The sequence below is a fragment of the Canis lupus genome, chromosome 5, assembly GCF_011100685.1.
Source record: "Canis lupus familiaris isolate Mischka breed German Shepherd chromosome 5, alternate assembly UU_Cfam_GSD_1.0, whole genome shotgun sequence".
In the NCBI taxonomy this organism is placed as follows: domain Eukaryota; kingdom Metazoa; phylum Chordata; class Mammalia; order Carnivora; family Canidae; genus Canis; species Canis lupus.
Genome location: NC_049226.1, coordinates 43,809,486 through 44,045,845, shown reverse-complemented (window position 1 = coordinate 44,045,845; position 236,360 = coordinate 43,809,486). Strand labels below are relative to the sequence as shown.

General features: G+C 36.3%; 4 protein-coding genes, 1 long non-coding RNA gene and 1 pseudogene across 23 annotated transcripts; 2 read left to right on the top strand and 4 right to left on the bottom strand.

Moving 5' to 3' along the window:
• Positions 1-7,334: 7,334 nt before the first annotated feature.
• INSL5 (insulin like 5) lies at positions 7,335-14,369 on the bottom strand. The gene is given in 5 exon segments (XM_038538808.1): positions 7,335-7,564; positions 9,980-10,006; positions 10,009-10,096; positions 11,459-11,583; positions 14,357-14,369. Coding segments are annotated over 5 exon segments (483 nt in total).
• Positions 14,370-17,574: 3,205 nt separating this feature from the next.
• On the bottom strand, positions 17,575-118,323 carry DNAI4 (dynein axonemal intermediate chain 4). The gene is given in 18 exon segments (XM_038537175.1): positions 17,575-18,761; positions 26,189-26,345; positions 28,528-28,754; positions 29,608-29,706; positions 35,416-35,537; positions 35,844-36,001; positions 37,628-37,779; positions 38,933-39,019; positions 42,415-42,623; positions 57,713-57,907; positions 66,642-66,797; positions 82,993-83,132; positions 85,877-86,033; positions 87,372-87,484; positions 88,761-88,945; positions 99,151-99,328; positions 117,815-117,922; positions 117,924-118,323. Coding segments are annotated over 18 exon segments (2,553 nt in total). The 5' UTR covers positions 117,983-118,323; the 3' UTR covers positions 17,575-18,710.
• On the top strand, positions 66,520-66,616 carry LOC119872046 (annotated as a pseudogene).
• On the top strand, positions 118,093-174,463 carry MIER1 (MIER1 transcriptional regulator). 17 transcript variants are annotated; one of them, XM_038537177.1, is made up of 17 exons: positions 118,093-118,246; positions 119,349-119,449; positions 122,198-122,232; positions 133,822-133,846; positions 133,981-134,017; positions 138,456-138,601; positions 148,902-149,063; positions 149,594-149,726; positions 151,088-151,152; positions 154,740-154,812; positions 160,947-161,098; positions 162,029-162,110; positions 163,231-163,325; positions 164,791-164,898; positions 166,230-166,357; positions 170,963-171,102; positions 173,404-174,463. In XM_038537177.1, exons 1-17 carry the CDS (start codon positions 118,180-118,182, stop codon positions 173,730-173,732), a joined length of 1,878 nt encoding a protein of 625 aa, XP_038393105.1. In that variant the 5' UTR covers positions 118,093-118,179; the 3' UTR covers positions 173,733-174,463. The 17 variants fall into 17 exon arrangements, with proteins under 17 accessions (XP_038393105.1, XP_038393104.1, XP_038393108.1 ...); XM_038537176.1 differs by having other exon boundaries at positions 122,159-122,232; XM_038537179.1 differs by lacking the exon at positions 164,791-164,898 and having other exon boundaries at positions 118,094-118,246; positions 122,159-122,232.
• Positions 171,355-183,186, bottom strand: LOC111095917. The gene is made up of 3 exons (XR_005359629.1): positions 182,825-183,186; positions 178,929-180,549; positions 171,355-171,575 (listed from the first exon to the last, which is right to left on the bottom strand). It is a non-coding gene; the product is annotated as an uncharacterized LOC111095917 (long non-coding RNA).
• A 2,800-nt stretch (positions 183,187-185,986) lies between these two features.
• SLC35D1 (solute carrier family 35 member D1) lies at positions 185,987-233,576 on the bottom strand. 3 transcript variants are annotated; one of them, XR_005359627.1, is made up of 13 exons: positions 233,353-233,576; positions 232,387-232,420; positions 232,203-232,289; positions 231,431-231,498; positions 229,726-229,797; positions 229,007-229,075; positions 226,875-226,977; positions 222,751-222,843; positions 207,978-208,045; positions 206,763-206,841; positions 204,961-205,043; positions 192,915-194,161; positions 185,987-191,227 (listed from the first exon to the last, which is right to left on the bottom strand). XR_005359627.1 is itself a non-coding variant. In XM_038537174.1 (12 exons), the coding sequence occupies exons 1-12, from the start codon at positions 233,553-233,555 to the stop codon at positions 191,119-191,121; spliced, it is 1,068 nt and encodes a 355-aa protein (XP_038393102.1). In that variant the 5' UTR covers positions 233,556-233,576; the 3' UTR covers positions 185,987-191,118. The 3 variants fall into 3 exon arrangements, 1 of the variants encoding a protein (XP_038393102.1); XR_005359628.1 differs by lacking the exon at positions 192,915-194,161 and adding an exon at positions 206,084-206,265 and having other exon boundaries at positions 191,174-191,227; XM_038537174.1 differs by lacking the exon at positions 192,915-194,161.
• Positions 233,577-236,360: the final 2,784 nt, after the last annotated feature.

The following is a 236,360-nucleotide window of genomic DNA, read 5'->3' as shown; positions in this document are numbered from 1 at the left end:
TGACAAAATAGAAAAGAATATCCAATGGAAAAAAGTCTCTTCAACAAATGGTGTTGGGAGAACTGGACAGCCACATGCAGAGGAATGAAACTAGACCATTTCTTCACATCATAGACAAAAATAGACTCAAAAAGGATGAAAGACCTAAATGTGGGACAGGAATCCATCAAAATCCCAGAGTACAACACAGGTAGCAACCTTTTTGACTTCACCTGCAGCAGCAGCTTGCTAGACACATCTCCAGAGGCAAAGGAAACAAAAGCAAAAATGAACAATATATTGGGGCTTCATCAAGATTTCCTTCTGCACAGCTAAGGAAATAACAAAACTAAAAGGCTACTTACAGAATGGGAGAAGATATTTGCAAATGGTACATCAAATAAAGGGCTAGCACCCATGGTCTATAAAGAACTTCTCAAATTCCAAACACAAAAAAATCCAATCAGGAGATGGACAGAAGACACGAACAGACATTTCTCCAAAGAAGATCATGTGGCCTACACGCAGATAAAAAAATGCTCGACATCACTCAACATCAGGGAAATACAAACCAAAACCACAGTAAGATAACACCTCACACCAGTCAGAATGGCTAAAATTTACAACTCAGGAGACAACAGATATTGGCAAGGATGTGGAAAAAGGGGAACCCTATTACACTGTTGTTAGACTGAAAGCTGGTGCAGCCACTCTGGAAACCTGTATAGGGCTTCCTCAAAAAGTTAAAAATAGAACTATCCTGTGACTCAGCAATTGACCCAGTCCTAATGGACTACTTAGGCATTTATCCAAAGGATACAAAAATAGTGATTCAAAGGGGCACATGCACACCAATGTTTATGCGGCAGTGTCCACAATAACCAAACTATGGGAAAAGCCCAGATGTCCTTCAACAGGTGAATGGATAAAGAAGATGTGGTACAAATATACAATGGAATATTACTCAGGCATCATAAAGAATGAAATCTTTCCATTTGCAACAACATGGGTGGAACTAGAGGGTATTATGCTAAACAAAATAAGTCAGTCAGAGAAAGACAAATACCATATGATTTCACTCATATGTGGAATTTAAGAAACAAAATAGATGAACACAGGGGAAGGGGAAAAATAATAAGATAAAAGCAGTGAGAGAGGCAAACCATAAGAGACTCTCAACTATAGGGAACAAACTGAGGGTTGCTGGAGGGAAGGCGAATGAGGGGCACTTGGTGTTATGAGCACTGGGTGTTGTATATAACTGATGAATCACTAAATTCTACCCCTGAAACTAATAATACACTATATGTTAACTAAATTGAGTTTAGATTAAAAAGATATATATATTTTTTTAAGTACAAGACCTACATAATTAACATTACAAAAAGTTACTAAAAGGAATAAAATATTATGTTATTATAGTAACATATTTGGATAGGAATTCTGAATATCATAGAATATGGTGTTTCTTGTACTAGTGCAAATATAATGCAATTCAAATTATAACTTCAATGAAATTTGGGGGGAACAAAATAACACAATTATGAAATCCTATGGAAGAATCAATGACTCATAAGAGCCATAAAAAATCCCCCAAAATCTAATCTATAATGATGGACAGCTTTCCTTAAAAGATATTACAATTTATCATAAAGTTACTGCAATTGAAATAGTATGTGGCTAATTCAAAATAAATAAAACAGTGAACAGAATAAAGGCCAAAAGTTCCAAATATAATGAAAACAACGTATGACTAAAATGACATGAAATTTCCTTGGGCAGAAGATGGTTCATTTAATAAATAATGCAGGAAACATTTTCTGTCCATTTGGAAGAAGATGAAAATTAAACATATCACATTAAACAAAAATAAATGTAATACCGATTACATTTAAATGCAAAGCATTAAAACAAGATTATCAGAATAAAATTTAGTAGAATTGGGGTGCCTGGGTGGCTCAGTGGTTGAGCGTCTACCTTTGGCTCAGGGCGTGATCCCAGAGTCCCAGGATCAAGTCCCACATCGGGATCCTTGTATGGAGCCTGCTTCTCCCTCTGTCTGTGTCTCTGCCTCTGTCTCTCTCTCTCTCTCATGAATAAATAAATAAAATCTTAAAAAAAGTATTTAGTAGAATTCTTGCACAACCTTGCACTGAGGGAGATGTTCATAAGCAAAGCAGAAAATACAGAAACTATAAAGAAAAAGACAGACATTAGCAAAAGACATCCTAACTGAAGTCAAGATATACCAAAGCATAGAGGGAAATATTTTACTCAGATGACAATCAAAAAGTTAGTATCTTTAATATAAAAAAAGCTTTGAAAATTGCTAAGAGAAGTATAAATACGTTAAAAAATGGGCAAATAGACAAATTTACAGAAAAGAAAATACAAATTTCTAATAAATACAAAAGGTGATCATAGTCATGATAATGCCAATAAAACCAAAATGGTATTCAATATTTCACCTTTAAGAATTACAAATTTCTGCAAGCATAATAACAGTATGGACAAGTGAGGACATAGAGAAATGGGTACTTTCACAAATTTCTAGTGAGAATGTGAATTAATATAAACTTTTTAGATGGTAATCTCAGTATGTGTTTTTAAATTTATTTATTTTTTGTGTGTGTTTTTAAATTTAAACTACACATACCAGGATATTACTGAAATATCTCCAAGATATACTACATACAACCACAAGATGTAAGATAGTGTGTATAATCCCTTTTTCTGTAAACTAGTATGATGGACTCAGTAGGTATTGTATTAGAGTAGGTCAACTACTACAAACTATAAAACCAAACATAGGGATCCCTGGGTGGCGCAGCGGTTTGGCGCCTGCCTTTGGCCCAGGGCATGATCCTGGAGACCCGGGATCGAATCCCACGTCGGGCTCCCAGTGCATGGAGCCTGCTTCTCCCTCTGCCTGTGTCTCTGCCTCTCTCTCTCTCTCTTTCTGTGACTATCATAAATAAATAAAAAATTAAAAAAAAACATAAAACAACTCAAAGGTTATTGTTACTAAGTTGTGGGATAGTATAAAAGATATTAAGGGCTAGTCTTAGACAATTCCAACTGGCCACAATTAGTCACTTGACCACAAAGGAAACAGAAATGTCATCTAGCTGTGTGCCCAAGAGGAAGAGGAGAAATTTTGATGGACAGCCCAAAGTCCCCGCTATAGATAATGAATAGGGAGATAGGTAGGTAGATAGACACATAGATATGGAGGAAGTTATCTACCTGTATTTGTAGTTATACTACATAAATTCAGTATAAATGTGATTTTTATTCCTGGCAGAAATGATAAGAAACTCTCCATAAGGGTTATATTATAACTTAGAACCAAATGGAAGAGGAGGAAGCTTTTGTTTTATTTTATATTTCTCTGGACTGTTTGCCTTTCTTATATATATATTTCCCACCCTCCAAAAAAGTAGCTATAGAATTTATTCAAGTGACAATAGTACATCCCATTCTTCCTCTTCATTTCTCTTTTCTCTGTGTACTTAAAATATATAGATACATTTTAAGTGGCTAATAAGTATATGTCAAATAAATAGTACTAAAACAAATATACTGAAAAAAATAAACATACCTTTTCTCCTAGAAACTTGATAAGCTAGCCCACTGAAATGAAAGTGTCAATATAAGGATACAAAAACAAGGCTATTTAGTGCATCTTTATTTGTAATGGCAAATACTGCAAATAATTTGAATACCTATTGATGAAATTTCAAAAAGTACAAATTATAGAATTGTAGCTCTCAAACTTTTTGGTTTCAGTACTCTTTACACTCTTAAAAAGTTATTAAGAACTCCAAAAGGAAAAAAAAAAAAAAGAACTCCAAAAGGGAGTTCTATATGAATTGAATTTATCCATATTTATCATAACAGAAATTTTAAAATATAATCTCATTTAAAAATAATAAACCCACCATTTGCTTCGACGTGGATGGAACTGGAGGGTATTATGTTGAGTGAAATAAGTCAATCGGAGAAGGACAAACATTATATGGTCTCATTCATTTGGGGAATATAAATAATAGTGAAAGGGAATAAAGAGGAAAGGAGAAAAAATAAGTGGGAAATATCAGAAAGGGAGACAGAACATGGAAGACTCCTAACTCTGGGAAACGAACTAGGGGTGGTGGAAGGGGAGGAGGGCGGGGGGTGGGGGTGACTGGGTGGCAGGCACTGAGGTGGGCACTTGATGGGATGAGCACTGGGTGTTATTCTGTATGTTGGCAAATTGAACACCAATAAAAAATATTTATTATTAAAAAAAGAACTAAAAAAATAAAAATAATAAACGTACCATATGTTAATACAATAACATATTTTATGGAAAATGTCTATTTTCACAAAACAAAACACACAGTAAAAGAATGGCATTGTTTTCAGGCATGTGGGTGGCTCTGTCAGTTAAGCATCTGCCTTTGGCTCAGGTCATGATCCCAGAATCCTGGGATTGAGACCCGTGTCAGGTTCCTTGCTCTGTGGGGAGCCTGCTTCTCCCTCTCCCTCTGGCTACTGCTCCCCCTGCTTGTGCTTTCTCTGTCTCTTTTCACATACTCTTGATACTTTTTAAATATTATACCAAAACTCCACAAGTGGCTGTTTATTAAAGGTTAGTTGCAATGTAGAATCTGAAACCATATCAATGAAATTTTGTACTGTTAGATTAAAATCTTTATTTTGCACTTTGAATAGATCTCTTGTTCATGATTTTTAATATCATGCATAGATCATCTGGAAAATATTGGTTCACTGAGCTATGCTGATCTCCCAAGTATTGACACACTTCATTATGCAATGAATTATCAAAAAATAAAATTCATGAATATCATCACTGATGATATGGTGATGGTGATGGATAAAAGTTTTCCAAAATTGCTTATAAGCTTGAATTTTATCATCAGCAACAATAGTGTCAACTGTTTTCCTTGAAGTGACAGTCTTTGTTCATCTTCATATATTTTTTCATTTAAGTTCAAATACCTGAGTCTGAATAACTACAGTTTTTCAGTCTTTCTTTAAAAAAAAGAAAAGAGGGATCCCTGGGTGGCGCAGCGGTTTGGCACCTGCCTTTGGCCTAGGGCGCGATCCTGGAGACCCGGCATCGAATCCTACGTCGGGTTCCCGGTGCATGGAGCCTGCTTCTCCCTCTGCCTATGTCTCTGCCTCTCTCTCTCTCTCTGTGTGACTATCATAAATAAATAAAAATTTTAAAAAAATAAATAAATAAAAAGAAAAAAAAGAAAAGTACTTCCTGGAAAAAAGCAGCTAGTTTTAAGCTAACAACTCAACCATGTAAGTGCGTTATTACCGTGAGACAACCATCATATCCCAGTATGTTCCAAAAGCTCTTCATGCAGCCTTCCCATTTCACCACCCACCATTTTGACAAGGCATGTACTCAAGGACTGATATTTAATATAATTAATTTTTACTGCCTCATCAATGGACATTCTTTCAGTGACACCAAATAAAACAAACAACAGACAAAAAGCCAAAAAAAAAAAAAAGCCAACAAACAAAAACCAGGGAGTTATGAGTGGTGAAGAATGCATTGACTATCATCGTAGTTTGATGTGACAGCCTTGATTCATGCTAAGCAGCCTAAATTTGAATCCAGTAACACCACCTCCTTAGCTGTGTGTGACTTAGGGCATATTTACTTGATTCTACTGAGCTTTAGTTCCTCTATCTGCAAAACAGTGATAAAGTGCTATCGACTCTCATGGATTTTTTGCAACAAATGAATGAAATAAAACGTTTAAATGCCATGCCCAACGCCATGACATAGTTTAAGAGCCCAATACATAGTAGATGGATTTCAACTACAGACTGCAGTGTTAATAAAAGCAGCACCTCAGATAACAGGAAATCTATTGTTATAACTTACTGGAGAGTTGACTGTCAGATTTAGAAATGAAAACATAGTTTTGTGACTTCCTTACTTTGTCTTTCTATCTGTGAAGACCTCCAATTGTGTCACAAGACTCAACTATCTGGGTTGTCAGTTTTTTTAACTTCTAGAATGAGAACACAATGTCCTTCTACCTTTGAGAAAGTAAAACCCAAAGCAGCCCAGACTATAGGAAAGAGCTTATTATTCTAACACTTTCTGGGTTTTAGCTGTTTGGGGACCTAACCAACACACATATGCCTCCAGTTATCTTCAAGTACAAGGGCTGCCCTACGACCCAGCAATTGCACTGTTGGGGATTTACCCCAAAGATTCAGATGCAATGAAACGCCAAGACACCTGCACCCCCATGTTTCTAGATGTTTCTAGCAGCAATGTCCACAATAGCCAAACTGTGGAAGGAGCCTCGGTGTCCATCGAAAGATGAATGGATAAAGAAGATGTGGTCTATGTATACAATGGAATATTACTCAGCCATTAGAAATGACAAATACCCACCATTTGCTTCAACGTGGATGGAACTGGAGGGTATTATGTTGAGTGAAGTAAGTCAATCGGAGAAGGACAAACATTATATGCTCTCATTAATTTGGGGAATATAAATAATAGTGAAAGGGAATATAAGGGAAGGGAGAAGAAATGTGTGGGAAATATCAGAAAGGGAGACAGAACATAAAGCCTCCTAACTCTGGGAAACGAACTAGGGGTGGTGGAAGGGGAGGAGGGCGGAGGGTGGGGGTGAATGGGTGACAGGCACTGAGGGGGGCACTTGATGGGATGAGCACTGGGTTTATTCTGTATGTTGGTAAATTGAACACCAATAAAAAATAAATTTATTATAAAAAAAGTACAAGGGCTGCATATTAGGGAACACTTATCAAGCACTTTAAGATGTTTTGAGAAAAGCACTTTGTTTAGATTCTTATACGTTGACCATGAATCAATGTTTAAATTCTCAGTAATAGTATACAGCAACCCAAAATTTAAGAGTGGATAGTTATTTCTGGATGATGAGGTAAAAGTTGATTTTTATTTTCTTTTTATGTTTGTTTGTTTTTGGTTTTGTTTTACATTTTCTTACCATCAGCATAATCTATTTACTGTGTTAAAGTTATTTTAAATTTTTTTTAAAAGGAGAAAATCACAGTGAGTTTGGTTTATGGCATTTTTACTGCGATTTTGCACAGCATTTAAAATTTCAAAGGATAAGTTAAAATTTTTAAAGAACAGTGCACTCACCTTGGCAAAAGGAGGAAATAGACTTCACTGTGGTTTTAACCACTCACCCACAACTTTGAGGAAAGAAAGATTGTCTAGCCAAAAGCCATTACTTTAATAACACAATATAAGCATTGTACTGAGCAGTAAAACATGTTAACATGTGCTAAAGCTCTACCATCTTTGGGTATTGGCTCTTGTCTTAACAAAGAACAAGCAAATCAGTTATGGAACAGCAGACAGTGCAACACACACTTTATAAGTCTTGTTTTAACATCACCCAGTGCTTCTCTGAGCCCCAAAACCCTCCAGTAGGCAGCTGTCCATCCTGAAGACTTTCCTCCCCTGAGGAATCCACCTTCGGGAGGTTTTGCACTGTGCTTTCCTCAGAAACATAATCATAAACATAATTTGGGAGCTGGAGGTGGTTTCCTCACTCAGTGGTATGGAAGAGAAAAAAAGAATACTTCCTCAGAGGGACCTGACAAAGAAGGAAGGTAGCAGCCAAGTTCTACTCTTGGGAAAATGCATTGGATTTTTAAAGGAAATTGAATCCTACCCATTATTTTCTTTAAATGTCTGGCTTCAGAAAGATTAGACATTCTGGGAAGAACTCGGTCATCTCCACCCACCTCATTTTACAGAGGAGAAATGACACAGCCAGTGTCTTGAGGCCAGTGAATAGCCAAGTCAGGGCTGGCCTTCTGTTGTACTGGTTACCTCTGCTTGTTGACCAGCAGCTTCCATGATATTAGTTACATGCTATTAACACACACACACACACACACACACACACACACCAACAAAAAATAACCCTGAGTATGCCGTGTAAAGCTCATCAGTAAGGCAGGAAGTGGAGATATAAACCTCTATGTCTGAAAACAAAAAGTAGTTCCCACTATTACCGGAGTGTTGTTCCCAAAGTGCTCCCTCAATGTAATCTTGTTCAAACTCATTATCAGTACCTTAGCATACTGGCAAGTACCAAGAAAACCTACATGAATGAATGCTGATTAGGCAACCACTAATGGGTGGAATAGATAATACATGAGAAAATACTCTGTGAAAGATAAAATAAACTATTATGATGTCAGTGGTGTTAAAAAGAAAGCCTTGCATGGACATCCATTCCACTGCCCTATTGTGTTTCATGGATATTCCAAATATATTCTTTCTATCTTTCTTTTGTTTTTAAGATTTTATTTATTTACTTGTGAGAGAGAGAGAGAGAGAGAGAGAGAGAGGCAGAGACACAGGCAGAGGGAGAAGCAGGCTCCATACAGGAAGCTTGATGTGGGACTCGATCCTGGGTCTCCAAGATCACACCCTGGGCTGAAGGCAGCACTAAACCTCCGAGCCACCCGGGCTGCCCCCAAATATATTCTTTCTACTGCATTTTGGCTTGCTAATCCAGAGGTGGATAAATAATGATAAGCCTAGTAAATTATGCTTACTGTCTTAAGATTTAAAAAACTCTTATTATATCTGTTAACATCTAGTAACTATGAACCTCTCAATGTGGGAGTAGTAAGTTCATAATTTTTCAAGAAATTAGCCCACCAAAATATGAAAACTGTGGGTCATTTTCTAAAAATATTTTTGTTTACCAAAGTCATTTGCTTTTTTTTTAAGATTTTATTTATTTATTCATGACAGACACACACACACACACACACAGTAGGGAGAAGCAGGCTCCATGCAGGAGCCTGATGTGGGACTCGATCCCAGGTCTCCAGGATCATGCCCTGGCCTGAAGGCGGCGCTAAACCGCTGGGCCACCAGGGCTGCCCTACCAAAGTTGTTTGAACGCACATTGAAAGCTTTACAATTATATATGTGCTTGCAACATTATGTAGTCACATTTTCCTTTTTTAACTTTTTATTATAAAACTATAACTCTCAATGATGAACATAGAATCTTAAACAAATTCTATTTCACACTTTAACATAGGATTAGCCAAAAATTCCAGTCAAACTTCTTGAATTGAAAAATGAAGAAATGCAGTGAAGTCAGTCCCCTCGGTATTTCTGAAACACATTAGACTTATTCCTACCTTCTACATCTTGATCAAACAATCCCTACTAGAACTCCCATCAGAATTCCACTTCACCTCACTCTTCGTAACTCCCCAAATCCTACGTGTCCTTTAGGCCCTCTAACAAATACTCCTGCTCTCAAATACCCCTGCCTCTCCGATGCTATCATTTATGACAGCAGTTCACCATCTTCTCTTTCCCACCTGAGATCCAGTATAGAACAAACAAAGACCTCAGCTCTTGAAGCCAAATGGACTTAGTTTGCTCCCTAGCCATGCTACATAGCAGCTGGGTGAACAATTTTGTCCCCAGTAAAATGGTAAATGGAGGTAATATTGCTTACTTCACAGGATGCTTATCAGCAAACTGAATGAGATATTGCACATGAAACCACCTGGCACTTAATAAGTGCTCAATAACATTTTCCTTCCTTCTATCCTCATTTAGCATCTGCCTAAATTCCACCTTATTATATTCTATAATTATCCACATGTGAAATTATCCCTGCCACTTCGACATGTCCCTTAAAATCATGGGTTTCTCTCTAGTCCCCATAGCACCCGCCATAGACATTGAGCTCATCAAAGTAGTTATGCAATCAAATGACCTCAAGCTGGAGACTACAGCACACGAGGTCCTTATTTTCTGAAAGGTAGCAAGCTCACTTCTTTCCCAAGCCAAATTCAATTTATTTTAATAATTAAGCCCTTAAACTGATACAGAAGTGGCTTAGAAGTCTAGAGAAACAAGTTCTAAACCAAGCCCGGAAAAACAAATAATAAATGAAGGAGTCACATGAGTTCATGTTACCTTGCTGACTTTGAGGGATCCCTTTGGGTGCCTTCTCCACCTGGAGCTAGCACAGAAATGGACAACTGCTTTTATGTACTCTAGCCCCCAGAGGAGCTTCATGGACTCCTCAAGAATCTGATGTGGTGAACATTGCCAAATTAAGTTTTGAAGTTACTGTCACACTCTTGTCCAATTTATACTATCTTTCCCAACATTTTATTGGTCAGAGCCTCATTTTAACAATATTTACAAAGCACAAAGGTTACATCGTGAAGTTTTGATAATGTGCCTTTATGATTATTGCTAGTTATTCAGTCACTTCTGAACACCATCACTTACCATTAACTGCATCCATGAAACAATAAACAGAACGCTCTCTTAGAGAACATCTAGAAAAATACAGGCTTTGGAAGTAGCCATGTATAACTCTCAATGAATCTTTCCACATTTGGCCAGCAAAAGTTTGTTGATTGTATCTCTAACTAGAGCGCTTAATCCTCTTTATTTGGAGATTGACATAACTTTTCCTTCTCATCTAGTCTGCAACTCATTTTACTATCTGTGTGGCTTGGAACATGTAACTGTCTTCTCTGAGTCTAGTTTCCTCATTTGTGAGGAAATTATTTACACTTATGTTGTTGTGAAGACAGAAGAAGTTAACACAAGTAAAACACATAGCATCATATAAGATGTTTAATAAACACTGAGTAAATTGACAATGTGATACTCAAGGGATGATAAATGTGATTTTTGGTTGCAAATAGCTACTACGGAAGGCTTTTATGTATAACTCTTGATCTCATAACTATCCATAAATTTGCACTGCCCTGATCTTTTTCTTTCCTTCCTTCATTCTTTCCTTTCCTTTCCTTTGTTCCTTTCCTCCTTCCACAAATAAGTTCTAAAAGGCAGAACCATTGAGTACTATTTCTGAAACTGTTTTCTCTAGGACATGAGTCTTTGAAGATGGTCTTTGAAAAAAAATCCTATGGTAATAGTCCCTTTCTTGGGGGATTAATAATGCTTATTTTATTTAACGGCTCAGAGAAGACTTATAGTTAGGAATCTTCTTTGATATGTTTAATTCAGGGCAGCCCAGGTGGCTAGGTGGTTTGGCGCCTGCCTTTGGCCCAGGGCATGGTCCTGGAGACCCAGGATCGAGTCCCACGTCGGGCTCCCTGCATGGAGCCTGCTTCTCCCTCTGCCTGTGTTTCTGCCTCTCTCTCTCTCTCTCTGTCTCTCATGAATGAATAAAATTTTAAAAAATATATGTTTAATTCAAAGTTTCCCAAACTTATTTGACCCAAGAAAATCTTTCACCATGAAATTGACTAATATCTGGGGTAGTCATGAATTTCTAAAGAAGATGTATTTTCAGTTTTCTTCTTTTCAGGCACATGGCAGGATTCTATTCTCCTGTTCTTTAAAGCTGGATGTGGTCATGTGACACGTTTTAGCAAATAAAAGATGACTGGAAATAACATCTGTCACTTGTACCTGGCATTTAAGAATTGGTGCCTGATTCCCCAATTCTCCCTCTCTCTCACCTCGATGACCAATAGCATTCTTGATAGAATCTGGTCTCTGAGTCAGAACAATATAGGGGACAGCCACCTGCTCACCTGTAATGAATATATAACGTAAATGAGAAGTAAATTCTTAGCATTTAAAACCACTAAGATTTGGTGATTATTGGTGTGGCAACATAATTGGACTTATCCAGACTAGTATGATTATCTTAAAGTTATTTACATCTTATAGATGTAGACAATGTTTACAATGATCCAAGTTTTTAGATCAAAGATTAGTTATTTGAACTTAACAGCTGGAATCAATTGCCATGTGCTCAATATGATTGATAATATGAAGATCCACAATTAATAGGAATCAAAATTTCAAATTAACAACGGAACAATGGATGGAGTAAACGTGTATTTCATCTATAAATTGTTATCAAGGAACTGTGGCCACAAGAATATTTAATACATGGTGTTAGAGCAGGATGGCATGAGTTATAAGTACATCTGTCACACTCGGATTTGGAAAATCAGATCTCCATTTTACCATTAAATATCTATGTGTCCTTAGGAAATACTTGGTGTTTCTGAATCTCAGTTTCTTCATTCGTAAAATAGAGATGATGATACTGACTTCTTTAGGGTGGTCATCAGGATTAAATTATGCAGAGTACTATCAGAGTCTCTAGCACAAAGGAAGCTTTCAATAGATTGATCATTCATGGTAATAGTAAGGATTATAATTCTACCAAATATTACATTGTGTCACAGTGGCCTTGGTGTTAGAATGCTAGAGTTTTAATACTAGTTCTACAGTTTCCAGCTAGGAGAGCTTGAGAGAGCCATTTAAACTGTAATTTGATTTTCTAATTTGTAATCTGGAAAAATATCACAGGATCAAATGAAGCGATGTTAATTATAGCACAGATAAATTTTAAAATATACCACATAGGGTGGGGGAGTGGGGGTGACTGGGTGACGGGCACTGAGGTGGGCACTTGACGGGATAAGCACTGGGTGATATTCTATATGTTGGCAAATTGAACACCAATAAAAAATAAATTTATTAAAAAATAAAATAAAATATACCACATATAGTTATTTTATGTTAAGGATGATTATAAGATCACTCCATAAATTTGTTATCAAACATATTATCAGACTTATTTTTTTTTAAGATTTTATTTATTTATTCATGAGAGACACACAGAGAGAGAGGCAGAGACACAGGCAGAGGGAGAAGCAGGTTCCATGCAGGAAGTCTGACATGGGACTCGATCCCGGGTTTCTGGGATCAGGCCCTAGGCTGCAGTCAGCTCTAAACTCCTGAGCCACTCGGGCTGCCCAAACTTATTTGTATTCATACGGATTGCTTCTAAAGGGTGTTTTCATCATAGGGCACCCCTATTCATCTAGCTATTTCTGGGAGTCATTGACAACTCCTCATTCTCCCTCTCTCTTCCCTGACTAAAACCTCCTTCTTGCACACACATCCATTAAACCACCAAGTCTACCTCTAACTTTCTCTGTGATCCACTTATTCATTCTTCTTTATCCTCTCTGCCATGATCTTCAACTCTCATTTAGAGACTGCAACAGTCTTTCAACTGGCTCTATCTCCTCCATCAAGCCATTGTTCACACTGCTGCTGAAATGATCTTTCTAAACATATGCTTATATTATTTATTGCCCACTTTGAAAACTCTTCAGTGGCTTTCCATTTTCCTCAAGAAAAAGTCCAAATTTCCTTATCATGGCCTACAAGACCTTTCATGATATGCCTGTGTCTACTTGTACAGGCCCTCAAACTCTCAGTGGTCTAGCTCTATGAAACTCACCATTTGTGGAAACTGTGTTCTCTCTCTCTCTCTCTCTCTCTCTCTCTCAGCAGGCCTTTGCCCCTGCTGTTTTCTTCACCTGAAACCTCTTTTCCTACCCTCTTTCAAACTAGTTAACTTCTACTCCATAAATACCTGTAGAATGGGTATTGAAATATCACTTATTTAGACAACTTTCTGCATAACTTAATGAATAAAACTTTCTTAGTTCACACTTCAGTAATTTTTTAAACTGCTCTATCAGTAAGAATTTAAGTGAACAGCTAAAAATGTTTTTAATAATATTAAAAAACAATATTTTATATTTACAGTTTAATTTTGTATGGACAAGGAAGCTATTTTCTTTTTATGTTCTTGTCATTATTTTGGGTTTTTAGAAATTTAAAAGTTTTTAATAAATAAATTGAAAAAGCTCAATAAGCAATTGAAATATACAATAATTTAAAAACTCAATAAAAGTATTATCAGTGATTTATGATGTGTAAGATCCCTAAAAATATCCTGGGATACTTTTTCCTTCCTAGTTGAATAGCACCAAATCTTTAATAGTTATTCAAAGAAATACAGACATGGTGAGAGCACATTTTTCATGAGTTGTTCTAGATGCTACACAAATGTGTCATCAACTTAGAAAAAGCAGTGCTTATTTTGATAAGATTCATAACCATGTTTTATATGTTCCAACTTAATGGACATGTTCTGCTTTCTATGTAACCCAGGGATTAGTTTCATGTAAACTGTTAGCCTTTTAGTTTTATCACCCACTGAGTATTGCCAACCCAAGCAAATGAAGGTTAATAGCCTAGCAAATGTTCTATGGACTTGAGGGTAGACTTGAACATTGCAGTAAATCCTGAACAAAACAGACCCAAAGCCCAAATGGAACAAATGACATCATTAGCATAGTCTGTATCTCCTGAAGGAGGAACGGGGCCTTGCAAGGACTAGCCAGCTGCAAAGCGCAAAGAAGTTCTTGGACCAAGAAGTGGGAAGGTGGTCTGGAATAATCAGAATGAGAACTACCATTTCTGAGTACCTACTTTGTGCAGGCATCGTTCTAAGTGTTTTGTGTTGGAGGTAAATTGTACCAGTCAGTGGGAACACAATCTCAAAAGTACCAGCAATATTTGCCTAAAGGAAGTCATCATAAATCTGTTTTCAACCTTTGTCTTGAGGGAGAAAATTGATTTTATATTGCTATAGAGCAAAGAAAACTATAACCTATGTTCAGGTGATTTTCAAGTCTGATTTTACGTTTTGCTTGATTTAATGTTCTGTGTTTTCCACAGTTAACATACCCTCTATGATGTTAAGATATTTTGTTAGGACATCATTTACACATCACTCATTGCATGGACAATGGTTTCTCTGAGGCTGACTGTGCTCCCTCCTAGGCCTTACTGCTTCCTGAACAATGCTATTTAGAAGCAGGTCATAGGTCCCCTCTACTCTATAGATTCATTAGGCCTCTCTCTTTTCGTCATTCCCCACCCCTTCCAGCCCCACAGAAACTTCACTTTTCACTTCCTGTTTAAGATACTTGGAATAGGGGCAGGTCCTGAAGAAGGGAGCTCAGAAAAGGCTCTCTTGAGAAGATGAGATATGAACTCAGATCTGAAGGAAGAGCAAAGAGTTAACATGTTGAAGAGGAGTGAGGGATGGGAAGGAAAGTGTTCATTTGGGGATGAAACCTTAATTATAGAAGAATATATATTCATGTGCTTTGGTTATGAAACTTCATTGAACTATACAGACATTAACCATTCGCTACACAATAGTGGAAAATGTTTAAGGACTGCTCAAAGCCTTGGACTTGAGTTTATGCCTGACTAGTTATCAGATATATGGTCTTTGGTAAGTTATATTACCTATTTAAGCCTTAATTATATTATCTGGAAAATAGAGATTATAATAATAACTACCTCTCTTATCTGACCCATAGGATTGGTCTAAGGATATAACAAGATAATGGACGTGAAAGTGCTCTACAAACTGTAAAATACTTTAACATACGTTATTACTAGTGTGTTGTTGATAACTAAATCTATTCACAGTACAATTCAATATTTTCTTTTAGGGAGACTTTTATTGAAACAAAATGGCAAATACAGAGTGTTCTGCTTCTCATTTGTATGTAACTACACAGAGGTGAACCAAAGGAACACACTATGATACAAATTGTATCATGAATACAACCTTCCTTCCCTACAACAGTTGCAAGAGCATCTAACAACTTACAACTTACAGAAGTTCTATGTGAAAGGTGGATGGTAGAGAATGACCAAATAAAGTAATGAATATGTAGGAGTCTAAAATAGGAGTCTAAAGTCAGACAAGTCAAGTCATCATTTAGGCTCCTAATTAGTACATTAGCAGTGCGTGTGTGTGTGTGTGTGTGTGCGCACATGTGTTGTTGTTTTTTTTTAAGATTTTATTTATTTATTCATGAGAGACAGAGAGAGAGAGAGAGAGAGAGAGACAGGCAGAGGGAGAAGCAGTTTCCATGCATGGAGTCCGATGCGGGACTCAATCCCGGATCTCCAGGATCATATCCTGGGCCGAAGGCAGGCGCTAAACCGCTGAGCCACCCAGGGATCCCCCACATGTGTGTTTAAGGATAAAATGAGACAGCTAATTTCTAAGCAGAACTCCCATTCAATTCTTAAAATTCTATTTTTTTTTTAAACTCCACAACATATGTAATTGGGAAAATGTATATTAAAACGAGATACAACTACACATCAATTAGAATAGTCACAATTGGGATCCCTGGGAGGTGCAGCGGTTTGGTGCCTGCCTTTGGCCCAGGGCGCGATCCCGGAGACCCAGGATCAAATCCCACATCGGGCTCCCAGTGCATGGAGCCTGCTTCTCCCTCTGCCTGTGTCTCTGCCTCTCTCTCTCTCTCTCTCTCTATCATAAAAAAAAAAAAAAAAGAATAGTCACAATTTAGAATATTGACAATACTAGAGAGGCAAGGATATGGAAAAGTAGCAGCTCTCATACATTACTGGAAGGAACAAAAAATTGTGGACAGCCACTTTGAAAAATAATTTGGGTTTTGGGTAGGGAGGAGTTTGTCTTGTTTTGTTTGTTTTTGCAAAATTGGACATGCTATACGATCAATAATCATTCTTCTTGATATTAACTCAAAGGAGTTAAAAACTTATGTCCACACAAAATCCTGCACACAAATGTTTTTAGCAACTTTATTCATAATTGTCAAAATTTGGAAGCAACCAAGATGTCCTTCAGTAGGTGAATGATAAACTGTGGTATGTGCAGACAATGGAATATCATTCATCACTAAAAAGGAATGAGCCATAAAGCCATGAATAGACATGGAAGAACCTTAAATTCACCTTATTAAGTGAAAGAAGCCAATGTGAAAAGGTTATATACACTGATTCCAATTATAGAATATTCTGAAAAAGATAAAATCACTGAGACAGTAAAAGATCTGTGGTTGCCGGATTGGAGGCAAGGTAAATAACAGACAGAGCACAGAGGATTTTTAGGGCAGTGAAAATGCTCTATATAATACTATAATTTGGATATATGTTATTATACATTTGTCCAAACCCATAGATTATACAACACTAAAGGCGAACCATTATGTATACTCTGGGTATTTAAGGAGGTGTCAGGCTCATTGATTGTAACAAATATACCACTTTGGTGAGTGTTGTTAATAATGGGAGAGGCTATGTGTTGGTGGGGGCAAGGAGCATATGGGAAATCTCTTGTACCTTCTTTTGGTTTTGTTATGAGACTAAAGCAACCAAAAACAAATACTAAATTTTTAAAGAAAATTTATTAGAAATAGAGCTTACTACTAGTGAGAAGCCAAAACCAATCTAGAAAGCCAGCAAAATAATTGCTTCTATAATTCCTTCTATAATTTAAAGATCTTAAAATCAAAATTGATGCTAATCTTAAACTATCAGAGTCTGTAAAATCAGGAGTGAGAAGGGTAAAATGAAAGAGGTTCAGTGCCTCAGGATCAGTTGCCCAGTCTAAGAATAAAAAAATAGTTTTATTTTTCATTTAGACTTGATGAGCAGGGATGGTACAATACATGAACAATTTTGAATGGTCAAAAGTACATGATAAAAAGAAACATTGTTTCAATTAAATCAAGTTTTTATTTTGTTATACAGCATGTTATAGAAAGTCCAACCTTTAGGAAAGATGAAAAGATGAACAACGAGGATTTATATCAGCAGAAAATTTATAATTCTTATTACTTGGCCTAAGCTCTGGGTCTACCTAAGAAATCACCTTGCTTTTTTTTTTTTTTTTTCACCTTGCTTTTGTTTAAAGGATGGCTCCAAAGAAATGGAGATTGTGAAGAAGTGGACACATAAAAGGCAGATTCTATCGTTGCACACATTCCATTCTTAGTTTCATACAGACTTTTTTTTTTTTTTTCAGAGAACTTAGTGAGTTTCGAATGTCTCATCCTCTCCTCTCCACTTAGAAGGCTTTGCAAAACAGGGCACACTGTCCTATGGCCTCGGTTAACAAAACACAGGACTTGTTCTAAAGAACAGCATGGAATAGGCTGTTAGCAATCTGTTTGGGGGAGTTGCTGCCTCCCACTCCTCCTATTTCCACAAGCTAGCTCTAGAACCCTTCATAAGATAAGATCCAGATGCCAACTACAAATTGAGGACTTTCTATTTTCTCTCTGGGCCCACTTAAGCCTGGGCTTAAAACCCATAGCAGATTTTGGGCATGCAGAAGAGGATGCCCTGATGTGTCCCAGACTAACTCTTCTCACTGAATTGGGCGTGTGATGCATAGTGGCTAAACAATGCAATTTTGACATTTGCTGTCATGTCTTTTGCTTGTCAAATAGTCTCACAAAGTTTCATAGCTTCAGCTCTCAAATCTAAGAGGAAAAAAATCTGATTTAGAGAAGCATGTGAGAATCCAATATTCTCATAATACTAACACAAGTGGAATTCATAAATTCTGAAAAATAGATCTTGGGAAGCCGAAGATTTAAGAGTCTATGGAACTTCACCTTGTAAAGATTTTTGGTTTAAGTAATTCTAATGACGTCCAAGTGTGGCTTCTAATGGAATAATAATTTTCTAACCTATTTGGACATTTTATAAATACACATATGTAGTTGTATGTACTTGGAATATGACTAAAAATAATAAGAAAATCCAACAAGACTCTTACAAATAGCCTAGATCACAAACTAATCACATATTTCTGAAATTAAAGTGTATTTAATTTATGTTAAATTGAAATGGAAGCTATACATCAAATATCATTTTTTAACATTAAAATCTGAACTTACTGCATACAATTGGATTATTGGACATTAAACACTGTTTATTCTTTCTTTAAATAGCAATAAGAAAAAATAGTAATGATGAATTATCCTTGATGGTTTGACTTGGGTCCAAGCAAAGTATCTATTATATCTCCCTGAAAAAAAAAAAAAAAAAAAAAAAAAGTCAAACAATTACAATGCAATAAAATATAAATTAAGAGGTAAAGGAGTTTTTAAAATGTCATTTAAAATTTATAACTTAGTGATACATATAAAGGGCATTCAATAAGATTGTAATAAGGAAACAAACCAAAGTAAGTTTAAATAGTAACAGTTACTTCCTAGTATAAACCTTTTTCCTATGAAAGACTCCGTTAATGGAGTTTCATAAACAATTTTATAACTGTTCAGTTAAGAGATCATTTTGAAAGCTCCTGTTTAGCCTCCTGTTTGGTTGTAAGTACCATTAAATCTGATTAATAGGTTTTTTTGAATCTCCCAGAAAAATAACCCTTAATCTTTAAAATATAATGACCAAAAGCATTATTCCTATTCCTATAGGAATAGGAAACATATTCCTATTAGGAAACTGTATTTATTATTCCTATTAGGAAACTGTATTTATTATTAATGTATGTAATATATTTGTTACAAGGAAATTTTGCTTACCAGCATTGAAATCATTAACACATATACAATACATATATATACTCACACACACATTGTCAAAAATGTTTCAGACTCTCAGCTTAGCCTTCTGCTTTCAGGGCATACTGCTCAAAATAAAAGATGTCTCTAATGTATATATATTCCACATCTTCTTTGTCCATTCATCATTGATGGACATTTGGGCTGTTTCCATAATTTGGCCACTATAAACATCAGGGTGCATGTTTTCATTCAAATTAGTATTTTTGTATTCTTTGGGTAAACATCTAGTACTGCAATTGCTGGATCATAGGGTAGTTCTATTTTTAACTTTTTGAGGAGCCTCCATACTGTTATCCAAAGTAGCACCAGTTTGCATAAAAAAGAATGAAATCTTGCCATTTGCAACAATATGGATGGATAGAGAGTATTATACTAAGCGAAATAAGTCAGTCAGAGAAAGACAAATAACATGATTTCACTCATGTGAAATTTAAGAAGCAAAACAAATGAGCATAGGGGAAGAAGAGAGAGGAAGGCAAACCAAGAAACAGACTCTTAACTATAGAGAATGATGGTTACCAGAGAGGAGGTTGGTGGGGGTGATGGTTAAATAGGTGATGGGGATTAAGGAGTGTACTTGTTGTGATAAGCATCTGGTGTTGTATGGAAGTGTGAATCACTAAATTCTACGACTGAAACTAATATTTTACTGTATGTTACCTAATGGGAATTTAAATAAAAACTTTAAAAAAATCTAATTTATTGAAATCCAAACACAAGGATGAAAGTTTTTCTTCCACATTCCAATCTATATTCCATACTTTTACTAACTATAATATGTCCACTAGGAACACAGCTTTTATATTTGTGTTTAAATAATGTCACATAAATCATAACATATTGTACTTCTATAATTTCCTTCAATTTGCTTTTATCACTCAACTTTTTAAAAGATTTATTCAAAATTTGTCATATTAACACATTGAAATATGTATTATTTAAATTTTTATACTAGAGTCACTCATGTGAATATGCCACACTTTATCCAAAGTTTCACTGATGATAATCTAAGGTTGTTTCCAATTTATCAATATAGAAACAAGGCAGGTATGAACATTCTTTTCTCATTAGCATGTCTTTCAGATCACTACTAACAAATTAAAATCTTGGGAGATATACAGAATCCAAACAGATGTCATTTAAACATCTTATAGATGGATTTTAGTCCTACCAGATAGGAAAAGTGAAGTAATTCAGAATTACTGACACAGTAAATAAATGACTTGAAATCAATTGTGTGATATACCAACCCATGGAGAGTTGCAGACTTCCATGAGGAGATGGAGGATGTAGGTAATAGGTAAGTTGACTCCAGGAGACATGGACTCTGAGACCACTCCATTTGGAGGGCATTGACAAATTGACTCTAGAACAGGGCTCAGTGTGGCAGCCAAGATATTTAGCAAAATCTCTTTAAACATCCACAGTCAATATGCACATCAAGCAGTTGAGAAAATAATCTCCAAAACTACTCAGAATGCTTCATTTGTTTATTGGAAAACCTATTCTTACCCTAGAAGAATAATTATTGTATATAGAAATAATACAGCAAACCAAACAGATAATTTTAATATTTTTTTGTATTAAGGAACTTGTATATATTTGGAATTTTCAATATTCATTATTTAAAAGGGAATTTGCCATTATTTGAATGCTTAGCAAATAAATTTGTGATTCTTTTTTTTAAATTTTTTTCTTAAGGTTTTATTTATTTATTCATGAGAGACATAGAGAGAGAAAGGCAGAGACACAGGCAGAGGGAGAAGCAGGCTCCATGCAGGGAGCCCGATGCGGGACTCGATCCCGGGTCTCCAGGATCGCGCCCTGGGCCAAAAGCAGGCACTAAACCGCTGAGCCACCCAGTGTGATTCTAATTTAAATGTGTTATTGGGTAATTAATTTAGACCCGTAATTATAGATGGAAATATTATTAATTTGTATAAGGCATTGGAACAATTAAGAAAATTTAAGATCCATCATATTCAAAATTTAAAATTTATTAAATTGGGATGCCTGGGTGGCTCAGCAGTTAAGCATCTGCCTTTGGTTCAGGGGGTGATCCTGGAGTCCCAGGATCGAGTCCCACATCAGGCTGCCTGCATGGAGCCTGCTTCTCCCTCTGCCTATGTTTCTGCCTCTCTCTCTCTGTCTCTCATGATTAAATAAAATATTTTAAAATAAATAAAAAATAAAATTTATTAAATTAATAAGAATTCCTTAAATATCAGATTTGTTTTCCCATAAGACAATTGAAGTACTTAAAAATCTGTATTAAATTTATAAATTAAACAGATTTAAAGAAACTTAATTGTTACAAAAGCTTATTTAAAGTATGTATTAATATTTGTTGGACTTATAAACAGAATAATAAAATATATCCTCTAAATGTAAGAGCTTAAGGTGAACTAAGACTTTTTAGAAATTTTATAACATATTTGAATATGAACATTTTAAGCAAAAGTAGATTGAATAATCATGAACAAAAGAAATTTTAAGACAGAGGAGAAAGAAAGAAAGAAGGAAAGAAAGAAGGAAAGTAAGAAAGAGAAAGAAAGAAAGAAAGAAAGAAAGAAAGAAAGAAAGAAAGAAAGAAAGAAGAAAGAAAGAAAGAAAGAAAGAAAGAAAGAAAGAAAGAAAGAAAGAAAGAAAGAAAGAGAAGAAAGACCTCACCTTGATGCCTTACACATACCTCCTAGTACACATGTGCAGGACATTCTCTATGGTATCACTGGCTTGTATGGTATATGAATTTTCAGCTTTATTGAATTGTTCTCCAAAGAGGCTATGCTAATTCAGATTCCTATGACCTTTGCATAAAAGTTCCTAATTCCCTACAACTTTGCTGATACTTAATATTGGCTAATATTTTAGTTTTTGTAAATCCAATCAGTTTGAACTGATATCTTGTATAATTTCAATTGTATCTTTCTTCATTAATAGTGAGAATAAATGTTGCTTCTTAAGTTTATTTGATCTTCCTATTTCTTTCTTATGAATTAGGATGTTATACATTTGCCCTTTTAAGAAATTGAATTGTTCTTATTGTTTTGTTTTTGTTTGTTGTTGTTGTTGTTGTTCTTATTGTTTAATAGGAGTTTCTTATATATAATGGACATTATGTCTTTCATAATCTTGGAAATTTCTTCTTTTAATCTGTTTCTTTTAACTTGGCATATAGAATCTTGAACAGAAGGTATTAATTTTGACATAATAATCATAAAAGAATACTTGAGTTTTATTGAGAGCTTACTATGTACCAATAATAGTTCTAATCACTATGTACCCATTAACTCATTTAATCTTTCTAACAATCTTTGATTCTGGTACCAATATGCCTGTTTTACAGATAAGAAAACAGGAAAAAACTAAAAAAAAAAAAAAGGGGATATTTTTGGTCTTTTTTAAATCCATCTTTGCCTTTAGATCATTTAGACATTATCCTACATTTCCTTCTAGTGGTTTGTTTTATTTTTCAGTCTTCAGTTCCTTTAGAGTTCACCATCATACAAAATGTGAGGTAAGAGTCTTATTTTATTTTCCTCCCAAGTCACTTCTAGAATTATAAACCTTAAATGGCTTTTTATTTTCTATAAGATGAAGATCAAACTCCTCATCATGGCAAATGACCCAACTGGCCCATTTGTCACTTTTCTCTTAAGCAATCTCTTTACCAGTCAAAAGGTCTACTCATCTTTTCCTTAAAATGTCATGGACCTTTCCAATGCTGTATCTTTGCTCAAGCCTTTCCCTCTGTCTGAAGTAACAGTTCTATTTGCTTGTCTGCAAGGAAAATTTCTAATCCTCTGAAGCACAGTTAAAACTTAACCTCCTGTGTGAAAGGCTTCCCCTAAGTATTCTCATATGTTTTGCTTTCCTTCTTCCCACTCTTCTTTCAAGAGTCAATTTTCCTACTCTGTGCTTCTATTGGAGTTTTTTTTTTAATTATTATTTCAGTGTTTATGACTCAATTATATTTTTGTACATATATTTTCCTTTCTTAGAAACCATGTGCCTTTTATAAGTGTGTTCATTTAGACATTTTTCAATATTTGCTGAGTGCCTATTATGTGCTAGCACTGTGCTTGAATATACAAGTTTCCAAGTAGTTCAGACTAGGAAGAAAGACATATATACAAAATATTGTAGTTTATATATTGATAAATTATTATAGGTCTTGATAGGTACTGTAGATATATATGTGATGAAAAGAATGAACATGCTAATGCCCATAAGTTTCTCTGCTACCACTACCCCAATACACACTAACAAAGATTTTTAAATAATTCAACTCCCTCTCCTCACTGCCCAAGTTTAGAATATCTGGGCAAGTTCTTAGAGCTCTTATGGGATAGAACTGATGGAATCACAGAGATAGAAAGGGATGGATTTAGGCTTTGAGGCTACATTTAGAATTTGAGGGATATGTAGAGAAAAAGAAAAAGATTACTATTAACTAAGTATTTTGATTCATTTTTAATGTTTTTGAGAGACTTGAATAAAGAATAGAATTCTCTGATTCCTTCTGGCCGTTGGGCTGTGTATCTTAAACAAATGTGAGCATAAACATCTCAGTAGCTATTAAAATAGCTTATACTCAACAAATATGTGAGAAATTAAAAATATCAAAATGTTTTACGTCATGAAAAAATAAGCCATTGGGGTCTCATTCCTCACAGCAGACTAAAACTATGATGTAAGAACATGAATTTTGGGAAGAAAATACTTTAGGTAGTGTAATGATTTGGAAAATAGGTAAGTAAAAACAAAGACTAAAATTCATTCATGATCCTAACACTAAGAAATAAACTTTCTGATATGTTGAATTTTCCTCCAGTTTTTCAAGGCATATTTATTCAAGAAATACTTATTGAATAACTTCTAAGACACTGTACTAGGCTATAGGAATATAGTTCAGAACAAAAGAGACAAAATTCACTATTTACATGCAGCTTACATTCTAACTATGGGAGACAGGCAATTACAAATCAATAAAAGAATATGATATATTTGAAGATAAATGTTAGTAAGAAAATAAGTCATAGAAAAGTATTAAATAGGAAGTGTAGGGAAGAGTAGAGGTGCAATTTAAAATAAGGTAGCCAAGGACGATTTCACCAAGAAAGTGACTATATTTGAGCAAAGATTTAAAGTGGACGGAAGAACAAACACTGGATTTTAAGTAGGAGATATAACAAGTCCAAAGTCCTAAGCAAGCATCTATCTATCTATCTATCTATCTATCTATCTATCTGTCTATCATTTACAGTCCAATATGGATGGGATAAACCTCCACCTTCTACATGCAACCCAAATCTAATCAACACACCTGACTTCTCTGGCCACATTTCTCTCTGGTTGGATATTTAGATTATTTCTTTTTCTTTTCTTTCCTTATCCTGTTACAGTTATGCTATAATTAATTTCTTTGATTGTCTTTATGAATATTTCTATAGAATGGAATTCCAGAAGTATAACAGTCTTGGTTCAGACTGCCAAATTGCTTCCAAAGAAGTAATACAGCATTATTCTAACATTTCTCTGTATAATAGAAAACGTATCTTATCAGATGCTTGCCAGTACTGAGTAGTCCCATTAAATTAAAAAAAAAAAAAAAAAAAAAACTTGGGGCACCTGGGTAGCTCAGTTGGTTGAGCATCCAACCCTTGGTTTCACCTCTAGCCATGATCTCATGGGTCCTGAGATCGAGCCCTGTGTCAGGCTCCATGCTCAGCAGGTAGTCTGCGTGAAGATTCTCTCCCTCTGCCCTTCCCCCTGCTCATGCTCTCTCTCTAAAATAAATAAATAAATCTTTAAAAAACTTTTTTTTAAATAAAAAGAAGGAATCTTTTCCTTCTTTAAAAAACCTTTAATTTCACATATGAGAATGCTACCACATTTTAATTTGATGTAATAAATTTTTTATTTCTTTAATTATCAGTGAGGTTTAATTTTAAAATATACTTGCTAGTCATTTTTTGTGTGTGAATGAACTGTTCCTGACCATTACCCACTCTTCTATTATAGTCTTAGTGTATTCTTATGGATTTTTTCATTTTTAAAATATTTTAATATGTTTATCATATTGATGGTAATATTTACTAGATTTATCCATAAAATAATAACTTAAACATAAAAAGCAAAAAATTGTAGGGCACCTGGGCGGTGCAGTGGGTTGCACCAGCTCTTAGTTTCAGCTCAGGTTGTGATCTCAGAGTCATAAGATCAAGTCCTTCATCTGGCTCCATGCTCAACACAGAGTTTGCTTGCAGTTCTGTCTCCCCCTACCTCTATCCCTTACCCGCCCCTTCCAAATAAATAAACTAATCCTTAAAAGATAAAAATAAAATTAAAAAATTAAAAAACAAAAAAAATGGAAAAAAATACCTTAAAAATAATAGGCATCTAGTGATACTGATTGCCTGTCAAAGTTTTACAATAAAGTTTTCATATTTGAAGATCAGAGTAAAGGAACAGGATAACACTACAGAAGCAAAAAAACAAATGCCTATTTGGGGAACATTAGATAATATCTAAAATATTACCATTTCTTATAAAAGTCTTTGAATATTTATAGTAAACTTCTTCAGCTATATTCAATAATTATTATTCCCAACAGTATACTAGGCACAACTTTAAGTTATTCCATGTAACATTTATAATTATTATGGTATATTATCATTTTCATTTTACAGAGAAAAATCATGAGGCTCAAAGAAAATAAGCCTAATAGATACCATGCTTAGTAGGTAGCAACTCTTAAAACTTATGTTATTTCCATTGTACTACACTTAACATATTTAAGAAATGTAAATTCCTTGTATGATACAAAAAATTACATAAAATAACAAAAATTTTGTCACGTGAGTCTTACTCGGCCAGAATCCAACGCAGTGGGCATATTTCTTAGTTCATACACAGCAACCTGTCCATCACTGTCACCCACTAGAAGGCAATCTGTTTGTTTGGCAAAGAGAACAGTTGTGAACTTGATTCCAGGGTTAGCAACATTCACAATGAGAGGATCCAAACTGAAATAAAATATTTTATTTTAAATTCAGTTGTTGTTAATACATTCTTTTTGTATACAGATTAAGAAAAGTCAGATATTTTTTGTGTCTTCAAATGACAAAACAAAACAAGCTTCTTAAGTAACTTTCCAAAATCAAAATAACTATTTCTCAACTCCTTATTCAATCAAAACTTTCATTTCTTCAGTGAACTAATTTCAAATAAATAAATTCAAGAAGTTCACAATTAAGATGTGAACTCATAAGTTTAAACTCCTGTGCTGGTTAGCTTGGTGAGGCTATGGTACTCAGTTGTTTGGTCAACACCAGTCTGCACTTTGCTGTGAAAGTGTTTTGTTTAAAAATGATTAACATTAAGACCAGTAGAATTTGAATAAAGCAGATCACCCTCCATAAGATAGGCAGATCTTCTCCAACTTGTTGAAGACCTTAAGAGAAAAGATTGAGTTCCCTGAAGTGGAGTAAAATTCTGCCTCCGGACTGCCTTCAGACTCATGACTGCAACATGGACTCCTGATGGAAATTCTAGCCCGCCAGCCTGTAGCACAGACTTGGCACTTGCCAGGCCCCACAGTCATGTGAGTCATTCCTTAAAATAAATCTTTCTTTTTATTGCTTCTGTTTTTCTGGAGAACCTTGACTAATACAACTCCTTAAGCAATAAATGTCTTTTAAAAGAAGGGTATTTTGATCCAAATAAAACTCTGGAACATAAAAGAATACTTTGAACAAGAATTTTTTTCTATTCCCCAATCATCCAAAGCAATCCACTGATGCCCTAAAACACAAAAGAAGCAGTAACTTGTATACTTCTGAAGGAATGTCCTGAGAACTGCAGTTTTACCCAAAAAATTAAAATGATAGGTGGGATGAGTTAGGTAATCATTTTATACATTAGTCATTTCATATTCAAATATAAATTGTTTTGTGATATAATCCTTGTTTGGGGGTTCGAACTGTTTTATAGTATAAGCCATGGCAAATTTTAGAGTTACTAAGTTATTAACTTCTAGGGAAAAAAAAAATTGCCATTAAGAATAAGTTCACCGAATTTTGTGTCACTGATTTTAACCAAGAATGCGTCCCTCTGGGGCAGCCCCGGTGGCTCAGCGGTTTAGCGCCGCCTGCAGCCTAGGGCGTGATCCTGTAGACCCTGGATCGAGTCCCGCGTCAGGCTCCCTGCATGGAGCCTGCGTCTCCCTCTGCCTGTGTCTCTGCCTCTCTCTCTCTCTCTCTCTCTCTCTCTCTGTCTCTATGAATAAATAAATAAATAAAAATCTTTTTTAAAAAAAGAAGCTTTAAAAAAAAAAAGAATGCATTCCCCTGATTGTTGCTAATGATCAGCATAAAAATCTACAGTAATTTCCAACTGAAGAACTCACCTCATTAAACACTTTATTTCTGTAATGTATAAATTTCTATTTTAAAAATAAAGATGGGTCTAGAGGATACTCTAGTAACTTTGGTATAACACATTAAAATTTTTAATTAAAAAAAATAAAAAAATAAAAATTTTAATTAAATGCATGGCCCTTTGAATATGTTTTAAAGAAGGTAAGAGAATAAGTAAATATTGTAAAAAAATTATTTTGTTCCTTTTATATTATTGCAGAAAATCTTCAGTTAAAAACAATTAACTGCCTGTCTGCTTCTTCTATAAACTAGGCAATAAAACTGAATTCAAGGTAGCTATGATATACCAGCCTGTAAAAGTTTTAGATGAATATGGCAACCTATTTTTCATTTAAATATTTTTAAAACCACATATGGGAGGGCACCTGGGTGGGTTAGTCCATTAAGCATCTGCCTTTGGCTCAGGTCATGATCCCAGGATCCTAGGATTCAGCCCCTGCTGAGCAGGGAGCCTGTATCTCCCTATTCCCTGCTTCTTGTGCTTTTGTGCTTTCTCTCTCTCTCTCTCTCTCTCTCTCTCTCTCTCTCATTCTCTCAAATAAATAAATAAATAATCTTTAAAAAAATAAAACCACCTATGGTATAAGTCATTAAAATGAATATAGCTTCTTGGCATATATCTTTTATTCATAAGGACTCTCACAGTATAAACTATTACTTGTTTTTAAAATAACTACAATTCTCTCTAACAAATACCAAAACTATCAGATATCATTTAGTTTAAACTGCTTCTACAAGAAATATCACCAAGAAAAACATTAACACTTACGTGCTGGTGTGAAGGTCCCAAATCTCTACTCTGCTCTCATTTGCAGCTGCAAATATATAGGAGGATTTTGGAGACCAGGCAACATCATAAACAACATAAGTAGTTGGATAAAAGCTCAAAAATGGCTTGGTATTCTCCTGTTGCCATATAATAACACCCCAATCTGCAGAACAGCTTAAGAACACATCATGACAAAATGGATTCCACGCTATTTTATATACTGGACCCTAGAATAAGACAAATAAATTAAAACACATACATATATAATATTTGACATCTTATACTTTAAATCTGACCAACAAATTAAAATGCTAAGATTTCTAGAAGACTTATGCACTATGCATTGTGTATTATTTTAACTGAGAGAGTAAGGTCATAAATTGAATCTTCTCTAAATTATGCCATACAGAAACATAAAGATATAGTTGTTATAATACTAACTAAATATTAACACATATTGTACTCATTTACCTTAAAAAATATAAGGAACATTTTAAAAAATGAAGGATCAAATGAAGAAAACATAGATGGAATAATCACAAAAGATACAGAAAATAAGTATATGCTAGATATATTTTTGCCTTGGGATCAGCATGTTACCGTAAGCAAAGTCTTTTAGAAACAAATAAAAATTGTAACTTCCATAATTTGCAAGAAGAAATCAAGAATATCTAGAAGCTAGAGGTGCCTGGGTGGCTCAGTTGGTTCAGTGTCCAACTCTTGATTTCGGCTCAGGTGTCATGATCTCAGGGTGGGGATATCCAGGCCCATGTGGGCTCCATGATGAGTGTGGAGCCCGCTTAAGATTCTCTCACACCTTCTCCCTCTGCTACCCCCACCCTCCAGCTCCAGCTCACATACACACTTCTCTCTCTCTAAAAAAAAAAAAAAGTAAGAATATCTAGAAGCCAGATAAGATGCCCCATGCATTATTGATGGTTTCCATACAAGAAAGCACTTAGGTTGGTAATGTTAACTCTGAAGTTGTAAATTTATTGCATGTTAAAGGTACTGTGTATAATACTATTTTTTCAGAAATATCAAAAATAAGTTTTCCATACCTACTATAATTAAACCAACCTTATGTCCTCTGTAAGTATCTAGGTATTGTTCATTATAGGAACAAGAACATTTGTGAATATGGCCTTCTTCGGTGCCAGCCAAATAGATATTTGTATCCTATAACACAAAAAATTTAAATGTATTGGCTTGTGATACATTAGTAAATGTACAAAATAGAAAGTTAGACCCCTTAAGATCTATTAAAATCAATTCTAGGACCAAAACTAGAAATACTATCTTGATCATAGTTGTCTGTTGTCTTTTTCTTTCTATCATGATTAAACTTTCTATAATTAAACTACCTGAAAAGCTACTATGCAAAGAAAATATAGATTTGTTCTTTGCTGGAATAGAGGGAAGAACTTAGATCCTATCTAGACATTAAATGGACAAGCACCGGCTTAAAATAAGGAAGAAAATTTCTAATATTTAGAGTTACCTAACAATGGAACTAACAATCCAGGGAAATAGTAAGTGTTCTTTCATCAGAACTAGTCAAAGAAAAAAAAAAAAAAAAAGAACTAGTCAAAGAGAAGACAGACAACAGTAAATAATGCTGAAGAAATGATTCTTGCTTAGAGTGAAAGATTGAACTAAATGGAGTCTCAAGCATTTTTAACTCTAAACGTATGTACTAAGTAGAGATTTTAAGTGTATTTCCTACTCTGAAGTCATAGTCAAAAGGTCTGAAAGTCGGGTTCTATGCCCTATGTAGAGTTACCTGGGAGCATTTTAGAGATGCAAAATCTTAGGCCCTACCCTAGACCTAAGGAATCAGAATCTGCATTTTAACAAGATTCCCAAATAATTTTATGTACATTAAAATTTGAGACACTTTGCTCTAGTATATACCAGTACTTAAAAATGCAACTACTAGATTAAGGATTATAAGTAGTTTTAAATAACACAATAAAGTACATATTTTTTCCTAAACTAGTATTAACAATTTATATTCAGCAGTATATAGAAGTTCCCTTTGATCCACATTCTCATCAACAGTTGGGTTATATTAGAAATCTTAAATTTTGCCATTGTATGAGGTATAAAATTATATCTAATTGTTTTAAGTTCCATTTTTATGAATATTAACAAGGTTGAGCACATTTTTATGTTTAATGCCCATTTGCATTTCTTCTTCTGTTCATGTCTCCTATTTTATACATAATATTTTTTATATTCATTTATATAAAAGTTCTTTATATATCCTATTACATATGCTTTGTCTGTTATACATGTTGCAAATATCTTCTCCAAGTGTATGGCTTACTTTTTCCTTTCTTTAGTGTCTTTTGATAAACCGAAGTTATCATTCTAATGTAGCTGGTTAGTTAGTTAGTATTTTTTGTGCTTTGTTTTAGAAATATTTCCTACTTTGAGGTAATAGAAATGTTTTCCTACATCTTCTTCTAGAAGTTTTTTGTGTATGATAGAATTGATATCTAATTCCATTTTTATATGGATAATGATTATCTCAACACCATTTATAAGTAGGTTATCTTTCCCAGAGATCTTCAAGGTCACTGTCTTAGAGTTGTGTTTGTCAGTCTATAAAATCTGACATTTCCATTCAAGAGATTTATTGGTCAGTTCACTCAGAAACAGAAATGGGCAGAGATTTAAGTTGAACTATGATACAGTTGCAACAAAGGGCTCAGCCCAACCTCTAAGAAGTTCTGGAGTTGAGATAGTGTTTGAGTTCTGCCTCCAGGCAAGGAGGCCAGACAAGTTATACCACCATCCCCCACCCCCTCCACCACCACCAATAAACTAGTGAAGCAAAATAAGACTCAAACCAAAACCATATCAAAATCAAACTAAATGATAGTAGTCTAAATATCACAATTAAAAGACAGACACTGTTAGATCAGATAAAAAAGCAAGATCCAAGAATATGCTACCAACAAGAAATGTACTTTTAGACATAAATAGATTAAATGTAAAAGGATGGAAAATGATTTAAGAAACAAAACAAATGAACATGAGTGGAGGGAATGAAAGGAAAACCAAGAAACAGACTCTTAACTATAGAAAACAAACTGATGGCTGCCAGAGGGGAGGTGGGTAGAGGGATGGGTTAAATAGATGCTGGGTATTAAGGAGGGCATTTGTTGTGATGAGTACCAGGTGTTGTATGTAAGTGTTGAATCACTAAATTCTACACACGAAACTAATATTACACAGTATGTTAACTGACTGGAATTTAAATACAAACTTAATTTTTTAAAAAGATATAACCTGCTATAACACTAGTTAAAAGAAAGCTGGTGGCTACAGTAATATCAGACTAAGTTGATTTCAGAATACATAATATTATCCATTATAGATAAGGCCACTTTACAATGATAAAAGAGTTGATTAGTCAAGAGAACATAACAATCCTACACATTTATATACCTAAAACAAACCTTTGAGTAACGTAAGGCAAAAACAGATAGAATTACAAGGAAAAAATAGACAAATCCACAATTATGGCCAGAGATTTCAGTACCTTTCTCTTAATAAGTGGAAGAAATAGGCAGAAAATCAGCAAGGTTATAGTCAACTTGAACAGCTTTAACCAATCTAACCTGATTATCATTCATAGAACACTCCACCCAATAGCAGCAGAATATACATTTTTCTGAAGTGCACAGGGAACTTTACATGTTAATATCACATTCTGGGCTTTAAAACAAATCTCAATAAGTTCAAAAGGATTCCGTTTATAAAAAGTTTGTTCTCTGATCATGATGGAATTGAATTAGAAATCAAGAACAGAAAGATCCATGCAAAAGCCCCAAATATTTAAAAACTAAATAGCATGCTTTGAAATAATCCATCCATCAAAAAAGAAATCAAAGGAGAAATTAGAAAGTAATCTGAATAGAATGAAAATGTAAATATATGGGATCCCTGGGTGGCGCAGTGGTTTGGCGCCTGCCTTTGGCCCAGGGCGCGATCCTGGAGACCCGGGATCGAATCCCACGTCGGGCTCCCGGTACATGGAGCCTGCTTCTCCCTCTGCCTGTGTCTCTGCCTCTCTCTCTCTCTCTCTCTCTCTCTCTGTGTGTGACTATCATAAATAAATAAAAATTAAAAAAAAAAAGAAAATGTAAATATAACATATTAGACTTTGTGGGATGCTGCCAAAGCAGTACTTAGAGAAAAAGTTATAGCACAAATGCCTCTATCATAAAAGAAGAAAAGTCACAAATCAATGATCCTAGCTTCCACCTGAATAAGCCAGAAAAATAAGAGCAAAAAAAACAAAGGAGAAGAAAGAATATAAAGATCAAAGTGGAAATCAATTATATAGAAAACAGAAAAAAAATAGCGAAATTCAGAGAAATCAAAAGCTAGTTCTTTGAGATCAGTAACATTGATAAATTTCTAGCTAGATTAAAGAAAAGATTTAAATTTTTTTTTTTAATTTTTATTTATTTATGATAGTCACAGAGAGAGAGAGAGAGAGAGAGGCAGAGACACAGGCAGAGGGAGAAGCAGGCTCCATGCACCGGGAGCCTGATGTGGGATTCGATCCTGGGTCTCCAGGATCGCGCCCTGGGCCAAAGGCAGGCGCCAAACCGCTGCGCCACCCAGGGACCCCGAGAAAAGAGAAAGAAAAAAGAAGATAAAAATCACTAATAGTAGAAATTAAAGAGGTGACATATTTTAGAGTACATATTTTATAGCTATTAAAAGACATTAAGGAAATATTATTATGCCATTAATTTTAATAACTTAGATGAAATACATTCCTTGAAAGACACAAATTACCAAAATTCACTCAAGAAGAAATAGATAATGATACTAATAACACTATATCTACTGAAAATTTTAATTTCTAGGTAAAAGTTAAAAATCTTCCCAAAACTCCAGGCCCAGATGCTTTATTAATTTCATCAAATATGTAATGAAGAAATAATACTAATTGTACAAAATTCTTTCAAAAAAAGAGGGCATACTTTTCAACTCATTCTAGTGGATTACTCTAGTGTCAAAACCAGACAAAGACCTTACAGAAAAGAAAACTATAGATGACTATCCCTTACAAAGTTGAAAAATCTTAAATAAAATTTTAGCATATTAAATTCAACAGTAGATTAAAGGTATAAATCATGGTCAAATTTCTCTTAGAAACAAAAATTTAAAAATTAATGTAATTCATCATATTAACAAACTTGAAAGAAAAATTGTATAATCATCGTCATATGTAAAAAAAGCATTTGATGAAAACCTAACATCCATCCCTGATACAAGTCTCAACAAATAGTAATGTAACAGGATCTCCTCAATGTGATTTATTGCATCTACATAAAAACCTCAGCTTACATCATACTTAATAGTAAAAGGACTGAATGCTTTCTCTCTAAGGTCAGAAACGAGAGAGATGTTTGTTTTCACCACTTCTATTCATGATTGTGCTGCAAGTTCAAGCCAGGATAATCAGGAAAGAAAAAAAAAATAAAAGGTTAAATTCTTTATTTACAGACTACATGATTATCTCAAATTCTTTATGCCAAGGACATTTCTAGGACACCAGACTAGGATTTCTCAATCCAGCACCATTGATATTTTATATATATATTCCTCCTCCTCCTCCTTCTTCTCCTTCCCCTTCCCTTTTCCCTTCTCCTTCTATGCAGAGGAAGGCAGTAGTTGTCCTGTGCATTGTAGGATGTTTAGCGGCATCCCTGGACTCTGCCCACTAAATGCCAATAGCATTCCTTCCCATGTCCCACCTCCTGGAGCTGAAACAACCAATAATAATATCGAGACATTGCAAAATGTACTGTGGTGGTAAAATATGTCCCTTCCTGCCAACATTGAGAACCACTGTTCTACAGTCAAGGTGAAATGTGAATTACAAGAATTTGAGAATGAAAGCAGTTAAGAATACAACTATAGTGGTAAAAATGAAACATAGGGCCTGAACTACACTAGCAGTGAGTAGGCTTGGACTAAAAGGAGCAGGACAACAAGACATGAAAATCATTTGGATGATAAGGTAGAAAAGAGTAAGATCTCAAGTTTTGGTTTGCATAACTAGGTGGATGACGGTGTCACTAAAGAGATGACCATATCACATGTAACAGAAAACATAGAGGATACGTTTCCTTTGAAGTCTGTCAGTTGCTGAATTTTCTGATTCCAAAGAACTTCCATAAAAAAGAATGAGAAAAAGTAGGACTTCATTAACTGTGCTTTGATTTGATTCTGGCCTGATAAGCATGAACTTAACTGGTCTTCCCAATCCTCAGGATCATGAGAGGCACCACTCACATTGAAATAGAGGACTGTATAGTAGATTTGATTTCTATTAATATGATGAAGCAGCAGAACACCCAAGAGGAGTAAGGAGGGGCATTCAAGTTAAACATGAAGTTGAAGGGATCCCTGGGTGGCGCAGCGGTTTGGCGCCTGCCTTTGGCCCAGGGCGTGATCCTGGAGACCCGGGATCGAATCCCACATCGGGCTCCCGGAGCATGGAGCCTGCTTCTCCCTCTGCCTGTGTCTCTGCCTCTCTCTCTCTGTGACTATCATAAATAAATAAAAATTTAAAAAAAAAAATAAAATAAACATGAAGTTGAAAAGAGAATCCTTTCACAGTTCCTCAGAAATACAGACCTTTCCTCTAGAAGGCAGAGGAAGGCATAGGGCAGCCAATTGGAAGTTGCCACTCTACTTTAGTTTGGCAGCTATGCCTATGTTTGTTTTGTTTTGTTTTACCTATAAGGCACAATATTTATTAACATGCTAAAACTTTGCCTTGCTTTATATCTTAATACACTTCAAACACTGGAAGTTGTTATATGCAATAGTAAATAATGGATTGAAATAATTTACCTTAGGATGAAAAGCAAAACACATTCCAGGAGCCTGCCGAGATATCAGAGCTTCACCTTTTTTTTCCATTTCCCCTCCTTTTTTGCTGCTGCTAGCTGTAGTTCGCTTCAAACGCATCAAATCTTTATTGAAAGAAAAAAACTTTTATCTTATTTACCACATGAAAAAGTATTGTATATACAAAGTGTATCCCTTCTAGAAAGAATAGTGTGATTTCCGCCCTCTTTTGCATGTGATTAGGTTGAAATTAGCAAATACCAGAACAAGATACTTAGAAAAACAATGACCAAGCCCAGTTTCTTTCTTATGTAGCCAAACCAAAATTGGTCACCTCTTACATATGGCTCACTAGGAATTTTAAGGCAGCACATGACAAGAGAAAGATCATTTGATTGATAGATATATATGTATTTATGCGTTCTTTTTACCGTGACTGTCTAGTCCTTTCCGTATAACCCATTTGGAGATTCTTCCATCTGCTGATATAGAAACAAGTATTTCTCTTTTGTCATCACCTGTTGTCCCTCGATCTTGTTCTATCCATTGTAATTGCCATACAGGTCCCAAATGTTTTTGAGGTGATTCACTAAAACGGGGGAAAGCACTAAATATAGAATCACTGTCATAATTTTTGAAAGGACATGAGTATAAGTCATAAGGACAACGCCCTGAAGCACTGCGACCTACTTACAGAATAATGCCTTTATTGTTCAAAACTGGATTTTTACTTAAAGTATTTTGAAAAACGGGGAAAATAATCATTTTGTCACATAATATTTTTTTTGGTATTCTCATTTCTTACAAAAGGAAAATTTTACTGACTTAATCATATTAATTGTAATAACAGAAACAAAAGAAAATATTTTCTTTCTTTTCAGAACGTATTTTCCTTACTCCACTCATTTACTTTTTCCTAGATAAGTTATATAAACTTATATTGGATACATTGAGTTTAAGTATCTTCGCCTTCATATGAATTTTTTTTCATAAATGAATAAATTATTTAAGTCTTATTTAAGTAAACAATTACCTCACCTTTCTTTCTGTTTCTGGCTTGCCCACTGGCTTGATTCTCTCTATGGCTGAAATTTAACATTTTTCTGAAGAATTAAAATTGCTTCTCAGATTACTGATTTTTTTATGCAAATCTTCCAAAGCAATCATTCTGAATCTTTTAAATAAAGCTTTGATAATTTGGTAGAAATATTAGGCCCTCTTCCCAGAAACAAGCACAAAGGCCCATGCTTACAAAACATGGCAAATAATTTCAAAGCTAAACTTAAGGGCCCTGCTTTACTGACCATTTTCAGCTCTAAGTTTATTCAAACACTAATATAAATATACTACTTCACTTTTGCCCCACTGGTATCTGATCTATTACAAAAGCCTAACATATTTAATATCTTTCACTTTTGATTTTTTTATTTTCTTAATATCACTCATTTATTCATTCTTAATTAAACACTTAATATAATCCTCCTCCATGCCTGATATTATGTGACATGCTGAAGATACAAAGCTAAGACTTAACTCTTGATTTAAGTTGCTTACAGCCTCTTCAGAAGATATATATATAAACAATATATATGCAGTATAATAAGTGATATAATAATTAATACAAGTGCACAAAATAACGGAATGGGAAGGTTACTTGGAGGAGGTGACACCAAAGCAATAAAAAGTATACTTTCAGTTACAAGATAAATAAGTTCTGGAGATCTAATTTACAGTATGATGATCATAGTTAATAATACTGTATACTTGAAATTTGCAAAAGGGTAGATCTTAAGTCTTCTTACCACACACACACAAAAGGCAACTATAAGAGGTGATGGATGTATTAATCAATTTGACTGTAGTAAACATTCCACGATGTATACATTATTAAATAACTACATTGTACCCCTTTAAAAAATCACATCATATAACCTAATTTATTTGTCAATTATACCTCAACAAAGCTGGGGAAATTTAAAATTTTTTTAAAGAATAAGCATAAACTGTCAAGGAAGTTTGGTGAGGTGGACAGAGAACATGCAGATTTTAGAACAAAGAATTCTAGCTAGAGGAACTATTAAATATTTGAAATATAATAGTATTACTTTCAACAACAATATAAACATTCACTCAAAACTAAATAACATTGGAGTAAATTTTTACTTCTCCCTAAAAAAGTACATATTATATGTTTACCTAATTCTTGGATTCTCACCTACTATCCAGAACTGGAACATTACTGTTGCTCTGTACATTATAAATGGCAATTGTGCCATTGTGATAGCCAACGGCTAGAAGATTAGGTGCTCCAATTGAGAAATCCACAGCAGTAACTCCATATGGACTCTGATAAATACGTTCTGGCCACTGAAGAAAAAAATAATTATATTTTAAACTTGGTTTTGCAGGCCATATAAGGTAGGTTATAATGGTGGCTAAATGGTGGACTGTCTGGTGGCAGTGGAAATGTAAGAAGTGCTAGTCCACATTCAGTTACTCCTCTCCTCCTAACTTCCAGTATAGATGAGAACAAAACATCAATTAGTCATGTCCTTTACTTTGATGAATACTCAGAGCTCAATAATTTTAAGAAATACCACAGCATGGCCTCCTCCAACAATGATCATATTTTGGTAATCTTTCAGCAGTATTTGTATGGTCACCATAGATCATCTTCTTTCAGAAACAAATAATGCTCCAAACAAATTATCTAGCAATGTTCCTATCTTCCAGTATATGTTTCAGATGCTTGGATTATCTAGACATTTCTAAGAAGGATAGAGGAAGCTCCAAAAAAAAAAAGAAACTCTTGAAGGTAGAGTTCTACAACTCTACAACTTTGTGAAGAGTTTTATTGTTTTATTTTGCTTGAAGTCTAATCTAAATCCTTTCTTGCTTCTAACAATGCAATCAATCCTTCTACATGTGTAAAATTGCTTCTTCCTTTCCTTCTTTTACTCTATATAAACCCAGCTCCCTAATAGACTGGGACTATTTATAAAAGATCTGATTTTTCCCCCCTCTGATCCTTTTCTAAGTTTTCTACTTCACATTTCTAGTTATTAATTAAATCTAATGTAAAGCTGCAAAGTAACATATTGACTGCTACTGCTTAATGAAAAAGCATGATTGATTCTTATTATTCTTGAAAAATTCATGCTAATAACACGGTCATATTTATCTATTTAATGTATTCAGGATAGCAGAAATCTATCTCATAAGGTGATGATTTATTTATAACCCAGTATTAAATGAAACATAATTTGCAAAGGATTTTCACTTGCAAATTTGTCTTTGTTATGGTAGACAACTCTGAATCATCAGATCTAACAGCCCATGGTAAATGCTCAATAAATATTTATTAAATGAATTTACTCTATATCAATAAGAACAAATTTTAATTCTTACAGATTTTCTTTGGTCATTTTTTTACTTTGTTTAATATCACATACAACTATATACTTTATGAATTATGTCAACATTTAACCGACTAAAAATGGGTTTATTCCTATTTAGTTACCATAGGATTCTTTATTGACCAGCAGCAAGCCAATCCTCTTTTTTGCTCTTTAAATCCAAAGTGCCCATAGCCAACAGCCAAAAGGTCCTGAAAACCAGCAAATTATGTTAAAATAAGAGAGGATGGCATAAAATATTGGGAAATATGTAAAGATGCATATTCATGAACTGTGTTTAAAATAGCAATAAGACATTTCTATTGAGGAAACAAAATACCAGTCTACCATCTATTTTTACTTTACACCTCCATCTTCCTAAGCAAAATAATAATCATCATATCTTCAGACTAATAAATATCTAAAAAGAATCAATTAAAAAGTTCTTTTAGGGATCCCTGGGTGGCGCAGCAGTTTAGCGCCTGCCTTTGGCCCAGGGTGCGATCCTGGAGACCCGGGATTGAATCCCACGTCGGGCTCCTGGTGCATGGAGCCTGCTTCTCCCTCTGCCTATGTCTCTGCCTCTTTCTCTCTCTCTCTGTGACTATCATAAATAAATAAAAATTTTTTAAAAAAAGTTCTTTTATATATTGAGATAATCTTCCAAGATTGTATTACTACATTATAATGTTTCATGGGTTTTTGAGAATGACTTAATTATTTCAAATATAAAAACAGAGTACCATTAATTGAATTTTGAATCTTCCCCTAAACTACATGTGTTGCAGCCCTAATCCCCAATATCATTATATTTAAGGATAGGGCTTTAAGGAGGTCACCAGGGTTAAATGAGGTCATAATCTTAGTCCAATAGGATTGGTGGCTTTATAAAATGAGGAAAAGACATCAGAGCTCTCTCTCTCTTCACCATGTGAGAGCATGGCAAGAAGGTAGCCATCTGTAAGCCAGGGAGAGCTTTAACCAGTAACCAAATAGGCCAGCACCTTGCTCCTAAACTTCCTAGCCTCCAATATTGCAAGAAAATAAATTTCTATTTTTTAACCCAGCCAGTCTATGGTATTTTGTTATGGTACCCCAAGCAGATTAATAAAGCAGTTCATCTCAAGAAATGCTTATAGACAAAAATTTAATGATTGACTAAACCCAGTCTCTTCTTCATTATCAGAATATCTTTATCAAAAATATAGGGGCATCTGGGTGGCTCAGTGGTTGAGCCTTTGGCTCAGTTTGTGATCCCAGGGTCCTGAGATCGAATCCCATACCAGGCTCCCTGCATGGAGCCTGCTTCTCCCTCTGCCTGTGTCTCTGTCTCTGTCTCTGTGTGTGTGTGTGTGTGTGTGTGTGTGTGTGTGTGTCTCTCATGAATAAATAAAATCTTTAAAGATATATATATATATATATATTTTTTTTTTTTGCCACAACCCTATCTTCAGGCAAGCATCATCTCTATAATTTTCTGTGCCTTAAACCACTCTACATGGACAATCTTTTATTAATCTTAGACTCAGCATAGGCACCACTTCTTCTAAAAAGCATTCATGAGCATCTCTTATGTATTCCCACAGCACTATTTATTTTCCTTATTAAAGTACATAGAGGACCATTATATGGGCAGGATCTATGTATGACTAAATTACTACTGTAACTCTAATGCCTTATCGGAGTTCCTGGCACAGAGCGAATGTTCAGTATTTGTAGAATGAATTAATAAATATGATAGATGGTATTTGTCATATTTTTAGCTTCACTAAAAATTATTTAACTTTAATCTCTTTTTTTAAAAAAATAGTTTTTATTTATTTATTCATGAGAGACACAGAGAGAGGCAGAGAGGCAGAGGGAGAAGCTCTGTGTGGGGAGCCTGATGTGGGACTCAATCCCAGGACCCCGGGATCACACCCTGAGCCGAAGGCAGATGCTCAACCACTGAGCCACCTGGGTGCCCCTAACTTTAATCTCAATAGCAATATATTAACTTTTAAAATACTAGTATATTCAGTTTCTAAAAGTGAATTATTCATCTTTATTACACAGTTATTATTATTATTAAATCTCACTTATCCAAATATAGTTTTATAAAGACCAATTCATACTAAAAGTATTTTATGCAATTAAAAAACAATGTGCATAATTTAAATAATGTGTTATAGAGGTTTCTATAAAAATGATTAAATAATTTCTGTTTTTTAATAAACATAACAACTAGCATATTTGCACATAGAATCTTATAAGGTGTGGCAATAAAAACCTTGCATAACTCCATATTCTTTTTTTTTAAGATTTTATTTATTTATTCATGACAGACACACAGAGAGAGAGGCAGAGACATAGGCAGAGGGAGAAGCAGGCTCCATGCAGGGAGCCTGACATGGGACTTGATCCCAGGTCTCTGGGATCACACCCTGGGCTGAAGACAGCACTAAACTGCTGGGCCACCGGGGCTGCCCCAAATCCTTAAACATACATAATACAATGCAGTGTAAATGAACAAATTAGTTCTGACCACTTTAAAAGCACACTAAATATTCATTCCAAAGATATTGTCATTACACAAAAGGTTTTGGAATCCCTAATTGAAAAATCTTGTTTTCAGAAGCAGTTTATAAGCCCTAGGAGAAAATAAGTCTCGTTACTTTATAAGTCTCTCTCTCTCTCTCTCTCTCTCTCTCCTCTTTTAATTAAAGAGAAGGGGGGAGAAGTGGAGAGAGAATCTCAAGCAGACTCCCTGCTAGGTATGGAGCCCAACACAGGGCTTGATTTCACAACCCTGAGGCCATAACCTGAGCCAAAATCAAGAGTCTGACGCTTAACTAACTGAGCCACCCAGTCACCCTTATAGTCCTATCTTTTTTAAAAGCAAACATACCATTCCTAACTTAATGATTCATATAACTTGCTTCAAGGTGATTTTTGGTGCCTGTGCAGTTAAGAACCCTGGTGCCAGATGTTTGGGTTTGAATTCTAGCTATTTAACTTACTAGTTGTATAACTTTGGGCAATTTATTCATCCTTGTTGTACTTCAGTTTCCTCATCAACATATTGGGAAAAATAGTACCTAACTCAGAGTTGTGTTAATAAAAGTAAAATGCTTGCAATAGCACCTGGAATATAGTAAGTGCTGTTTAAGTATTTGTTATTACTGGTAGTAATAGCATTTTGGGAATCTCAAAATTATTCTGCACATTTTCAGAATCAGTAGATTAAGTATATACTTCTGAATATGATTACTTCAAGAAGAATATCAATTTGGGTACATGAGTTTAATATCTGAAAATAAATCAATTATATATTATCCTCTGGTTTACTTTAAGTATCTGATATGGATTCAGAGAAACTATGTCCCAAGTACATCTCCTAAAATAAAAATGATGATGTTTTCATATTGAAGGAGAAAAAACTTATTTTATAACTATTTTCATTTTCCATTTTTTGAAATATGAACTTCTTGTGAAAGGATATTAAAACTCTGGTTTATGTCAATTAAAATCCCTTGCTTAAAATTGAGGGAAAAAAAAAAACTTCATTAGTACTTGACAGTCACCTTATATGCTAAACATAGAATTGTTAAAATGTTCAATAACTTACAGGATTTATTTTATTCCAGGCAAGGCTGCTCACACTAAGGCCTTTGGTTAAATCACAGGAAAAGGACCAAAGTCGTTCCAAAATGGCTGGTATTGTCGACTGTTCTGTACTTATTTCTATTTCTTCTTCTTCTTCCTTCTTACCCTCTTCCTGTGACTCTTCAAGTTTTTTACTTTTTAGAAAGTCTGCAGGTTCTTCAGTTCCTGGTTCTAAAATTAAATCACATAAAGATATTATTATTCTCTATCCTTTTCTATGCAGGCCAAATAAATGGTTACAGGAGCCTGTCAAAGGCTCCAAACAGCACCTCCATCTATGAGACATTTCAAGCACTATTGAATCTGCTGGGTCATATGGCCTAAGTGATAGGACATGCTGAAATACTGCCTGGATCTGTTGAAGAATCTTCTGTCGTTCTGGGCCCCATTCAAGGCTAGCATCTTTTCAGATCACTCAGTAAATGAGCCAGAGTAACACATCCAAATAAGGACTATATTGCCTCCAAAGAACAAAGAAGTCTACTAGGCATAGACACTCCCCCTTTTTTTTTGTTCTAAGAGGTGCCAGATGAAACAACTTATCCTTCACCTTGGTAGGTATATCTTGATATACCCCATACTACCAGACCTTGAAAATTTCACTGAGGTGGAAAGCCCCTAAAAAACCATATTAGATTCATTTTTCACCCTCTGGCATGCAAATGCCTTACCAATAAGTCTACTTCTTGTTCATCAGGTCCAATCAGCATAATATCATCAATGTAATGGACCATTGTGATATTTTGTTGAAGGGAAAATTATCTGCAAACAAAATTATAACATAATTCTGAAGAGATGATATAATTTTGAGGTAGGACAGTGAAGGTATATTGCTGGTCTGGCCAGCTGAAAGCAAAGAGCTTCCAGTGGTCTTTATCAACAGGTCTTGCAGGGGGCCGGGTGGGGGGAGCATTTCTATGTCAATAGTTGCATCCCAGGTACCAGGGTATGTGTTAATTTCCTCTGGCAATGCAACCACATTTGGAGCAGCAACCGCAATTGGAATCACTATCTGGTTAGGTTCACAATAATCCAGTTATTCCCTAAGATCCCGTATTTTTCTATGCAGGCCAAATAAATAAGTTGAACAGGGGATGTGATGGGAGTCAATACTCCTGCATCTTTCAAGTCCTTGATGGTAGCATTAATCTCTACAATTCCTCCAGAAATGTGGTATTGCTTTCCTAGTTTCATAAGTAGAGGCAACCCTAGTGGCTTCTACTTAGTCATTTCCTACCATAAGAGGCCTCCCTCCACAGCTCAGTGATAAAACATGAGCATTCTGCCAGTTGCGGAATATTTCTATTCCAAAGAATACATTCTGGAACGCGGGAAATAACCACAGAATGGGTTCCGTGACTCACTGGACTCACTAGGAGGTGGACCTGAGCTAAAATTCCACTGATCACCTGACCTCTGTAAGTCCTTATCTGGCTAATAGACCACAGTGATGTTTTGGGTCTTGTAAAGTTAGTGAACCCTCAGAGTTAGTGTGCACTGATCCCTGAAATTTCTGATGATTTCCTTTTCCCCAAAGCACATTCACCTTGGTAAAAGGAAATAGGTTCCTCTGGGGAAAGCTGAAAGAAATATTAACAGTATACATTTTCGACAGTATAGTGTGATACATCCCCTCTATTCAAGGAGTTCTGGGTCTGCAAACTGACTCATATCTAGAAATTGCCTAAAGGGCTATGACTTTATTTTGGTATTTCATTTTTTTTTTTTTTTTTTTTTAAATATTTTATTTATTTATTTCGGATAGTCACAGAATGAGAGAGAGAGAGGCAGAGACACAGGCAGAGGGAGAAGCAGGCTCCATGCACCGGGAGCCCGACGTGGGATTCGATCCCGGGTCTCCAGGATCGCGCCCTGGGCCAAAGGCAGGCGCCAAACCGCTGTGCCACCCAGGGATCCCTATTTTGGTATTTCAAATTAGACTTCTGCTCACTTGATTCTTCTGTTTATACAGATCATATAAGAATTTAGGAGACCACCTTTTATGGGCTGTATTGGGTGTCCCCAAAATTTATATATTGAAGCCCAAATCCCCATTACCTTTGAATGTAAAGGGTTTGGAGACAAAGGCTTTAAGGAAGTGATTAAGTTAAAACAAGGCCATTCCTCTAAGTCCTAATCAAATATGACTACTATCCTTATAAGAAAAGGAAATTTAGATACACCAAAAGACACAAGGGATGCACATGCACAGATAAAAAAAAAAAAAAAAAACATGTAAAGAACTGCAAGAGGGTAGCCATCTGGAACCCAAGGAGAGAGGTCTCAGAGGAAACCAACTATGTGAACACTTCAGTCATGGGCTTCCAGCCTCCACAAATATGACAAAGTACATTTCTGTTGTTTAAGCCACCCAGTCTGGTATTTTGTTATGGCAGCTGTAGCAAACCAATACAGCACCTACCTGTATTCTCTTCTAGGGACATCATGATCAACTACCATGGGTGTCTGTGAGTCAGACTATTCTGATTTCTGCTTTGTCTGCTCTGATAACCATGCCTGCCTTTTCTTTAGTAATTAAGGGCTGCCACTTATCCCCTGCCACTCAGGATCAAATTGTTTAAGGATCTCAGTTTACTGCAGTTCCCACGGTAATTTCTGACCTACAGAGAAGAGTGACCACAGAGATCTTCAAGGACGTTGCGATATCCCCTCACAAATGTATTTCTCACAATTGTGGTTAAAGGTGTATTTTCCTTCTGCAGTGGGTGAGCAGGTGATCATGATAAATCTACCCTAATATTCTAATGCCCTAAGCCTTTGGATACCTTTCTCTATAGTGTACCAAGCAGTTCTGACATTTCAGCTTCAGTTAGTGAAGACCACATTTGGGTCTAATATCAGCCAAGAAAATAACAAAAACAAAAGAAAATAAAACTATTAGATCCATTTCTTTTTAAAAAAAATATGTATATTTTTTATTGCAGTTCTATTTCCCAACATATAACACCCAGTGATCATCCTGTCAAGTGCCTCCCTCAGTGCCCGTCATCCAGTCATCCCATCCCCTGCCCGCCTACCCTTCTGTTACCCCTTGTTCATTTCCCAGAGTTAGGAGTCTCTCACGTTTTGTCACCCTCTCTGGTTTCTCCCACTCATTTCTCTCCTTTCCCCTATAATCCCTTTCACTATTTTTATATTCCCCATATGAGTGAAACCATATAATGTTTGTCCTTGGCTATTGAGGACATTGCCGCTATAAACATTGGGGTGCTGGTGTCCTGCCATTTCACTACATCATTATCTTTGGGATAAATCCCCGGCAGTGCAATTCCTGGGTCGTAGGGTAGCTCTATTTTTAACTCTTTGAGGAACCTCCACACAGTTTTCCAGAGTGGCTGTACCAGTTCACATTCCCACCAACAGTGCAGGAGGGTTCTCCTTTCTCCACATCCTCTTCAACATTTGTTATTTCCTGTCTTGTTAATTTTCCCCATTCTCACTGGTGTGAGGTGGTATCTCATTGTGCTTTTGATTTGTATTTCCCTGATGGCAAGTGATGCGGAGCATTTTCTCATGTACTTGTTAGCCATGTTTATGTCTTCTTTGGTGAAATTTCTGTTCATGTCTTTTACCCATTTCATGATTGGATTGTTTGTTACTTTGCTGTTGATTTTCATAAGTTCGTTATAGATCTTGGATACTAGTTTTTCATCTGATAAAGGATTTTGCAATCCTTTAGATTTGCAAATATTTTCTCCCATTCTATAGGTTGTCTTTTAGTTTTGTTGATTGTTTCTTTTGCTGTGCAGAAGCTTTTTATCTTGATGAAGTTCCAATAGTTCAGTTTTGCTTTTGTTTCCCTTGGCTTCATAGATGTATCTTGCAAGAAGTTGCTGTGGCCAAGTTCAAAAAGGCTGTTGCCTGTGTTCTCCTCTAAGATTTTGATGAGTGTTGAACCAACCTTGCATCCAGGGGATAAATCCCACTTGGTCATGGTGAATAATCTTCTTAATGTACTGTTGGATCCTATTGGCTAGTATCTTGTTGAGAATTTTTGCATCTGCATTCATCAGGGATTTTGGTCTATAATTCTTTTTGGTGGGGTCTTTGTCTGGCTTTGGAATTAAGGTGATGCTGGCCTCATAAAACGAGTTTGGAAGTATTCCATCCCTTTCTATCCTTCGGAACAGCTTTAGTAAAATAGTTATTATTTCTTCTTTAAATGTTTGGTAAAATTCCCCTGGGAAGCCATCTGGCCCTGAATTTTTGTGTCTTAGGAGGTTTTTTAATGACTGCTTCAATTTCTTCCCTGGTTATTGGCCTGTTCAGGTTTTCTATTTCTTCCCATTACAGTTTTGGTAGTTTGTGGTTTTCCAGAAATGCATCCATTTCTTCTAGATTACCTAATTTATTGGCATATAGCTGTTCATACTACATTTTAAAAATTGTTTGTATTTCCTTGGTATTGATTGTGATGTCTCCTGTTTCATTCATGATATTATTAATTTGAGTCTTTTCTTTTTAATAAGGATGGTTAATGAGTTATCTATCTTCTTAATTCTTTCAAAGAACCAACTCCTGGTTTTGTTGATCTGTTCTACAGTTCTTCTGGTCTCTTTTTCATTGAGCTCTGCTTGAATCTTATTAACAACTCTCTTCTTTGGTTGGTGTAAGTTTTATTTGCTGTTCTTTCTCCAGTTCCTTTAGGTGTGAGGTTAGCTTGTGTATTTGAGTTTTTTCTAATTTTTTGAGGGATGTCTGTATTGTGATATATTTCCCTCTTAGGACTGCTTTTGCTATATCCCAAAGATTTTGAATGGTTGTATCTTCATTTTCATTAGTTTCCATGAATCTTTTTAATTCTTCTCTAATATACTGGTTGACCTATACATCCTTTAGTAGGATGCTGTTTGGCCTCCACGTGTTTGAGTTTCTTCCAAATTTCTTCCTGTGATTTGAATTCTAGTTTCAAAGCATTGTGGTCTGAAAATATGCAGGGGACAATTTCAATCTTTTGGTATTGGTTGAGACCTGATTTGTGACCCAGTATGTGGTCTATTCTGGAGAAAGTTCCATTTGTACTTGAGAAGAATGTGTATTTAGTTGCATTCGGATGAAAAGTTCTGTATATATATGTGAAATTCATCTAGTTCAGTGTATCATTTAAGGCCCTTGTTTCTTTGGAGATATTGTGCTTAGAAAATCTGTCATTTGCAGAAAGTGCCATATTTAAGTCTCCTACTATTAGTGTATTATTATCTAAGTATGTCTTTCCTTTGGTTATTAATTGATTGATATCCTTGACAGCTTCCCCATTAGGGGCATAAATATTCATGATTGTTAGGTCTTTTTGTTGGATAGCCCCTTTAAGTATGATATAGTGTCCCTCTTCATCTCTTACTACAGTCTTTGGGATAAACTTTATCTGATATGAGAATTGCTACCCCAGCTTTCTTTTGAGGACCATTTGAATGGTAAATAGTTCTCCAACCTTTCATTTTCAGACTGTAGGTGTCCTTAGTCTAAAATGAGTCTCTTGTAGACAGCAAATAGATGTGTCTTGTTTTTTATCCAGTCCGAAACCCTGCACCTTTTGATGGGATCATTAAGCCCATTCACATTCAGAGTAACTATTGAAAGATATGAATTTAGTGTCATCGTAATACCTATTTAAGTTCCCTGTTTTGTGGATTATTTCTTTGGGCTTCCTCTTTCTCTTATAGGGTCCTCATTAATATTTCTTGCAGAGCTGGTTTGGTGGTCATATATTCTTTCAGTTTCTGCCTATCTTGGAGGCTCTTTATCTCTCCTTCTATTCTGAATGAGAGCCTTGCTGGATAAAGTATTCTTGGCTGCATGTTCTCCTTATTTAGTACCCTGAATATATCCTGACAGCCCTTCTGGCCTGCCAGGTCTCTGTGCAGAGGTCTGCTATTAATCTGATATTTCCCCTCATATAAATTAAGAATCTCTTGTCTCTCACTGCTTTGAGGATTTTTCTCTTTATCTTTGGAATTTGCAAGTTTCACTATTAAATGTTGAGGTGTTGAATGTTTTTTATTGATTTTTGGGGGGAGACCTCTCTATCTCCTTCCCTCCCCAAATTAGGGAAGTTCTCAGGTATGATTTGTTCAAATATGCTTTCTGGCCCTCTAGCCCTCTTTGGCACTTTCTGGAACTCCAATTATACATAGATTCTTCCTTCTGAGGCTATCATTTATTTCTCTTAACCTTTCCTCATGGTCTCTTGTTTTTCTCTTTTTTCCCCAGCTTCCTTCCTTGCCATCAACTTGTCTTCTATGTCATTCACTCTTTCTTCCAACTCATTAACCTTTGTCATTAGGATATCCAGTTTGGATTGCATCTCATTTAATTGATTTTTTTTTTAAATTTATTTATTTATTTATGATAGTCACACAGAGAGAGAGAGAGAGGCAGAGACACAGGCAGAGGGAGAAGCAGGCTCCATGCACCGGGAGCCCGACGTGGGATTCGATCCCGGGTCCCCAGGATCGCGCCCTGGGCCAAAGGCAGGCGCCAAACCGCTGCGCCACCCAGGGATCCCTCATTTAATTGATTTTTAATTTCAGCCTGATTAGATCTAAATTCTGCAGTCACAAAGTCTCTAGAATCCTTTATGCTTTTTTCCAGAGCCACCAGTAGCTTTATAGTTGTGCTCCTGAATTGGCTTTCTGACATCGAATTATAATCCATATTCTATAACTCTGTGGCAGAGAGTACTGTTTCTGCTTCTTTCTTTTGTAGTGAATTCTTCCTTCTAGTCATTTTGCTCAGTGCAGAGTGGCTCTATGAGAGGGCTGAGTCAAGAATATCAACCACAATTCATGTAAATTTCACCCTAGATGATTCTTGCTAGAAGCGAAAACCCTTCTCTCTGTAGTGTTCTGGCTGTTCTCTCTTTAAAATTCAGATCAAATTCCTATTAGAGTCATTTCTAATCCCCTGAGCTACAACATTGAATCCATAATCTCTGCTTAGTGGACCCGTATCAGTAAATTTGGTCTGATATAACTTTATATTATTTCCATCATTACCTGATGCCCTTAATATCCATCCCCACATATATCCCCAAGATTTCTGCCTGTATAAGTTGGAAAAGTCAGCAGTCAATTCTCCAAGAAGTCATAGTCCCCCAAAAATGTGTATGGACCTAACAAAATACATTAAACAAAAAACAATAGATCTGAAAAGTGAAAGAAACAAACACACTTATAGCTCAGATTTTAACAATCCTCGCTTAATAACTGACAGAACAGGTAGGCAGAAAATCAGTAAGGATACAGATAAACTGAACATCACACTCAATCAACTTGACCTACTGATATTTATAAAACACTCCATCCAAAAACACCAGAATACATATTTTTCCCAAGTGTCACAGAAAATTTTTTACGATAGACCGTATTATGGGTCACAAACAAACAAATAAAAACCTTAAACAAATCTAAAATAATAGAAATCAAAGTATATTCTTAGACCATAATGGAACTAAATTAGAAATTAATAACAGAAATATAGCTAGAAAACCCCAAAATATGTGGATATTAAGCAACACATTTATAAATAAAATGGGTCAATGAAGACGTCTGAAAAGAAATTTTTAAATATTTTAATGAAATGCAAATACAGCATTTCAAATTTTATGAGGTTCAGTTAAAGCAGTGCTTAGAAGGCATATTTTAGGAAAGAAGAAACTTAAATATACATTTGACATGCAATCCACCTATTCTACTCCTAGATATTGACCCAAGAGAAATAAAAGCAAATGTCCATGCAAAGACTCATACACAAATATCCATACTAACTTTATTTGTAATGCTCCCAAACTGTAGATAAATATCAATCAACAGCTAAAAGAATAACACAGTGCAGGATATTCATACAATGGAATACTCATCAGTAATAAAAAGAAATGAACTATTGATACATACTACATTAGTGAATCTGAAAGCAATTTTTCTCAGTGACAAGATGCCAGATAATTAAGAGTACATAATGTATGATTACATTAATATAAAGTTCTAAGAAATGTAAACTATTCTATATGGGGATATAAAGCAAATCAGTGGTTTCCTGAGGATGAGGGAGAAATAGAAAGGAAGGATTCTAAAGGACATGAAGAAAAATTTGAGGGTGATGAGTACATTCATTACCATTATTTATCATTATATGTATATATTGACTGTGGTGGTATATTAAAGCTTATTAAATTGTAAACCTTAAATATGTGCAATTTATTGTATGTCACTTATACCTCAATAGCTGTTAGGAGTATCAGTGGTATATCACTCTTTAAACGAACCCAAGAGGGCAGCCCAGGTGGCTCAGTGGTTTAGCGCCACCTTCAGCCCAGGGCCTGATCCTGGAGACCCGGGATCAAGTCCCACTCAGGCTCCTTGCATGGAGCCTGCTTCTCCCTCTACCTGTGTCTCTGCCTCTCTCTCTCTCTCTCTGTCTCTCATGAATAAATAAATAAAATCTTAAAATAAAATAAATGAACCCAAGATAATATAAATACTACAGCATTTTTTAATTGTGAGAAAATTCATTGACATAGATTTTATCTGTACAGTTTGATGAGTTTTAATACACACAACAATGTAGCAAACACACCAGTCAAGACAGAGAACATATCCATTAGCCAAAAAAGTTTCCTCCTGTTACTTCCCAGTTCAGCTCTACCCACCACAGTCAAGTACTGGTTTGATTTCTATCACCTTAGATTTAGTTTTGTTTGTGATAGCATATCATATAAATGCGTCTGTTGGTATGTGTTCTTTTGTGTGTGGCTTCTTTCCCTCAACAATGTTTTTGAGATCCATCAAGGTTATTATGTATATAAGTAGTTCATTCATTTTTATTGCTGAGTTGTGATCCATCATTTGTTTATCCATTGACCTGTTGATAGACATCTGGGCTGTTTCCAGTTTTGGGCTCTTAATGAATAAAGTTGCTATGAGCATTCTTACATAAAAGTCTTTTTTGCAGACATGTTTTCTTTTCTTGAGTGAGTACCCAGGAACAGGATAATTGGATCATTCAGTGGATCTATACTTACTATCTTAAGAAACTCCCCAGAAGACTTCCAACATGGTTGTACAATTTTATACTCCCACGGCAATATATAAAAAACCTAGTTACTCCATATTCTTGCTTGGTGTTTTCATTATTTTTAATTTTAGCCATTCCAACTAGCATATAGTAGCATTTTATGGTTTTAACTTGCATTTCCTTGACAACAAATTATGTTTAGTACCTTTTAAGGTGTCTATTGATCATTAATGCATATTTTTAGTGAAGTTTCTGTTCAAATCTTGTGCCTATTTTCTATTAGACTGTCTATATTTTTTATAGGCTGTGGCTTTACATATTCCTAATTTATGTCTTTGGTTAGATGTATGTTGTAAACATATTCTTCTAGACTGTTGCTTGCATTTTTCCCCCATAACAGTGTTATTCAAAGACCAGACACTTTACCACAAAAGCCTCATCAATTTTTTTCTTTCATGTTTTGGGATTTTTGTGTATTAAATAATCTTTTCTTATGCTAAAATCATAAACATTTTTTCTTATCTTCTCCTAGAACTTTATAGTTTTAATTTTTATATGTAAATCTATAGTCCATTCTGAGTTAATTTACATATGATATGACATGGGGGTTGAAGTTCATTTTTCCTCTAAATGGATATCCAATTGTTTCGGCACCATTTATGAGAAGATAGTCTCTTTTAATTAATTCACTTTGGCATATTTGTCAAAAATCAAGTGATCATATAAGTCTGTGTTTATGTCTGGACCACTATTTTACCTCAGCTATCTATATATCTACCTTAGACAAATACCACACTATCTAGATTACTGTAGCTTTGTAATCATCACTTGTGATCAGGTGGGGTAAGTCCTCCAACTTCATTCTTTGTTTCAAAATTGACTTGGTTATTCTAGGTCCTTTGCTTTACCAAATAAAATTTGTGATCATTTTGACAATTTAATTATCTTTAAGGAAAAATTTTAAATAGTAAGAAATGTCTCTTACTTTCACTCACATTTTCTAATTCCAGCACTCTATTCATTTGTGTAGATCATAATTTCTGTTATTTTTTTTTATCTGTCTGAAGAACTTCCTTTAACATTTTTTGCAATGCTTGTCTGCTGGCATGAATTCTCTCAGCTTTTGTTTGTCTGAACATGTTTTTATTTCACTTCAATTTCTGAAGGATATTTTCTCTAGCTGTAGAATTTTTTAGCACAGTAAAAATGTCATTGCATTGTCTTCTGGCTTCTGATGAGAAATAAGGTCATTATTAGCTTTATTCTCCAAATGTAATATCTTTTATCTGGTAACTTTTAAGATTTTTTGACATATATTTATGATGTACCTCAATGTGTTTTTCATTGTGTTTATCTTGTTTGGGTTTCATTGAGCTTCTTATATTGGTTTAAGATTTGTTCAAGTATGAGAAATTTTCAACTACCCTTTCTTCAAATATTTTTCTGCTTCTCCTCCTTCCTTTTCCACTACTACAATGCCAATATCATGTGTTAAGTCACATGACCTTGTGACACAGGTCACTGAGGCTTTATTTTTTTAGACTTACTTCTTTCTCTACCTCAGTTTGGAATGTTCCTATTGCTTTAATGGCCTTTTGCAGTTTTTAGTATTCTGATAAAACCATCCAGTGAACTTTTCATTTCAAGTATTATATTTTTCAGCTCTAGAAGTTCCATTTGGTTCTGTATATAGCTTTCATCATTCTTATTTTCCTTAAATCCTTAAGTATATGTTAATAGCTTTATCTTTAATAGACTTTTTAGAGAAGTTTTAGGCTCACAGAAAAGTTGGACTTAAAAGTGGAGAGTTCCCCTACCCTCAAACCCATATATATGCATAGCCTCCCTCAGAATCATCATCCTGCACCAGTGATATATTTGTTATAATCAACGAACCTACAATGACAAAGCATTATCACCCAACTCCATAGTTTACATTAGGGTTAACTCCTGATGTGTACATTCCATGGGTTTGGGCAAATGTACAATGACATGTACTCACCATTATAGTATTATAGAGAATAGTTTCACTTCTCTAATAATTGTATTGCTCTGCCTATTAGTTCCTCCTAGCTCTCAAATCTCTAGCAATCAAAGATCTTTTTACTATCTCCATATTTTTGTCTTTTCCAGAATGCTATACGTTTGGAACCATACCATATATAGCCTTTTTATATTGGCTTCTTTCATTTAGTAATATGCCTTTAAGTTTTCTCCACATCCATTCATGGCTTGAAAATTCATTTCTTTTTAGTGCTGAATAATATTGTATTGTCTGGACATGTCACAATTTATTTATTCATTCACCTACTGAGGGAAATCTTGGTTACTTCCAAGTTTGGGGAATTATCAATAAAACTACTGAAACCATTTGTGTGCAGGTTTTTATGGGTATTAAAGTATTGAGTAAATACCAAGGAGTGTGATTATGGGTAAATACCAAGGAGTGTGATTATGGACCATATGGTAACAGTATGTTTAGTTTTGTAAGAAACTGACAAACTGTCTTTCATAGTGGCTAAACTTTATGCAATCCCAGAATAAGAGTTCTTGTTCCATATCTTTGCCAGTATTTGGTGGTGTCAGTGTTTTGAATTTTCATCATTCTAATAGGTATGTAGTGGCACTTCATTGTTGTTTTAGTTTTCAATTCCCTAATGACATATGATGTTGTCTTTTTATATGCTCATTTGCTATGTGTATATTTTTGGGAGGAAGTGTCTGTTAACAAGTTCTTTTGATCATTTTTTTATCACGTTGTTTTTTTATTGACTTTTAAGAAATATTTTTATACTTTGGAAGTGTCCTTTAACATATATGTCTTTGGCAAATATTTTCTCCTGTCTGTGACTTGATTTCTCATTCTCTTAACAATACCTTTTACAGAGAAGTTTATAATGCCTTTGGTGTTAAATCTACAAAGTCATTGCCACACTCTAAAATCATCAAGATTATTTCCTGTGTTGACTTCTAAGGGCTTTATAGTTTTGGATACTACATTTAAGTCTATGATGTATTTTGGGTTAATTTTTGTGAATGATATTAGGTCTGTGACTAGATTCTTTATTTTATGTGTAAATGACCAATTTTTTCAATACCATTGGTTGAAAAGACTAACTTTTCTCCATTTTATTTCCTTTTCTCTTTTGTCAAAGATCAGTTGACTATAATTATGTGGATCTATTTGGGGGCTCTCTATTCTGTTCTGCTGATCTATGTGTCTATTCTTTTGCCATACCACACCGCCTTGACTACTATAGCTTTAAAATAAATCTTAAAGTCAGGTAAAATGTCAGTCTTCCAGCTTTGTTCTTTCCCTTCAATGTTATGTTGGCTATCCTGGGTACTCTTGACAAAGTTCAACACCCATTTATCCTTGAAAATGTTTAGAAAACTAGAAAGCAAAGGAAATTTCCTCAAACCAACAAAAGACAGCTACAAAAAATTACACCTAACATCATATTTAATGATAAAATATTGAATGCTTTTCCTTAAGTTTAGGAAGAAGACAACGATATTTGCAATCTTGAGGCAGGCAAAGATATCTTTAAAATGACATGGAAAGATTAACTACAAAAGAAAAAAGTGATAGATAAGACTCCATCAAAATTAATAACTTGTGCTATCAAAAGAAAAACATTGGGAAGTCATTGACTTAGACTAAACAGTTGTAATACATGTATCTTTCAAAGAGCATGTTCCAGAATATATGAAAATAAGCTCCTACAACTTAATTTTTTTAAAAAAAGAAAAGATAAGTTAAAATGGCAAAAGACTCAACCAAACATTACACAGAAGAAGATACGTAAGTGGTCAAAAAAAAGTGCACAAATTCAACATGATTAGTCCTTAGAACAACACTAAAAGAACTGCCAACATCAGCTGTTATTAAGAATATGGAGCAACTGGTAATCTTGTACATTATTTGTGGTAGCATAAGGTGGGACAAGTACTTTAGAAAGGTATTTTGCAGTTTCTAAAAAAGTCAAATGTGCATCTATCCAGTGACCCAAAATTCCATTTCTAGGTAATTACCCAAGATAAATTAAAATATATGTCTGCAAAAGACACAAAAATGATCATAGCAGCTTTATCATAAAAACCCCAAACTGGAAACAGTCCAGGTATCCATAAATAGGTGGAATGAATATATGAATAATTATGATATATTCATAAAACGGAACAGTACTCAGAAAAAAAAAAACGAACCACTTATCACACATCAGCTTTGATGAGTCTTAAAACCATTATGTTGAATGAAAGAAGCCAGACACAAAAGCATCCAAGTGGCCCTTGAAAAACACAGGTTTGAACTGTGTAGGTCCACTTATATGTAGGTTTTTTTGTTTTGTTTTGTTTTTGTTTTTGTTTTAGTTAACAGCAAAAGCCACAAGGCATTTATTTATAACTGCCCACCCCAGTCTCCAAAGATGGAACAGAAGGCACTGGCACAGAGGTAGAACTTGCTATATAAGTGCCTGGGGATGCCCCCTGAGGAAAGGTCTGCAGGTAGCCCTAAGTGAGGATATGATGGTCAGGTGTTACATTGAGGGCTATCAGGCAGAAGGCTGAGTTAAAGATGATCACACCCAGAAGGCAAGGATGCTATTGAACAGGGAGCCAGCCCCATGTCCCCCAGAGTCCTCCACCAACTTGCTCCAAAGTTGCTCCAGGGAGGCCAAAGGCCTTGGTCTCATTGCAGGTCTAGTGCAGATTCTTCCCTGTGGTAGCCCCCTGCCTCATGGCCTCCTAAAGACCAGTGTGCTCATGCTTGGCTGCAACTGAAATGGCCACTTTCAGGTGGTACACCTGGTATACAACTCCAGGCAGTGGTACAGCTCTATTGTGCCTCTAGACTGCCTTCACTACCCATGGGCCCACTGAGCAGCTGCTACTGCTGAGCTGAGGCCACCAGACTGCAGAACTTTGCTATTCTGGGCCCAGGACCGCAGTCCCTGTCACTGACCCTGGCCCAGGTTAGTGTATATACAAAACCGTAAATGTATTTTCTTTTCCTTATGATTTTCATAATAATATTTTCTTTTCTATAGCTTGCTTTATTGTAAGAATATAGTATAAAATATATACAACCTACAAAATGTGTGTTACTTGACTAGGCTACTGGTAAGGCTTCTGGTTAACAGTAAGTTATTAGTAGATAACTTTGGGGGGGGGAGTCCAAAGTTATACTTGGAGTTTCAACTGTGCCAGGGTCATCATCCCTAAGCCCTGCCTTGTTCAGGAGTCAACTGTACTTACTGTATGATCCCACTTTTTGACGTACCAAAACAGTTCATCTATGATGAGAAATATCAGATAAAATGCCTGCTTATGGGAAGTAAGATTTAACTGGAAAATAGCACAAGGGAAATCTTAGGGTTTATCATTTATTCTAGGCAATGAGAAGTTATTGAAGGTTTTTTAACAGTTAAGTTCCAGGTTCAAACCCATTAGCCCACCAGGATAGTAGAGGGGAAAGAGAATTGGGATGAGATCAGAAGAACTTGGTTGAATGCCTACCTTTGTCATAGACTCTACACTTGGAAAGTTTCTATATGTTCCATCCTCCTTATTCAAAAACTGAAAGGTTGAATTAATCTCTAAAATCTTTCAAAATATTCTGTGAACATATGAGATGGGATTTGCAGCAATAAACATAGGAAGAATGCCCTTACAATAAAGTTAGGGAGTGGTAATAACCACCAGAATCTGGAAAGTATCAGTGGCAATGGAGAGGTGGTTTATATATATATTTTTTAAAGATTTATTTTTACTTATTTATGATAGACATAGAGAGAGAGAGAGAGGCAGAGACACAGGCAGAGGGATAAGCAGGCTCCATGCCGGGAGCCCAACGTGGGACTGGACCCCGGGACTCCAAGATCGTGCCCTCCGCCAAAGGCAGGCGCTAAACCGCTGAGCCACCCAGGGATCCCCTGGAGAGGGGGTTTAAATGTGAGAAAATAATTCAATGCAGGGGTGAGAGAAAAGAGCCACGGAAGCTTATGAAGATTATAGTTTAAGAGACTACCTCTTTTTGCGGGGTTTGAACTCTGTTATTTGGATGTTTAATGCTAAAAGCTGTACAAATGTGTCTTTTGGTAAGTGTTAATCCAATCTGGAGGTTACATTTAGAAATAATAACTCCATTTAATTCTTTTAATTATTTAAGATTTTCTTTTTTATTATTATTATTTGAGTTTTCCTAATGTGATTTTTGAAAATACCTTTTAAAATACGAAGCTGACGATAAGCTGCAAGTTTTGGCTGAAATAAATTTTCCATTAGAACTCGTTCCATAAAAAATAAGTCCTGACGAAACTTGTCAGATTTCAATATTGTCTCTGAGTGATCTTCTTCATCCTCATGGATTGTAGTCAGAATTACATTTTCTATATCCATTAAGGAACTAGCTTCACTACCTGTAAAATACAAAATGATGCAATGATAAAATTATTTAGATAGTATTACACAATTAATGTATTCTAAGCATTATAAAAATCCCATTTTGTCATTACTATTTGTTTTCCTCCAATATTCAACAACTTCAACAGACATTTATTGAATAGTTTTTATGTACCAAGCACATAGAACATATACATATATAATCTCATTTTGGAATACTTTTTAAATATTTTATTTAAATTCAATTTGCCAACATATAGTATGACACCCAGTGCTCATCCCATCAAGTGCCATCCTCAGTGCCCATCACCCATTACCCCATCCTCCCACCCTCCTCCCCTTCTGCAACTCTTTGTTTCCCAGAGTTAGGGGACTCTCATGGTTTGTCTCCCTCTCTAATTTTCCCCACTCAGTTTCCCTCCTTTCCCCTTATAGTCCCTTTCACTATTTCCCATATTTCACAAGTGAGTGAAACCATATGATAATTGTCTTTCTTGGATTGGCTTATTTCACTCAGCATAATACCCTCCAGTTCCATCCACATCAAAGCAAATGGTAGGTATTCGTCCTTTCTGATGGCTGAGTAATATTCCATTATATATCATATATATATATATCATATATATGATATATAATTATATATATAATATATATAATGTGAGATATATATATCTATCACATCTTCTTTATCCATTCATCTGTTGAAGGACATCATGGCTCCTTCCACAGTTTGGCTACCGTGGACACTGCTGCTATAAACTTTGGGGCACAAGTGTCCCATCATTTCATTACATCTGTATCTTTGGGGTAAATACCCAGTAGTGCAATTTCATTTTGGAATTCTTAACCATTCAAAAATATACTGTTTGTCAGAAGATAAGCAGTGATAACCTCATAGGTAATGTATATCTCTATATATTGTTATTCAAATTGAATTAAGATTATTAGCCCTCAGATAAAGGTCCGATTTGACTATTGTTTTATAAAAATGCTATACCACTGCATTAGTTTTTTTGTTCATGAGAAAATAAACTATCAAAAACTTAGCAAATTAAAACCATGCAAATTTATTATTTTAAAGTTAAGTAAGTTAGACACAGGTCTCACTGGGCTAAAACTAAAAAGTTAATAGGGTTATGTTCCTTTCTAGAGGTTCTAGAGAATTCATTTTCTTATCTTTTTCAGATTCTATTTCTTTAAAATTATTATTTATTTGTTCATGAGGGACACAGAGAGAGGGAGGCAGAGACATAGGCAGAGGGAGAAGCAGGCTCCATGCAGGGAGCCTGATCTGGGACTCAATCTCAAGACTCCAGGATCACACCCTGGGCTGAAGGCAGGCACTCAACCGCTGAGTCACCCAGGCGTTCCTCTTTTTCAGATTCTAGAGGCCACCCACACCCTTCCTCCATCTTGAGAGACAACATCATTACATGTCTTTGACCTTCTTCTGTTATTACATCTCTCTATGACCACAGCTCAGAAAGGTTTCGACTTTTAATTATCCATATGTTTAGATTGGGTTCTCCCATTCTACTAACAGAAACCACAACAAACGTTCTTGGCCACATTTTCCCCTCATTCTTTCTGCCTCCTGACCAATCCTGGTGCTTCTCTATGTAGCCCACAGCATAGAATGTCCCCTCCTCTTGAGATCTGTGAGTATAACATTCTTTTCAATGGCAATAGTGTCCTGATCTGTTGGTCTTGTCATGCCTAAATAATAATACAGTCCACATTAAAAAAATATCATTTATAAGAAATGCAATTTAAATGTAAAGACACAGATAGATTAAAGGTAAAGAGATAGAACAATATATACTATGTTAACACTACTCAAAAGAAGATGGAGTAGCTATATTTAATTTCAGACAAAGTAGGCTGCAGAGCAAAAAAAAAAATTATCAGAAATAAAGAGGAGTATTGCATAATAAAAAAGAAATCAATTCTCCAAGAAGACACAGCAACTCTAATCATTTATGCAACAAAAAAACAGGACTACAAAATATTTCAGGCAAAAGTGATAGAACTGCAAGGAGAATCAGACACATCCACTGTTATAATTGGAGACTTTAACACTATTTTAATAGAATACATGTTTTTCTCAAGCTCACTTGGAATGCTCACCAAGCTAGAGCATTCTGGGCCACAAAGCACATTTCAACGAATTTAAAAGAATAGAAATCATACAAAATATGCTCTCAAACCACAGTGGAATTAAACTATAATTCACAGAGAAGTAAGCTGGATAATCTCAAAGCATTTGGAAGTTAAAAAAATACATAAATAAAAAATAGGTCAAAGAAGTCTCAAATAAAATTTTTAAATATTTGAACTAAATTAGAATAAAAATATAACATCAAAATGTGTGAGATGCAACAAAAAGATGCTTAGGGGGAAATTTATAGCTTTTGAATGCATATATTAGAAAAGAAGAAAAAACTAAAAATTAGTAATCTAAGCTTCCATCTCAGGGCACTAGAGTAAGAAGAGCAACATAAGCCTAAAGCTAGTAGGAAACAAATATATATAAAAATTAAAGCATAAATCAGGGAAACTGGAAACAGGAAATCATCAGAAACAATCAATGAAATTAAAAGTTATTTCTTTGAAAAAATCAATAAAACTCATAATCATCAGCTATGTTAGCCAAGAAAAGAAATAGAACATATAAATTTCCAGTATGAGTAATAATAGAGGTCCATCACTACTGATCTCATAAACCAATGGAATAATAAGGAAATACTGTGAACAACTCTATGTCCACAGATTTGATTATTTATATGAAATGGAACAATTCCTTGAAAGACAAGAAATCACACAAAGTGAAACAGATCATCTGAATAAACCTATCTCTATTAAAGAAATTGAATCGATAATTAGTAACTTTCCAAAATAGAAAATAGGCCCAGATGGTTTTACTGCTGAACTATATCAAACATTTAAAGAATGTTTGTACAATCTATTTCAGAAAACAAGTAGAGGAAACACTTCCCAATTCATTGTCTTAGGCTGGCATTACTCTAATACCAAAACTAGATGAAGACATTACAAAAATGGAGAATTACAAGACAATATTTATTACTTATGAGAACAACACAAAAATCTTCAACAAAATATTAGCAAGTCAAATCTAACAGTGTATAAGAAGAATTAAACAACCCAACAAAGTGGGGTTTGCTCCAGGTATCCAAAGCTAGTGCAACACTTAAAAATAATGTAATCCATCCATCCCATCAACAGGCTAAAGAAGAAAAGTCACATTAAATTCAGAAAACTCTTTTGACAAAAATCCAACACCCATGATGATATAAAGTCCCAAAAACTGAGGTACTTGGGTGGCTCAGTCCATTAGGCATCTGACTCCATTTTAGCTCATGATCTCAGGATCCCAGGATTGAGCCCTGAGATAGACCCTGAGCTCAATGGGGCTGGGAAGGTGGGGGGGGGGGAGGGAGGTGGGAGAGTGGGGGAGGTTTGCCTCTTTCTCTCTCTGCTTCTCCTCCCATTCACACGTACAACTCCTCTCTCCCTCTCTCTCAAATAAATAAATCTTAAAAAACAAACAAACAAACTCCCGGGAAACTAAGAACAGAAGTGAATTTCCTCAACTCGATTTGAAAAACCTCCACATAACTTCATATTTAATGGTGAAAACTCGAAAATTTCCCCACTAAGATAAGGAACAAGACTAGGAACCTTTATTCAACATCATACTAGAAGTCCTAACATAATAATTCAAAGAAAAGAAATAAAAGTTATACAAATTGGAAAGAAAAAGAACTTTGTAGATGACACAGTTGTTTATGTAGAAAATCCCATGAAAATTATAAAAAAATAAAATTTGGGGGATCCCCCTGGGTGGCTCAGTGGTTCAGCGCCTGCCTTTGGCCCAGGGTGTGATCCTGGAGTCTCGGGATCAAGTCCTGCATGGGGCTCCCAGCACGAAGACTGCTTCTCCCTCTGCCTGTGTCTCTGCCTCTCTCTCTCTCAAATAAATAAATAAATAAATAAATAAATAAATAAATAAATAAATCTATCTTTTAAAAAATTATAAATAAAATTTTCCAACTAATAAGCAATTATAGCAAGGTCACAATATACAAGATTAATATACAAAAGTCAATGGTTTTCCTATAAACCAGTAATGAACAATTGAAATAAAAACCATAATACTATTAATATTACCATTAAAAAGTTAAATCTTAAGGTATAAATCTAACAAAACATGTAGAAGATCTACATGAGGAAATTACAATACTCTGAGGAAAGAAATCAAAGAAGATCCAAACAAGTAAGTTTTCATGGATAGGAAGTTTCCATATTGTTAAGAGGCCAATGCTTTTCAATTTGATCTATAGATTCAGTGCAATCCCAATCAAAGTCCAACCAAGTTATTTTATGGATATTGACAAGCTGATTCTCAAGTTTATACGGACAGTCGAAAGACCAAGAATAGCTGACACATTACTGAAGAATAAAACACTGATACTACCCAATTTTAAGAATTACTATAAAGCTCCAGTTAACCAAGACAATATGATATTTGTGAAAGAATAGACAAATTGATCTGTAGAACAGAATGGAAAGCTCAGAAATAGACCTACTCAAATCTGGTCAACTGATATTTGATATAGCAGCAAGAAAATTCAAAGAAGTCTTTTCAACATATGAACAACTGGACATCCATATGCCCAAAAAATGTAGACATAGAATTTATGACTTATACAAAAATTAATTGAAATGAACCTTAGATCTATTTTTTTAAAGACTTTATTTACTTGTTTGTGAGAGACACAGAGAGAGAGGCAGAGACATAGACAGAGGGAGAAGCAGGTTCCTCACAGGGTGCCTGATGTGGGGCTTGATCCCTGGACTGAAATCATGCCCTGAGCCAAAAGCAGATGCTCAACCACTGAGCCACACAGGCATCCCAAACCTTAGATTTAAATATAAAACACAAAACTATAAACTTTTATAAGACAAGGTAAGAGTAATGCCTGGATGGCTCAGCAGTTGAGCATCTGCCTTTGGCTCAGGTCATGATCCCGGGGTCCTGGGATCAAGTCCCACATCACGCTCCCCACAGGAAGCCCGATTCTCCCTCTATGTCTTTGCCTCTTTCTCTGTGTCTCCCATGAATAAATAAATAAAATCTCAAAAAAAAAAAAAAAAGATAAGGGAAAATCTAGGTGGCCTTGGGGTTGGTAATAAATCTTTGGATACAATACCAGAGCACAATCTGAAAGAGAAAAAATATATTAAATATAAATATAAATGTAAAAAATATATTAAATTTAAATATATTAAATTGAAAATTATTAAATTTTTAAAATTATTAAATTATTAAAATTTAAAATTTCTGGTCTGTGAAAGATTGTTATGAAAATGAAAAGGCAAGCCCCAAACTGGGAGAAAATTTTGCAAAACACTTCTTTGATAAAGAACTTAATTTATCATAATTCAAAAAACTCAACAGTAAGAAAATAAACAGTCCAACTTTAAACGTGACAAAAAATTCAAACAGACACTTCAGCAAAGGAGATCCACATATGCCAGTAAACATATATAAAAAAATGTTCAGGGCTTCTGGGTGGCCCAGTTGGTTAAGGGTCTGTTTTCAACTGAGGTCATGATCCCAGGGTCCTGGGATCGAGCTCAGTGTTGTGCTCTCTCTCTCTTAAATGAATGAATGAATGAATAAATAAATATTTCAACATCACACATCATTAGTGAATTGCAAATTAAAGCAATAATGAGAAAAAAACAATAATGAGATACCACTATACATCCATTAGAACAGCTTAAAAATTTTTTAAAGTAATGATATCAAACGCTGACAAGAATGAAGAGCAACAAGAACACTCACTGCTGATGATAATAACAAAATAGTACAACCACTTTGGAAGACAGTTTCAAGGTTTCTTAAGAGTCTAAGCATACTCTCACTATATCATCCAGCAACTGTACTCCTAGGTTAACCCAAATGAAGTGAAAAGTTATGTCCACACAAACACCTACACATAAATGTTTATAGCAGCTTTGTTCATAGTCACCAAAAACTAGAAGCAATCAAGAAATCCTTCAACAAATAAAGAAACAAATCATGGCACATCCATACAATTTAATATTATCTAGTGATAAAAGTAAATGAGTTGTCAACTCGTGAGAAGACCACAGAAACCTTAAGGGCCTATTGTTCAATGAAAGAAGCCAGTCTGAAAAAAGTTACATATTGTATGATTCCAACTATATAACGTTTTGGAAGAGGCATAACTACAGACATAATAAAAAGATCAGCAATGGTCAGAAGTACAGATATCTAGGTCAGTGAAACTATTCTTTACAAGACTGTAAAGATAGAAACGTGTCATTATGCATTTGCCAAAACTCATAGAACTGTACAACATGAGGAATGAACCTCACTGTAAATTAAGGATTTCAGTTAATAATAATGTATCAATATTGATTCATCAGTTGTAACAAATGTACCACCCTAATGCCAAATGTTAGCAATAGGGGAAGCTGTGGTTGGGGGAGGAATGAAGGAAAAAATTATAAGCATTTCCCAGTGCTCTTTGCTCAATTTTTCTGTAAATCTAAACCTATGCTTGAAATGTCTATTACTTTTTTAAAATCTAAAGGTTCCATTAAAAAAATCCCATGAGAGAAAATTGAAAATAATCTTTCTCTATGAACTGAGATAGGGTCTTACATATATTCAAAGATGAAAATCATGGTCCTTTTTCCTCCCTCAAATATAATAGAAGGTTAAAATACAACCTGTATATTCAAAGTTTAAATGGAATAGAAATATTTCTTAAACCAAATATGGACCATATTTAACTTTTTTCTTTGTGTTTGCATTATAAAATCTCAGACGCAAAAGGGACCCTAGAGGTTATCTAGTCCTAGTTTTTATCTGAATCTCCCTTACATTTTCAATAAATCTGATCATTCAGCTCTGTTGCCAATCTTTTCCTATTTTTTTCATTTTCTCCCTTTTCCTAGGTCGGTTCTCTCCTATCCCCTTAATTGGCTATAATACTAAAATATATTTTTATTTTATTTTGTACTGTAGTTCTTTAATATTGATATGGCTTTATGACCCCTTGTTGCCTTTAAAAACATCCATATACACAAGAAATTAAATATCCACAAACTGAGACTTTTTTTTAGGACCTTCCACTTACACTTTTTCTGTGTCAGTGGCCTTAACAGAGGTGGAATATGTATATCCAGTTTTGAAGTCCCAATGTAATTTTCAGTCTAAGATTGATGTTTTTCCTAGCAACTTTTGGTAGGAAAAATTTTAGCTTCTAAAAGCAAACCTATTATATGGACATTAACATTTAAAGAAAAAATAAATATTTCTTTAGTAATAACTAATAATTCATTTTTCCCTTCATTGTTCTCTAGGAAAATAAACTGGTGTTTATTTTACAAACAACTTCCAGTAAAACATAGCTATAGTCAACATGACTACAAATATAACTTTTAAAAACAAAAAAAAATATAGGTGACATGTTTTTTAAGTTTTAATTTTTTAAAATATTAATCTTAAGATATAACGATAGACCAAACTATTAGGTGGTAAGTCCTGTAGATCCAGAATCTCTGAAGGAAATGTAGTCAGTTATAAATATGGTAATTATTTTCTGAAAATTATCAATTCTCCTTAAACTTGATTTTTCAAAAATATTTCCTATTTTTAAATATTACATTTGTCTTTGTGTAAAAATGAGTGAGAATAGAAATATTTCAGTTTACCTTATGAAAATTTGCTAAAATTTTAACAAAACTTGCCAATGTGTAGTTATTCTGAAATAAGGACTACTCCTTATATGTAGTGATATTATTTTATAAGAAAAATGACTCAAAAGTTCAGAATAGGGAGAGTAAAACTGTCTAACCACAAAACAATCAGAAATGGAACTTAACAAATTCCTTATGGACTATGTAAAAATTCTTTCAGATTGCTAAGTATATTTGAAAGATTAAAATTTCGTGTTGACTTTAATTATAAGCATTTAATCTTAAAATTTAAAACACTAAAAGCTAAAGTTGTAATGCAGGATTTCCCAACCTTGTAGTGTTATATTTGGGCCAGGTAATTTCTTATCAGGGCTGTTTGGTGTACCAAAGGATTTTTAGTAGTGTCCTTGGCTTTGACCCAAAAGATGCCCCCATAGTCATGACACCCAAAAATGTCCCCAGATATTGCCAAATGTCCCCCGGGGAGGTAAAATCATCCCCAATTAAAAGCCATGGTCATCAATTTATCTCCATTTTAAGTTGTTACAGAGCTAGCAGATGTTCTTTTTCTTATAAACTATAGTCTACAGAAAGAAAAACAGAAAATTATGGAACCCATATGTTCCCACACGTATGAAAGAGAACTTAAAAGCAAGTAAAGAAACAACAGAAGATAGAATCTTTGAAACTCTTGACAGATATCCAAGAAAAATTAATTTTTTTAGTTCAGAGTCCAAGATGATGTGAAAGAGTAACAATACTATTTCTGAGTAAAAGTTGTAGTTTTATGTTCCACCAGAGAGTATTATAACTACTAAGAAAGAATTTATTTACAATGGCATGTGCAAACATCATTTTTAAAAAAACTGAAAGAGTGCTTGCTTAGGCAGCACATATAGTAATATTGGAGCAATACAGCATAGCTCCTGTGCAAAGATGACATGCAAATTCGTGAAACATTCCATTTTTTAAAAAATGAAATAAATGAAATCTTACTTTTTTCTATAGTACTCCCTGGCATTCTTTGCTCTCGATCTTTAGGAGGTATACTTGCTCTACTAGTTGATTCAAGCATAGATTGTTTTGCTGCTAAAGATGAAAGCTCCATAGCATTGTAAGAATCATACAAATCCCAAGTACTGGACATTACACCTAAATAAAGAGACAGAAAAGTAAAAATTATTTTAAACCAAATTCTAATAGGTTAGCTTATATATAATTAGTTATAGCAAAATCTAAGATAATATCTACTGTTTAAGAAAAGAATACTATATTTTACAATGGCAGGAAGTAAAGATGAAAAAGAAATAAACCGTGAGGATACCTTCAGATCCTTATACTTTTGCATCTACTTATACATTAGTGTTTTAATGATAACTCCAAATTATCCTCACCATTCTTTCTTATCCCCACACCTCTCTCCCCTCTATCCCAAGCTGATGGAGCATGATCTCATCCATCTGTTAGTATAGGTCTTGGTTGATACCGACCAGGACAATCATGTCACAATAAGGATTTAATGATCCTTTACTTATGATTAACATAGTTATATTCTATAGAACTTTTTTTTTTAAGATTTTATTTATTTATTCATAGAGACACAGAGAGAGAGAGAGAGGCAGAGACACAGGCAGAGGGAGAAGCAGGCTCCACGCAGAGAGCCTGATGCGGGACTCGATCCAGGGTCTCCAGGATCACGCCCTGGGCTGCAGGTTTCGCTGCGCCACTGGGGCTGCCCTAGAACTTTTAATTTATAGTATTCTAATTCCATGTTTGTTATATAAAATCTCCTATATACTTATGTGAAAAGATTATACTTGTTGGAAAAATGGTAGACTCTTTTCTCAAGAAATTTGTAGAGTAGTATGGTTATTATCTTCCCTTTTATTTTTTATTTATTATTTTATTAAGATTTTATTTATTTATTCATGAGAGACATAGAGGCAGAGAGAGAGGCAGAGACACAGGCAGAGGGAGAAGCAGGCTCCATGCAGGCAGCCCAACGCGGGGCTCGATCCCGGGACTCCAGGATCACACCCTGGGCCGAAGGCAGGCGCTAAACTGCTGAGCCACCCAGGGATCCCCTATCCTCCCTTTTGAAAATTTTTGTTTGCATTAGCTACATTTTTCCAAATGATCAAATATAGCAATGATCTCCAAACAAAACTTGCAAATTTTTATGTCCAAAATTAAAAAAAATTTCCAATATTTTTCATTATTGATATAACAATGAAAGGTTCACATAGCAATTATTTTATCAGTGACCATGTAATAAAATATTCCTACATGCTAAACTTGCAAGAGTTTAAAGTACAGTGATCTAATAAAGAATTCTTTTCTCTGAAAATCAAAACAAGACTGAATATAAAAATGCAACTACTTCATTGTTATAATTGTTATTTTCATAAAATATAATGAAGGAGCTCTGGTATTTCACAATGTTTTCAATTAGTAAGAATGTTAACTCACATTTAATAATAACATTTCTATTTTATTGAACTGACCTTAATAATGTCTAACAAAGTTATACACATAATAAATACCTAGTCTATTTTATTGAATTGAAAAGGGTACAGTTTCTGTTGTTTGTAAAGTAAAAGACCATAAAAAGATACTATGTTTTTGAATATTTTATTACCTAACCTTCATTTAACCGAAAGTTTAACAATTTGAGTATATAGGAATATATTGTTACATCGTCATCAATAATTGCTACATAAATAAAAGTACATGTTATAAATGAGCAATGTAAAATGTTAGGGTGATTTAAGGTTGTTTCTTGTTTGAAAATAACAAATAACATTGGTAATATTAGTTTGGGTACCATCATGACATTTGTACATTTGAATAAATTAACCTAAGAAATAAAAAATCCTAAACCATATGCCATAATATCAAGCACAAAATGAAATGATAAATAATGAATGATTGGTTTTTGTTTGTTTTTTGAGGGGGGTTTGGGGCTTGGGTTTTTTAAAAAAGTTTTTATTTAAATCCAGTTAGTTACCATATGGTTTAATATTAGCTTCAAGTGTACAATTTCACACCTCAATACAAAAAAAATAATTTAAAAAAACCACTTCCATACAACACCTGGTGCTTATCACAAAAAGTGCACTCCTTAATCCCCATCAGCTATTTAACCCATTCTCCCACTTGCCTCCCCTCTGATATTCATCAGTTTGTTCTCTGTAGTTGAGTCTGTTTCTTGAAGAAAGAAAAATTGAATGATTGTTACTTCCCAATTTTATAGTTATATTCTATTAAAGAAAGTTTTAACTAGCATCAGAAAAAGGTATTCCCAACTCTACCATGTTTTGAGCATTTCTGAGTCTGGGATATGTCTAAATAGTTTTTGCCCATTTAAAAATATTGTTTCTATCTACTAGTTTAACAGACTATGAAAGTGTAGCAATTAGCCATATAATATTTATAAAAAAATAATTTTACTTTTTAGCTGAGTAAAAAGATATGCTCAACATTAAAGAAGAAAAAAAGATAAATATGACTTGTATTTCCACCACCCAGAGATAATAACTGCTAACATTTTGGTGTGTGTCCTTCCAGATTCACATATGAACAAATACATATATGTATTTTTTTAAATAAAAATTAGTTCATATCACACATTTTTATTAAAAAAATTTAGTATAATATACATAGAAAACAAGCTGGCTTTTTGAAATCTACAATTATAGGACTTATTTTTTTTAAGATTTTGTTTATTTATTCATGAGAGACACAGAGAGAGAGAGAGAGAGAAAGAGAGGCAGGGACATAGGCTCCCATGCAGGGAGTACCATATGGGACTTGATCGAGGACTCCAGGATCATGCACAAGCCAAAGGCAGACACTCAACCACTGAGCCACCCAGGCATCCCTATAGTTGTAGGGTTTAATATATTTTTAAAAGTTAGCCAGGAACACTAATACATTCATTGAATTATCCATTTATTTGAAATGCCACTTTTATCATAAATTACTATATGCGTACTATTAAGTGGAAAACTTTTTTCCTCACTTTCTGTGACTCTTTACAGAGGGAATTTGAGCTAAATTAACAGCCTGATCTCTCTATGTCCCTCATTCACTCATTGCCAGAGAAAAAGTGATTAATCCTATAGGAGAGTTTAGGAGAAGGAATTGCGCTCAGCCACTTCTGGGTTCTTTTATTAGGTCTCTTCAAGCATGCTTTCTGGTCTGTTCTCACTCCTAAAAAAGTCTGTGCTTGTCTAGCTGTGCCAATTATGGCTGGTAGGAAGGAAGAAATGGCAAGTCCCTAGTGCTGCAGATTTGAGGTTACATTTTTTTCAGTATCTTTATCAGTAATAAGGCTAATACTTGATTTCCATCTCTCTGACTCCCGAATCTCTTTCAATTTCATCCCAAATCAGGCAAAGAAGACATGTGATTTTTTTTTTTTACTGATCCATAAGACTTTAATACTTATTTGGTCTATATTGTAATTTTTAATATTAACTTTCATTATTTTTAATAATTTTTTTCTGTGAAAAATATATCATGCGCATAAGAGTGTATAATACATATATGTGTAGTGTGAACAGTTACTACCATGTACTCACCAGCCAGGATAAGAAATAGAACATCTCCAGGTACTTAGGAGCCCTGGATGCTCTTCTATGGCCCTCTCTTTCTAGCTACCTCCAACAGAAGTAAATCCACTTTCCCTAACTTCTTTTTTTTTTTTTTTTAAGATTTCATTTATTTATTTATGAGAGACACAGAGAGAGAGAGAGGCAGAGATACACGGGGAGGAAGAAGCAGTTTCCCTTTTAGGAGCTTGATATAGGACTCAATCCCAGACCCCAGGATCATGCCCTGAGCTAAAGGCAGATGCTCAACCACTGAGCCACCCAAGCATCCCTCCACCTTCCCGAACTTCTGGATAGGTCATTCTCTTGCTTTGTTTTAAGGTTTTTCTCCTGTGGTAGATGCTGTTGGTGCCCTGCCCATATCTATTACACATTACCTCTTACTAGCCAATCTCCAACTGCCAGCATCTATATTGCTTTGCTTGGGGCCATCTTTGGCCACCAAGGCCACTTTGATGTCCACAAATTTGGCCTAGAATGCCAACAAACTAACAAGTCCATAAGCCTTCAAACAATGATTTAGAAAGTTGGAGCATGGGATCCCTGGGTGGCGCAGCGGTTTCGCGCCTGCCTTTGGCCCAGGGCGCGATCCTGGAGACCTGGGATCGAATCCCGATTCCCACATCGGGCTCCCGGTGCATGGAGCCTGCCTCTCCCTCTGCCTGTGTCTCTGCCTCTCTCTCTCTCTCTCTCTCTCTCTCTCTCTCTCTCTCTCTGTGACTATCATAAATAAATAAATTAAGAAAAAAAAAAAAAGAAAGTTGGAGCATGACAAAAATAACTCTGACTCCCAGAGTTCTCTAACAGTATTAAACTCCAGTTAACCAAAGAGGTAATTTGTCAGTATAACCTCTGTCAGCTACCTACCCTTTCTTATTTCACTTACTCTCCTACCAATGTTTCTTAGGATCACCTCCAAAATAAACGATGTGCACTCTGAACCTTTCTTCAGAGGTTTCTTCTTGGAAAACTTTTGAAGTTCAGAATCCATACGCACATAAGGCTCTCCAACATATACATATCTACACAATATATTGTCTAGTTTTAAAAATTGGAAAGTTAAAAAAAATTGGAAAGTTAATGATCATATGGTTTCACTCATATGTGGAATATAATAGTGAAAGGGATTATAAGGGAAAGGAGGGAAACTGAGTGGGAAAAACTAGAGAGGGAGACAATCCATGAGAGACTCCTAAATCTGGGAAACAAAGGGTTATAGAAGGGGAGGTGGGTGGGGGCATGGGGTAACTGGGTGGCAGGCACTGAGGAGGGCATTTGATGGGATGAGCACTGGGTGTTATACTGTATGTTGGCAAATTGAATTTAAATTTTTGAAAATGTATAAGACATTTTCAAAATAAAAACAATAAAATAAAATAAAAATTGGATAGCAAACACTATCACAGATGCATAAAAAAAAAAGAACAAAATCACCACTATTAAATGAAGACTACTAAAGGAGGACTCTCAGGAGAAGATCATGAGAACATTCTGGGTCATATTCTGATTTCAGCCTCCCTGAGAGTTTACAAGAGCCACTAATGATGAAATCACATAGTGAGACCATGAATATGTCCTTGGAAACATAGAACTTAATCCACTGAGGTACCTAACAAGCTAGGCATTGAATGTCCAATGAAAGTAATGTCAGGTAAGTGGGCAGCTCTGTATTTTCTGCTCCCCATGGCTTTTGGGCTGCTCTCAGGGTAAAACAGAACATGTATGTGCAGTGAAGTGAATTTCCTCAACTTATCTAAGAAAGCCACAGGAAAGGAGAACAGAAGTACATTAACAATGGTAAAGGCAAGCTAGATATAAAAAAAAAAAATCGGCAGATTCAGCTGAGCATTCTATCCAATTCCATTTACAAATGCATCAAAAAGAATAAAATATCTAGTAATAAACTTAACAAAAGAGGTGAAAGAATTGTACTCTAAAAATGTATCTAGGGCAGCCTGGGTGGCTCAGCAGTTTAGCACCTGCCTTCAGCCCAGGGCGTGATCCTGGAGTCCCGGGATTGAGTCCCACATCAGGGTCCCTGCGTGGAGCCTGCTTCTCCCTCTTCCTGTGTCTCTGCCTCTCTCTCTCTCTCTCTCTCTCTGTCTTTCATGAATAAATAAATAAAATCTTTAAAAAAAAAGGAAAGGAAAATCTTGTGCATTGTTGGTGGGAATGTAAATTGTTGCAGCCACTATAGAAAACAGAAAGAAGTTGTTCAAAAAGTTAAAGATATAATTATCAGATGATCCGGCAATCTTGCTTCTGGGTATTTATCTGAAGAAAACAAAAACACTAACTCAAAAAGATACCTGTACCCTCATGTTCATTGCAATATTACACATAATCATCAAGACACGGAAGCAACCTAAGTGACCCTTTATGGATACATGGATAAATGAAATATCACATGTACACACACACAAATATTACCCAGCCATAAAAAAAAGAAGGAAATCTTGCCAACAATATAGATGGGACTTGAAGGCATTATGCTAACCGAAATAAGTCAAACCAAAAAAAAGGCAAATATCATATGATCTCTAAAAAACAACCGAAAACAAAGAAAGAAAAAAAAAAAAAACCCAAGTTCATGAATACAGATTGATGGCTGCCAGAGATCAGAGAATAAATGGTGAGTGAAATGGGTTAAAAATTATGAACCTCCAGGTCTAAAATAAATAAGTCATGGGGATGTAAAGTACAACATAGTGAGTATAGTTAGTAACACTATGTTGTGTATTTTAAAGTTGCTAAGAGAGTAGGTCTTAAAAATTCTCACCACACATACACAAAAAAAGAGCAATGCCTGGGTGGCTTAGTGGTGGAGCATCTGCTTTCAGCTCAGGGTGTGATCCTGGGGTCTGGGATCAAGTGTCGCATTGGGCTCCTTGCAGGGAGCCCGCTTCTCCCTCTGCCTATGTCTCTGCCTCTCTCTCTCTGTGTGTGTCTCTCACAAATAAAGAAATAAAATCTTAAAAAAAAAAAAGTGTTGTATAGTGGTGAGGACTTCTCTATGATTGGGTCCCCTGGAGTTTTAAACTCTCAGACTTGTTCACAATGAACCTTCAGCAATTTATCAATTATAGTTCAGGTTTTCTATCCTAGACTTATTGCAGTAAACATTTCACAATATATCTATGTCATATGCCTGAAACTAATATAATGTTACATGTCAATTATATTTCAATTAAAAATTAAATTGAATTTAAAAGAATAAGAGCAGAAATCAGTGAAATTGAGAATAGGAAACCAATAGAGAAAATCAATGACACCAAAAACTGGGTTTTTGAAAAGATGAATAAAAGCAATAAACCTCTAGCCAGAATAAGAAAAAAAGTATTACTATCATAAATGAAAGAGAGCACATCTCTACAGATCCCATGGACATTAAAAGAATAGCAAAGGAATACTATGAACAAGTATATGCCCACAAATTTAATAATCTTGATGAAATTCAGGATTAATTCATTGAAAGACACAATTTGCCAAAATTTACACAAGAAGAAATAGACAACATGAATAGGCCTATATCAACTAAAGAAATTAAAATTTAAAAAAAGAAATGGAATTGATTACTAATAACTTTCCAAAACAGAAAATACCAGGCTCAGATGGATTCACTGCTAAATTCTATCAGTCATTTAAGGGAAAAAATTATACCAATTTTATACAATCTTTGTCAGAGGATAGAAACAGAGGGAATACTTTCTAACTCATTCTTTGAGGCCAACATTGAATACCCCAAGGCAGACAAAAACATTTCAAAAAACCTCCAAAAAAAAAAAAAAAAAAAGCTGACAACTCTCAAAGAATATAGATGCAAAATCTTCAATACATAAAAGCAAATCAAATCCAACAATGTCTAAAAAGAATTATACTCCAAACCAAGTGGAATTTATCACAGATATGTACAATTACTTTAACATTCAAAAATTAATGCAATCTGTCAGACCAGTAGTCTAGGAAAGAAAAATACATGACTGTATCAATAAATTCAGAAAAAAGGCATTTGACAAAATCAAATATCCATGCATAATAAAAACTTTCAGTAAACTAGAAATAGAAGGGAACTTCCTCAACTTGATAAAAACATCTACAAAAAAGCTACAGCTAACATACTTAGCCTTCCCACTATCAGAAACAAGGCAAGGATATCTCCTCTCACCACTTTTTTTCAACACCATATTGGAAGTCCAAGTTAATGCAATAAGACAAGAAAAGGAAACAAAATACAGATTGGGAAGGAAGAAAGGAAGCTGTCTTTGTTTATAGATGATATGTTAATGCATATAGAAGATCCAAAAGAATGCACAAAAACTCCTAGAACTAACAAGTGATTAAAGAAAGGCTACAGAGCACCTGGGTGGCTCAGTCAGTTAAGTGCCTTCAGCCTGGGTCAAGATCCCAGGGTCCTGGGATTGAGCCCCATGTCAGGCTCCCTGCTCAGTGAGGAGACTGCATCTTCTCCCTTTGCCCCTCTCCCTCCTGCTGCCCATGGTCTCTTGCTTACTCTCTGTCAAATAAATAAATAAAAATCTTTAAAAAAAGAAAGTAAGGTTGAAGGATATAAGATTAATATACAAAAAGCAATACAAAATTCCTTTCCTAAATGTTGGCAATGAACAAGTGGAATTTGAAATTCAAAACAATACAATTTAATTAGTGCCCCAGAAATGAAATAGTTAGCTATGAATCTAACAAAATATGTACAAAATCTATATGAGGAAAACTATAAAACTTCAAAGAACAAAATTAAAGAAAGACAATAAATCGAGAGACATTCCATGTTCACGTTTAGGAAGATTCAGTATTGTCAAAATATCACTTATTCCCAAACTGATCTATAGATTAATGTATTCTCAATTAAAATCCCAGCAAGTTATTTTGTGAATATCAACAAGCTGATTCTAAAGTTTATACTCGAAGAAAAATAAAGCTGAAAGACTAGCACTCCCCAACTTGAAGATTTACTATAAGTCTACAGCAATCAAGACAATGTGATATTGGTGAACAAATAGAAAAATAGTTCAAGGGAACAGAACAGAGTTCAGAAATAGACCCACATGATATTAGTCAATTGATCTTTGACAAAGAAGCAAATACAATGGAACAAAGATAAGTCTTTTCGAGAAATGGTACTGGAACAACAGGATATCCACATGTAGAAAAATGAATTTAGATGCAAATATTATATCCTTTACAAAAATTAACTCAAAATTGATTATAGACCTAAAAGTAAAAAGTGAAACTATGAAAATCCTAGAGGATAACATGGAATAATATCTAGATGACCTTGGGTATAATAATGACTTTTTAGATAGAAGACCAAAGGCATGATTGTTAAAGCAAAAATTGATAAGCTGAACTTTATTAAAATTAAAAATGTCTGTTCTGTGAAAGGCAATGTCAAGACAATAACAAGATCATACTGGAAGAAATCATTTACTAAAGGTACATCTGATAAAGTACCGTTGTCCAAAATATACATGTATTTCTTAAAACTCTATAAGGGAAAAAAATAACCTAATTTAAAATGGTCTAAGGAGCTTAACAGACACTTCACCAAAGATATACAGATGACAAATATTATACGAAAATATGTTCCACATAATATGTCTGTCATCATGGAATACAAATGAGAACAACAATGAGCTGCCACTGCATACCTATTAGAATGGCCAAAATCTGGAACACTGACAACAAGAAATCTTGGTGAGGACATGGAGCAACAAGAACCCTCCATTATTACTGACAGGAATGCAAAATGGTACAATCACTTTGGAAGAAACTTTGGCTGTTCCTTACAAAACTAAAAATATGCTTACCATATGATTCTGCAATATGTTCCTTGGTATTTACCCAAAGGAACTGAAAGCTTATTATGTCCACACAAAAACCTGCACACAGGTGTTTATATCATCTTTATTGGTAATTGCCAAAACTTAGAAGCAATCAAGATACCCTTTGGTAGGTAAATAGATTCGACTTTATCCTCTCCAGAGAGAAACTTCTGGCATCTGCTAGAGTAGAAGAGAGGAATTTGCTCAAAGCATGTATCTCTACTTGACTCCTTTTTATAACTCAGTAACATTTCATCAAATATATGTTACACATTATGTTTATCCATTCATCCATTTGTGGACATCTTGCTTGTTTCCATTTGTTGAGGATAAATATTGTTGCCATGAATAAGCATGTACCTGTATTTGAGGGCCTATTATATATATGTATACATTTAGGAATGGAATTGCTGGGTCATATGATAATTTGATTGTTCCTCAAACTATTAAAACTGGTTTTCATGGCAGGGGCACCATTTTGCATTGCAACTGGCTGTGTATATTGGCTCCAATTTCTCAACATCCTCCTTAACGCTTTTTTCCATTTTTAATTATAGTCATTTTAATGGGTGAGAACTGATAACTCGTGGTTTTGATTTGCATTTCTGTAATGAATAACGATGTTGAACACTTTTCATGTGCTTGTTGGCAATATGTATACATTCTTTGAAGAAATGTCTAAGTCCCAATTTTCTTAGTTTCCTTTTTGAAATGTTCATTGACAGTGTATAAAAATACAACTGAAATTTGTGTGTTGATTTTGTATTCTGAAATTTTGCTGAACTTATCTATTAACTCTAGTAGTTTTTGTGTGAATTCTTTAGGATTTTCTATGCTTAAGATCGTGTTATCTCTGAATAAAGATACTTTTATTTCTGATTTTTTTTTTTTTTGGATAGACATAGAGAGAGAGGCAGAGACACAGGCAGAGGGAGAAGCAAGCTCCATGCCCGGAGCCCCACGCGGGACTCGATTCCCAGACTCCAGGATCGCGCTCTGGGCCAAAGCCAGGCGCCAAACTGCTGAGCTACCCAGGGATCCTCTTCCTTTCTGATTTAGAGCCTTATTTCCTTTTCTAGCCTAATCGCCTAGGACTTCCAGTACAATGATGAATAGAAGTTGAGAAAGCAGTCTGGATAGAATAGATTTTATCTATTTTATCCTTATCTTGTTCTTGATTTTATGGGGAAAGCCTCTAGTTTTTCACCATCGAGTATAACATTAGCTGTGGGGTTTTTATAAATGCCATTTATCAGATTGGAAAAATTCTATTCCTAATTTTTGAATATTTTTATCATACGACTATGTTTATTACAGTGATTGACATGTATGTTGAATCACCCTTGCATCATTGGGATAAATCCATTTGATCATAGTGCATAATCCATTTAAGGTGCTGCTGGTTCAGTGTAGTAGTATTTTATTGAGGATTTTTGCATCCATATTCATAAGGAATATTGGTATTAGTTTTCTTTTTTATGGTGTCTTTGTCTGGCTTTGGTATCGGAGTAAAGCTGGCTTCATGATTTGTGAGTGTTCTCTTCCATTTTTCGGGAAAATTATTTTTTGAAGGGTTGGTGTTGCTTCTCCTTTAAATGACTGGTAGAATTCACTAGAGGAACCATTTGGTCTTGGAGTTTTCTTTTCAAGATTTTATGTATTTATTTGAGAGAGAGAGAGAGCGCGCGCGCGCGCGCGCGCAAACGTTGGGGGAAGGGCAGAGGGAGACGCAGGAGCAGACTTCTCGCTGAGCAGGAAGCCTAATACTAGGCAGGGTTCCATCCTACCCCTGAGAGATCATGACCTGAGCCAAAAAACAGATTCTTAACCAACTGAGCCATCCAGGAGCTCCTGGGATTTTCTTTGTTAGGAAGGTTTGATTATTAATCCAGTCTCTTTACTTATCATAGCTCTGTTCAGATTTTATATTTCTTTTTGAGTCAGTTTTGACAAGTTGTGAGTTTCTAGGAATGTGTCCATTTCATTTAGTTATCTGATTTATTGATATACAGATGTTAATTTTTTATGATCTATTTTATTTCTGTAAGGTCAGTAGTAACGTCCCCACTTTCACTTCTCATTTAGTAATTTGAGCGTTTTCTTATTCTTAGTCTAGTGAAAATTTTGTCAGTTTTGCTGATCATTTCAAAGTACCAACTTAGTTTCACTGATTTTTCTGTTTATTCTTTTTGCTTATCTCCATTCTAATCTTTATTATTTTCTTCCTTATGTTGGCTTTTGGTTTAGTTTTATCTCCTTTGTCTCATGCCTTAAGGTGTAAAGTTATTGATGTGAGATTTTTATGATTTTTTTTATTGAAGTATAGTTGATATATAATGCTACATTAGTGTCAAATGGAGATCTTTTTAAAATGTATCTACAGCTATAAATTTCTCTCTAAGCACTACTTTCACTATATCCTATAAGTTTTGTTATGTGGTATTTTCATTTTCATTCATCTTAAATTATTTTCTTACTTCCCTTGTGCTTTTAAAGAGTGTGTTATTTAATACCCAAATATTTAAAAATTTTCCAGTTTTCTTTTGTTATACATTTTTTGTGTCATTTCATTGTGATCAGAAAAGATTTCAATTTTTAAAATGTTATTATCTCTTTTTTTGTGGCCTAACATAATGGTGTATCATGGAGAGTTTTCCATGTGAACTTGAGAAAAAATTGTGTATTCTGCTGTTGGGGATGGTGTGTACTGTATATATATATATGTTATATCTAGTTTATATTATTATTATTCAAGTCCTCTATTTTCTTTTTGATAATCTGATTATTCAGTCCATTACTGACAGTGGGGTACTGAAGTCTCAACTCTTTGTGTAGAACTATTTCTCTCTTTAATCCTGTCAATATTTGCTTCATATATTTGGAGGCTCTCTTGTTAAGTACACGTATGTTTATAATTGTTATATCTTCTTTATGTATGGAACCTTTTATCAATATATAATGTTCTCTGTCCCCTGTAACAATTTTATATAAAGTCTACTATGTCTGATGTTAGTAATGCCATCTCACCTTTCTTTGGTTGCTATTACAACTTTCACTTTACATATTTTTGTCTGTGGATCTAAAAGTGAGTCTCTTGTTAGACAGCATATACTTGGATCGTGTTTAGTTGTTTTTTTTTTAATCCATCCTACCAATATCTGCCTTTTAATTGGAGAGTTAAATCCACTTATTTAAAGTAATTATTGCTCAGGAAGGACTTCTGCCATTTTTCTTTTTCTTCTTTATGTCTTATGTCTTTGTTCCTCAATTTTTCAATTACTGCCTTCTTCTGTTTACTTGATTTTTCAATAATGTTCTGCTTTGATTCCTTTCTAATTTTATTTTTTTCAATTTTTAAGTTATTTTCTTGGTGATCGCCATGGAGATTACAAGTAATTTCTTAAAATTTTAACAATCTATTTTTTGAAGATTTTTATTTTTTTCGTAAGAGACAGAGAGAGAGAGAGAGAGAGAGAGAGATGGAGAGAAAGATTGGCAGAGACATAGGCAGAGGGAGAAGCAGGCTCCATGCAAAAAGCCCAAGGTGGGACTTGATCCTGGGACTCTGGGATCACACCCTGAGCCAAAGGCAGACACTCAACCGCTGAGCCACATTAAGCCACATTGTTAAGGCATCCCTTAACAATCTATTTTGAATTAATACTACCTTCCTTTAATAGTATACAAGAACTCCTATACGGTTCCATTACATCCACTTTATGTTGTCACAAATTACATCTTTATACACTGTGTACTCATTAGTATAGATTTATAATTATTGTTTTATGTATTTATTTTAAATTATATTGCAAATAGAGGAGATACAAACCAAAATTACAATACTGGCTTTTTTTTTTTTTTTTTTTAAGATTTTACTTATTTATTCATGAGAGACACAGAGAGGTAGAGACGTAGGCAGAGGGAGAAGCAGGCTCCATGTGGGGAGCCTGACATGGGAGTAAATCCCAGGATCCCAGGATCCCAACCTGAGCCAAAGGCAGACACTCAACCACCGAGCCACCCAGGCGCCCACAATACTGACTTTTGTATTTACCTATGTAGTTACCTTTACCAGTGCTCTTTGTTTCTTCATATGTCTTCAAGTTTCCAACTGTTGTCCTTTCATTTCTGCCTGAAGGATTCCTTTTAGCATTTCTCATAAGGCTATTCTACTAGTGATGAATTGCTTTAGCTTTTTGTTATCTGGGAGTAGCTTAATTTATCCTTCATAGGAATATATTTGATCTTAATTATTTAATTTCTTTATCATGAGAATTATTAGAAGGATATAGACTTCTTGTTTGATAGTTCTCTTTCATCTCTTTAAGTATGGCATCCCACTGACCTCTGGACACCATGGTTTCTGCTGAGAAATTGAGTGTAATCTTACTGAGGATTCCTTGTACCTGAGTCACTTTTTTTTTTTTCTGCTTTCAAGATTCTTTCAAAATTTAGTTATAATGTGGCTGACCTAAGTGTAGATCTGTTTGTTTATCCTTTTTGGGGTTTGTTGAGTGTCTCAAATGTCCAGATTCATGACTTTAATCAAGTGTTGGAAGCTTTTTGGCCATTATTTCCTTAAATTTATTTTGTTCCCCTCCATTTCTTTTTCCTTCTATCATTCTAAAATTCCCTTTATGTGTATGTTGGTATGCTTGGTGGAGCCCCATAGGTCCTTTGAGCTGTGTTCACTTTTCCTTACTCTTCTTTCTTTCTGCTCCTCAGCCTATATTAATTGACCTGTTTTTTAAGAATTGCTGCCAGCTCAAATCTGCCATAAATACCTCTAGCGAGTTTTTCCATTTCAATTATTGTACTTTTCATCTCCAGAATTTGTTTTTTTAAATAATTCCTATCTCTTTATTCATATTTTTTGTTTGTACATCATTTTGGTTTGCTTTAGCTCTTTGCCCACAGTTTCCTTTAGACTTATCAGAATATCGAATACAGGGATCCCTGGGTGGTGCAGCGGTTTAGTCCCTGCCTTTGGCCCAGGGTGCGATCCTGGTGACCCGGGATCGAGTCCCATGTCGGGCTCCCGGTGCATGGAGCCTGCTTCTCTCTCTGCCTCTCTCTGTAACTATCATAAATAAATAAAAATTTTAAAAAAAGAATATCTAGTACAATTGATGTAAAGTCTTTGGATAATAAATACAATGTACTTCCACTGAGAGAGTTTCTGTTAATTTCTTCTTTAAACAGGCCTTACTCTCTTATTTCTTTCTATCCTTTGTAATTTTTTGAGAACTGAACATTTTGAATATAATAGTGTGGTAAATCAGAATCTTCTTGGTCCTTGGGTTTTGTTTTGTAGTATGCTGTGTGAGTCCTAGTTTGTTTGCTTAGTGATGTTTCTAAAGTATTTTTATAAAGACTGGATTCTTTGTCATGTATCATCTTTGAAGTGTCTGATCTTTGGCTTTTGGTCAGCAAGTGTCCTGACAGAGATTTCTTTGAACACTTGAATTCCTCCCCCATCAGAAAAAAAGGAGAGCAAAGAGAAAAGAAAAAGAAAGGAATAGAGAAACAAAGGGGGGAGGGAAATCTCCTGGTCTTTGTAGATTGAGTCTGTGTTAAGGTATTCTTTTAATGCTTAGCCAGGCTGTTTACAAGTATGCCTTAGCCTTCATTTCCTGCTTGTACTGAGCCTAGAGATCAGCGAGAGGTGAAAGATTAGGATCTTTTCAGGTCTCTTCTGAGCATGCGTCCTGTCCTACGTATGCACATGACTTTCTAAATTTCCCTGTACATGCAAGCCTTTTTCAGTATCTTAATTTCCCAAAGAAGCTTCCTCCCTAGCTTTTTCTCTCACGCTTTCAGTGTGTTTCTTGTTTGATTCCCTCTAAGAGAGATGAGTTGTTCATTTGCCTTTCAATATTTGTGGAGAATGCACTATGCACAGCTGCTTTACCACCTGAGAGAGCTCTGAATTTAAAAATGAAGATTAAAAAAAAAAAAACACACACCAGACAAGTGCTCTGTGTTAGTCCTTTAGGTAGCCTCCCAGATGGGTTCAAAGAGAGAAACCAACCCACTGAGAATAAGGTCTGCTCTGTTCCCTCTGGAACCAAAAGCCAGAAGGCAGACTGCTATCTTTAAGACCAACACCATACTGGGGAGGAGAGTATGGCAAGAGTGAGTAAAGATGCCACAAAGCTTTCCATTCATTATAAGTTGCCCTTTTTTTGATCTAGTACTTGCTTAGAAGTTTGTCTATTTTAATCTTTCAAAAGAACTAGCTTATAGTTTTGCTGAGTAACAAAGGCCATTAAAATTAAAAACTTTCTTCTAATTACCTTTTAAGTCCTACTTCACAGATTGTTCACTATACAGGATTGTTAATTTATAAACATAGAAAAAAAAAACAATAAGTGTAGTAAAGGACTGTCTGAGGGTATTCCTGTGTGCCATGCCAGCTGAGTGACCTTGGCAAATTAGCTAACTTCTCTTCACTTGTTTCTTCCTCCAAAAATGGAGAGTAACAACAGTATGTATTTCATAGGGTTGTTGTGAGAATTAAACCAGTTAATTTACGTGAAAGGCCTAGAATAATGTCTGGCACATTTTAAATATTATTAGTTGTGGTTGATATTCTTTGTGAAAAAGCAGTTTCTCTAAATATTTCATAAACATTTGAAGAGTATAAAATTGCATGAAAGAGTTTCTATAGAAATTAAAAATGGTAATTATGTTACCGAAATCTTCTATATTTATGTTTATTACTCAGCATTTGTCATATTCTAAAAGCTATAGATCACCCATCTACCATTGCAATTTGGCCAAAGTATTTCTATCTTTGCTTTATATGTTTCAACATTTATTTGTTAACTGACAGACTCAGAAAATGTACATTAAAATACGGTAGTTTATCAAGAAGAATAAAATATAAATTACCTTTGTCTTCTTTTATGATTTTGTCACATTGAACATCTTTATTCTTTGGTGCTCCATTAATAGTCTGCATCATCCTTTCAACATATAAGTCATTACCTAATCTATTTCTACAAAGGGTCTCGTAATTCTTGTTTCTCCGACTATAAAAAATAAAGTATATTCAACTCATTAATAAAAAATATTACCACAGATATTATCTCTTTATATTATGTTTTCTCTTTAAACTTACCTTTCTTAATGTGGATTACATCAAACATGAAGCGAGAGTTCAAAAAACTCCTGAGGAAAAGATGGCACTGAACTACCTCCAAAGGATTCTATTTACTATACCTCTCAGCATCCTTGCTACTTTCAATGTCTACAGATAAGTTTTATGAACTTTTCTATAAACACTGAAAGCTATACATTTCCTTCAAAGTACTACATCTGTGTCATCCTGTGGGTATCATTTTCATAATTATTTAATTCTGAGTATTTCTTAAATTTCCATTATGATTTCCTCCTTGATTCATGAGGAATTTAGAAAATGTGCTTTTTAAACTTCCAAATGTGTATGTGACTATGTATCTATATTTTTATTGAAATTTGTGTTATTAATTTTAACTTAATTATATTTGTGGCCAGAGAATTTAGTTTGTCTGATACTATTTCTTGGAAATTTTTGAAACCTTGCTTCATAATCTTGTGTGGGGATAATTTTTGTAAATGTTCTGTTTGTGCTTGAAAAGAGTGTATGTTCTGTAATTGTTAAATGCTGAGTTGTGATTATTAAATTATGTTTTTGGTTCAAATCTTTTATATGTATGTGAACTTTTTATCTGAAAGACATACAGTAATTGAGAGGCATGTTTAAATCTCCTACTTTAATAGGATACTTATCAAGTTTCTAGTTTCTGCTTCATATATATTGAGGTTATTTTATTAGGAGTATTCAAAATTAGAATTATTTTTACCTTCCTGTCATTATGAAGTGAACTTCTTTGACCCTAATAATGCCATTGGTTTAATTGTTTGCCTGTGGATGATATGCTTTTTTTTTCTTCTGTTTTTAAAATCTTCTTTTAATATTTGATATTTTGGAGTATCAGTACAACACACTTAGTCCATTTCTTTTTTGTGCTTATTTATATATTTATTCCTATTTCTGAGACATTATGTCTTTTAAGAGCTTGAGAAAGTCCTTACTCTTTTTTTTTTTTTTAAAGATTTTATTTATTTTTTCATGAGAGACACAGAGAGAGAGAGAGAGAGGCAGAGGGAGAAGCAGGCTCCATGCAGGAAGCCCGATCTGGGACTTGATCCCAGGACCCCGGGATTACATCCTGAGCCAAAGGCAGATGCTCTAACACTGAGGCACCCAGGCATTTCTCTCTCATACTTTATATCACATTTTTCTGTCCAATGTTTATTTTGTTTAATTTATCCAGATCTATGCTTCAATTTATTAAATCTCTGTTCAATTATGACTTCTTTAAATTTAATGTTTACTTTTTAATTTCAACAATTATGTAAACATACTCTATTTTAGAGTTCTTTTTAGATGTTTTTGCAAATATGAGTCATCATTTTTAGTGAGGTGTTAAACCTTTTATTTAAATATTTCACGTATATGTTATATTCTATGTCTCACAATATAGCCCTAATAATATCTCAGTATCCACAGTCATCATGATGTAGATCTAGGGTTTGTTATTTCTTTTAATTCTCATTCATAATGTCTTCTTTATTGGTTTGGTGTGTTTCTACCAAACTCAATCTGAGGGAATTTTTTTAAAAGATTTTATTTATTTATTCATGAGAGACACATGGAGAGAGACAGAGACAGGCAGAGGGAGAAGCAGGATCTCTGTAAAGAGCCCCATGCAGGACTTGATCCTAGGACCCTGGGATCACGTGCTAAGCTGAAGGCAGAGGCTCAACCGCTGAGCTACCTAGGTGTCCCAATCTGAGAGAATCTTAAGACCCTAAATGGGATGTGCTTTCCGTCAGAGAAAATTTGTGTTTGCTTATGATAGTAGCTATAAGACCTGGGATCACTTGAGAAAACTGAAATCCTTTTAATGGTCTTTGAGGAGGACCCAAGATTTAACAGACTCTAGATGCATGTGCTAATTTTGACATTTTTTTTAAAGATTTTATTTATTTATTCATGAGAAACACACAGATAGAAGCACAGACACAGGCAGAGGGAGAAGCAGGCTCCATGCAGGGAGCCCGATGTGGGACTTGATCATGGGACTCCAGGATCACGCCCTGGGCCAAAGGCAGGTGCCAAACCTTGAGCCACCCAGGGATCCCCTAATTTTGACATTTGCTTCTAGCATCTCTCCCTCTCTGATTTCAGATCACTTATCTGTCCATTTGTTATTCAGAGGAAGGCAAATTATCAGAGATAAAGAGGGACATTACATAATGATAAAGGGGTCAATTCTCTCAAAAAGGCATAAACGATCATTAACATGTATGTGTCTAACCACAGAGCTTCAAAATACACAAGGCAAAAACTAATGATTTAAATTTATTAATAAGGAGAAATGGAAAGTCTGCTCTGATACAGTAATTTCAGTTATTTTCCCATTACATATTTTTCCTTCTTAAGTTTTAAATATAAAAATGTCAGTCCTTTCTTAAAAAGAAAGAAGTCCTTTCCTTTTAAAGATTATGGTAAAGCAATGGGTTCTTCCAGTAGAAAAAAGAAGGCATATACAACATAAACACTTTACATATTATTTCAAAGGGCACATATGTAACTTTATATATAATTTCACCAAGCACATATGCCACCAATATTTATCCATGAATCCCCCAAAACAGAAACAAGAATAAGAACCTCTGACTTAGCACTTAAGTTGCAGAAGCAAATAAACAATTGATCCATACATACAGTAGTTTCTCAGCTTCTTCAGATTCCACAGAAATCATGATGGTTGGTAGGTTAAAAAATCTCAGTGTTTCCGTCTCTGTGAGTGTTATCTCTATGGTCTTTTGTAGGTCTTCTTTTGTTACAACTTTTTCAGGTGTTGCCCTTACAACTCGTAAATCTAAAATACATGACTTAATAAGAATCATTTATTAATTGTTATTTTCAATTTTCATTTTACCAAAACATCATGATGGATCATACATTGCAGATGGCTTTATGTGGTCAAAGAACATGTTGTGAGATATATTCAATCGCTCCAAAACTGGAGGAGATTATAATAATCCAATAATCCTCCTGTCTCCCTCTGATAGGATGATCTTCCATGATGTAACAGACACTGCTGAATGCCTAAATTTTCATTGCTAAGGCTTTCTCCCTTCCCTTGCTCTTTGCATTAAGAAAATCAAGCGTTTAGGTTTCCTAGCCTCTCTTGAAGCTGGGGGTGATAAGAGAGAGTTCTGGCCAGTAAGATAACAGCAGAAATATATAGGAAAGAAGGTGGCTCCTGGGAAAACTTTTACTTTCCTGATAAATAAAGGTGCTACTGCCTTTCTCCCTCTCTCTGCCTTTACTGTAGATATATACTCAGAGCTGAGGTAGATATTTTGAGACCATGAAGAAAAAGCAAGAAGCAAAGTGTTAAGGAAACAGAATAGCAGCGCTGCCAATCCAGAGTCTGACAATTAAGCCACAAAATCAAATCTAAAATCTACCCTCTAAGATCCTTTAATATGAGAAAAATAGGTGATTGTTTAAGCTAATGGTAGCTGGGTACTGTTACTTGTTAGAGTATTCCTTACATATCTTAACACCAAAGATCTATCAAGCACTTTTCCCACTTTATGAATACTTATATTAACCCTTCATTATCATCTGAGGAAGAGACACCCTTGCTGCACTCCAAGGCGAATGTTCCTCAAGGAGGTACCCATTTCTTCCAGCACTTTTGATCATCCATTATTTCACCATTCTTCTATTTTCATTTTCATAATCCTTTAGCTCATATTTTATGCTCTGCCTGGAAGGAGTCACTCCTATTTGTTTTCCTGACAAATTACTAATCATTTTTTAAAACCCAGTTCAAAACTCAATAATGTTCTCTGTGAACTCTTTTTTTTTTTTTTTCCCATCTCAGAGGTGCGACTTTCAAAGTGCTCCCATCACATTCTGCTTATGTCCTATTAGGGCACTGATCACAATGTATCAGAATGACTTGTCTCCTGAGTTAGAAGCAGAATACTTCTAAAGCAGGATCTGTGGTTCCTGAGGCTGGTGGTTCAGGAATCACCTTGGGAACTTTACTACTACCCTGGTAATTCTCATGTAGCTACTCCTTAGGTCAGAATTTGGGAATCATTGCCATAGTTCTTTTGTCTCAAATACTTGACAAATAATAACCATATTTGCTAAAGAAATAATAGGCTGTTACTGAAATAAATTATAATATTTTCATTACCTGTAAAACTAGTCAGTTTTTCCCGTTTATACGAAGGTTCTTCTAGGTCTTCTGCTATTGATTCAGTAGTAGATACACTTGATTTAGTAACTGTACTGCTTCCTAAAACTGACCTTCAATAATGAAAACATGATTCTTTTATTTAGATGTTCTCATGGGTAATTAAATGTATAAATAATAACATTATCATGTTGAGAAATAAAATATACTATAATCACGTAAGAAAAATTGATAAAAATAAACTACTTCTTTAAACACTGAGTTGGTTTGTAGTGTTCCTGAAGTAAAAAGTCATTATAAATGTATTTTAGAGATAAAATATGTCAAACCTATGTTTAAAGTGCTTCGATGGGCTCCCAATATATTTAGTATGAAAAGCTAAAGTACAGTCTACCTATCCAGTCTCTCCATCTTCATTATCACTCTTCTCTTCCCCATTCTCCTCAATCTTGTGGTGCTCTCTTATTTTACAGCCTCAGCCTGGAACTTCTTTTCACTTTTTACTAATTATTTGTCCATCATTCAAATCTCATCTTAACTGTGATTTATTCAATTTTATAAGATTTGAATAAAAGAAAATGTATACACTGGTTGGGAAAATCAATACATCAAAGAATACAAAAATAATTTATTTAAACATATGAACTTAATATTCCTTAATGATATTATATACTTTTTTTCCCTTTGTATTTATAAGTCCAACTGTCCTCCAAAAGGGTAGGTTCAATTTACTGGAATATTCTTTGTTTTATAGAGCATTCCTACAGCTACTGTATGCAAATTTGGAGACAGACACTCGAATGACATATTTTCTCCTAAGATTTTGTTCTTAATTACACACTAAAATATTTCCCAATAATCTTTAGATTATTTTAGGACATACTGTTTTATTATTGCATAGATTGAACTTCTCTATTGTAAGCATTACTAAAATTTCAGTAAGTGTCTACATACAAAATACATGCATAACATTTCCTTTATAAAAAAATTATGAGACAAAAGAGAAATCAAACCCTAGCAGAACAGGGATTTTCATGGAAGAATGAGGGGGTGGGACAGGGAGAAGGAAAGCTACTTCTTCCCATAAATTGCAACATAAAAGAAATTGAAGAAATATGTTCTGTGGTATGTGATGCTAGCCCCACCTTTTGATTCCTCAGGACATCCTTAGTAAAATCTATATATTTTCTCACAAATGTTTTGGTATGTCAGGGAACTCTTAAGTTATGCAAAGCTGTACATCTAAGTAAAACATGAGGAGAACATAGATATGACACACTAACGTAGAGTGGCATTGGGAGACTGAAGACAACATCTAAATTACATATATGCAATATGAAAAGATAGTACATATGATGTGAAACAGAATATTAGAATAATATACTCTACCTTGTAAACTGCCCTAATATACTAGGATTTAATGTATTCTGATAAAGGCTATAGGAAGATATATAGTCTGATGCATATGATCCTTCTTGTGATGTCAGTAGTTTATTTGGTTTAGCTGTACCCATATGTGGGTCTGGACGGTAAAGAGGTCGGGGAGTAACATCATCTCCTTGTGGATTAATTACCTGTGGAAAATGGTAATTTAAAATGAAATAAGTTAAAAAGAAAAAAGGATTTCTGAGTAACAGGTCCTAGAAAATAGAAATAAAAGTAGGGGATCCCTGGGTGGCGCAGCGGTTTGGCGCCTGCCTTTGGCCCAGGGCACGATCCTGGAGACCCGGGATGGAATCCCATGTCGGGCTCCGGGTGCATGGAGCCTGCTTCTCCCTCTGCCTGTGTCTCTGCCTCTCTCTCTCTCTCTCTCTGTGACTATCATAAATAAATAAAAATTAAAAAAAAATAAAAAAAAATAAAAAAAAGAAATAAAAGTAGTAGAAAAATGAATACATTGTTTCTAGCATGGAATGAATACGAAAAATTGAGTGAAAGATTTTATTCTTACAAAATTTCTTAACTAGGCATACTTTTAAAAAGCGTCTTATTCATGTTTTTACCTCTATGCAAGTAATATTATTAATTTTGAGGGAATTCAAAAAGAAAAATAATTCACCCAGATTGTTAATATTTTTGTAAATTTAATTTCTTATGTATAAGCTTTAAAAAGCCCACATTTATTCATTCAATATTTTATTAGAAAATATTTCCCAATTTTTACATATTTTTGTTTTTGCCAATTCTTAATCTTTTCCATTTTGAAATTTAACACATACAGAAATACAGGTCTTACATTCAAGTTTTTAATCCATTTTTAGTTAGTTTTTGTATATAGTATATGTGGTCCAACTTCATTTTTTTGCACGTGCCTTTCCAGGTTTTCTAACTCTACTTATTGAAGATAGTGTTTTTCACCAGTGTATATACCTTGCTCTTTCATTGTAAATTAATTGACCATATATGTGTGTATTTATTTTGGGGCTATTTAGTTCCATTGATCTATGCGTTTATATACAAATACCATACTGTTTTAATTATGACAGTCCTGTAATATAGTTTGAAATCAGACTGGCTGATGTCTCCAGCTTTATTCTTTTCTAAGATTGCTTTAGCTATCTATAATCCTTTTAATATATTGTTGAATTTCATTTGTCAATATTGTTTAGGGTTTTGTATCTATGTTCATTGCAGATATTGGTGTGTAATTTTCTTTTCCTGTGGTGTCCTTGTATAGTTTTGGTATTAGAGTAAGGCTGGCGTCATAAAATGAATTTGGAAGAGTTTCCCCCTCTTCCTTTATTGGAAAAGTTTGAGATGGATTGATATTAGTTCTTTGAATGTTTGCTATAATTCACCAGTAAAACTGTCTGGTCGTAGACTTCTGTTTGTTGGGAGGTTTTTGATTAGTGATTCAATCTCCTTAATAATAATTGGACTGTTCAGATTTTCTATTTCCTCATAATTCAATTTCGATTGGTTGTTCATTTCTAAGGAATTATACATTTCTTCTAAGTTGTCTAATTTGTTGGCATATATTTATTCATAATATTCTCTTATGATCCTTTGTATTTCTGTAGTATCAATTGTAACATCTCTCTTTTTAAATTTTTTAAAATTTATTCATGAGAAGCAGAGGGAGAAACAGGCTCCCTGCAGAAAGCCTGATGTGGGACTTGATCCAGGACTCCAGGATTACATCTTTTTTTTTTTTTTAAGACTTTTATTTATTCACTCATGACAGACACACACACACAGAGAGAGAGAGAGAGAGAGAGAGGCAGAGACACAGGCAGAGGGAGAAGCAGGCTCCAGGCAGGGAGCCAGACGTGGGACTGGATCCTCGGTCCCCAGGATCACACCCCAAGCCAAAGGTGGCGCTAAACCACTGAGCCACCGGGGCTCCCCCCAGGATCTCATCCTGAGCCGAAGGCAGGCTCTCAACCACTGAGCCACCTAGGCATCCCTCTCGTTTGTTTTTGATTTTATTCATTTGAACCTGGTTTTGTTTATTTGAATCTCTTTTTTTTTTCTTGGTGAATATAAAGATTTGTCAACTTTATCTTTTCAAAGAACCAGCTTTTAGTTTCATTGATCTTTATTGTCTTTTCAGCCTCTAGTTCATTTATTTCTGCTCAAATCTGTTATTATTTTACTTCCACTAACTTTGGGCTTCACTTATTCTTTTTCTAGTCATTTGTTTCTTGAGATAGGTATCTCTATGAACTTCCCTTTTATAACTTCTTCCCTTTTATAACTTCCCTTTATAACTGCATCCCACAAATTTTGGTATATGTCCACTTTCATCTGTCTCAGGTATTTTTTTAATTTCTCTTTTGATTTCTTCTTTGACCCATTAGTTATTCAGTAGCATCTACATATTTTTTAACTTTCCAATTTTCTTTGTGTAATTAATGTCTAGTTTTCTAACTTTGTGGCTGGGAATGGTGTTTGATATGATTTCAATTCTTTTTTTAATTAAGACTCATTTTGTGGCCTAACATGTGAGCTATCCCGGAAAATATTCCATGCGTACTTGAGAAGGATCTGTATTCTGTTGCTTTTGGTTGGTATCATCCTCTCTGGGGCTCCATTCATTTTCTTCATTCTTTTTTTCCCCACTCTTGTTTTTGGGTTGCATAATCTCTATAGATCTATCCTCAAGTTTGCTAATTCTTCCTTCTGTCAGTTAAAATCTATTATTTATCTCTGCTAGTGAATTTTTAAAGGTTTGACTAATGTACTTTTCTACTCCAGAATTTCCTTTTGGTTCTTTATAATTTTTTCTCGTGCAACTCAGAAACTGAATTTTATCTGATTAATTTTAATTGAGATATAACTGATACATAAGATTGTACCCACTTTAGGTATACAACATAATGACTTGATGTATGTATGTATTGCAAAATGATTACAATAAGTTTATTTAGGGCAGCCTGGGTGGCTCAATGGTTTAGTGCCGCCTTCAGCCCAGGGCGTGACCCTGGAGACCTGGGATCAAGTCCCACATCGGGCTTCCTGCGGAGAGCCTGCTTCTCCCTCTGCCTGTGTCTCTGCCTCTCTTTCTCTCTGTGTCTCTCACGAATAAATAAAATCTTTAAAAAATAATACATTTATTAAAAATCCATTACCTCAAGGGCATGTAGGTGGCTCAGTTGGTTAAGTGTCTGACTCTTGATTTTGGCTCAGGGCATGATCTCACGTGTTGTAACACTGAGTCCCGCATCAGGCTCTGTGCCCAGCAGACAGTCTGCTTAGGGAGTTTCTCTCTTTGTCCCTTCCCTCACTTACTCACTCTCTAAAATAAATTAAAAAATAAAATCCATCACGTCACATAGTTACAAAATTATTTTTTATTATGACGAGAACTTATTTTTTTAAAGATGTTATTCATTTTGGAGAGGGAGAGAGAGAGAAAGCCCTGGATGGGGAGGAGAGGCAGAGGGAGAAGAGAATCCCAAGCAGACTCCATGATGAGTGGGGAGCCTGTCTCAGGCCTGATCCTGGGACCCCTGAGCTGAAATCAAGAGTTTGCTGGCCAAACAACTGTGCCACCCAAACACTCCATGGTGAGAACTTTTTAAAATTTTTTTTTATTTTTACCTTTTTAAAAAGATTTTTATTTATTCATGAGAGACAGAGAGAGAGAGAGAGAGAGAGGCAGATACCACATCTTCTTTATCCATTCATCAATTGATGACTAATTCAATAATGCTGCTATAGACATTATGGTGCATGTATCCCTTTGAATTAGTATTTTTGTATCCTTTGGACAAATACCTATGAGTGCAATTGCTGGATTGTAGAGTAGCTCTATTTTTAACTTTTTGAGGAAACTCCATACTGCTTTCCAGAGTGGCTGCACTGGTTTGTATTTTGAACAGTACATGAGGGTTTCTCCACATGCTTGTCAAAAACAGTTGTTCCTTATTTTGTTGATTTTAGCCATTCTGACAACTGTGAGGTGATATCTCCTGGTAGCTTTGATTTATATTTCCCCAGTGATCAGTGATGTTGAGTCTCTTTACTGATTTTTTTCTGAATTGGATGTGACAGTCATCATGCTTCCTTTTACTACTTTAATCATGGTTTCTTTAGTCCTATGAAGACATTTATAAGGACTTCTCTTAAAACTCTTTTTGTTAAGTCTAACATCTGCTTCTTCCCACAGTGTCTATTGCCTTTTTTTTTTCTTGAGTATAGGTCATATTTTTCTATTTATTTGTATGCCCTATGTTTTGTTGGAAACTGGAGATTTTAGATAACATATTGTAGTAACGCTAGGTATTGCTATCTCCGTCCTTTCTAAAACTTGTAATTTCTATTTGTTTATTTGTTTGATTACCTAGATCACTTTGTGAGATCTATTTCCCCATAAAGGGTTGAACTGTGCCCCCCAAAGAAGATATGTTGAAGTCCTCACCTCCAGTACCTCAGATTGTGGAAATAGGACTTTGCAGACTTAACCACGTTAAGATGAGATCATTAGGGTGAGAACCTAATCCAGTATGACTGATGTCTTTATAGAAAGGGGACATTTGGACATAGATACACATACAGGTAAGACATCATGAAAATACATGGGGAGAACATAATGTGAAGATAGAGAATTGAAGTGATAGATCTACAAGCCAAGAAATGTCTAGGACTACCAGAGCTAGAAGAGAAATTAACCCTTCTCTGTTATATTTAGAGGGTACATGTCCACACTAACACCTTGATTTCAGACTTCTGTCCTCCAGAATTGTGAGACAATGGACTTCTATTGTTTTAAGTCATATACTTAAAATATATACTTAAGTTCATGGTACTTTGCTAATGGAGCATGTGCCCTCTCCCGTCATTTATCCCAACACAATGTTAACCCTCTGATGTTGCTTCTCAGGGACTAGCTACTTTGGGTACCCTCACATCCATCCTGGGATGACAATGGTACTGGTAGGGCTGTCTACTATTCTTCAATACACTTAGCTGTTACACTGATTGCTGATTGCTCTACTGTTTTTTTTTTTTCCCAGCAGTGCCCTGGGGCACAAATTCTCTAATCCAATCAAATTGTGACTACTTCCAGGGAATAATTTCTGAGGTCAGTTTGGTATTCTCACTCCAAAATGCTCCTCCTAGCTGCATTATTCCCAGGTTCTCTGTTAACCAGCCAGCCTACAGTCTAGAGTGAGTCTTCATTTGATCCATGAATCTAAATCAATTCCCATTCGCCACAACCTCTTCTAGTTTTTTTTTTTTTTAAAGATTTTATTTATTTATTTGAGAGAGAGAGAGAGAGCAGACAGAGGCAAGGGAAGAAGCAGACTCCCTGCTGAGCAAGGAGCCCCATGTAGGGCTCAATGACCTGAGATTATGACCTGAGCCGAAGGCAGACATTTAACCAACTGAGCCACCCTGGCGCCCCTACCTCCACCGTTTTTTAGTGTACTCTTAGGTTCAAACTTCTCCATGCTCTATTGTAAGTGGAGTTAGTTCCTTTTGGAAGATATTAGAAGCTATTTGTTTGACAATTTGCTTCTTCCCTCAGATAAGATCTCTGTACCAGGTCTCTGAACGTGAGAGTGGAAATGATAGTAAGCTTCTCTATGAGTGACAGCCTCACTCTAGATGTTAAATGCTTCTTGGAGGGGGCAGAGCAGTAACCTGAAATATTTTCAGCTTACTTTTCCTGACATGGAACCGTTATGTCATGATCCAGGGAAGACCTCAGTATTCTCAGTGTTACACACTCAAGGTAGAATTCATCAGTGGTGATTAGGCAAAAGAAAGGAGTCCATACCTCTCACCTGCACCCACGTAGAACTTGGCTTCAGCAACAGGTATTTGGGGGCAGGATGAGAAATGCTGAAGTTCTGCTTTTGGAAAAGAAACCCCTATACATGGGAGCTAAGGGGAAGGGGAACCTTGTGTTCTCGGCTGCAAGCAGTCTAGAGTGGAATATATACCTTGCTAGGCTGGGAGGGAAGCAGTGGTCTTGGCTCAAATGCCACGGCTTTCTTATAAACTGTCATAGACGTTCTTAAATGATTCTTTGTTTACTGTTTGCCCTTAGGTCCAATTCCTGAGGCATTAAATCCTTGTTTTTAAAAAATAACTTTCACCAGTTTCACTTGAGCTGGGCATTGGAGATCTTCATGCCATCATGCAGGAAACATTGAACTAATTATCTTTTTTAAAAATTGTAGTAAATACAGAATGCATAAAATTTATCATCTTAACCATTTTTAAGTTCTTTCACATTAACTACTTTCACACTGTTGTGCAACCATCACCACCATCCATCTCCAGAATCACTTTTATCTCATAAAACTGAAACCATATCCATTAGAAAAATAACTTCCCTGTAAAAATATCCCCTGGTAACCACTATTCTGCTTTCTCTGAATTTGACTATTCTAGGTATCTCACATAAGTGGAATCATACACTTTGCCTTTATGTGACTGGCTTATTTCAATTAGCGTAATATCATCCATATTGTAGCAAGTGTTGGAATTTCATTTCTTCTTCAAGTTAAAAATTTTCCATCATGTGTGTATATACACACATTTTTTTTTTTAATTCATCTGCTGAGGAAAACTTGGGTTGCTTCCACCTTTTAGTTATTGTGAATTACACTGCTGTGAATGTAGGTGTATGTTCAAGTCTCTGCTTTTAATTCTTTTGGGTATAGACCAGGAAGTAGAATTACTGGATCATAAGGTAATTCTATTTTTAATTTTTTGAGGAATCACAATACTGTTTTCTGTAGTGTTTAGACTATTATACATTCCTATTAACAGTGCACAAAGTTTTTAAATTCTCTAGATCTTCACCAACATTTGCTATTTTCCATTGTTGTGTTTTTAGCTATCCTAACGGGTCTTAGCTGGTATCTCATTGTTCTTCTGTTCTGCATTTCCCTAATGATTAGTGATGCTGAACATTTTTTCATTTGCTGTTGGCTATTTGTGGATCTCCTCTGGAAAAATATTGAATTCTTATCCATTTTTTTAATTGGACCACTTATTATTGAGTTATAGAAGTTCTTTGTATCATCTGAACATTAACTTCTTATCAGATAGATAATCTTTAAATATATTTTCCTAATTCTGTCAGTTGCTTTTCACTGTTGTTGTTTCCTTTGATGCACAGAAGTTTCTAATGTTTGATGTGTAGTTCATTATATCCATTTTCTTCTTTTGCTGTATGTGCATTTGCTGTTATATTTTAAGAAATCCAAAGTCAAGGTTTTCCCTTATGTTTTCTTCTTTTTTTAAAAAAAAAGATTTTATTTATTTGAGAGAGAGAGGGAGAGCGCATGCACACACACTAATGAGCAGGGGGAAGAAGCAGACTCTGCTGAGCAAGGAGCCCAACTTGGGGCTCTGTTTCAGGACACTGAGATCATGACCCGAGCCAAAATCAAGAGTTGAACACTTAACCAACTGAGCCACCCAGGTGCCCCTCTTCTAAGAGTTTTATCATTTTAGCTGTTAAGAGCTTGATACATTTGGAGTTATTTTTGTATGAGTCCTATATCATTCTTTTGCATGTAGATATCAAGTTTTTCCAACATCTTTGTTGAAAAGACTCTCCTTTCCCTATTAACATAGAATTAGCATGCTTGTCAAAAATCATTTGAACATATATGTAGGGGGTTATTTCTGGGCCCTCTATTCTATTCCATTGATTCATATATCTATATTCATATATATTTTCTATCCTACACCTTTGCTGAATTTATTCTAAGTTTTTGGCTTTTTTTTTTTTTTTAATGTGGAATCTTTGGGGTTTTCTACATACTAGATCATGTCATCTGTGAACTGAAATTTACTTTTTCCTTTCCACTTTGGATTTTTCTTTTTTCTTCTTGACTAATTGCTCTGGGTAGGACACCCACTACTATGTTGAGAAGCAGCAAAAGTGGGCATCCTTGCCTTGTTCCTGATCTGAGAGGAAAAGCTTTCAGTCTTTCATCACTAACTCTGTTAGCTGTAGTTTTTTCAGAATGCCCTGAGGAAATCCTTTCTTTTTCAGATTAGCTAAATGGTTAAATATTTTTTTTATATATATAATGAATGGATATTAAACTGTTTTAAATGCTTTTTCTTTACCTGTTCTAATGATCCCATAGATTCTCCCTTCCCAGTCTACTAATATGGCAAGTAGTATTGGTATTTATTTATTTATTTAAATGCTTTCAGTATTTTTATTTTTTAATTTTAAAAAATTTTATTTAAATTCAATTTGCCAACATATAGTATAATACCCAGTGCTCATCTCATCATGTGTCCCTAGGGCCCACCACCCACTTACCCTATCTCCCCACTCACCTCCTGTTCTGCAACCCTTTGTTTGTTTCCCAGTTAGGAGTCTCTCATGGTTTGTCTTCCTCTCTAATTTTTCCCCACTCAGTTTCCCTCTTTTCCCTTATTAGTATTGATTTTTATTTTTTATTTTTTTATTTCATTTTTTTAAAAAAAGATTTTATTTATTTATTCATGAGAGACAGACAGAGAGAGAGAGAGAGAGAGAGAGAGAGGCAAAGACACAGGCAGAAGGAGAAGCAGGCTCCATGCAGGGAGCCTGATGTGGGACTCGATCCCGGGACTCCAGGCTCATGCCTTGTGCTGAAGGCAGGTGCTAAACCGCTGAGCCACCCAGGGATCCCCTAGTATTGATTCTTAAATGTTGCAACAACCTTGCGTTCATTACCCTCAGTTGGTCATGATGCACTATCCCTTTTACATATTGTAATACCATATAGTATGTATGCATTGCATGTATATATGTATAATACATACATATTACATATAATGTGTATATAATTACATGTAATTGTGGACTGAATGTTCATGTACACTCAAAATTCATGTTGGCTTCCTAATCCCAATGTGATGGTATTGGAAGGTAGAACTTTGAGAGGTAATTAGATCATGAAGGTGGAGACCTCATGAATAGGATTCATGCCCTTCTGAGAAGAGGCCAGAGAGTTAGCTAAATCTCTTTCCGCCATGTGATATATAGAGAATACATTAGGAAGTTAGCAGTCTGCAACCTGGAAGGATCCTTACCAGAACTCAACCATGCTTGCATTCTAATCTTGGGCTTCCAGCCCTAGAACTGTAAGAAATAAATTTCTTTGTTTACAAGCCAACCAGTCTATAGTACTTTGTTATAACACCCTGAGTTGACTAAGATAATGGTACATGTAATATACATTCAAATATATAGTATTCATTTATTAAAATTAGTGTGTTTTCATTTTTTAGCTATTATAAACAAAGATGCTATAAACACTTGTACTAGAGTTTTTTATAAACATATACTTTCTTTTCTCCTGAGTAGATACCTAGAAGCGGAATGGCTGGGTGATATAATAGGTATATATTTAACATTGAATAAACAACCATGGTTTTTCATTTTCCATTCCTACCAGCAGTGTATAAGAATTCTGGTTCCTCCACATACCTGCCCACATTTGGTATGGATGCTCTTTCAATTTTAAGCATTCTAATAGGCATATAGCAGTATCTCATGGTTTCAATTTGCATTTCCCTAATGATTAATGCTTATCATCTTTGATGTGCTCATTTGCTATCTTTATATGTGCTTTGTTGAAGTATTTGTTCAAATGTTTTGCTTATTTTAAATATTATGTTGCCTTAATATTGTTTTGAGAATTGTTTATATATTTTGAATACAAGTACTTTAGCAGATATATGCTTTATAAATAATTTTTCCCACTGTATGGCTTTTTTTTTCCATTCTTTTAGCAATGTCTTTCTAAGACAGAAGCTTTAATTTTGATGGAGTCCAATTTATCAATTTTACCTTTAATGGACTGTGATTTTTGTGTCATATCTAAAAAAAAAAAAAAAGTCAATGCTTAGCCCATTCAGATTTATATATTAATTACTTACATGCTTGTCTGCATTTATACTAAACTTTGATTAAAAGTTTAAAAATTTTAATTCTTAGTTTTCTAATGAGATAACCAATTTTGTGACAATTCATTTTATATTTTCTAGAGTACATTGCAAAGAAGAATGGATATTATCTTTACTATCTGTAACTGGGTTAGCTATTATTAATACCATAATCAACTAGTTCTTGGTCATGAGTAGACTTTCCTTACTCAACTCTAATGTTCTCATTATTAGAAATGAATTATAGGAACCAAGAGCCAATATTATGCTGTAAGATATGCAGTAAATACTCTAACAAAATTAACATATCATTATTAGAAGTGAGTTGATTATTTCAAAGCAGTATATTTTTTACTTTAACATTTTAGTCAAGGTCTTTATGGTATCATTTTCAATTAAAACTCAGAATTCTAAGGAACATTACCTGTATGACTGTCTTTGGGGTAGAAATATTCATTTTTTCTGTTTTTATCTCAGGTAGAATTGTCATGGTTTTTGACATAGCCATTCTACTTTGGTTTGCACCAACATAGCTTTTTGTGAAACCTCCTCTTGCGGTGTTAATAAAGCTAATAGATTTCTTGGCCTGTGGGCCAACGTTCCTATATTAAGAAAAGAAAACATAAGACAAAGGATCATGACAGAAGGAAAAGTAACCAACAACAAAATAGCGGACTTTCATTAGAAACATGGAAACAATCTGAACACATAAATAAGAAATAATAGCTACTTGAGAGCTCATTATGTGTAAGCATAGTTCTAGAATGTTTACATTCATTATGTCACTTTTTTCTCATGACCCTTAAGAGGTTGCTGTATCATTTATATAAAGTCACAGAGGCTTAAGAGAGAAATATTCCTCCGAGAGTTGAAATTTGAACCTAAGCAGTGTGATCCAAAGTCTATAGTGATTTCTCTGGGTCTCAGTTTCTTTATTTGTGAGATGGGGATATTAATAGTTCCCTATTAATAGATTATTATGAGGATTAAATGGATTAATTTGTATATTATGGTTAGGAAGTCCCTTGAACATAGTAGGCATAAGTGAGTATACAGTGCAGCCATATAGGCAGAATGAAGCATGAGAAATAAAACCTGGAAAGAATATCGTGTTCCTGTCTCAACAATTACATAATTTTTAATAAGAAGAGAAGATAAAATCAAAGTGTTTGCATCCTGGAGAAAAAAATATGATTTTACTTTTGTATACTCTGCAGATTCCTTAACTCAAAACCCTATCTTGTCATTTCTTTGTTCTGGTACTGATTATACTGTGGATTTCTATAAAATAAGGATGATATTCTCTTAGATTATAAAAAGAAAATCTGTTTCCAAAGAAAACATTTTATTTTTCCATTATTATTTTTTAATTTTAATTTTAAGTAGGCTCCACACCTAACGTGGGGCTTGAACTCATGATCCTGAGATCAGGAGTTGCATGCTGTACTGACTGAGCTAGCCAGGCACTCCCTTGCCCTCTCCTCCCCCACCCCACAAAGAAAACATTTTAAATAGTACTTTTGCTTTCAAAACATAAAAGATCAGACAGACAAGAATGAAATATTTTTAAATGGCAACCATCAATCCACTTTTCATATTTTATTTTTCTTCATAGCTTTTATTACTATTTGATACATTGTTCTTGTTGTCCACTCCTCTACTAGAATGTAAGCATCTTCAGGGCAAGAACTTTGGTCTTGTTAATTGCTATATTCCTAGAACCCACAACAGTACCCAGTATATTGTGGTCACTAAAGAAGGATTGTTTAAATAAATGGATTCCATTCATGTAGTATTTCAAATTAACATTCTTCTAAAGTATTTTACTCTATTCTCCCTCTTTCAGTGTCTAAATGACTTCACCTTCAACATCTCTAAGAAAGTAAGATCAGGTGAAAGCTCTTTAAATTATTTCTCTATTGTCATGTTTTTCTTTCATATCCTACAAACACTTCTAAATTCATCTTTCCTCTTTCAGCAAGAGTTGCCATTCCTATCTAAGGCTCATCTTTCTACTTGTGCTCTGAAATCTGTTACTACTTTCTCAGGGACTTTTGTTCATCAATAATTTCCTGTCTACTACATATTACTTCCTATCTTTTCCCTTTGAGCATATAATTATGCTCCAGTCACCCCATCAACTTAAAAATCCTTCCTTTAGCTATGTCTTCCTCTATGTGTTACTTTATATACCCTTCCTTTCATATTCCAACTCTTTAAGTAGTCAATAATACTACTTCCTTATTCCTCTTATCTGCTCCATAATTCACTACAATCTAGCTCTAACTCTTCTATCCTACTGCATAGAGACTACTTTCATTAAAATCACCTAGTCCTTCAACTTGTCAAATACAAAGACTCTTTTCAGTACTTATCTTTGTATCATTTGACAGTTGACCCTTCCTTCTTCTGTGAAACCATCATCTCCTATTCTTCAATGTCTTTGGGACCTCTAACCACTTGACCCTTCCATTTTCTACTAATTAGTACTTTTAGGTTTTTCTTCTCTATTTAATCCAAAATCCACAATTCATCAAATGAATCACTCTTTTACCATTACCTTCAACTTGTATTTGCTTTCTCCTTGACCTTTGCCCCTTCTATCCTTACAAAAGCTAGTCTCCTATTTTTCCTTTATTAGTTTCCTCTTTTGAAAATTACACTCTGGCTCAAACCTCAGTTATCCAGTTGTTCCCTCCCTTTCTCTCCCTGTCTCTACACACACACACACACACACACACACACACCTTGAGTAAATGTAAAAACTCAGGGTTTCAATGATTTATATTATATTCTACTTCCTTATGGCAGTCTACCATCAGCACCACCTCCTTTCTTCCATTCCCTGAAGATTTTATATCCTAAATTACTGAACCTTTCTCACATAATCTTGTTCTCCTTGCCATGTCAGCTATTTATTCTCATGGTCATACATTTGACCTTGTCCTTAGCAAGGTCAACTGTCACTTCCTATTTTTGCAGCTTATATACCCTCCCCCCCCTTTTTAATGATTTTTCTTGGGTAACTTACTCTTTTTTTTGAGAAGGAGAAAGAGAAACCATGCAAGCAGGAGGGGAGGAGGGAGGAAGGGGCAGAGGGAGAGGGAAAGAAAGAATCTTAAGTAGGCTACATGATCAGCACAAAGCCTAACATGGGGCTGGATCTCTCAACTCTGAGATCATAACCTGAGCCGAAATCAAGAGTCAGATGCTTAACTGAATGAGCCACCCCGGTGCCCCTACACCTTCTTAATACCCAATTTCAAACAACTCGATTTCACTCCCTTCAACTCCATTATCACCTTTAAGCCCTTGATTCTACCCTGCTTTACTCCCTTACTCAACCCTCTCACATAATCTCTTTTCCCCTGAGCTTAAGGTTAATAAATATAATTCATAGTTAATTAGGCATACCTTGGACATGTTGCAGGTTCAGTTTTAGGCTACCACAATAAAGCAAATAGCACAATAAAGTGAGTAAAATGAATTTTTTGGTTTCCTGGTGCATATAAAGTTGTGATTACACTGTACTGTAGTCTATTAAATGTGCAATAGCCTTATGTCTAAAAACACAATGTACATACCTTAATTAAAAAATACTTCATTGCTAAAAAATGCTAACCATCATCTGAGTTTTCAGTGAATCATAATCACTGATCACAGTTCAAAATAACAAATAATTAAAAAGTTTAAAATATTGTAAGAATTACCAAAATGTAACAGAGCCACTAAGTGAGCAAATGCTTGAAATGTGAGCAAATGTTTGAAAAATGGCACCTAGCTTGACACAGGGTTGCCATAAACCTTCAATTTATAAAATTCACAGTATCAACAAAGTGCCATAAAGTGAAATGCAATACAATTAAACCTGCATTATAACCCTTACACTCTCATCTTCCTTCTCCTTTTTAAAATTCACTACACTTGCTGGCAAAACCAAAACTTTGTTTAATTCCAATTATCTTCTAACTTTGAACCTACACCTGTATATTAACCACATCTCTATCTTTTGTAAACTTGATACTCTACCATTTGCAACACATGTTTATGCCCAATACATTTTGTTCTGGACAAACTGATATGCTCAAGCACTGTGCCTGATTTCCTGCCTATCTTGTCACCTCCTCCCCTCCCATGGGCACAATTTCCCAATGCAAACCAGTCTATGCCCAACTGCCCCCCTTTATCAGGCCCTCACACTCTGGGCCACTATATACACCTTCCCTAATCGCCCTATAGCCAGGTACCAGACAACTAAGGATGGTCTCTATGTTTCAGAACCCACTGATATTACTCAAACTAGCAATCTTAAGCCTGCTTATCATGCCTCACCTGTACCCTCCCTCCAAAACCATAAAAAACATGGGCCCACAGTTTCTCCCTTTCCCTCTTCCTGATGTCTGTCTGACCCAGTGCTTTCCCATGTAGTTCCCTATGGGATTGCCTGCCCTCTCCTCTTGAAAACTATGAGTAACAGACTATTTTTTCCAGTGGCAATCATCTCCTAATCTGCTGACCTAATACTTCAAGTTTTCTATTAATATGATATATTTTAATTCAACTTCTGCAGCTAAATGAAGCTGAAGAAAAAATATCCGACCATGATGCCAGATCTCATCTTAAATTATGGATCATTAACTTAAAGTGTCTTTAATGTGCCAGCAATTATACTGTGGTACAAATCACTTTTTACTACACCTTCTAAGGTCACTATTTCATACTTCTCTCTTCTTGATTGTCAACATCTACTCTCCTATCTTTTTTTTTAAGATTTATTTATTTATTTATGATAGATACACACACACACACACACACAGAGAGAGAGAGAGGCAGAGACACAGGCAGAGGGAGAAGCAGGCTCCATGCCAGAAGCCCGACGTGGGACTCGATCCCGGGACTCCAGGATCGCGCCCTGGGCCAAAGGTAGGTGCCAAACCACTGAGCCACCCAGGGATCCCCTACTCTCCTATCTTTACTTTCAGCTAATTAAGTGAGAAAATTGAGCTAATCAGGTAACTTTCAAATATTTCCACTGTTACTACTTGCACCTGATTATATCTATGACTACATTCCTTATTTCTCTCTTGTTACTTTGGATGAATTAGCTATGATTCCAGCTTAGGTCAATTCCTCTACTCATGTACTGGATTCCATTACTTTCTACCTATTCAAGAACATTGTTCTAGTAATTCTCTCATGCATCATGAGCTTTTCTCACTCTACTGCATTATTCCTTTTAGCAGATAAATATGCCATTATTTCTCCTATCTTAAAAAATTTCTCTTGATTCCATCTCTCTACCTACCATCCCATTCATTTTTCCTTTAATTATGGCAACTCCTTTGAAAGAACTGTCTTTACTTATTGTTTCTAATTCCAGTAAAGTTTTAGCTCTTATCATTCTTAAACCTGATCCAGTAAAGTTTTAGCCCTTATCATTCCACCAAAAGAATTCTTTTTTTTTTTTTAATATATAGGTTTTATTTTTTTTTTAAATTTTTATTTATTTATGATAGTCACACAGAGAGAGAGAGAGAGAGGCAGAGACACAGGCAGAGGGAGAAGCAGGCTCCATGCACCGGGAGCCCGACGTGGGATTCGATCCCGGGTCTCCAGGATCACGCCCTGGGCCAAAGGCAGGCGCTAAACCGCTGCGCCACCCAGGGATCCCCACCAAAAGAATTCTTGCCAAAGTCCTGTTACCTCCACAATATTAATTGCCAATGTTCTCATCTTACTTATCAGCAAAATTTACCCAGTTGCTCCTTCTTTGTTTTTTTTCCTTCTTTGTTCTTTAACCAACCTTCCTTCCTTCCTTCCTTCCTTCCTTCCTTCCTTCCTTCCTTCCTTCCTTCCCCCTCCCTCCCCTTCCCCTTTCTCCTCCTCCTCCTCCTCCTCCTCCTCTTCTTCAACTTGGATTGCAAGATACATTTGTTATCTGGCGCTCTTTCTACTTTTTCTGCAGCGTTCATCCTTGGACTTCTTCCTATTTCTGTCCACACTCATAGCCTAGGTGAACTCATCCAACGCATGATTTAAATACCATCTATATGATAATGACTCCTAAATATATATCTCTAACTATACCATTCCTCTGAACCCTATACCCATATACCTACCTGCCTACCTGCCACCTCTGACTCAAAATTAGCAGGTGCAAAACTGAGCTCCCGACAATCTCACTCTCACCTTGTCCAGCAAACATACTCTTTTTGCAGTCTTCCCCCATTTGTTAAAGGTAATGCTATTTCAGTTGCTTGGGTGAGAAAATTTCAAAGTATATCCTGAGTCCAACCATTTTGTTATCACCCTTGTTGCCACCATCCTGGTACAAATAACTATCCTATCATTCTTGGATTGTTGCAGTAGCCTTCTAATTTATCTTCTTGCTTAACTTCAATCCCCTGACATCTATTCCCCATATGGCAACCAGAGTGATCCTTTAAAACACAAGTTAGATCATATCACTACTATGCTTAAAATCCTCAATCTGTTTACCATCTCATAAAGCCTAAGTCCTTATTATGACCTAAAAGTTCTACATGTATCCAGTTAGGTCTCACTTCATGTTCAATACTCTTTCTTTTTTTATTTTTTATTTTTTTTTAATTTTTATTTATTTATGATAGTCACAGAGAGAGAGAGAGGCAGAGACACAGGCAGAGGGAGAAGCAGGCTCCATGCACCGGGAGCCCGACGTGGGACTCGATCCCGGGTCTCCAGGATCGCGCCCTGGGCCAAAGGCAGGCGCCAAACCGCTGCGCCACCCAGGGATCCCCAATACTCTTTCTTTTGTATACTTAGCTCTTGTCACACTGGCATCCTTGATATTGCCAGGTATATTTCCCTATTGAAGCCTTTGCCCTTGCTGTTCCTTTTGCTTAAAATGCTCTTCACATGAAATGTACATATGTAACATCCTTTCTTCAGGTCTTTACTTAAAACCACTTTTTTAGTGTAGCCTTCCCAGGCTCTTCTATCTAAAATGCCAAATACTCCTCTCATATATTTCATATCCCCTTGCTTTTTCTCCTTAGGACTTACTACCCAACATAATGCATCTTTTATTTAAATATATTATGAGTTAGCTGTTTATCCCCCACTTAGAATTTAAGTTCCATGAGGGTAAGGATTTGGGGCTGTTTTTTTTCCCTATTGTATCCCTAATGTACTAAACACACAGTAGCTGCTTAATGATTATTTGTTGAATAAATAATCCATAAATCATTATATCTAATTCAAAACATGCAATTTCATACTTAGATGTTTAATAGTCTACTGGGTGGCTCCAGCTAAACATCTATAAGACACTCAATGGACCAAGTCCAAGATGGCAGAGACATAAGAGACCTTAGTTTCATCTGGTTCAAGGAATTCAGCTAGCTATCAAATCATTCTGATTACCTGCAAACTCAACTGGGAATCTAAGAAAAGAATAGATGCAACTCTATAAATGGAGAACCAACTACTTTCTTCAAGAATGACAAGATGGAAAAAGTCACCTCAAAAAAGAGAACAAGAGGAAGTACTGACTGCCTGGGACCTAATCAGCATGGATATAAGTAACATGTCAGTCAGAACTAGAATTCAGAATAATGATTATAAAGATACTACCTGGACTTGAAAAAAACATAGAAGACACTAGACAATTGCCTTCTGGAGAAATAAGAGAACTAAAATCTAATCAAGTCGAAATAAAAAAGGCTATTAATGAAATGCAGTAAAAAATGGAGGCTCTAACTGCTAGGATAAATGAGCAGAAGAGAAAATTAGTGATATAGAAGACAAAATGATGGAGACTAAAGAAGCTAAGAAAAAAAGACAACTACTGGATCACAGGGGAGAATTTGAGAGATAAGTGATAACATAAGTGAAACAATGTTAGAATAATGAAGATCCCAGAAGAAGAGGAAAGGGGTGGTGGTGGCAGAAGGTATATTGGAGCAAATTAGAACAGAGAACGTCCCTAACCGGGGGAAGGAAGCAGGAATTCAAGTCCAGGAGGTGCAGAGAACTCCCCTCATAATAAAAATAGGTCAACACCTTGCTATATGAGTGAAATTTGCAAATCTCAGAGATAAAGAGAAAAATCCTGACAACAGCTTGGGACAAGAAGTCTATAACTTACAAGGTTAGAAACATTAGGCTGGCAGCAGACCTATCTACAGAGACCTGGCAGGCCAGAAAGGACTGGCATTACACATTCAGGGTACTAAGTGAGAAAAATATGCAGCCAAGAATATTTTATACAGCAGGGATGTTATTCAAAATAGAAGGAGAGATATAAAGCTTCTAGGACAAACAAAAACTGAAAGAATTTGTGATCACTAAACCAACCTTGCAAGAAATATTAAAGGGGATCCTTTAAGTGAAGAGAGCCCAAAGGTAACATAGACTAGAAAGGAATAGAGACAGTATACAGAAACAGTGACTTTACAGGTAATACAATGGCACTAAATTTGTATCTTTCAATAGTTAGTTACTCAGAATGTAGATGGGCTAAATGCCCCAATCAAAGGATACAGGGTATCAGACTGGATAAAAAAGCAAGACCCATCGATATGTTGTCTGCAAGAGGCTCATTTTAGACCTAGACATCTTCAGATTGAAAGTGAGGGGATAGAAAACCATTTATCATGCTAATGGACATCAAAAGAAATCTGGGGTAGCAATCCTCATATTAGACAAATTAGATTTTAAACCAAAGACTGTAATAAAGGATGAGGAAGGACACCATATCATAATTAAAGGGTCTATCCAACATAACAATAAATATTTATGTCCCTATCATGGGAGCAGCCAATTACATAAACCAATTAATAACAAAATGAAAGAAATACACTGATAGCAATAGTAGTACGGGACTTTAACACCCCACTTACTGCAATGGACAGATCATCTAAGCAGATGGGAGAAAAAAGGGCTTTGAATGACATACTGGACTATATGGACTTCACAGATATATTCAAGCATTCCGTCCTCAAGCAACAAAATACACATTCTTCTTGAGTGCACATGGAACATTCTCCAGAACAGATCACATACAGGGTCGCAAATCAGGTCTCAAATTGTACAAAAGACTAAGATCATTTCCTGCATATTTTCAAACCACAGTGCTTTGAAGATAGAACTCAATCACAAAAGGAAATTTGGACAGAACTCAAATACATGGAGGCTAAAGAGCATCCTACTAAAGAATGAAAGGGTCAACCAGGAAATTAAAGAATTTAAAAACTGATGGAAACAAATGAAAACAGAACTTTTCAAAACCTTTGGGATGCAAACCATGAGAGACTCCTAACTCTGGGAAACAAAGGGTTGCAGAAGGGGAGGTAGGTGGGGGGATGGGGTAACTGGACAATGGGCACTAAGGAGGGCACTTGATGGGATGAGCACTGGGTGTTATAGTATATGTTGGCAAATTGAATTTAAATAAAACAATTAGATCCCAAAACCTTTGGGATGCAGTAAATGTGGTTCTAAGAGGTAAGTGTATAGCAATACAAGCCTTTCTGAAGAGAAAAGAAAGGTCTCAAATACACAACCTAACTTTACATCTAAAAGAGCCGGAAAAAGAACAGCAAATAAAGCCTAAACCCATCAGGAGAAGAGAATTAATAAAGATTAGAGCAGAAATCAATGAAATAGACACCAAAAGAATAGTAGAACAGATCAATGAAACTAGGAGCTGGTTCTTTGAAAGAATTAATAAGATTGATAAACCCCTGGTCAGACTTATCAAAAAGAAAAAAGAACTCAAATAAATAAAATCATGAATGAAAGAGGAGAGACCACAACCAACACCAAAGAAATACAAACAATTATAAGACCATATTATGAGCAACTACATGCCAACAAATTAGGCAATCTGGAAGAAATGGATGAATTCCTAGAGATGTATAAACTACCAAAACTGAAACAGGGAGATAGAAAACCTGAACAGACCCATATCTGGCAAGGAAATTGAAGCAGTAATCAAAAATCTCCCAACAAACAAGAGTCCAGTGCCAGATGGCTTTCCAGGGGAATTCTACCAAGCATTTAAAGAAGAACTTTTCTGAAGCTGTTTCAAAAAAACAGAAATGGAAGGAAAACTGCCAAACTCTTCCTATGAGGTCAGCATTACTTTGATCCTAAAACTAGACAAAGACCCCACCAACAAGGAGAATTACAGACCAATATCCCTGATGAACATGGATGCAAAAATTCTCACCAAAATACTAGCCAATAGGACTCAACAGTACATTAAAAGAATTATTCACCACGACCAAGTGGGATTTATTCCTGGGATGCAAGGGTGGTTCAACACTGGCAAATCAATCAACGTGACAAATTACATCAATAAAAGAAAGGACAAGAACCATATGATCCCCTCAATAGATGCAGATAAAGCATTTGACAAAGTATAGCATCCTTTCTGGATTAAAACTCTTCATAGAGTAGAGATAGAGGGAACATAGCTCAATATCATAAAAGCCATATATGAAAAGGTCCCAATGAATAACATTCTCAATGGGGAAAAAAATGGGAGCTTTTCCCCTAAGGTCAGGAACATGGCAAGAATGTTCACTCTCACTACTGTTGTTCAACATAGTACTAGATGTCCTAGCTTCAGCAATCAGACAACAAAAAAATAAAAGGCATCTGAATTGGCAAAGAAGCCAAATTCTTACTCTTTGCAAATGACATGATATTCTATGTGTAAAACCTTAAAGACTCCACCTCAAAATTGCTAGAACTCATACAGGAACTCAGCATAGTGGCAGGATATAAAATCAATGCACATAAATCAGTTGCATTTCTATACACTATGAATGAGACAGAAGAAAGAAATTAAGGAATCAATTCCATTTACAGTTGTACCAAACCCCATAAGATACTTAGGAATAAATCTAACCAAAGAAGCAAAGGATCTGTACTCAGAAAACTATAGAATGCTCATGAAAGAAATTGAAGAAGACACAAAGAAATGGAAAAACATTCCATGCTCATGGATTGGAAGGACAAATATTGTGAAAATGTCTATACATTCAATGCAATCTCTATCAAAATATCACCAACTTTTTTCACAGAACTGAGACAAATAATCCTAAAATTTGTATAGAACCAGAAAAGACTGCAGAGAGCCAAAGGAATACTGAAAAAGAAACAAAGATTGATGGAACAGAGTAGAGAATCCAGAAATGGACTCTGGTCAACTAATCTTTGGTCAACTAATCTTTGAGAAAGTAGGAAAGAATATCCAATGGAAAAAAGTCTCTTCAACAAACTGTGGGAAAATTGGACAGCCACATGCAGAAGAATGAAACTGGACCATTTCCTTGCACCATACACAAAAATAGACTCAAAATGGATGAAAGACCTAAATGTGAGAGAAGAATCCACCAAAATCCTAAAATAGAACACAGGTAGCAACGTCTGTAACCTCAGCCACTGCAACTTTTTGCTAGACATGTCTCCAAAGGCAAGGGAAACAAAGGCAAAAATGAACTATTGGGACTCATCAAGATAAAGAGCTTTTGTACAGCAAAGGAAATAGTCAACAAAATCAAAAGGCAACCAGCAGAATGGGAGAAGATATTTGCAAATGCCTTATCAGACAAAGGGCTAGTATCCAGAATCTATAATGAACTAATCAAAATCAACAACTAAAAAATAAATAATCCAGTCAATAAATGGGCAGAAGACATAGACATTTCTCCAAAGAAGACCTCCAAATGGCCAAGAGATACTTAAAAAAATGCTGAACATCACCCAGCATCAGAGAAATACAAATCAAAAACACAATGAGATACCACCTCACACCAGTCAGAAGAGCAAAAATTAACCACTCAGGAAACAACAGATGTTGGTGAGGATGTGGAGAAAGAGAAACCCTCTTATGCTGTTGGTGGGAATGTAAGCTGGTGCACCCACTCTGGAAAACAGTATGGAAGTTCCTCAAAAAGTTGAAAATAGAGCTACCCAATAACCTTCCAATTGCACTACTGGATATTTACCCCAAAGATACAAATGTAGTGATCTGAAGGGGCACCTGCACCCCAATGTTTATAGCAGCAATGTCCTCAATAGCCAAACTATGGAAAGCCCGGGTGTCCGTCAACAGATGAATGGATAAAGAAGATGTGGTACATATACAGAATGGAATACTACTCACCCATAAAAAAAGAAATCTTGCCATTTGCAATGATGTGGATAGAACTAGAGGTTATTATGCTAAGTGAAGTAAGTCAATCAGAGAAAGACAATTATCACAGATCTCACTCATACGTGGAATTTAAGAATCAAAATAGAGGATCATAGGGGAAGAGAGGAAAAAAATAAAACAAGATGAGATCAAAGAGGGAGACAAACCATAAGAGGTTTTTTTTTTTTAAGATTTTTATTTATTTATTCATAGAGACAGAGAGAGAGAGGCAGACACAGGCAGAGGGAGAAGCAGGCTCCATGCAGGGAGCCCGACGTGGGACTCGATCCAGGGTCTCCAGGATCACGCCCCGGGCTGCAGGCGGCGCTAAACCGCTGCGCCACCGGGGCTGCCCCATAAGAGGTTCTTAATCATAGGAAACAAATTGAAGGTTGCTGGAGGCAAGAGAGGTGAGGGGATGCGGTAACTGGGTGATGGATATTAAGGGGGCACATGATATAATGCACACTGGGTATTATATAAAACTGATGAATCATTGACCTCTATCTCTGAAACTAACAATATACGTTAGTTGAATTTAAATTAAAAAAATAAAGGAATGGATTTGAAAATAAAAAAAGACATCTCAAACCAAATAGATGCATAATGAAATACCATATTTACTCATAAACCAGTTCTTTCTACTCTCTATAGGACCCAAATAGAAATGAATTAGTGAATGATGTTACATTTATCAATTACCTAGTTATTGGGATCTCGAGAGAGGATTATCAGTGAACCCCCTCCATCTTCATACTTTTAAGTTTTATCAGAAGTTTTATCAGAAGGAACCATGTTTATTATGTCCATAGCTCTTAGCATTCTGCCTGGCAAAGTAAGAAATCAGAAAATACAGACCACTTTTTGAAAGAAATTGAAAGAAGTACCTGTAGCAATTATGTGAGAAATTTATGGTACATCTCTAACTACATTAGAAAATATGTTTTCAAAAAAAAAATATGTTTTCAAAAGGGGCAAATTAGAGAAGATAACCACTCTGAGGTTTCAAGAGGTAACCACTTTGAAAACCATTACACTTGAAAACAGTCATCATACAAGTGGTCATGTAGAGCTCTATGTACATTCTTTAGTTTTCCAAAGCAGGGACCTAATTTGTTTTGACTCCTGCATCTTCAGTATCTAGGTAATAACAAAAGTATAAGGCATTAAATAGGTATCTGTTGAAAGAACTCCTGATAATCACTTCCATGAAAACAGGGGCAAATGACATTAAAAACATGCTATCCATCCACAAATCTTGCTATGAAATAAATAATCACAAGGAAAAATAAGTGTGGCTTGTGAAAGTTTCTGTATTTAGCCCCTTATTTTAATGAGATGATGGTAATTTCCATCTAAAACCAATACATTTCTTCCACTTATTCAAGTTATTTATAAAACACTGTACATAAGGCCTTGTGCTACACACTGGCAAGGATACAATATGAATCAGATATGACCCCTAAGGAGCTTACAATCTAATAGATAAAACATGTATATGATTATAATAGAAGTACAAAATTTTAGGTGCCACAAAGTACACAGAAGATGAAATGAGCATGGTGGTAAGATTACTTTGGATGAGAAGTATGAACAGAGAAATCACGACAGTGACATCTGACTTAGGCCTTAAATTGAAATAGAATTCAAAAGAAATATTTGGGATGTGCATGTATTTGTATTTGGTGCAGGAGGAGGTGAAGGAGGACAAGGGTATTGGAGCAGAGTGAAAAATGTACCCTGAGGAAAGACCTTTGTGAACGAGAGTAGAAAAGCATGTGGTATGTACAGGGAATCCTAAATAATTCAATTAAATGCATGAAGGAAAACAAAGTTAACCAAAAACAAAAGAGCCAGGCTATGTTTTTGGAATTTTTTTTTTTTTAACAAAAGCAAGAGAGTGGCTTTGAAGGTTTTTAAGCAAAAGAGTAAAGTGACCTAAACTATGTTCCAAAAATATTTAACTGTATGCAGGAACATATGCAGGAACATAGTAGAAGTAAGACCGTTAGTTAGATGCTATGGGAATAGTTCAGGTGAGAAGTAATCAAGGCTTAACATGGAGCAGCAGATATAGACATAAAACAAATTACAAGATACACCTTGTGTTAAGCATGTCTTTTTATTTTTTGCATTTTGGTGTTTTGACATCAAAGAACTTGCTGACCCTGGAGGGACTGGCCCACCCAAGGTTAATCAAATCCTATACATAGTAAAAGATTTACCCACAAGCACCCTTACATCTGCAAACCAGCCAATCCAGAGCCTAACCCTTACCAACTCCTTTTCTCAGGCTCTCAAATCTCTTTCTGGGTCACTATCCACCTGCCCTAATCCCCCTTACAACAGGAACCAGAGCCTTTTGAAATTATCCAAATGAGCCAATTCTAAACCTGTTTGTTCTGCTTTGTCTATTCCTCCCACAGAAACCACAATAAAGGTTCTTGTCCATGTTTCCTCTTGCTTGTTCTATCTCCTGACTGGCCCTTGTACTTTCCTATGTGGAACCCTGTGTGGCATGGCATACCTTGCCTCCTTTTTCTATAGATCCATGAATATTAAAAAAAAAAAAAAAAAAAAAGACTTCTCCCCTCATAAGAGTCATTTCCATGTCTATTAAAACATAAAAACATATCTTAGGCACCCTTAAAAGATAGCAGATACAGAACTGATAGGACTTGGTAACAGATAATAACAATGCCACTTAAACTTTAAATTTCAAAGAACATCCACCTGTATTTTATAATTTAATTCTTATAATAACTTGTAAGATATTTAAAGTCATGTTTTACAAGTAAGAAAACTTAAACTCAAAGGTCTATTTAAATGCTCAAACTCGTCCAATAATTCATCTGTTTCTTTATTTGTACATTAAGGTTAATAATAGTACGTATCTCATACAGTTAAGGTGGGGATTAAGTTAGTTTTCTAAAACACAGTTAAAAAGTTCAATTGTAGACATGTTCATATTAGATATCAGTGATATCTTGTAGCTGTCTGGTGGCAGTTCAAAATGCAAGAGTAAAGTGAATTTCAAGGAACAGAAGTTAGAGTTGGAGATTCAGATTTGAGAATCTTTGTATGGAGATGATAGTAAATGAACAGAGTCCTAAAATAAAAACCTAAAGGGCACAAAGAGAAGGTAACAGAGCTAGAGGGAGAAGCTGGAGATAAAAGAAACCAGAAAAGTGGCATTTAGACCAGTAATAAGTGAGCCAATAAAGCTCAGGGTTGAGGAGAGGAAGATCAATACTGTCAAATGCTACAGAGAGGCAGAAAAGTTAAGAAAGCCCATTGAATTTGATGACTTTTGAAAGCTTTCAGTCACTCATTACTGACCTTTGAATAGAAACAGAGACAACAGACTGCAAGGGTTAAAGAATGAACGTAGATGTTTCTGGTTCAACATGTAAAGACCACAAGTCACCAATCTTGTTTTTATCACAAGAAAGACTTAGCAAACTGAAAATCAACAGGTCTCTTTAGATCCATCAGATCAGTTTATAGATAAACCACTGGCCCCAAAGTTGGACAAGCAGGAGAAAGAGAATCACAATTTAGTGGGAACAAACACTGCAACTAGGGTGTTTGGTAGGAAATAATAGGTAGTGAATGGTAGGAAAACTTAAAGTGTAATTGACTGCTGGAGACTGAGTGTAAACTAATTTTAAAGATAAAAACTCCCAGGGCCCAGTCTCACTAACCGAGCCCTACAAAGACATCCATCAGCCTCTCAGGAAGATGATCAGAGAAAAATGCCCTCATAATTCCAGCATGGGAATAGGACATAACCATTCTAAAATATACCCAGATTGTTCAGTTTTCCTTAACAAAGGTCTGGCTTCAAGGAAAACTATTTTAGCAGAGCCTAATCAACATGGGGGAAGGGAAATAAATACACAACTCCAAGTTTTCCTCTACATTTCTTGTTCTACCTGAGGAGGAAAAAAATATGAGAAAGACTTGTGAAGGTCATAGCTCAAGGTCAAAGGTCCACTAAAAGACTAAGACCTAATTATAGGATTATGGAACATTTTCTCTCCCCTCAATATCTTACCATCACACCAATAGGTCTCCTTCCTGTACAATAACAGGGGATTGAAATGGGAAGAGCTGCAAGGCTCAGGCTCCAAGGAGTCTCTAGGGGAATGTAAAAAAAAAAAAAAAAAAAAAAAAAAAAAAGAGAGAGAGAGAGAGACAAAAAGAAGGACACTGGAGGAAATTGAAGCCTCATAAACCTACTGCTACAGTAAACACAGCCTAATTCCTAGCCAGATAAACATAAAATTTCACACTAAAAGGCTTATTTACTTCAGTTCATATTACATGATGCAACATGTTCAGCTTTTAAACAAAAAATTACACAGCACATCAAAGGCCAAAAAACAGTCTGAAGAAACAAAGCAAGCATTAGAGCAGATTAAGATATAGTAGAAATTTTGGAATTGCCAAGATTGGGAATTTAAAATAATTATTCTTAATATGGTAAGAACACTAATGAAAAAAAAAGTGGACAGGTAACATGAAAACTCAAAGAACTGAAAGGAAATGCATAAATTTGTAAGAAAGTAGAATAGAGGGACTGGGCAGAGAGGTGGGACAGGGGCATTGAAGAAAGACTGGCTGTTTTATCACGCTGGGAGATTGTTACGCTAATGGCAAACACCTAATACAGAAAAAAATGGGAGAAAGTAAAAAAATGTTAAATACATGTTTCATGAGATCCTTTCCAAGATCAGCATTAAATCTAAAAGGAAGAAGATGAGAAATAACACATTAGGTCAAACAAGTGGTTGTAATTTTAAAATCTGAAATTTTGCTTTGACTGGATAACATGGCTATCTCAAAAAGTGAAGGTTATACTACTTCCCACCTGATTCTTTCCTTAATAGGTAATCTGTTATGAATCTGCCATTATTTAAGAAATCCCCAAGAGAATTCATGAATTCAGCTTAATTTTACTTTGAGATTTCCATACCTATAAGTATAAACAAAAACCAGACAGGATGCACAGTAACCAATATTACTCACATACATTATTCATTCGTTCAGTCAGCAAATATGCTTTCTTCATTCAAGGCAATAGCAGTGAACAGAACAAAAATGTCTGCCCTATGGAGTATCATAGTTTGGGTAAAGACACACTGATGAACATGTATATTATATACCAAGTAGAGATAAGTTTTATAGATAAGTTTAAACCAAGGTTGAGGAACTGGAAGTGCTGGGAATTAGAAGTATTATATTACTTTATGAGAAGTGGTTAGAGAAGGACTTTTTGATAAGATGACATCTGAAGGAAATAAGTGAGTCATGAAAGTATGTGGGGGTGCAATATTCCAAAGAACAGCAAATGCAAAAAACAAAACAAAACAAAAACAAAAACTCCACAAAAAAACAGCAAATGAATTGGCCGTAAAGTGGGAAAATAATGTGTCTGATATTGTTGTGGAACAATCAGCCAAAGGGAAGAGTCCAAGGTGAGATCCTGTGGGGCTCTGTAATGATGTGAGTTTTTACTGAATGAAATGGAAAAAACTGGAGGGTTTTGAGAAGAGCCATAGTGACTACCATGTGTAGGGTGTTAGTAAGAAGACCATTTAGGTGGTTACTATAATGTTACAGGGACTTCTATTAGTCTTGATTTATTTTGCAGGTAAAAATGATAGACTCTGCTGATGGAGTGGGGCATTAGAGAAGCCAAAAGAAACTGCAAAGTTTTTTTACTGAGTAACTAGAGGAGCAGAAATTGCTATCTAATGAAATGGCAAAGACTGCAGAGTAGAGAAGAGGGGGAAATAAGGTTAGTTCTGCATATGAATTATGAGATGCCTATTACCTTCTAAGTACAGATGTTGATTTTCTTAAAGTCTGGTTTTTGGAAGAGGTGCCGGCTAGAGATATAAATTTATGAATCATTAGTGTACGGGTGATTTTTAAAGGCATAAGACAAGAGTGAAGGAAAGGGGTCTAAAGACTGACTGCAGCAGCACTCCAATATTTAGATATGGGAAAGAAGAAAAGGTACCACCAAAGTATTTTGAAAAGAAGTAGCCACAAAACAAGGAGAGAACTAGGGAGGAGTGGGGTCCCAGAAACCAAATGAAATGATTCCAAACGAGAAGCGGAAGGGCTAAGAAACTGAGAAATAAGACCTTGCATTTCGATGGGCGCCTATTGCCGACCTTCACAAAAAAATACAAAAAACCCAAAACCCAAAAACCAAAAAAACGACTTCGGTGGAGTGGTAGAATGGACAAAGGGCCCTGAGAACCATATTCGAGAGAGAATGTAAGGGTCTCTCCCAGGAACTTTCAGAGTCCTGTTAAGAATGATAAGCTGGGCTGCAGATTGGAGGAGAGATGCTGAAGGTCTGAGAAGAGAGAACAAAAGTGGTCTGAAGTGTAGGAGAGCGGATGAATGAGCAAACTTTAGTGCGGCCGCTGGGGCAGCACCAAGGCATCTTTCGAAGTTTGCAAGCAAAACGGGTCCTCAGAGCTGTGCGCTCTCCTCCAGCTTCTCTCTCCAGTGTTGCAGAAACGTCCTTAGCAGGAATGGGTTTTAAAGCACGAAGGCAGGAGGCAGAAAACACCTGGACCACAGAGCACAGTGAACCTGCGGGCTGAATGCGGGCAACAAGCTTGACCGGCTGACCGGAAAAACCACCCCAGGAGCGTCGGGAGGGAGAGCGGTTCCAAACAAAGTAGATCTTTTCCCGTGGGGCGAACACGGCAGTTGGGGGGTGGGGTGGGGGGTCAACAAGGCCGTACGAGGCCAAGGAAGGGGACAGTGAGGCAGGAGAGCTCCGAGGGCCGTCTGAACACGGATGCAGGAGCCCCGATCTAAACGAGCTCCGTCAGGGACCCAGAAGGACGGGCTAAGTTCTCAGCGCCGGACTTACAGCCAGAGGTTCTGCTGCTTGCGGCTGTTTCCTGGAGAGGTGGGCATGGTGGCGACAGGCGGCGGAGTGCTCGGCCGCCCCTTCCCTAGCTGCTTCCGGAGTCCCTGGACCCCAACGGCCCGCGTCAGCGGCTCCGGCCGAGGCTCCGGAATGTTTGCCGGGCGTCATGGAGACGGAGGAGCCCCGGCTCAACAAGCGGCCGCGCGGTTGGCTGGCGGCTGGAGACCGAGAGGAGGGCGGAGGCGAAGGGGAGGGCAGAGGGTTGGTGGAGCAAGAGGAAGCTCCGGACGACGACTAGAAAAAGGAGGCGGGCGGCCCGGGCCCCAGGCCCCTCCCAGGTTCTGAGTCTCCCCGGCTGCAGGCGGATGGATGGGGCTTCTTCAGGCGGTGGCGGCAGCAGTGAAGGTGGCGGCGGCAGCAGCGGCAGCGGCTGTAAGTGCAGCCTCCATACACCATCTCTCCTCTCCTAGTCCTGATTGGGATGAGGGGCTCCTAAGGTGTCCCCGGTCCCCTTTCTCCCCCTCCCCTCCCCCACCGTGGAGCACCGCCCGGAAGACCCTTAACTTCCGGGGAGGGGCTGCAAGAGAACGCGCCCGGCCCGCTCCCCCTCCCGGAGGGCGCCGGCCCCCCCGAGGCGCATGCGCAGCTGCCCTCCTCCGCGCTCCCCCTCCCTGCCCGGTCTTTTGCTTTGGCGGCGGCGGCGGCGGCGGCGGCGGCGCGCTGGGAATCCGCTGCGGTGTGAGTTCGTCTCGCCCAGTTTGCTTCCGCCCCTTTCTCCTGTCGGCCCCGAATACGGTCGGGGTGGGGCTAAGCTGACCATCCCCCCTGTGGCTCCGCCTCTTTTCCCCTGTAGATCCGGGTTCGGTCCCAGCCCCTGGGAGGCTCCTGCTTGCACTGCAGTGCCCCGTGGTGAGCGGGGTCCTGGGCGGGCCAGCCCATTTCGGAGGGGAGTGAGGGAGGGGAGAGACACTGGAAGAGGGCATTAAGATGAAGGAACAAGGCCCTGCCAGGCCGTGGGAAGATCCCTGGGGACAGATGCCTACCCCTCCTTGAAATGGCCTTGTTCTTGCAGCTTTTCGTGGAAAGACCTCTGGCTTGGAGCCCATCTCTGGTCCCCGTTTGCTGTGTGACCTTGGGCAAGTCACTGCCTCTCTCCGGGCCCCTGTTATCCCTAAAGCTTCCTCCAACGCTTAAACTCTTAATTTTGCAGAAAAGCTTATGCAGTTACAAGACTGGCCCTTCTACTGAGGCCCGCTTAGCCCAGATGACGCGGAGTTGACCGAACCTTCTTTCTTCAGTCATGGATGGAATGAGGCGACCTATTTATTGGGCCGCTTTTATTCCTTGACCGTCGGTTACAAATTGCATGTCTCAAGGCTAATTAATGTTTTCCTAAAATTGTCATGGGATCCTTGTCCTAATTCTTGGCTATCTTTTAAAAATTAGAGACAGGCTGAGAATTAGAGACATGGTGAGCTTGTGGTATCATCGTCTCTGGTCTCGTTACTACTGAGGCTCTCTTTCTTTGATCCAGATGGTGTGGTGGCTCGATTCTCCCAGTGCCTGGCTGAGTTTCGGACGTGGTTAAGAACCAACTGGTTGAGGTTCAATGCAGACAAGACGGATGTGATGCTGGTAGGCAGGGGCACACTTGGAGATTAAGGGAGGGAAAGTCCAAACTCCCTCAAGTAATATAAATACTCCGTTACCCTTTCTGTATATTCCAGTGTTTGAGAATTGATGATAGGCCAATAATTTCCAGAGTTGGGGGTGAGATAAAAATAACATGTCAACAATATTAGGGCTATAAAAATAACATTTTGTGGTAATCTGATAAAGTGGGGTCATTCGATAAAACTCTTTATGTAAAAAAAAAAAATTATGGAAAAAAAACCCTGTTACTTGAAGAAACAAAAGGCTATGTAAGTGTTTTGGGGTGGCATTAATAATAAAAACTAAACTAACAAAAAGATGATGCTGATTCTTGCATAGATGTGGGGCTTCCGAATGTATTGCATTACTGCTTTGTAACCTGCATTCTGCGTACTAAAGTAAAGGTAAACTCTCAATTTATCAGATATCCTTTTTAAATTTTTTGACATGCAGGTATTTTCAACCAAATTAATAGATATTTGTCAATTTTTACCTGCATTTCATGTGTAGGTTGACACTTTCAAATAAAAATTTTAGTAAATAGTCTATCAATCTCAGAAGGACTCACAGACTCTGAAAATGGTTAGGTAGAGAATTTGTTTTTAAGATTTTGAATCTGCTGCATTCAAACAGTCCTAGAGCCTAAATTGTTACAGGTATTTTCTTGGAGCATTATGAGAGGTTCCTGGGTTGCATAACATTTTGTTTATGTAGTATAGGTATATATCTTATATTTGAGTCAAGTATTGGTCCTGAATAAAAGGTTATATTTCTTAGGTAAATGTAAACTGCCAAAGACTTTTTATTTATTGGTTAGTTTAAGGTACTGGTTGAAGTAAAATTGTGACCTTAAAAGGCTTTTGTTAAAACCAAAATAATAATTGAAAGGGGTGTGTGTGTGTGTGTGAGTGTGTGAGATAGCCTCTATGAAAATACTTAATGACTTTTAATGGAGTATCTAGTAAATTGCTTAAAAATGATTTCCAAATATGATAGCAGTTTTGAGAAACTTAAATGTGGTGAAAGTTAATGTTAGTTTGCCTGAAAATAAGGAAGCCTTTAGGTGGGGAATGGGAGCTCAAGAGGCATTTATTCAGGCTTTGTATAGTGGTTTTTTTGTTTGTTTGTTTTGGGACATTAGCCACAAACCTCACATAAAATTGGAATTAACCACACTTTTTAGTTTAACTTTAAAATATTTTATTATCCAATTCTAACAATTACCATTTTAGACATCATATTAATAAATACTATATAAACGGTAATGATTTTAAACAGCTCATAGGTATTGGTGTATTTTTTCATACCTTTAACTCTGTTATGTCTTATTTTTAGGTCTTCTAGTATCGGTAGGCATTAAAGATTTATATTTTGTTAACCTAAGTATAAATATTGATTGTTTGCACTTAAATACAAAGAAGACATCTGTTGAATTAATCCAAAGTGCTGAAAAACTCAGGGAAGTGGATGGAAGTAACAAGGAGATAGATTCTGGTTTAATAAAAAGAAGAATGTTCTAAACGTACAGCTTTTTCTGAAAAGAGCAGCCTCTTCATCAGACAGTAAGTCATTGAAGGTGTTTTAGCATAGGCAGAAAAGCCTGATAGTGGGGACACGTAATGAGGGATTCCTATCTAGACAAGGTAGAAATTGGCTAAAAGACCTCTAAGGTCCCATCCAACACTAAGATGGTGTGTGGCTCATGAATGTTAATTTTCATATATTTGATACTGAGGAGGTAAGCAAGAGTTTTTGAGAAAAACTTTACTTTCTTTAAAGTGGTTAAATTTTGAAGGATAAGTATATCATGAGAATAAAATGGGAATAAAACCATACTGAATTCATTAGTAGTATGTTACTAATGACTTAACAATATTGGATTTCTAACTTTATATATTTTTAGAATATCTAAGCCTAAAAAAAGGACTGAACCCACATTTACTAAAAAGGGAGGAGAAAAACATAGAGGGAATTTTTCCTCTAAGTGATGCCACTTAAAATTAATAAAAATGATTCACAATATTAATAAACTTAAAAGTCATTTATCGGTAAGAAGGATTCCCTTCAAATAAGTCCCAGATCCGATTTTCCTGACAATTTCAGAATTCATTCTATAGCCTAAGGGGCCATGATCCCCAGCTTTTTAATCATAATTGGGATTTTTTTTGTTGAGGTTTAACTTAATCAAAGAGTAAACGGGCTTAAGCAAGCAAGTTATTCCTGTACCTTGCATTTTGACAATACTTTTTAATTTCTGTGAACTAAATTTCATATATTAGTTTAAATGGAAAATCCTCCTTTATCCCATGTTATTTTAAAGCCTGAGTTTCTACCTCTAGGCCCCTTATTCTGTCTTTACCCACCCCAGGTCTATGCACATCAATTGTTCTTTGTCTTCAGCTGTTTTCCATCAAACATCTCAAAGTGAAAACTATTTAAACAGAAACTGACTTTTCAGAAACTGTTTTTTGAGTCCAAAGGACTAAGGTAATTCAGTAGGGTAACTCTATGTACCTGTGCTAAAATATTTATTCTCCCCCCAAGGAATCCTGAAAAACACTTTTATAAAAGTATTCTAAAAAAAATAAAATGAAAATACTGTACAGTACAGTTAATGGTAAAAATTGTTTGTAGATTTGGGAACCTTAAAAGTTTTCCTTTCTCTTCTTTCCCTTGCTTTTCTTTCAGTAGAAAATGTGCATCAGATGTTTATGTTTAATTGGTTTACAGACTGTCTGTGGACTCTTTTCCTGTCAAATTACCAGGTAATGTCCTTTCACTTAGCAGCTACTTCATATACCTGTAAATGCACAAGTTATTCATGCACAAATTATTATCGGACATAAGAATTTCAAGTTAATGTTGAATCTTTGGAAAAAGGAAACTGCTTAATAGAGTGTAGAATTTTAAGGGAATACAAATAATTTAAGAAAACAGCCCATATTGCATTGTAAGTTGAGTATTAAAGAAAAATTGTAAGTGTGCACATTTATGCAGTATATGGTGGTGCTGGCATCACATTATTTGGAAGGAATGACTTTTTATATTTGGTTGATTTGGGTAATCATTTTTGAAATTGCATTAAGAACCCTTGAACATTTAGGGGAAAACAATCTTTTTGAAATTAAGATTTTTAAACTCCTGGTTGAGTAAAATATGTTAGTGCATGTTTTAATATCACCTTTGCATTAGCCAGTATCTGCCTTAGTAGTGGAAGGGAAACATGTTTGTTATTTTGCAATCATTGGCGGTGCAGTCATGAGAGTTGGCGTTGAAGGCCAATTGGCAGTTCTAGGCCAAAATTTTAAAATAGACTTTCAAATTGCTGGCATTTCAGGCATTGCAAATAAGCAGGTTTTCCCTAAATGCAGTCAAGTCAGAGATCCATCAAAGAGCAGCTTTTCAGTATCTCGCATGTAGAAAATTTCTCCAATTGTGCAAAATCCAAACGTTGCACAATCATGTTGCTCCTGGCATCTCAGGAAGTGTGTGAGGGGAAAAGAAAAAAGCCAATGAGATGTGAGGACAGCAGACTACCTGTATCCACAGTCCCTTTCCTTAATCTCTCTGCTCTGACCTCTAGGATTTGGGGATGTGGGATTTTACATTTCCTGTCAGGAATCAACTGAGAGAAATACTTGTCCAGAGACAGCCGCTTTCAAAGCGCTCTACTTTGCGCCCTTGCCCTTGTTGCATCACAGCGACATCCGTTTTCCAGCAAATGCACTTCAAAAAAGGCCTACATGGAGAACACGACGTATCTTTTCCGCTGCGCTGTGAAGGCTGAACGCGGCTTTTTTCGGCACTCTTCCTTGCCCTCTCTGGTCCCTTCGGGCCCTCTCCTTCAGCGGGCGTCGCGGATCGGCTGGGGCGGGGGAGGCGCGTCGCGCGGAGATGCCCACCTCCCCCCAACACCCACCTTGGCTCCGCCCCCTCCGCGCTCCTCCCAGGGAAGGCTGCTGCCGCGGGGCCGCGCGCGCGCGCCGGCCTTTTCCCTCCGGTCCTGCTCAGCCCCGGCGCCGCGAGGGGGCGGAGTGGGGTGTGGTGGGCGCGCTCGGGCGGCTCCTGCGCGTTCCCGCCGAAGCAGCGGCGGCGGGAGCGGCCGAGGCGGCGGCGGCGGCGGCGGCTGGAGTCCTGTAGCCGAGTCTCACATCCGGGTTCTGGCCGTGACCCAGCTGCGGCCGCCGCGGAGATGTGACCCGTCAGTACGGCAAATATGGCGGAGGTAAGGGAGCGAGCTCCCCCTCCCCGTCCCGGAGCCGGGCGCCCCCGGGCCCTGGCCGGGGAGGAGTGGAGTGGGCCTGGCTAGGAGAGGCCCAGCCCTGCTGGCGCCACTGCCCACCTGTTGTCCGGAACAGGCCGCGCTTTTGGGCGGGAGCTTTCCCTGCAACTTAGTTGGGATGGGTCCGGGGGCAGGAGGAGGCGGAGGCGCAGTTGGACTTCGGGGGCAGTTTGAAGGGTCGAGCGCTGCGTGGTAGTGCGTGCCGAGGGGGGTGAGGGGGTGACGGGCTGAGGGGGTGAGGGGGTGAGGGGGTGGGCGCCCGCCGGGCAGGGGCGTCGGTGGCGCAACTTCGCCGGCCGGTGCGAGGGGCCGAGAGGAGCCGCTGCTTCCTCTTCTGGCGAAGTTTCTTCCCTCCCTCCCCGAGATGCTGTTGCGCCCTTCCGCGTCACCCCCACCCCTTTGCTGCTGACATCCAGTCCGTGTGAATGGGGAAAACGTACGGCAGAATGGCCTTTAGCTCTCCTCCTCCCGACGGTGCTGAGATGAGCGTGGAGAGCTAAACCTGGCCTCCCGCGGGCCGGCCGTTCGGGCTGGGGGACTCCCCGGTACCCCCGGAACCCCCGGAACCCCCGGCACAGTTCATTCCTCCTCAGGGTCGGACCTCTTTTTCTCTCTTCCCATTTCAGAAGAGTTGCTTTCTACCTTTCCCTCTTCACTTTCCCCATATTCCCCCCCACCGCCCCTTGAATATTAAGGCTACCTATTATTGTCTTCCTCTTCTCCCCCCCACCCCCCACGGTGGAAGATTTTTTTTTTCCCCCTCTTTTTCCAGTAAACGAGTTACCGAAGCTCCTTTTTCCTCGGTGGTAATTGTTTTATTTTGGGGGGCTTCAAATCTTGGCTTAACTCTTAATGATTCTTTCCAACTTCGTGTTGTGCCACTGGAGATTTAAATTTTGTTTCCGATTTAAATCTTTAAACGTGATTAAAAAAAAAAATACACCATCCCCCCCCCCCCCCGCCCCTTAACCCTCGAAAGAATTCCGTTATTCTTTACCCCCTGGAGTTGAAGGAGTGATATAGTATAGGGGGTTTTAAGTCTACTTCGAGTCAGAGCCTCACTGAACGGTAAGGCATTTCCTTGTATGAATTACTGTTTTCATGGTCTCCGAGACACCCCAAAACAGATTCTGGAATAGGTGATTTTTTTTTAACCACCCAGTCCCCAATTTTTGTGTTCATTGTTTGCTAAATGAAGTCAGTAGTAAGTTAGGGGAGTAATTTTGGTAACACCATAATGCCTCCTTTGTAAACGTTGGGCTACAGAAACGTGTAGATTAAGGAAAAATACTACTTTGGATGCTTTTTCATGTACCTGTTGAATGGAGGGACCTAAAAGTTAGCTGTGTTGTGCAGTTGCTCTTAGGGTGTTCCTTCTGCCTTCCTTATGGAAACTAACTTTATATTAATGTATAGTGGAGTATTTGCTATTAAAGGAGCGGATTTAACTATAGCAGGACTCTTTTCTGCCAGTGATGTTTTTAAAACATTTAATACTTTTCACTTAAAATTAAATTTAGAGCTTAGATTTATTTCCATTTTTTTTCTTTGTGGTTAAAGAATATGTATTTCAAGGCACATAAGCTGGAGAAAACATAGTACTGTGTGTTTCACTAAAATATCACTGGATTCATTCCACTGGGCTGAAACAATTTTAGTCCTGGTAAGATTTTTAAGTGTTTCTTTTTTCATATGTAAGGAAGGGGTGGGGGAGGGCTTGTAGTGGCTGAATTTACCTACATTTTGTCAAATAGTCTTCAGTGAATGCCCATTAGATAAGCAGGGGTGTGCTGTAATAGGCGATATGGTTTCTTCCCTGGTAGTGCCACTCACGGTGGTTTGAACTCTAAATTCTGTAGTCATATTTTAAGGCAAGCTATTATTGAAGAAACATAACAGTGTTTGAAAATACAGTAAAATTTAAGAAACGTCACCCATAAATTTTAACTGCCTACCACACTGAAAACATGTAAATAGAAGTATATTAATATTTCCTGTTTATTAGGAGCAAAGATGGTTGCATTAATGTAAGAGAGGAAAAGCAATACTTTGAGTCACTAGTCATTTCCTAATATTTTCAAGAGTATGTTTTAGTTTTCTTAAAGATTGCATCACTTGGAGAATGGAACTTTTCATGTTCAGTAGGAACACATGGATGGTTCAATTTCAAGAAGAGAAAACCTGAACTTGGTTTTTGGTGCATTTATTTAGTGACCAGAAATCTTTTAAAAAATTTCTTTTATAACTCTTAAGTTGCTTGTAGATGGTTTTATTTTTAGTGAATTTGAAGGAACCTCCATCTGTGTCCTGCAAAAAATCTAAAACAAGTGAAAGAGTGAAAAGTAAAATTAATTTGTGTTTTTCTGATCTCAATATTTTAGTAATTAGAATGATTTTAGAGCTTAGTCATTTTAAAAAAATTAGGTGTAGAAATGCTTGGTGTATAGAGGGCTTTTACTTGCTTTTGTGTGAACTCTCAGGAGATTCATTCTTTATGACAATATAAAGCATGTGGTAAAATCAAATGTACTGTTGTACTTTTGGTTAAGTAGACTTGAGCATTGAAGTTAACTGATAACATAACAGAAAATACACAGCAACAATATACATTTATTTGATAAATCTGAGGGGAAAACAGGTTATTGAAGAAGTACGTCTCTAGAGAAAAATGTAGATATTATGCTTCTGGGCCTTTTTTTTTTTTTTTTTTTAATTTTTAGTTCTTACACAGGAGAATGACCCTGACCTTGTTTTTCCAGAGAGATGTTTAATGTTTTTTTTTTTTTTTGTTTAATGTTTTAATACAAATTATTTAGATGTGAGTTGAATATACTGATTTTTCATACTTGATCTGATCATCTTAGGCAGTCCATAGTAGGAAGTATGTATTTAACGGTTCCTCAAATTGTGGTAACATTAAAAACATATTAAATGTGCTTGGAAGGAATGGCACATTCTCCCTTTCTTAATAGTTTTTGATAGTATTTCTCATTAATTATCCCTTAAAATGATTTATCAATCTTCTAAAAGGAGCTTCTCCTAGTCACAGTTAAAGGAAGGAAATTACAGAGAGTTGCAGCTTTACAAAGGCAATGAGAAAGAAAGCATAAGAGGAAGAAATCGTTGATCCTTTGGGTTTTATAAGGAATGTGGTTGTAGGGACCTTTGGGAATGAACAATTTGTCTGTTATTTCAGAGTTTGTAAACACATGAGGGACTTTTTTTTCTCCAGGAAAAAAAAAAAAAGCCACAACATAGTGCAAGACCTGTCTTTTCACCTAGGCCATATTGTTATATAAAGAGAAGAAAATTTAATGAACTTGCTTTTCTGTATTTTTAAGTACTTAAAAGAATTCCAAAAGTGATATACATAATGTGTGCTATCACATCTATTTGTTTGCTTCTCTTGAAAATAGACTGCTTGCTTAGTGGTTTTTTTAGTGTATTTGGATTTTGTTTTTTAAGGAAATGGATTCATCTTGATTGCTGTTCTCGACAGTGTTAATTTCAATTCTAAACAAAACTTGTTTCACTGCGATGGATTTAGGCTTTAAATAATTCTCTGTAGTGGTAATGAATTTTTTAAAAAAATATTTGTCCTTTAGTGTATTTAGGATTTATCCAGAGTAATTAAGAACGCCAATGTATGAGAGTCTAATAAAGTTTAATTTGGAAGGGGTAATGAAGTACTTAATAAGGTAGGAAAGGTTAGTTGGAGGAAGTATAAAAGTGGATTAATATTAGAGAATTTTTGTACAGAGACAGTTTCTCAAATCAGAAATAAAACACTGCTATTGAAGCAAGAAACTGATTAATAAAAGTAGGTAAAGAATCACCTATATAGAAATTTCTTGATACTAGCTTGAGTCCCTGTGTATTTCAAAAGGTTTGCAAATGGTTTCAAAATTCATTACAGTGATTAAACTGTTCAAGTACCAGTCATCACTTGGGACCCATTCTGTTTGACTTACTCTATGGATTATAAGAATGACTTAAAATTATGTTTGTATAGATAGGAAATTCATAAAGTAGCACCCTCCAGAAAGCTTTTTGCAAGTTGAGATAATCTTTTTTCCAAAACTCTTAGATTAAAAAAAATTTAGAAGATGCTATTAAACATATCCCATTCCTTTAGCTAAGTATTCCTTAGTAGTAATATGTCTTTTGAGCAATTCATAATAAAAGTAAAGAACTTAGATCTCAAAGGAAATTGAACTAGAAGAAGTCTAAGTCTTTCTGTCTTAGGGAAAATGAAACTGAGCAGAGTTAATGCAGTTTGTCCTAGGTTGTACAGTTAGGCTGTGGCACAGGTAAGAGTGGGGCCTAGGCTTTTGAATTTCTAGTGCTTAATAATAGCAACTCACCCTCTGAATTACTATTACCATAGTCAATTTGCTAGTTTTAGCACCAAGACTTTATTAATCTTTTTTATACTCTAGAATTCCTCAGGGGAAAGTTAAGTGACTTAGTTTTGTTTGGAAGAAGAGAAATGATGAGCACAGTTCCCCTGTCTTCACCTGGAGGAGGGCCTCTAACTACTTCCTGGCTTCTATCCCCGTAACTGTAGAATCTTTGGTTTCGTGTCTAAATTTACTACGTTGGTGATGATGATAAAGAAATGATGGTGGAATTGGTTTGAGGGGAGAAATTAGTTCAGACAGTTATGTTCATTGAAAATATGCTTTGGATTGCCTGGAATATAGGAGTCTAATGATTACTTCATGTTTTTACTACCTTAGTGTAATTATTTTTTAATAATGGTAATATGCGAGATTACCATGTTCTAGAAATATACAAAAGAGAAACATTTAGGGGATCCCTAGGTGGCTCAGTGGGTTAGCACCTGCCTTTGGCCCAGGTGTGATCCTGGAGTCCCGGGATCGAGTCCCACATCAGGCTCCCTGCATGGAGCCTGCTTCTCCTTCTGCCTGTGTCTCTGCACCCCCCCCCCCTGTCTCTCATGAATAAATAAAATCTTTAAAAAAATTAAAAAAGAAACATTTGAACAAACCTGAGACATTGAATACTGTTACAACTATTAGCAACTGAATCATGTATGTGGTGAAAGTATAAAAGTTAACAGTTCATTTTTTAATTTGATTTAGCCTGCTCATACTGTGTGTGGCTGTCTAGTGTTATCTAGTCATGTAATTATGTATACACCTAAAAGAAAACTAGGTTATTTTTCTAAATTACACACCTGTTTAAAAAAAGTGCATGTATTAAATTTTTTTAAAACTCTAAAAGTAGAGGAAGAAAATGAAAATAGCTCATAATTCCACAAGATAATCTCCACTGACTTTAAAAGCAAAACAAAACAATGCATCAACATTAACAAGTGGTTTGGAAATTCTAACAGTGTAGAAAGGTATAAAATGAAAAAAGCTTTATTTCCCCTATCTAATTCCTAGAGATAATTTTTTAACGAATTCTTGTGTATATTTTTGAAGAAAAAAATCTTTGTGTATATTCCAGCCCAGTTTACCCTCTCTATACTGTTTTTTTTACTTCCATATGTATGAGTAAATATGTGTATATGTTTTTTTACATTTTTTCCTCATTCACAAACAGATTTTGTCTCATTCCTTTTTTTTTTTTTTTTTTAAGATTTTATTTATTTATTCATGAGAGACACAGAGAAAGAGAGAGAGGCAGAGACACAGAGGGAGTAGCAGGCCCCATGCAGGCAGCCAGTTGTGGGACTTGATCATGGGTCTCCAGGATCACACCCTGGGCTGAAGGCAGACGCCAAACCGCTGAGTCACCCAGGGATCCCCTGTCTCATTCTTTTTAAAGGATTAATAGTGCTTAAATGTTTGGAAGAACTGTATTTCATTTCTAACTAGTTAAATGATAGATTTAAAAATTTTTCCCCAACTTTTTGCAATGAACCACTTTATGATAGTGACATATCTTGGCATGCTTTTTTTAGCCTACCATAGGGTATTTCATATTAGCAAAATGATCATTAGAATGGTTAAGCCATTCTATTTTTATCAATAATGTATGTATTTTTATCAATAATGTATGAGTGCGTTTTAAGTACATTTTAATTTCAAATGAAAAATCTTTACTACTTGCATTTTAGTTTGTACTTTTTCTACAAATAGATACTGTTACAAATGAGTACCTGTTTAACAACTTTAGTTTTATTTTTTTCCCCTCCTTCTGCCTTTCCAATTTACTTTGCCATTAATGGTAGATGTTTCAGGTTTTTCTGGAGAGTATTGTTAGAGATACCAGTTCCTAACAAGACGTAGATGATAGTCTGATGTGACACTTGACAGCTTGCAGTCACATTTTAAACATGGCTTTGAACAAATGAAAACCATTTTAAAAAGAAAAAGAGGGAGTTAGGAGAGAGGTAAAGAGAAACGTTTTTAATATAGTTTTTTCCTTGGAAAATGTAGAAGCATTCAAGTCCTAGACTTTAGTTCCACCTTTACCACCTATCATGAAGTCACTTTATCTTTTTGGGCTGTGAAATCTATAAAATGTCGTAGGCAGGGCAAGTGTTAATTGCCAGGTATATAGTATGATGAAGTAACTTTATGCATTTAAAAAAATATAGTACTATATAAATGTAAGCTGGTTCTTCTGTTCTCTTAAATACCTAAATAAAAAGTGTTCTCATTTCGTAAACTGAAATTTTCTGTATTATGATACTATACTCTTATTTTGAAAGATAATTGTTTTGTCTGTTAGTTGGGTGAAAGTAATGTTTATAGTATAAACCATTTTCAAATGCCAGTTTTCCAGAAGCTGAATTTTTAATTTAACTGAATAGAATTAACTTTCAGGAAACTAACCTGACTCTCACCCTACCCCAAATGAAACAATGGAATTTTATTTTGAGCATAGAATACTAAAATATATGTTTAGCAGCAAACCATCCCTACTTTCCCTCCCCCATGCTAATCTAGGTGTACATCAGTCAGATCACAGTTCTTGAAACATTCCAGCATCTCTGACGTAAAATGATCATTAATGCTATCTTTAAGTAGAGGGTGCTCTGCTTTATGCCAGCTAAACTTACAAATGCAACCAGTCCTCTAAACATTTGGTATCTTAATTAATGGAAAATATTCGGGGCCTTTTTCAGAACTTTAAAGCGATATATAACCTTACCCAATAAAACAACAATCTATGGTTTGAGGCCTTTTACAAACTACAGACACCATTCACAATTCAGTATCTTCATTATTGCCAATATCTAAAATCATTGAAAATGTACCTTTTATTCTTCAGTAGGATAACATTTTAAATCAGAAACCCTTTTTTTTATGAGAAGACTGTTAAATGAATAATTACTGGAGTGCTTAAAAAAAAACTAAATGTTGAAAGAGCCATTTCTTTTAAGCTCCTAATTTGAAAGAAATGCTGGTTTTTCTTGTTTCTGCGTTGCAAATCATTTCAAAAGTTTACTGAAAAGGAAAAACAGCACTGTGAGGCTACTCTGGATGGCAAACCAGATGAAGATAGTCATCGTTTCTGTAGCCTTGGAGAGAGATTGTGCTTAAACTTGGTAAATAAAGCATAATTGCATGACATAAAGGTGGATTAATACTTTAAAATATTGGTTTGCTGTGTAATAATTTGTGTGGTGGTTAAATCCATTTTGAGCTAGACATGTGTAGCTCTGGCCAAAAGATATTAAGCAAGCTGCAAACCCTTTGTGTAGTTACATTACTCTATCACCCTGCTCTCCAGCTTCCTATTAGAGGAATAGAATTTAAAAAGCAGCACTGTTTTGACTCTATTGTGGCACAGTAACTTTTAAGTTCAGGTAGTGGCGTGACGCTTGAAGATATATAATACCGAATATTCTTTTTTTTTTTTTTTTCCGAATATTCTTAATAGTCTTATTAAAATAAGTTGTTTTTATAGTCCTGAGCCATTCTGAGCATTAAAAGGGAAAAGAATAGGGCCCTTGAAAAAGTGTGCTTCAGATCTAGAATGTCATACTTAAGTACAATAGCATAATGTGGACTGTTCAAAATGGAGTTATACTATCTTATAAGAAATTAGTCTTAAAGGACCCCTGGGTGGCTCAGCAGTTGAGCATCTGCCTTTGGCTCAGGGCGTGATCCTGGAGTCCCTGGATTGAGTCCCAAATCGGGCTCCCTGCATGGAGCCTGCTTCTCCCTCTGTGTCTCTCTCTGCCTCTCTCTCTGTGTGTCTCTCATGAATAAATAAATAAAACCTTTAAAAAAAAAAAAAAGAAATTAGTCTGAGAATGCCTAGCCTTTGAAATATTAGGCACTTGTTTTGTTTTTCTTGGCTCTCTGCCTCATTACTTAGCAGAAAGAAGGAAAGTACAGATTTCCTTGACTTATGATAAGGTTATGTCCTGATAAGCCTATCATACGTTGAAAATATCATTAAGTCAAAAATGCATTTAATATACCTAACCTGATGAATAAACAGCTTAGTTTAGGCTAGCTTACCTCAGACATGCTCACAAGACATACATTAGTCTACAGCTGGGTAGAATCCTCTAACACAAAGTGTATTTTATAATAAAATGTTGAATATCTCATGTAGTCTATTGAATACTATATTGAAAGTGAACAACAGAAAAGGTTGTATGGGTACACAATGGTCCTAAGTGTGTTGGTGGTTGTTTACACTCGTGATCGCATGCCTGATTGGGAGCTGCAGCTTGCTGCCACTGCCCTGCATCACAAGATAGTATCATACCACGTATTGCTAGCCCAGGAAAAGATCAAAATTTGAAGTTTGGTTTCTACTGAATGTGTATTGCTTTTGCACTATTGTTAAGTTGAAAAATTGTAAGTTGAGCCATCATTGTTGGGGACTGTCTGTACTAGAATAACCCTATCTCTTTGCTGATGCTTTTAGACTTCCAGAATCTCTGACTTCTCATGGGCATGAAATAGTTCTGAATGAATAGGAAAGATTTTAATTATGAAGTGTGTTATTTGAAGCATGTTTAGTTTTTGTTATTTATAAAAGTTTATGATTGTAGATGACTTGTTTATAGTTGTGAATTAGCTGAAGGTAGATACAAGATAGCCACAAATTGTCAAGTAGCGAAATGAGTTGCTAGCAATTTTATCTTTAAATTTTCTAAATGCTTATAGTTAAATATATGAGAAGTAGAATGCTGCAGTAGAAGCAGCACTATAATTGGGAATGTTTATAATTTTTCCATCAGATAACCTAACCTCTCTAAACGTTAGCTTGAAGGTTACTAATTCTGTGATAGTTTAAAAGTATGTTGTTTTTTAGTAAAGTGTACTATTGTATACTATTTGGTGCTTAATAACGTTTTACTTTTTTCTTCTGCTTTCTTACAATATATCTTTTATTTAAAATGATGTCTTAAAGTGTTTTGGCCTTCCCTCTCCCACACGTTTTAAGCCAGAGACCAGCTTGTATATACATATAAGCAAACCTTGTATGTAATTTCTTCTGTATTGAAAGAAGAAAATATTTTATTTGTTTGTTTTATAAATTTATTTTTTATTGTTCAATTTGCCAACATATAGAATAACACCCAGTGCTCATCCCATCAAGTGCCCCCCTCCCAGTCACCCCCACCCCCTGCCCACCTCCCCTTCCACCACCCCTAGTTCGTTTCCCAGAGTTAGGAGTCTCTTGTGTTCTGTCTCCCTTTCTGATATTTCCCACTCATTTTTTCTCCTTTCCCCTTTATTCCGTTTCACTATTTTTTATATTCCCCAAATGAATGAGACCATATAATGTTTGTCCGAAAGGAGAAAATATTTTAGAATGTTCCAAGATCCAAAATCAGATCTCTTAAACTACCTATTTTATGACCTATATTTGCCTTTAAAATCTGAATCAATTCCTTATTGTTATCTTTGTTTCTAGATTCAGGAGTGTTTGGAATTTTTCTCTATGTTTAAATAAACATAATATCAGAGAAAGGATTATATAGAAGGTTTTAGTTTGACTTGGATAATTCAGACATTAGAGCTTACTGTGGTTTTGGGGGTCATGCTAGCCATTGAATAATTCCTTTAAATTTTGTAAAAAGTCACTACACAAAGATAATTTTTCTTCTTTTCTCCCCCCTTCCCCCCAGCCATCTGTTGAGTCTTCAAGTCCAGGTAAGTATTTTCTATGTTTTCTGTAATTTCTATTTGACTAATGTTTGTCCTATTAGTTATAAAAAGGCTAGAGGAGTTAGACTATTATCTGACTTGCTTTTCTTCTGAATGCTTCTTTTCTCTGGGGAAAAAAGAAATGGATGAAATATTTGACTGCCCATGAAAGTACAGGTGAGGCTGCTGTGAGTTCAACCTCATGACTATTTGTGGGTTCACTTTTTTAATTAATTATTATGTGCATTTCTTAAGGTTTTGTTATTTGATTTCAAGTATATATGAAGTGTATGTTTTCAAAAGGAGTCATTAACTTCTTAGAAATAATTTGTGCAGGAAACTCAAAGTATTTGAGAAAAAAATAAATGCTTTTCGTGAGGGAGGAAAAAAATAGTATAACCAAAACACTCAAAAATTAATATTTAATGTTGTAAACTAAGTAGGTTATGTTTAGTTTTGAGTATCCTCAAGTTGTACCCTCACACCATGTAGGTTTGGAGTTTCATATTCTCTTCCAAATACAGTACAGATTCATTTTTTCTTAACTTAGAGGCTGCAAACATGTGATTTGAATATGTCTGGGTCACAAAAGTTTTTTGTTTGGCCTTTGTTGTGATCTTAAAAATAAGATGATTTTATATAAAATCTGAATTTAGGCTTCCCATGATTAGTTAGAGGTTCTGACACAGCATTCTTGCATAGCAACAGTTGGTTGGAGCTAAAAAGCAGTCAGGAAAGAGTCCAGTCTTTGCCTCAGTGTCCTGGGACTTTAAGAGAGAAGACTAACTTCTACAATGGAGTACGTGAATTAAGGAATAATACAGTGAAAAAGTCAGAAAGAGAACTCTCTGAGACATGGTAATATTTTATTTGAATATTTAGGTATGATGTGTTACTGAATTCTCCAGATTATCCAAGCAATCTTTCTGTTGTAAGTTTCAGAGAATGTTTGTAAAAATGCTTAATATGTGCCTTTTTTTTAATGGTTTGAGGTCTTTTTCATGAATACAAATCATTGTACTTTGTGTAGTATAATATATCGAATGGGAGCTAGACTAGTGTACCTTCAGATCCCTTCTAAATAACTAGTGTGCTCAATTGATTGTGAGTTTTGTCATATTTATTTCAGCTGCAAATATCTTACTCTTTCTAATATGATTGGGAGTAAAGTAGAGTAGGCTTTGTGACATTTCTGAAACTCAAGGACTTTTTTTTTAACTTCTTAGTTTTATAAATATGTTTGGGTGGTTGAGGTTGGAAGTAATCTGACCTCAGATAAATAGTAGATTATTATATCCTTTTTAGGACATGGAATTGTTCCCAATTTTTTTTTCTTTCAAACACATCTTTTCATCAAAAAAAAATAGGTTCTAAAAAAAAAAAAATAGGTTCTAGTTGTTTTTGTTAATGTTGTCACATTGCTGATAGAGTTTTAGATATTTTTCTATGAATTTTTGAGACATTCATCAGGTAATCTATTAGGCACAAAAAAAAGTAATTACTTCAAAAGTGAAATTAAATGGGTTTCTCATTTTCCTTTGGATTTGAATTGGCATATGCTGAACTGGAATAGTGGAGCTTGAAGAATACAAATATCTTTGATGGCCTTTACTACTTGAAGTAATTCTAGCTGTAGGCAGTTAACAAAAGTTGGTGGGGAAAAAACCAAGAATAGAGGCTTCAATGTAAAAAAAATCTGGTCCACTGGTAAAAAGCTGTGGCCTTTGTAACATCTGTACTTTGGAATTGATGTTACTAATTACAGTCACATGACCCAGGCTCAGTGGTTTGTCTATAGACTTTACCAGTGTAAACCTGTGGAGGTACAATACAGGGCTTTACTCGTAAGACTAGTAACCATAAGAGGTGGGGATTTAGAGAAGGGAAGGAAATAAAATTATTAAATGAGTCACATGATGTGTTATAAAGTTTATCTTTTGAATCTTTGAAAAGATGTAGGGTGCCTTTTAGTAATTTTTAGTAGGATACAATTTTATGACCAAACTGGTATTTGCCTTAACTCTGAAGCATATTTATTTACACAAAGCAGCAGACTCCATACCTCTAATAATTTATTTTAGGGATTTTTTTTTTTTTTTACCTCTAGCAGACAGCTTAACAGTGGGCCTAGTAATTAACAAAAAGGAACAGGATGGTTAATTGGTTTCAACAAAGTAAAAAAGCTGGATTAAACGAAGAAGTCAGATTAAGGCAAGAAAAGACGTGAAATTGAAAGTTAGCAGAAAACAGTGCAGTGTATTTGTAGAGAAAGCATTGGAATAAGAAGGGGAAAAAGGTTTACCAACCGTTTGGTATTTCATGTAGTGAGAGGGTGAAGTGGCAAAGCTTTAAATATAATTGGCTTTGCAAAAAACAAAAAATGGGAGACTTTAGGTAAGTAATACAACATTCATAGTTTGGTGCTATGTATTCATGTGAGGTTTTTTTTTTTTAAGTTAGTGGAAGAGTATGTCGTTAGGAATTAAGCATAATTATTTTTTTTACAGTATTTGTATTCAATAGGAATTATATGTTATGATTAGGATAATAGTATACAGGATGGTGGTGTGAGGTAGTTTTAGGATCTTCCTGCCTACAAAGAAGAAGAAAAATAGAGCATTATTTGTAGGAATACATGATTATTGAATAAACATCTTAGAAGATTGCTGAGTCAACTGAAAAGTTTTGGGAACATTTTTCTTTAAAAACTCAAAAAGAAGGGATAATGGTTGGGACAAAATTGCAACTAAATTAGGAGCTCTCAAGCTGCTCTCATGGAATTTTTGTGTCCAGTCCCTCAACCAGTACTAAGATGACCTAATAAAATTATGCCATACTTTTCTTAATTCTCCAAAGAAATTGATATTATAGAAACTATAAAATATGTTTTTAAGTCATTCTAAAGTCTTCAAGTCATTTTGTCTTTGATAGTGTTTTTAAACTCATTTGTATTATAAGGTAATACCTGATTTAGAAGTTATGTATTTAGTTATTTCATATTTAATATCAGTCTTCCTCAAAGAGCAGAGTGACTTCTAAGTGCTTTACCACCTGACCTGGCTTGCAGTTCACCCATCTTAGTAAAAATAGGTTCTCTGCAGCGCACCTGGGTGGCTCAGTTGGTTAAGCATCCACGTCTTGATCTCAGGATTTTGAGTTCAGGTCCTACTTAAGTTTTTTTTTTCTTTGTAAGAAAAACAAGTTCTCTTCAAGTATTTGAGGCAAGATACCTACTGTTTCTGAGGCTAGGGCTTGCAGGAGGCTTGGAGTACAGTAAAAGCACAGGCATTAGAATTTGTAGACCCAGGATTTAAGTTACATCCTTGCCACCTACTGGTTCCATGAGTTTAAACATGCGCATCACATTTTTGTTTTCATAGGATTATTCGAAGATTAAATGAAATATAATGTATGTGACATGCTTGAGCCATAGTATTTGGCACACAGTAAGCACTGAAAAAATGGTATTTACACTGAAAATTAAGGGAGATGACAAGAACCTTCAGCCTTAGGCACCCTTTATCCCTAATAGTCTGCTTTTCAAGAAATTTAGCCTTTTGACTCTTTGTTTTACTTCCTGGTTCTCTTACTGGACTGAAGAAAGAGTATATTGATGTAATATATTACTAATTAATGATGTTAATCTTTATTAATATAAATTTTTATTAATACAACTTATAGCAGTTTAACAGTTTAAATTGTTAAAAGAAATTGCTGATTGATTTTTTAAATGTTAAGTAACTTGTTTATTAGTAAAAACATGTTTTTGTAAACTTAAGTCCAAGTTTGGCAATAGCCAAATGTGGGGATGGTTTACAGAATGTATATGCCACGTATTTGCAATCTAATACTACAGGCTTGACCCTATTGAGTATAGCAGTATTCCCCAGCCACCAGGCTAAAAATAGATTAGCTTACACACTAGTTAACTATTGGAATATTTTTAATGACTTTCATAAGAGTTCTCTATGCAGTTTTAATAAATTTTGGTTTTATATTCTATATCTGAATTATTTCAGACCAAAATCAATTAAGTAAGTTAAGGATAGCTACCTATATGTTAAAATATGTTTTTGTGGAAGAACTAATAGACTACTACTTGAGTGCAGCTGTATTTTCATTAGACTGTTTATTCATCTGACTGTATATTTCACACAACTTATTCTCATGGGCCATAAGGATTCATGCTCATTGGGTCTATTAAATATCAAATGATTAAGAATTGTGATTTTTCTCACACGAATGATCATTCTATTTGATATGACCTTTTATTCTTTACAACTGAAATTTCATGTTTAAATGAAAGTACACTTTAAAAGCTGTACCTGCATTTTTAAAGCTGTACTCTCCTATCCCCCATACTAGTTGTAATTTTAACTGTGAATAAATAAAGGTGAAACCGGGCAAAAAATAATCCCTTAGAGAAGAGATTTTTTTGTAGAGGGTAGGTAATAAGTAAGGGTAAGAATTATAGAAAATACAATACTTAATGTGCATAGCTTTTCTCTGATACTTTTATTTGACTTCTCTCCAGCTACAAATAACATGCCCATTAAATTAATATAAATAAGATAACAATTTAACTTATTATACTTTTAAAAATATTTTTTACCAGGAGGTTCGGCAACATCAGATGACCATGAATTTGATCCATCAGCTGACATGCTGGTTCATGATTTTGATGATGAACGAACATTAGAAGAGGAAGAAATGATGGAAGGAGAAACAAACTTCAGTTCTGAAATAGAGGATCTTGCAAGGGTAAATAAGAGCTAGAGGATGAAGTAGTTACAGCTTTTTTGTGGAGAGTGGAAATATTTGAAATTTTGGTTCTCTACCTTTGTTTTTTGGGAAAAATGATGTTGTATATAATTGATACTGAAAAATGTTATGTGGTTGTAGGTGCAATATTGAAAGTTTGAAATGAAAGGCATTTTTTAAAAAAAGAATTACTATTACATGGAATAGAATTAAGATAGTTATTTTAGTAAAACATCACAGGTATCCAGTCAAAAATGTCTATATAAAGAGGATGCTTGGGTGGTTCAGTCAGTTAATCATCTCAACTCTTGATTTCAGCTCAGGTATGATGATCTCAGGTTCTTAATCGTGGTTATCATCTTCTTCATTTCCCATTTATTCCCTAAAGTGCTCTAGATAACCTCTGCCCCTTCCTGTAAAGATGACCAATGACCTTACTGTTCTGTCAGTCACTTTTCTCTGTTCTTCACTCTCACCCATATTCAAGAATTACTGTTCCTTCTTTTATTTGAATTCCGGAGTATCCACTGTCTAGGTTTTCCTCTCTGTTTGTTTCAATTCAGTGCCATTTGCAGTCTCATCTTTCTTTACCCAAGGTTTAAATTTGGAATTCCCCAAATCTCAGTTTTGGACTTTCTTCTCTCTGTAAGTCAGTGCTCCTCAAAATGTAGCGTGAAGGTCAGCTGCTTCAGAATGCAGATTCCTATACCTCTCCCCAGGCATACTGAATTAGAATCTCTGTGGGATGTATATACATCAAATTTGAAAATTACTAAATTAGGTGATCTGATCTAATCTATTCCTGTGATATCAGTATTCTTTAACATTAACATATTCCCCGTCCCCAGTTTTATCTAACCCTCTGCTTAACATTTCTGCTTGAATATCTCAGTAGACATCTTTACATTTTAAGTGTCTAAAAGGTGCCTGAGTGGCTCAGTCTGTTAAGCATTCGACTCTTGGTTTTGACTTAGGTCATGATATCTGGGTTATATGGTCAAGCCCCACAGTGGGCTCTGTGCTCAGTGGGTAGTCTGCTTGAAGATTCTGTGTCTGCCCTACCTCCTGCCCGCTCTCTGTCCTGTGCATGCTCTCTCTCTTTCAAACATAAATAAATCTTTCTAAAAAATTTCTTTAAAAATAAATAAATAAATCTTAAATATTCAAAGCAGAACTGTTGGTTGATGTTTTTCCCTTATCTGTTCCTTCCATGTCTTCAGCTCAATAAAAAATGGCACTATTTTACTTTGTTGCCTAAGAAATCAGGGGGTCCTCTTTCTTCAGTCTCAGTACTTGGTCCTAAATAAGCTTATCATTTCTACTCACAAATATCCCTCTTACCTGACTGTTGTTTGATCTCTGCTGCCACACTCTAGGTCAGGTCACCATCATTTCTAGCCTAGACTATTACAATAGCTTCTTAATTGGATTTTCCCCATTTCCTCTTTTACCATTTTCCCTCCGGTATATTTCTATAATAGCCATGATGGTCTTTTCCAAATAACCATTTGTGTCAGCATTTTATTTAAAATCTCTTCAGGGGATTTCTCTTACACAGGAAGAAAATCCAGATTCCTTGGCCGCCAGGCCACCTGCATGATATGGTCCTTTATCCATGTATTAAAATACATGCTACCCCTGTCATGCTATTAAATAGCCACACCACCTGCTTCTGTTCTTAGATGTGCTGTTTCTTTCTGCTTGAAGGCTTTACAATTCATTCCTACTCCTTGATATGTATTTTTTTTGAGACTGGCTCCTTATCCTCTTAAGTCTGGTCTTTTTTTTTTTTTTTTTTTTTTTTAATTTTTATTTATTTATGATAGTCACAGAGAGAGAGAGAGAGAGAGAGAGAGGCAGAGACACAGGCAGAGGGAGAAGCAGGCTCCATGCACTGGGAGCCCGATGTGGGATTCGATCCCGGGTCTCCAGGATCGCGCCCTAGGCCGAAGGCAGGCGCCAAACCGCTGCGCCACCCAGGGATCCCCTTAAGTCTGGTCTTAATGTTGCCTCCTTAGAGTGACCTTACCTTTCTCCTAATTAGCTTTTCTTAGCCACTATACCCCGTCCAATGTTTGGTTTATAACCGACACAATTTGTAGTTACATGTTTGTCTAATTTATCATCTCTGTTCTCCTTTAGTTCTATAAAAGGAGGGACAGTGTCTGTTTTATTCACCAAGGTATTTCTTGGTACTTAAGAGTGCTCAAACATTTTGAATGAATGGAGAAATCAATATAGTATGCTCTTATTAAAATGTACTACATATATGATCTGTACTCTCTGATAAAAGAAGAAATAAGACATCATGTCAACCTTTAAGCATTTGGAGTACGTAATATCATGGAAAAATGAATTCTTGTACTTTTGTAGTAATAAAGACTAAACTTTAGTTTGGAACTTTTTATTTTTTAATTTTTTTAAAGATTTTATTTATTTATTCAAGAGACACAGAGAGAGAGAGAGAGAGAGAGAGAGAGAGGCAGAGAGAGGCAGAGACACAGGCAGGGGGAGAAGCAGGCCCCATGCCGGGAGCCCAACGCGGGACTCAATCCCGGGTCTCCAGGATCAGGCCCTAGGCAGAAGGCCGTGCTAAACCGCTGAGCCACCCAGGCTGCCCAGTTTGGAACTTTTATTTTATTTTATTTTATTTTATTTTATTTTATTTATTATTTTTATTTTTTTTAGTTTGGAACTTTTTAAAGTGTACATTTAAACAGTGAGAAAAGGAATTCTATTAATACCTATTCAAATCTTGTCAGATGGTCGCATTTTAGATCTTTCAGTAATTAAAGCTGACTTAATCCACAGTGCCTAGGCAATTCAGTATTTTATTATTTTAAGTTAAAATGGAATTGGTTTTAGTGGCAATTATGTATAGTTGTTAATAAAAGCTCTTTAAGAATGGGTTAAAAAGTACATGAAGAGCCTGGAGTCAAAACTGTTCTTTTGAAGAGGCTGGAAAGTCATTCACAAGACTGGTATAATTTGTTTGAATGATTCAGAATCTAGATGAACATTGAAGGAAACAACAGTCCCTTCATATATTCATAAGTGGAAAGGCAATTATTTGCCTATGAAATTTGTATCACTTTAGATATATTTTTGCTTCTGAGTAACCAATCATGGGATAATACTTAAAGGATGAAAATCTTGTATTTTCCATTTTCTCACCTTCTACATTACTCATATGATTAAGTAGTTAGTCAAGAGGAGATAATCAGTACAGGTTACGCAGTAGAAGGATTATTGTTTTCTTCCACAAAATTGGCAATGGGCTTTGCTAAAAGTTTGGGTATGTATTAGCTTTTCCCATTTCTCCTTTATTCTGCCTCTTCGAGTCTTTTATAGCCTCCCCAAATTTGTTTTCAGATGACACTTCTTAGGGAAAAAACTTAAAATGGAAGTATTTGTAGAGAATATGAAAGAAAGAGACAGGGAACCTGTCTTTCTTACTATTCTCTTCATCCAGGCAGTCTTAGACACCTTCTCAGATGCTTCTGACTTTTCCCACAATAATTAAGGCTTAGGTTTAAGTTGTGCAAAATCAACAATGCATTTATCTGTAACGTGCAGCTAAGCTAGTTCAGGGCCAGTATAAATATAAACTCTTTAGGTAAAAACAAAAACCAGTTTGGTTTGGTTCATATTTTAAAAATGAGTAATATTTTCTCATATTGATTACTGATTTTTCTCTTAGAGAAATGAAACATTAAACAGTTCTCTCAAGAATCAGGTGGTTTTTACCTGGCATGTTGATTATATGAAATGAACTTTTGGTGTAATTGTGGCAGAATTCTGAGAGCTAATCCATTCAGGAGTTATCAATAACTGCGTGACCTGTAGTTTTAAGTTCATTCAGTTTGAAGTCTAAAATTTTAAGTGAAAAAGTAAGATGCTTTAATTTTTATTGTTACATTTCAGTACAGTTCAATACAGGCATGAATCAATATAAAGGTAGTTATAGAAGTTTACCTTTTAAATGTCTTAGCAGAGTTAGATACGCTGGTCGGGATTTATTGTGGTGATCTTAGAAGAATGTCAGAATCATTCCTATAGTAAATAGACTTTTTGCTAGGAATAGCCATATGTAGGTTGGTTTAGCTGTTTTTCAGATGTACTCTTAAAATTCACAGTCTTCCTTTGAATGGCATAATCGTAGCAGTCTGGAAGAAGAGGGATCGGGATCAGCTATATCTTTATGTATTTGCGTCTTCTAAAAATTACATAATAATGATATTATACTTAATATTCACCTTGAAGTGCTAGACACATACCATCTGGTGAATCTCTAGAACTAGAAAATAAAGATTAAAATGTGAGAGATTGAGCTTTTTTTTTTTTTTTTAAATATACACACGAGAATCATATTGAATAAGAAGAAACCCCATTGTGGGAATTATAAAGAAAAGTTCACTGCCCTCAATCCCTTTACAGTTTATCCTGTAGTGAAGCCCTAACCCCAAGAGGTTGGTTACCTTAGGAACTGTCTCTAGTCCAGTCTGGATATAGTCCCTCGACCATTCTGGCTGGACATTAGTCTTCCTTCTTCTTCCCTTCTTCCTTCATGAGCATTTATTGGTAAATCATTTGTGATACAAGGTAGAAGAAGAGTACTTTGTCCATCCACCAAATGGCCCTTGAATGGGGCTTATTTGGTAACTTTACCATATTGTTTTGAAGTTAAAGGACTTATTTAACTTCAGATAATATGTTTGTCATTTATTTATTTATTTATTTATTTATTTATTTATTTATTTATTTCATGTTTGTCTTTTAAAAAGTATTCTTTTCACTTCCATCTAGCCTCCCTTTAGGTTACACAGACAGGATCATTATAGTGCCTATATGTTAACTTATTTCTTAAAACACAGCATGCAGGTATAGTCCACATTCGTGTATTTTTATTCATTTTGTGCTATGTCCATATCTTCCTTTATAGTTCTTACAGTCTGTCAACTCAGTACATCTTATTTCACACTCCATCAGGATGAGGTACACTTAACCTAGGGTCAGGTTTCAAGGAACGCAGTGTATAGCATATATGTGTAAAGGCATTATAAAGCATTTCGTCACACTGCCTGGTTCAAAACTCAACTGCAAATGTGTGATTTTGGACAAGTTAATGTCTTTAAGCTTCAGTTTTATTATACAAAACATGTAGTACAGTGTCCTACATGATAATCACTCAACGAATCTTAATAGTTATATCATTTGTAAAATTCTCAAAGAAATTTATAGCCCCCCAAACTTTGAAAATCCACTCTACTTGACTTGTGATTTTTCTCTTTCACTTTGTTTTCCTCATTTCTATACTCTTATCACTTGTATAAATGGTAAGAAGACACTGCTACTTTATTGTGATGTTTCAGTTGAATGTGAGGAAAGCTACTTATTACTTAGTACCTTGTAGGATATAGACTTTGACAATATAAGTTAATGCGAGATTGTCTGGAACAGGTGACTGATAGGTCCTGATGTAATAGTGTACCATCAGCCATGTTTATTCAGCTTTTAGTCTTTTTTTCAGAGGGAAATGACAAGAAACATTTGTTTTACAGAATACCATTACTGTTTATATCAGAATATTTGGGGGCAAATAATAGAAATCCATCTTGAACTAACTTAGGCAAAATGAGGAATTTAATGTAAGGCTCATGTAATTTTATTAAGGACGGGGAGATATCTAGGCCTTAAGGACTAAAGTGCCACCAGAAGGTATTTTCTATTTTTGCTGTTCTAAGTAGTGGTATCCTTTTTCAGATCAACTTTCTATATGTGCTGTCAGTTTCCAGGTCTCCAAAATGTACTGCTTTAGATACACTGTTTCTTTAATTGCTGATGGTACACATCTGGAAACAAACTATGGCCAGGTTTGGGTCATGTCCCATTCCAGACCTGTGGCAGGGAGGGAATGCAGTGATTCCAATGGGATCAGATGATATATATGTGTATATATATAGTCCAGAAAATGAGCTCTCAATCAAAATACATGCTTGGAATGGAGGAAATATTTCCTGGAAGAAGCTGAATATGGAAATAGAAAGAGAAAGGATTGGGGTGAGGAGGGGGCAGACAACAATGAATTAGCCTTATAAGATATTTGTTAAATCTTATATAATACATAGTAGGGACATAATAAACGCTACTTGAATTTGAAGTTGGGGATTCCTCAGCAAAATTTGATTTTGATTTTTACCGTAGTTGTAGCTGTGTTTTACTGCAAAGATATTTACTTTTTACCTTAGATCAAGTAAGATACTTTCCATACTAATGTCAAACTCTGTTGTATTCTTCAGTGGGTCTTGATTGTTGCTTAGGAACCTGTTGCTTTCTAACTTGATACTGGGTGATAGGTTAAGTTAAAGCTTAATGCCTAAGGAAAAGCATAAAACCACTATATTACTCCTTGTTTTTAAAATTAAGCATTTTCTTGATGGAATAGGCAAGGATATTTTGTTTACACATGAAGCCACCTAAAATTAACTTTGAAGTTTATTGGAACTTTTTAGGACTTTACTGTTTTTAATTTTTTGGTTTTTAATATTTGTTAGAACTATTTTTAGAAGTCCTGTGAATGTGTATCTGTGCACAAAGAGTGTCTGGAATACCGATTCAATGTCATCAGGACCTCTTGATCATTCTTTACTCATGGTTAAATTCTTTTTGATTTCTTTGGGGTCTCAAGTTTTTTCTTTACCACATCCACTAATTTAGTTTAGGTTGTAATTATACTACATGTAAACAATAGCAGTGGATTCCAACCTAGTTCTGTCTCTGGCAAATTAGATCTTTCCCTGCCAAAGTCCATCTTGAACATTTTATTATGTGTATAATTTTCCCTAAGTCTTTCCAATGTTAATCACTGCTCAACAGTTACTCTCAAATGGAGTCAAAAGTAGGGTATAACATTTACTACTAGAAACTAAGTATAACTAGAGAAGGTAGGTAAAAATACCAGGTTTAACTTTCTTATTTTAGTTACTACAATGCCTTCTGCTCTAATCAGGGTAATGCGGGTATTCTTTTTTTTCCTGTACTTGTGCAGTAGTCATTTGCTCTGGCTTAAATGACTTTATTTGCCAGTTCTGTTACGATTTCCTCACATTCAATCAAGTCTCCTCCAGTGTACTGTGATCAACCACTTTTGACTCTCCTCTGTTCTCTGCTTAGCCAATATTATAAGTGGTTTTAAATTTTTCTTTAAGAAATGAATTGTAAAGTGAGTCATATTTCTTCTTCTTCCTTTTTTTTTTTTTTTTTGAAAAAGAACTTTTAATTACTTTTATAAGCAGAACACTCAGTAGTGTGCCCTTAGCTCAGTTTGGTGGTCAGTTCTTTAGCCTTTGCCTTTTCCTGCTTGGCAGTATGAACCACCTACTTTGTACCCAGAATGTTGCCTCTCCAGTGACAGCAGATCTCATTATATCTGTTATTGTAATTGGTCCCGATACCTTGCACCAGCTTAGCCAGAGCTTCTTTGTCTTCTGAGTTCACCTTTGTGAAGGCGACAGTATTGCAGGTCTTCCTGTGGCACAGATGGTCCAGCCTGGCCTTCCCCTTTTTACAGCACAGGGCAAGGTAGAAGACAGCCAGCTCAGTGGGATCCACAGCATGTGCAGTCACTACCAGCTGAGCCTTCTCATTTTTACACTAAGATGGTGACAGTATTAACCCCTGCTGGGAGGACAGGTGACCTCTTAATGGGGACATTCTGCCTGGGCCAACAATCTCTGCTGCTTCTCTGTGTCTTTGATCTGTATTTGTGGGCCAGCTTAAGCAGTTGAGTAGATGTTTGGTGGTCCAAAGCCGGGTGAACTGGTTAATCCCAGGAGGCAGTTTCAGATATTTATAAGAAATAGCCCTTCGCTGCTGCAATTGGATATAGCAGGGACATATGACAAAGTAGGTGGGGTCCCTTTTGGGCTGGATATCATGTCCCATACCAGAATTCTTGGGTCTTTTCTCAAATGGATCTACTACCTTCTTGGCTTCCTGTTTCCTCATGACAGCAGGAGTTGGGGCCATCTTCTTACCCTTAGCCTTCTTTTGGCATCTTGGATGCCTGGAAGAAAGCTAAAGTGAGTCATACTTTGTAAATGCTTATCTAGGAGGAAAGAATCTTGACCTAACCATGGACATGAGACATTCCACATTCCTGAGAGTGATTTAAAAACAATTCCTTTTCATGCACTTAGTATGTCACATACTCTTTTGACACATAACTGAACTAGGTGTCAGGTGTTAGTGATAAACTTTAGTAAAGATAATAATCAAGCTTTATTTTCTCCATTGGAAAGGAAATTTGCAGGTATACCATGAGATACATGATTCTAAAGGTAGTCCGATACCAAGAGCATCAGTATTACCTGGCTCATAGGAAATATGCATACTCAGTCTCCACCTCTGCCCTACTGTAGTAGAAACTTTGGGGTGGGGCCCAGCACTGTGTTTTGATAAACTCTAAGGTGATTCTGCTGCTCTTGAATGACAGACCAAAGGTAGAGCCTGAGGAGGACATGTGATTCATAATATATCCATTTTGTGTAATCTTTCATAGTATCATTATCTCGCTTATAAAAATTAGAGGTAATAGCAGTCTATATTAAGGAAGTTTTAAAGATGAGATAAATAGGAAGTGCTTCATGAATTCTTAATAAATGTTAGTTGCAAACTTACGTTGAGGTGGGTTTTTTTTGGTTTGGCCCTTACACTAGTGACTTCTTTGGCTCTTGTTCATAGTAGTGACTGCCATTGTTATACATTCTAATTTGTGGTACAGAATGAGTTCATGGGAAATAGGAGCTGGGGTTAGGTCTAGGTATTAATAGAAAATACCTGTCAGAGCATGGTCTTTATTTCTACTTAGTTTTCTTATTTCTTTTTTTTTTTTTTTTTTTTAGTTTTCTTATTTCTAAATAAAGGTAGTAAATACTCCCACTGGTACTTTTAAAGATCTGTCAAGATTACATAATATTCTTACTCTACTATTGTTCAGGACAGAGAAGAGAATAAGATAGTGGAATCAAAGTCCTTACCACAAAGGCCTGGCATATAGAAGACACTTTATGGCACCTGTTTCTTCTTATTGTGTATACAACCAACCTTTTGTATATCTTTCTCTTACTCCATTTTCTTGATTTTGAAGTTCTGCTTTAGTTCTTAAATCCTGATCTTCTAATTCCAAATTTCTGTCTCCTGTACCAGGTCCTTGGTACGTAGACCAGATAGCTGCATGAACTACGTCTTTGAACACCTCAAGCACTGTTTGCTATTGCACTTTAGGAAACACAGTAGGAGATGTCAGTTAAGTATGCCAGCTGGTCATTCAGCTGGAGTGGTAGTTCCTTACCTGATAGCGTTACCACCATTCAGGTTGTGGCTGCTGCAAGTCATTGATCAGGGCTCTCAGAATTTTCTTTTTATAGTCAGAATGCTTCAATTTCCCTGATACTTTATATTATCACTTGATTACTAATTAGAGTGAGTACCTTCTATAGCATGAATACCTTCTGTAGAAAACTTGATTTCATTGCATATGGATTTTTCTTCATTTTATTCTCAGAAGGTATATTTATTATGGATTGATCCCTGGTTGAGGCAGCATGATATACTTATGAGTGTGGGCTCTTGGAATTAGACTTGAAATCTGGTTCTACTACTTATAACTTGTATGATTTGGGGAGAGATTGCTTAATTTCTGAGCCTGCGTTTCCCCATCTGTGGGTTGGAGGTAATATAACAGTTTTGTGAAATAGATAGCAAAGATTGCCTAACAGGTTTTATATATAATTTTAAGTAACCCTAGAAAAGAAAGTATGGCTAATAGAACTCAGTATTATTCCTGTATCATTACCATTTTCTTTTAATATGTTTGGACTGGGCTGTGAATTTCATCTCCTTTTCTGAGTATGTTAACTTAGTTTCCAATCTCTCTTCTAATTATATTTTCCCACTCCCAAATTATTTATGGTATTTTAAGTGTGAGCATCTGTATATAGTGTTGACTGTCAGTATACATTTACTGAATTGATTACACAGAACAGTTCTAAACCAGTGTCATGTTTTATTATGCTTAAAGGCTTTGTTGTTAGCTATTGGAATTGATTAGTCTCTTTTAGAAATTCTTGAAAGACTAGCATTTTCCTGGATTTCAGAATTCTTTTTGTTCACCTTTTAGGATTTGAGAATTCTTGATACAGTTCTCTAATAAGATAATCTCTATGGAATGAAGATGTGAATTACACGAATATAAAATATTCACCTATTCAGAAATTAACTTTTTATTTGGTTTATTTAGGAAGGAGACATGCCAATTCATGAACTTCTCAGTCTTTATGGTTATGATAGTACTATTCGACTACCTGAAGAAGATGAGGAGGAGGAGGAAGAGGAAGAAGAAGGTGAAGATGATGAAGATGCTGATAATGATGATAACAGTGGCTGTAGTGGGGAAAATAAAGTAAGAATATATACATTTATTAAGATTGTAGTCTTTATCTTTGTTGAAGTAAAAATTTCTTAATTTTGGAAGTCCTCTGTAACCTACTCCTGAAAAATAATAGTTTCATCTGTGTCATTCCAGATTTCTTTTGAATGCCTCTTCTAAATAAATTTATACCAACTTTAAAAAAAATACTACTGCTTTTTAAGTAATAAAAGCTAATGGATAGTTTGTATTCAATTTTTTAATTTTGTTTTGAAATAATTTTAGATTTATAGAGCAATTCAAATATGGTATAGAGTTTCTCTGTACTCTTCACCCAGTTTTCCCTATTTATTTATATCTCGTGTAACCATGGTATATTTATGAAAAGTAAGAATTGATACCATACTAGTTAAACTACGGGCAATTCAGATTTCACCAGTTTTTCCACTAATACCATACTGCATTTAGTGTATTTATTTTAGCCATTTAGTTTATTTGGAATACTGTAACTTTTCCTCTGCAACAATTTTCCTTACATCTTAAAGAAGTTTATTATTCTACAGGAAGAGAATATAAAGGACTCATCAGGTCAAGAGGATGAAACTCAGTCTTCCAATGATGATCCCTCACAATCTGTTGCTTCTCAAGATGCCCAAGAAATAATCCGCCCACGTCGATGTAAATATTTTGACACAAGTAAGTGTCATTAGTTGCTAATGTTTGGATAATTTTTACTAAATATATGATGTAAAATGGCACTTCTTTTCCATTCATCTGTTTGAATTCATTTTACTCTCAAATCTGGCTGAACAGTAACGTATTTTGTTCTGGGTTATTCATTTAGCAGTGTTAGGGCCTTGTTGTCTATGAGTAGATTGCAGAGATTGTTGTGTCACTACACTACTTGATTTTGAATGTGTTCCTTTTTTCCTTCCTCAACATTTCTTTAAATTTGTCTCATGACCATCTTTTTATTTCATCTAGTCTTTTCCTCAGTTTTCATTTTCTACTTTCTTTTCTCTTAGCCTTTTTAAGCTATATTCATAAGCATTGCTTTCTCTAATCAGTGGCTCCCAGTTCTCAAAAAACTGGCTTACTCTTGAGGTGGTAATATGTTATACACAGAGAACTCTTCTAATTTTACTATGGTTGTGATCTAGTCAGAGATCTGCAGTAGTTGAAACAACATTTAATGTATATAACTTGGATATTTGCATGCTTCATCTACTCCATGGTGTTTCATTCTAAGCAGGAATCATTACTATGGATAACAGCTCTTTGATAAGAGAAAAGCAACCATTAGTGTTATTTAAACTTGTTTGGATTTCTGTGCTTTAAAAGAAAGAAAAACATTTGAAGAACAATAACCTCTCATGAAATGTAGCGATCTAATAATTGATTGAACATGGCTACTGCTTCCTGTCAATGATTTCTGATACGTATTTAGTTTAGCAGTGAATGTAGTGCTGCTAATGATATTTTATTGTGAATTTTGATCAACGATTGATCCACTTAAAAAGCGTATCAGTGTAAGGAAAGATTACTGAAATTGTGTTAATATTAAGTTTGGGGAAAACTTGGTATTTTTCCTTTTTCTCTTAGGTAAATTGCCAAAGTTTGCTTAAAAGTGGGATGCTAAAAAAAAAAAAAAGTGGGATGCTAAGTGACTGCATTTTTAAAACAATATTTATTTCATACTTCTGATCTGGTATGTCAGTTATGATGTATGCACAGAAGCTCTATATATACTGCTTATCTTAGCTTTTCCATGGGAAGATTTAACTTGCATATGTAATATTACCCTTTTAAACTTTGTATTCCATTAATTTTTTTGTAGAAGATCATTTCCTGAGAATACAGTGTTCTAAGATTATCCTAGAAAGTTTTTATGGGTTATTTTGCTTTGTTTAAAACGGTATTATTTGGTCAGAAATATCTTAGTCCTATTCTGCAGATACTTTTAGGCATACTTAAATGTTTGATAGTAGATATAAAAATAATATACAGATGTGGATAGGATAAATAATTATTTTCTAATACTATCTTCTTTTATCTAGATAGTGAAATAGAAGAAGAATCAGAAGAAGATGAAGATTATATTCCATCAGAAGACTGGAAAAAGGTAGTTAGAGCCGTATTTTCCCAACATTTAGGTAAATTAATATTAAAAAGCAAGTATTATTTTACTAGCTGTATATTGGTATTGTTGAGGTAAGCCCTTTTGTGACATTTAAGTGTTTCAAATTTCCCCTTAATACATCAAGGTGAGAAAAATATTTTTTTACAAAATAAAATAATGGTATAGAAAGAATTTGACTTTTTTGAGCAAATCAGTCTCAAACCAAGAATAGAAATTGAAATTTTTAACTAGTGCTAATTTAGATATTTGGGAAAGCATTTGAGGCTTTGGTTTTGTTAAGTAGATTTTAGTAATTTAGATTTTTAATTATAAAAGTGTATGACTGTACAACTTAGTTATACAATTGAGTAGAAGAATTAATCTTAAGCTGTTACAAAGCAGTGGTACTAGGAAAATGTGTCAAAATGTCATGCAGAATTGATTAGAACAAATCATTTATATAGAAGAAATGAAGTCATTCTTACTAAGCTAGCTTACTCGATTTTGCTCTATAAAACTGCATTGTTTTGTTTTGTTTTTTGCTGTTCTTTTTCCTAGGTCTGATTTTAAATTTAGTGTATGAATAGTCATTTCTTTGGAAGCAGAGTAGCTCTGAACATCATGTTGAGTGGGCTTTCTGCACTTTGTTGTACTTGTTATTTAGTTAACACTGTTGAGTCTTTCCTGTGGCTTTTTTGTTGTTGTTGTTATTTGTGGTGGTGATAGTTTATAGTTTTTGGTTTGCCTGGAGCAGACTTATAAAAGAGCTGACATCGTTGCTGATTAAAATAAGGGAACATTTCATACTTACAGAGTTTCTATTAGGAAGAATGAAGTATTCAAATGAACTTGGACTGGACTGGGCTACCCAAGGATTGTAGTCTTCTGCCAGAATTGATCCATTTCTGGGGGTCCAAGGAGATGTTTAGAAGAGAGAGACTGTCTTTCAGTGTGTTAGAATGGTAAAAGAAGGTGTCAGTTAGAATGGGAGGGAAGGTTAGCCCTGTACAGTATGTATTAATTAATTTGAGTGAATGATGAATGAAAAATGAGGCTGAAGACCGAAAACAAGGGTCACAGAGTTACTGTTTATGTGACCCATTGGGTAAGTGTTCTTCACTTTTACCTGATTCCTACACTATGCAGCAATTATGAAAAAAGCTAGCAACCTTAGAAGTCATCTTAAACTGTTATAAATTCAAGTTTCTGTATCTTTTAAACTATTCCTTTAAACTTTATCTTCAACTTAAATTGTTTTTTGTGTCTAAAATATATAATAGATTATTTGAGTAGGTGTTGAATTATTATTTCATTTTTATTTTATTTTATTTTATTTTTTTTAATTTTTATTTATTTATGATAGTCACAGAGAGAGAGAGAGAGAGAGAGAGGCAGAGACACAGGCAGAGGGAGAAGCAGGCTCCATGCACCGGGAGCCCGATGTGGGATTCGATCCCGGGTCTCCAGGATCGCGCCCTGGGCCAAAGGCAGGCGCTAAACCGCTGCGCCACCCAGGGATCCCTTATTTCATTTTTAATGAAGGAACAAAAGCCCAGAGTAGAGAGACATAAGGGAATATTCCTTTCCTCAGGAAAATAACGTAATAAAACAGGCCATAGTAGATCTAAACTATTAATATGATTTTGGTATAGTAAAAATTGTCAAGATTCAGATTCATCATCTAAGGCTTGTAAGATAGTGAATTTTTCTATTTTCTAGAAGCTGGGGTAGAGGAGACAGCTTTGAATCAAATTTGAGTCCAGGCTATAGCCTCAGAACTTAATAGTGCAATCCTGAGAAAATGAATTTTTTGAGTGTCATCTCCTCACATATAATACAGGAATAAAAATTAGCCTTTTCAAAGTTGGTGAGGATTTAACGGAAATTACACATAAGAGACTTTGTACATAATGCTCCTAGATGCTATTTCCCTTCCCTTCCCTACAGAACAAATCAGCAGGTAAAAAGAAGTGCTCTAAATTCAGTAGGAAAAAGGAGTTGTCTTATTTTTGTACTAGTCCAGAAGCTCAAACCTGGCTCCATGTTAGATCACTTAGAAAATTTTTAAATTCTGATATCCAGGGACTTTGTCCTGAGATTCTAATTTAATTGGTTTGGAATAGATCCAGGCATTGATATTTTTAGAAGTGCCTCAGACAAGGAGGGTTGAGAACTTATTTTCTGGTAGGCATTGGAAGTAAAGGTAAAAGAGGCACAAGAAGTGATGATAGGGTACTCTTTTTTTTTTTTTTTTTTTTTTTTTTAATAAGGAAAGAAAGTTCTCCTATAAGAGTAAATTTTCATGTGATACTCTCTTTAGAAAATTGACTGGTTTTCCTATATAGATGTAGCAATTAATTACAAAGCACATGTCTTTGGAGTTGTGCTAGATAAAATGAGATACATATCAATGGGTTGACAGAAACAAGAGAGGCACTGTTTAAATCCTAGGAGTTATTTAAACTTTTTTTTTTTTTAATTGATTAGAGAGTGAGAGCACACACACATGGGTGGGAAGAGGGGAGGGAGAGAGAATCTCAAGCAGGCTCTGCACAGAGCCCTACACGGGGCTTGATTTCATGACCATGAGATCACAACCTGAGCTGAAACCAAGAGTTGGATGCTTAGCTGACTGTACCACCTAGGTGCCCCTAAACTATTTAATCGCTAATCTTTTACCTTAAACTTGCAACTTTTCTGCCTAGGTCTTCATTTTGAAAACATGGTGAATTTATTCTTAACATTTAGCTACCAGATAAAGGAGGGTCTGTAATCTTGATCCCTCTGTTTTGTAACATCTCATCGGTGGTGATCTCATTATCTTTCTGAACAGCCAGTTTCCCCCTAATCTGTGATTTGACTACATAGATTTGATGATCATGTTTCCTAAAATAGGATTTTAATTATGTTTTGGGGAGGTTACTTTTTTCATTTTGTACTGTTTTTATGAAAGTCAGGCACTATCCTGCTTATCCATTTGGTTTAGAGTTTCATACATTTGGCCTCTACTAAGCTTTATACAAATCCTTTTTGTTACTTTAAACCTGTAGTTCTCAGACTGAAGTCTGTGTTGGAATCACCTGGACAGCTTGTTGAAATACTACTTCCTGAGTCCCATCCCCAGAGTTTCTGGTTCAGAATAGGTCTCAGGTGGAACTTGAGTATTTACATTTCTAACAATTTCCCAGGTGACTCTGATAATGCTGACCCAGGGTTTATAGTTTAGAGTGTAAATATCTTAAAATAGCTGAATTTAATTTTGTTTTTCAGGGTGTTTGCAGTTATCTTATTAATTGAATTATAAGAATTCATTTTTATTTCTTTTTCTCCATATTTTGAAGTAAAGCTCGTATTCATTGTGTATATTGCATTACCCATTATTACTAATGTTTTCATCCAATCATATCCAAGCCCTTATCTATTGTTAACTCATTCATCCTCACAATACTCCTCTGAGGTAGTTAATTGGTTGTATCTTTTATGACTGAGAAACCATGAACACTTTACCCAGGAAAATGGTTAAGCTAAAAAATGGATATAAAATCTGTGTTACTGGGTCTTACCTAGTGTGTTATGTTATTTTTAAATAGGAGATTATGGTGGGCTCCATGTTTCAAGCAGAGATTCCAGTCGGCATTTGTAGATACAAAGAAAATGAAAAAGGTGGGTTATTAGTAAAGTTACAAAGCTTAAATTCATGCTTTCGAAGTGATGAACTGTTACTTTATAGGGAATAAGACATGATAGTTTGTTACCTTACTGATTTATGAAAGAGGACCCTTCATTATTTCTATAAGAAGATACATGTTTTTTGTTTTTCCAGTTTCATCCATAGAAATCTAGCAAGAAAAAAAAAATGAATGCCTTTTTTTCCTTTTTTTTTGAATGCCTTTTTGATACTGAGTTAAAACATCTCAGCTTTTAATTTTTTTCATATATAAAATACTCTGAATATACTTTTTTTTGTAACGTATAATTTAAATTTAAAAGGTTATTTTTTGTTTGGTGAAGCTATTAGGTTTAAAAAAAGTCAAGCAAACAAAAATATAAAAAGCTTTAAGTGTTAAAACTTTCAGTATTACTAAAATTGAGTACTTTGATATTTGTTATTTGTAAAATAATTTGGGAAAACGTCTGTGCTTAAATTTGTAAATAATTTTTTCCCATCATTTTATCTGAGAATTGTAAGGTAAGTCATAAATACTTAAACTTCAAGTAACATAATATACTTAAGGACTTAAATCTGTTTCAGATTATTCATTTTGGATGATTTCCAGAAATGTGTGTTTCTAATGAGTTCATGTGTAGTATGAGATCACTCAATGCTAGAAATTTTTCTTCCATTTCTTTTTATTTCAGTTGTCTTCTTCACCTTTCAGTTTACATATGCAGAGCCTTTCAGAGTTGTAGAATTCTTTTGCTTCTCTTTTAGTATTCTCTCTAAAAACTTCTTTTAGGGCAGCCCAGGTGGCTCAACGGTTTAGCACCGCCTTCAGCCTAGGGTGTGATCCTGGAGTTCCGGGATCAAGTCCCACGTCAGGCTTCCTGCATGAAGCCTGCTTCTCCCTCTGCCTGTGTCTCTGCCTCTCTCTGTCTCTGTCTCTCATGAATAAATAAATCTTTAAAAAAAAATTTCTTTATATATTAAGTATGTACCTGCTTTCAGGGCAAGCAGTAGACAAGAGGCAATTAAGGGAACACCACAGGCCAATAAATTCTAGTGACGCAAAAATGTTTTATCATACCAGTAATAATTGTGCTCACTTTCAAGTTAATTCCTGCAATATACAGGAATGTTAAAGGTGTCAGTATGGAGTGACATTTTATATAGTGAAATCCTGTACATATGTTTTGTTCTGAATACATTGTAATGTGTGCAAAAATAAGTGAACCATTGGCATTTGTATTTATATTTGTAATTGAATTTTGAATGCTATGCTTTGCTTATATGCTATATAATGATCAGTGCATTTTCACCATTGAGTTCTTTCTCCAACTTAAAGAACTGAAAGTTAAACATTACTTCTAATAAATTAATTTTTTTTAAGTTCTGACTGAAAAATAATAGGTCTGTTCTAGAAAATTTTGTGTTTTGTAGGTGGATAGGAAAATATCTTTGTTTTATATGTGGCAGGTGAGTGTTAGAGCTTTTAAAGATAGTTTTACTTACATCTTTTTTTTTTACTTATATCTTAATGTATTTTAATACATGTTTATATTGTCATATCACTAAATTATCATGATCTCTAATATCAGTGTTTTAAATTTTGGCTTAATGCTTTCAGTTTTATTATAATTTTAAAAAGCAATTATATGTAGTTTTTTTCCAGGAAAGTTGATTTATGAAGCTTTCTCATTGTGTGAACTTAAAGCATTTTAGATTGTGTGAGAATCAACGTAGATTTAGTAGAGTGATACTGTGTTGGAGGGGTCACTGTGATAGAGGGACTTTCCTCAGTTTTGTATTTCTAGGAATTCTAACTTTTGTCATAATACTCAGAATTTGTCACCACTTAGGGTACCCTCCTGTGAAACTTAGGTAAACTACACCCTTAGAAAAAAACTGTCAAAAGGATACTGATGGATTAGTACATTCTTTCCCTTACAGGATAAAGTTTGCAAGATATTTTTCATTGGTTTGGTGAGCACACATTCAAAAGGGAGAGCATTTGGTTTGAGTGATTTTGATAAAAATGCCACTAAACTAAGATATCTTATGTCTTCACTGTAGGAATTATTTGACAAGTGGATTACAATTTTTTCATTGATACAAGGCAAACCTATTACTGAGTATCCTGGAGAGACACTGATAAGTTTTTTCTCCCTCTGATATCTGATTTCTTTTTTACTAGGCTCCATGCAGCTTATATATTCTTCATCAGTTAACACTTCTGTTTCAGTTATATAAACAAGATTTGTTTATATATGTGTTCAAGTCCTTTTCCTTTGAAACTTTATCTATTATTACACAATCTCAACTACTGTTAACATTTTCTTAAATTTATGTAAATTAGCACTTACACTCAGCACAGTGTATTATAATCATTTGTTTATTCATTTTTATATTCTTAATACCTAGTATGATTTATTACATAGGTACTCAGTAAACATTTGGTGGTTGAGTTTTTAGGTAGGTACAGAAAAATGTTAACAGAACTGATATGGAGTCAGTAAACTTTGATCAGTTCATAGGCATTTGGCCTTGGACATATTTACGTAACTTTTTCTCCTCATCTATAAAATAGCTGTAAGAGTGTTTATTTACAGAGCCTTTCATAAGGATTTGCATGTGGTATTTTTATGTGTAGTTTTAACAGCATGGTGTATGGTGCATAGTAAGTGCTCAGTGAGTGGCCTTAATGTTCACTGGATGATTAATCCTATCCATTATGTTTAGGTTTTATTACTCAGATTTTCAGAAAGCATCCGTTTATGCTGTTTTACTTACAAGTGGTAAAAACCCAGTTCAGTTAGCTTCAGCAAAAAAGAATTTACCTGATTGTTTAACAAAGGTTCTGTGTGGCTTCAAATATAACTGGATTTGGGGTTGTTATTATTATATCAACTGTTCTTGTGATAAGACTGAATTAAATGCTGGTGAACATCTTAAAACGTAGAGGGCTGCTATCACTGCCCCACGCCCTACCCCCACCCGATAATTATTTACCCAAAGTGTCAGTACTGCTGAGATTGAGAACCCTGAACTAGACTGACTGAGAATTAGTTAGTCTACTTATAGGGATAAAGGTCAAAGGAAGGAGCTAAGGTACTTACCTAATTTTGATGCTTGCATGGTAGAATTTTAGAGTAAGGAAATGATGGCTAGAAATTAGGAAGTAGTGAATAGCAAAGGACCATGTAAATTGTTTCTAATGAACATGTGAAAAATTACTGATTGTTACTGAGAAATGTACACATATTATCTTTAGTTGATGATAATATTGTTGAAAAGGCAGTTCATTTAGCCTGTATTTAGAAAAGCTCTGTTAGACAACTTAAAATGTAGGTCATTCATTAATCACAGTGTGACTTTTAAAGAATGTGGGAATTTTTGTTGTAAACTTCATTATCATACCATAACTAATTATGCATTTTTAGCCTCATAAAGTATTGATTAGATTGAATTTTTATTTAAGGTATTAAAAGTGGAATAACACTTTTTTTCTTAAAACTGAAAGTTAATAAATTTATTCATTGGGAATTAATTTCCCAGATTGCTGAAGTTTGTGGTTTTTTGATGGTGGTTTCTCAGGTATCTACATTAGTACCTCCCACTACCCACACACCCAGTGAACTTTGTTAAATTATTTTGACAACCCATTTTGTTTATTTGACAAATTTAATTTGTTACTTACAATGCCATAGTAAGCACTTTCCTAGCTAACTTATGTTAATACACTAAGTATGCTCCTGTCTGCAGAGCTCTCACTTACTTAGAATCACAGGTTAGGTTGTATCCACCATTATATATTTGTGGTTGCTTTTTAAAGATTGTAATGTTTAGGCTTCATAATTCATTTAGAAATAGTTTCAGAAGATGCTCTTACATTTCAATAATTGTGATCTTTCAAAATCCATCATGTAATTACAAAATCATTTAATAAAGGGTATTTGTTTCTTTTTGTTGCTTTTATAGTTTTTATATTTTACTTATAGATGTTATTTCTCATGTATTTTAGTATGTTTTACCATAGTGATGTTCTTCTGATTTCTTGGCATTTAGTTGTTCTACAACAGACATTTAATAAAAATCCATGGTGGTGCCTGTTTTATCTAGATCATAGTCAAAACTCATATTTTATTTAGAGTGAAACAAGTGGAAAATAATTTGGTCTATCTCTGGAACCAGTAAAGGCAATGTGGTTTATTCTCTGTGGTAATACTAGTTGTTCTCATCCATGGTTATTTTTTAGTATGTTGTAATTGTATAAAATGAGATGTGTTCTCAGGGTCAGCCTGTCTGGCTGTCTTGTTACAGTTCGGGGTCTGGCTTATCACTTAGCGCCATCTGCTGTTTGTTTACTTACTTTAAATATCCCTGCATCCTTTGGCTACCTAAAACTTACAGAATGATTCCAGAAATATCTTCCAGGTCATTTGTGCTTATTTCATAGGCACAACATAGGGATATTTAAATGGGAGAACACAAGGACTCAGAGATCACCTTCCATGATTCTTAGGGTTTCCTTTGTAAGACCTTGTTCACCTTCCACCCATCAGTCTGAAGAACACGAAAACTATTCCCCCCCCCCCCTTTGGTGAACAGAGGCTAAGCAGAGAACAAAAATCAGTAGTGTATCCAAATTCACTTTATCTTGACATTTTTATTGTATTTACAATTTAAAGTTTGACTAAGATTATGTTACCAGGTTAGAAAAGGAATGAGATTTACTAATGAAGATTTTCTAGAGATTGTCCTTGTACTTTAAAGAAGAATGTATCTGTTTTGGGGAACAGAAAGATAGAAGGATATTTTAAAGTGTATATGTGTAGTGGTGGTGGAGTGTGAGACAAGGTAATTTATATGAAAATACCTAACATAGCGCCTGATACATAGGAGATGCTTAGTTAGCTGTTTATTCCTTTTTCATAACACAGGAACTTTGGTGCTGTCAGTTAGCCTCTATCTCTTAAATTCACATTTTTTCTTTAGCTGGCCCTCTTCCTGTTGTCATTTAAGTAACTGCCTCCCATGTTTAAAACCAACAAAACCAGAAACTTTCTTCTGGATGTTACCCCATCTCCTCTCTTGCAGCTGAACTTTTCAGAAGTCCTCTGCTTTCTTTCTTCTCCTTCCATTTACTCTTCAGTCATCTCCAGTGTGGCCTTGGCTTCTGTCTCTGCACAGAAGCAGCTCTGAAACCTCCTCCTCCTTGTTAGTACATCCAACATACCTATTTCAGTTTTCATATTGGCCATTTAACAGCATTGAACCAGTCTAGTACTCCTTGGAACATCTTCTTCACCTAGCTGCAATGGTGCCACATTTCTTGTATTTTTTTCTGTCTTGTGACTGTTCCTTAATTTTATCTATGTTTCCGTCATCTTTCACTTAGAATCACATAAGGCTCTCTCATCTTAGGTTTTCCTCCTTTCCTTTCACTTTGTAAATCATGATGGGATTTAGGCTTTAGTCTTATTATAATGGGAATTCTGATGAAAGCTACATGCTTTTTTTAAAAAAGGAAAGACTTTTGTTTTATGAAAATAATTTATGTTCATTATAATACATTTTTAAGTTTCATAGAAGAATACATAAAAGTAAGAAAAATTACCCCAAATCTTACCAAGTAATAAACAGTGTTGACATTTGGTGAGCATTCTTATAGATATCTTACATCAAAAATTATTATTATAGGTAACATCCATTGAACCTTAATATATGCCAAAATTGTTCTAAAGTGGTATAAATCTTTACAACTCTATGTGATAGTGTTTTTATCCTCATTTTGCAGGTGGGGCAGAGAGCAGGTCATACTGTATGCCCAGGGTCATATAGGTAGTGAGTGGTGGTGGTACTATTCAAACCAAGAAATCTTGGAGTTGGTAAAATCAAGCTAAGTCATTTTAGCTTGTGATAAGAGCTATCAAGTGGTATCACTCTCTTTAGATTGCTTAAATTGCTAAGGCTATAAATATGGCCCAAGAACAAAGGTGGGCAAGTATTAGGACCACACTTTACCTCTCAGTTCTCAACATTTTGGCTCTTAAGTATGAGTTATTCATTCAATGATAGTGGTTTGACACAAACTTGAACAATTTTTGGCTTTTTTTAACGTTATGTTTTACTACTTTAGTATATGAAAACGATGATCAGCTCCTGTGGGATCCTGAGTACTTACCAGAAGATAAAGTGATTGTATTTCTTAAGGATGCATCTAGAAGAACAGGTGATGAGAAAGGTGTAGAAGCAATTCCTGAAGGATCTCACATAAAAGACAATGAACAGGTACATGAGTAAGAAATAACTATTTCATTATGGAATGAGTAAGTCACAGGAATGAAAGGGACAGCATAGGGAATGTAGTCAGTGGTGTTCTAATAGCCTTGTATGGTGACTCTTGTGAGCATAGCGTAATGTGTACAGTTGTTCAGGCACTGTATTGTAGACTTGGAACTAATATAATACTGTTCTATACTATAGTTCAATTTAAAAAAAGAAATAACTAAAAATTTTCCCTAAATAACCATATATATTTGTATATTATAGATTTACATTTATAGAGGCAAATGCTCTCACATTATTCTATACCGTATACCAAAATTGCTATACTGTCATCTGTGGGGAATCTGAAATAGCTAGCATGCACACTCACTTCATTAATATCATTTCAGCCAAAAAAAAAAAAAAAAAAAAAAAAACTCCTTTTGCCTGTGTATATACTTATTAGGATTTTTGAAGTTCCGTTGGATGTCCCTAAGAACCTGTGGATGTCATCAACTTGGGAATACATATCTGGAATAATGTTATCAGGGATATATGATAGACTAATGCCTACCATGAACCTGATAACAGCCTTTTTTTTTTTTTTTTTTGCCTTTTATCATCAATGCTTTGCTTTTCTGATTTAAATTTGAATGGAACAGCAAAAAGCCAAAAAGAAGGGATTTGTGATTTTTATAAAATAGTTTCTTTTCATTTTTAAATTTCTGAGCTAGTATGCCTGCCAAGTTAAGAGTATTAGCTTATCCTGTTTTCTAAGTATTTAGACACTAATTATCAGGATTGAATTTGTTTTTCTGTAGTGCTCTGTGTGTTGCATTCACTAGAATTATTTGTTGTCCAAACATTGGATTCAGGAAGAGCTTTTACTTTCTTAAGAAATTGTAGCCTTGAACTTTGTGAAGAGTCACATACTGAACCATTTTATTTTTCTAGGCATTATATGAATTGGTTAAATGCAATTTTGACACAGAAGAAGCATTGAGAAGATTAAGATTTAATGTAAAAGCAGCTAGAGGTAAGCATAAAAAATGTATTACATTTTTATTTGGTTTCATGACTTAGCAGAAATTTAATAAACTTTAGATCTCCAATCTACATAGTTATCTACATAGTTATATCCTAAGCTTAATAATCCTGATCTTTCTGAGTTCAGTAAGTACTTGCTGAGTGACAAATAACTTGTGACTTTTTAAATAACTTATATATAACAAGCATTATGGGAAAGTAAGGCCACTACAATAAAAATACATGATGGATTTCAATTTCAGGGCATTTTTATTAAATATTTTCTTATTTGATCTTGCTAATAATAGTCCTATGAACTCTAGAATGTGACAGTTTCTACCTTACTTTCAGAATGATGAGACTGAGATCTCTGAACTGAAATACCTTTGCTGAGGCAAACATAATTTATAAGTAATGAAGCCATTACTAAAATCAATCCAGTTTTTAATTTTTTTTAGTCTAAAATGGCTCTCACCCTACTTCACTAAGAACACTGTTTATGTATCATTACATAGCAAACAATTCAACAAAAATTGGAGGACCTGCTAAGCTCTGAGGACATAATTATAAACATAATTATAAACCCCTGCCCTCATTGGTGCTTAGAGCCTAGGTTAGGGAAGCTGAGAAATAGTTACGAGTTCTTCTAAGGAGAATTAGAGGGTATAACTCAAATTTATTGCAGTAGGACTTAACCTAATTTGGGGGAAGAGTGAGGCTTTTAGGGAAAGTTTATAGAACAAAGTGATATTTTTGCTGGGCTGTAAACAAATGAGGTAGGTGAAAAGAGAGTAAGGCAGAAAATGATTATAGGCAAAGGGAATAATAGCATCACAAAGTCTAAAGTGAGAAAGAACCTAGTGAATTTAAGGAAATGTAAGGTGGCTAGTATAGTTAGACCATAAAGGAGAAAATGATCCAAGTTGAGGTTGGAGAATTAGGGATCAAATCACCCAAAATTTTATTAAATACAGAGTTTTTGTCACTTCATCTTTTGCAGCCATCAATAATAGAGCTCAGGAGTAAAATACTTCCCTTATTGTTATTAGAAACTTACATTTTTATTTATAACTTTATGTATAATATTTAGGAAAATATTGCTTTAACAGTTTTCTCTCCCGTTTTATCAGAGGAATTATCTGTTTGGACAGAAGAAGAATGTAGAAATTTTGAACAAGGGCTGAAGGCCTATGGGAAGGATTTTCATTTGATTCAGGCTAATAAAGTAAGTAATGATAAAATGTTCTCTCATTTATAAAAAGATAGTTAACCTAGATCATTTTATATCTTAATTACTTCCTAATGTTAAAGATTCTATAATAAATGTTTTAATACATTGGTTTTTCAGGAATTATAAGCATACCTAGACTTCCTGGCATATGATATTGAAGCCTTTAAGAATTGGACTGCTATGCAAACATATTAATCAACTTCTGGGTGGGATGTTTGTATACAATGTAATTACTTAAAGCTGTTTTCCACAAACTTGTGACATTTTTTAAAGGACTGGGCTTTAAAATAATCTTGAAACTTTAAAACATTTTTAATATGACAATATTTACAATTAAAATTTCTTTTACATTTAAGTCCTGAGTGTCTAAAATCAGACACTCAGTATTTAATTTGGTTTTAATTAAGATTTAATTTTCTAGAAGACTATCTCAATAAATCAGCTTTATATTATACATTATAATTTTATAATTTGACAATTTTATTTAACATGACTCATTTATCATTCCATATTGATAATATCAATTATAATGTCAGCGTATGCCAAAAAGAACTTCGTAATTACTTGCAGGTTTATTTTTAGGTTTAATTCTCTTTAACACTAAAATCAGGTAAGATTTTTAATAGTAATTGTATAATTCTATAGAATAGAAAAATGTATTGTCTGTGGGAAATTAGGATGTGCAAAATTAAAATCTCAGTTTAAATGGAGGAAATTAAGTAATTTCTAGGCTTATATAAATATAACAATTTTAGTGAAAAGAAATGACAAGGAACTTGGCTTTCCATGTTTCCGTAAAGATAGTATCTGAGTTTTGAGTGATGGCTTGTCTAGGATGGGGTTGACTGAGTTCTAAATAGTCTGTCATCACATTCTTCTTTTTATACCTCTAGATGTAATTGGATGGTGTCTACTTAATTTGTTTCAACATATTTAACTATTTTTATGTTCTATAAATAGTTGCTTATAAATCCTGTGAGCTTATTTTTCTTATTTTTGTTGTGCATTACCTAGTTTGCTTTTTTTTTTTTTTTTTTTTTTTTTTAAGAGAGAGAGAGAGTGTAGGGGTAGGGGAGCAGAGAGTGAGAGAGAGAATCTTAAGCAGGCTCCATGCCCAGCACGAAGTTTGCCATGGGGCTTGATCCCACAACCCTAAGATCATGACCTGAGCTGAAATCAAGAGTTCAACCAGCTGAGCCACCCGAGCATCCCTAAGTAGTTTACTCTTGATTATCTTCATTTTGATAGTTGACATCAAATATAACTACTAAGAGAAATTTTAAGTCTTAGCATTGGTGTTAAAAGTGTGTCCTACCCCTTAGTGTTGTGTCCAAACCATCTGATCACCTCTAACATAAGGGAATATTCTGTGAAAATAGTGCATTATACTAATGATTAAACATGTATGTTTCTGACCGTAAAAAACAAAAAAATTACATTGTTTCATTGTTGAATGGAGCAACATTTTGGGATAAAAGAGTTTTCTAGCACTGCTGCTTGGATTCAAACACTGTTGACCAAACCATGCTGGATTATCTATGGAGGGGACTCCTGGAGTGATAAGCTGGTAAGATAGCTCTTAGCAATAAGAAACCCCTGAACACCCCACCAAAAGCCCTTTTAGGGAATAAGAACTTAATAGGTGACTTGAAGTGACTAGCCAAAAAAGTGTTTAACATAATATTGGAAGTAAGACCTTGATTTCTTTATAAATATTTGAGATGGTGATATTTCAGTATTAGAGAAGTCACCTGACCCATCTATGTAATTTACTAGTTACAATGAACAAAAAGAGGGCAGTTATTCTTTAAGAAGGAGAATTAAGACTTTGTTTTTATACCCAGAATTGAAGTTTGGATCTTAGTCATGAGTTCTACTATGTAGGCTTGCTTTATAGAAGATTTTTCATAAGACTGTTAATGTTGCATGCCCCAAAATAGCTTTCCAGTTTTCCATAATAAGATTGTAAAGGAGGAAAAAAAAGGAGTTTGACTTTATTTCTTTAAAAAAGCCTTGAAAATCAGCTTTCAGTCTTAGAGCAACATGGGCCAGATTTGTAAAGTGCAAGCATAAGGGAAGAAAGAAAAATGTATGTCAGGTATTGAAATGAAGATGTCATCAAATTGACTTTGGGTGCAATCCGTCTCACAGGATACCTCCTTCAAGATTAGAAATTTATGGTTTTAAAGTAATATGGCCTAGCATCCCAGCACTCATGCAGATAGCTTTTTTCTTTTGAACTCCCTGTACTTTATTATATACATCAACCCTACCAGTTCTCTAAGCTAAGTAGCAAAAAGAGGGATGTTGTCTACATCATTTGCCAGTCCCCTTGGTGTTGAATGTCTGTGGAAGGGGAGCAGTTTATTCACACAAATAGGTATAGCACAGTTACTGGAGTAACTTAGTAAACAACAAATTAGCAGTGGCATTATTATTATACTTTTCAACTCACTATAGAGTATTTTCAGCCTTTCTAGAAAGTCTGGATCACCAGTGGGACTACTAAGAGAATCTTCTAAAAGGAAATTTAAAGGTAGACTCCCTAGGTACCTTGTGAGTAAAAGTATTTGCAAACTGTTTATAACACTAATTTTAACTCAAATGCCACTTCCAGATATTTTCGATAGAAGAGTGTTTATAGTAAATTAAGATGATAGTTTTTTAAAAAGCATAATGTTAAATATCTGAAGACTTGTTGCCAATGTATGATTTCTCTCCATGAGAGTTCGGAAAGAGCAGTTTTTAACAAAGCTGCTGCATGTTGTATTTTATACAGAGTATTATATATATTACTTACGGTACATAAAAACTTGTTTTCAGACCTCAAATATTTTTCATGAAATAACTCCTTTAAGGAGGAGATGATTCTTAAAAACAAGTGTTTGTTTCTTATAGGTTCGAACAAGGTCAGTTGGTGAATGTGTAGCATTCTATTATATGTGGAAAAAATCTGAACGTTACGATTTCTTTGCTCAGCAAACACGATTTGGAAAAAAGAAATATAATCTTCATCCTGGTGTAACGTGAGTTTATTTTTTCTGTTGAGTCATTAATTTTTGCTCTTGAATTTCTCTTAAGAAAATTGTAATTTTCAGAATCTTCCTTTTTCAGTAGGGTAAGAGTTTACATTAGTTTTATCCATTTGTAGACATATTGTCATAGGGCATTTAGACTTTTCAGTGTCTTATGAAACAAATTACAATTCATATTGCTTGAGACAATAAATACATCAAAGCAAGTACTTTAATTTCTATTCCATTCAGAATAAGCACATAGTTTTAATCTAGTAATACTTATGAGCACAGTGAGAATAGGAAAGAGACTCTTTTCAAAAGCTATAGGGCTGGTATGCCTAATAGAGGCCCTTTAAGAAGGAATGGAAATTAGTATTTTTCTTTGTCCAGTCTACTTTTGATCACAGGAAGTAAAATAAGATTTGGGTATAGATGATATAAAAGAAAAGACCATAGAAATAATGAATCAGGTCAAATTTCATTTTCATTTTTGTTACAGGGTTTTTTAAAGAGGAAAGAACATGTCCATGATGACTTTTTTTTCCCTAGATTTCCTGAAACCTTTCCTCTAACTGAAATATTTAATAATTAGTCCTGCAACTTTAGCTTACTCCCAGTGAAATATGGAGTGTGGGTTGTTATTATATGTAGTCTTCACGCAAAATGCCTTGTATGCTGTATCAGTTCCCAAGCACCAAAATCTCTTAGCTTCATTTAGTCTAGCTTTGGGAAAAAAAACTATCCCCGCTAAGTACATAGAGTATTGAATAAACCACACCCTTCAATCTCGTCTCTCTTTGAGTTGCTCTAAAATGCTGATGAGTTGTTAAGATGGAATTAACTTTACTACTATCCTTGATTATTTCCTGCTGCTTACAAAATAAAAATAATGCTAAGTTGTAATTTCATTTGGTCATTGTGTACCAGTAAAGTTCTCATGGTTCTCCAAATAACTGCCTTTGAAAAATGGGCTTATATGAATTTTTGACTGTGCTTTTGCGAACTCCTAGGCTAGACTATGTCTTGGTCATGTTCACTTACAGGTGTTTCTGCTGGTCACTTCTTTGGAGGATCACTCTATATTCTAAAGCAAAATTGTCTAAAAGGGAATAAATGGGTATGATTGCCCTTGGAAATCATGGGACATTGGACTCTGTGCCTCATCCCCCATTATTCAAAGCTCATGATGGCTAAAGTGGAATTTCATACATAGTATTCCAAATTTTATCTAATTGCTTAATGTTATAAATTTATAGTTAATTTTTTTCTGGATGGTTTATTGGTGATATTGAGATATAATGATGTAGAACTAGATATAGCGATTTATTCTTCAGAGTATTTCTTAAAATAGTCAGTTTTCAAGCTATTCTACAGGGAAAAGCACTAGTAACATCTTTCATTTTTTTCACCCATTTCAGAAATATTGTTCACACACGAACTACAGGCAATCTGTCGTCACCAGCAGTAAGAACATAAGAATTTCCATGCTGGGTCAGACCCATGGTTCATCCAGTTTTCTCTTTCAGAAAGCATCACCAAGGAAAGTGTTGTGGGCTGGCTTAGTTGGTCCTCTGTGCTGTCAAGCTCAACAGGTTAGGTAGGGATGTGCTGCCAAACATTTTAGTTTCTCTAATAATCCCTCCATAGCTTCTGGAAACTTTTTGAAGATCCTTATATCTGTGACCTTGATTCCTCTTAAGTATTCAGTAGGTGGAGTAGATGCAGTTAAAAGTAATCCCTGTATCATCTCTTTTCTCATGCTTTTAAGATTTTACAGTGGTCCCCTGGTATAATAGTATGAGGTGAACAATTGTTGTTTTTCCCCCATAGGTGAGAATCCTATGGTTTTATGGGTTGTGGGCTTCAGTAATGTCTCCTGTAGGTGTTTCATAAAATTATGTTTGTTTGTTTTTTAACTGAACTGTAATTTTTTTACTCCTACTTCTCCCTTTTAGCTCTAGTACATCTTCTAAAAGAAGCTGTGACAGACTATATGTTATTGCCCAAATGGGGAGAAAAATTGGTTTTCTGTAAACATGGAGATTCTTTTCTAGTTTGCTTCCAGAACCACCTCCTGTTAATAGTTATACTTCCAGTGCACAGAACATTTATTATAAGACAGAAATTTGAATGAGTTTTCTCATCTTCCTTTTTTAGTCAAAATCCATAATTAGAACACATTATCCTAAAAGATATTTGTTCATTTTTCTGTTACATTTTTACCTTCTGTTTGTTCACCAGAATGAAGCACATTTGCTGTTTTTATGCCTTATAAACAGCCTTTGCAAGATCCTCCCGCAGATTGTCTGTAGTCATTACCTGGAAGAATTGGTAGCCATATGCAAATTAGAGATTTTACTATAATAGCCTTTAAGTAATATTTTTATTTTATTTTATTTTATTTTTTAATTTTTATTTATTTATGATAGTTAGAGAGAGAGAGGCAGAGGGAGAAGCAGGCTCCATGCACCGGGAGCCCGATGTGGGATTCGATCCCGGGTCTCCGGGATCACGCCCTGGGCCAAAGGCAGGCGCCAAACCGCTGCGCCACCCAGGGATCCCAAGTAATATTTTTAAAGTAATAGTTAATCAACCCTCCATAGTTCTGATTATCGGAATGCTACTATGACCTCCTGGATGGCCCACCTGACTCTTCTCCTTCCTTAAGCATTGTGGATGCCATTAATCCTTAAGAAATAATAATTTCTTTCACAGTATCATTGCAGTATCTAGTCAACTTTAGCTTCCTTTGCTTGGCTTTTCTTCACATCCTCCATTATCCATTCCTGTCATACCAAATTTATTTCCAGCAATTCTCATGGTGTATCATCTGTTATTATTAGTCTTAGCTTCTGAATCCCTTGGGCATTCATACTCATTTGTGTTTTTTTGTGTGCTTCAAATTCATTACATAATTGTTCTGGAGTTACGGTGAATGGCATAAAGCTGAAGGGAGGACTAAAACACCATCAGATTTAATTCCCTCTATTTATAGGTGAGGAAAATTAGGAAGGCCTAGAATGTTAAATTGATTAGGTCATGATTATATACATTTCTTTGATGTGTGTTTGTACTTCAAGCTGTTGAAAGCTTCGTGTCCCTTTATTATATTCTCATAACCTAGGGGACAGTGTGATCTTGTAGTTTGACATTACAGCTATATTTAATAATCTATTCTTAGACTATTACCACAGACTTTCAGTAAAATCCTAAGCCTTTCCACTGTTTATTTCTTTTTTTTTTAATTTTTTAAAAAATTTATTTATGATAGTCACACAGAGAGAGAGAGAGAGGCAGAGACACAGGCAGAGGGAGAAGCAGGCTCCATGCGCCGGGAGCCCGACGTGGGATTCGATCCCGGGTCTCCAGGATCGCGCCCTGGGCCAAAGGCAGGCGCCAAACCACTGCGCCACCCAGGGATCCCTCCATTGTTTATTTCTTATCCACATTCTTACTTCCAAGCTCAGAAATTCTAAAGATTCATCTTAATATTTCTATTATAATTATTCTGAGGGAATTTTAAAATATGGTTTTTAAGGTTTTCTTGAGCTTCTATTCTGTGCCATGCACAGCTTAGGCACAGGTGGTGCAGTGAACAAAGACTAAAATTCCTGCCTTTGGGAAATTAGTCCAGCACTGGTATCAGCAGACTTTCTCTGTAAAGAGCTAGAGTATGTATTTTAGGCTCTGTGGGCCTTCAGTTCTCTTGTAACCACCCAGCTCTGCTGTTGTGCAGTCATAGATACTATGTAAATGAGTGGGTGTGGCTGTATCCCATCAGAATACCATTCACAAAATTGTGGCCAGCCTGCAAGCCATAGTTTGCTGACCTTGATTTTAGTGACTTCATAGCACTTCATAGTTTACAAAACTACTTTCTTGCACATATCTTGTATAACAACCCTGTGTGGTAGATACATACATGATGTTCTAGGTAAAGACACTAAACCTCAGAGATGAGTATTTAGCCCAGATCTTCTAACCCCAACCCAAAGTCACTTAACTGCGGCTGTCCTCCCATGACATATAGTTCAGGAATGACTTAGGGAAGAAGTCAGTTCACCTCTAATGATATGCTGGCAAAGCCAGCAGGTAAGGTCAGTAGCATAGCTTTTAATAGCTCAGATCTAGCGGAAAGTAATACAGGAGATATCCAGGAATGTTCAGGGAAGTGATTGATTGGTAGGCCCTCATTTGTCTTTCAGGTATTGCTATAGCTATCACATAAATAGGAGCTTTAAAATTCCAATCTGTGTTTGTGCAGAAATTGCTTTGTACTCCTGATTGGCATCATCCCTCTCTTCACTTAGAGATCCTCTGATTTTAGTTGAGCCACTCTGAGCACTTGTCTATAATTTTAAAAGCTTTAAAACTTCCTATTGGGGTCTAAAATTTGCTAGTTTAAAGCCCTTATGCTTTTTTCCAACAAACATGTAACCAAAAGTAGCTTTCCATTAAATGTTCAGATCCTGGTGGGGTAGATGAGGCACTGGAATGAATGGAAGTGAAAATTAGGACATATTTATTAATAAAAGTCTTTAAAAGTTAACCTGAATTTTAATTTTCAGCTTTTTTTAATATAAGAAAATAATTATTTTTTCACTTAATTTTAAGGGATTACATGGATCGTCTTCTAGATGAAAGTGAAAGTGCTGCTTCTAGTCGAGCACCGTCCCCTCCCCCAACTGCCTCAAACAGTAGTAACAGCCAGTCTGAGAAAGAAGATGGCACTATAAGCAATAGTAATCAGAATGGTAAGCAACCAAAGAAGCACTTGTTTATTCTTAATGAAGGGCACTTTTCCTTTAGTAGTCAGGGCAGTATGGTTTGTATTAAACTTCCAAAGCCAAGAGTTGTAAAAATAATAATTGTAAATACCTATGGAACTAATGTACATAATACCAGCATACATATGTACTAACACAGAATACAAATTGGAAAGAATTCCTGTTGATATCACTAAAAACTTAAGTTGAATAAAAATAAACCATCAACAGTGACTTTCTTTTAATTAATTTATTCTTCTTGAGTAGCATCGATTTTCTTAATCAGTTGGGATGCTTGGATAGAATGTTCTTGTTAACTCTTAGACGGAAATGCCAGCCATTTCACATCAGAAGTACACAAAGCTGTAACACTTTTATCAGGAAAGTACTTTAAGCATTTGGTGGAAAGAAGTAGATAAGGGCATGGTTTTGTATAGTTTTCTCTCTGATAGCATAATAACCTTGAAGGATGCGAAAAGATAAAGCAGGTGTCAGGCTCTGCATTAATACAGTATGGAAACATTTCTATTTTTATCTCTGCAAGAAAGAAGCAAATGACATTCCATTATGTTTGAGGTTCGGGGAATGTTCTTATTTGAAATACAATGGACCAAAGATCACTGTGTTCATGAGTAACACCTAGTCAGAGAATTATTTTGATTTCTACTTTAATTAAAATAGTCTTCCTCAGTAAGACAGTGGCCAAGCAGAGAGTAATAAAGCCTTTCACTCCTCTTAAGGAGGAAAGTGGTGAATTAGAGATAAGCTCTGCACACCTACATTCTGATATAACAGTCAGTAGAGGGCCAGTGGAGAGCTAACCTCCCTGACAGAAACTAGAACAACAACACTGTGAACGATTATCCCCTGACCTTTGGTATCACACTGGCATTACTGGAATGAATATACTTTGTTCATTTGATGACCCTACTCTATTCCCTCACCACCTTCCCCTAAGAACAAGAGAAACAAACAGAGAGGGCCCAGCAGCCGTTTTCTGGTCTAAAGTAAGAAGCTAAGACTCTGAACTTAGGACTACAGGTAGAAGCTCAGGGAGGCATAGTTGTTTACTACTTTGGTCTTTTCCTGTTTGCTCATAACACCAGATTGTTTCTCTTTCTTTGTTTTCTTTTTTAACCATTTGATTAGAACGTGCAGTTAAACTAATAAGGTGTTAAATTACCTATAAATTATTCAGTAGCCCAGAAGCCATTCACCCAAGGTACCCACAGCCAAGATTCTTGGGTCTTTTCAAGGAAAGGAAGGAATTCTTCAGTGAAGTTTCTCTTTCATTAAGGAGCTTGGTATCTTGAAATCTTACTTTTTACCTTCTCCAGGGGTTTTTGGGCTTACTATAATAGTATCGCTCCTTCTGCATCATGATGCATAATCCCCCTGTGCATTTATGATTTGAGTGTACTTTTGAGTTGGGGGCATAGAATATTTTCTTTGACCAAAATGTAATATTTGAGGCTCATCCTTGATACCAAATATTGTTCTAATAATTAAAATTTACTTACCTCCAGTGGCACATTCTATATTTTACATTACATACCCAAAATGTCTACTCCATTTCCCAGTCAACTCTAACATGCCTTTTTTACTGTAACTTTTAGTAAATAATTCTTTCTTTTCTCACCTGTTTCGAAGGAATTTGTGTTTGCTTTTATCACTTTTAAATATATGTTTGGACAGTGCAAGCATTAATTTTTTTAACATTGTGGCCAATTATTTCAATCCATTTAGATAAATAAAATGTGTGATCTTTACCTGTAAAGCACAATACCCATGGATTTACTTAAAAATAAAAGTGATGTCATTTTATATGGCAATAGAAAACTCACGCTTCTATAGATGGTCATTTTTTTTTACATAGTTTTAGAAAGTTATAACCATTTTGCTAATTTGCCCACATCTTGGCTTTAATTCGGCTTATTTTAGACTCTTAGACTGAGTGCTTATTTGTTACATAACACCAACATGCTCCTAATATATGCCAGAATGTTAATTCTTTACATTTATTAACTTAATTTTCATAGCAACCATGTAAGTCCCTTATTATCCTCATTGTAATATGTGATGAAACTGAGGTACAACGAATGTAAATAACTTTTGCCCAAAGTGATGCAGTTACTCAGTAAATAGAACCAGGGTTCAGACCATAGGTATATATAGATTTGATACCTCTCATCATTGATGAAAAGCTTTTTTACAATAGCTGTTTTAGAATAGTTTACAGAGCTAACTTTTTAATACTAGCAGTTTCACTTAATGTTTCTTCCAATGTAGGGATGTCATCTAATGGACCAGGGGAAATGTTGAACAAAGAAGAAATCAAAGTTGAGGGGTTACATGTTAACGGACCAGCAGGTGGAAATAAGAGACCACTTCATGCAGATATGGATACTAATGGTTATGAAACAGACAACCTTACCACTGACCAAAAACTTGGCCATATGACTGCAAGAAATGAAAATGATTTTGATGAGAAAAGTGAGAGACCTGCCAAAAGGCGAAGGGTAAACAGCAATGGAAAAGAAAGTCCAGGTTCTTCAGAATTTTTCCAAGAAGCAATGTCACATGGAAAATTTGAAGAGCTTGAAAACACAGATGACTAAATCTTAAACTTATTTTACTTTCTTTGGAGTAAAATCTGGTGTGACTAAAATTTTCAGGGTTGATGGGTTACCTTAAAAAGTTGATTTCCTTGAAGCAGTTGGTTAAAATTTTGAAAATTTGAATTGAGTCCTAACTTTAGTAAATAAGATTTCATAATTCTGCCCTTTGTAGACTTTTTACTTTAAAAAGTGTAAAGACTTTGTTAAGGATATAACAAATAGTTTAGTAAATCTGAATGAACTACAGAAATATCTGTACCTTCTCATTTGCTGTATTAATCTTAAAAGGTCACTTACAGGTACTTTTTGCTTAGTTTGATGGCAGAGAAGAAAAAACCAAGTTCAAATTTCTGTTTGACACCAGTTTCTCTGAGTTTCTTGAAATGTCTTTATCTTTTATATGAGACATTTTTCTCTCCATACAAATTGAGTGTCATTATTAAGGAAACCCTTATGAATCCTGAAAGTTATGCTAGCATGATTTTTTTATATATAGAAGTTTAAAAATAAACCAAGTCAGGTTTGTATATGTAAAATTGTTGACATCAATGATGTCTTTCCATATTCTTATCTGGGCTTAAGAAATACATTCTGTATTTTTCCAGATTCTTTGTAGCCTTTGAAAGATTTTTACAGTACATATGTCTTGACTGAGCTGTCCTTTCTTAATACAAAAGCTTGTATAATTTTCTTAACTTGTACAGTTGGTAAACTTTTATGAGAGGAATTGATATTCTGAGTCTGTCAGCTTTCATTTTATTTTGCTAAGGTTTTTCTAATGAATTTTTAAGTGTTTGTGTAGTAACTAAGTCATGTTTCTTATACAGGTGGTAAAAGCATTCATAAAGGATTGTGAAAATTTGTTTTTTCAAATTTCTACTTAAGGACAAATAGTTTGAGAATTTTGAAATTAAGCATGATACCTAGATTGCATAGTTGTTTTGCGTTTGCTATAATTTTGAAAATTATTTTTGAAGCAAGACAAAAGTTTATTGTTGGCTTAAGTGCTTCAATATATCATGCTGACCAGAATCCTGTTCGGTTATTTTTATATGCATTATAAAATTTCCCATTTTTGCATTAACTAAACCGGGGAAAAGGTCAAGCAATATTTAGATATTGGCACACACAAGGAGTTGGCAGGAAACAATACTGATTTTATGAGGAAAAAGTGATGACGTGAGCGTATTTCCAAAATGAAAATAAGATGTAGGACCAGTGCTCTGTGTGATTACAGATAGGATCATCCATTTGCATAGCCTCGCAAGAGTGCCATTTTATTTTTAGTGCAAAATTCTTGTTAAAAATGTAGTTTTATACAGCTGATAGACCAACCTATATCCAAACTTTTATAAAAGATTATTAACTATTCTTGTTTTTTTCACACAGGCATACCCCAAATGCTTCTACTGATTCATTTTTAGCCATCAGTTCAAGAGCCAATGCCTTTTTAAAATAAATCTTCTGTGGTCTTGTTTTTAATGGCTCAACTGTTTCATGCAATTGAGTAAAGGTTTGCACTGAGAAGTTATGATTTAGGCCTTACCCTCATGAAGTATTACTATTATTAACATATGTTCAGACTGCTTCCTTCCACCAATGTGAACAACTCTTTTCCCCAAACAGTGTTAAAAAGCCACTTTACAACACTTGACTTCATATAGTGCACATTCACTGTTACATACCATATATGAGTAAATCAAAGTTTTGGGTGGAAGTGTTGAGAAGCTTGAATCTTTTGTTGTTTTTGTTTTACCTACAATATCAATTTATCCAGAATGGCAGCTTTAGCAGATGGTCACAATCCAGTTTCTGAATCAGTTTTTATTACATGAATCCAAAGTATCCTAGCTCCTAGTTCTTTGTCAAAGATGGTCTATCGAAGTGTTTCACATGAAGAGTGATGCTGTACTTTTTAAGTCGTTGCAGTAGAGACGCTATTTTCACCTTTTTTTAAAGATCCATTTTGTTTGCAGGTTTGTGAAGTTCTTGGAAACTAAAATTACAGGAACGTTTTTAGTAAATTCTCAGGCATGTTTGCAAATATGGCACATGTATACTTATTAGGAAATTTTACTTTTCTTAATCTTACCTTTTTAAAGTATGCCTAATGAAAGACATTCCACTATTACAATACATAATGCTCAGCTTTTTGTGAAGAATATTTAATTGTATTTTGTGTTTATGCAGGTATTTCACACAGTACTTTGTTCTTCATAATGCAGCCACTATAACTTGATAAGTCATTGCACTACTTTAAAACTTTTAGTAATATCATGAATTTAATTTGCTTTAAGATTTAGTACATTTCATAACTCTTGAACTCTTAACAAACTGCATTGGGAAAAGAAGCCTTTGTTAATAGTTTCCCCCACCCCATACCCACCCTCAGCAAAGCACTATCATTTTCATTTGAAATGGTATTCTGTTTTATAATGTGTTTTCAAATAGAGTTCAGAATCTGCAACTCAGTTCAACACAAATCTGTTGAGCTTTAAAAATGTATTTGAATATTTAAATAGGCATTAAAATTATGAATTAGATGTTTTTAAATTTATGCATAGTAGTTTTGCACTGTAAAATAATTCCCTTTTCCCATTCCCTGTCTGCCATTCTGAATATGCTTATTAAAATATTTTTTTAAACATACTTGTCTACATAATACTGTGTGGATGATTTTCATTAGGTTGATTCACTAGGTTTTAATTACAGATTTTGTTTGTATAATATACATTGGTCACAATGCAAATAAGTATAATCTGTGTTCCTTCTTCTCCTAGATACAGCATATGAACCAGTGTTTGAGTGGCTTCTGGTCCATTTGAGACCCCATCTTGTGTGATGTATTGTCTTTTTTTGTATTGTCTTCTTTCCTCCAAGGAGATCCTTTGGTCTGTGGACCTCTATTCACCCATTTCTCTTCCCCTAAACTATGTAATTACAAATTTTCCCCATCTTTTGTATTGCAATTCATATCACATAGTATTTTGCAAAAAGCTTTTGTCACAATAGTTACTTTTCTCTAAGTGAAAAATTAAGAGTGGGCACCCTTAATAAGTGAGATTTGGTGAATCTCCATAGGCAAGGTGTATGCTGATGACTCTAGAGGTATATAACTAACTGGCTTTATATATATATCACCACGAAGTACCAAAACAAAGTTTCCCATAAATAATTCATATTCATGAAAATTTCAAGTGTGGAAATCATATAATACGGAGAACAAGAATTTCCAAATTTTAAACCTTTTATTCTAAAAATGATGTTTTCTTTCTGTATTATATAATTCCAGATTAATTTTTATAATCATAAAATCAACTCTTTAACAATCAAAGTTATACTTTGCAAAATCTTAACAGAGTCATCCCCCCAAGTCATGGGTTGATGGAGTAGCATCATTTTCTAATATCAATTTTCCATAACCTCATTTATTATGTGCCCTTAGTATAGACGAAACATATTTTCACATCGGTAAGCACATGAGTTTTTCCTTTTCTGACCATGATTGTTGTTTTTTAATCTTCACTTGTTTTTATACTAGCGCCTACGATTTATTTAGGATGTATGATATACTTAAAATGTCATTTCGCTGGCTCTGAGTAAGAAATTTGAACACCATCTTAAAGGCTACCTATTCTGTGACATTGAAGAACTGCCACATAAACGAGCTGAACTCCCAATTCTCTGCAAATTGATGGTAAAGGCTTCCTCACATTTAAATGTCAGCGGTGAAAGTTTATATGTATCCTATTCAAATATTTGGGCCTATGCTTGTAGCATCTACTATGCTTGTGGCTTCAGAGACATGTAGCACGTTTTCTTCTTCAAAGAGATGGCATTAGCAGGTAAGGACTGTGGGTAAAAGTGTACACTTGGCACAGGGTGCCAAAAGGACAGAAGCAGTCACAAACTGAAGGAAACCATCTAGGCTTTGTGCCATAGAATTCTAGCTTTAAAATAAGATTTTCCTTGAGCTTTCATTTCGGTTAGAAATTAAGCAATATGAAATTAAGCAAAATGAAAGCAGTATGAAAGAGAAAAAGAAACAATTCCCCTAAGACCATTTAACTTTTAGTGCAGGACTGATTATAACGGTTATGGAGTATTTGGGACTCCTCCCTTTTCTCACTCACTGCCTAGTGAGTGCTACTGTCAGGGTAGGGAGTCTCCTGATTTCCTAAAGTTTGGCAAAAGTGAGCAAGGCCTAATGCAGATTTGGCCTGGTTATAAAATAAATTCACTTTTCTGCTGTTTTCATCATCGTTAACATGAATGGTTGACTGTAGATTGGGCTAAATGTGTTTTTCTGCACACTAGCTAGAACTTGCTTGTAGAGTTCAGGTAGTTCTAAAATACATAGTTTTGCTCTTTTGTCTCTGGAAAAATGGATTTTGGATTAATTTAAGGACTATACACTTAGAGTTTATTTTTATTATTTATTATTTTAATTTATTGTTTACTTTTATTTATCTATCTATCTATTCATTCATTCATTCATTTAGAGGTGGGGAAGGCCAGAGGGAAAGGGAGAGAATCAGACCCAACACAGGGCTCTTATCTCAAGGACCCTGAGATCATGACCTTATCCAAAATCAAGAGTTGGACTGAGCCACCCACGTGCCCCTACACTTAAACCTTTTTGTTTTTAAGATTTTATTTATTCATTCATGAGAGAGAGAGAGAGAGAGAGGCAGAAACACAGGCAGGGGGAGAAGCAGGCTCCATGCAGGGAGCCTGACCTGGGACTGCATCCCAGGTCTCCAGGATCACACCCTGGGCTGAAGGCGGTGCTAAACCGCTGAGCCACCGGGCTGCCCTACACTTAAACTTTTTAAAGAGAATGAGGAGATCTGGACCCTGAAGTGGTTTTTCTCAGAATTGTAAGAGATCAAGCAGAGAGTGGCACCAGACTAACCTGAACCATAGTAAATTCCTGACCAGAAAGAAAAGATCTAGTCGAACTTGCTCCAAAAAGGGACATTTTAATAATTTACTACTTCGTGTCAGCAGTTGTGCTTTAGCTGAGTAAACATGGGAGATCTGTTCTGGCTAGGAGCTAATAGCGCTAGTCATTCTGAGTATGAATATTGTTAGTCTTCTCCTAACATGTATTTGTGGTTGGTGGAAGTTTATTTGGATGGCTGGTTATTTGAAACAGCCTGAATTATGAGCTTCATGAACTGCTTTGCCACATACCTCTCTATGTCACTGTCTGCCTTTGTCCTCCAGTGTTTATAGTAGGCATTTGCATTTAGGAACATAGTATAAACACCTGAACTGCCCATCTGTAAAAAGATAAAACTAAGTCAGTATCACAGGGTTGTGTTGGGATTTAAAAATCACACATTAAGAAAAAAAATCACATAAGAAATCTCTCTACAGAGCACTAGATAAAGATCCAGCAGTAGTAGTATACAGGTCTACAGTCCCTTATCCAAAATTCTTGTGGCCAGAATTGTTCAGATTTTAGAGAGGTACTATGTTTTAAAGAATATCCATATCCAGGTCTAGAACCTATGGTTAAAAACACCTGTCCACCATAAAATGTATTCATATTCACACACATTTCAGGTCAGCTGCTGCTGACAATTGAGTTTGCCAACAAATTCAAAAACCTTGGATTTCAGAATCACGAGCTTATAGCAGCCTTCAAATTTCGCTAGTGCTCACTAGCAGTTGATTCCAATTTCCTTTACTTTGCTATGTAACTGGCAAAGAGGCACGTAAATAGGGAACCAAACTAGCAAGGTGTGTTTTGGTATGTACAGCAGCTCCAGCTGAACTCTGCACTCTCTGCACCTTCTAAAGTGCTAACAAGTACTCTAAATGAAGCAACTGGTGAGAGGAGCCTGCCAAAATCCAGATGTGACCCTTTTGGAGCCTCCCAGGGTCCTCTCATTTTACAGAAGGGAAAACCTTAGGCCCAAAATGGAAAAATGACTTTTCCAACAAGACTCAGCTGCTTAGACAAAGTCCGATTCCTCTGTCCTTTTTCTTCATGGTACTTAATAGTTTATAATTCTGTACTTCTGGCTAGAGCCATGGCCAATCTGTCCTATGGCCATGGAAGTGAATCACTAGCCATCCTTTAGCCAACCCATCATTGTGGCTAGGCAAGTGGCTCTCATAAGGTGGCAGCTCTTTTTGGATTCATTTGGCTTGAACAGTTGGGGAAGAGGCATTCCCTCGAAAGGATCATGTGTTGGTCACAGAAGAATGTTAATTTGGCGGCTAAAACAAGCCTATTGTCAGTATTATATACTATTATTCACTGTGCTACACCCTCATCATAAACCAATCCTCACAACATTACAAATTATTACAAATGGGGAAATAGCTGTCTCGGTAAGTTGAAAGACTTACACTTTGCAATGATCTGCATTTGTTCACCTAGTTTCCTAAGTTAGATCTTTGCATTCACGGAAGATGTGTGTTGTAGTGCAGAAAGCATGTTATTTGCAAACAACTTGTTCTACCCTTTCCCCTCTCAAATCTGAGTTCTGGAAAGGAAAAAGTCCCCCATGTTGGACAGAAGCTGGTCAGCAGGCTCAGAATAGTTGGAATGCGAGTTCATTCTCTAGCAGGACGTCAGAGGAATGGTTGCACGGGATGTAAAACATGCTGGACTCCATGCATTGAGACCTTCCAGTAGTAGCAACCATCACAGTGTCGAAGTTTGGAATCTGCAGTGCCACCTGCCTTCAAAGGACACCTTGGAGATAGTCACTAAGGACTTAAGCAGTGACCATGAAGGACTGAAGATATTCCCTCTTCTGAAGAAGATTTCCTCTTCTATTTTCCAGGCACCATGCAATTCCTGGAAAATGTGGTTTAACCTTAGAGAAGGATTGGGATTGAATTTCCTGCTGGGTGGTGAGATGGGGACTCATCTAATTTGATTTAAAAGAAAAGTAATTTGACATTTCTTTCACACAGGAAGGCAAATTACATTCTGTAAAGCACATTTTTTTTTTTTCCACAATCACCACTGTTCAACAGTGGAATCTTTCTGTACCTGTTTCCTCACCTCTAAAATAAGAATAAAACTTAACTTTAAAGGACTGTTTAAAGGATTAAAATCCATCCATATGTAAGGTGCTAAGAAAAAATGCCTACCTAGCAGTAGCAAATGCTCAGTAAATTTTTTTATACTGTGGCTTAGTAAGTATTCTGTTTGCTATACTTCAAATACTACCTTTTTGGAAAACATTTGGAAACCTAACTTAAATACCCTTAAAATGTTCATCTTGGTCTCCTGGCATTCAGATGGTGGTCTTGAATATAACAGGCAAAAGAGAAAATCACCACAGCCTTACTTATAAACAAAAATGAGAAACTGATTTCATTATCACCTGTAAATCCTACCTTCTAAAATAATGTTTCTGTATTCTCTGCTTTCACAACTACACCGCAGGATCCCATCATTTCTCACCAGAATGTACAGCAATCTTCTACAGCTGATAAACTTATCTGTACAGTCCTGCCCTTTTTTTGACTCCCGTCTGACAGTAATCTGCACAGCATCCTCAGTGATCCTGTTAAGAGTGCAAATCTGATGTATAGTAGTTCCTCAATTTAGGCACACCAAGAGCCAGGGGGCCGAATCTGCCTGGCAACTCTTTTGTTCTCATTGAATGCCTTTAACAGGTACGTACCACAAGCCCTACCACTATGTATTGAATCACTGAGATTCACACTTTTTACCTGCCCAGCCCTTACCTGTAAGATTTGAATTTGTCAACTTCTGACCTACAATCCCAATACTGCAGCTGGCATGATCTTTCTAAAATGAAGATGAGGCCATATGTCGACCTTGCAATGCTTAAAAAATGTAGCCATTAATGAGCTACTCCTTGTCTAGAAGTGTTCATTCAGAAAATATTTACAGTGTAACCACAGTGTGCCTGCACTGTTTCTAGGTGCCAGGGACACTGCAGTGAACAGAACAGACCAACATCTGTGCCTTCATAAAGCTTAAATTTCATCAAAAGAGACAAGTGCTATAGAGATACAGCACAGGAGAGGAATAGGGACAATGGTGGGGTACAATTTCAGATAGGCTGGTCACAGAACACCCACAGAGATGAGGGCGTCTGCTCTAAAGACATTACAGGGGGATGCATTTCAGACATAAGCAGACACAGTGGCCGTGGAATGCTAGAAGGCTGTCTGTCCCCTCCAGTGGCTCCTCAGTTGAATACTAATTGTCCCTCAGGAATCAGCTTAAATGTCATTTCTCTTAGGAAAATTTTCCTACCATTCTCAGGAGGAAATGTATATTCCTCCTATACATCCTTCTGTGTCAGATAGTTTCATGATTCTGTTATCTTTTGTAGATCTTGTCCTCAAAAATACTCACTGGAAAAATTACCTGAAGGATAAACACACAGGATGAGGCATTCCTGAAGAAATTGTCCTAATATAGGGAGGTTATCTGGAATTCTTTGGGAAAAGATTTCAGAATTAAAATCCGCATTTAAATTTACAGCTGAGGGAAGCTGGAAAAATTCCTTTGACTAAGCCACTATTCGCACAATAGTAAAGTGTTGTAATATGAAAAGACATGATAAAGGCCTAACTCCATGAAAGAACACAGTAGACTCTCAATAAATAATTGCTTTTCATGCAAACTACTCTCCTTTATTCTTCCAATGGCAGCTGCTGCCACAAGAGGGCCCCATCAGTACAGCTGGAAAGGGTCTACCTTCTATTTAACCAGCGACCAGCTCCTGCCCAGAGCTTTAAGTCATGGTTGTTCGAACTCCAAATGAAGAATGGCATTCGACAGGCATGTACTGGTGATGAGCTTGGTCCCACCAAATCCATTACAAGCAGATGTGTCAAAACAAGAACCTAACGCGGTTGTAAAAAGCAAAGGTCTTTTGAGTCCGGCTGATTGGGATTTGAATGTGAGTTTCACAACCACACTGGACAATTTACTGACTCAGCTTCATCTGTTAAATATAATTTTGCCAGGTCTCTGCTAGGGGCTGGGTGCCAGCCCGTGAAGTCAGCCTAACCTAATGGACGGATGAACAATTAACGTGATGAGAGCTGTAGGGAAGTCCTGGGCATACCCAGGAACTGCTCACCTGCTACAGATACACGAAGGCACCAGTTCTGTGCTTTGGTCCTCTCAGCAGTGCCTCTCATGCGTTGGTCCCCAGTAATGACAGCCCTGTGCATGGAAGCCAAGGTGAGCCAAGAAACCAGCAGGGGGCTGAATGAAACCATGCATCTGACAAGTTAGAAAGTCAAATTCTGAGAGGGTTTTTAAAACTTAAACAAACATGCCTTAAAAAGCAGTCTCTTCAACAAATGGTGTCAGTAAAACTACATGCAAAAAATGGAGTTTGACCCTTATACCATATACAAAAATAAAAAATGGATAGAAGACTTAAATGCAAGACATAAAATTACAAAACTCTTAGAAGAAAACATAGGGGAAAAACTTAATGACAATGGATTTGGCCATTATCTCTTGGATATAACACCAAAAGCATAGTCAACAAAAGCAAAAACAATGAAATTGTACTACATCAAAATTTAAAACTGCACCAAAGAACACAAGCATGAACAGGCAAACTACAGAGTAGAAGAAAATATCTGCAAGTGATGTATTTTATCAGGGGTTGAAATTCAGAACATATAAAAAAAAATCAACAAAAAAATCCAACCAAAAAATGGACTTGAATAGACATTTCTCCAAAGAAACTATATAAATGGCCAACATGCATATGAAAAGTTGCTCAACACCATTAACCGTGAGGAAAATACAAATCAAAACCACCGTATGATCACCTCACACCCACTAGGGCTGGCTACTTTCAGTAAAACTAAGTGTGAAGAAATTGGGGCCCTTGTGCACATTGGTTGGAATGTAAAATGGCAAAACCACAATAGAAAACAGTATGGCAGTTCCCCCCCAAAATAAAAATAGAATGACTAGATGATCCTGCAATTTCAAAAGAATTGAAATCATCTTTGTACTCCTCAATATACATTTTGTGTCCCCCACAAATTTTTCTGTTAAAACCCTAATCCATTGGAGATGAGCCTTTGGGAGGTAATAAGGGTGGCCCCTCATAATAGGATTAGTGCCCTTATCTATAAGAGGCAAGATAAAACTTCCTCTCTGCTCTCCACCAGGTGAGGATGAGAGAAGACACGTATCCCACAAACCAAGAACTGGGTTCTTACCAGAGGCCAGATCTGCCAGCACCTTGATCTTGAACTGGCCAGCCTCTAGAACTCTAAGAATAAACGTTTGTTGTTTAAGCCACCCATTCTATGGTAATTTGTCACAGCAAACTGACTAAAACACCAGGTTTCTGCAGTATTTACAATGCCAAGGGTGGAAACAGTACAGTGTCCATCAACAGGTGAATGGATAAATAAAATGTCCTATATACATACAATGGAATATTATTCAGCCTTAAAAAGGAAAAACATAACATACTACAACATGGATGGACCTCAAGGATGTTATGTTATTTGAAATAAGCCGGAAGCAAAAGAACAAATACTATATGATTTCACTTATATGAAGTTATCTAGAGTAGTCAAATTCATAGAATGTAGAATGGTGGTTCCCAGGGGCTGGAAGGAAGAGGGAAATGGGGAGCTGTTTAATGGGCATGGGTTTCAGTTTTGCAAGATATAAAAGTTGTGGAGACTGGTTCTACAACAATGTGAATATACTTAATACTTCTGAACTATATACTTAAAAATGGTTAAGATGGTAAGTTTTATATTATAGGTTATTTTGCCACAGCTTGTTTTAAAGCCTTAATGTACTCCTCATTCTGTTGAGCTTGCCTGTACCAAAATGTCTCTCTTGATGAACACTGTGTTATTTTAGGGTATTTCCTGGTCAAGCTACTCAGAGGCTTAGACACCTTGATTACGCAGATGAAATATTTTAAAAGTAGAAAGATTAGCACTTCTTTCCTTTGAATTTGGCACAAGTATGTCAGAGACACAGGGTATACTTAATTGTAGGTACTATTCATTCAAAATATTTGTATGGCTATAAAGGAAAAATTCCTTCTGTATCTTCTCTCAATATTCTACTATTTACCAAGAAAATCCATAATACCTGCTGCATTAACCACAACACAGTCTTGACACTATCTGGAGCATCAGGTCCTGTAGTTCACTAAAGACTCACGGGCTCCATGCCACATGATTATCACCTCCATGACTGTCACCCCACCCCCTTCCAAGTCAAATCTCAAGTCCACGGTTAACTTGTGCATCTGGGCAACCAGCTATAAACCAGAGCTTCCCAGGACCTGCTCAGGTTTGAATACTTTGTTATGATAGGTCATAGAACTCAGGAAAAGTTTATTAAACTACCAGTTTCTGGGAGGCCTGGGTGGCTCAGCAGTTGAGGGTCTGCCTTTGGCTCAGGGCAAGATCCCGGGGTCCCTGGGATCCTGGGGGCCTCTGCATGGAGCTTGCTTCTCCCTCTGCCTGTGTCTCTGCCTCTGTCTCTCATGAATAAATAAATAAAATCTTTAAAAGAAAAAAACCTATCAGTTTCTTATAAAAAGATGTAGCTTGGCAACAACAACCAGATGGAAGAGATGCATGGGGCAAGGTATGTGGGAAGGGGCAGGGAGCTTTCCTGCTCTCTCCTTGAGCACCATCCTTCTAGCTCCTCCATGGGTTCAGCAGCCTGGATGGAAGCTGTCCAAACCTTGTAGTTCAGGAATTTTTACAGAGCCTTCAATGTTGACATGATTAATTAAATCATTGGCCACCAGTGACTGCTCGAACCTCCTGTTTCTCTCCTCTTCCCCCAGGAGGGTAGGGGCGAGGAGACTGAAAGTTCCCAACACAAATCACCATGGTTGGTTCACCCCACAACCAGCTCCTACTGACCCTTTGGGGCTCTCCAATGGTCACTCAGGTGCAGTTGTTCAAAGAGGTGCATTATGAATAACAAAAGACACCCATTGCATCTTTATGGATATGGACCTATTTAAACAACTGGGAGCAAAAACAGATGTAAGAGCTAGAGGAATATCTCTTGTTATAAAGAACAAGAGTTTTAGGAGCTAAGTGCCAGGAACAGGGACAAAGACCAACTATAAATTTCTATTAATAACTCACACTATCATGATGGCAAACTGTTTATTACAGGGTTCCAACCAACCAATTAGATGCTTAAGTGTGGGCAGACTTATGGCTCTTAGTATGCACTTAGAAAGGAGGAAAAAAAAAAAAAAAGAAAGGAATTTTAATACATGTGTTCAGGAAAAAAGTATTTATTTGACATCTTTACAAAAATATTTAGGCACATAATTTTCATGTTTATGTCACCTGATTTACATATTTCAATCCTTAGTATGGTTTAAAAACACTAAAATGGTCATTTGGTAAATAGGATCTGTATTGAAAAAATACTGTGATAGGCCAACATTTGTAGACAAAAATCAGTTGATCATCAGCATGAGAAAGAAATATTTATGAACAAAATAATCTCTAAAAACACTTTTTGTGAGACAATAAATCTAACCAGTAGATTTCTTTTTAAAAAGTAATTCAAAAAAGAAAGCTTAAAAAAACCCTCCAGTGAATGTCTTTTCTTACCATCATGAAGTGGCACCCTCACATAAGACCTAGGAGACAGGTTCAGAACACAGTGATGGTGCCTGAGGCTCCCAAACACCCACTCCCGAGGGAGGCAGAGAGGCGTGGACTCAAGAGGCAGCACCAAGCGAACGCGTTTAACTTGGAAGAGGGAAGAAGGAATGTCTGGCTTATAGAGCCTGGAGAGGGCTTCACACCTTAAGAAGACAAAACGGGAAAGTGTAACTCTGTCACCATTCTGAGGTGAATATAGAAAGTACTTTTTTCTTTTTTGAAATTCACCACCAAAATGTAAGTGACTTCGTTTTTTTTTAAAAACAGGTGGAATCACCTGTATCACATAATGGGCACAATTATATCCAGCAGTTTTTTTTTTTTTAAAGACAACTATTATTTAAGCATTCCAGAGGCAACAAAGTACAGAGTCACATTTTTCAAGAAATACACCCACTGCCCAGCCTCTAGTATTTAAGGAACACAGATTAAGAATCTAGTTTGCCTACAGTCTCACCATGAAATGACAGTAATAACATTTGCTGGGTGCCTAATATGTACTAGGCATTGTGCTGAGTAGTTTCACATCCATTATCTCATTTATTGTGAAAATTACTGTTTTGCCCTCAAGGAGGGAAAAATCAATTACAGCTTCCTTCATAAGGAGGAACTGATAACAGAAGTCCCCTCCCCCCCTTTATCTGCAGGGGATTGGTTCCAAGACCCCTAGTGGATGCCTGAAGCCATAGACAGTACCAAACCCTATACGTGCTTTTTCCTATACATAAATATGATAAAGTTTAATTTATAAATTAGGCATAATAAGAGACTAACAACTATCAATAAAATAGAAAAATTATAATATTCTGTAATAAAAGCCACATGAAGGTGGTCTCTCTCCAAGTATCTTATTGGACTGTACTCACCCCTGTGATGATGTAAGGTGATAAAATGTCTATGTGATGAGATGAAACAAAGCGAATGACACAGGCATTGTGACATAGCATTAAGCTACTACTGACCTTCTGATAATATGTCAGAAGGAAGATCATCTGCCTCCAGACCTTGGTTGACTACAGACAACTGAAACCAAGGAAAGGGAAACTGAGGCTGTGGGGTGACTCCTGTATTATGTAGTTATAGAGAAGAAAAGCATATGTGAAATACAGGGAGGGGGAACTCAGGCTATTCACAGAACTCTTAACAGCCCTGCACTTCCCTTAGAGCTAGAAGAATAGCAGGAGTTATAAAAGTCCTTTTAGATTAGAAAAAAAGTGATTCAGCTCTACGGTGGGTGGCGCATCCCTAATCGTGGTAACTGCTCTTACTTTCAGATCACTGACTCCTTTCATCTCCCTTCTCTTGATATAGGTCTTATGGGTCTGGCTAAAGAATCACACATTCCTTGAGAGCAAGAACTATTCATGGTGGTTTCCCCAGAGCTTAGCATAAAAAAGATGCTCAATAAATCTATGTTCACTGATAAGACCATAATAATGAAAGCAGGTCCAAAATCCTGGGCACTACTCCAAACCAGTCAAATATGAAACTCTGATAGTCTTTCTGTGAAGAACCTCAGCGTAATTGACCTGAACTTTCCATGGATTGTTGATGCAACAGGACTACAGAAAAGTTGCAGATGCACGGTTTTTTTTTAGACCTACATGCTGGGTCCTACAAATGAGAGACTTATAAAGTCAACAGCCATATGAAGCAATTAAAAATCACTGGACACATCGGCAATGTGCAGTGTGGTCAGTCAGGGTTATATGAATCAATCTGGCATGGAATAAAAGCAGAATGGCCAAAGAGGGCTTTGAGGTCATTAACTCAAGAAGAGGAGCCACTAGTCAGAATCTAGTTTTCAAAATTCTCACCACAGCTCATCTGTCTCAAAGGGCAAACTAAGGATTTAACTGTGAAGCTGCCTCTCTTTCTCCCAGGAGGTAGTTAGTAGGTCACAGCATTTTTGCCTTGTAAGTTATCAACCTTGGAGCAAAATCCTGACATTCTGGGTGAGGTCAGAGTACCAGGTAAACCTCCAGCTCACTATAACCAAGCCTAACTGAAAAACTCCAAAATTGGCTGGCCAGTCTACTCAGTCTCTGGCTTCCCCAGGCTGCTTTCTCTTATCTTGACGTGGTGGTAGTCAAAGGGGGCAACCAGCAATCAGAACACAGACGGGGCAGGCAGAAGCTGCAACTTGCCAGTCAGAAAGTCAAGGACAGGTGGCGGGCCCTAAGGTCATGTGCATTTAGCGAGGCTGTAATTACACGTGGTTTTCTCAAACCTAGAGAGAGGACAGATCTTCAAGGAACCTGAACCTGGAGAAACAGTTCAATCCCTCCTGGGGTTCTAGCCCAACAGCTCTAGACACATCCAAAGGCCTTTCATGATGAGAAATTCTACAACACAAATTATTTCTAAAGTCAAACTTCCCTCCATGTGGCTTGACAAAAGAAGGAACAAAACCACTAACAGTAACTCTCACGATGCCTTTCCACCTCATCCAGGCAAAACCTGGATCACAGATTTTGGCAGTGGCAAGCAACATTCACAGCCAGAATCAGCTGAGGCCAGCCTGGAATCTAGACAGAAGCTCTCCTATCTCCTAATCTGCAAAGCCTATTTATTCCTCTTTTACTCCAGATTCAACCAAGTACTTGCCTCCTTGACAGAGCTCAAGCTAAATCAGCCAGTGTCCCCATTTCCTCACTTTCTCAGAAAAAAGGGGCAGTTAATCAGTGGCAGCATAGTTCAACAGAAGAAACATGAATTTTTACTTCTTAGCAAGCCACTGACTTCCTCTGAGTCTTGTTTTCCCATTGGTAAGAGAGACAAGAAAAATCTTACATAAGATAATATCCTACTCCCCCCTCTGGAATTTTCTCAGGTCAGAGGACCCTGAAAAAAGGGAGCCTTGGGAGCTTTGGGCTTAGAAGCTGGCCTTGAGGCTAATTCTAGGGACCCAATACCACTGGCCAGGCTTTAGGAAAGACAAACGCAAATAAAGGAAACACACGAATATGAAAATGACCTCAATATAATTTTTTGAAAACAAAAAGAAATCAAAACCTTCCAGGCCTCCTGTTAAGCCATCAAAATATTGTTTGGAGCAATAGAGCCCTGTGGTGGATTCCAACCCCAGTAAGTAGAAGTTAGTGTGTACCAGTGCAAAAGTACCCAGCTTCTTCTACACTGACTGCACAGCTGGCCTGTGCAAACTCATACTCAAAGTTCATGGATATCTCTGTGCCAAATCACTGGGCTGTGATGAGTGAAGCCCCTTCCTGCCCAAAGAGGCAATGTAGACAATGCCCATTCACAGCTGCTCTCGCAGGATGCAGCAAAAGAGAAGCTGCCATGCCCAAGGAACACAGAAAGTAGGCGAGAGTATCCGGAGGAGACAGGTATGCTCATGCCAATATGGAAAAGGATGATATGGCTCTAACACGGACACTGCCAGACAAAGACCAAGCCTTGACAATACAGACACATCTAAAAAGTCTTCCCTCCAGCCCCAAGCAATACATTCAGAATTGTAAGACTTAGTTGTATTAATTCAGAGGAGTAAAAAGAAAGCAACCAAAGGGAAGCACAGGAAAGAGATGGTGGCCACCTTGCTTGCCTGTCATTTTCACTTAGAGAAGAAGGGCTGAGCTGCATGTTTTACAAAATGCAGTTTTCATGCAACTCTTGATCTTGGGGTATGCATTCAAGCCTCACATTGGGTATAGAGTTTACTTAAAAAAGGAAAACAAAAAAAAATTTTAAATAAACAGAATGCAGCTCTTCACATGCATGTCCTCCCATATCGTAGCACCTGGTTTCACCATTGTGGGGTAGGTAGGGGCAGGTACTTCTAAACCCATTTACAGACTCACAGTTTGTTTCTAAGAGCTAAAAAAAAGCTTCTGTGACTTGTTCAGAGTCACAGCATCTTCTGAATGGATCATAAAGTTAAGTTTTCTCTCTTGACTCTCAGTCACAATAGCAGGGGTGAGATCATTCAACTACTTCCAAAAGCATCTCTGTACCCTCAGCACTTAGCATAATGCCAGGTACATATTACATACCCAGTACATTTTAGTTGAATGAATGAATCACATAGATGAATAAATGAGTAAAAGGCCTACTTCCTCCATCCCTTCATTATCCCCATCCTACACAACAAAGAGGGAATAGCATAATTTCAAAGAATGCACTGTGCCCATCCCATGATTTCTTAGGGAAGCCAACATAGAAACCAATACAACTTCAAAGCCCACGTATTTTTTAGTGCCAAAGTTGTCATCTTTAGCAAATGCAGTGATGACACCATGATGAAGAAAATGCTAATGGTAAGAAAAATTCAAAAAGGAGAAATTTAAGATACTTGGCTGCATTTCTAGGAGAAGGAAGGCTAAACTGCCTCTCTATGCAGCAACGTTTGAATGAGGAGGCCCTAGTCGAAGCACTGTATATATGCAGCTCTAAAGGACACCTGGATATCAAACTATGGAATAAAATATCTTCAAAACACCGATGTTTCAATGTCGGCATAAAAGAAATAAATTATAAAGCCCAGTACATTTTCCAGTTTGATATAAATTAATTCCAATGGCATATTTAAAATAGAGACAATTATAAGTTTCTCTCATAAAATTTTAAAAGGCAGCAATCAATCCTTAGATTGTACAAGTGCAAAGGAATGGTATTTTCTCCATACTCAAGACACCTCAGTGTCTGTATAAGAATTGCCAGTGTTCTCGGTTGATCAAAAACTTGGGCCTATGTAGTCGAAGCAATTCTCTGGTCATACTGCTCCTTTTCCCTTAATGTCCAGCTTGTTACTGGCCTCTGACTGTTTGCTCAGCTGCTCTTCAGAGAAAGTGATGTAGGAATACACCAGGCTCCCGGCAATGCTGCAAAACAGAAAACCACCATCAGGGAGGAAAGGAAGGAACGGCAAATGTATGGGAGACTGGTGTTGAGGACTGGAGTCACTTTCCTAAGTCAACAGCACACAAAATTAAAACAGACACAGTGTCTTCATCTACAAGAGATGCTCCCTCATCATGGATATCATCCACTGTTGTTGATGCTTTGAGGAAATGAATGTTTGCACATACCTGCCAGCAGGACAGGAATATGACTTATTGAAATCAAAAACCTTAGAATTCTGCTTATCTTCTGACCTAGCAATCTACTTCATGGGAGAATTGTGTACGTCTTCACAGATTTATCAAGAAAGAGTTTACCACAAACTTTATAGCAGAAAATTAGATAAACGGTAAATGTCCCAAGAGGGAATTATATAAATTCATACAATAGAATATATGTATCTCATGAAATCATATAAAATGAAAACAGCAATGACATCTTAAATGAAAAAATAATCTCACAAAACATGAAGTATTGTCTAATCCCATTTTATTTAAATAAACATGAATATGTACATTGATATACATCAGAATAAAGTCTACAGAGAATATAAGACTATTAATGGTTACATCTAGATGGTGAGATCACAAGTGATTTTTTTCTATTTTCTGTATTTTCAAAAATAATAACTCAAGACAAAGAGATGTAATTTTTAATAAGAATGAAAAACATCCCAATTACTAAGTAAACATGCAAACCTTGGGGGAGTCACAGAGCAGGTTTCTCTCTGACTAGAATCAAGTTCACAGTGGAGAACCTATCACCTGAGCCATCGGTCTCTGAGCTGGTTTCTGGTACCCCTCACTTGTCTACCACACTTACCACCAGGAGGGTATGCGTGGAGGGGGAGGGAGAGGTAGTGATTATACTTGTCTATTTTCTGTGGCAACCTCGAACCCACAGAGGATACACATAGCCCCGTTGCACCAGTCACTAACTACAAATAAGCTGGGGGAGCTCACAGAGACTAGACTGTTTTGACGTGCTCTTTGGCTAAGCCTGACACCTGTGACTCTCTTGAGTCTCTAGTGGGCATTTTGGCCCAGACTCTGCTTTTAGACCTTCCTGTCCTGGATTTGGCCTTCCACCTTTTGCCTGACCACTCGATTCAGGAACTTGCTGCTTATTTGAAATTAGTTCTATTCTCCTCTAGGATTTGGGGTTCCCAGCTCCACACCAGCTGCAGCAGGGTAAGAGATGCCTAGCTCCTGCAAATAAGGAAGCAAAATCAGGCAGTCACAGCACTTAATCTTCAAATTGTGACCATTTACTAAAGTCTACTACGTCAAGCATTTAACATACATCTGCCATTGCAAGGTTCCTGCAAAGTACAATATCCCTTCATTTTGAAGACGAAGAAACTGAGTTCCAGAGTCACAACTTGCTCAGGGCCATAACATATCCTAATAATGGATCAGAATAAAATAAAATCCATGTCAATCTGATTTTCTCCACTGAAACAACTTCCTCCCTTATGGCCCCTGCTCCATTTGATGTTAGAGATATTGGTCCTTATTCTGTTCCAATCAGCCTATAAATCTCTAAGACCTTACTCTTACTTAGCTCTACAAAGTCCTTTGCACTGGCCTGACACTATATGGAAGTATGATAAGTAACTGCTGGGCCAATATCTGTGACGGTCCATTCAAACAAAGCAGCCTTACGAACCCAATCTTTGTGCCAGTTTCATATCCTTCATCTTCTCCTTCATCTGGTAGTTTTTTTCCCCCATTTCTTCTTTTTTTCTTTTTAGAGAACCTGATCTCTCAGACTTTTCTAGAAACTCTTCTGGTTTTCTAGTGCATCAAGTAGATGATTTCCCTGGTAACTGGGCCAGGATCCAAGGAAATGGCTTACTGGAGCCTTCCTGACTGGAAGCTAAAAATTCTTTGAGGTTCACATGTTCATGAGAATCCATTTCCCTTTGCCTCCAACCCCACCCCACCTCACAACCAAGCAGAAAGATTGCTCCTTCCTTTCTTTCATTCTGTCCCCTAGGTTCCTCCTCCCACAACAACCTTAAGCATAACAATGCTTTATTTTTCCTGACAAGACAATCTGATGTTTGTACTAAGCTGATTTCACCTGGATAGAAATAGTAGAGCAGTGTAGGATTGAAGAAGACAAAGAATACTCCAGAATTTCTTTCAGGCCTCATCCTTATGGTGATCCTACATCCTTAGCATAGTGAGTAATGAAAAAACATGGACTTTGTGGAGTTAGATCTTGGTTCAAAACCTGAATATACTGCTAGCTCTATGCCCCTTCGCAAATCTATTAATTTCTCTGAGATTCTATTTCTGTATTAATAAAATAATACTATCTATAAATGAGATAATGCATGAAGAACCTGATCCTGGCACATGGTAAACAATCAGGAAATATAAATTCCCTTCTCCGCCCCTCCCCGTCAGCCCTGCTAAGCACAGACTAGAGGGGAGATGCACTGTTAGCAAAGGCAGGGTGGTATAGTACATAAACTTCACCTGATGCAAGAGGAGGGCACATTGTTGCCACAAGGTTGTTTGAACCAGGGCAAAACCAAACCACAGAGACTGCTGTTCTAAACTCTGGGGATTAAAGAGCACAGACTTTTCAAATTCTTACAAGTTCCAACATGAGGTAATAATAAAAGACTTTTCATTTCATCTTTATTCCTGACTTTAACATGATCAAATATTCACATTTTCAGAAATGGCCATTCCCAAATCATCTGAAGAGAAGAGAATCCATCAACAATGATCCTGTGTGCCAAGCAGTAGTAAGTTGATGCTTTGGAAAGGAATATAGGGCAGCCCCGGGGGCACAGCGGTTTAGCGCCACCTGCAGCCTAGGGCATGATCCTGGAGACCCTGGATCGAGTCCCACGTCAGGCTCTCTGCATGGAGCCTGCTTCTGTCTCTGCCTCTGTGTCTCTATGAATGAATGAATGAATGAATGAATGAATAAATAAATAAATAAATAAATAAATAAATAAATAAATAATCTTTAAAAAAAAAAAAAAAGGAAAGGAATATAAATTGCATCCTGGCAATTTTGGTAATGAGGGTAAGCTTTGAGGAGGGGAAGAGGAGGCTGGAGAAAACAAACGAAAAATCCCAGACTCAGGGTGGGGCAGTCTAAATGAATCCTGATACATCATTACCAAATGGTTTGGAATTAGGATCTTCTACAACTTCAAACCAAAAAAAAAATTCTCAATCTATTGGCTCCATAAATATTCACATTAAAGATGATGACTTCTGATACTCTGGATTTATTTACATATTTGACCATCCTAAATACTCATTTTTTTAAATCTCAAGCAATTTTCCACCTGCCTAATATTCAGATCACAGTGCTACCAACTATGAATTCACTGAACCCACTGTGACAGACAAAGCTGGGAGATAAATAGAAGAGAAAGATGAGGCTCCACTGAACCACAGACACGGTCTAGTTAGAATACTGCAAGACTGGCTGGAAAGGTGCTGATTGGTGCCACTTCATCTGCTCTGACTTCTCATCTTCCCAAACCATGCAGACATAATCTACATGTCCTAGACCTGTACATATTTACCAGCGTCAGACAATTAGCTATCTGTTCTACAAATATATGCTAGAAATGCCTTCCATATAGCGACTCCATGGTCAGGGAGCAAGAGCCTTAAGGTCCAGTCTATCTCCATCTCAACCTTGCATCTGACACATCTGCTCATCTAGCCGGGCAGCTCTGCCTTTCAGATTAGACTCTGTCTTCTGTGTATTCCACCTGTACAATATGTCAACGTATACCAAACCTATGACCCAGGGTAGTTTGACTTTTACTGCTATTTCCTAAAATACAGTAATTCCTCCCAAATAATTGCAATGGGACCTCTGGCTACATTCTTCCAATACCCCATCTTAACTCCCCATATAGCCCACTGGGAAGCCTTCTCTCCTCTTTCTCACCAGCCAAATAAAGCAGAGCCATGTTGCCTCTGTATATATCACCTTCCAGAGCTTTCCAATCTAAACAGAGAGAAGCACAGAGGTGTTATGGGGTTGACTGTTGATGCTGACATTCACAAAGGTCTATGATGGTGGACAAGTTACTTAATCTCTCAGAGCCTCAGCTCTGTGAAATAAGCCCATCTGTGAAATGGCAATTAGAATACCACTCTTTGAGGACTGAAAGGAGAATTAAATTATGTAATTTATATAAGAGGCTATATAAAACTATATAATTTTATAATTTAAATTCTATACTTCATTATATAATAGGGCAATAGACCATTTCAAAAGGTTAGCATACAGTAGACATCCAATAGGGATAACAGTCAAAACGCCAAAGCGCACCAGGAGCTAATATTGCTAAAAAGCAAACAGAAGAAACAGGTTTTGCCAATTGCTGCTCTTCCTCCTCTTCATGGCTGTACATCCACTCACCCAGAAAAATCAAGGAGTCCTAGGTATAGTAAGTCCTTTGTCTTTGGTCATCCCAAAGAGGCCTTAATTGTACTCAGTGAGCAAGCCTTGACCTAACCTCTATGATCCGCAGTTTAGCAGTAACCCTCATAGCATCTTCCAAGTTGGGTATTTCTCCTTCCTGTGTTATGAGATACTCGAGGTGCCTCACGCTCAAGGCCAGCCTACTTCTCCAGCACTACTCTTGTGGAATCCCTTACTCCAGCCATCCCAGAGTACCTGCTGCCGATCCTCCCAGTCTCCCATCCAACACCTGCACTGGCTCTGTGCTTTTGCCCATGCAGAATTCAATGGAATACCTTTTTCCCTTCTATTTCCACCTCAAATCCTACCTACTGCTCAAGAACTCATATAAGTAGCCTTTCCTTTATGCAGTTTCCCAAGCAGACAACCCCTGCCTTATGACACGTTCCAGTCTGGACAGCTACTTTGTGACACTCTTGTGATGACAGCTGTGGAAAGCTCTCAAGAGAATGTAGAGAAGTGCCTCATCATTGCTGCTGTTAAGACCATATAAATGCCTAATGTTATAATAAATGCTTTATGATTCCTACATGAATGAAAGCCATTACTGTTAACTTCATCATTTTATACTTTCCCTCCTCCTTCTGCCTAAGTGTCAACACAGTGGGCAAAGTAATCCCGTTAAAGCTAAATCAGATCATGTCACTCCTTTATACAAAATCCTCCAACATCTTCCCCGCTCTTAAATGTAGCCCCCACTCTGTTACTCCACCCCATTACCTGCACAGCCCCATCTCATAACATCCCACCAACCTGGCCTCACTTGTTCCCTGAACACACCTAGGCACACCCCCACTTCAGGCTCTTTTCACTTGCTCTTCCTTCAAGAAACTGATGTGGCTCATTCCCTCCATTTTTTAGGTATTTACACAAAATGTAATCTTCTCAGTAAATGTCCCCACCCCCTAAAATACTTATTCCCCTTCCTTGCTTTATTTTTCTCCATACTATTTATCATCACAGCTAACATTCACCAGCAAATATTTCACTCATTTATCTTCATTCATTTTTCTGTCTCCTCTACTAGAAGGAGAACTCCATGAAAGGCAAGGATCATGATCAGTTTTTTTTTTTTTTTTCATGATCATTTTTGATAGCAGCTCTATTCCCATTGCCTAAAACAATGTTTGCCAGGTATTAACCATACTCCCCAGCTTAATTACAAATCCCCTGAAAATAAAAATTAGTCTCTGGCTTTGCATACACTAAGTCATCACTTTCACTAACATATGCACAGAATGGGTTCAATTATTCTGATTCTTACTTTGCCTACCAAAGGAGATAGGAGAATAAAGACAAATGAGTGGTAAAAAAGGAGGTAAACAAGGTGGCTCTGGGAATGTTCAAAACAAAGAGGGGCCACTTAATCTCTTATCCCATGTGCCCTTGCATGGCTAAATCAAGGGGCAGATTTTTCTAGTCAGATCAGGGTTAGATCACAGTTCCACTTCTCACTAGGGCAGCTATGTGCCGTTGGACAAATTACTTTACCTGACTCTCAACTTCAGTGTCATGTGAACTGGAGATGACTAAACGAGCCGGCACTGTAAAGGTGATGTCATGCACATCGTACTCAACAACTTTAACTCCCTATCTGTTGCCTTTCCACCATGTATTTATGTCCCCTCTACACTAGGGTAAGTGTGGTCTGTGCACATACTTTAAAAATAGAAGTACCTTTGTCAAAGATCTGTCTGTCTGGCCAGGATGAGAACCATTCCATCTGCCCAGGAGTTTTAGGAATTCGCCCAGGAGTAAATTTAGAAAAATAAATAAATAAATAAAAGGCTCCTAAATCCTGTAGTGATGTTTTTGGAACTCATGGGCCGTGACAAGGATATTTTTTGCTTTATTATTATTAACTGATATGAATCAGGCAAATGTTCTAAGATCAGAATTCTGGAGAGGCCCAGATAAGTTTGTTATTATTGTTGCTGTTGTTTTTAAACACTCTGCACTAGAAAAAGGTTACTGAAAAACAAAATCATATAAGCCTTAAAACTTGTTTTCTGCCCACCCTTACTGTTTAATGTTAGTTTTTTGGAAGAGGGGATTTTCTTAGCTATTCAGAAAGAGGTTTTTTGTTTATGTGTTTGTTTTGCTTTCTTGATATCTTTGATACTGTTCCGTCAACTTGGGGCTGAGTCCAAACTATCTTCAGCACATCCATCATTGGCTATACTCCTTTTTCTTTGCCTCTTTCTCTGCCTCTTAAAAAACCTTAAAATGTGGTTAGATGCCTCCTATCAGAACTAAAAGGATAATATATTTTATGGTTCCTTCCACACCTGCAGGAAATTCCTTCCAATGTCTTAAGTCTCCCGCAAAATAACTAGACCTACTGAGCACATGGCAGTTTCCACAGGACTCCCACAGGATGAGTCAGAGAAGTTTAGTGGCAAAATTAGGACAGACAACTCTCAAGTTCAGAAACTGAGAGCAAGAAAACAGGCTGCGAAAGGTGAATTACAAATAGCTTGAGGCAGTCCTGTAACAGAACACAGTTTTTGCTATATTCCATTTCACTGCTCTTCTGTCAGGAATTATGATATAACCAGCAGCTAGCCAACCTCCCTAGATTCTATTCGAAAGTCTAAGTTACTCTAGTGACACTGATACCAGTTATATAACTCTATAAATAGCCTAGTGGATATTACATCAGCAGCAGCTAACTGGTAATTCAAAATATGTCCTTCTCGCTCTCCAAATCAGAGAATCACTCAGCCAAGGAAAAGCATATGTCCTTCAGGAGAAGTCTGGAACCAGAATAGAGTCTACCAGGATGGAATTATGCAGGAGGAAAAGCAGTCTGAAAATCAGAAGCAACTTACGTTTTCTAAGGAAATAGGCAAAGAAGTCCAAAATGAGGGAATAGATTCAGGTGCTGAACAGAGGTAGTTAGACAAAAGGCCTCAGGAACCAACTTTGAAGCTATTCTGAGCTGTACCATGTCCCATCTCAGAGACTGTGTAGACCCTTGTGTGCCTCAGAACAGAAGCTACAGTAAAATGAGTTTTGTGATACTAAAGGAGGCTGACTTAAGAATATGTAACCAGTATGATGTCATGTCATGAAGGGAGATGAAAATAAAATTAATCCATTCATCTATCCACTACTTACCAGACTGTGGTTAAGAATAAAGACTTGGAAGGCAAATCATGAATTGAATACTTATCAGCTGGCTATGATGGGGCAAGTTTTTTTAAGGATCTCTGGGAAATGGAATATTCCACAGCATCTATTTCACAGGGCTGCTACAGAGATTAAGTATAATACTCAGGACAATGCCCAGTACAAGTAACACATAAAAAATATTGGCTAACAATTTGTTATTATTACTAGTTGAATGCTTATTATGGGCCAGACGCTGATAAATATTGGCACAACTGTAAATAAGACAAGTGATTTCTGCCCTCAAATAGCCAACAATCTAAAATGGCAAATGGAGACATATTCAGTACTAGGCTACATCGTAGTTACTCAGTCATTTGCTGAATGATAATGCATTAAGGAAGGAGAACTTGGGACTCTGAAATACAACCTGTCTGGGTTAAAATCCTTGTGACATGAGTTACTAATCGTGTGACCTTGGTAGACCTAAAGGGGAATGCACCATGTCTCTCTAGAACATAATGCCTAGCATACAGACACATGCTTCAGAATGCACTCAGCTTACTTGACTTTTTCTAGGCTCAGCCTCCTCATTTATAAAATAGTGACATTAAAAAACAAAAGAGTATTATAAAGAACTAGGCAAGGAAAAAAAAAAAACTAGGCAAGGTACTGGAACAACTGGATATCTATACTGAACACACACACACCAAAAAGAATTTTTCATTCCAATCTTATACAATATATAAAAATTAATCCCACAATGGGCTATATACCTAATTGTAGAATAAAACTGTAAAACTGGAAGAACACATCAGAGAAAATCTTTGTAACCTTGGGCTAGGTAAAGATTTCTTAGATACCTAACACTGAAAGCAGAGCTCACAGAAGAAAAACTGATAAAGTAGCCTTAAAAATTGTGCTCTTCAAAAAAGAGTATTAAGAAAATGAAAAGACAAGCCAAAGACTGGGAAATAATACTTGTAAGTCACATATCTGACAAAGGATTTGTATCCACAATAAATAAAGAACTCTTAAAACTTTAGAAAACGAAATAAAATTAAAAAAAAAAAAAAAGGGCGCCTGGCTGGGTCAGTCAGTAGAGCATACACTTCTTGATCGTGGAGTTGCAAGTTTGAGCCCCATATTGGGTGCAGCAATTACTTAAAAATAAAATCTTAAAAAAAAAAACAAAAACCCAATTTTTAAAAAATGGGCAAAATATTTGAAAAGTCATTTTACCAAAGAATATATACAGATGGCATATAAGCATGAATCATTACAGAAAGTAAAAACACAATGAGCGGCACCTGGGTGGCTCAGTTAAGCATCCAACTCTTGGTTTCGGCTCAGGTCATGATCTCAGGGTCCTGAGATCAAGCCCCACACTGGGCTCCACGCTGAGTGCACAGTCGGCTTACGTTTTTCTCTTTCTCTCTCCCTCTATCCTTCACCCCCCACCACTCTCTCTCTTTCTCAAATAAATAAATCTTTAAAACAAAACAAAACAATGAGATACCACTACAGACCTATTAAAATGTCCAGAATTTAAAAAACAAAAACAAACTGACAATACCAAGGGCTGGGATGTGGAGCAACCATTATAAAGCATCATATGTGGCTGAGGGATATGCAAAATGGTACAGACATTTTTGAAAATAGTTTGGCAATATCTTATGAAGTTAAACATACACTTACCAGACAACTCAGGAATTCCACTCCTAGGTATTTACCCAAGTGAAATGAAAATTTATGTTCACAAACTTTTAAGCAAGTGTTATAACAGCTAAATCAAAAGAGCTAAAAACTGGAAGCTACCCAAACAGCTTTCAGTTGGTGAATGGATAAACAAACTGTGATATATCCCTAACAGAATATACTCTGCAATAAAAAGTTACAATCTACTGATACATACAACAACACAGAATCTCAGAATGCAACAAGGAATCTCAAATGCAGTATGTTAAATAGCGAAAGAAGTCAGACCAAAAGCTACCACTTTATGACATTCTAGACACTACAGGAAAAGAAAACGGATCTCTATTGGGTTGAGCAGAGAGGGAGAGGTTCAATGCAAAGGGACATGGGAAGATTTTAGAGATAATACAACTGTTTCATATCTTGAACGTGGTAGTGGTAGTTACATGACTGTATGCATTTGTTAAAACTCACAGAACACTAAAGGGGTGAATTTGACTGTATTTAAATCATCTATTCATTTTTTTAAATGGAAGGAAAAAAAGAATCACAGATGAAGATGAGTCCCAGAGATTCTAGGAATTCTAGCCTGGGAAGTTATGAGGATGATGTCATTATCTGGAAAGGCTACATTACTTAGGCCAAAGACACAGGCCAAGTCCACCAACTGATGGAAATATAGAAGCAGGCTTGTTGCCTTTTTGGGCTTGGGTGGTGAGCACTCAGTAAGTGGCTACTGGGAAAAGGCATTTAGAAGAGTTGAAGACAGCCAGGCTCTCAACAGAGCCCTACTGGGGAAAAAAAAAAAATCCTCCTAAATCACAGAATCAATTTGGATGAAGCCTGAGTAAGCTACCAGTGCAAACCTCCTGCTTCTTGCACTTGAATCACAATAGAGACAAGGCTATTTAAACTTTTCCTTTTTCTTTTTTTTTTTTTTTAAAGATTTTATTTACTTATTCATGAATGACAGATAGAGAGAGAGAGAGAGAGAGAGAGAGAGAGGCAGACACAGGCAGAGGGAGAAGCAGGCTCCATGCAGGGAACCGGACTTGGGACTCAATCCCAGATCTCCAGGATCACACCCTGGGCTGCAGGCGGCGCTAAACCGCTTGAGCCACCGGGGCTGCCCTATTCAAACTTTTCTTAAAACAACAAAGAAACTAGGCAGGGTAGAGGTAAGCTAGATGTATCTGGGTCTAATCATAGAATCTTTTAAGTCGGTTCCACACCACAGTGGGGCCTAAAACTGGGCCCAAACTCCTGACCCTGACATCAAGACCTCAGCTGAAATCAAGAGTCAGATGTTTGACTGACTGAGCCACCCAGGCACCCCTAATTATAGAATTTTTAAGAATATGATTTAATTAGTGATTTCCTTCTAAGTGCAAAGGTGTACTGACACCATTTCCAATTCAAGTGAAATATGACAGCCACTTTAAGTTTGGTTTTTACATTAAAAAAAAAAAAGTAGGGGGATCCCTTGGTGGTGCAGCGGTTTGGCACCTGCCTTTGGCCCAGGGCGCGATCCTGGAGACCCAGGATCGAATCCCACGTCGGGCTCCTGTTGCATGGAGCCTGCTTCTCCCTCTGCCTGTGTCTCTGCCTCTCTCTCTCTCTGTGTGACTATCATAAATAAATAAATAATTAAAAAAAAAAAAAGTAACATTCACAACCTGTGAGTTTGCTTACCAACTAGTGGAAGTAGTAAAAAAATATAAATAATAAAACCGTAATTTTCCTTCTAAAGAGAAAAAGTGAAAAAAATTAGATAACATATACTTTCCTCTACAAAAGCTGAAAAGCACACTGTAATGGAAATAGTATTCAAACAAAAATTCACTGAATTTTAATCCCAACTCTGCAACTAACTTGGCTGGTTAAGTACATCAATCATTCTCCCTAGCCTTATAATAAAAGAGGTAAAGAGACAGGATATGTAACATTTATTACAATAAAATGTGAAAGCAATTAGAAATGATCAAAAATACTAACTAGGGATAAATACCAACGACAGTCATTATCATAATTATCACTATCCAGTAAACTTGTTAGCAAACTGAGACTGTTTAACCAGAACTAAAATGCACCATGAGACACAAAAAGAAATTCTACTGGAAGAATTTTCAAGATAATGGATTTGATATATGTTAGACTGACATATGGAGTAACATTCCAACATACTCAGATGCTTTAAAAATTCTGGGTTTTTTTACTTAAGATTTTATTTGTTTGAGAGAGAGAACATGAGTAGTGAGGGAGAGGGAGAAGCAGACTCCCCACTGAGCAGGGGGCTCGATCTCAAGGCCCTGAGATCATGACCTGAGCCAAAGGCTTAACCAATTGAGTTTCCTAGGCACCCCTAAAATTTTTTTTAAATAGCCTGTTATATGAAAAAAGATACCTAAGCTTTCTTATAAGAACTCTGTTATCTTACAAGAGATTTGAACTGCAGAGATCTGAAAATGCAAACAGAAGCTTTTACTTCATTTTGGCTGTAAGGTTATTTATTTGAAGGGAACAAAAAAGAAAATCAAGGCATCTTTGAGTCAGGTCTATATGGTGTCATATGATTCTTTAATCCAAATTTTTAGAAGTGAATGAAATGTAAGTCACATCCAAAGTCAAAACTATTCCATCAGGTTGCTCATTATATCCTAGCCCTTTCTCACAAACATTAATGAAAGAAACTGATACTTACTCAGCACAGTGAATTAGGTATTTTATAATAGATTACTTCATTCTAACAACTCTAAAGAGATACAGATATTTTCATTTCAACATGTAAGAAAACTGAAGCTCAGAAGAGATAAACAACTCACTCAAAGTCACACAGCAAGCATCAGAACTGCAACCAAACAAGGTCTGAGGCTGAACTACTCATCTTCAAGCTTCTATAATATGTGATCCTAGGTACATATGACACCCACTCCCCCCAACTCCTACCCCACAAATAACAAATGACTTTTCCTCTCAAAGACAAAGTATACTTGCAAAATTCAATGTCAGAGAAGGGACAACAATGAGTTATTAACCTATTACCAATATTAGTATTAAATTCTCATACTGATTCATAGAGACGGTAGAATAGGTATTATTACTTGTTTACATTTAAAGAAATAAGAGTCCAGAGAGGTTATATAATTTGCTGTAAGTTAAAAAAAATGGCACTCCCATATTCTAGAAGATTCTTTTTAGTCTCCAAAGTGCTTTTTCAGCAATCCATAGTGAATTCATCAAACACTTATGAAGCAGTAGCCTGATTCATTCTAGGAGCGAGCTTGGGAAATGAGTGAACAACACAGGCAGAGATCCCCATCCCCATCCCCATGGAACTTACATTCTAGCAGGAGAGACAGAAAACAGCAATAATATAAATAAGCAAATTATACAGTACATTAAAAGAGATTAAGAGCTCTGGAAAAGACAAATAGAAAAGCAGAGTAAGAGGGTTTGGGCAGTATCAGGAAGGGAAGAGCAGGCTGTAATTTTATTTCAGGTTGTCAGGGTAAACTTCCCTCAGCAGGTAAAATCTGAGCTAAAGCATAGAGGCATAAAGGAGTTAGCCATACAAATGGAGAAGACTAGGTGGTAATCTAGGCAAGAGACAAAGAGACATTGTTGGCTTAGATGATGACAAAGCAATGCAGAAGGTGAGAACTGACTCTTTTCTGGATCTATTCTGAAGGCAGAACCAACAGAATTTGCTAACGCACCAGACACTGGGTAGAAGACTGAAGAGCCCAGGATGACTCCGGGGTTTCTTAACTGAGAGGCTAGAAGGATAGCATCTGTAGCAACTGATATCTACAGGCTGTGAGTAGAGCACACTTTGGAGGAAATAAAAAAGTTCAGTTCTGGATATGTCAGCTAGAGAGGTCAAGTGGACTGTAAGATATAGAAGCTGGAGTTCAAGACAGAGGTCTGGCCCAAATACAAATTTGAGAATTTTTAAGAATACAGACAGTATTTAAAACTATGAAATTAATTCTGGAACTAAAAAGGATCTTTCATACAAGTCACTGTCATCACTGATAAAGTCTGGACTAAATGAATCCAGGGATATGTTCACGGTCAGACACATATAAAGCAATTCTAACAGAGCTGCTCTTCTTCAGCCCTGTATTTTCCTGAGAACCATGTACTGCCATCTAGCATAATAAGTAAAGACTATTCTTTGAAGGCTAATAAAGTAAAAGGGGTTTAACTTCCAGAAAAGATTTCCTAAATGCTGTGCATAAATATGGAACCATTTTATCCCCATTTCTTAAAAAGCATTATGTGAAGACATTAAATATACAATATATTGTAAGTGCTCAGTAATTGTTTAATAAATGAACAAATCTGCAATAAAATAGCCCCTTGCTGTGACACTATTTAAGTATCCAAATCCCACTTGTCAAAGTGGTTACAGTTAAATATTTTTACTTACCTGATATTTAAGCCAATGAAGTTTGTCCATGTGAAAATGTAATCTCCACCAAAGACCATTCCAATATAAGTTATTAATATATTCTACAAAGAAAAATGGCAATATGCTGTTACACAGGTCTGAGCTTTTTCAATATTCACATAAACTCACACACACAATGGCCCAAATACCTACCCCTAAAATACAAAATCAAATAGACAACAAAACCCACCAATCCGAAAACGAGTATACTAGGAAATAAGGAATAAGAAATGACATTAACCTCTTGCCAATCTATCCCTCCAAAAGCTAAACTGAGAATTGTCATCAGATTATCAACTTCCTGGGTCCTACGGTATGGGCTGACATTATAAATCTAAATAGAGAAACACCTGGGGTAGAAAACACTAATGCATGTTTCACAACCTTAGAAAAGAATGCTTTTTCCTCCCACTGAGGTAACTGCTGACTTGTGAGGGGAAAGTGAGGAAGACGACCTCACATGTAAGCATCTTTTCCTCTTTTTTAAAAAGAAAAGAGAGGATGGAAGGGAGTTTACCAACGTGAAAATTGTTTTTGGAGGCATCTTCTTTGGTATCTTAAAAAAAATACATGCATATAGGTTATTAAAATTAAACACTGACTTTCAGGCACGATCCTTTTTGGCAAAAAAAATGCTAACAACTGGCCTATCTCTCACATTCTTGCTGTTCTTTTTCTTAAGATGCAAGCCATTCACTGTGCTCTTGAAGCATTTACTTTACAAAACCAAAACAGAGCTGAGAGCTCACCTGAGGGGCTAAAACTATGTTAGCAAGCCTGGGCCTGAATATAGATTAACTGTCTTTAGCTTTCATGGGAATTCACACAACTAACTACTTATAGCTTAATTTAGCATTCTATTTACACCAAACACTCCAATTCCATGACTTGAAGTCACAGACCTGAAACTTTAATCCAAATCTAGTTTCTAAAGTGAGGGCAGGTGTACACCACTCCACAGAGGTGTAAAGGGAAACAGCAGGGCAGTAAAAACTATTTTGCAATCCCTTCCCTCACTATTGACAAATGGGGAATCAGAAAGGAAGTCCCATAGCAAGCATTCTCTTTCCCAAAGGATTAAGGACCTACCTCTCTATCTTACCTTTTTTAGAAAGCAAGCCTACCCTGCTAATTCATTTGGAAATCAGGCATGCTGTGGCTTCTTGGATCTTAAGGCACCAGAAGCACAAAGTCAGATGAAAGAGGCCTTGGGCTTCAAGCCACAAACTTCAGCTTAATATTCAAGTCAACTTGGCTCTCCTGGCTGAAGACAAACGAGCCTCCCTCAAATAAAATGGATCAGGAGGAAATGACATCACTGGAAATGTCAGACACAGCTTTTAAAAGTGAGCCATTTAAGGTTTGCCTCATGCACTGGAAAACTCCCTTAATTAACTTCTGGCAGGCGTCCTTTCCCTACGACAGCCAGAACAACAACCAGAACGCAGTAAGGCAGAGAACAGAACAGTTTTCACTGGGGGTTAAAGGGACAGGCCTACTGCTACCAAGCTAGCCACCTACCCTGTGAAACAAGCCTACTTCCTCTACTGAGGTAACCCATTCTCCTTTTCCCAAATTCCCCAAAGCTGAGCTGCCTGAAAGTGGAGATTATGCCCTGAGTTCTTAAAGAGCATTGTAGAAACCATCACCACAATCTGTCAAACCAAGATAATCTGTGAGGAAAGAAGGATAATGGGGTTTAAAAAGCCACAGCAGGATTCAGAGTAACAATTTTCAAATACAGCAGGTACCCAAAAGATAACAGTATTTTTTCAACTCACTTTAATACAGCCAACTATTGTAGTTGTAAGAGCAGAATTATACTGTGTGCAGAGTACTGTGGCATACATCAAAATAAACCTGGAACAAAGAAGGAAGAGGTATAAGTGCCAGTTGCTTACTTTTGAGCAATCTTTAGCCAACAGAAACAGTGTTGAAATGCTAGCACACTGTAGTCACTATGAGCTTTCTCCACCTCACCCCTGCTTATACTGCAGCTTTAAATTTTTTAAATTTCATTAACGAGAAACACATGTCACTTATTGACCAAGTGTTCTCCCCAACTACCCTCACCAAAACCTTGAAATGACCATTCGTAATCACTGAGTACTACTCTTTTTAGACCCTATTACCACGAATTCACTTTACCCAGATAGAAAGCTGAGTGCACAGACCATGGCTCAAGTGTGCACCTCCAAGGAGGTCTATAGGACCTTGGAACAGGAAGCAAGAGAGATTCTTAAAGATGGAAAAAAAAAAAAAAACAAATTAGCACTACTTTTAAGAGGGGATATAAGTTCACTTAACAACTAAGTGGCAGTAGTTGAAACAGACGGATTTACAATGAGGCTTCTGAGGCTGACTCGTACCAAGGCACCATGTTAATTTTATTTTGAAGCACTCATTCACTGTGTACCTACCCTGTGCCAGATCTAGTCATAAACACCAACCAAACTGACTGGCTGAGGAAAAAAATACCTTAGTATTTTAGGGAAATACAAGGGGAAGAGAAGAGACACATTAGCAGATACTCTCTTGCCTTCCACATATACTCTTCCAAGAGGAGGACAACCTGGTAGAGAGAGTCAGACAGCCCCAAATTCAGAGAGCCACTACTGCTGCCTGCAACTGTGCAAACTATGACAATTTACCTGAGTTCTGGGACTGCTTTCTCATAGGTAAAGAGGACAAAATATGTGTCAAATGGTCAATGTGGAAATGAAATAATGCATTTTAAAATATAATGGTGCTTATCACATAATACGTTATTGGGTGAACAATTTCTTGTCTCCATTCTTCTAAGTATGACTTTGGAATCAGTTTAGTAGCCCTTAGGGCACATTCCCAAAGGCTGTGAAACCACCTGAATCTGGAAGTTTCATTATCCTGTGCTGATACACTCAAGAGACAGAACAGGATACTGAGAAATGAAGCAAAAGGACCTAGAACAAATTTCTCTAGGAAAACTATCTGCTAACAAGGCAACAAAGGCTTACCCCATCACACAAGAGAGGGTGAACTGCAGAAGAAAGAGGGTGTCCGCCCAGCCTTCAAAATCCATTGCCTGTAATATACAAGAAAACATCTGATTTTAGAGCAAGCCCTCAAAATCAGCTGTCCTATTCTTTAATTAAAATCCTGTGTACTGGGGATCCCTGGGTGGCTCAGCGGTTTAGCAACTGCCTTCAGCCCAGGGTGTGATCCTGGAGTCCCAGGATCGAGTGCCACATCAGGCTCCCTCCATGGAGCCTGCTTCTCCCTCTGCCTGTGTCTCTGCCTCTCTCTATGTGTATCTCTCGTGAATAAATAAATAAAATCTTAAAAAAAAAAAATCCTGTGTACTTCCTCCCACCACACATATACATATATACATTTCCCTGCATCACTCACAGGGTAGAGAATGATATTTAAGAATTTGATATATATGGAGCTGAACCAAAAAAGCAGTTTCAGAAGGTTTTCTCCTTTCTAAAATATAATGTGAGGAAGATTTTGTACTTTTCCCTACTGATACAAAGAAACTGATACTTGCTTGAAGGCAGAAGTCATTTCTGCTTAATCCGAGCAGTTCTCCCAGATGGCTAGTATTAAAAGCTTTCTCAAACATTAAAACATACTTCTTCCCTATAACACATGAAAACTCAAGTACACCCTTAGTTACACAAGTTCAGTTGAGGTCTATCCAGGGAGAATTACTATTTTAAACCAGCTGATGGCAAAAGCGAGGTTTTGTTGCCATTTTGTTTTTTTAAGCCAAAAGCAAAGGAAGGAAGAGAAATGAAAGGGTGCATTGATCACCTCATCTCTCACCCAAGGGGGAGGGTTTCTCTCTCAAGTACATAATTTCTCGAGTATCAGTTTGGTAAGCAAATATGAGAAACATTCCACCTTTTATCTTTCTGCCAACCTATCCAGCTTCAATTCCTGCCACTTCAACATAAATCTCATGGCTCCTGGGCGCCAGCAATATGAAGCCCTTTACTATTTATAAAATATAACATGCAGTTTCACATCCACATGCCTTTGCTTGGAATGCCCTTCTCATCAACACTCTTCAGACTCCTGTTCACTGACGAGACAAAAACTCAAGCAGCCTCTGTGTGGGGCCTTCCCTGATAAGAACCCCGTCCTCTGTGCCTCAGCAGTACTTCTTTCTAAGACTCGGAACTGCAAATCTTTCTACACGGTGTCTACCACCAGTGAGCTTCCTGTAAGAAAGACTCACATCCACCTAAGTGAACTCCTAACAGTACTTGGCAAACAGTAGACATTTGTTTATGGTTCTTTCTTTGTTGAGGCATAATATGTAAAAACTAAAATTAATCACTTTAAATATGTATTTTAATGAGTCATGACAAATGTATATAGTCATGTAACTACCATTATTTCTTCCTTCATAATCTGTGTAACTTTTAGTCTCTCATTTTTACCTTATTGCATTGATGACATCCTCCAGTATAATGTCGAATAGAACATTATATGAGTGCAGCCATTCTCCCCATAATCTCAATCTTAGTGAAAAGGTATTCAGTTTTTACCATTAAGTATGTTAGCAATAGATTATTTTTTGATAGATGTCCTTTATTAGGTTGAGAAATTTTCCTTCTATTCCTAGTTTGCTGAGAATTTTAAACTCATGAATGACTGTCAAATTTTATCAAGTGCATTTTCTGCATCTTTTGACATGGTTCTTCTGTTTATTATTAATATCTTATTAACTCTTATTAATGTGGGGAATTGCACTGATGTTAAACTAACCTTAATTCCTGAGATAAACATAATGGTCATATAGGGCCCTTTTTACATATTGCTGGATTTTCTTTTTTAATATAATTTCCACTCCCTGCCCCTGAAATTTTTTGTCAACAATTAATTAGTACAGGGTATGCTGGCCTCATAAAAGTCAACTGTGAAGTATTCTCTCCTTTTCTACATTATTTTTTTTCCTTCCTTTTCTACATTCTGAAAGAATTTATGTAGAATTGGTATTATGTCTTCCCTGAACATTTTGCAGAATTATCCAGTAAAATGATCAAGACCCTGTAGTTTTCAAGATTTTTAACTAAAATTCAATTTTTAAAAATAAAGATAGAGCAAAACAGTCCAACTGATGAGGGCTAGTTTAAGTAGAGCTATTTAATTATTTAGTAGACTATGGCTACTCATGCTATTTCTTCTTGAGTAAGCTTTCGTAGTTTGTCTTTTTTAAGAATTTGTTCATTTCGTGGACATAGTTTTTCACTTTATGGCATAATGTTGTTCATAATATTCTGTTATCCTTTTAGTATATGCAAGCTCTGTAAATATTGCTCTTTCATTCCTTATATTGATAATTTGTGCATTCTCACTTTTTGTCCCAATCAATTGGCAATTGAGCAATTTTAGTGATCTTTTATTGACCTCCAAGTTTTAGGCTGATTTTTCTCTATTGCTTTTCTTTTTCTCTTTTTTGAAGATTTTATTTATTTTTCATGAGAGACATAGAGAGAGAGGCAGAGACATAGGCAGAGGGAGTAGCAGGCTCCCTGAGAGGAGCCCAGTGTGGACTTAATCCCAGGGCCCTGGGATCAAGACCTGAGCCAAAGGCAGATGCTCAACCACTGAGCCACCCAGGCACTCCTCTCTATTGCTTTTCTGTTTTTTATTTCATTAATTTCTGCTCTTACCTTCCATATGTTTTCTTTAGGTTTAACTTGCTCTTATTTCTTCTAGTTTCTTAAGGGGAAGGCTTACGCTGATTTAAGACCTTTGTTCTTTTCTAATATATGCATTTAATTAAATATGGATTTCCCTCTAAGCACTCCTTTAGCAGCATCCCCTAAATTTTGCTTGTTTTGATTTTTATTTAGTTCTAAATGTTTTCTAATTTTTTTCTTGATTTTTTTTCTTTGATCCATGTGTTATTTAGGGGTGTGTTTATTTCTAAATATTTGAAGTTTTCTCATTTATCCTCATGTTATGAATTTCTAGTTTAATTCTGTTCTGGTTAGGGAACATACTTTCTATGATTTCAATTATTTTCAACTATTAACACTTGTTTTATGGCCCAGACTACAGTTTATCTTGGTAAATGTCCTATGTGCACTTGAAAAGATTTATTCTGTTATTGTTGATTGGAGTATTCTATAAATGTCGATTAGGTCAAATTAGTTGACAGTGTTGTTCAAGTGTTCTATAGCCTTAATGGCTTTCAGTTTAGTTGTTTTATCAATTACTAAAAGAGGAATGTTAAAATCCCCAACTATAACTGCCAATTTCTGTTTTAACAGTTTTTGCTTCACATATTTTGAAGCTTTCCCATTAGGTACACATACACTCAGGACTGTTATGCTTATTTGATATATTAACTCTTTCCACATTATGAAATGTCCCTCTTTATGGTATAGTTTCCTTTGTGCTTAATATAACTTATAGTTTGTTGAGCTTCTTGTATGTGTGGCTTTAGTTTTCATCAAATTTAGGGGAAAAATCAGCCATTAATTCTTCAAAAATTTTTCCTACCCCTACCCCCCTTCTTCAGGACTATAATTACACATATATTAGACCTCTTGATACTATACTATACCCACATGTTATTAGTAATCTGTTCGTTTGTTTTCCAGTCTTTTTTCTTCCATGTGCTTCATCTTGGATAGTTTGGTTTTTTGTTTTTTTTTTTAGATTTTATTTATTTATCCATGAGGGACTCAAAGAGAGAGGCAGAGACACAGGCAGAGGGAGAAGCAGGCTCCATGTAAGAAGTCCAATGTAGGACTCAATCCCAGAACTCCTGGATCACGCCCCAAACCGAAGGCAGATGTTCAACCGCTGAGCCCAGAGGTCCCACATCTTGGAAAGTTTCTTTTGCTATTTCTTTAATCCACTGATCTTTTCTTCTGCACTGCTTAGTCTGCTATTTAATACCTTCTGCTTTATTTTTCAATTCAGATTATTACATTTTTTATCCCTAAAAAGTTTCATTTGGGTCTTTTCATATCTTTCATTTCTCTTCTCATCCTCTCTCTCCACAATCCTTTACTACCTGTTGTCCAATGTCTGAAAAACATTTTCACATATGTTTGATATTCCAAAAGGTTAATGTAGGAAGGTAAATCTTGTCCCCGTTATTCCATCATGGCTAGAAGTAAAAGACCAAATTCAGTTACTGACTTGAATTATAAACCTATTTCAAATGATGCTTCCACTGGGAAGCTCTGCACAAAAATCCACATTCACATTAGGCTCTTTCCTGCCAAACTGTCCAGAACACTAAGTGCTACTTTGATCGCTGACATTGCATGTATGTTGAGTATTTGTGACTCTCTGTATCAGTATATACATGATTATCTATCCACAACTGTGAATGCCTTCAGGGTTTATCCTTGCAACCACAGTGCTTAACAAAGTGATAGCAAATAGAAGGTGTTCCATAACTCTTTGCTAGAAAATGAAGACTAAATGAAAGAAGTCATACAGAGTATTATGCTATGCTCTTTCATATCTGTAAACAAAACCTCCTCTCTGGTGAAAAACCATTAAAGCACAATAAAGCACAGGCCTAGAACTCAGGAGACCAGCCTCCATCAGTGAGACTATAAATTCCAAGAGAGCAAGAATTATGTCTTATGTCACTTCTGCATAGTTCCAAGTGTTCGGAAGTGTTGGGCACAAATAGCTGAGGTGAATTAAATATCCATGATCTCTGGCTTAGCATCATTTTCTACAGGCAGATGAGACAAGCTTTCTATTTTAATACACCCACATACCTACCTATACATGATACTAAATAGATTTCAAGTTTCATATTAAATCTATATCATTTTAAATTTTCTTAAAATGGTAAAAGTCATTTTATGGGCATACAACTCATTAGTTTTTGCCCTGAGTTTATTTTTTCTTTCTTTGAAGAGAAAACGTGTAAGCCAGCAAACCAGAAGGTGGGCACTAGAAGTATCTTTGGGAGGGTTACTGGCACCCTGCAAGAAAAGTCATTGTACCTTAAAAAGCAGCATGCCAGGATCAGAAGGCCAGTACCTTGTACGAGCTTAACACTTCTTCATTATGCCAGCCTTAGCTTCTGTAACGAAGGTTAAACTGGGTGCACGTTAAGGTTTCTTCCAACTCTAATACGAGTGTTAAGTCAGCTTTAAAAGGTGAGACCTTACTTCACTCAAATTGAAACACATAAAAGAAATCTCAGGCCTAAGAACTTACCTCAACCCTAAATTATCCCCCTTTCTTAGATAACCTAGTCTTTATAAATAAAGCTGAAGTGATGGACCATAAGGATTCTCTGAACCTTAGTTTCTACATACATAGTAAGAGGAATAATAAAGCCTATCTTGTAGGGTTGCCCTAAATTATCCCCCTTTCTTAGATAACCTAGTCTTTATAAATAAAGCTGAAGTGATGGACCATAAGGATTCTCTGAACCTTAGTTTCTACATACATAGTAAGAGGAATAATAAAGCCTATCTTGTAGGGTTGTTATCAGAATTAAAGACAATATGGAAACAATGCTTGACATGAAGGAGGTCCATCCAGTTCAATAAGTGATGTCAGTTATTATGTGTAACGTTACTTTTTTTTTTTTTTTTTTTAACCAGTGACCTAGGAGTGGAAAGAAATCAGTTATTTGGCAATGGCCTCAATAAACTTCTTTATGCCTGAGATCCTTCCTTTCCTTAGTTGTAAATATCTCCTCTGCTGTCACTGTACATTTTGACATCTAAGTCCCCAGTCATGCGCTAGGCCCCACAATTGGCCTGAGGGCACTAAACTGAAGACAGTTTAGTCAGATTTGCTATTAAATGAAGGAACTAACTTTGGCAATAAACAAGTTCTACCTTAAATTTGTGGAATGCTTTATGGTTTGCAAAATGCTTCTGTATATTATGCTGTTTGATCTCCATGACCATTCTGTGAGGTAGACAGGCCAAGCCTTATTATCCTCAAAAGACAGTAAGTGACTTACTTTAGGTAACACAGCTAATACAAGGTAGCCTTGAGTCTATCTATATACTTCAAGCTTAAGGTTCTCTGAGCATTAAATTATATTTAGAAAAATGCCCAACTATATACTGCACCATCTCCTCTGGGAACATAATAATTGTATCTATAGAATATCAAAATAAATCTCATGAACATGATTTCATTTACATAAAATTCAAAAATAGAAAAACAATTTTCGTGGGATTGTTTTCCTTCCCTAAATACTAGGCCTATTTCTGGAGAAAGCCAGTATGGCACACACAAGCAGCCTATTGCATTCCTCTGCTTTGCCACAGGAATGGATCCTTGGCTGCAAGAGAACAAGCAGCAGCCATCTGAAAGTATAGCCATAGACTAAATTTGACCCAAACAGTACTACAACACATGGAGTCTACTCTCCCTATCATAAAGATGATATAAAAAAATAAAGCTGCTACTTATTAAGAACCTATTTTGTCCCAGGCTCGGAAATGTTAAGTAATTTCCCCAAAAGTATCTGGCTACTAAGTGCCTGCTCAGCTACATAACCTAAGTACTGGGAAAACCAAAGGCAAGGTAATATGTTCTGAATTTTTTCTCCTAGATAGCTTCACATGGTTATTGTTGTTGGATCACTGAGTCAAAAATTGGGGGTTTGATTCTAAATCAGCCATTAACTTTCTGTGAGTCCATCATAAGTTCACTTAACCTCTCAAAGCCTCTATCTACATTACAAATAGAGACAACAATCTGCTACAACTGCCTTTGTGAGAGAATGAAATGCAGGCACTTTATACAAAATTCACAGAGATTATTATTCATTTAAACTTCCATCACTGTTATCTCTCAGTGACAGATTTGCAAGCAAATTTTTATTTTCCCTAACACAGGGAATAACGGCATAGTGAACATATATTTTATTAATCAGGAGGGGGGAAAAACAACATTTAAAACAAAACTTCTGCCTCTCGGGAAAGCTAATAAAGAGCCATTGTGAAGAAAATGACCTGCTTGGTCATTCTGTGTGACAGAACTAGATGGGCTCCCTGTCACAAGGCCTGCCGTCTTCAATCTTGGCTGAATGGTAGCTGTGATTATGGACTGCACATATAAAGATGTTCAGGCTCTCCTGTTTTGAACCAAGTCTCTGGTTCTACAGGTGCTGGTGGTGTAATGTAATACAACAGGCATGAAAAGAATGTGGCATAATAAATGGGCAAATGGGTAATGTGAATCTACCACTTCCTAAAACTAGGTATTTGGTTTGAATGAGACTTTCAGTTAATAAAAACACTTGGAAAAAAAAAAGTTAAATTAAAAAAAAATGTGTCATCTAGTTGCTTACGTGAAGGAAATTAAGAAAGGGAGTATATCTGAGTAAGATTAGGCATTAAAAGCACATAACATAATCAATAAAATCTAGTCCAGGGATACAGATTTTGTCTTATACCAGCTCTAATCAACTGACTCTGGCTGTCTGAACCACTGTCTTTTTTTTTTTTTTTTAAGATTTTATTTATTTATTTATTCATGAGAGACACAGGCAGAGACATAGGCAGAAGGAGAAGCAGGCTGCCTGCAGGGAGCCCAATGCAGGACTCTATCCCAGGACCTCCGGATCATGACCCGAGTCAAAGGCAGACGCTCAGCCACTGAGCCACCCAGCCACCCTGAACCACTGTCTTGGTGAACAGTTGGAGGCTGTCTAGGCTTAGCAAGATAGTGTTGCGACTACGTGGCAGTATCTACAACGAGCATAGGATAAGCACCAATTCATCACCCCGATCTAGTAAGCATGGACTAATTTCAGTGTACACTGGAGTCTTAGACATAATCATTCTCACTCCTGTGAAAATTTGCTAATAAGCAGTCACCAACTTGAGATTTGAGATAGAATCCAAAGCATGAATATTTTTTGCATGAATATTTTTTACATGTTTTGATGCCTTACAAGTTTTGAAACCTGTTTACAAATCACTTACTCTTAAGCCTTTATGTTAAAGAAGCATTCTATTTGGAAAATTCTTTTCCCAAGACACTACTAAGAAAAAAATTGAAATCTTATCCTAGAAAGTAAACTGCTAGGAAACGTACTAAGGCAGAAGATAATGTCTGTAGAGCAAATGGCCTCCATGGCTGCCTGCCTACCCTGCAAAAGTCAGACAAGTTCACAGAGCCAGCGGTCCTGGGTTACCCACCCTATCCTCTCACTACTCTAACTACTAGCCACCACTTCTGCTCCACCTCCTCCTGCTTCTAGCTCCAACAAGGAACTGGAACCCAGATACCTTCACTATCTTTTCTTGCGAGGCTCTGCCACTTATATAAAATCTATGTATTATAACAAAACCACACAATCCAGCTTATTAATAGGGTCTTTTACTATTATTTGAAAAAAGACATACCCTCAAAGGTAAGAATGGCTAAACACATTAGTTTGTCAGTCAAACAACATATAGGGCAAAGAGAAAGTCACTCTTAACTGATGCATCCCCCTTATTTTACATATGAGGATACTAACACCCAGAAAGCAGAAGGGACTTGTCTAGGAGGAAAGAATAATTCAGGGTTTGAGAATCAGTCTGTATGGTCTACAGAGTAATCCAGAAAAATTAATAACCTCTGGACAGGCTAAACCAACAGCCTAAAATTCTTCATTGTTTAGTCAGCAATGCTTAGTAAGAGACACCTCCATGTAAACCATCCATGCAGCAACTTTTCCTGTAAAACTCATCTGAGCCATGTAATTTAACCAGTGATATAATGAAGACATTATACAATGTACCAGTGACTACAGTACTGGCCTTATGAGATCTACAGCAAGGGGTCTGTTCCTCCATCCCTACGTGAGAACACCTAGCAGGGTATACTGTCAAAAAGCCAGGCTCCAGTTCCTGTAACTGTGAATCACTGGCTTTGTGCTGCAGGCAGTCCCTTTTGGAGGAAACAACTAACAAGTTCAAACAGTCTTTCCTAACTGACACTTTGGAAAGCCGTTAGTCAACTGATGCTTGATTGACCTTTATCTATGTTAACAAGATATCCTTTATTAACAGTGACCTGGCTTTTAAATGCACAGTTTCTTAAGAAAGAGAATGTTTTAGTATTAGAAGACACATTTTAAAAAACTAAATGTTGACTACATTGGTTCATTGGTTTCTGGTAAAGCTAGGACTTTGAGAACCTTGAATAAACTTCTTTAAAAATTACTTACATACACACAGACACACACAGACACACACAGACACACACACACACACACACACACACACACACAAGTTTGGCTTCTCAGAAAACTTTGCCAAGGACTTGCATTAAGCACTCACTGGGATAAGTTGTTCAACTGGATCCTGCTTTTCAATTTTTATAGTAATTTAGGCTTTTCCTTCCTTGGCCTTCAATTCTTCCATAAAAACTATGTCAGCCCTATTAACTGCTCCTCAGAACTCCTGCCTCCCTGGGGAGCTGAACTTTCAGAGCCTTCTTACTGGATTCCTGTCCTAACACAGGGAACTTTTCCCTCTTCTGCCTCCTAAAGTTAACAGTGAGATCTTGAGAAAAATAATTTGGACATGATTTTGCTTCTATTTGCATCCTAGGTTAAGGGTCTGCAACTCTGAATAATGAGAACAAATTAATTTGTCTCACCACACCCAGTTATTTTAAACAGGGATTCATCATAAGATACTCATTATTTATAGAAAAACGTTATCCTTTTCTTATTGTTCCTTTTATAAAATATAATTTAAAATATACCTAGATGGCTCTATAATAAAAAATTATAAAAAGATAAATAGTGAGAAGTCTCCCTCTCATTCCTGTTCTATACTTACTCTCTTCTCACACACATGCTCACACAGGAATTGGTGGTTATTTTATTTATTCTTTCAGAGTCTCTTTACTTAAATTAGTGAATAAAATGTATATGTGTATATATAGTCTTATTTTCCCTTTCTATTTTATTCAAAATGTAGTATACCATAACACAATTTTACACCGTGCTTTAACAATTTACCTTGTTGATCTTTTCACGTAACACATACAGAGCTTCCATGCAAAATGGCTCTGGGTCAAGAAAGCCAGGAGTCCAACAAATGAGAGCAAGTTTATAAGCATTGGTATTCAGGAGTCGGGGAGCAGATGGGCTCACGCCAACCATCAGAACAACAGCAGCCTAGTCTTCACACTGGCAGGTCTTCTGCTCCTCAGAAATTCTGTCTCAGCCCAGAAGGGGCCCTACCTAAAAAACTAGCCAATTCATTGATATAACCTACTCAGTTTATACATGACAAAGCAGTGTGAGGAAGGAGAAGGGACTTGTCCAAAATCAGGCAGTGGTCAAGGACAGAACTGGATGTTACTAACTGTTTCATCTAATTAGATGTTGCTTCTGCATTCCACCCCCAATGTTTCCACTGTACCTCTTATATCACAAACTCTTAGGGACTCATCATATCTGCAGAGTAAATTTTAAATTCCTATATCTAGCACTTGTCCCAACTTAGATAAAAGAAGAGCGTGATGTGGTGGGAAAAGCGAGAATAATGGTCATGGTCAGAAAATCAGAGTTCTAGTCTGAGCCCTCTCTGGGCCCCAATTCCCCCAACTGTGAAAGAAGCTTGAACTAGATGTACTCTAAGGTCTCTCTGAAGGTCTCTAATGTCGTTGACTGCCACTGTCTAAGCATACTGAAGAGCAATGCCTATGCTCATGGTATTAGTTCCACCTGGAGCATACCTTTTGTTTCTCTTCCTCCACATCCTTCAAGGCCCACCTTGATCTTCCTGGTAATCACCTACTCAAAAAATGCTTCTTGTAAACAATCTGAGCACTCCTACCTTAGCACTTAGAACCTGTTTTTCCCTCCAACCAGAGGACTCCTTCTAAAGAGCCACACAAACTACTCTCAGTCCATTCAATTCAATGTCTGCTCAAATGACACTGAAGATGCTTTCCCTAACTACCTTATCCCAAGTAGCACTTCCTCAATCACTCTCCTCCTTATTCTATTTCTCCTCATAGTTTTATTATACAATTTATGTTTAGTTGATCTCACCCAATGGATTGCAAGCTCCTTTAAGCAGGGACAGGTCTTTTGTCCTTTCTCTTTTCTTTCTTTTTTTTTTTTTTTTTTAATTTAGAACAGCACCTGAGTAAAGCACTCAGAACACTTAGTAAATATTTGTTGAACAAAAGCAATATGATTATTTGTAAAAGATTAAGTAACAACCAGGCCAAGCTGCAGAAACTGTACTTCTAACACTACTCTGAAGGTATTTCTCACATTCAGTGGCTTTTTCTGTAAGAAAGCCCTGCACAAACTCCCAAACAGGGATAAAATATAAGTCAGAGAGGTAGCAAATGACTCTGAGAGTTGTAGTTATGCTAACAGTAAGAGATCTATCTGGAGTCAGACTGATTCTAGTTCTAATGTCTGCCACTGCGGAGCCTTAACCATGTCCTTAACCTCTATAAATCAAATAACAACCTACCTCATAGGTATGCAATGAGAATCCGGGAAAATGATTTATGCGAAAGTATCTTGTCAGATACAAGGCATCATACCCTGTAAGTAAAGTCTTCCTAAAGGCCAAAAGTAGCCTCAAATTGTTAATATGGGAACAGCTTTATTTAATGATAAACTGCCTCACGAAGAGAGTTCATTCTTAAGAAAAATACATGCACACACAGGAATGTCTACTTATACACATATGTATCTTGAAGGAAAAGCACAAGTTTAAAAGGTACAATGAAAATGAACTCTACTTACTAGAATTCTTACCCCAAATCCTGCCATATATCCCTTCTGTAATATGAAACCCTTTTTGCCACGACTTCAGACATACAGCCTACTGACTACTATGAAACTGAATCTTCCAGGGGAGGAAGTAAAACTGTGACCTCTTATGGAACAATGAGCCTCTTAGATGTGTCAGGTCATCTGTGGCTTCCACACATTGTCTCTGTGGTGGTTAATAAAAGTAAATCACTCAACTACCTAAGTTATATCTCTAACCACTCCCAGAACAGGTTAGCATTACTTGTTGCAGTTAGTAGATAAGAAAACCAAACCCTAAAAAGCCAATCTTGATATTCAACCCACACCAATTTCTTCCGAACCTAAATATGTATTGTACTGACTGACAAGCAGGTACTTTGATGCTAGATTTTATGCCATCTCTGTAGCATGCCAAGTTTTCCTTGTATGACAAGGAGTATGTCATAGTTCTCATATATTCCCAAGAGAAATTAACATAGAGCTTTCTTAGCATAATGAAGATGCTCAGAAATACTCATCTGTATTGAACTTAAAATGAAATTGCAGTAATGTGTCTTACAAGCACGCAAGGAATTCAGGAACAGAGTCAAACAGAATTCTCACTTCCTAAGTTTCAAATGTAATTTATAGCCTACCAAAACAACACTGATTATTCATATCAGTTGTATTTTAATTTTGTTTGTAGGCAAGCCTCCACGAGGTATCTCATCCCCTACAAGGAGACAAAATTGACCCACTTCCATATTATATCTCATGATATCCCCAAAACACTTCTCCCACAGAACTTACAACTGTTTATTGTCCTGATGTTGACATGTCTACTCCCCAAGACAACTGTATGGTCCTCAAAGGCAAGAAAACCATCTAATTCATCTTTTTTTTTTTTTCTTATCACCTAAGCCTGAAACTGCAAGATGTATGGTAACACTTAACTATTTAAGAATGTCAGAATGATACCATGTAAAGAAGAGAATGTTAAGAAAAAAAGCATGATATTGTAAGACTGCCAGTGTGGCCCCAGTAAACGTTTTATAAGAACAATATTAGTAAGAATGAGGATAAACATTAATGTGAAACCAAAAACATTGACAGGGTTTGATCACAGAACAATAAATTCAGCTTCCACTAGTTTATCATACCAACTTGAAAAGTATTTAGGTGACCTCTGTCATTCTTAAAAAAATTTCTTCCAAAATAAGCCTTTCTTGACCTTGGCCTGGCACTTTCGTTGGAAACCACAAAAGAATTACTCAAATTCTACTCTTCTGCATAAAAAAAGAAGAAAAGAATAAGAGGAAAATCTAAATCTTATCCTCATATAGGTGATAAAGCAACTTTTTCACTCTGAGAAAACGTTCTCAATTAAACTGAAGCATTTCCAGTTGAATGTTACTGAACTTTCAAATATGCGTGAATTACGCTATAACCTGGCAGATAACTTCTAGTTAAATGATCATCACTCTGGAATGAAGAAATATCTCCTTTGGTCAATTTTTTCAAGTAGCTACAAGCTACTAGTCAAAGTTTCAAATTAATGAGAATCGTATCTTTGCCAAGTCTATAAAATACCTAACCACATTAATTCTTCCAACTTTCTCAGGTACAGATTGGCCTCAAGATTTGGAATTAGCCAGGCTGCCATGTGGGGCCTGGTTACTTTACATTACATTCTTGCCCCAAAGCTAAAGAGTAAGAGGTGCTTCCTGCCTAGAGAGAGGAAGAACACCATGGAAAGACCAGGGCCTCTGGAGGTAGGCCTGAGTTTAAACCCTGACTCTATTCCCTGACAAGTATGGCACTGGACAAGGGACCAAGTCTTTCCAAACCCTTATTTCCACGTTGGTAAAACAGAGATAATTCAAACTTTCTGGAACTGTTGTGGGGACTACATTTATATTATGTATTAAGTCACTAGCACACAATAGGAACTCAATAAATACTAGTTTCTCTTCCCACTTTTTTCACAGTCACAAAATACTTATTCAACACTCTTTATTAAACAGAGCAACAGCTCCATTTCCTACTTTGGAGTCACTTTTAGATCTGCTGGCAGCCAGGTCACAGTTCACTAAAGCATTTATAGATGTTCAAGATGATCTATATCAGTTTTTTATGAATAAAACAAAGCACCTTTATAAGCTTTATACGGTCTTTTCCTATCTTTGATAGAATAACAATTTTTTAATAATCTAACTAATTTCAAAACTTTTCTTTATTTTGGCTGCCACTGATATGTGAGAATTGTCACTGTCATAAGAGTAAATAACCAACACATTTATTAGCCAGAGGCATCATTAGATGAAATCTTGTTAGAAATTTGGCAAAATTCTAGGTTTCCATTTAGTTTGTAAAATTTTGTGAACTCTAACAAAGTGGTATCAATTTTTCTCCTATGAATATGGGTTTATTTTATTTTATTTTATTTTTTGAATATGGGTTTATTTTAAAGAAAAATTCATTTTTCTCCCTTAAGAAAAATTCTTACGTAGATTCATTTTGCTACTCTATTATGGGTTTATTTAGGTAATCATTTTAGAAAATGAGTAAACTATAGTTGCTATTTACACAGTTAAGTTACCACATGGTGCTAAATATCTCCTGAGGAAAAAACCCAGTTTGGGATTTAAGCCAGCATGACAACAGTACAACAGAAAGCCAAACATTCTGTTTAGGTTTGAAGAATTCTACTAGTTTAAGGTTTTTTGTTTTTCGAGGATAACCTACCCCTATTCTTACTTTGTAGTTTAGTAGAAATGTAAAAATTCCCTTCCTCTAGCCTTTTGACACGTAAGAGAAGGACACTAGTTGGCATGCACTCTTTTTATGTTAACAGCCAAAGCTATTTTGAGTCATTTTAGTAGATCCAATACTTATGCCAAGAAAAAAGGTTAGCATGACATTAGCAAGCTAAAAAAATAAACTCTGTTTTTGGTCACTCAAGAAACACATCCCTTTTTAACAACCCCACAGTCTATCTTGTGGACATAAGTAATAATACAGCTCAAAAAATAAGCCATTAAATCATAATTAACAAGTCCTACCTTTTGCGCATCTCCTGTAAAATAGGCAATGGCCAGAGTGGGCAGAATCATGAACAGTGCATTGTAATAGAGCAGACCATATTTTCCCAGCTCCTGGAATAGTAAATAATTAGGTGTTTCATTTGGTTCTAGCAGAAAGAAATACACAACCTTATACAGAATACCACTCTTACTACTCACACATACACACACACCCCTCCCCCACAATATAGTGAATCAGCTAAGTCATAAGTTTGGCAAACATGAAGTAACCTAAGCTTTCAAAAGGAAAAAAAAACAAAAAACACAAACATACAAGATTTTAAATTAATTCCAAGTAAATTCTTTGAGTGCTTAAAATCAGGGAATAAAAAATAACACCAACTAGCTACCTCAAAACAGTAAGCAGGGAAGAGGTTATTCTGTTTTTCTTTTTTTTTTTTTTTAAGATTTTATTTACTTATTCATGTGACACAGAGAGAGGCAGAGGCAGAGACATAGGTAGAGGGAGAAGCAGGCTCCCCGTAGGGATCCCAATGCTGGACTCAATCCTGGGACTACAGGATCATGCCCTGAGCCAAAGGTAGATGCTCAACCACTGAGCCACCCAGGGGTCCCAGGAAGAGGTTATTTTGAATATATACATGTCTTTCTATAAAAACACAATCCTGAGGCCCTTTCCTATCCAGAACTAAATCAAAAATCAAGTCAGTCTTGAACTTTTCAGAACCATAAAGAAGTCCCATTTAAGAGAGATAGGTAGATACCAACACATACACTCACACCTAGGCCAACACAGATAGACATAACTTGCCAGTGAAGTATTTACAAAAATATATGTGAAGTACAATGAAAATTCAGATTACTCTATATACAATTCCCAAAAGTATAGTTTGTTGTGCCCTCAGTTATTGGGAAGGAACAAAAGAACCACATACAGCTTCAACATAGGGAGCCTACAAGTAGTCTGGGCTCACTTCCCACTTTTAATTCACACTCTTCTAAGACATTCAGCCAGAAGCAGTCACCTGAAAAGGTAGGTCAGAGTTTGACCAGAGCAAGGGGGATGAAGTACTGAGTAGTGAAGATGGGGGCATGATATTTGCCTAACTTCTGTGGTGAGAGAATTGAATGATATGAAAAGTCAAACTACCTTCTCAAAAGCCACTTTGAAAAACTGGAAACAAATATCCAACAATAAAAAAACTACTTAAAAAAAATAAATAAAAATAAAAAATAAAAAATAAAAAATAAAATAAAAAAACAAAAAAACTACTTGATTAGATGAGGATACTACAATGAAATATTATGCAAACACTAAAAATGTTAGATACTGACAAGAAAAGATGTTCATGAAACTGTACTGAAAAATATAAATTAGAAAACATTATATATTGCTTTTCATTTAAAATTTTACAAAGTGTCTACATACACATACACATACTTATCCTCTAAAACTGTGCTGCTCACTTGATAGTAGAATTAAGGGAGATTTAGATTTTCTTCCCCTTACTTATATGTTTCTTCTACTCTCATTATAAATGTGTATTATCTGTATTATTTCTTTAAAGTTAGAAATGTTTTAACATTTCTGTTAAATGTAGCACTAAGTCTTTATGCCACATGACTTATGCTCAAAGACAAAGAACCATGATTTAAGCAGTCCTGAAATTACAGGAAATAACACTTCTGATATATTTATTTATTAAAGATTTTATCTATTCATGAGAGACATAGAAAGACAGGCAGAGACATAGGCAGAGGGAGAAGCAGGTTCCCAGAGGGGAGCCTGATGCAGGACTCAATCCCAGGACCTCAAGATCACAACCTGAGCCAAAGGCAGACACTCAACCACTGAGCCACCCCGGTGCCCAACACTTCCAATTTATTAACAGCATCTTGGGGCAGGCATACTGCCTTTCAGATAAACCAAATAACTAATTGCCAAAGCCACCACAAGCATCAATGAAAAGATGTGCCTCATTTCTAAAGCAGCAAGAGAAAAACCATCACAGAAAACAACCTTTTTTTTTTTTTTAAAAAAAAGATTTAGTTATTTATTTATTCATGATAGACACACACACAGAGAGAGAGAGAGGCAGAGACACAGGCAGAAGGAGAAGCAGGCTCCATGCCGGGAGCCTGAAATGGGACTCGAGCCCAGGACTCCAGGATCACGCTCTGGGCCAAAGGCAGGCGCCAAACCACTGAACCACCCAGGGATCCCCCACAGAAAACAACCTTAACAAGAGATGCCCCATCAGTCAGAGATGTACTCTAGACTGTGCTATCCTATACTGTAGCCACCAGCCATATTCAGTTATTTCAATTTAATTATAATTAAACAAATATAAATATAATTAAACAAATATAAATTTAGTTCCTCAGTTGTGGCAGTCATCTATTGGGTGCTCAACAGCCACGTGAGACTAGTGGCTACTGTTAATGGACAGTAGAGATATATAAGATTTCCATCATCACAGAAAATTCCATTGGACAATACTGTTTTATACAGGTGAGGCTGCTGGACAAACCAAATGTTATTACTGGTACCTATTTTCCAAAGCAGCAAATGGGCTGAGGAAAATACAGAGTACAACTATTTCCAACTGCTCCCTTTTATCTAGCTATTTCAAAAAGATAAAAATGTCTAATTAAGACACAATCATCATACAAAATTGTCAAGACAAATAAATTGAGAACAAAACACAAAGTTATACTTAAGGAAAATTTGTTGGAAACAATCTACATTGACCCTATTTCTTTAAAGAGCTTCAAAATAAACCTTCTCTGAGAATAACAAAAGCTACTGGGATGGGCATTCACTCTATGGTTCTTTATGGAGAAGGAAAAGCCCCCTGCCAAGACAATACCAACTTGACACTATTACTACTTTTGAATAGTTGGGCATTAGTATTTATGATCTCAACTCAAAAAAATGACCTGAAGTAGTTTTAGAAATAACACACATAAACAGAGCAGACTAAAAACAAAGCAGGTAAGTCATGTGGCTTAGAAAACACAGGTAAGGAAATAAGATAAAGTCATAGTCAGTTGCAAGATTTAATTATAAAAATACACCACTGTTCAGGAAAAACTATGGTAGCATCTATGAAATCTCATGTGGGTCCTTACACAGGATACATCATAATAGAAAGGACAGCTCCTTCAATAATAATAACCCTATGATATATGCACCTGAGTTCTACACAGAGGCTTTTTTTTAAAGATTTATTTATCTATTTATTTAAGAGAGAAACAGCTCATGTCTCTGAGTGGAGTGGGAGTTAGGGGTAGGGAGGGATAGGCAGAGAACCCCAAGCAGACTCCCCACTCAGTGCAGAGCCCACATGGAACTCAATATGACGACCCTGAGATCATGACCTGAGCCGAAACCAAAAGTCAGACGCTCAATCAATGAGCCACCCAGGTGTCCCCATGTAGCTGCTTACAATAATGCGAATTTATACCATAATGCGGTGAAAGCAGTATGACTCAAATTTCCTGCTTTCTGATGGCCTGGCTTAACTTAAAATTAAAATTGAATATGTATTTAATTCAAAGTATATAGTAGACTAACAAAAAATATCTGTAAAGCCTTTGTGTGCATGATGCAAGTTAAGAGAAAAGAGCTGGATATGTAAAGTTCATATATATGAGATCTAGGCCAAAGAACTCAGTATTATTCCTAAGAGAGAGCAATCCTAATGCTCCCTAAAGTTTCCCATTATTTGTGGGACAAATAAACAAAGTCTGTTCTTGTTCTGCAGCCCCTCTTGACACTCACTTCTCCTCAATTCTGCTCAAGGGTTTCCAGATATTTCTTTCTTGTCCAGGTCCCTCACCAACTCCTCTAGAACACAGCCATGAACATTTATGGCACTTTTCTGAAATGAACACCCCTCTCCCAAAGTCAACAGTCACTCAATCTCTTCCAGAAAAGCTAACAATAAAATCTACTTGCTAATTTATAACTGAAAAAGTTCCTTATGTGAGTAGCAAAGTATAGGCATTGTATCCTTAGAGATCCCTAGATCTTTCCCTTTTCTCCTATTTTTCTTTATTCCCTGCTTTTTTCCTGACAAAGTGACATTTCCACTCCCAACATCAGTAAACATCTCTTAAAGATTTAGACTGCTACCTACTTTTGAATCTAGTTTCTGTTTTACATATGCGCCATTTGCTGCTGTCAGGACATCATTTATCAGAATGAAAACATATCCTTCCAGATCAAATGCCAAATCAGAGCTGTAAAACACAAGCAAGACTTTAATAACTTACATTTAAAGAACAAGCATGTAATTTTAAATAGGTCCGAAGTTCAATAAATGAAAGAACATATTCTTATCAAGGTAAGTGAACATTAGGCATTTTATTGGCTATTAGTATTTCTTGATTCCTGGTGATAATTTGCAATTTCATACTCAATAGGGAAATCTTCAGAAACGAGAAATACTAATACTTAAACACAATCATTAGCAATAATTGATCATGTCAGTTAACAGCACGCTGCTCTGAATTCAAAGTCAGACAACAAGAACAAGTAAAATTCACCATTATAATTACATCTGAAGCAGGAAGAAGGCATCAGAGCTCAATTTCAAAGAGAAGGAAACCAAAAAAATAAGGTTGTTAACAAGTCATTTTCCAAGGATTCATTCACACAAAAGGCAAGCTGTACAGGTGACTGGGTTACTGTGTAGAATTTCGGAAGCATAGATTGTAGTGAGTTCTGAGATCAAGCTGCAGTAGTGTCTAAGCACATAGGAGGAACTCAATTACTTAAACGGTTGCTTAGAAAGCCTATGAGATATAACTGGCAGGATTTGGGAAACTGAAGACTTCTAGTATTTAGTTGAGCAACAGACACAAGATAAAAACTTAGTAAACTGAATAATGAAAATCTATGCCTTCAGTATACTTTAGCACCCTAGTTAAAAAGCGGCCCAATATCCTGTGATTGTGCAAAACTAGCTAACTAAGCTAGCTAAACTAGCTAAACTAGTACATGGAATCGACATCTGAAGAACTCTGTGTCCCTGCAATTTTAGGCAGAACTAGCCTAATGTATATCCCCTCTTCTAAGCAGCCTGACAACCTTCTAACTTCAGACTCCCTCTGCCCAATCTCCTTCCCAAGTAAAAGGTTCTGATTAGATAAGGCTGATCCAGAGAGCAAGCCTCCTCAGAAACTTTTTGCAGGCCAGGGTTGGCCCTGAGGAACTCCTGTTGTTTGGTTCAATTCTGGATCCCACAGCTTTAAGGAAATGCTTCAAAGAGGTTAAAGGCTCATATAAAATATTTCTTCAAGAAGGTGATATTACCTAAAGGGAAAAACAGTCAGCTATATAACTAAATTCTAGTAACCAATTTTTCTATCCTTTTCCTTTTCTTTTTTTTTTTTAAGAATGAAATTTTACTTGGAGATTTAGGGTGGAATTTGACTTAGAATATTTCCCCCCACCTCTACCACAGGAATGATGAAGGTAAATGAGCCAAAACAAGAAGCACACTGAACTTCCAGACAGAAAATCTACGTCGGACAGAATCTGTGGTATTAGCAAACCCGTATATGCCTGCCCCGGCTAAGTAAAATGTACAAAGCTTCTAGTCATTACGTTAATTTTAGGAGTCTTTGGGCATACATTTTTCTCCCTGCATTTTAAAACTGAAACTTAAGCACAATGGAAAAAAGCTTCGGTAATTTAATAGAAGATCTAAGTTACGGCATTCGTGATAGATCTTAGGTGAGGCCAAATAAAGAAATTCTATTATTTATTATTCCACCACATGGCAAATAATTCATTATCATTTGTCTTTTCTGAGACACTATTTTTTTAGCACTATGTAAAGTAAAAGAATAGCACATGATTTAAAAAGCACACAGGCTTTGGAGTCAGACACAAATTCAAATTCCAGCACTGCCATTTACTAGCTGTGTAACCTTGACCAAATTTCTGAACTTAGCTTTCAGTTTCCTCAACTAAAAATAGGAAAATTATACCCATATCTTTCAGAGGTGTTGTAAAGAATGCATAAATACGTGTAAAATGCCAAACATACTACGTGACATATGGTATGTGCTCAGTAAGTAGAAGAATCAGGTTTTGCCAGCCTTGACCTTAATATGGCCCAAAAGATTTAACTTTCCAAAGAGTCTTTGGGATGCTTTTCAAAGACATGATTCTTACTTAGCCTATAAAAATTCTCTTTATTGGTAATTGATTATTATCAATAATTATTGATAATTTCCAATGTGGTCTTAAATACATTCTTACCTGGCAGCTACAAAGGCTCCAATAATCATTGCAAATACAGTCATCTTAATACCCCAAGAAAAAGTCTTCCTACAAAATAAAATTTAAAAAGTGCATACATGTGTCTTTAGTTATTTGCAGAGACTCATTCTTACAACATAGACAGAAAAAGTGTTTTCCTTAAAAAAGCTATGAACATCATGTTTTAAATGTTTTCAAGGAATTGGATATTTCAAAGAATCCTTTTGATGAAGCAAAAACTTAAACAGAAAAGTATACTCATTTTTTCCTTATTCTTATATTTACTATTATTATTGAGCTTGAATCTTTGTAAATCAGAATTTCTTTAAGTAGAAAAAGGTCACACACATTTGTAATATTAATAGCTAAGACAGGAATACTATTTAAAACCTATATTGAAAAAAAATTTTTTTTAAATAAAATAAAAAAATAAAACCTATACTGATGTTTCTGACCCAGCACCCAATGGCACCAGTAGGTATAGGAATTCCTGAAAGTGTATCTCATGTTCAGACAAATGCCAACTTCAATTCATAATCTTCCCAACTACTCCTCCCATAAACTATCAACTCCTACAGTAAAAAAAAAGTAAGTGCATAAACTTCTCAAAAGATAAAGTAGAAACAAGACAGATAATTTTACTATCTCACATATACTGGGACCCTTTTCAAGATGACTAAGGTCTGTTTAGGACTAAATATATCAGAAATTTGGCTCACTTGAGTAAAACTCCTTCAGCAAACATTGTAAACAGGATGGAGAACCTTCTCAGAACTGTAAACATTGGCAAGCTGGAAAAAAAAAAAAGGAAAAAAATACAATTCGTTAAAATAAAGTTTAAGAATTTATTTTTTAAACTAAACCTCTCCATATAAATACCCTAAAATAATGCTAATCTCTTCCTTCCATTATGCTGATTAATTCTGTTCCATGTTGATTAATCTGTGATTGAATTCAGCTTTTATTTCTCTCTAGAAATAATTATTACTTGAAAGCCTGAAAGAGTTGCTTTTATAAAACTACTAGAAGTGAGAAACACCAAGCTATCTATAAAAAGTGGTAGAGATCATATAGCTATTATCAAAGACTAGTATGGCCACTTTTTAATTTTACACTACTTATCATACAAATCCCCTCAACAGTAACCATGTTAGTTTTTAAAAGAAAAAGATTCCTTTCTTCCTTCTTTACTAGACTGATCTTACTTCCCACCCCCCAATCACAGCATCTCCAACCCTCCAAAGAGCACCTATGATAATCTCACCCCATGAAATATTTGCTTGTCCTTTTGTGGAAGTACTTTTTTCTTCCTCTAAATTACCAGAGCACTTTGCTTGCACTAATCAAACACACAGCCTCTTGCAATATAGTTATTTCTGAATATATCTCATCTCACTCCAAAGTGCCTTATACTTAGATGGCAACCAAAGATAGGATATGAATGAATGGATGACTAAATGCATGACAGTGGATGAAAAAGAGCAAATTCTATACAAGCAGCACTTTGCAGCAGGTCTGCATTTCTTTCCAAGTGGGTAGTGAGATGGAAAAGGATGCCCCATCCATGATAAATCTGACTTCTATGAACCCTCTCCCAGAGATACCATTATGGTTACTCTGCAAGGTTTCTTGAGTCTGAAGAAAGAGGAAATGAAAAATGCTTTGTCTCTGATCCTCAGAAATCTCCCCATTCTGTTTTATAATCATCTAATATGCCAAGGGGTTAGCTTAAGTGGAAGTAGTGAAACCATGGATTTCTGTTAAATGGCTTCTCCATGTGTATAATTTTAATATCACAAACACCTACACACTATACTCCTTAAGTGGAGAAGCCAAGAATTAGGAGGTTAGAGGATAATAAAACAGTAATGTCACAGAGCACAGAACTATTGCTTCTTTCTAAAAGTGAATATGCTGCCTCTACGGTGATATGATCATAGGTATAATATTAATCTTATTTGTATCAGAGTTCCATCAGATGTCATTTTAACTACATCACGTTCAAAGAAAAACTACAAAATTTCTCACACCCACCCTCTGATTTGGCTTTAGGGAACTTGCCTAAAATATAGTATTTATAAATTGTATTTAAAGAATTAAAATCCCAGGAGCCTAGCCTATAGTCTTCACTACTATAGGTCTGGAAAAATAATGAAAATCTCCTATAAGCAATTTGCAATATTTTAAGACTTCTATAATAAAGTAAGGGGGGGGGGGTAAAAAACCCAAAACACATAAAAAGTCTTTCTCTTCAAACTTAAGAGAATTTAAACTAAAACCTTTGGTGTAATCTTATTTACTAACAAAAGCTTTCTGGTTCTTTCATATTTTCCAGAATCAATAACAATGTGTTAAATATTTGACATTCAGGTACAGTTTTAAGAATACATATTAACCTCACTAGTAAAATAAAGTTATCCATACTTCAGTTTCTTTGTGCTGAACAGTCCCGTGATTTGGTTCCCAAAATATAGTAGAGGTAGTGGAAACGTCTAGAAAATTTAAAAAGGGATAAAAGAGCTCAATAATAAAGATAGCTAAAACAAAGTCCTTTCAAACATAACAGTTTTGTTTATACGATCAAATTCTTTCTGCTTAAAACATAAGATTAGAACTCATACACAATTTTGGCCCCCATGAAGCCCAAAAAACATTATTCCTGGATAAACAGCACTACTATGGCAGAGAGAGGGAAGAATGGAGAAGAAAAAAGAAACAGAAATATGAATATGATCAAATCACATGAGATAGAAACATCACTTGCTCTAAAATATGATACTGTATTAGCCCATGGCTCTAATGTCAGCAGAAAAGGGAAAGGTATTTCATCTTTATGTGGAGTCAAGCAGAGGCAGATAGAAGAGTAAGAAAACAAACCCAAGGAATAATGAATGCAGGATACACTGACCTGATTTGATTAGATGGATGTAGAAAATGCAAAACAGCTATACTCCCAACAAGTGTTCATTAATTAAAACAACACAAGATTTCTGAGGGCTTTCTTCCCTTAATTTTAAAGAATTGGTAGGACTTTTTAAGACACATATTACTCCATTTATTCTTTGCCTTCACTATACCCACTCTGGGTGATTTCAAGACTGCAATTTTTAAATATGCAGAGGACTGATAAAAATATAGAACGGTTTTCAGAAAATAAAGTGTTTTTTTTTGTTTTTTGTTTTGTTTTGTTTTTTACCTTTCGAGGTACATTTCTGTCAAGGTCAGGAAACTTGACTACTCTGAGTGCCTTTCCCACCCAGAGAACTGCCACTGTGGCCACCATCTGTAAACAGAGAACACAGATTCACTGTTCTACATATAAAGACACACACAGAAGCTCTAACGACATAAACCACGTAATGCTGAAGATTCCAACTAACCTGGCCAAGTCCAACACATAGTGAGGAGGGAAATCTACAAAACGGTAGAGAGAGAGAGAGCGAGAGAGAGAGAGAGAAAAAAAATACAGGGTCAGAAAATGCCAAACACAGCTCTGTGAATTCAATTCGCACATCTGCAACCTTAAAATGCATTTTGAAACAAACACCAACGCCTGCCCCTTAACCAAATGAAAACGTGAGGGGAAAAAATATCCCTTGCGGGTTGTCAGGCAACACCGCTGATTTTGTAGCCTCGGGCGGCCACTTGTCTCATCCTGTCCGAGTCCACAATTTTCAGTCAGCTGCCTGCAACGGATGTTTCAAGGGAGGGAAGATGCAGGTCTCCCCGATGGTTCACATCTTTATTTATTTATTTTGTTTTGTTTTTTTTTTTTTTTTTTTTTTTTTTTTTTGGTTCACACATCTTTTAAAACAAAAACGCTTCTGCTTCTGCCTCAGGGTCCCAGTGACAGGATCGGAATCTTCCTCCACGAGCCGGAGGATGCGCACGTCCCCGGAGGCTGTCAGCGAACTCGGGGACCCCGAAGCCCCGGCCCTCGGCCCCGACTGCGCGGAGGGCTCGGCTCCCACCCCGGCACAGCCCACGAGCCAAAAGTCACGGGGCAACTCCGCTCCATCGCTCCGAACCGCCAGGTTTCCTTCCAGGGCGCCGCTCGGCGGGCGCTTTCCCACAGCGGGCGGAGCGCGCGCGGGACGGTCCTCAGGTCCGCGCGAGGAGCCGGCGCCGCCCCCGCACCCCGGGCCCGCGCGCGGAGCCGGCCCCGCAGCCGCCCCGGCCGCGCGTTCGCCGCCCGCCCTCCTCCCCAGCTCCCGCCCAACTTTGTTCAGCTTTAACTTCAGCGGCCGAAGTCCAGGGGGCCGGCGCCCCGCCGCCGCCGCCGCCGCAGCGCGCGCTCCTCCCCACGGCCTCGGCCGCCGCCGCCGCCGCCGCCGCCTCGGCCCTACCTGTAGTTGGTGAGCACGCTCTTGTTGACCACCACGATCAGGAAGGAGCTCACGCCGTAAAAGCCGGCGGCCAGCAGCTTCAGGAACACCGTCAGCGTTTCGGCCGACGCCATCCCCAGCTCCTCCTCATGTCTGTGTGTGGAGGATTTCGCGGGGGCTTCTCCTTTAACCCGGGCATGCTGACGTCTATGAACTTCCGCCATGGCGGCGGCGGCGGCGGCGGCGGCGGCCCGCGAGGGGAGCGGCGGGCGGGCGGGCCTGGCGGCGCGGGGGCCTGCGGTGCTGGCTCGGGGGACTCGCGGCGCCCGGGCCGGCGGACGGTGCCGGCTGCGCCCTCGCCGCCTCGGCTCCCCGCCCGCTCGCCGCCCGTCCCCGCCCAAGGGCAGGGACGCCGGGTTTCACGCGCTCGGGGACTTTGCTCGGGCATGATGCAACGCCGGGTCAGAGGGTAGGGGCCGCGCCGGGGTGGCCAGGACCGGGCCGGGGAGGCCCGGGGCGGGGGCCGCGGCGAGCCGAGCGCGGGCGCGCAGGGCGGACAGGCCGGGGCCGAACCACTCGGGGACTGCGGGGCGCCGGGCGCCACAGCACAGCCACGGGCGCCGGAGCCGGCTCGCGCCTGCGCGAGTCTCCGGGTCTGGCCGCCGCCGCGTGCCCTCGGCGGGGAGGCTGGCGGCGGGGGGCCCGGAAGCCGTATTCTCCGGATAACAGTCGCCACCAAAGGACGAACAAGCCTCCCCTCGGGAACAGGTGGCTGGCTAAGTCGTCCTCGGGTGCGAACGCGTCGACACCCACTTGGAAGGCTCTTTTGGTCTCCCTTGCAGAAAGTCCAAAAGCCCTTCGGAAGAATCATACGTGGATAAAAGGAAACACTCAGGGCAGCCCCGGCGGCCCAGCGGTTTAGCGCCTGCCTTCGGCCCGGGTGTGGTCCTGGAGGCCCGGGATCGAGTCCCACGTCGGGCTCCCTGCGTGGAGCCTGCTTCTGTCTCTGCTTCTCTCTTTCTGTCTCTCTCATGAACACACAAAATCTTAAAAAGAAAGAAAGAAAAAAAAAAAGGACACTCAACATTTCATTCTGTATTCCCTCGGGCTCCTTACCTTTTCTGAACCTAGGAACCCCCCACTCCCAACAATACTTTGCAGATCAAGGGAAAACTTGCTTAAGAAAAATGTAGACATGTCTAAAAATGTAGTAAGATAATAAAGCAACTTGGGGATTGGTGATGGAGCAAAGGTTTGGGAACTGAGTTCCAATTCTAGGAATCCTAGAAATGCCCTCTCACTAACCGCGAGCTCTTGGGCCAATTACTTGACCTCTCCTTATTGCCATAGATGTAAAACTAGTGCACAGCTAGTTTTCAGTAAGTGACAGCCATTGTTACATTACACAAACAAATCATTATTATCAGCTTGAACAGAGAAATGACATACCTAATGTCAAAAAAGAAAAAAACTTTTATTTCTCTATCGTTGTCTTTTTTATTTTATCCCGTATTTTTAAATTGTGGTAAAATGTACATAACATAAAATTTACCATTTCAACCTGTTTTTTATCATGATAAAATGTGCTTAGTATAAAATTTATCATTTTACCACTGAGTACAATTCAGTGGCATTAAGTACATTCACATTGTTGTGCAACTCTCACCACTAATTTTTTCATCATCTCTAACTGAAATTATGTAACCGCTAAATAGTCATTCTCATTCCTCCTCAACTCCAACATCTGGTAACCCTATTCTTTCTGTCTCTATGAATTTGACTATTCTGGGTACCTCATAGAAGTGGAGTCATAGGGAATTTGTCCTTTTGTGTCTGACATTTCACTTAGCATAATACTTTTAAGGTTCATCAGCTTTTAGGATACATCAGAACTTTTTTTTTTTAAGGCTAGATAATACTCCATTCTGTGTACTCCATTCTCCATGCTTTTGATCCATATCTTTTTAGTTTTTCCACGAATATTCCTTAGGAAACACTGGTAAACAGAATGAAGTTCTTGACATGGCGCACAAGGACTTAGGGGATGTGGCTTCTGCCCACATCTCCAGAGGTGCTCCTCACATTTCCCTACCGAAGCTGTAACTAAACTAAACTATGCCCAGTCCCCTGAAAAACAATGTGGGTTCCTGCTTCTGCGTCTTTACTCCCATTTTTCCCTCCTTCTGGGCGGCTTTTTCTCTCACCCTCCTCTCCCCTATCCTGAAGAACTCTTACTTTTACTTTAGTATTTAGGCAGTATTACCTCCTCTTTGGGTACCCTCTTTCATACTGCCCTCCACGCCCTCCAAAGAATTGACATCTCTCCTTTGTGCCCCTGCCACCCCATCTTTGTACATCCCCATTACAGAGGCTCTGGAATTATATGTTTACATGTCAGTCTGTTCCAGTAGACAGTGAGTTCCCTAAGGACAAGGACAAGCAGGGACACCTAGCACAATTTAAATGTTTTTGCTGAATGAATAACTTTTTAACAATGAGGGAAAATGGCCAGATGTTTAACTGCTAGCAGCAAAAGAAAAATAACTAGAAAGTTATATTTTGGGAAAATCTGTGAAAAACTTAGTATAAAAATAACAAAAGCAAACAAGCAAAATAGACTTGTAGCACATAAAAGTATCTTCCCCTCTTCCTCTCCTACCAACCCTTTAAAGAAAGCAATTGCTAACAGTTCAGAGGTTGTATTTAGTGCCACGCTTCATACACATATGAATACATACATGCATATATATGTATGTACATATCCATATCTATACACGTTTATTTATGGTTTTTAATACATTTTTTTTGACATACATAGAATAGAAGCAGGTAAAAACTGAGTCTCAAGCCAGACACTGCCTCTGACCTTGGGCAGTTTACTTAACAATACTGCGCCTCATTTTCCTTATCCATAAAATGAGGATTTCAATAGCACCCACCCCATAGGGTTGTGGTGAGAATTGAATGAATTAATACAGGTAAAATACTTAGAACATACTGCATACTTCACAAGTGTTTATAATAATAAT

What these genes read in the sequence shown, in the direction of transcription:
- SLC35D1 (XM_038537174.1), bottom strand. Translation starts at nt 233,555, where the DNA reads ATGGCGGAAGTTCATAGACGTCAGCATGCCCGGGTTAAAGGAGAAGCC. An exon ending in AGCGTGCTCACCAACTACAG is followed by an intron (nt 232,421 to 233,352) that starts GTAGGGCCGAGG and finishes ACCGTTTTGTAG; the next exon opens with ATTTCCCTCCTCACTATGTG. An exon ending in TTCAGCACAAAGAAACTGAA is followed by an intron (nt 229,798 to 231,430) that starts GTATGGATAACT and finishes TTTTTTTTCCAG; the next exon opens with CTTGCCAATGTTTACAGTTC.
- MIER1 (XM_038537176.1), top strand. Translation starts at nt 118,180, where the DNA reads ATGGATGGGGCTTCTTCAGGCGGTGGCGGCAGCAGTGAAGGTGGCGGC. An exon ending in CGGCAGCAGCGGCAGCGGCT is followed by an intron (nt 118,247 to 119,348) that starts GTAAGTGCAGCC and finishes TCTTTGATCCAG; the next exon opens with ATGGTGTGGTGGCTCGATTC. An exon ending in AAGCAATAGTAATCAGAATG is followed by an intron (nt 171,103 to 173,403) that starts GTAAGCAACCAA and finishes CTTCCAATGTAG; the next exon opens with GGATGTCATCTAATGGACCA.